At 44.2% G+C, this 226,696-nt stretch overlaps 5 protein-coding genes and 1 long non-coding RNA gene across 10 annotated transcripts; 4 read left to right on the forward strand and 2 right to left on the reverse strand.

Annotated features, from left to right (window-relative positions):
* The first annotated feature begins 909 nt into the window (after window positions 1-909).
* CST6 (cystatin E/M) lies at window positions 910-2,318 on the forward strand. The gene is made up of 3 exons (XM_015541936.2): window positions 910-1,167; window positions 1,648-1,773; window positions 2,112-2,318. The coding sequence occupies exons 1-3, from the start codon at window positions 928-930 to the stop codon at window positions 2,196-2,198; spliced, it is 453 nt and encodes a 150-aa protein (XP_015397422.2). The 5' UTR covers window positions 910-927; the 3' UTR covers window positions 2,199-2,318.
* A 2,088-nt stretch (window positions 2,319-4,406) lies between these two features.
* CATSPER1 (cation channel sperm associated 1) lies at window positions 4,407-14,110 on the reverse strand. 2 transcript variants are annotated; one of them, XM_042958208.1, is made up of 12 exons: window positions 12,679-14,110; window positions 11,488-11,700; window positions 10,069-10,182; window positions 9,748-9,898; window positions 9,363-9,454; window positions 9,092-9,235; window positions 8,866-8,929; window positions 8,599-8,671; window positions 8,400-8,460; window positions 6,888-6,963; window positions 4,730-4,844; window positions 4,407-4,569 (listed from the first exon to the last, which is right to left on the reverse strand). In XM_042958208.1, the coding sequence occupies exons 1-12, from the start codon at window positions 14,015-14,017 to the stop codon at window positions 4,543-4,545; spliced, it is 2,469 nt and encodes an 822-aa protein (XP_042814142.1). In that variant the 5' UTR covers window positions 14,018-14,110; the 3' UTR covers window positions 4,407-4,542. The 2 variants fall into 2 exon arrangements, 1 of the variants encoding a protein (XP_042814142.1); XR_006208255.1 differs by lacking the exons at window positions 4,407-4,569; window positions 8,400-8,460 and having other exon boundaries at window positions 4,756-4,844.
* Window positions 14,111-39,885: 25,775 nt separating this feature from the next.
* On the reverse strand, window positions 39,886-43,932 carry GAL3ST3 (galactose-3-O-sulfotransferase 3). Its single transcript, XM_042958310.1, has 2 exons — window positions 43,787-43,932; window positions 39,886-41,549 (listed from the first exon to the last, which is right to left on the reverse strand). The coding sequence occupies exons 1-2, from the start codon at window positions 43,909-43,911 to the stop codon at window positions 40,379-40,381; spliced, it is 1,296 nt and encodes a 431-aa protein (XP_042814244.1). The 5' UTR covers window positions 43,912-43,932; the 3' UTR covers window positions 39,886-40,378.
* LOC122231129 lies at window positions 40,872-44,993 on the forward strand. The gene is made up of 3 exons (XR_006208285.1): window positions 40,872-41,005; window positions 42,010-42,153; window positions 44,345-44,993. It is a non-coding gene; the product is annotated as an uncharacterized LOC122231129 (long non-coding RNA).
* Window positions 44,994-50,573: 5,580 nt separating this feature from the next.
* On the forward strand, window positions 50,574-66,479 carry SF3B2 (splicing factor 3b subunit 2). Of its 2 annotated transcripts, none has more exons than XM_007091857.3 (22): window positions 50,574-50,752; window positions 50,932-50,978; window positions 51,279-51,356; window positions 52,118-52,366; window positions 52,583-52,633; window positions 54,542-54,659; window positions 55,167-55,267; window positions 55,592-55,688; window positions 55,870-55,961; window positions 56,350-56,565; window positions 56,715-56,852; window positions 57,004-57,084; window positions 57,300-57,527; window positions 58,302-58,451; window positions 59,117-59,206; window positions 59,319-59,426; window positions 60,675-60,782; window positions 61,063-61,205; window positions 61,289-61,390; window positions 65,537-65,636; window positions 65,727-65,912; window positions 66,233-66,479. In XM_007091857.3, the coding sequence occupies exons 1-22, from the start codon at window positions 50,620-50,622 to the stop codon at window positions 66,302-66,304; spliced, it is 2,688 nt and encodes an 895-aa protein (XP_007091919.2). In that variant the 5' UTR covers window positions 50,574-50,619; the 3' UTR covers window positions 66,305-66,479. The 2 variants fall into 2 exon arrangements, with proteins under 2 accessions (XP_007091919.2, XP_042814243.1); XM_042958309.1 differs by having other exon boundaries at window positions 52,586-52,633.
* Window positions 66,480-68,156: 1,677 nt separating this feature from the next.
* PACS1 (phosphofurin acidic cluster sorting protein 1) lies at window positions 68,157-220,141 on the forward strand. Of its 3 annotated transcripts, none has more exons than XM_042958569.1 (24): window positions 68,157-68,694; window positions 178,373-178,460; window positions 189,116-189,205; window positions 189,899-190,024; window positions 195,158-195,302; window positions 195,581-195,672; window positions 195,769-195,849; window positions 199,000-199,059; window positions 200,045-200,205; window positions 200,577-200,670; window positions 205,109-205,189; window positions 206,600-206,715; window positions 206,893-207,028; window positions 208,275-208,379; window positions 209,107-209,213; window positions 209,918-210,072; window positions 210,208-210,318; window positions 211,093-211,195; window positions 211,901-211,943; window positions 214,090-214,132; window positions 214,391-214,526; window positions 216,977-217,203; window positions 218,429-218,548; window positions 218,702-220,141. In XM_042958569.1, the coding sequence occupies exons 1-24, from the start codon at window positions 68,345-68,347 to the stop codon at window positions 218,815-218,817; spliced, it is 2,886 nt and encodes a 961-aa protein (XP_042814503.1). In that variant the 5' UTR covers window positions 68,157-68,344; the 3' UTR covers window positions 218,818-220,141. The 3 variants fall into 3 exon arrangements, with proteins under 3 accessions (XP_042814503.1, XP_042814504.1, XP_042814505.1); XM_042958570.1 differs by lacking the exon at window positions 68,157-68,694 and adding an exon at window positions 77,772-79,881; XM_042958571.1 differs by lacking the exon at window positions 68,157-68,694 and adding an exon at window positions 106,350-106,514.
* The last annotated feature ends 6,555 nt before the right edge of the window (window positions 220,142-226,696 follow it).

Here is a 226,696-nt window from a genome sequence, read left to right on the forward strand (position 1 = left end):
AAAAAACTCCTAGTGCCCTATTTGGCTGCTACCTCCAGCACGCACAGTTTACCTATGGGTGGCCCAGTCCCGGGTGTTAATGCCAGTATAACCTTAGCAGGTAAGAGTGGTCACCTATCCTCGATGATGACACAGAGGCCTTGGGAGGCCATGGGACTTGTCCAAGTCACCAGAGCTGAGCTGGTATGACACACACCCCTCTTTCTGGCCCGTCTTCATCTTTTGGGCTCAGCGTGGTCTGAAAGCACAGATTTGAGTTCGACTGCCTGGGCTCAAAAGCCAGCATCATCACTTACTGTTTACTAGCTGACATCCTGGGGCAAATCGTTCTCCCCTCTGCATCCTGTGGCTCGCTGCGTAAGGTGGAAACATTACCAATTCCCATTTCATGCTGGCCGGGAGGGTCAAACGGTGCCCAGCTCAGTGCACTGGTCTCCTTTCCTGTCATATTTATAGGACCAGGGCTTCTCCAAGCACTTTGCCTGTTAAGTTCTCACAGCAACCCATTTTACAGAGAGGGAAACTGAGGCACTGAGCGATTAAGGCATTCCTTCCAGGTTACACAGGTAGCAAACGGTAGCAATAGTAAGACCTCGCCAACGGTTGTAGGTATTTAATGCCGGCTGAGCTTTCCATGGAACTGTTTGAATGGTGGCACTTGTCGGGGACTGTCACGGTCCTTTCCCTCACGAACTGGGTGTGTCCCTGGAGGTCAGGGCAGCATCGCGGGGGACACAGGTGTGCTGGGGCCATGGACTGCCCCCTTTGGCGCGAGGACAGCGGCCTCTCAGATCGCCCAGGCTCCCACCCCTCCCCGGCTCTGCCTCTGCCGCGGGGTGGGCGGGGCGGGCGGGGCCGCTAGCCTATAAAAACGGCGCGCCCCCGAGGGCCTGACACTGACGACCGACCGACCGACCGACCGTGGCCATGGCGCCCCCGAGCCTCTCGCGGGCTCTGGGCCTGGGCCTGCTCGCCCTCTGCCTCCTGGCGCTGCCCGGTGACGCCCGTGCCCGCCGGGTGGAACGCAGAGTCGGAGAACGCCAGAACCTGTCACTCAGTGACCCGCAGGTGCAGAAGGCAGCGCAGGCGGCGGTGGCCAGCTACAACATGGGCAGCAACAGCCTCTACTACTTCCGCGACACCAGGATCCTCAAGGCCCAGAGTCAGGTGTGGACGGGCGGGCGGGTCAGGGGCGAGAGGCAGCCTCCCACCAGGCCAGCAGGGCTTTCAGCCGGTGGCCAGGTTGAGGGGGTGCCACGAGAGTAATCGGGACATTTTCATACGATGTATTTTTTAAATCGGATTAATGCCAAGAATTCATTATGAATGACCTATCCAGCTTTCAGTGGACGGGATCCAGCCCTGTCTCACTAGCCTCATGGTAGCCCCCGCCCTGAGGGGCGGACTGGGGAGAGGGGAGTGAGGGAGATGGGGCGGTGGGCTTCAGGACATGTGCACACCTGGGTCTCAGCTTCCTGTGTAGCCCGGGCCTCCGCCCCTCTCCCCAGGGGTCGCCACCAGAACTTCCCCATCCAGGGTCTGAATCCCGAGGCCCAGCCCAGCATGCCAAACGTGGAGAGGGGGGAGAGGTCTGGGTCCGGGGTAGTTTTCCGGTGCCCCTCACCCGCTCCTGCCCTCCCTCCCCAGCTGGTGGCCGGCATCAAGTACTACCTGACCCTGGAGATGGGGAGCACAGCCTGCCGGAAGAACGTGGCCACCGGAGATGGCGTAGATGTCACTACCTGCCCCCTGGCCACAGGCGTGCAGGAGGAGGTAACAGCCCCGCATCCCACTGCCCAGCACCCAAGGCCCTAGATTGTCCGGCCCGAACTGGTCTGGTTGGCCAGGCTGATGTCTGGCTGAACCTGTCCCTGCCACCTGGATGACTCACTCACCAGGCCAGGGTGGGGTACAGAGAGGAGGAGACGGGCTTCTCCCTCACAGGAGCAGGCTAGCAAGATCTGGGATCTAGTCCCGGCCATCTGACTCATTGTCCCTTTGGGCCAGTGACCGCCGCTCTCGAACCCCAGAGCACAGCGTCGCAGGCTGAGGATGGCAGTTACCGGGAGTCAGGCCTGGGGCCCCACTCACCTCTCCTTCTCTCCCTGCAGAAACTGCTCTGTGACTTCGAGATCCTGGTGGTCCCCTGGCAGAATTCCTCCCAACTTCTAAAGCATAACTGTGTGACCATAACCTAGACCCCTTCAGGCATGGGAACCGGAGGGAGCAGGTGCAGCGCGGAAGGCACACATCCATGGATGTATCTGTCACAATAAAGCGCTGCCGGCTTCTCACATTGGACTCTCCTGAGTGCTTCACTCCCCGCTGCCCAGCACTCAGAGTTCGCAGCCTGTGAGAATCCCATACCCTCATGTGGGCCAGAGATGGCAGAGTCCCCACAGGCCATGAGACCTTGAGGGCAGGGACAGCGGCTTTCAAGTATACACTGTGGGCTATACGCCAGAGGGACTCCCCAGTGCTTTGCCCCAGGCAAGACTCCTGGAAGGGGACGGACAGGAAGCCCCAAGGGGACCGAAGTCACATCTGCCCACAGGAGGGATGAGGGGACAGATGCAATTTGATGTCATTTAAAGAAAACGGAACTGCAACATTTTATGCACAACTGCATGTGTGTGTACCATTCGTCCTCACTATATACACACATACACACACACACACACACACGCACACACCTGGAACAGGACGAGCAGTAACTAGATCCCTTGGGAGCACTAGGCGTGGGCCCCAGCAGGCCCTGGCGGGCTGAACTTTGGTGGCTGTGGACCTGGGGAATGCCCCTGCCCCGGTCTTCTGTCCCTCACCGCCCCCATCGTGCCTGCCTCCAGCCCCCTGCCCAGTGCTAGGACCTAATGAGGAGCAGCCCCGGGTGCCAGGCCCTGCCCTCTGCTCCCAGAGGCTATGTAGGGGTAGGGATGGGGAGGCGGAAAATAGAGGTAACTTCCACACGGAACACTGAGGAGCGAAGGGGCTGAGTTTGACGGGAACTAGGGGTGCAACGGAAAACCTCAGCCCTGCTTGAGCCTGTCAGACGAGACAGCTCAGACAGCCCAGGGCCATGGAGTGTGGAGGTCGGCCTCCGCTTGGAAGGGCTCCCATGGGCCACCTAGCAGGAGCCTCCGACACTGGGCAGGGGAAGTGGCAGGAAATGCTTACTCAATGAATGCGTGAGGCGGTGGGTGAGGCGACGCCTGCAGATATCTGCCAGGTGGCCTCTCCACCCCCGGAATCAGTGCCCGGATCCCAGACGGCATCTCGTCTACACAGTCTATTCCCGGGCCTCGGGCCAGGCGGTACCCCGGGCCGGGCCAGGGAGTGAGGCTCTGCTTCTGCCCGAGGGCCTGGAGTCTTCACCTCTGTCTGGCCCAGCCTAGAGGTGGTGGAGGGGGAGGGAGACTGGCAAAACCATCCTGCTCCTGACCCCCTCCAGCCCGTACTGTGCCCTGGCCTCGCTCTACCAGGGACGAGGTGGCTGCCGTAGACGGTGCAACGCCCCACTCCGGTTGTGAAGTGCCAAGGCTGGGCTCAAGCCTGACTCAGCACTAGGTTTCCGGCACCGGGCCCAGGCCCTTGGGGACCTGGGTCAGAGCCTTACCTCCAACAAGGCCATGGGGCCGGGCTCTGGGCATTTTGCCCAGGTTCAGGCTGAAAGTAGGGGAACTCATCTAAGCCCTAGACCAGGCAGGGTTGGGGGTGGGGGCGACCATTAGTCTCATTCTCTGCTTTCCTCCAACAGAGGCTCATCTATCCCCTCAACACACACACACACACACACACACACACACATACACATACGTTGTGTTCCCACCCACCCCCACCTGCACTCCAACCAATAGCCTGAGGCCAGGAGGACTTGAACAGCCTCCACCCTGCTTCCCCTCACTTGGGTTCTTTAATGTGACCCCAGGCAGGGCAGGGTATGGCAATGACCTCTGACCTCTGAGTGCACGTTATCGCCATCAGGTCGGCACTCTTGTACTGGATTCTGAGGGTCTCGGTAGGCCCGGCTTCCTGGACTCTGAGCCCCTATTTCTGGAACCTACTGATCCCCCAGGCCCTGACAACCAGGGGCTGTTCCAGCTGGTTCTTTTTCCTCCCAACTCTGGGGCCAGATGGACCTTCCTCCCCGAAGCAAGGTGACTGCCCACTCACCCCTCCAGCACCGAGCCTGGCCCCCTTTCTGAGTCACCTCTCTGGCTGCTGCTAATGCACTGTGGGCCCGAGCCAGGATGCAGGCCCTGGGGGTGGGGGTGGGGGGCTGGAGGGGACCAAGAACAGCGCCTGTCACACACAACACTCACACACACACATGTACACCCGCCAGTGCACACAGTTCCCCTGCCCTGTGCCTTGGCTTACCCAGGGAGGACACAGAGCCACTTGGGGTTTTAAAACTCTGTTAGGGCCCAGCCCTGTGGGCCCGACAACCACTCCAGCCGATGTAGGAACTTGTCCTGGCCCACCCTGGTGGGCAGCTTGCCAGAGGCCGAAGGCTTTCATCCCATGTCTCTCTCCATCGAGGGGTCACTTCCTGAAGTCCTCTTCTCCAGTCTGCAGGGGTAGGATGGGAGGCCGACTGAGCCGGTACTGGCCTCTGTCCTCTCGCCTGCCCCTGTGACCCTTAGGGGCACGTCTGGGGGCGAGCCTCCCATGCCTGGCCTTCTGGGGTCCTCCCATGCCGGCCCCTCTCCTCTGGTCCTGCCCTGTTCACCTCAAATGCTGTGTCCACAATCTCGTCCAGGACGGATGCCTGGGAGCGGAATTTCTGTTGATGATGTTCCACCCCGGCCACCAGTTGCAGGAAGTGGAACAGGAGTTCTCGCTGCCTGGGGGCGGGAGGGGGCAGAGGAGAGGCCGAGTTGACCTGCCTGGCAGGGCCCTTTGGGCTGCCAGAGCCCTCCCCCCACTCCAGCTCCTCTTGCTTGACACCCACCAGCCCGCCCTCGCGGCTCTTCTGAGCGTGGCCTTTCGTGGTGCTTCTCTTCCACGAGTAAAAAGCCCCACGCGTGCCTGTGCCACGGAGGACGCTAACCCTCCCGATTATCCCTCCCTCCCTCCACCCACCCGTCTGCTTGCCCCTCCAACTACCCCATACCTGTCTAGGCACCCACTCACCCATCGACCCATTCACGCCCCCACCTACCCAGCCATCCACTCACTCATCCGACCATCCCAACCTTGTAGTTGCTCACCCGCGCCCCCATCTACCTGCTCGTCCCTGGACCCAGCCACCCACCCCTTCACCGTGTTGTGCAGTCATCCACCTCACAACCCCCCTCCCCAACCATTCATCCAGCCGACTACCCACCCATCAACCCCCTCATCACCCGCCTGTTTTATAAATCCATCCACCAAATGACACTGAAATAAATGAACACTGCCAGGTGCTCTGAGGACACAGAAATGAACAAGAAACCCTCCTCGCCCTTAAGAAGCTCAGCCTGTAGCAGAGCCAGGAAAGCAAACTGAGTGTTTACACTCGGGATAAGTGGAAACACAGAGTGCTGAGGGTGCCCGAGGAGGAAAACCCCATCCACTACCGGGGATCAGAAAAGGCTTCCAGAGGAAGTGCCATGGAGCTGAGTTTGAAAGACACGTGAGGGTTTGCCAGGCTTAGGCAAGGTTCCTGGTCCCCTACTCCAGAAGAACGGGGTTACGCTGGGGGCCAGGGCAGGCCTCAGGGAAGGAGGCTGTAGAGAGTGGATGCCTAAAGGAGGCAAGCGTCTTGTAGGGTCTTAAATGCTGACGATGAAGGAAAAGCCCAAGCTACTTTTAACAAAGACCACTAAGAAAGGAAAGAGTAAAACAAATGAACAACAACACAAACACGAACAGAGAGCACTCGTAGTGGAGGTGGACCAGTGGGGAAGAGTCTGGAGGCCAAGAAACCCCCAAGGAAAGGTGCCAAGGGTCCGCTGTGCCAGGGGCCAAGTTGCTGGAACGTGGGGGGAGGGGCCGGGAGGGCCGGGAGGTGAAGCGAGCCGGATTGGAGCTCAGCTCTCCCAAATCTCGGTCACTTGAGCCTGGCACTGGCAGCCAGAGGACACTCCAGTTAGAGAGGACAGTGTGGGCAAAGGCCCAGATGTGCCAGGGTGGGAGTGGCCGTAAGGCAACGAGGGAGGCTGGCAAAGGCTTGATCACAGAGGGCCTGTTGGGGCTTGAGCTCTGATGGTGGGTGAGGAGAGGCTGGAGGCTTCCAGGAGTCAGGCTGCCCTGTCGGCTGGCTTAGAGCCAGACTGGCTGAGGTAGAGGGGGGCCCAGCTTTCAGAGAGAAGGTTCTCTGGGGAGCCAGGAAGCGGGAGTCTGTGCCAAGGTCCCCCAGCCAGGAGCACAGCCACAAGTCCCCAGCCGTCCTGGACCAATTGGCCAATTGACTCGACGAGAATGGGGTGTTGACCATCTGCCTCCCAGGCCTTCTCCCAAGCCGCTCCTCGACCCATCCTTCTCATCCCTCCACCTAACCGACCACTGCTCTCCATGGCCCAGCACAGGTCCTTAGCAATAGGGTTGTCATGGGCGGGCCTAGTCCGTGTCATCTTTGGGTCCCTGGAACCCTCGCAGGGCCTGACCCAGAGCAAGGGTCAGGGATGCTCCTTGAGTAAACAGATGAGCAGGATCGCTGTTTCTCTGGGACCTCTCCGATGCCCTGCGCTTGTCCTCAGCCTCGAGGAGCTCTCATGGCCCTCTAGGCACCGCTCGTGGGATTCTCTTGGCGACACAAGATGGCTCTGGGTGAGAAGTCACTTGTGGTCTCCACCTCCACCCGTAGGCTCTACCTGAGCCTTGGCGCTCCACCCCCCTTCCAGAGAGGTGGACGATGTCCCTTTCCCTGCCAGACCATGGCCGCCCCTCCCTTTGCGCCTCCTTACTTCTCAGTCATGGTCCCAAATTTCTTCTCAATGAACTGCTTCTGTTTGGTATGTTCACTCACCACCTCTTCAGGCTCTGGATATAAAAAAGGGGAACGTCAAGGAGATGCCTGGATCGAGAGGAGGTAGAAGGAACCTTTTGTGTCACAGAGATATTCAAACAGGACTAAAGGATGGGGCATCTGGGTGGCTCAGTCGGTTAAGCGTCTAACTTGGTCATGATCTCACGGTTAGTGAGTTCAGGCCCTGTGTCAGGCTCTGTGCTGACAGCTCAGAGCCTGGAGCCTGCTTCGGATTCTGTGTCTCCCTCTCTCTCTGCCCCTCCCCTCACTCGTGCTCTCTCTCTCTCTCTCTCTCTCTCTCAAAAAATAAACATTAAAAAACAAAAATCAAATGGGGCTAAAGGAGTTTTTGTCCATGATGGCCCCAAAGAGATGGCTTCTCCATGCAGAGTGGGTATCAGTTTTGTTTGTTCGTTTGTCTCTCCTTCTGGTGAAAGTCCCCCAGTTTTCCTGAGGAATCACTCCTGTGCCTTTTGGGTCCACACCATCCAGCAGGGGTTGACCCTGTCCCCCTACCTCCAAGGACATGTGACCCAGACCTGGCCAATCAGAACAGCCTATTCTTTTGGCTATAGTGATTGGTTCCAAAATCGTCAGATGATCAAAGAAAAGAAGCCTCATTTCTGGGTCCTTGTTGGAACAGTTGGGAGAAGAGGACCTCTCTGCTGGGCATGCTAGGGATGGCTAATTTGCAAGGATTTGGGGCTAGAGTGGCAGGTGGCCATTTTCCTAACACAAGGGAAGAACCACCCTAAGCACAAAACCACACAGAGGACTGCAGAGCAGAGAGGTAGAAGGAGACCAACTCCTGACCAGCATTCGAGTCCTGGATCCAGCCATTCCTGAAAACCCCCACACCCTGAACTTGCTAAGTAATTTGAGCCAATTAATTCCTCTTTTTCCTTAAGCATTTTTGCCCTGAGCGTCTAACCCTGATGGAGGGGGCAGGTGAGGGACCAGGTGACCCCTGGGGATCCTTAGTCCTCTAGTGTTGATGAGCCTAAGAGTGGGATTCTTGGAGCCCAGATTCTAAAGTTCTGAAGATCTTTAAGCAGGAAGCACACCAACTGTCTCAACGTCAATCGTTCAGGAAATCGGCTTTGTAAAAATGAACATGTACAGAAAACTTCAATTTTTACTCTCAATCCACTTTGAGTGAGTCTGGACGAGTGTGTAGGCAGTCAAAACCATCCCATGTAAAACCAACCGCTATAACCTTTATAAGTTATTAGAAGAAATGACTATTTGGCAAATCATAATCTGGCTAATTAGTCATTTCATAAAGGGGGCTTTCAAGAATTGACTATCCGCTTAATTGGCTTTTAGCGGATCGCCTTAGAGCTCTTTGGACCAAAGGTCTAAGCTCTGTAAGTTCTCCCGAGTCTCGGATTCTCAAACTCTGCCACTGAGACCGGAATTCTGTGTCTGACCGTGGAAGGAGGGCCAGCACCTGATTTTCTGAGTTCGGTCAGTGAGTCATCCAGTAGATTCTCATGGATCCGGGCTGCCCTCTGGGAAGAAAAGGCTTTTGTCCTGCCAGAGTCCCCTGTTTGCCTTTTTCTGGAACACCCTCCACCCTTCCCTCCAGCCTCTGTGCCCACCCCTTCTGGCTTCCCTCACCGGCCCACCTGCCCCACCGCACTCAGTACCTCCTGCTTTACTCTCTCCAGGCCTTTGAGCAGAGCCATCTGGAAGTTATCCACCAGGACGGCGATCACCAGGCTGGGGATGGTGGGGGTGGGCAGTGGGGGTGGGTACTCTCAAGGAGGAGGCTGTAGGAGACGCCCTGCAACCCTCCTCTGGGTTCGTTGGGGCACAACCGAGGGGAGATGGCTGGAGAGGCTGGGCAGGGGTGCCCCAAGTTAGGTGGGGAGCGGGGGTGAAGCTGGGGAGCAAAGTAGGGGTGGAGTCCTTACTTGAGGAAGATGAAGTATTGGATGATGATGTAAATCATGAGAATAGGGATGATGTACCAGGCGCCTGGGAGAGAGGGCGTCGTTCGAGCTGTGAGTTCCTTGACGGCCCTCCCTACACCCCTGCCAGCATCAGAAGCCCCACTTCGCATACGGGGTAACGGAGCCCTCGGGGTCTGCCCTCCCAAGCCAAGCCCCTGCCCTGCACCCAGCCTGGGGCCTGTCCCACCCTGGGCCCGGCTGTCCAGGTAGATGAGGGACCAGTCGTCCAGGGTGAGCATGGTGAAGAGAGTGAAGACGGTGGTGAAGATGTTCTGGAAGCGCTTGGGGTCAGATTGACGGAACAGAGCCCGGAGCACCACAGAGAAGAGGACTGGCTGTTCAGGGCCAAACCAGGCTCACAGGGTCCCGCCCACCCCCCCTCCCCCCCCCCACACCGCTACAAACCCTTCCACCGCAGCACCTCGGGCTCCCACCCCAGCCCCCACGGCACAGGATACAGAGGCAGGTAAACATGAGGCCAAGGATGGCGGTGATGGACGGCAAGGACCGGACCAGAGTCCCGGTCACTTCCTGGAGGCTGGTCAAGAAGCTGTGGGCAGAAGTTGAGAGCGAGGCCGAATGCAGGAGCAGGGGTGGGGATCTGTGCCCCGCAGCCGGAAACTGCAAGTGCGGGCAGGAGGTCCCCGTTTTGCCCGGGGCTTGGGACAGTCCAGCCCTCTCTGGAAAATGATTGGTCTGAGCAGACGGCAGGAGGCGTATCAGAAGTGGGCTGGAGCCCCCATCCCTTAAACGGGTCGCAGGAGACACGCTGGTTGCCCGGGCCCGTGTCCCCATCTCCTGCGCAGTCCCCACACCGGGGTGGGCAACCATGGCCCAGCTGACCTGAGCCTCCGCAGGACCCGGATGGCCCTCAGGGCCCGCAGGCTCTTGAAGACCTTGAAGATCCGGAAGACGCTTTGGTGGTAGACGAAGGAGAAGGAGTTGAACTGCAAGAGCATGAAGTCCAGCATAGCCATGATCATGATGAAGAAGTCTGAGGGCACAGCGGGGGGCTGGGTGTCACTGACTCCTGCCCAGGCACCTGGCTCCCAGACCCCCTGTCCTCCCGACACCAACGCCCTCCGCTTTCGTCCTCAGCCTCCTCTAGCAGTCCCGTGGCTCCCTCCACACACACACACAGACACACACACCATCCTCACTCACCCAGAATGTTCCAGGAGTCAGAAAAATACTTGAGGCCTAGAGCAATGATCTTGAGCACAGCTTCCACTACGTAGATGCAGAGGAAAATGGAGTCCAAGGCCATGAAGTACCACTCTGCACGGGCACAAGCGGCTCACTCGGGGCCACCCCCAGCAACCTTAGCCCCTCTCCCCTCCTCCCCTCTGGAACCTCACACAGCCCTGCAGGGAGCACCCGGCTCTGCCCTGATGGCTGTGTGTCTTCACTGCTCTGTGCCTCAGTTTTCTTGTCTGTAAAGCAGTGATAACACCATCCCTGGCCTGACCCCCTGAACTCAGGACTGATCTCCTGAATTCAGGAAACTTCTAGAAGCTTCTACCTGTCAGTCAGTCTTACCTTTTAGAGACTAAGGAAGGAACTGCTGGAACCGAAAAAAGAAACATTTGAGAAAGACTGCCGGCACAGAATCCGAGAGTTGCCAGAAAGTTCCTCTCAGCCTCATTATAATGTTAAAATCCTCCTCTGAATATTCATCCCCAGCCCCAGTAAAAGCAGTCTGCTTTCCCTTGTTAGGGGAATCACAGCTTTAGAAAGTATTTCCCTTGGGGCCTCCTGGGTGGCTCAGGTCAGGATCTCACGGTGGTTGGTGGGTTCGAGCCCCGCATCGGGCTCTGTGCTGACGGCTCGGAGCCTGGAGCCTGCTTCAGATTCTGTGCCTCCCTCTATGTCCTTCCCCCGCTCACGCTGTCTCTCTCTCTCTCTCTCTCTCTGTCTCTCAAAAAAGGAATAAATGTTAAAAAAAGAAAAGAAAAGAAAGTATTCCCCTTGATGTCCTTATTTCTACAGACAAAGATGACCTTGTGAGTTAACTCAACCTGGTGTAGTCTGCCTGTAACTCACCAAGCAGCAGACCCACCTTGGTCCGGTGACGACACCGGTCTGTCTCGTAGCATTTTTGTGAATATTACATTCATTTCACACCGTAAGAATAAGAATGCAGCCACCTTTATTCTCTCTTTAGTTAATGTGTGCTGTGGCAGGCCTTTCTTTCACCTTGCTACCAGGAGTCCTAGGGCCCACCTTCCCCAGTTTTCCACCCTCACCCTTCCACAGCATTCCAGTGTCTCCGGGCCCTTCTGGGCGACCTGGGTTCCACCAGCTGCCCCGCAAAGCGGCGTGTTTAGGGTTGGCGCGCCACCTGGTGTCTGTATCACGAACAGCACGTCCTCCAGTTTTGCGGGCCTGTCTGTGGCTGACTGGTTGACCTCAGCAAAATCTCTGAGGCTCATCTTGAATACTGGGCAATGTTGTCGACTTCCCACGGGTCAGAATCAAATGAGCTAAGTTACATAAACCGCCTGACACTAGATTAGGCCCACAGGAGGCCTGGAACAAGATCTATGGCCGGCTTCATGTGAAAGGGGAGTCCCCAACTCTTACCACCCCGGACCTCGACTTCGGCAAAAGTCTGGGCCACAAGCATGATAGTGTTGAGGCTGACGACGAGGAAGATGAAGGCTTCAAAGGGTAAGGACTCAGTCAGGTTCCTAAGCATTCCCCGGAGGCGCTGAGTGAGGTGGCTTAATTTTTCCCACAGCCTGTGGAAGAGATCCACAGTGTGCAGCTTCTTGTGGGCCCGCTGAGTTCTGGCGGCTATAAGGGGGACAGAAAGTCAAGTCTGTGTTGGAGGAGGAGGCGTACTCCCAGACTGACTTGGGGTTCGTCTTCATGCCTGCCTGCTTGCCTACCATTCACTCGCTGAAGTGCCCATAGACTAGTCCTGTGCTGGTCCTGCGGCCACCGTCCTGACCCCTTCCGTGGCAGATGCCGGCCTGTTTGGGATTTGTGGTCTACTCAGGCTCATCTCGCAGGCTCATGCTTCTACACCTCCAGGCCTTTCTCTACCCACATGGCAACTTAAGCACGGAAAACCCCATTCTCGTCCCTAACCCATCGTCTGGGTAAACTCTCCCTCTCCCTCCGAGATCCTGCTGGAACGTCCCCTCCTTTTAGCTGCCTTCCCTGCTGCTATCCAGTTAGGTACCTGCCCCTCTCTGCTTGTTTGTGAGGCTGTTGCTCTGTTTACTGAACCATTAGAGGCCAAGCTTGGGGGACTGTGAATTAATAGCTAAGGTCCCTCCTGCCCTCAAGACCCTCATTCAGACACCGGTTCCCAATCTCTGTCAAGATGCTCATGGTTGAGTGGGGGCAAATGTGGACAAATAGAATCCACAGTGGTAACTGCCCTGATATGGTGGGCTAGTCTAGGATTGGTTGTCTAAGTGACCACCCCCAGTCTTGGAGCCCCTTGAGGACAGGATTTTTTTTCTTTGTGCTCCCAGGGCCCAGGCAGGCCAGGCACCCATACGAGACAAGAAGAAATGTTCAATCAGTGAGTGTACATATGCAAGGCAATGACTGGATGAACAAGTAGCAGATGGCCTAAAGAGGTGTGTCGTTCAAGGAACAAAAGATGGATGATGGACAGCCAGGTGAGCGGATAGCCAATGGAATATGCGTGCAGGTTAGAGTCATGCCTCATGATCTGCCGAAGGTCAGTGCAGGGCCCGAGTCAGGCCTGAAATCTGGGCCAGGCAGTGGGAGTTGGGGCTGCGGGGAGCAGCGACTCACTTTTACGCTTCTGAAATTGCTCATCTTCTTCGGACCTGGTTTCCAAGGAAGTTGTAGAGGAGGAATCCTGAGGATGGACTTTGTTGGATATCTGGGATGCACATGAGTACACTACACTGAGGGAACGTCTCAAGCTGAAGGTTGAGTGCTGTATTTGTGCCATGCTGGGGTGGAGGGCTATTACGCCAGAATGGAGAGACGGTCTGGCCACACTGTGAGACCTGTGTGGACCAAAGACTTGGGAGCTACCATGATGGTGTTCCCCATAGCGGTGATCACCAGGGAGATGATCATGACGACGTACAGCATGGTGGTGCTTGCCATGGTGATGCTCCTTGTGGTGGTGCTCACCATGGTGGCACTCTGCATGGTGGCCATGGTGGCATTTGCTATGGTGGCCATGGTGGTGCTCACTGTGGTGTCTGCCGGAGCGAGGTATGCGATCCTGGTGGGACCCCGCATAGGAATGGTGGGAATAGGTCTCTCCGTGATGAAGAGGCCCTCTGTGGTGGTGGACTTCAAGATGGTGCTTACCATGCTGATGGACCTCACTGTGATGGTGAGAGCCACCATAGGGGTTGGAATCCTTACGGTGGTAAGGCTCACCTTGGTGATGGAGCCCACTATGGTGGGAAACTTCGCCATAGTGGTGAGATCCACCATGGTGGTGGGACCCCCTATGGTGGTGAGACTGCCCATCATGGTGGTAGGAATCACCACGGTGGTGGGGCCTATCATGATATCTCCTGCTACCATGGTGGTAATCACCATGAACAGTGCCATGAGAAGGAGCCAGGGCAAGGGATGTGGAGTGGTGGGCTCCACCATGATGGTGGGCCTCACCATGGTGGTAGGAGTGGTGGGGGTGGTGGGAATTGCCAGAATCGTGAGAGGAGGCATTGTCATGAGAGTCTGGATATTCACCAAGGTGGTGAGATCCACTATGATGGTGGGATATGCCATAATGCTGGGATGTGCCATGATGGCGGGACTTGTCGTGATGGTGGGACCTACTGTGATGGGAGAACCCATCATGATGGTGGGACTCACCATGGTGGTGGGACTCACCATGGTGGTGGGACCCCATGTGATGGGAGGACCCATGATGATGGTGGACTATGCCTTGATGGTGGGACCCGCCATGGTGGTGGGACCCACTGTAGTGGTGGGACTCACCATAGTGGTGGGACCCACCGTGGTAATGAGACCCACGATGGTGGTGGACTCCACTATGGCCTGGTCTGTGCTGTGGCGTTGGTGAGTTGGGGTGAGATAACACATCCAAATTATTGGTGTCTGCCTCATTTTGAGCTGTTTTAGCCAATGAGTGTTGATCCATGACTATGCTGGGACCTCTGGAACGAGGAGAGCTCAAGATGTGGGCCAAAAGACTCCTTCCTGAATTGTTCCTCCCACCTAAGCTGTGGCACTGGGGTTTCTAGGAAAGCCCGAGTCTTCTCACGGAATTCTCCCTTTATGATGTCACCAGCAAGCCCCTTCCCAGGTCTAATTCCAAAATGCCTCCTCCTCAACATTATAGTTCAGAATCAAGGATCATTGTGTCTAGTCTTTTCATTGTAAAATGAGGAAACTGAGGTCAAGAAAAGGGAAGGGGTTATTTCCATAGGGTCAGCTGGGAAGATGGCAGAATAGGAGGTCCCTAGGCTCACCTCATGATAAAGGTACAACTAAATAACACTCACATCAGGGTAAATAACCCAGAAAACAAGCTGAAGCCTGGAAGAACAAACTCACAACTAAAGGTAGAGAAGAGGCCACATCAAAGAAGTTAGGAAGGATGAAGACACGATTTGAGAGTGAAACAGACCATAGCCATCAATGGTGGGGAAACAACCAGTGGTGCAGAGAAGGGTGAAAACAGACTTTCACACCAGGGAGCCCATGAACAGAGAGCATGAATCCCCATGATATTTGTCCTTGAAAGCAAGAGGTGCCAAATTTCATGAGTTCTTACAACAATTGGGACTAAAAGCCTGGAAGTTTTGGGTGTTTGTTTGTTTGTTTTGGTGTTTGTTTGTTTTTAGAGAGGGAGAGAGAGAACACCAGTGGGGGAGAGGGGCAGAGGGAGAGTGTGGAGTTATTTCTAGAATGTATTGTAAGTCCTAGAGGGTGAATGGGGCAATAACTGAAACATCAGCAATGTCTCAAGGCTGTCAAATATGATAACATTATGAGATACAGAGCCCCTTGATCCCCCCAGAGGACAGTTAAGATACAAAACCCGTTGTAACTCCCTGACACTCCTTGAAACTACACCCACTCCCCGAATGTCTTCATGTAGTCAGCAGGTGCATGTCTGGTTTATGTCTAAAGATCCTTTGTGTTCTCTTTCCATGCTTTGATATGCTTTGATACTTATATCTAATGAAAACATGAAATAAAGGCTATGCGTAGACCCCAGACCCCAGCTGCTGCTGCTCTCTCACAGAGGTAGTCCTGCACATCTGGTGTCTGAGAACTTCTTCTTCAGTGCATGGCCACAGAAGGGAGGAGAGAGAGAGAGAGAGAGAGAGAGAGAGAGAGAGAATCCTAAGTAGGTTCTACTCTCAGTACAGAGCCTGATGCTGATGCAGGGCTCAGTCCCATGACCCTGGGATCATGACCTGAGCCAAAATCAAGAATCAGAAGCTCAACCAACTGAGCCATCCAAACACCCCAAATCTAGAATTTTAAAAATCAGCAGGCTCTGCTCTGGGAGAACCTGGAGGGCATTAGGAAGTGGAGTCCCTGCCCTTAAAGAGACAGCACGACAAACAGTCCATGCAGGTACAGAAGCTTGAAAAAGTACCAGTGGTTGGGGGGGCAGATGGGAGGGAGAGTGATTTGCTCACTTCAGAGCATGACCCAGAGACACAGGGATCACAGGGAGACCCCTCCAGGAACAAGGGGGCTGGCAGGTATAATTTCCCTCTCCCAACTCCTCGGCATAAACAACAGACACCTGTGGGAACCAGCACAGCCAACACTCACTACCTACATTGCTTATACCAAGCCCCACCCCCTCACACTTTGGTGAATCTGCCCTTCCCAGATACACTGACCTTAATGCTCCTGATGTGTGCCCCATTCCCCAGGAGACCAGTGCAAACCCCACCAATACCTCATCTCCCTACCTGCACATTTTTTTTGGACCTTGGGTCCAGTCACAGCAGGGGAACTTTTCATTTTGCAAGCAGACCACTTCACACCTTGTTAAAACATGCCCCACTCCTGCTGGAGACCAAACACTACCAATAATAGGCAAAGAGAACCTGTGCAGACAACTGAACTGAGGGAAAAAGAGGCCAGGACTCAATAAGCAGAGCACACACAACACACATAAGAGATCCTACTCCCTGAAGCTCCAAGCCCTAGGGAATGGGACACTCCACTTGCAGGGCACTACAGACCTTTTCTTCAGAAGGCTATTACTGTTAAAGGCAAGAGAAGTAGCAGAGTTTCCTTACACACAGAAACAGACACAGAGAGTTATACAAAACAAGGAGACAGAGAAATGTGTTCCAAATGAAGGAACAGGACCAAATCACAGCTAGAGACCTAAACAAAAAGGATATAAGTAATATACCTGATAGAGAATTTAAAGTAATGATCATAAAGATACTTACTGCACTTGAGAAAAGAGTGGAGGACATCAGTAAGACCCTTAACACAGAGATAAAAAAGAAGCAATCAGAGATCAAGAACACAATAAATGAAATTAAAAATACACTTGATGGAATAAATAGCAGACTAGATGAAGCAGAGGAATGAATTGGTGACCTGGATGGCAGAGTCAAGGAAAGTAGCTAAGCTGAGCAAAGGAGAGGAAGGAAAATTATGCAAATTGAGAATAGTCTTAGGGAACTTAGTGACTCCATCAAGGGTATCAAGGGTAATAACATTTGCATTATAGGGATCTCATAAGAAGAAGAGAGAAAAGGGGGCAGAAATAGCTGAAAATTTCCCTAATCTGGGGAAGGAAACAGATAGCCAGATCCAGGAGGCACAGATATCACCCCAAAATTCAACCAAGGAGGTCCACACCAAGACACATAGTAATTAAAATGGTGAAAGTAGTGATAAAGAAAAAAAAATTTTAAGCAGTAAAAGACATGAAGACAGTTACACACTAGGGAAACCCCATCACTAGCAGTAGATTTTTCAGCAGAAACTTTGCAGGCCAGAAGGGAGTGGCATGATATATTCAAAGTACTGAAAGGGAAAAATCTTCAGCCAAGAATACTCTATCCAGAAAAGCTATCAATTAGAACAGAAGGAGAGATAAAGGGTTTCTCAGACAAACGTAAACTAAAGGAATTCATGACCACTAAACCAGCCCTACAAAAAAACACAAACAAACATATAAGCAGTGAAAATAAGTATTTCTGTAAAAATCAGTCAAGGGATCCATAAAAAAATGAGGGGGGATGTAAAATATGATACTATATACCTAAAATGTGGTGGGGAGAGGAGTAGAGGATGGGTTCAAACTTAAGTGACAATCAACTGAATATGGACTGGTATATGCAGAAGATAGTTATATACCAAAAGGTAACCACAAATCAAAAAACCAGTAGTTGTTATACAAAGAATGAAGAGAAAGGAATCCAAGTATATCACTAAAGAAAGTCAACAAACCATGAAAGAGAGCAGGAAGGATCAGAAAAAATCTATAGAAACAGCCATAAAACAAGTAAGAAAATGGCAATAAATACATATCTATCAATAATTACTTGGAATGTAAATGGACTAAATGCTCCAAACAAAAGACATAGGGTGATTTATAAAAAAAGACATAGGATGACAGTGGATAAAAAAACAAGACCTATCTATGTGCTGCTTATAAGAGACTCATTTCACACCAAAAGACGCTTGCAGATTGAAGGCAAGGGATGGAGGGGCAGCTCAGTTGGAAGAGCTTGATCTTGAAGATGCACCTCTTGATCTTGAAGTTGTGGATTTGAGCCCCACATGAGGTATAAAGATTACTTAAAAATAGAAGCTTTAAAAAAAAAAGAAAGAAAGAAAGTGAAGGGATGGAGAAACATTTATCATGCAAATGGATATCAAAAGAAAGTTGAAGTAACAATACTTACATTGGACCAAAGAGATTTTAAAACAAAGACCGTGACAAGAGACAAAGAAGGACACTATATAATAATAAAGAGGACAATCCAACAAAAGGATATAAAACTGTAAATATTTATGCACCCAGTAGAAGCACCTAAATACATAAAACAGTTAATAACAGGGACGTCTGGGTGGCTCAGCTGGTTAAGCCTCTGACTTTGGCTCAGGCCATGATCTCATGGCTGGTGGGTTTGAATCCTGTGTCAGGCTCAGTGCTTGACAGCTCAGGGCCTGGAACCTGTTTTGGTTTCTGTGTCTCCCTCTCTCTCTGCCCCTCCCCTGCTCACAGTCTGTCTCTCTTTCTCTCTAAGATAAATAAACATTAAAAAATAAATAAAAGAAACAGTTAATAACAAACACAAAGGAAATAATTGACAGTAATACAATAATAGTAGGACACTTTAACACCCCACTTATATTTAAATTCTTTTTTTCTTTTTCTTTTTAAAATTTTTTTTTCAACGTTTTTTATTTATTTTTTTTGGGACAGAGAGAGACAGAGCATGAACGGGAGAGGGGCAGAGAGAGAGGGAGACACAGAATCGGAAACAGGCTCCAGGCTCCGAGCCATCAGCCCAGAGCCTGACGCGGGGCTTGAAATCACGGACCGCGAGATAGTGACCTGGCTGAAGTCGGATGCTTAACCGACTGTGCCACCCAGGCGCCCCGAATTCTTTTTAATGTTTTATTTACTTTTGAGAGAGAGAGAGACAGAGAGATACAGAGTGTGAGTGGGGGAGAGGCAGAGAGATGGAGACACAGAATCCAAAGCAGACTCCAGGCCCTGAGGAGTCAGCACAGAGCCCGATGTGGGGTTCAAACCCACAAACCACGAGATCATGACCTGAGCTGAAGTTGGACACTTAACTGACTGAGCCACCCAGGTTCCCTAACATCCAAACAGAAAATCAACAAGGAAACAATGGCTTTGAATGACACACTAGATCAGATGAATTTTACAGACATATTTAGGACATTCCATCATAAAACAGCAGAATAGACATTATTTTCAAGTGCACATGGAACATCCTTGAGAATAGATCACATATTAGGCCACAAAACAAGTGTCAACAAACGCAAAAAAAAATTGAAGTCCTATCATGTATCTTTTCTGACCACAAACTATGAAACTAGAAATCAACTACAGGAAAAAAAAATCTAGAAAGACCACAAATAACCTAGAGATAAATAACATGCTAATAAACCATGAATGTATCAGCCGAGAAATCAAAAAATAAATAAAAGGGACACCTGGGTGGCTCGGTTGGTTGAGCATCTGACTCTGGATTTCAGCTCACATCATGATTTCACAGTTTGTGAGTTTGAGCCCCAGGTTGGTCTCTACACTGACAGTGCAGTCTGCGTGAGATTCTCTCTGTCTCTCTGCCCCTTCCCTGCTCATTCTCTCTTTCTTTCAAAATAAATAAACATAAAAAAAAGAAACAAAAATACATAGAGGGGCACCTAGCTGGCTCAATCAAAAGAGTGTATGACTCTTGATCTCAAAGTTGTGAGTTTGAGCCCCATGTTAGGTGTAGAGATTACTAAAACGAAAGAAAGAAACTAAAAAATAATACATGGAAACAAATGGAAATGAAAACACAATGGTCCAAAATCTTTGGGATGCAGCAAAAGTGTTTCTAAGAGGGAAAGTGTTTCTAAGAGGGTGTAGAGGGTAGCACTACAGGTCTACCTCAAGAAGCAAGAAAAATCTCAAGTAACCAAACCTTACACCTAAAGGAGCTAGGAGAGAAGGACAAACAAAATCCAAACCCAGCAAAAGGAAGGAAATAATAAATGATATAGAAACTAAAAACAAAACAAAACAATAGAACATCAATGAAACCAGGAACTGGTTCTTTGAAAAGATCAACACAATTGATAAACTTCTAGCTAGAGAGAGAAAGAGAGATAGAGAGAGAGAAAGGGAAAAAGAGGGGACCCAAATAAACAAAATCATTAATGAAAAAGGAGAAATAACAACCAACACCACAAAAATACAAACAATTGTAACAGAATATTATGGAAACCTACATGTCAACAAATTGGACAACTTAAAAGAAATGGATAAATTCCGAGAAACGTTAACCTACCTAAACTAAAGCAGGAAGAAGTAGAAAATTTGAACACATCAATTACCAGCAATGAAATTGAAGCAGAATAATAATAATAATAATAATAATAAAAACTCCCCTAAAACAAAAGTCCAGGAGCAGACAGCTTCACAGACAAATTTTACCAAACATTTAAAGAAGAGTTAATACCTATTCTTCTCAAATTATTCCAAAAAATAGAAGAGGAAGGAACACTTCTGAATTCATTCCATGAGGTATTCTGACACCAAAACCAGATAAAGACACCAGACACACACACACACACACACAAAAGAGAGCTACAAGATGCCAATATCTCTGATGAGTATAGATGCAAATATCTTCAACACAGTATTAGCAAACCAAATCCAACAATATATTTTTTAAATGTTTATTTATTTTTTTTGAGAGAGACAGGAAGACAGAATCCTAGTGGAGGAGAGGCAGAGAGAGAGGGAGACACAGAATCCGAAGGAGTTTCTAGACTCTTAGATGTCAACATAGAGTCCATCACAGGGCTCGAAGTCATGAATTGTGAGATCATGACCTGAACCGAAGTCAGATGCTCAACTGACTGAACCACCCAGGCACCCGACAAACAACATATTTTTAAAAAGTGTACACAACAATCAAGTGGGGTTTATTCCCAGGATGCAAGGGTGATTCAATATTTACAAAACAACGTGATATGTCACATCAATAAGAGAAAGGATTAAACACCATATGATCATTTCAATAGATGCAGAAAAACCATTTGGCAAAGTACAACATCCATTCATGATAAAAACCTGCAGGGGCGCCTGGGTGGCTCAGTCGGTTAAATGTCTGAATTCAGCTCAGGTCATGATCTCACAGTTTGTGAGTTCGAGCCCCATGTCGGGCTCTGTGCTGACAGCTCAGAGCCTGGAGCCTTCTTCGGATTCTGCATCTCTCTCTCTCTCTGCCTCTCCCCTGCTCATGTTCTGTCTCTCTCTCTCTCTCTGTCAAAAATAAGTAAACATTAAAAAAAATTTTTTTTAAACCCTGCAAAGTAGGTTTTGAGGAAACATACCAAACGTAATAAAGTCCTTCTATGAAAAACCCACAGCCAACGTCATATTCAATGGTGAAAAACTAAAAGCTTTCCTCCTAAGGTCAGGAACAAGACAAGGATGCACACTCTCATCACTTTTATTCCACATAGTAGTAGAAGTCCAAGCCACAGTGATCAGGCAACTAAAAGAAATACAAGGCATCCAAGTTGGTAAGGAAGAAGTAAAACTCTATATGCAAATGACATATCATATATAGAAAATCCTAAAAACTCCATCAAAAAATACTAGAACTGATAAATGAATGCATTAAGTCACAGGATTCAAAATCAATATACAGAAATCTGTTGCATTCCTATATACCAATTATGAAGCAGCAGAAAGTGAAATCAAGAAAACAATCCCATTTACAATTGCACTGAGAAAAATAAAATATCTAGGAATAAACTTAACCAAAGGGGTGAAAGACCTGTACTCTGAAAACTATAAAACACTGATGAAAGAACTTCAAGAAATTTCAAAGAAATGAAAAGACATTCCACACTCATGGGTTAGAAGAACAAATATTGTTAAAATGTCTACTACCCAAAGCAATCTAGATTTAATGCAATCCCTATCAAAATACCAACAGCATTTTTCACAGAACTGGATGAAATAATCCTAAAATTTGTATGGAACCACAAAGATCCTGAAAAGCCAAAGCAGTCTTCAGAAAGAAAAACAAAACTGGAGGTATCACAATTTCACATTTCAAGTTATATTACAAAGTAGTAGTAATTAAAACTATGGAACTGGCACGGAAATAGACACGTAATAAATGGAATAGAATAGAAAACTCAGAAAGAAACCCACAATTATAGGTCAATTAATCTTCAACCAATGAGGAATGAATATATGATGGGGAAAATACAGTCTTTTCAACCAATGGTGTTGGGGCTGGACCTCGGCACAGCAACATGTGAAAGAATGAAACTACATACACAAAAATAAAGTCAAAATGAATTAAACACCTAAATTTGAGGACTGAAACCATAAAAATCCTTGAAGAGAGCACAGGCAGTAATTTCTTTGACCTCAACCATAGCAACATTTTTCTAGATGTGTCTCCTGAGGCAAAGGCAATAAAAGTAAAAATAAACTATTGGGAATACATCAGAATAAAAAATTTCTGCATAGCGGAGGAAACAATCAACAAAACTAAAAGACAACCCACCGAATGGGAGATATTTGCAAATGACAGACCTAATAAAGGGTTAGTATCCAAAATATAGAAATAACTGAGACAGCTCAACACCCAAAAAACAAGCAATCAATTAAAAAATGGGCAGAAGACATGAACAGACATTGAGACACACAGATGGCCAACAGACACATGAAAAGATGCTCAACATCACTCATCATCAGAGAAATGCAAGTCAAAACCTCATACCTGTTAGAATAAGATATCACCTCACACCTGTCAGAATGGCTAAAATAAGAAACACGTGTTGTGCTGGAGTCCAGCACCAGCAGGTCCAGGGGTTCCCGAAGGAAGAACAGCGTCGGTGAAAATAAAACAAAACTAAAATAAAAAACTAAAACTAAGATAAAAATGGACACAGACAACAGCAGTGTGTTGAACTGGCCGATTTATTGCAGTAAACGTGGGATTAGATATGCTAGTGATTTCCTTGGAGCATATGTCATCTATGTTTTTCTAACATTACCTAATTTTGAAAATGTTCCTATGTGTAAACAACATTTAAGAAATAACATGGCGATTTTCCCCTAACTTTCCCGCATACCCTTTGATTATAGATTAATTTCTTACATTATTCCATTATGCATCTGCATTCATCTATAATCTACAAAGCATTTGCTTTGCTGTTCTCGTGAAAGGCCCTCCATTTCTCAACGTTTTTTTTTTTTTGTTTTTGTTTTATTTATTTTTGGGACAGAGAGAGACAGAGCATGAACGGGGGAGGGGCAGAGAGAGAGGGAGACACAGAATCGGAAACAGGCTCCAGGCTCCGAGCCATCAGCCCAGAGCCTGACGCGGGGCTCGAACTCACAGACCGCGAGATCGTGACCTGGTTGAAGTCGGACGCTTAACCGACTGCGCCACCCAGGCGCCCCAAGGCCCTCCATTTCTCAACACCTCAAGTGGAAGAGTTACAGGGACATGACCTCCTAACCACATGGGGCCAGAAGAACAATGTGTTTGCCTCCGTCCGAGGTGCCAGAAAGGGGCTGAAAAAGCCTTAGAAACCCATGCCTCATACATTCTCAGAGAGACAATGCACCTAGGAGGCAATGAACCGACTAGGTTCAGTCATCATCTGGAATGCCTCCGGGGGGCTAGGTGGGCCTAGGGGTTGAAGTCACCTGTGCCCAGAGATACACTCCTTAGTTGCCAGAGTGGGGCTTTCAAACCCATATGTCTCTTCTTTACAGGCCCTCTTTGCTGGCAAAGGTATGAGGCTATCCTTCCTGTAAGCAGAGGAGTCTCCATAGGGGATGGCAAGGGCTAAATGTAAGGCCGCACAATTTCTTGCAGAACCTTACTTTCTTCCCTAATGGTTCTTTTCCCAGGGGGCCTGCCGGGGACAATTCCCCAATAGACAGTACCACAGGTAGTCTTAAGGCCGAATTACCTAAAAGCAGGAGTACAAGAAGCTTCACTGTCGGAGGGCCACCCTGCAGTCACCAATCCGTCCACAGCCCAGGCCTTGCCACTCAGGCTGGGATAGCTCGGCTTCCAGCAGTGTTGGTTAGGATGTGGAGAAAAAGAAGCCCTCATGCACTCTTGGTGGGCATGCAAACTGGTACAGTCACTATGGAAAACAGTATGGGAAGAAGTTCCTCAAAAAATTAAAAATAGAACTACCCTATGACCCAGTAATTGCAGTACTGGGTATTCACCCCCAAAATACAAAAGCATTAATTAAAAAGGATTCCTACATCCCTATATTTATTGCAGCATTATGTACAATGGTCAAACTACGGAAGCAACCCAGTGTCCATTGACAGATGAATGGACTAGGATATGTGGTATAAATATAATGGGATACTATATAAAAAAGATATAAAAAAGAATGAGGTCTTGCTATTTCACAACAATATGGATAGAGATAGAGAAGAGAGTGCTAAACAAAATAAGTCATTCAGAGAAAGACAAATATATAATCTCACTCATATGTGGGATTTAAGAAACAAAGCAAACAAGTAAAGGAAAAAAAGAGAGAGAGAGACAAACCAAGAAATAGACTCTTAACTATAGAGGACAAAACTGATGATTACAAGAGGGGAGGTGGGTAGGGTGATGCATTAAATAGATGATAGGGATTAAAGAATATACTTATCATGATTGTAAAAATTAAATTAATAAAAAGAAAAGGGGGGCTTCGGGTGGTTCAGTGGGTTAAGCATCTGACTCTTGATTTCGGTTTGGATCATGACCTCACAGTTTGTGAGTTTGAGCGCTGCATTGGGCTCCACACTATCAGAACGGAACCTGCTTGGGATTTTTTTTCTCCCCCTCCCCCCCGCCCCTCCCTCACTTGCACGCATGCACACTGTCTCTCTCAAAATAAAGAAATAAACTTTAAAAAAAAAAAGAAAAAGAGAAAGAAAAGGAAAGGGAAGGGATTGGCCTAAGGGGACCCATTGGGTCAAAGGCAAAGCTGGATCAAGAAGTCCGGGGTGACACTATACGCCCCAACAGTTGCTTTAGCCTTGTTGGTGGAAAGAACTTTAAGAGGCCATGTGGCTCACAGTCCTACCTAGATACCAGTTGGCTCTGGGTTCAAACTGCTTAGCTCCAGTGTAAATAGGTATGTGACCTTGGGCTAATTGCTTAATATTCCTATGCCTCAGTTTCTTCTTCTGTAAAATGGAGATAATAACACCTATTTCATAGGATCAAAAAGTTAAGTTACTAAAGCACAATAAATGTTAATTGGTATTACTATTGTCTCCGTCCTTAACAGTGATGGAAACGTCCCTCTTACATTATTACTAAAATAAAACTATCAGCCATTATTTATTGAGCACCTACTTCATGTACTTTAATCTTCACAATAATCCCACATGATGGATATTTTTTTTCTCCATTTTACAGAGGAAGGTGCTGTGGCTCAGTATATATGAGTTCCCAGTGAATACGAATTTCAAGTCAGTGCTAACTCCAAAGTCTTTCCCCTTAACCACCATGCTGTCCTGTCTTCCTGATGAAATTCACTGCAAACCTATTCCTGTACACTGAGAAACAAGCCCATTGACCCAATTAAAGGAGGGACATGGAGACTTGGAGCACAATGAAGTGAGGCTTTAATCAACGTTCTTGCAAGAGGGGATGTCTGATGGACAGGCACATTGGGGGCAGCCACAGCAGACCATTTATCTCCTAGCATGTAAGTCCCTCCCCTGGTTCCTCATTGGCTGAGTACTACAGGGGTTCCAGCCTTACCCAGAGGGCGCCTATGTCCAGGTAAGGCAAAGAGTAATCTGATCGGAACAAATAAACATTCCCTGAGGTGGTGCAGAGACTTTCAGTCCTCCTCCCGCTGTTCTTTGGTGCATGCTCATTGCAAAGCCCCCCAAAACAAGCTCGCAAAACGGAGAGAGGAAGAACCAGGAAGTGAAGTGTCTAAGGGTTTGGGACTCACTCCACTGTGGTGGTGGTGGGGGGTCGTACATATTTCCAATAGGTTGCAAGCCTATTGTTAATTAGACAGTACAGCTTTTAGTTGGTACTTCCGAAAATGAATCATCTCCCTTACTTCTCACACACACTGAATTCATTCTGCCTGGTGCAGCTCTTCTGGAAGCTCATGGATCACTCTTGACTACAGCTGCTTCCTGAGTGCTTGGGCACAGCCAGGTGCACAGCGGCATTGGGTACCATGTTCCCGGAAAATGAAAGAGACATGGTCCCTGGCCTCAAGGAGCTCAGTATCTATTGCTAACAGCAGACAAGGAAAGAGTTTGTGGTAGGACTGCTAGTTGTAGCAAAAATCCATTCTCCTCTTCTTCCTGGGAACATGGCTTCCCAACTAGACAGTACATTTCCCAGTGAGCTTTGCATCTAGGTGTGGCTAAAGAGAGCAGAGACAATGTGAGAACTTCCCAGTCTTGGATTTAAAGTGTTGGGCAGGGGCACCTGAGTAGTTAGTCGGTTTCGGCTCAGGTCATGATCCCAGGTCATTGTGGGATCCAGCCCTGTGCTGGGTATGTAAACCTCCATTTTCCCCCTTCCCAAGGACTAGAGTGTGGATATAAGAAGCAGATAGGATCAACACTCTAGGGCAAAGTTTTCTCTTTTCTTTCTTTCTCTTTCTTTCTTTCTTTCTTTCTTTCTTTCTTTCTTTCTTTCTTTCTTTCTTTTCCTTCCTTCCTTCCTTCCTTCCTTCCTTCCTTCCTTCCTTTCTATTAGGGCAAAGTTTTCAACTAGGGTTTTTCAGAGCCACAGAACTGCCCCTGAGATGTTTCTAAGCTAGGGGTTGTGTATTTAAAAAAAAAAAAAAAAAGCAGCATTATTTTTATTTTTTTATTTTTTTTTGTTTCAATATATGAAGTTTATTGTCAAATTGGTTTCCATACAACACCCAGTGCTCATCCCAAAAGGTGCCCTCCTCAATACCCATCACCCACCCTCCCCTCTCTCCCACCCCCCATCAACCCTCGGTTTGTTCTCAGTTTTTTTTTTTTTTAAACATTTATTTATTTTTGAGACAGAGAGAGGCAGAGCATGAACGGGGGAGGGTCAGAGAGAGAGGGAGACACAGAATCGGGAGCAGGCTCCAGGCTCTGGGCCATCATCAGCCCAGAGCCCGACGCGGGGCTCAAACTCACAGACCGTGAGATCGTGACCTGAGCTGAAGTCAGACGCTTAACCGACTGAGCCACCCAGGCGCCCCTGTTCTCAGTTTTTAAGAGTCTCTTACGTGTTGGCTCTCTTCCAGTCTAACCTCTTTTTTTTTTTTTCCTTCCCCTCCCCCATGGGTTTCTGTTAAGTTTCTCAGGATCCACATAAGAGTGAAACCATATGGTATCTGTCTTTCCCTGTGTGGCTTATTTCACTTAGCATCACACTCTCCAGTTCCATCCATGTTGCTACAAAAGGCCATATTTCATTCTTTCTCATTGCCACATAGTACCCCATTGTGTATATAAACCACAATTTCTTTATCCATTCATCAGTTGATGGACATTTAGGCTCTTTCCATAATTTGGCTATTGTTGAGAGTGCAAAGCAGCATTATTTTTGAACTTCATGTGCCCTGTGATGGACAGTCTCTAAGCAGCCTGAGAAACCACTAGAGGTCGTTCAGCCCCATCTGGCAACGCACAGTGGAACTGTGTTCATCCAGGAATCTTGCCTGAGTTTTCAAGGTGAGCTCAGGAAATGTTGATCATTTGTGAACACTGGGTTGCCTGGACAGGAAGAGGTGAAGACTGATGCCATTAGCCCTGGCCCTCCTGAATTACTGCTCCCAACCTCCCCTTATGCACAGATGACTGACTTACAGGAGCAGATAAGCTTTTTGGTGTGATAGAAAATCAGAGGAGGGGAGCCTGGGTGGCTCAGTCGGTTAAGCGACCGACTTTGGCTCAGGTCATGATCTCACAGTCAGTGAGTTTGAGCCCCGCGTCGGGCTCTGTGCTGAAAGCTCAGAGCCTGGAGCCTGCTTCGGATTCCGTGTTTCCCTCTCTCTCTGACCATCCCCCGTTCATGCTCTGTGTCTCTCTGTCTCAAAAATAAATAAACATTAAAAGAAAATCAGAGGTTGGGGCGCCTGGGTGGCTCAGTCGGTTAAGCGTCCGACTTCAGCTCGGGTCACGATCTCGTGGTCCGTGAGTTTGAGCCCCGCGTTGGGCTCTGGGCTGATGGCTCAGAGCCTGGAGCCTGCTTCCGATTCTGTGTCTCCCTCTCTCTCTGCCCCTCCCCCGTTCATGCTCTGTCTCTCTCTGTCTCAAAAATAAATAAAACCTTAAAAAAAAATTTTTAAAAAATCAGAGGAAAACTTCCTTCTAAATAAATAATTTTTACACGCTCTGACTCAGTTGCTTCCCTGCCACTTTGCTGTTGACGTACGCACTATAAAACGTGAATGATGCAGGTTAGAAGTGAATTTTAGCTTGATTTCACATTTTTGCAAGTTTCTTGTTTAGTGACTTATTATGTATGCCCTACTATTGTGTATCTTATTAGCATTTGTGTTTTACAAATATGTCTGATGGTCCAGTGTGGTGATTTTTTTATCATGAGGTATGAAATGAAAGAGGAGAAGTTTAGGACTATGGACAAATCTGGTAGTGTTAGTAGTAAAGAATTACAATGTACAAAGGCAGCAATGGCTTCAGCAATATTGAGAAGAACTTAACCACAAATTACAGCCATTTGACAAGTAAATGAGCTCATTGTTATCAATTAGTATCTCAAAGCAAGCGGTAAAGGCTTTTATTTTAAAGGTCACATACAGTAAAAAGGCTCAAAGAGCAAGTTATTTGGTAGCAGAACTTACTGTCTAGAAAAGAGAACTTAATGCCAGCACATGAAATTAGTGAAATACTAGTACATGATGCCAAATGAAAGTTGATGTACCGATGATGTCACATGATGCTGAAAAGCTGTTTGTTTATTTGTTTGTTTGTTTGTTTGTTAATAAATTGAAAAATAAGGGTGCCTGGCTGGCCCAGTCAGAAGAGCATGCGACTCTTGATCTCCGGGTTGTGAGTTCGAGCCCCATGTTGGGTGCACCTGGGTGGCTCAGTCAGTTGAGCATCTGACTCTTGATTTCAGCTTAGGTCATGGTCCCAGGGTCATGGGATCAAGCCCTGTGTCAGGCTCTGTGCTGAGCGTGAAGCCTGCTTGGGATTTTCTCTCCCTCCCTCTCTCTCTGTCCCTCCCTGCTTTCTCTCTCAAAATAAATAAACATTTAACAAACAAACAAACTGAAAAAAAAAACCCAGGTATTTGTCTAGGCTGATGAGTCCATGATTTCACCTATAAATGCTATGCTATATAGTACATGTAAGATTTGTAAGGGATGTTGATAATCAAGAGAATTTTCTGTGCTGCGAACAGCTTTGACAAACAAAGAAATAAACAGCCAAGCTATATTTAGCATTTTCTTCATATATGGACTCAAATGGTCTGTCTTAGAGAGACTGTCTTAGTGTTTGAACTGATGGTATTCCCATCGAGGATTTGCTCCATAAGACTTTTCACTGCTCTTGTTAAAACAAACAAAACACAACCCAAACCCAACAAACAAAGGCTTGGTGTTGTCATACATATTGCTTTCTTCACAGAGACGTGCTGGTGCAAAAAACTCTTGGAAGGAAAATCAGTGGTGCTACAAAATGGTTCACTGTATGAAACAAAGACCGTTTTACTTGAGAGTGTTTAAAAAAACTGTGTGATATGATCCAGAATTCTACTTCTGTGTACGTACCAAAGAATCGAAAGCAGGGGCTTGAACCTGTACCTGAAAACCCATGTTCACAGCAGCATTACGCACAGTAGCCAAAGGCGGAAACAACAGAAATGTCCATGGACGGATGGGTGGATAAACAAAATGTGGTATGCACATGTAATGGAATGGTACTCAACCTTAAAGAGGAAGGAACTGTGGACACCTGCTATAACACTGATGAACCCAGAAGACGGTAAGCTAAGTGAAATAAACCAGACACAAAAGGACGAATATTGTACCCTTCCACTTGAACGAGGTACCCGGAATAGGCAAATTCAGAGGCAGAAAGTTGAAGAGTGGTTATCAGGGGCTAGAGGGAGGGGATAAAGGGGAATTATTATTAAAAAGGCTACTTTCCCTTTGGGAAGATGAAAAGTGGGGATGAAGAGTGATGATGGTTACACAGCATTGTGAGCGTACTCAACACCCCTAAATCGTGCACTTAAACACGTTTCACTGGTAAATTTTGTTACACATATTTTACCATGGTAACATTTTTTTAATTTTAAAAATTAAAAACGAAAAAAACCCTGTAAATTCTGGGAAAAAGAGCACAGAAAATCTCCCGTCACATGTAGAAATCTGGTGGCTTCACACTTTGTACACGGGTCCATCAGGAAAGCACTCATTTGGTCGGGGAAAGCTGCTGAATGAATCTACAAGATGGGTTATCTTATCTAATTGGTGAGGACTCCTCCAATTAGATTGCCTCCTAATAGGAATTTATATGGGACACAAATGTCTTCCCATTCTGTGAGCATTTTAAGAAGCCATCCATACACCTGTCTCCCAGACCATCAAGTTATCAAGTTCTCAGTTGTGTTTTTTCCAAGTCTCTGCAAATGGCCAGCCCATCATACACTGCTCATGAGTGCCTATAAGTCTGCACCTCGGGCCCTCTTTCCTTCCCACACAAAGTGGATAGCATCTGCATTGCCCAACGTTCTGCCCACTGGGAGGCAGACATTCTGGCCACCACTTTTCAGGGCCGCCCGTGAATGGGGTTGTGGTGAAACAGCTGGCCACTTCTGGCTGTCACTAGCCTACTGTGCAGAGCCTTCTGTAAAGCAGGCTTGTACTTTTCCTTCATCCCCTTGAAGCCTTTGAGTATAAACCAAGGGAAAGGAAGGGAAACAGTAGAAGGAGGTGCCATGGGAGTCTGAACCACCTGCTCGTGTGGTTCATTTGTGCCTTCTGGATCTGCTCGGGCCCAGGATCATATACACCGCTTCAACCTCTAGTGGGATGCAACTGTGAAAATCCAATTTCATGAGTCTGCGGGCCAGATGACACCCGCAGAACATTTGGGTTCCAGATCAGGCATTCCGTCTTTACCGAGTCCCAGTAGCAAGCCAGAAGCTGCCTTTTAGAATGTGGAATAGTCATTAGTGGAGGATAGCATGGCCAACATTCCAAAGGTCTTAGCTGCGATGCTCCCATTTGGGGCTTCGCGTGGGTCTCCGCGTGGCATCTATGGCCGACACCTAAGCTGGGCAGCTTGCATCACAGCCCGGACTTTGGAAGAGACTTTCCTCGATCCAAACCAAACATTGTCGGATGTGCAGGTTACCTACTAAATGAGTCAGAACAGCATGCCCAAACATGATACGTGCAGGCTCCAAAACCCAGAAGGCACATTGCTCCTTGCTCCTCTTTCTTCATGATGCATAGTGGAAAGGGCAGCAACTGGGGTCTCTCTTCAAGACATGGGCAACATGCACCAGACCTCTGGGCCCTTAGGAACTTTCCTGATGTGCCAGGTCCTCGAACTTCCACAGGGTTTATCTCTGGCACACATATGTCTAAAGCACACAAGGTGTACCTTACTCTTTCCTACGCTCAGCATCCAGTTAACATACAGCGTCAACTGAGTTTATCAGCATGGTGTTCTCAAGACCGTCAGAGTCCCTCTGGACCTTGCGGTTTGTGGGAGGATGGCCTAAGCCACCAGGGTCAAGACAGTAAGATACTGTTATAACAGACACTGATGCGGCAGATACTGTTATCCCTGCTATGGACACGCAAACTCATTTTCCATACTCACGGGAATCTAAAAGAAAGCATTTCCTTTCTTATATATTTGCTTTCATATACCAGTTGTTGGCGTTTATATTGATTTTCTGCAATAAAAATATCAAATATAGGGGCGCCTGGGTGGCTCAGTCGGTTGAGCGTCCGACTTCGGCTCAGGTCGTGATCTCGCGGTTCGTGGATTTGAGCCCCGCGTTGGGCTCCGTGCTGACAGCTCGGAGCCTAGAGTCCGCTTCAGACTCTGTGTCTCCCTTTCTCTCTGCCCCTTCCCCCCTTGTGCTCTGCCTCTCTCTCTCTCAAAAATAAATAAACATTAAAAAATGTTTTAAAGCTGTCAAATGTAGGATTGCAGCTGTGATTAACATTGCCACATCATTAAGTTTGCTTTTCTCCTGTCAAATAGGTAAGTGACTTGCCTGTCTCAAGTCACTAATGGTGGCCCTGATCTCTGCACTTTCTCCAGCTTTGGTACTGTTTTGGGTTTATAACTTCTCAGGGCTGGGAAAACAATTCCAGGGGTTTCCTTTTGCCCCGCCCCCACTTTTTTTTTTTTTTTTTTACTATAATAGCTCACACTAGAGCAGCAGGAAACCATTGAAAGATTCTGCCAGCTACTGAGCATTAATATCACAACAAATTCTGGGATGGGGGAAATAACTACAGCACAAATCTGAGGGCCTTAGGAATGTGGCCTTTAACCTCTAAAGGCCTCCAGTGCTAATTGGTCTCCATGGGTAATAATATTTGAATTAACATCTGAGACTACAGTGAATTTGTACAGTGCCGTTGTAGTGAATCTGGAACTATGTTTCCCAGACTTCTCTTCCCTGCATAGTCCTGACTTAGTGTGGCCCACAAGTGAGATTTGATGCAAGATTTGGAAAGTGGAAGTGAAACAGGAGCTATATCCTTTTTCCACTAGGAAGGTGGGTGTGGGGGCGCCAGACATAATTTGCAACTCATCCGCAATGACCCTTATCATTTAGGGGGTCACCTTGTTGGCGTGGGGCAGCGTGGTCTACAGCTCCTCTGGCTTATGCCAGATACTCCTTCAACTTCTGTCACTTAAAAAAAAAATTCATGTTTCTTTTTGAGAGAGAGAGAGACAGAGCATGAGTAGGGGAGGGACAGAGAGAGAGAGGGAGACACAGAATCTGAAGCAGGCTCCAGGCTCTGAGCTGTCAGCACAGAGCCCTACGCGGGGTTTGAACTCATGAACCACGAGATCATGACCGGAGCTAAAGTTGGATGCTTAACCGACCGAGCCACCCAGGCGCCCCATCTTCTGTCACTTCTGTTCTGGTGCAACTATGGCTTCCTGACAGAGTGCCATCTTCTCCTGTAGGTCACCTGAATCATCAAAGTTGGAAGCTTACGCGAAGAGAGGAACTGATGTGGGTTCTGGTCTATCCTGTGGGTCTAGCTCAGCCTCACAAGTGCCAGTTTGTTCTTACTGCCCCCACCTTACATTCATCTCAACTGCCTGCCTACCATCTTTTGGCCCCAGTACCAGATAAAAAGACACCAGTCTTATATAATCAGCTCTCACAATTATGTAGGGTCTCATCCTTCTAAGACATCTTCATTGTATATAATCACTCCCAGTAATTCTGTTTCTCTGATAAAATCCTGGCTGATAGAAAGTATCCCTTTTAAAAGTAATTTTGAAAAAGTCATTTTAAAAGAAACACAAACTGGGGCGCCTGGGTGGCTCAGTCGGCTAAGCGTCTAACTCTTGGTTTTGGCTCAGGTCATGATCTTGCCATTGGTGGGTTCGAGCCCTGCATCGGGCTCTGCACTGACAGCGTGGAACCTGCTTGGGATTCTCCCTCTCTCTCCCTCCCTCTCTCTGCACCTCCCCTGCTTGCTTGCTTTGTTTCTCAAAACAAATAAATAAATGAGCATTTTAAAAAAAAGATACACAAACTGCCATTTTCTTTGTTAGAAGAAACTTTAAGTTCAGTCCACGTCTCTTGTCCCTTTGTAAACAAAGGTAAATAAATCAATGTCTCTGTAGATTTCTTATCTTAACAAAGCACTTTGGACAGGTTTTGTTTTGGTTTGCTTCTTAGCAGTGCTGCTTGAACACAGAATCAGGAACAGCTCCTTTGCTTGAGGAAAGAGGGGAAGGTAGTGTGATAGATTGAATGTAAAAATCGCCCCCTCCTTCTATCCATAATGCCCCTTGAAATGGGACTCTACACCATGTATTTCCCCACCCCTTAAATCTGGACTGGTCTTGTGACTTACTTTGGCCAATCAAATATGGCAGAAGTGATAGAGTGTCTCTTACAAGCCTCAGGACAGTTTTGTTTTTCTCTTGCTTTCTTGAACCCACACTTGGACAATGAGAACACGTCCAGGCTCATCTGCTAAAGAGAAGAGAGACCATATAGAGCACAACTGAATCATCTTGGTTGAGGCCATTCTACAGATCTCAGCAACCATGCCAGCTGGCCATGGACTGTGAGTGAGCACAGTTGAGGTCAATCAAGCCCAGCCCAGATAAGCAGTACCACCCAGATGAACAATAATGTAATGAATAATAAGTCTTTTAAAACCTTTATGTTTTGGAGTGGTTTGTTACACAGCACATTGTTAACTGATACAGGAGCGTGGGAAAAGGGACATGTTAAAAGAATGGGTAGGAACTCTCCAGGTGGATCAAAAGAGAAAAAGCATTGTGGTCAAAGGGGAGATCATGTGCAAAGAATGGAGGTAGGAATAGGCCCAGCAGATTTTAGGCAGTGGTGTGGTGGTAAATGTTTAACACCATCTCTCCATGTTCAGTTCTGATGTGAATATGGGTTGATATTTTTGTTGTTGTTAATGAGAAACAAACTTTTTCCACGGAAGACAAAATAGTAAACATCTTAGACTTTGGGGGTCAGAGAGGCTCCATAGCCACTACACAGCTCTGCTATTGTTGTACAAAACAACCACAGAATAATAGGTACATGAATGAGTGTAATTGTGTTTCAATAAAACTTTATTTACAAAAATAGGTGATGGGCCAGATTCAGCTTGTAGTTTGCTGAACTCTGGTCCAGATGACCAACAAAACAATGAATCAACTTGACTTGTAGTGTTTGTTGACTTGTAGTGTAATTATTCCTACCATGGCTGATTTTACACTGCCAATATAACATTTGGAAGAAATGTGCAGTAAGTAACACATCATTCTACCACCAGGCAGATAAGCTAGACATAGATAACCTTAAAAACATAAGCAATAGTAAAATATAGCAAACTAACTAGAAAGTAGTGGGTTGTCAGTATTTATTATTTTTGCTCTTAAAAAACCCAATTTGATGATAAGTCTATAGAATTTAATAACTTAATTTAAATATTTTATTTTGGGGGGACACCTGGGTGGCTCAGTTGGTTAAGTGCCCTACTCTTGATTTAGGCTCAGGTCATGACCTCACCATCGTAAGATCGAGCCCTGTTGATCTCAGCAGATTACTTTTTTTTTTTTTTTTTTTTTAAACGTTTATTTATTTTTGAGACAGAGAGAGACAGAGCATGAACGGGGGAGGGTCACAGAGAGAGGGAGACACAGAATCCGAAACAGGCTCCAGGCTCCGAGCAGTCAGCACAGAGCCCGACGCGGGGCTCGAACCCACAAGCTGTGAGATCATGACCTGAGCCGAAGTCGGACGCCCAACCGACTGCGCCACCCAGGCGCCCCAGCAGATTACTTTTTTAAAGTAATCTCTATGCCCAATGTGGGGCTCGAGCTCACAACCCACAACCCACAACCCCAAGGTCAATAGTCATAGGCTATTGGCTATGTTAGTAGAGCCCCAAGGCTCTACTGACTGAGCCAACCAGGCACCCCTAATAATTTAATTTTAGTCTTTAATGTAATTTTATTGTGTTCAACAACTGGCTGACAAAATTCAGCTTTCAAGAGCCAGTAAGAGTCAGACTTGGCATACCATTGCATTCAGAGAATGGTGTATAATCCGATGTGGCTGGAACATGATGGGGGTAGAGGAGTAATGGGAGATATAGCTGAAAGGTTTTTGGGTAGGGGGATCAGACTAAGCTGGGCCCTGTGGGCTGGTAAGGAAGGCAGTGTTTCAGATGGGGGAGTGATAAGATCAGGTTGCTTTAAGAAGGATCACTCTGGATACAGAGAGGAGACTGTGTTTGCTGTGAGCAGCCTGAGGCAAGTAGGTCACTTAGGAGGCCATTGACATAACCATAGAGAAACTGATGGCTTGGACCAAGGCAGGTGTTGTGGTGAAGGAGATGTGGGTAGATGCTAGCTATACAGGAGTCAGAATCTGTAGGATGTGGTGACAGGTGGTATGGGGGAAAGTGGGAGGGAGACGCTAAGGAGACCCCAAGGACTGAGACTTGAGCATGTGCTTGAATGGACCGCCAGTCCCTGAAACTGAGAGCACTGGAGACGCTGATTTGAGCAGAAGGTGAGATGTCTGGTTTTGAACATAGTGCATTTGATGAATCTGGGGAACACTGAGGAGGGGAGTTCTAGGCTGGACTCAAAGTTGGGATAGAAGACCCAGGATCCTGCCTCTTGTGGCTCCAGCTCATGGGACGGTCCCCACTCTATCTCTGCCCTGGCTCTAGGCCACCTCTGGAAGCCACATGTCCACTCTGGGACTCAGTCTTCCCATTTTTTTTTTTTTAATTTGAGAAAGAGAGAGAGAGAGCAAGCAGCGGAGAGGGGCAGAGGGAAGGAGAGAGAAAATCTTAAGCAGGTCCACACTCAGTGTGGTGACTGAGGCAGGGCTCAGTGCCATGACCTAAAATCATGACCTGAGCCAAAATCAAGAGTTGGATGCTCGAATGACTGAGTCTTCCCATTTGTAATGGGGTATTAGGCTCTGACTCCTGCTCCCCTGTTGCTTGAGTGTTGGGAAAATCCTATGAGATTTGTATGGCAGTGGAGAGTGGGGATGGAGGAGGCTGGTCTCATCCTGTCCTTTGCCCACCTGAAGGTGCAGGGGGATCTTTTGGAGAGGAGAGGAATGGCCAGCCTGGGCCCTCAGATTCCTGCAGCCGTTCTGGGTCGGAGGAGCAAATGTCAGGTCTCTGAGATTGAGAATGGAAATGCCATGCTCACCTCCCTCCCCCGCAAGGCCTCTCCTTCTCCCATCCTTCCTCTCATCTGGGTGCCCCCCAGGGGCTGCCCCTCCCCTCAGGTGCACAGCCCTGCAGTCCCTCTCTGCTTCTCTGGCACAGCCTGAGAAGCTGCCCAATCATGTTGGCAGGTTGCCACCTTCACCTCAGGCACCCAAAGCGCTTGGGCCCTCTACGTCTGTCTCCCACTCAAGCCTGCTCTCAGGAGGCTTCTACAAGGAGGCTCTTGAATAGAGCCAGCTGGGACTCCTGAGTGTGTGTTTGATGGGGTGGGACAATGGATTCCAGTGACAGGGTGGTTCTTGGGAGTTCAAGCCCTCTGGGTTCTGTCCTGGTTCAGCCTCTCCCGGTCCAGTGAGCCTGGACACCACACCTTTTTGTACCTCAGTTTCCCCTTCTGTGAAAGGGGGATAAGAATAACACCTCTTTCCCAGGGTTGGTGGAAGGATCGAATGAGTGAAAACACATAGGCACAGAGAAGAGCACCCAGCCCATTGTAAGTGCTCAAGAAAGTTAGTTGGTGTCCCTGTTCTTAGCCATGTCCCTCTTCCCAGTAGCATTTGCAACTGGAGACCCTTCTCCTGCCTGTTTCAGTGACTCCTCTCCATCTACAACAGAGGTCCCCACCTGTGTGCTGCTGTGCCAGCCAGGAAGGGACTGCAGATGGCGAGAGATCATGACCCCTCTGCTCTGGGGACAGTCCGGCCTTCCCTGAAGCTCATCTCAGCCATTCCATTCACTCCAGAGTCCCACATGAGACAATCCAAACTTCTAAGCAGGATATTCAGGGCCTTTCGTAAGTTGGTGCTGGTGTGCCTTCCCCACCGGGGAGCCCAGCACTCCCCGGCTCACAAAGGCCCCAGCTTTCTTACACCCAGTGCACGTGTGTGGTTCTCTGCGGGTAGCTGCTTACACACCTGTCCCAGACCTTATTGTGAGCTCCTTGAGGCAGCGACCACATTTCACCCACTGCCCAGCCCTGGAAATGTGTAGAGTGGGCACAGAGTGGGTAGTACCACATGCGTGTTGATGGAAGAAGCCTCTTTGCAAGGCATTGGGACCCAGGGGCTGTTCCCTGTAGCTGAAGCTGGAAATGTTTGATCAAGGAGTCCCAGAGGGCCCCTCCCCACCCCACCCCACCCCACCCCTGCTTAGTCACTGAAGGCTAATATTTGATTTGGTGCCTACTTAGGGTCTGCCTTTGCTTCTACAGAGAAACCCTCTCCCAGGACCTGATGATTCCAGATGCTTCCAGTTAGTTCTTGAATCCTGAATTATACTCTCTGCTGAAGCGGGGCAACGTTGATTAGAAAAAAAAAAAAAAAAAGGCCCACCAGCCTGACGGTCTGGGAAGGCAGGAGAGGTCTATCAAGACAGATCTTACAGGCAAGTCTGAATTTTCCAGGAGGGCACAAGACAAGGTGAAGGATGTTCTTGGGAAAGGCATGATCAGAGGCTAGGGCCGGAGGTGGACAGTAGCAGACAGGCACCTTCTTGGACTGGGGGTCAGTCCATGCTTTTCTTTGGATAGACGACTTTGAGTCGAGTACAATTCTTTACTGCTGCTTAACGCCCGAAACCTAATTATGGCTTTGCGTGTCTGTATTCTTTTGCCTTTTCCAGAGCTCTACTGGTAAAAAGTGGGGTGCGATAAAAGCAGCCACTTTTCAAGCCCGGAGACTGTCATCCAAACTGTCAACTAACCATTGCAATCTCTATTATCCAGACAGGTCAACAATCGTCTCTGTGAAAAATAAAATAAAGAGGAATTGATAGCAATGTCTTGGTTCCTTCACCTTACGTTCTTTTGGGGGAAGGTCCTGGAAGTCAGCCTAGGCTAGGGTACAGGAACTTCTCTTTTCAAATGGCAGTGTGATAGCACTTAGGGAGCATAGATTCTGAAGCTACACCGTCCAAGGCTTAGCTGTATGACCCCGAGTGTTACTTAACCTCTCTAAGCCTCAGTTCCATCACCCATAGACGGTACCTATCTCATAAGTTAGTGTATGTTAAAGTCTGTAAACTTTAGTGGCGGGCACACAGCACACCGTGTTAGCTATTATTTTTATTACTTGTCCAGATAGGTCAACATAGCTCTAAAGAAAGTAACAGAAAAAGTTGATTCTCTGCTAGTCTTGAGTTCCATTTTATTTAAAAAATTTTTTTGAGTTTAGGGGTGCCTGGGTGGCTCAGCTAACTAAGCATCCAACTTCCGCTCAGGTCATGATCTCACAGTTTGTGACTTCGAGCCCCGTGCCGGACTCTGTGCTGACAGCACAGAACCTGGAGCCTGCTTCGGATTCTGTGTCTCCCTCTCTCTCCGTCCCTCACTGTTCATTCTCTCTCTCCGCGTCTCTCTCTCCTGAGAGAGAGACGCAGAGAGAGAGTCCCAAGTAGGCTCTGCGCTGTCAGAGCAAGCCCACGTAGGCCTCAATCTTACGAACTGTGAGATCACGACCTGATCCTAAATCAGGAGTTGGACCTTAACCAACTGAACCACCCAGGTGCTCCTGGAGTTTCATTTTAAAGTGCTGGATGGGGCATCTGGGTGGCTCAGTCAGTTGAGCATCCAGCTTCAGCTCAGGTCATGATCTCACCGTTTGTGAGTTCGAGCCCCGCATCAGTCTCACTGCTGTCAGCGCAGAGCCTGCTTCGGGTCCTCCATCCCCCCTCTCCCCTCAAAAATAAATAAACATTGAAGTGCTGGATGTCTTGCTGTGCTGAAGAACACCAGGGGCGGGGAATGGACTTTATCTGAGACAGGGTATCTTCTCCTTGTGGGGAGGACCCGTAGTGAAGTTGGTGACTCAAAAGGGGGAGTTGAGTACCTCCTTACTAGTATGATCCTCCATCTAGCCCCCCGCTCAGCCTGAAGTGTTCCCCTCTACCCAGCTCCAGTCCCTCCTTCAGTTTACATGTCCCACTCCAGTTCCAAGGTCTCCCCACGAGCCCCATGAACCCTATCTGCCTTGCCCACCTATGTCCCCAAATTAGAGACGACGTTCAGTACGTGGGGCTGAATTGAATGGAAAGGAGTGATTTGGATTTTCTCAAATGAAAAATAAGTAGAGCTGAGGTGGCCAGTCTGCACCAGTGAGCCCAGTCAAGAGGTTGTTGAGAATTGTAAGCCTCTGGGAAGGGCGGTGGAGGAGCTTGATTGAGCCTGGGCCCCTTCCTCAAGGGGACCGTCACAGCTGCTATTCTTGGGGATCTGCCTCATCCTCAAACGTGGGAAATCTGGCTTTCAATGACTGACAACCAACCTGTACCTTTTGAAAGTATTTTATTAAAAAAAGAAAGAAAGAAAGAAAGAAGGAAAGAAGGAAAGAAAAAAAGAAAAAACCCAACCAAACAAAAAACCCAACCCAAGAACTCTTGGTTCTGGGAGTCTGGGAGCAGCTTAGGTCTTTGGGGAGGGTGGAACCTGGAAGACAGATGGTGTGGGGGGTCTCTGACCCCTGAGAGGAAGAGCAGCCCGGGAAGCTGACAAAGCGGCCTTTCCCAGGGCTCAGCCTCCCTCTGAGGCCTGGGCTCACCCACTTGAAAAAAGACAGGTGGGGCTCAACCCACAGAAGGCGGCAGGGTGGGCAGTTTTGGTCAGGCCTCAGACCTCTTGTCAAAGTTACCAACCAGTTAGCAAGGAGAAGAGGGTGGCCCGGGGCTCGATCGGGCCTATCAGCACCCACCACGAAGATGGGGTTCAACCCACCCTAGGGAGGCAGGCTCAGGTTGGGAGACAAGGCCCCAAGTACGGAGCAGAAGAGGCCCCGATGAGGCGGATGGCCCGGGGGCAGTCCCAGGCAGGACTCCGGGCGGGCAGGGTAGGATCCAGACTCTTGAGAGCTCAGTGGCCCTGGAGGCCGCGGGGCAGCGCCCGGATGGGCCGCGGCGGCGGATTGTCCAGGACCGGTTCCGGCCGGGCCCGCACGCCGCCCCGGCGCTTTTGCTTGCGCAGCAGGTAGCTCGAGTACTGCACCTCGGGCATGGCCAGCTTGAGGCAGGTCTCGGTGGCTGGACCGGCGCCGCCGCTGGGCAGGTCGTAGCCCATGATGTCCACCTTGCGGCTGGGCTGCCACGGCTGCAGCTGCTTGGTGCGGATCTGCGCGGCGGGCCGCAGCACGGGCTCCGCGCCGAAGCAGCGCCGCAGCAGGCGTTCGCGGGCCTCGCGCAGCTCGCGCGCCTCGCGCTCCACGCACGCGCGGCCGGCGCTCGCCACGCGGCGCCAGAACGTGGCGTTGAAGTGGTCGTAGAGGCCCGCGTCGAGCGCGTTCCAGGTGCGCGCGGCCCGCGCGAGCGCCGCGGGGATTGCGGCGAGGCGCGAGCTGGCGGCGCGCGCGTTGAGCTTGGCGTAGAGCACGTCGTCCAGGTCCCAGGCCAGCAGGCGCCGCAGCAGTACCAGCGACTCGTCGAAGTACTCGGCGATCATGACGAGCGAGAAGACCTCCTCCACCTGGCGGATGAGGCCGGCCAGGTAGGCGGCGTCATCGCGCGGGCTGCGCTCGTTGTCGCCGCCCAGGTCGTAGGCCAGCGTGTTGTGCGCGAACATGGCGAAGTGCTCGCCCGCGCGGTAGTAGGCCTCGGGCGCGCGCAGGAAGGCCTCGAGCGACGCGTTGGGCACGCGCCGGAAGGCCGGGCAGTACTGGTTGTAGTAGCTGAAGAGCGACTCGAACATGGCGGCCGGCTCGCGCAGGATGGTGACGTAGACGGTGCCGGGCGGCATGAGGCGCTCGAGCTCGGCGCGGTCGAAGCGCAGGTGGCTGGCTAGCACGTGCGGTGGCCGCGTGGCTGGGTGCACGAAGTGTGCCGAGAAGTTGCGCGGGTAGCAGAACTGGTGCTCGCAGCTCGGGTGCGGCAGGGCCACCGTCAGGTTGTGGCGCTCGGCGAATCGGAACAGGATGTTCTGGACAGTCGTGCCCGCAGTCTTGTGCGTCTTCAGGAAGGCCACAGTCATGTGCTTGGGGCGGGGCGGTGAGTCCCGCAGAGGCGGGCAGCTCAGAGGAAACAGCTTGGGGTACCTGCAGAGTTCGGGAGGTGGGCGGGGGGCGGGGGGGGGGGGTGGAGGGTGTGAGAGGGATGCTTCTCGACCCCTGCCCCTCCCCAAGGATGGTGAGATGGGCCACAGAATGGTCCAACCCGGACTATACCCATGAACCAGGAGAGGGATGTGCCAGGCGGCCTTTAGTATGACGTCACCCCAGTGATCCCTGCTGGCCTCTGGGTATTCACGCCCTTGTGTATTTCCCTCCCCATGAGTATGAGCAGGACTTGATGCTGCTCGGGAATAGAATAGGGCAGAAATGATGGGATGCCACTCCTGAGATTACATTATAAAAAGACAATGGCTTCTATCTTGGTCTCTCTGCCTCTCTCTGGGATGACTCATGCAAGGAGAAGCAAACTGCCATACTGTAAACAGCTGTATGGGGAGGCACCGGGCGACAACAGTCCCTGAGGAACCGGGCCTCATTCTTTCAGCCTGCTTGAAGAACTGAATATTGCCAGCAGCCACGTGAATGAGCTGGGAAGGGGAGCATTTCCAATCAGACCTTCAGATGAGACTGCATCCCTAGCAGCCAGCTTGATTGCAATGCCATGTGACCTTGAGCCAGAGGAACCCAGGTAATCCACACCTGGATTCCTGGCCCACAGAAGCAAGATAATAAGTGGTTTTAAAATTATTTTTAAAGTTTTATTTATTTTGAGAGAGACTGAGAGAGAGAACATGAGTGGGGGAGAGGCAGAGAGAGGTAGAAAGAGAGAATCCCAAGCAGGCTCTGCACTTTGAGCACAGAGCCTGATGTAGGGCTTGAACCCATGAACCCGTGAGATCATGACCTGAGCTGAAATCAAGAGTCCAGCGCTTAACTGACTGAGCCACCCAGATGCCCCAAGATAATAAGTGTTTGATGTTTTCAGGTGCTAAGTTTTGAGGTAATTGGGTTACACAGAAACAACTAATACAAGGACAGAGGCCCTTGGAGATCTTTGAGAAAGTCTCCTCTACACATGTAGAAACTGAGGACCAGAAGGAGAAAAATCATTTACATTGTCTGGCAACTAAATAAAGCCACCATATTCTCTCGTTCTCTAGCTTTTTTCGCATTTTTACTCTTTGGCTTCTCATCTTGTAGGTGAGTGGCACGGGCTTTGAGGCAATCTATTTGATTCGTGATTCTGTTAGGTTCTCTGGAGCCTCATTCATTCAATAAGTCTTTTTTTTTTTTTTTTTTTTTGAGCATCTACTATATGCCAGGCACTGTTCTAGGTTCAAGAAATATGCTAATAGTATAAAAACCAGACAACAATCCTAGCCTTTATGAAGCTTTCATTTGTTTACTTATTCCTGAAACAAGGGTGTTTGGGATGACAGGTGACCTGTAAATTCCCTGCATATTTTGAGTTACTATTGTTTCTTTTCTATCCTAAGCATCATGTAATGAGAACTCTAAGCAGCTCTGAGAACACCACTGAGATTTCCTATCTGTGGCCCATTTGGGCTCAGGATAATATCTACACAGATGCCCTACCAAAAGACCGTTAAATCATCCAACAAGAACTGGGCCTATTCACACCATTCTTATGGGCAGACCATGTAGAAGATGGGAATGAGGCCCTGAAGGGTGCAGGGACTTGGTGGGTTCACACAGTGAGTCATGGAGCGGGGTAAGGGCTACTGCTAGTCATCACGTATCCTGTATCACGGGGAGTAACTGGGTCACCCATAGCATCATCCCCATTTTGTAGATGAGGGAACAGGCTCAGAAGAGTGAGGGGATTTGCCCAGCACAGCATAAGTAATGAGAAGTTGTTTGCAGTCCTCTGGGGAGGCACTCAGAGTGTGATGCCACGGGCAGCATTTGGACGGGATTAGAATCCCAGTTTAAGTCACTAACTCTAGGACTTCAAGCAACCTTTCAGTGAAGACCAGTGCCTGCCCAAGCAGGTTGTGTGGATCTAAAGAGAATATATAGAAAGCACAACTAGAATAGAGGGAAGGAGGGGCGCCTGGCTGGCTCAGGCAGTGGAGCATGCGACACTCGTCTTTGGGGTCATGAGTTCAAGCCTCATGTTGGGCATAGAGCCCATTAAAAAAAAATAAGTTTAGAAAAATGGAAGGAACAAAGCCCAGCAGAAGACAGACCCTTCCGGCAGATAGAAGGAGTAGGAAGGAGAGTTCCCAATTCCATTGCCCACCAGGCAAGAATGCAGCTCCCCTGGGTCCCGCCCATGCGGTGAGGCCCTGCCCCCTTACCAGCTGAGCTGTGCCCCCTGGTGGATGAGGAGGCTTAAGGTGCTGCACCCTAGCACCAGCAGCAGGATTTTTCTGCGGCTCATCATCTTGGAGGCCTGCTGCAGGTGCTGGAGGATGGGTGGCATGATGGGGTACCCACCCCTGGACCAGCCGGGACCTCGCTATCCAGGACTCCCTTCGCCAGCACTCATGGGGGCTCCTGGGGCTCTGGTAGCAGGGCCAGTATTCCTGAGAGGCCTGGCAGGAGAAGGAGGCAAACAGGTTTGCGGCGGGCAGAGGAGATGGACTCTGGGCCCCAGCAGGACTGGTGCAAAGGAGAGCTCCAAAGGGTGCGGTGCGCAGAGAAGCCAGAGAAGATCGGATTCCTACCTCCCGTTTCCAAGACCCTATCTCCGCACCCTCTAGATAACTTAGTCTTGGGTGGAATTACAGGCTCTGGGGTGTGGCCAGCCCTTCAAGCGGTAGCCACTCCTCCCTGGAGCCCTGTCTCAGCTTCTCGGCCTGGCCCTAATTTGTCTGTCTTGTGGTTATTTGTTTCTGTCTCCCCGCCCCCAGTAGACTTGCCTTAGCACCAGTGCTTGGCTTAAAGCACAGAAGTCTCAATTCAAGGTCTCCCTCCTCCAGGATTCCTTGCCTGACTGCTTCAGCCAAGAGTTGGTCTTGACTCCCCAGAGACCGAGCTCCTCAGAAACCACTGACTGGACCTGTATCTTCTCGAGTCTCTTGACATGCGTAAGGCATCGATACTGCCGGCTTACTACATGTACCATACTAGTACATACTTAATGCCGTTTAATCCCCACACACCCTAACACAGGCATTATTCCCCATCTTATAGACAAGGAAACTGAGGCTCTATGACATGGTGCTACTCGTCCCTGGTCACACAGTTGTTGGCAGAATCAGGATTCAGACCTGTTCTTTCTGGTTCCAAAGCCCATCCTTCTAGATGTAATGTGTGCTGCTTCCACAGAACACGGATTTCTCCATCCCTGCTCTGGACTCTGGTAGTTCTACATGTTTCTGAGCCCTGAGCCTTCCTAGCTGGGCTCCTGCTCTGAGGGCCCAAGACCAATAAATCCATGAGAGAAAGAAAGGAAGGACTTGAAATCCCAGAACCCTATCTGGATTCCATCCCTAGACACCTGAAACCTTGGCCACTTTGTCAGCTGACTCTGCAGTGAGAGGTGCCTGGCCAAGGCCGTGACATGGCAGCCGGGGAGAGGGGAGAGGGGTGGGGTATGGGGAACACAGAGGGGCTCCTGCTTGTTTCCCCGCCGAGATTCTCCAGAAGAAGATGGGCCTCCATCCCAGGTGAGTGGCAGGAGTGAGAGGCAGAAGCAGGGAGGGCCTGTTTTCCAGCCAGTCACCTGTCTCTGCACAAATGCCTTGGCTCAAGGGCAGCCTGGCCTTTGGCAGTCCTGGTGGAAAGACAGCTTCAGCAGCAATGTCTGTCTCCCCACTAGGGTGGTGTCTGTGTCTCAGGGGCCTTAGTCTCCAGGTCTGGGTTCAGCATCAGCCTCACATTCACACCTCTCGAAAGGGGAGAGGGAGCCTGGAACCCTATGGGCATTTGCACGTATGTGGAACTAGGACACCTGGGTCCCAGGAGGGATGAGGTAACGTAAAAACTTTTGACCATCACTTCCTGCTGGGGCCTAGAGCTTGGTTTCTAGTTCCTCTTCTTTACCACTACCTTCCCCTCTCCTCTCATTAATCCTGGATTACATTTAAACTTGCTCGGGTGGAATGATGTGATGGTTAGGCCTTTCCTTTCTCTCCAGGCCGCATCACCTGGCTTCCTCCACCAGCCTGCAGACAGACTTAATCTGCCTGGAGCCGAGGGGGGTGAAGGGTCCACCACAGAGGGCAGCCAAGGGCATAGCAGAGAAAGCCTAAGGCCCTGCTGTCTTTTCAAGGATTGTTAAGGGCAGAGAAGGGCTGGCTATGTGAGGGTGAGGAAGCCTACAAGGGAAGTCAGAGCCTGTGGCCTCTGCCACTCGTCTTGCCTAGAGGATTTGGTGACAAGATGGGAGTTTCCCAAGGGGGCAAAGTGGGAAGTCAACCTATTCACATCACTGCTAAACTCGCTAAAACTATTCTATTTTCAGAGGACTCTGGGTCAGCCAAGGAGGTCAAGCCCGGAGAGAGCGCTGCAGGGACTTTCCCTGGGAAGTGCTTCAAGCAGGTCACACAGAGAAGGACAACAGGGTGCTTGGTGGTCTCCTCCGTCCCACTCCCCTCCATGTCTTAGCCCTGGGGACCCAGTCAGCCAGACCCTCGTCTAAGGTCCCCTTGAAATAGGGCATCGTTAGCGCAAGAACTTCATGGACACCACCTCTAAGGTGGGCACCGGTTTCTGCTTGGCCACCACCAGTGTCGGGACGCTCACCACCTTCAGATACAGCCTGGTCCGTTTCTGAACAGCCTCAGCTGTTCAAAAGTTGTTTCTGGGACAGCTAGGATCAGCCTGCCACTATGAGTGCCCTGCTCAGCCTGCCCCCTTCCACCTTCCATGTACATGATTGCTAGTGTTGCTGTCCTAGACCACATGGATCATTTTTCTCCATGACAGACCTTCAGGTATTTGAAAGCAGTAACCTTGTCTCCTCTGGGTGGGCACTCGGCCAGGCTAAACATTCCAGGTCCTCAGAGAGGGTGCTGCTCGGACACTGGAAGCGGCCTCCCTTCCCTTGCCAAGTTCTCTCCATGATGCCTCCTCTGGAGATGGAGTCAGGGCACTGGCACCCGGGGAGGGGGCTGGCCAGGGCTGGATCTAACCTCTGTAATCTCCAGGCTGGTGTGGCGTGGGTGGTGGTCTCCTGGGGCCCTGGCTCCTGCTCCTTGTATTCTTCAAACTCCTCTGCCTCCCCTGTGTCTTCTCCATGGAGAGAGTTTCCCTCCGCCGTCCCAGACAGGTCAGGATGCCCAGCCTCATCAGAATATCAGTGCTAATTTTAGTCAGAACAATTTACCTCAGGCTGCTGCCTGGTTTTGCAAATTGCTTTCCTTTCTCCAGGGAACCAAAGGAAAAAATGGTATAGCTAGGCAGAGCTTTGAAAACGGGCTTGGACACCCACCCACTCCCAAATGAGCCCTTTTCTCTCTCCCCTCCAGCTCTAGGGCCAATATGGGTGCTCTCAGAGGGGGAGGGTGTCCCGGCTTGGACCACCAGCCCTGACCATTGGGTGACCTGGAGACTCCGTCCTTACTAGAGCACGGCACAGCCCGGTGAGCAGGGAAACTGCCCAGGGCACTAGAGAGGAAGGGGCTGAGGGCTGAGGGGGCTGCCGATTAGTGGCTCAGGAGATCAAATATCTTTCCACCTCTCTCTTTTCCTTCCTTTTTCCTCCCAGCCTGCTGCCAGGTCCTCCCCAGCCCCCTCTCCTTGCCATCCGCCCCCACGTCATCCCTGCCTCCAAATTCCCTTCATCCTTCTCTCTCCATCACTACCGCCCCTTCAGCCCCCATTCCCTCAATTTCATCCCCACCTACCCCAGGGATCCGGTCACTAGGATCTGGTCACCACAGGGGATAGGCCAGACTCGCCCTCTCACCCCGGCTTCTCTCGTTCCCCAGGGGGTAGAGCGCCCCCCGCCCCCATGCTCTCCAGGCACCAGGCCCCCGAGACACTCTCCTGCCTACCCCTCGTCCGTCCCCTGTCCCGGCCCGGTCCACCCCAGTCCCCCTGCCCCACGCCGGCCACTGCAGTACTTACGCCGCGGGCTCTGCCTCCGACTCGGGTCTGGGGTGGTCGCCGCTATCTCTAAACCCTTGTCCCGAAATCCAATGCGGATCGCAGGGCGCCGGGGACCCTGAGCGCCGATTCGCTCTCCTCTCCGAGCCTGGATGGGATCAGGTGGCGACTCCGCTCTCCTCTCCGCTCTGCCCGCCGTCCGCCCCCCCATCGCACACCGGAGGCGGGGCGGGGGCGGGGGCCGGCAGCGTGCAGGGGAGGGGGAGGGGAAGGGGAGTGGGAAGAGGAGGGGGCAGCTCTGACTTGAAGGCTGCCCAGGAACAGTCTCCGGTGGCGTTTTCGGATGCGGGCATCGCCCGGCAGCCTTGCAGAGAGATTCAGCAATGTGGCCAGCATCTTGCCCTCACTCTACAGAAGGGGAAACTGAGGCCTGGAAGGTATCTGGATACTCTGGCATTGCTGGACATTCCTGGGCTCTATTGGGCGACCTTGGCCTGGTGGGTCCTAGGGGAGTTAGAGACACGGGTACCTTTACCAGCACCCACATACTACCTCCCTCCTCTTCTCTGTCCACCTCCAGCAGAGAAGCACAGCTTCAGCCTGGGGCTGGTCCCATTTGCCCTCCCACCCCTGAAGACCCTTTCCTTCCAGCCCCTGAGGCAATCCCCTTGCTGCTGACCCACTCCTACCCTACAGCAGGACTCCAGACTCACTTGTTCCTGACCAGAGCCTTAGCACTTTGTACTGGGAATCTGAGAACCCAAGTTCAACCCTTGTTGAACTTAAGACCCAGAGTGAAGAGCCAACTCCGTGGGCCTGGATACTTTCAGCTCTAGGATAGAGAGCTGTTCTTGGAGCTGCTCGGAGACTGCAGAGGTGATATGTGTGAAGGCTCTGTGTAAACTCCTGTGTGTCTGTGTGTGGGTGTGCCCGGGTGGGGGGAGGGGGTGGTCCTGAATTTTCTACTCCCTTCTTAGACCCTAACTCCTACCACCTGGAGCTGGGCAGCAGCACCTCTCAAAGTCATGGCAGATACCAACAGCCCTACATTTAGTTCATTGGTTCTCATGGACTTCTGATTTCTCCTACCCTCTTGACCTATTAGGGCAAGAGCCTGGAGCTGGGACAGCCCGCCAAACTGGGACTGGAAGGAATTGGATTCCATTCTAGCCCCGCACAGGTAGCTATTGTGCAAGGATTCTTGTTAAGAGGGTGAAGGGAATGGGGACTCTTGGAATCAGGAGAACTGCTTGTGGTCCCAGTTTGGCCTGTTGGGAATGTCAACTTCTCTCTGCCCCTCAGTGACTGCCTCAGCACAATGGGAGGTTCTGTCCTGCCTGGGTCCCAGAGCTGTTATAATGAGGTCCCACTTGTCCCTTTCTGGCCATAGCTACATTACCTCCTCACCTATCAGACTTCAGTTTATCTTGTCTCAGAGACCCCTATCACCGTCCCCAGCACATACACATGTCTAGGGCCCTTTGGCCTCAGGTGACCTGCCAGCAGCTCTCCAGTTACGGGAAGCAGAAAGATGCTTCCTTTGGGTCAGAATGGCTCTACCTGAGTGGGCTGACGTGCTGGAGGGGAGAATACCACGTATTTCTTCTGTCCTTTCTGGGTTTGGCTTTTCCTTTGGGAGTGTCAGGAGACTGGGGTGGTGATGGTGATTTTAAGAGGAAGGATCAAGGCTTGGACAGGAGGAAAGAGAATTTCCTATCCAGGGCTAGGATGTGAGCAGCCTTCCTGGCTCAGTCCTTTTCTGTTTCTCTTGAACCCACCTTCCCTAGACTCGGCACCCCATTATTTTTTCCTCGCCCTCAGCTACTTCTCTTTGGGGGGGGGGGTCAGTCAATGACATGGAGCATGCTAGAAAGAAGATATGAAGGGTGTGGGTGTGGGGGGGGAAATGAGACCATTTTATTTGAGTTTTCCAGCTCACTCGCCCAACACCACACACTCACACAGGCAGTGAGCCTGTCAGTGAGAGGGCAGGGCTAAAAATGGGAAGGGGATCTTCAGAGCTAGTGGCGGAGGTGAGGACAGAAACTGAATTGACTGACAGATTAGGATAAGGAAAGGTGGGAGTTGGACAGGCAGGGGGCATCTGCACATTCCTCCCTCAGACGCACAGGCCACTGGTGGTGGCAGGGTAAGTGAGGCAGCGTCGACTCCTCTGGTAGGCCGGTGGGGATGAGGGGACAGAAAGTCCTCAGTTCATTTTCGGGACTAAAAATTACGCAAATCCTGTTGCCCGAAAGACCGCTTCGGTTCCCCCCCCCCCCCCCCCCCATCAATCATTACGATGCAGCTCTTGAACGCCAGATGTTGCGAGACAGCAAAAAGACTAAGTCCCTGATCACGTTCTTGCGGAGGAGGTGGAGAAAAGGGGGCGAGGCTTTAAAACAAATGGTAGATGTTTGCACATGTTGTGGGAGCTCCAAGGAAGGAAAGGAAAGCGGGAGAAAGCTTAACGGAGACATTTGAGCGGAACTGGAGAAAGCTTAACAGAGACATTTGAGCGGAACTGATAGGTGGAAAAAGGGGCTTTACTGTGGCCCTTCCCCCGGGTCGGCAGCTGGAGCTCAGCCCGCTTCTTTCCCGGCTCCGATCCTCTTTCAGCCCATTCATCCCTCCGTGGGCCGGGGGTGGGCGGGCAGACAATCAGATACTGTTTTATCACAGGCATCGGCTGCAACCTCCCGCTTGGCGCCCGCAACCCGCGGCCGCCGGGGAATGAGTCCTTTAGGACTCCCTAAGGAACGTAAGCGTCCGGGCCTCTCGCGCCAGAGCTCGGAGTCGGGCCGGAAGGCTGATCTGCGCTTGGGCGGGTCAGACGCAAATAGCACGCCTTTGGGCGGGGTCATCTTCGTCCATAGCCCCGCCCTCGCTCCAGCCCCAGTGTTCCCCGTGCTTCAGCTCGGATCCAGGCTCCCGGAGTCGGACCCTCGGAAAACGGGACCCGAGTACTACGACTCCCAGAAGGCTTCGCGGCCAGGCCGCCTGGGGACCTGGGGATCCGAAGGGGCCTGCCAACCCTCCAGCGGACGTGACGTAAGACGCTGCCGGAAGTTCCGGGAAGTGGGCACCAGGTCTGGCCCGAACTTCCGGGTTGGTCGCGCGCCTTCCTGCGGCTAAGATGGCGGCCGAGCATCCCGAGCCTCCCAAAGGAGAGTTGCAGCTGCCGCCGCCGCCACCTCCCGGGCATTATGGCGCTTGGGCTGCCCAGGAGCTTCAGGCCAAACTGGCAGAGATCGGAGCTCCGATCCAGGGTAAGGAGATCGGGAGGTCAAGAGACGGGGCAGCGTAGGCCTAGGGAGAAGCGGAGCTTGGTTACCCCGGAGACCCGGAGGCGGTGGGGAGGGGCGGAGGCGGACCGCTGGGGCCCGACTGGGTCATGCGGGCCTACTCGGCCTGACCTACCCCATTGATCCTGTGCTTTGCCCAGCAGGGAGTCGCGAGGAGCTGGTGGAGCGGCTGCAGACCTACACCCGCCAGGTAAGTGTTGGCGGCGGGACGTGGGGATAGGCCGTTTCTGGAGGCCTTCGCGATCCGTCATGACTCGGTCTTAGTTTCTCATGTACCAAAACACAGTAAGCAAGGGCTCGCCGTTTTTGCCTGTTCTTGTCATTATCTGACTAGTTGTAATTGTTTCTGTATATATATTAGCTCTCTTCAATGCCTAGCCCAAGTTCTGTCAGACAGGCGCTGGTTAAATTTTGTCAAATGAATGGGAGTGAATGTCGTTTTATGGAACAGCTCTTCTTGGACTGACCTGGAGTTCTTTCTCTTTTGCAGACTGGCATCGTGCTGAATCGGCCGGTTCTGAGAGGTGAAGATGGGGACAAAGCAGCTCCTCCTCCCATGTCGGCACAGGTAAGGAGGTTGTTCTGCTTTGTAAGATGCCTTCTGTTCAGGTAGCCCCTCTCACATTAAGTGTATTGTGGACGCAACTAACAGATTGGGCAGAGAGGTAACGCAAAGACAGTTGGGAGCTCTTTAGTTTTCCGTTGGTCATGATCCTCACCTCCTTCCTTAATCAATGTCTGTTTCTCCAAAGTCTGTCTGTCTTTTAAGATCCCAGCTTAAATAGTCTGGAAGCCAGACTTGATCCTTTTTCTGCTAGAAATAACTCTTTTTTGCCTTTCCAGGACACAGTTCTCGTTTTTTTTAACGAGACATTATGGCTCACTCCCTGATTTGGTTTCATATCCTTTACATTTAGTGAGTCATTGGGACACACTGGCTCCTGTGTTAAGTCTTCTCAACTTCCATGTCTTTTCTGAGCCAGGATGTGACTTTTTCTCTAGGACAGTGGCTCTGACGGGTTTTGTTGATTTTTGTGTGTGGGATGAGGAGTTCCCAGGTGGACTTTAGAAGTGTTCTTGAATCTCCTGAAATTGTATGCAAAATCTGTGTTCGTGTTTTTCTGGGGAGAGAGTCTATAGCTTTCATTGGTTGGTGCCCCAAAGTTAGCATCTTGTTTCACCGATACCGCTATAGAGTATTCTCTTTTTGAGCTCAAGAACTATTTGTTATTTGACTTTGAGTCCCAGCACCTGGCTCACAGTAGATCCCCGGCAAATATCTGCAGTAGAGAAATGTTTCCTAGTTGATGTTCACATTTTTCTCCACAGCTCTCTGGGATTCCCATGCCGCCGCCACCCATGGGACTCCCCCCTCTGCAACCTCCTCCGCCACCCCCACCACCTCCACCAGGCCTTGGCCTTGGCTTTCCTATGGCAGTTGGACCCCGCCCACCAAACTTGGGACCCCCGCCTCCTCTCCGGGTGGGTGAGCCTGTGGCTCTGTCAGAGGAGGAGCGGCTAAAGCTGGCGCAGCAGCAGGCGGCATTGCTGATGCAGCAAGAGGAGCGCGCCAAGCAGGTGGGACAGGGGTCAGCTTGGGCCTGGGTCTCCTCAGGGTCCTAAACGGGAAATGGAGCCTCAGAGAGAGTTGGATCCTGGGGCCGACTCCTCAGGGCAGGTCTGGACCAAAGACTAGAACACAGACCCTAGCCTGGAAGAACCCCAGGAAGCAGAGCTGTGGCGGTGTGGCCCGTGGGGTGGTGGTGCCGGTGTAACCTTGTTTTGTTTTTTAAGCAGGGAGATCATTCACTGAAGGAACATGAGCTGTTGGAGCAGCAGAAGCGGGTAATGCCCCCCAACCTTTGGCCCCATGGTCCAGTCCACTGGCTGTCACTTTAGTGCTTAGTGTCCAAAACATGATGCACCATTCAGATTTTCCGTGGAGGTCATCTCATCCTTGAGTTCTAGTATCTCCCAGATAATCCCATCTTTTCTGGAGCCCAGGAGTTGATCGACTACAGACTGTGATCTGTTTTTGTAGGGCTTGGGAGTTAAGAGTGGTTTTTCTCTTCTTTCTTTCTATTATTTATTTACTTATTAAAAAAAAATTTTTTTTTAAGTTTATTTATTTTGAGAGAGAGAGACCAATGGAGGGACAGAGAAAGAGAGAGAATCCCAAACAGTCTCTGCTCAGCACAGAGCCCAACACAGGGCTTGAACTCATGAAACTTGAGATCATGACTTGAGCCGAAATCAAGAGTCAGTGGCCAAACTGACTAAGCCATCCACTTGCCTCTCTCTCTTTTTTTTTTTTTAAAGTTTATTTATTTACTTTGAGGGAAAGAGAGCATGTGCATGTGGGTGGGGAGGTGCAGAGAGAGAGAGAGAGAGAGAAAGAATATCAAGCAGGCTCCATGCTGCCAGTGCGGAGCCCAACATGGTGCTCGATCCCACAAACTGTGAGACTATGACCTGAGCCGAAATCAAGAGTTGGGCTCTCAACCGACTGAGCCACCCACCAAGAATGGCTTATCTGTCTTTAATTTTTTTTTTTTTAATGTTTGTTTATTTTTGAGAGTGCCAATGGGGCAGGGGCAGAGAGGGGGATGGAGGATCCACAGGGGGCTCTGTGCTGACAGCAGTGAGCCCAATGTGGGGCTCGAACTCTTGAAATGTAAGATCGTGACCTGAGCTGAAGGCGGGTGCTCAACTGACTGAACCACCCAGGTGCCCCAGCTTATATATCTTTAAAGGATTATTTAAAAAAAAAGGAAACAAATCAAGAATATACTGTAGTCTTTTCAACAGTCCTTACAGTCTAAGATATTTACTATCTAGCCTATTACAGAAAAAAGTTTGCTAATCTGTATTAGTTTTATGTGATGTCGTTTTTGGTACCTTGGGGAGGACTTTGGGTTAATTTTGCCATTTATTCGTATTTAGACTGTGGTAGGTGTAAGTTAGGGAATGATACATAAGACATTCAGTCCCAGAGATGGGTTTTATCAGTTGTTCCCAGTGGGTTACTGCGAGTATTCGAAAATAAGCATTAATAGGAGTGAATGTAGAATTGTTTACAAAGTGCTCTTTTTCCCTAGATTGTGCTAGATCTTGAGGAGCAGGTATAAGAAAAGTATTTATTGTTCCTTAAAGATAACTTAATGCCTTAGGGCACATGGGTGGCTCAATTGGTTAACTGTCCACCTCTTGGTTTCAGCTCAGGTCATGATCTCACAGTTTGGGAGGTTGAACCCCGAGTTAAGCTGTGCACTGACAGCAAGGAGTCTGCTTGGGCTTCTCTGTCTTCCTCTCTCTGCTCCTCCCCCACTAGTACTCTTGCGCGCGCTCGTGTGTGCTCTTTCTCTTTCCTTCTCAAAAAAGAATAACTTCTTGGGGGAGAAAAACCATTGTTAGAAAATAGAAGATAGTGTGTAGCTATCTAAGTCTTAGGAGAAGTGTTAAGTGTTAAGCTAAGTGTTAAGTTCTCTTTTAGGAACCAGGAGTTTCCTGGGCTGTTTTTTTGTTTGTTTGTTTCTGTTTTTTTATTTCCAGGGGTTTCCTTTTCTGACGGGAGGGGAGGCCTCCTCCATTTGGATCGGTAGTCTAGAAAGGTACAGGTGGTGAGGATGTCCAAACTCAGCCATCCCTGATTGTCCTCCATGGGCCTGTTCCTCGACTTAAAGAATCCACTTGCCAGAGGCTGTCTGTTCAATGGATTTCCGAGCTGTGTCTTCACTCCCATGTCTCTGGCAGGCAGCTGTGCTCCTGGAGCAAGAACGGCAGCAGGAGATTGCAAAGATGGGCACCCCGGTCCCTCGGCCCCCGCAAGACATGGGTCAGATTGGTGTTCGCACTCCTCTGGGTCCTCGAGGTAAGACCTTGGAAACGGAAGGGAAGGGAAAGGAACACGATCGAAAACTCTTGCACGTAAGTATGGACCCCGTGAAGCGCGTATGTTGTAAGTGTACAGTCCAACGAATTGTTAAAAACTGACCGCTCGTGCGACCGGCACCCGGACCAAGAACCAAAATGTTACTAGTACCCCCAAAGCTCTCACTGGCACCCTGTCAGCCCCTCCCCCTAAGGGAGGCTATCACACTTTTAGCAAAGAAGCTAATTTTTTTAATGTTTGTTTTTGAGAGAGAGAGAGCTCACACTTGAATGAGTGGGAGAGGGGCAGAGAGAATCCTAAGCAGGCTCTGTGCTGTCAGCGCAGAGCGCGATGTGGGGCCCGAACTCACGAACCGTGAGATCATGACCTGAGCCGAATCAAAAGTTGGATGCTTAACCAACTGAACTGCTCGGGTGGCCCCAAAGAAGGTAATTTTTAAAATGAGTGTTTTGTCTCCTCTGACCTTGCATTTCTTTCTTCTCACAGTTGCTGCTCCGGTCGGCCCCACTCCCACTGTTTTGCCCATGGGGGCCCCAGTTCCCCGGCCTCGTGGTCCCCCGCCACCCCCTGGAGATGAGAATAGAGAGGTGAGATTGGTGATTTCTTTCTAGGGACAGGAGAGGGTGGTTTAGGAGAATTCTGGGAGATGGGAGGACTTCTGGGGGTGGGAGGGTGAAGGAGGAAGCCATGCTTCGTTAAAGCATATCAAGATATGGCAGGAAATAGGGCCTGGGAGACATTTGGGCCTGGGAGACATTTCTGGGGCAGAGGTTCACTCTGAGGGGAGCTGAGGGATGATTTGATGCAGTCAGTGTTGCTGTCTGCTGTTGACATCCCCTGGCTGGCAGCCTTTCTGGTACAAGAGGCGGAAATCCTGGGATCATCCCCTCTGCCTGGGTTGTCTGTTGCAGATGGATGACCCCTCTGTGGGACCCAAGATCCCCCAGGCTTTGGAAAAGATCCTGCAGCTGAAGGAGAGCCGCCAGGAAGAGATGAACTCTCAGCAGGGTGAGTGTGTTGTGTCCCACGGGCTGCAGGGACAGAGAGGCTGCGGCCGAGTCTGCATTCTTCCATCCCTTCCCCAAGGAGGGTTTGAGAGAGAAACTGGCTCTCGGTAAAGAGGAGTTACTGCGGGCGAGTGGTAGGGTACCAGTGTGGGGAGTCTGATAGCCACCTTCCTCCCTTACAGAGGAAGAGGAAATGGAAACGGACACTCGCTCGTCCCTGGGCCAGTCAGCGTCAGAGACTGAGGAGGACACAGTGTCTGTATCCAAGAAAGAGGTATGGGATGGAGCTGAGTCTGGAAGGAACGTCAGGAGACAGTATTTGGGCACTAAAGTAACACCAGTTCTGAGTGATCGATGTGTAGTAGCTGCTATTTTGTGCCAGTTTCTGTCCTACGCGTTTTACGGATTTTTTTTTTCATTTAATTGCCGTAAATCTTTGGAGTGCAGAGTACTGTGCATGCCTTTGTTTTATAGCTGCAAAAACTGAGGTTCTGAGAGGTGCAGCAATTTACTGAAAGGCACACAGCTTGAGAGGGGCAGAACTTTGGAGCCTGACTTCAAGGCCTCTTTTCTTAGCTCTTTGGGGAAATTGGATGAGGAAATTAGGCGGCAGGCATGGTACTTGGATTCTCTGACCCAGCTGGTTTTCCTTATTTTGGCAGAAAAATCGGAAACGTCGGAACCGAAAGAAGAAGAAAAAGCCCCAGCGGGTTCGGGGGGCGTCCTCTGAGAGCTCTGGGGACCGAGAGAAAGAGTCAACACGGTCCCGTGGCTCTGACTCCCCAGCAGCTGATGTTGAAATTGAGTACGTGACCGAAGAACCTGAAATTTATGAGCCCAACTTCATCTTCTTCAAGAGGATTTTTGAGGCTTTCAAGGTACAAGGAGCAGCATACTCTGAAGGGGCAGAGCTGAGCGGGGAAGGGGCAGGGATGGGGAAAGACAGTAAGGAGGGCATCTTTCCAGTGCCGGGTTCAAGAACTAGGGAGAGACACAGCTGGGGTTTCCGTGGTGTCTGTCTCCTCAGCTCACTGATGATGTGAAGAAGGAGAAAGAGAAGGAGCCAGAGAAACTTGACAAACTGGAGAACTCTGCAGCCCCTAAGAAGAAGGGCTTTGAGGAGGAGCACAAGGACAGTGACGACGATAGCAGTGATGATGAACAGGTGAGGCCCCCTCCGCTGTCGGGGAGATAGGGACTTGAGATGGCTGAGATGCAACCCGTGAGGGACCATGGTGAACTCTTGGAAAGGAGAATCCCTCTGGGGTGAGCTGGGCAGTGTGATTCGCTCCTAAGAAGTGATGGTTTTGTTCTAGGAGAAGAAGCCCGAGGCCCCCAAGTTGTCCAAGAAAAAGTTGCGCCGAATGAATCGCTTCACTGTGGCTGAACTCAAGCAGGTGAGACCCTAGATGATCCAGCAGAGCCCGGAGCCTGGCCGGGAGACCACATGAGGAGCTCCTAGAAATCCACAGGGGTTTTCTTTGGGGGATAGGGAGGAGGGTTTTGAAGGAGGCCTGGGTGACTTAGGTATGTGTCCTTTGAAGAAGAGAAAGAGAAAGTTTTAGATTTGAGAAGTTGGGGCTTTCTAGCGGCACGTTGCTATGGTTTCCAGCTCGTGGCTCGGCCTGACGTTGTGGAGATGCATGATGTCACCGCACAGGACCCCAAGCTCTTGGTTCACCTCAAGGCCACCAGGAATTCTGTGCCTGTGCCACGCCACTGGTGTTTTAAGCGCAAGTACCTACAAGGCAAACGAGGCATTGAGAAGCCTCCCTTCGAGCTGCCAGACTTCATCAAACGCACAGGCATCCAGGAGATGCGGGAGGCCTTGCAGGAGAAGGTAAGGGACGGGGCAGGGCTCACATTTGCCCTGCAGGATCCACATCCTTAATATCAGCCTGTTTGAAAATCAGGAATCTTGTTCCCCAAACCCGTCTACTTCTTAACTAATTATCCGTTCTCCAGAAGTCAGCACTGCATATGACACAGGATGAGAGGGAAAGGCATCAATTCGTGAAGGGTAGACAGAGCTTGCCTCAGTGTTCTGAGCTAGGTGTCCCTCTTGTCTCCTCGTTCGTCCCCTGCCTGCACTACCAGCTCTTTGAGCTATCTGCACACAGTGACTCCTTTTCCTGCAGGCTGCCTTTGCCTTTCCACCGTTTTCTGTTACCAGTGTGAGCCTGATACGTTTTGTGGCTAGAGATCCATGGCAGCTGTGTAACTTCTTAGATCCAAGTTTTTAAATTAAATTAAATTATCTACCTTGAGTAGCTAATACTTGTGCGTACTGCAAAAAATTCAGGAGGTACAGAAGTGCGCGATGAGACCTGCCTCCCAGTTAGACTGCGGTCACCCAGTTCTCTCCAGAGGCAGCTAATGAGGTCAGTCTCTTGATCAGATGGCTTAAAAGAATATTTATCGACATACGTAGCCAAGGATGATTTTATAGGATACATCGATTTTGCGCAATATGGATTATGTAAGTTTGAGAGGTTTGAACGGGAAGGATTTTGGTGACTTGTGGAATGACATAAATGAGGTTTTTCTTTATTTCTTTGGAAGTGTCAAACTTGGTGAATACCTTTTATGACCTGTCTTCTGCCACTCTCCACAGGAAGAACAGAAGACCATGAAGTCCAAAATGCGAGAGAAGGTTCGGCCCAAGATGGGGAAGATTGACATTGACTACCAGAAACTGCACGATGCTTTCTTCAAGTGGCAGACCAAGCCCAAACTGACCATCCACGGGGACCTATACTATGAGGTTCGGGTGTGGGGGCTGGGGAGCAAAGGCTGGGCCGTTGGTCATGGCTGTGTGACTCTTGGTTGGGAAGGCTTTCTAAGCTGGTGCAGTGGTTCCTACCCTCAGCCTTAGAATTGTTCATTAACTCCCCTTGGATGGAGTAGAATTTGAAATCTTAAAATGAGGTGGTTTTTTGGGAGGAGAGATCCAGACCATGTCTTTAAAAAGTGGTAATTGCTTAGGGACAGAGGGGCCAAGTGGTGGATGCTTGTATAAAACAATTAGGACTGAGGGTGGGAGAAAAGTTTTTATTTTTTTCCTGATCCTTGAAATAGTAGTCACCGTGATATTAGGGAATTTTCGAGGTGGAAGGATCTTGGAGATGATCTTGTCGAGTGCCCTCATTTTACAGAGGAGAAAGCAGGCCCTAAATCTGGCCATGTTTTTCTAGTGGGTTAATGTCAGCACTGGAAATCTTGATTCTCCCCTCCTTCCTGGCCTTTCTTTTTCCTACGTTAGCCAGGGAAAGGAGTGCTGAGAATCGACAGGCACTAAGCAGCCCTCAGTGGGATTTTGTATCTGGTGTGGATTGGGACTTCTCATCTTTGTTCTCTTGTCCTCTTGCCATTGAACTCCCGGTGTGTGTCTGGCATTGATAATACAACGTGCTCTGCTTTTTTTCTCAGGGGAAGGAGTTTGAAACACGACTGAAGGAGAAGAAGCCAGGAGATCTGTCTGATGAGCTGAGGATTTCCTTGGGGATGCCAGTAGGACCAGTGAGTGCCAGTTACCTTGACTGGGGAAGCCAAGAAGAGGGTGGGAATTAGGGCAGAAGGGAGACAAAGGACAGGGTTGGGCAGATGATATCCTGTTCTCTTTTTCCTGCAGAATGCCCACAAGGTCCCTCCCCCGTGGCTGATTGCCATGCAGCGATATGGACCACCCCCGTCGTACCCCAACCTGAAAATTCCTGGGCTGAACTCACCCATCCCCGAGGTGAATACTGTCCTTTCTTTCATTTTTAGCTGCCCCTGCTTGTTAACTAGAGGATGATGTAGTTTTCCTTCTCTCATCCCACCATGTCTCTCTTTCTCTTTTTTCTTCCCCCAAAAAAGGGTAATAGTTTTTGTTTTTCAAAAAATCTGACATGCTCGTCATAAAATAGTTAATTAGATTTAACAAGGTCAAAGATGAAAATAAATCGCCCATAATTTCATCACTCAGAAATAGTCAAGATTTAAAATTTGGCAAATGTGTTTCTGATACATACATTGATAGAAATAATTTTATCTCAAGAATGGCATTAAGTTTTCATTTTTAAACATGAAGCATTAAATTAAAACAATTTTAATGGGGTGCCTGGGTGGCTCAGTTGGTTAAGCACCGAGTTCGGCTCAGGTCATGATCTCACGGTTTGTGGGTTCGAGCCCTGCATTGGGCTGTGTGCTGACAGCTCAGAGCCTGGAGCCTGCTTTGCATTCTGTGTCTCCCTCTCTGTGTCTGCCCCTCCCCCGCTCATGCTTTGTTTCTCTCTGTCTCTCAAAAATAAATAAACGTAAAAATTTTAATAGATAGCAAACTCATTAAAGTGAAAAGAAAGAATTGTTAAACTTCAGATAAAAACTTCTGCCTCGGCTCAGTCGGTTAAGCATCCGACTTAGCTCAGGTTATGATCTCACGGTTCGTGAGCTCGAGCCCCGCAGCTCGAGCCTCGAGCTCTGTGCTGACAGCTGAGAGCCTGGAGCCTGCTTCAGATTCTGTGTCTCCATCTGTCTCTGTCCCCCCTGCTTGTGCTCTGTTTCTCTCTCAAAAATAAACAAACATTTAAAGAAATTTCTGTTTATCTATCTTTAGAGAGAAAGAGGGAGAGCACGTGAGAGCCCAGGAGAGGGGAAAAGGGAGAGAGAGAATTTTCAAAGTTAGGAAAAAATCAGGAAGAAGTTAGAGTTCTGTTGTTTAAAGTACTTTTTTTAGTTTGAGACAGCATGGGCTCTACCCTGAAGGCTGAGGTTATTAGTCTACTTTCTGCTTCCCATCTTCCCATCCTATTGCCTCTGGATTTTTGTTGCTTATTACTTTTGCTTTATAATGCTTCATGATGTTTAATTCTTGTCTGAAATCATAGTTTCCAGAGTTACCAAGTGCTAGTTTCTATTCTTTGTAGTGTGACTTTTCTCCAGGGCTTCAGAGCTCCAGGGTTTTGGAGCTTAGGAGCAGAACTGACTTGCATTTCCTGTCTCGTAGAGCTGTTCCTTTGGGTACCACGCTGGTGGCTGGGGCAAACCCCCAGTAGATGAGACTGGGAAGCCACTCTACGGTGATGTGTTCGGAACCAATGCTGCTGAATTTCAGGTATAGACCATGACTGTCTTAACTTGAGGTCATGAAGTTTAGAGACAGTTGGTTTATAGATTCATTATGAGGGAGGAGCTGGGTGTTCTGAAGTTTCAAAGTCTGAAAAAGGGTATGCATTTCCTGAGCTGTGTTGCAGGCTCTCCACTAGACTATGAGCTCTCCTTAGGCGGAGGCTGTTGTCTGTCTGTTTACTTTTATATTCTTTCAGTTTGCAACAGCTTGACACGTGATAGGCTTATAGTAAACATTTGCTGAATGAATGAATGATCTCTTTCAGACCAAGACCGAGGAGGAAGAGATTGATAGGACCCCTTGGGGGGAGCTGGAGCCATCCGATGAGGAGTCTTCGGAAGAAGAGGAAGAGGAAGAAAGTGATGAAGATAAACCAGATGAGACAGGCTTTATTACCCCTGCAGACAGGTGGGGAGAGCAGGGTCTGTCTCTAAAGTAGTCCGGCATTGCGGGCCTTCTCCTTACTTCAGAGCTTGTTTCTGTCTTCACAGTGGCCTCATCACTCCTGGAGGGTTCTCGTCAGTGCCGGCTGGCATGGAGACCCCTGAGCTCATCGAGCTGAGGAAGAAGAAGATTGAGGAAGCGATGGACGGGTGAGGGAGCCAGGCAGGGCTGAGAGGGAAGGACTTTTCCCTTCAGCCTCTGGGTTGGCCAGCTGACTCTCCCCCCCTTTCCTTCCCTTGTGAATCCGTTATTGAACACCAGGCACTGCTCTAGGCAGTGAAAAACGCTTGGTAAGCAGTTCATTAGAGAACAAGGTAATTTCAGGTGGAGATAGGATGGTGTAGCAAAGTGAGCTAGGTAATGGGATGTAGAGAGATTTGGGGGGTGGGGAGGTCTTTGGGAAAGCCTTGATGAGGTATTTGAGCTGAGAGCTGAATGTTAGGAAAGAGCCAGCCACAGGGTGATCTGGGGCAGGAGGAACCAGAAGTGCCTAAGACAGGCATGGGTTTCACATGGTCCTGCCATGGAACTTTTCTTATTAGGGACATAAATGTGTAGGATCGTCCAGTCTTCTTGGTGAATTGACCCCTTTTCCATGAGATAATCTTCTTTTCTGCCCGTACAGTTCTTTGTTCCATCTTCCCATTTTCCTATGTTTTAGATTGATAGAATATTAAAAACATTTTTTTTAATGTTTACTTATTTTTGAGAGCAAGAGAGAGGGAATGGAGAGGGAGAGAGGGAGACACAGAATTTAAGCAGACTCCAGGCTCTGAGCGGTCAGCACAGAGCCTGACATGGGGCTTGAACTCGTGAACTGCGAGATCATGACGTGAGCTGAAATCGGATGCTTAACCGACTGAGCCACCCTGGCGCCTTAATAGAACATTTTTTATGACTCCATTTTATCTCTTTTGTTGACTTACTAACTGTTAAGCTCTGTTTTGTTATTTTTAGCGGTTGCTGTAGGGTTTATAATATCCATCCTTATCACAGTCTGCCTTCAAGTGATATGCCACTTCTGGAGAGTAGCAAGCACCTAACAACAGCACACTTCTATTTCTCTCTTCCCAACCTTTGTACTGTTGTCACGCTTTTTACTGTTACATGTTATAAATCCTACACTGTGGTTATTTTTGTTTAAAAGGTCAGTTATCTTTTTTTTAAGTTATCTTGTGGAGAGATTTACATAATTAGTCATATATTAAGCTATGTAATTGCCATTTTCAGTGATCTTTCATTTCTTTGTGTACAAAGGCTTCCTTCAGCATTTCTTGTGTGGCTGCTGGTCATGAATTCTTTCAAGTGTTGGCAGTCTCAAAACTTCTTCACTTGTCCTTTTGAAAGATTTTTTTTTTTTTAAGTGTTTATTTTTGAGAGAGAGACAGATAGAGCCTGAGTGGAGGAGGGGCAGAGAGTGAGGGAGACACAGAATCCAAAGCAGGCTCCAGGCTCTGTGCTGTCAACACAGAGCCCGATATGGGGCTTGAACTCACGAACTGTGAGATCATGACTTGAGCCGAAGTCGGATGCTGAACTGACTGAGCCACCCAGGCGCCCCAGAATTTTTTTTTTAATGTTTATTTTTGAGAGAGACAGAGAACAGAGGGCGAGCAGGGGGAGGGGCAGAGAAAGGGAGACGCAGATTCTGAAGCAGGCTCCAGGCTCTGAGCTGTCAGCACAGAGCCCTTTGTGGGGGCTCATATCCATGAACCGTGAAATCATGACCTGAGCCTAAGTCAGAGGCTTAACTGACTGAGCCACCCAGGTACTCCTCAAAGATTTTTGGAAGATTTTGGCCAGGTATAGGATTCTAGGTTGACAGTGTTTTATTAAATTTTTTTATTTCTTTCAGTATTTTAAAGATGCTGTGGTGACTTTCTTGCATTGTTTCTGATGAGAAGTCTGTTTTCCTTCCTTTTTTTTTAAGAATTTTTTTTAATTTTAATTTTTTAAAATTTACATCCAAATTACTTGGCGTATAGTGAAACAATGAAGTCCTCATATGAGTGAAGTCATATGATTTTTGTCTTTCTCTGACTAATTTCACTTAGCATAATACCCTCCAGGTCCATCCACGTGGTTGCAAATGGCAAGATGTCATTCTTTTTGATTGCCGAGCAATACTCCATTGTATATATATACCACATCTTCTTTATCCATTTATCCATCGATGGGCATTTGGGCTCTTTCCATACTTTGGCTATTGTTGGTAGTGCTGCTATAAACATGGGGGTGCATGTGTCCCTTCGAAACGGCACACCTGTAGCCCGTGGATAAATGCCTAGTAGTGCAATTGCTGGGTCGTAGGGTAGTTCTATTTTTAGTTTTTTGAGGAACCTCCGTACTGTTTTCCAGAGTGGCTGCACCAGCTTGCATTCCCATTCCTTCCTTTATTCTGTATATAATGTGTCCTTTTATCTCTGGCAGCTTTTAAGATTTTCTCTTTCCCCATGTTGAACAATTTAATTCTGTGTGGTATGGTGTAGTTTCTTCATGTTTCTTTGTGTGGGGTTAGGTAAGTATCTTGAATTTGTGAGTTAATCATTTTTATGAATTTTGGAAAAACTCTGATTATTTCTACAAATATATTTTCTGTTCCCTTTGCTTTCTCCTCCCCTTTGGCAAGTCCAATTATACATGTATTAGGTCTGTTTGAAGTTGCCCTCCTGCTCATGAATGCTCTGCTCATTTCAAAATACCCCTTTTCTCTTTGTATTTCATTTTAGAAAATTTCTATTCCTGTTTCTTCAAGTTTTTTCCGTGGGTTCTAATCTGACAGTAATCCCATCCAGTGTCGTTTTCATCTCTAGCCGTATGATTTGGATCTTTTCATATGTTCTGGGTGTCTATTTTTGAACCAGATGGCAGGCAGTTATAATAACATGCTGGTTCTGGGTTGATTTAAATTGATTAATTATTTTCCTCATTAAGGATTGTGTTTTCTGCTGCTGCTCGTGCTTGTTTACTTTTGTTTGAAGGCCAGACTTGGTGAAATTTACCTTGTTGGGCCCAGGGTTCTTTTGTATCTTTTTTTCTTTTTTTTTTTTTTTACTTAAAAAAATTTTTTTTAATGTTTTAAGAGGGGGGGGGGCAGAGAAAGGGGGAGACACAGAATCCTAAGCAGGTTCCAGGCTCTGAGCTGTCAGCATAGAGCCTGAGGTGGGGCTCGAACTCATGAATGGTGAGATCATGACCTGAGCTGAAATCGGACGCTTAACTGACTTAGCCACCCAGGCGCCCCTCTTTTGTATTTCTACAAATCTTCAGCTTTGTTCAGGAACACCATCAAGGTACTTGGAAACAGTTTGATTATCTCAAGTCTTGCTTTTCAGGTGGGTGGTTCTTTCCCTGGCTCTGGTACTTTCCTCACACGGAGTACTCCCTTGAGTACTTGAGGAGGGCCCTCTTTAGGTCTCTTGAGTTCTCAAGTCTCTGTGCTGCTGTCTCTTCCCTAAGACTCTGTCCTGTGATCTGTAGCTGCCTAGGCCTTTGTGGACTTTGGGGTTCATCCCTTCAACTCATGAAGTCCTCTGGGCTCTACATGGGTTCCCCCTCCTTGTTTCATGGCCTGCAGACTCTCTCACTGCAGTAGACAGGGCAACTGAAGGACACACCTCATTTGTTTCCTGTCTCTCATGAGTCGCTCCCCTTTGTTACCCCATGTCCTTTGTTTCTTGTGTTCTGCCCATTTTTTGGTCGTTTCAGGTGGGAGGGTAAATCTGGTCCCTGTTACTCCTTCTCCAGAAGCAGAAGTCTCAGGCTTTGCATATTCAAGGAAGAAAAGAAAGAAGGGTACTATGGTTGGAGTATAGGGAACAAGGATTAGGTAAGACTGGCTTGGATGGTTCTTGCACCCTAGGAAGTATTGGAAGTTTAAGTTCTCTGTGTTAGAACCCCAGGTGCAACTTTGGGCAGGAGCTATTGTAGTGTCTTCTCTCCTGCCATCTTCTGTGTACCAGAGTTCTTTCAGAAACTTTAAGCCTGACCCTTAGCCCTTCTTCACGTGTGGGAATCTTGGACTCTGATCCTCTAAACTTGGTTCAGGGGATCCCTTAACTCAGTCTCTGTTTTCCTTCCAGGCTATATTTCCTAGAATCAATGCCATCCCACCCCTCTCCCCACTGACACAATCCTTTCTTCTTGTGGTCTCCATGACCTGCAGAGGCGGCCTAGGCATTGCTTTTCCTCTGGGTGTCTTGGAATCTCTTCCGGGAGCTGGGTTCTTTTTGCTTCCTCTTCTGGAAACCCTTTTATCCCTTCGTTTTTGGGCCTGATCCCATTGTCCTCTGCAGAAGTGAGACACCTCAGCTGTTCACCGTGTTACCAGAGAAGAGAACGGCCACTGTTGGGGGAGCCATGATGGGATCAACCCATATCTATGACATGTCCACAGTGAGTATTCTTTTGGGGGCTGGAAAAGGGGGTGGAAACTAAGTCTTCTAAGCCTCTCTGTAGATGACAAGACTCTGATCCCTTTTCTAGGTTATGAGCCGGAAGGGCCCAGCTCCTGAGCTGCAAGGTGTGGAAGTGGCCCTGGCACCTGAAGAGTTGGAGCTGGATCCCATGGCCATGACCCAGAAGTATGAGGAGCATGTGCGGGAGCAGCAGGCACAGGTGGAGAAGGAAGACTTCAGTGACATGGTGGCTGAGCATGCTGCCAAACAGAAGGTAGGAGGTCACAGGGGAACCCGGCTGGGTGTGAGCCAGGAACTAGGTACCAGGGACTCCTTTTTCAGTGGAGTGGTGTCCTCTCTGTCTGCTGCCCTGAGCTTCCCTGGTGCTGGAAACCTTAGAAATCCTCTGGTGGGCTGCCCTCTTTAAGGATGATGAAACTAAGGCACAGGGAGGGGAGCTCATCCAAGTCTGAGAATCCAGTTTTAGCACTTTTTTCCACAGATCTGTGTGGCTGAGTCAGGCTGCCCACCCTTGTCTTGGGGATCAGTGGGTTGTTTCACTTGTTGTAACCTGTTTCTCTTTCTCTCCTCCAGCAAAAGAAACGGAAAGCTCAGCCCCAGGACAGCCGCGGGGGCAGCAAGAAATATAAGGAGTTCAAATTTTAGGTCCCCCTCGCATACCTGGCCCTCCTTTCAGCTCTTTGTCTGGATGCTTGGGCTTCACACATGGTCCCCGAGAGCCAGCTCTCCCACAGTTCCCAAGGGCTTGTCATTTCATGTTCTTATTTTAGATCTGTTTTGTAAATAAAGCTGTTTCCCAAGGAAAGAGATGCATATGTAACACTTCTGATCCTCCTTCATTTTTTTATGTGTTTTTTTTTTTTTTTTAAGTTTATTTATTTATTTTGAGAACAAGAGAGAGGGAGGGGCAGAGAGAGAAACTCTCAGGCAGGCTCTGCACTGTCAGCTCAGAGCCTGACGTGGGGCTTGAATGGTGAGGTCACGACCTGAGCTGAAATCTAGAGTCAGATGCTTAACTGACTGAGCCACCCAGGTGTCTTTTAATCCCCTCGGGCAAAGGGACTAAAAAATGGGCTTTTTCTGCAACCTCGGGGCTGCCCCAGTGCCAGGGGCATGCACCTGGGTCAGATGTTGCAGTCGAGACTGGTGATAACTCCAAAGCCATGCTGAAATTGTTTCACCACTACCTGCCTTTGTAGGAAGGCTCTGGGGCCAGTATCTCTAGGTCTGGTTTGACCTTACTACTTTGTCCTTGGGGACTAAAAATAGCCAGCTTAGCACCCTGGCTGGGCTGAGGAAGTGCAGTGGGCTTGGGAAGTAGGCCAGGTCAGGCCTTCCTAATAGACCTGTGGCCAAGAGTCTTAAGTCCTTACCTGGGAGAGAACACAGCCCCAAATCTAGATTGTCTGGAGTCCCCGTGAATCCCTGGGTGGTTTCAGCCACCCAGCCTCTAAGTTTGGTAGGGGGAGGGAGGGGGAGCTTGCTTTCTCCAGGTTCTAGTCTTCTGGTCTTCAGAAGTCTTCCCAACAGGCTAGACTAGGTTGGACTTAAGGGGCCCAACGGGCATTTGCCGGGTGCTGGGAGAGAAGTTCTGCTGTGGTGCTACTGGTGTTGCTTTGCTGGAAGTGCAGCAACTGAGACGTCGATGTCAGGAGGCTTCAAGATGGTTTCTGGAGGTGATGGATGTGGGTGGTAGTGTGGGAGATCCCATGTTGGACGTGGCAATCGGGGTAGGCCTTGGGGGAGTAGGATTTTAGAAATTAAACGGTGAAGCAGAGAAAACGTTACAGGTGGAAGCAATTGAGGGCAGGGATGGGGGGGCTTGGGACTCTATAATGCTTCATGGGGGGGAAGGGTGGCTCCAGGTGGGCCAGGGCTTAGGTTCGTAATTCACCCTTGCCAGGGCCTTTTGGACTCCAGGTCCTTGAGCCCCCTGCCTTCCATGGAGAGCAGCAGGAACGGAAACTTCACGGCCCACAGACGCACCGGGCCGACGGTGGAGTCGCCACCCGCTCCCTTTGTAGGTTGTGAAGAAGCCCCGGGGCGGCAGAGCAGGCGCCAAGCAGGATGCCGCGATGCGGGCTTCGGCCTCTCTGTAGGCTCCGGGGACCCAAGGGGCCCGAGGCGCGCTCCCGCGTCAGGCCCCCCCCCCCCCCCACGCCCAACCCCAGCCGGGGCCGCGCCCCGGAAAAGCGGAGTTTCCGCTCGCCTGGCTGTTGCTGCAGAGAGCACGACGGGGGAGGGGAGGACCGGGCCGGCTGGCTGCCGCTCGCACTGCGGATTTGAGGGGAGGGTCTGGCCGAGCCAGCCGGGGTCGAGGCCTCCTCTCCAGGGAAGCTAGAAGAGCGCGCCCACAGGCTCCCCTGGGGCGCGAGCGCGAGCGCGAACCCCGCCCCTTAGCGCTGGGTGGGGCCGGCGCGAGCCAGAGCTCCCCGCCCCCCCGGACACGCCCACCCAGTGTCTCGGCGGCGCGAGCCGCAACAGGCAGCGGCGGGCGAGCGCGAGGACCGCGCGCCGAGAGGCCCCGCGCGTGCGTGCAGCCTCTCGCTCGCTCGCTCGCGCGCTCGGGCGGGCGGGCTGAGGAGACGAGTCGAGCCCTCGCCGCCACCGTGGGAGAAGCCTGGGCGTCCTCTCTGCGTCGCCCCGATCCCCGTTATCCCCGCGCCCCCCACCCCCGGCCGGGCCATGGCGGAACGCGGAGGGGCGGGCGGTGGTCCTGGAGGCGCCGGGGGCGGCAGCGGCCAGCGGGGCTCCGGGGTCGCCCAGTCCCCGCAACAGCAGCAGCCGCCGCAGCAGCCGCCGCCTCAGCAGCCGACGCCCCCCAAGCTGGCCCAGGCCACCTCGTCGTCCTCGTCCACCTCGGCGGCGGCCGCCTCCTCCTCGTCCTCGTCCACCTCCACCTCCATGGCCGTCGCGGTGGCCTCCGGGTCCGCGCCTCCCGGCGGCCCGGGGCCAGGCCGCACCCCCGCCCCCGTGCAGATGAACCTGTACGCCACCTGGGAGGTGGACCGGAGCTCGTCCAGCTGCGTGCCCAGGTGAGCGGCGGGCGGGGGGACCGGGCGCTCGGGGCCGCAGGGCCAGGTCTGTGACAGGCCCCCGCCTTCTCATTCTTCTCCGTCCCAGCGCCCAAGGGAGCGCCCCCCTCCCTGGATTCCCCCTGGCTGCCCGGCCTGTTTCTAGGAGGGCCTCCCGGGACTCCTCCTGCGGGGACCCCGCCCTCTCCTGGCAGCCCCACCTTCTGCCTCGGGCCGGGACCACCCTCTTCCTCTCCCCCGATTGGGGCCTCCTGGACTCTCAGCCCTGGGCCTTCTCTCGTTGATCTGACCGAATCCGGCCTTCCTGACGGTCAGTTTCCCCGCGAATGTCACTGACTCTGTTCCCTGCCTCGTTGGCGCCCGTGGGCTGTACATATGTTACATAGATGTCCTTTGATATTATTATTTCCCAATATACTCAGCGTGTGCCAAAGTCGGTTGTCACCTTCTGCCAGATAAAGCCCATATAGTAACCCTGGAGGCTTCTAGTTGGTCTTCAACACACACACACACACACACACACACGTTCATTTGTGCTTCAGATTACACACATTCTGCCCCGGCCTCTGTGCTCTTGTAAAAGCCCTATTTAGTGTGTCTTTAATTGTATTTTTCATCCCCTTCCTCCTCCCCAGTAGCTAGTCACAAATTCTCTTAGCCTTGCAGGGCTACATAAAATTACTGCCTTGTTCCTAAATTCAATCCATTCCTCTGCCTGTTGGAACCATCTGGGGACTTTCCTTTCATTGGTAAAATATGCCTGAGTTTGTGATGTTTTCTGTTTCCGTATTGGCAAAGCAGTCTTTCTCCAACTCTTTGGGGACAGTGTGCAGTGTCTTACAGTTTAGCCCTTGAGCAGACACTGTGGAGCTGGTTTCGCCTGGGAAGCCCAGAAAAGTGCCTGGAGGTGATCTTTTTGTCACCTCTAAACTGAGTTGATTCTGTTGTCTCGGAGTTTTGGACCCACTCCTTATTCTTTTAGCCCAGCCTTGGGTAGATGGACGTGTCAGTAGGGGTTAAGAAGCATTGTCTGGTTCCAGCCTCAACTCTATTTATTTCCCTCTCTCTTTATTTTGAATCGTTTCATGTATACAAAATTAGACACACACACAAAAATATATCTCCTGGTTAGGGTATTTTACAAAATGATGAAAAGTACATTTCTATACTTGACTCAGTTTAAGAAACAGAACATTATAAATTATGTTGAATGAGGCCCTCAGGATGCCCCTTCCTGACCACATGCCCTACTTCCCCCCCCACAAAGGTAAACACTATTGTGTGTTTATTATTTCCCTTGTCTTTTAAAAACAGTTTTGCTGCACACATGCATCTGTAAACAATATGGTTTAGGGTGTTTTTGAAGTTTATATAAGTGCTATCATACTGTATGTGCTCTGTGACTTAGTGCGTGTGTGTGTTTTAATTCAACATTAAGTTTGTGGGACTTGTCAGTGGGGTATGGTAGCTGTAGTTTAAATATTTTCACTAACGGATATAATTTCATTTTATGACTATATCATACTTCTCTTTTCGGTGAATATTTTGGGTTGTTTCTTGTTAGTTAATGGGAGCATAATGCTGTAAATAGTTTTGCCCAGGACTCCTAGTGATCCTTGCAAAAGTTTCTTTCTGTTTTTATATGTAGGGGTGGAATTGCTATTTGCAGGGTATACATCTGAAACTTTTTTAGATAATGCTAAATTGTGCCCTGTTCGTGCTCCTCCTCCCTCACTCTTCATGTCCTTTGTGTTTCAGCATTTACCTCACTGACTTACACTTTCTTTTTTTTCTTTGCCCTTCTTTTAGGGTAATCAGAAGCCATGTTAGTTTAGTTTGTTTTGGCCAGTGCCCTAGCACAACACCAAACTCAAGTGGGAGTTTAGTGTGTAATGGTCCTTAGCAGGCCTCTTTCTAGGTAGGTCCGTCTGTAGCTGAAGTATTCTAATCTACTTTCAAACGTAAAAGCACTGTGCCCCTTCCCACGTTGGTCCAGTGTTAGTAATACATGCTTGCCCATTCTTCGTTTACATCTATCGCTATGTTTGACAGGTGACATCTGGACAATTGCCTTCTCTAGCTTGTTAGATTGAAAAGGCATTGAGCCAACTGGGAAGAAGCTGCTGTGCAACAGAGGGAGATAAATAAAATCACTGATAAATAAAATCTTTGATTTTTTTTTTTCTGCACCTGTTGGTCACTGAGAAGTCTTATGTACTAAATTATTAGCCAAAGAAACTGCCCATCTTCCTGAGTAAATCGGTAATTACTACGCTAACTTGGTGTGAGAGGCTTGGTTGGCTTGTTGTTTGCCCCTGCCGAGAGCATGCAGTTGTCATGTCTACTGACGAGTCTTTGAGATTGTCAGCTGTCCTGCTCTGACTTTGTTTTTCAGCTATCACCCTGTGCTTCCCAGCTCCTTGTGGAACACTTGTGCTCTTTGGAGCATGCTGTTTTATCTGCAGGATGGAAAATAACACCCTGTGGGGAGAAAATGTCCGCTATTGGCCCTTCCAATTACTAGAGTCATCTGGTTAATTTGAGGTCTCCTTGTTTACTTGTTCATGTTGTTTAAAATATATTGGCAATGTGCAACCTGTGTACAGCACTCTGTAGATAGTCTAAGATTAACGTTCTTGTCTCATGTAACTCAAGTGAGAAGCGTGTGAAACGTGCACTTAAGAAATGTGAACATGATTGTGGATCTAAGGCTATATATGTGTGTATATATATGCTGTGGGACTCAGTTTTAGCAAATGTGTTCCTCTACCTAGTACAGAGAAGAGAGAGTTGAAAGTTGTGTGTTAGGAAGGTCACTTTCCTTTTCTTGATCCCAGTAGAAATATAATTTGCTTTTCGGGGAAAAAAAACCTTTTCCCTTTATTAGATATTTAAATAAAGATGAACATTGTACTAGTTGTTTCTCAAGTATGTACTCTGCTCTTATTTAACATCTACTAAATTCCTTCAGAATCTGTAGTATTTTTTAAAAACATTTTATGGTTGGAGAGAATACTGATAGTTGGCTTTAAAGTAACTAAATTGGGGGCACCTGGGTGGCTCAGTCAGTTGAGTGTCGAACTCTTGATTTTGGGTCAGGTTGCGCTCCCAGGATCGTGGAATCAGGCTCCGAGCTGCTTGGGATTCTCTTTCTCTCTCCCTCTGCCGTGTGTGTGTGTGTGTGTGTGTGTGTGTGTGTGTGTGTGTGTGTGTGTGTGTCTCCTCTGTCTCCCTCTCTCAAAACAAAAAAACAACAGAAAAAACAACCCACTAAATTGTTTTATTCATTGACTTAAAATTTTTTTAATGTTTATTTTTGAGAGAGAGAAAGAGTATGAGCAGGGGAGGGGCAGAGAGAGAGAGACATAGAATCCGGAGCAGGCTCCAGGCTCCAAGCTGTCAGCACAGAGCCCGATGCAGGGCTGGGACTCACAAATGATGAGATCATGACCTGAGCTGAAGTCGGACTCTTAACTGACTGAGCCACCCAGGCGCCCCACTTTTTTTTTTTATAAGTAGGCTCTATGCTGGGCATGGAGCCCAACTTGGGGCTTGAATTCATGGCCCCGAGATCAAGACCTGAGCTCAGATCAACAGTCAGAAGCTTAACTGACTGAGCCACTCAGATGCCCTTATTCATTGACATTTTTATCAACATTTTTAAAATTAAAATATTGATACATGTCCATGATTAGACATTCAAGCAGTACAGAAAGATGGGAATTATGAAGGAAAAAGCCCTAGTCTTGTCTTTGTTTTTGCTTTCCACAGGTGATCAGTAGGAAATACAGTTGGCTTTTAAGATTCTGTTACAAGCGGGTGGATCTATTATAGCTCCTTTTTAAAATTCACAGCTTTAGATGGTGGCATTGTTTTCCCTCTGTACTAAGTAGTGCTTCCTCTCCTATGGCCCATGTTTTGGCTAGTGGTATGGTGACATTTGGCCAGGTGGCATGTTGTTTGATGTTATCTTTTTTTTAATGTTTGTTTATTTTTGAGAGAGAGTGAGCTCGCTTGTGAGAGTGGTGGAGGGACAGAGAGAAAGCGGGAGAGAGAGAATCCCAATCTGTGCTTTGTCAGCACAGAGCCTGATGTTGGGCTCAAACTCACAAACTGTGAGATAATGACCTGAGCTGAAATCAAGAATCTGATGCTTAACCAACTGAGCCACCCAGGTGCCCCAAGGGAAGAGTTTTAGAGTGTCATTGTTGATCTCTTCTCTTTGGGTCTTGTGTGGTATATGGTGAAGTTTTCCCTGGTGTTCTTTTCTCTATTTGAGATACTTAAGTAGGAGAGGCAGAAAAATCATTAAATTTCACAGGTATACAAAATTTCCTCAGTGGATTTTGTAAAACCAATTATTAGGAGATAAAATGTGCTCTGCTGTATCACTCACAAACTGTATCACATTTGTCTTTGAGTACAAAGCACATTTGCATATCCTTATCTGTATGTACACTTAGGGAAAGAGTTCAGGAGTTATGAGTCACATTTCTCCTTAGACCACATTTTTTTTTTAAAGGGGGTACTGAAGTTAAGCCTGCTTGGACAAAACTGTTAGAACCAAAGGAGGTGGTCATGGCTAAGTTGGCATGACTAGTATACAGTAGAAGTGTTATTTTCATCAGGACACTTAGGGGCAGTTGCCCCTCTAACCACAAAAGCACTAGGCAAGCCAGGGTATATTACTCTTGTATTCTTACTGGATGCCAAGGCAAACTCTTCCACACTTTAGTTTTTTAATCCATTAATTGGGAACACTTTTACTTGCCATTCATTCTAAAATGTGGGTGAAATAAATATATAATAGGACCTATAGATTGTAAGAGAAGGTACTTCTTAAATGATAGATATGAAGTAAATGAAATTGGTCAAATAAGAGAGACCTGGTGAAATTTCTATTATTGCCTTACCATTAAAAGTCTTAAAAGCATCTTTGTATCTTAGATTTGAGTTTCACATTGTGAGTGTTGTAATAGAATATCTTCTCTATCGTGGTAATATTATCCATTGTCCCTGTGGAAGCTCAGATTCCTTGTCAGAAAGAGAATGACTTTCACAAGTCCGCTTTACAAGTATTGATTTACAGATCTTTTGGGCACATTAGTGGTTATGTGATTTCTTTTTAAACTAGTTTTCCAATTTCTTAGCTGAGCCAATAAGCTGTTACTGGGAGTGTTTGCCTCAGTGTGCATGAGGGAGGTGCAAGTAAGAATATGGGCTGTGTCTTTTCACTGCTTCAACCTAGGAGGCTTGTCTTGTTTTGGCCTGGACTTGAAGGTTCAGTGGGTCCTCTGAAATTTGGAGTTGGCTTCGCTTGCATCTGTGGTGTCACATGCTGCGGGTACTTTAGACATCTAGAGTAGCTGTGGGAATGCTCACAAGAGCTGGTCTTTTTCCATTATGGATTCGGAGTGGTATTAGGGCTCTTGAGAAAAGAGAGTTTGAAGTTGGTCTTAGAATGTCTTTCAGAAGCCCCTTGGGCTGGATTGAGTGAGGTGGTTTGTTTCTAGATTGGCAAGCACTGATAGAATCCTCCATTCCCTAGGCCTTCCCTAGGCCTAGTTGGAAGAACAACCAGCATAGCTTCTGAGGGTTTTAGGGAATCACGATGTTTATGCCTAGGCACCAACTCTATAGAGTATTTTCCTTTTCCTGCCATTCATAGGGCAGTTGTCTGGTTAGAAAGCCTGCTGGACCTGTACTCCCTTTTTCCTTTTTACAAACCAGAGAATAGCTGTAGTCACAGCTCAGGTTGCCGCTTAGGCTGACCTAAACCTGGCCTCTACCTTGGGTAGAGAAGTAGAGTAGAAGAGCAGTAGAGAAGGCCAGTAAATGATGATAAATGGTTTCTTAGCTTGTGTATCTTCTAGAAAACAGTTTGTGAAAGCATTCCATTTGACATCCAATTACATCTTAACATCGTAAGCTGTTTTCTCTTTAAAGCTGTGCTGTTCAGTATAGTAACCACTAGTTGCATGTGGCTATTTAAGTTAAAATTGAATAAAATTTTAAATTCCCTTTCTTAGTTTTATTAGCCACATTTCTTGTCACACTAGTCACATGTGATTAGCGGCTTTCGTATTAGACAAGGCAGATATAGAACATTTTCAGCACCATAGAAAGTTCTATTAGCTAACACTAAAATTTTTTTTATTTTTTTAATGTTTTTATTTATTTTTGAAGGAGAGAGAGACAGAGCATGAGCAGGAGAGGAGCAGAGAGAGAGGGACACACAGAATTTGAAGCAGGCTCCAGTCTCTAAGCTGTCAGCACAGAGCCCAGTGTGGGGCTCAAACTCACAAACTGTGAGATCATGACCTGAGCCGAAGTCAGACGCTTAACCGACGGAGCCACCCAGGTGCCCCAGCTAACACTATTTTAAAGAGAAAATTGCCTGTGATATTTCTAGTATTAATATCTGTGTGGTTTCTCCTTATTCATTTAATTAAACTGAATTCTTTTGTCCTCTTCCAAATTATTTTAATATGCCCCTTTTCTTCACTATTTCAAGGGCCTGTTAGTTTTCTTCTGTTAGTTGTTCTCCTTTAAAGATTTTTACCTTTTAATCTGCTCACTTCTTCCTGTAGGGAATTGCTTCCTGATGCCTTCCTGCCGTTTGTTTCCCACAATTTTAGGTCTTAGTCAATACCTATTGAGAAAACTAACTGGAGACATTAATTTTACAGACTTCATTATTATTTTTTTAATTTTAATTTTTAAAAAAATATTTATTTATTTTGAGAGAGGGAGAGAGAATGAGTGCATGCATGGGGGAGGGGGAGAGAGAGAATCCCAAGTGGGCCCTGTGCTTTTTCCCATGAACTGTGAGATCATGAGCTGAGCCAAAATCAAGAGTCAGATGTTTAACTGACTGAGCCACCCAGGTGCCCCTGGAGTCATTAATTCTAAAATGACTTTAGATGATTGGATTATGTATGATAATAATTTTTGGCCTTATTTTTTTTGTGTGATTTCTAAACTTTATGTAATAAACGTGTTACAGAAAAGACCAGTGAATATTGTTTTAAAAAATATATATTTAAAAATACATATCAACTCTACTCAATTGTATACCTTAAAGGAGTGAACCTTACAAATTTTATATTGTAATAAAGCTGTAAAAAAAGAACAGCTTTGTTTTTGAATGGATGAAGACATGGGGGACTAAAGTTTTGCTCTACCCCTTACCTTTCTTGGTTCTAGAGTTGCATATTTCTTTTTACTGATAGCAAATGTGGTGAATGGGGAATGTTCTAGACACTCATGGTGAGTGGATGATGAAGCATAGTTGACAAAGTAGTATTGAAAATGACACATTTATTTATTTGTTTAAAAAAAATTTTTTTAATGTTTTATTTATTTTTGAGACAGAGAGAGACAGAACATGAACAGGGGAGGGGCACAGAGAGAGGGAGACACAGAATCCGAAGCAGGCTCCAGGCTCTGAGCTGTCAGCACAGAGCCCGACGCGGGGCTCGAACTCACAAACTGTGAGATCATGACCTGAGCTGAAGTCAGACACTTAACTGACTGAGCCACCCAAGTGCCCCAATTTATTTATTTGTTAAATATTTATGTAGATCCTTTTAGATAGTAAAGTGTTTTAAGATATACTCAAGGTGAGAATCTCTGAGTTTAGGTGCAGCTTCACACATTTTCTGGTCCTGAATACTGTTTTTCCCTTTTTCTTTTTCGGAGCAATGGTCCAGATAAACCCACTCTTCATTCACCCTTTCAGCCCTCGTAGTGCTTCTAAGTTCTGTGAACATGACACTAGGTAATACCCATAGAATGTTTTGGCCAAAAAATTTTTAGAACTGTGATGTGGATCTTAGTAGTTACACTGTAATTTGCCTTGTATGTATTTTTTAGTGGCCTGATACAGATAAAGGTAGATACGAAGGGAGTGATGTTTTCAAACTTGATTCCTACCAGAGGAATACCTGTTCCTCTTTTTGTGGACTAACTCTTCCAAATGACAGCTTGCCTCTCAAAACCTTACTGTGAGCAAGATTTCCCCCAGGTCACATTGTGGGTATAATTAGCTTATGACTTGTCCCTGAGGAAATTTAGACTGCTTATTGTGCTTAGACATAAAAAGGTGTTTTTTCTTTACAGTTGTTCTTCAAAATATTTTGTGTGTGTCTTGAGTTTCCTTTCGTTCCTCCTTTCATAGGTGAGATAGAGATTCTTTGTTGCAGTTTCTTTCTTTCTCTTTCTTTCTTTCTTTCTTTCTTTCTTTCTTTCTTTCTTTCACTACAGCAAACACAAAAGGCTTAGGACATCCATCAGTTGTCCTTTACTTCTTCTCTCCTCACTGACCTTTTCCTGTCTCCTGTTTAAAAACAACAAATGGCTTCAAGGTTTACAGAGCTGCTTTATTCTTTCCGTTTCTTCTTTGTATTACCATACCTGTCAAACCACACTGCACTCTGCTGTTTGTAATTCCACCCATCTTTTGCCACCTTAGTTTCCTCCAGAATGTAACCACTAGTAGTAGTTCAGGGTGATGTTTCAAAGGAAAATCAGCGTATGCCACTCCCTTCTTCATAATCTTCCCAGTTCATTCATTTAGCAAATGCTTATAGACCAGCTGGTGTGTGTCACAAACAGAATCCTTGATTTCATAAAGTATACATTCTAGTGGGTGAAGATTAGTGACACTATCAAATAACTGTTCATCATACTTAGAGTAAAACCCCTTTTCATGCCTTAGGAAAGACTTTAGGATGTGACCTCTTCCTGTGTCTTTGACCTTCTCTTCTGTCATTCTCCACCATGCTCACTTGGCTCTGGGGAAGCTGGGCCTTAGACAAGGTCATCTCCGCCTTTGGGCTTTTGCACTTATGCCTTGTCCCACATCATCAAATGGCTGGCTCCTGGGTATCATTCAGATCTCAGTTAACCCACCACCTTGGAAAGCTCTCATAACCTGCCTAGTCATTCTGGGAGTTTATAAATCTTCACAACTAGCTACTATCATCTGAAATAATCTTGTTCATTTATTAGTTACTTTATAGGTGCTCAATAAGTACATTTGTCACATAAACAGTACCTTTTTATTTATAATGTTTATTGAATGAAAATCTGTTATACACAGTTCTTTCATTCAGCAAATACTTACTGAATATTTCTATGTGCCAAGCACTGCTATAGGTGCTGAGGAAGAAGTAGCAAACAAGTTGACAAAATTAACTCTCTCCTAGAGTATACATTGTGGTGGAGGGAGAAAGATAATAAACCAATATATTTATAATAAATAGGTAATGAGTGAGTACCACGATGAAAAATAAAGCATAGTGAGGGAATTGAGAATGTTGGCAGAAGGGCACTTTTGGATAGGGCGGTCAGAGAAGGCCTCTGGGGAAGCCATGTTTTAGCTGATGCTTGAATGAAATAAACCTAACTAATTGAGCATTTACTGCGTGTCACAATAACCATCAGAGGCAGGTACTGAGATCCCTTTCCCAGAAAAGAAAATCAAGGCCCAGTGAGGTGAAGGCATTTTGTAAGGCTACACAGTTTAGAGGTAGGTGGAGCTGGGATTTGTCTCATGATTTATGATTATCTGACACCAGAACGATTTCTCTGTTTAAACTTGGTGTTCCCCGAGCCCTGGCTGGTTCTCATAGTTGACAAATAATATTTAATGTTTATATTTTGTCATATTAGAATTACAGAATGCTGCTCTATTACCAAATCATAGATAGTAAGAAATTTAATACCACAATGGCTACAAGTGCCAGTTCTGGAGCCAGTTAGCCAGGATTTTAATCCCGATTCTATCCTTTACCATTTAGTGATTTGGGCAAATTATTTAACCTCTCTAATGCTTTAATTTTCTCATTTGCAAAATAGGCCTAATGTCCCTACCCCTCATTAATTATGAGGATTAAATGATATTAATACAAGTAAATGCTTACGTAGCACATAGAAAACACTTAAAAATAATAGCTGTTACTACTATTACTATTGCTATGTTTATTGCCAGTCCAACTTCTCTGGTCTCTCCCCAGTACCCCTCCAAAGTCTGCTTTCTTTCTGCAGTCAGGGCAACTTTGTTGATATTACGATTTCCTCAGTGGGACTATCATAAGGTGTTGGATTCACTTTAGACACAGATCCTGCCAAACCCCAAGCTTAATAGTCTAGAAAGTCAAAACAAAATATTTTGGTTCTCTGAAGCAGTGGCTGGATCAGGATCCTGTTTCTACATCCTGCCAGCTTATATGAACGGAAGAGTTGGTGCAGGCCCCGCCTGCAAACCACAACTTTGTTTTGAGCCAATTTGACTTGACAGCTTCCCTATTCTACCTGCTGACTTCTTTAGCTCTGGTTTGGCCGCCAGAAGAGCAACTAAACCGGTTTACAGCTAGTCATTTATTACCAATAAAAGCTAAGTGACTCCTAAGAAAATGAGGATTTAAATGGGGTTGATATTTTTTCTCTTGTCTCTTTAAGCTTTCTTTTTTATGTCTCAAACTATAGAAAAATTCTATTCTACTCTTACAGGAGAAACCTGATAATACATTTAAGGCCTGTCATGAAACATTTGGATTTGTGTGTGTGTGTGTGTGTGTATGTTAATTCTCTCCTTTAATAAGTACCAAGACTCTACTGTCTCATTTTAGTTGGAAATCTACAAATATATTAACATGTTTCTGTTCTTCCTTAAGAGTATGTAAAACACAGATTAACTTCTTTTCAAATGTGGATCATCATGATGAATGAGATCCTCATGGTTAACAACAGGGCTTGAGCTGAAGAGTGTAGACTGGTATGTGTTGCATATTTTTAAACTAATGTGTTTGCTTTTTTAGTTTTGTTTTTGTTTTATTTCCCCCATTGCTTCAATATGCCTTCTTTCTGCTTTACTGCTTTGATTAGACCATGGGCTAAAAACCAGACAATCAAATATGTTAGGAGTGAATGGCTCTGTATTATGAAGGCTAAGAGGAATGGACAGTATCATTTGAATACGGGAGATTCACAGCCGGAGTGTTTTAGGGCTAGAAAGAAACATTTTACCTACTTCTTCGTCTGGGTTGTACTCCAAGGATGGGATTGCTGGTGAGTTAGGGTAGAGGGTTAATCTTCTAAAGTCTTAAGGAGTCAAAAACCCTTTTGAAGATGCAGTTCGAGATACAAGTCAAATTTTGCGTTTGGTTGGAGAATTATGAATTGGTAAGTAAAGCCCTATATCTATTGCTTGGTTAAATTTGTTTTGATTACATCTAGGCAAGTCACTTTTTTTCTCGTTTTTTTAAAGTGAATACACCTTTTTTTTTTTTTTTTTTTTTTGCCTTGCTGATTTGTTATGAAGAGAAACAAAATGTTTGTAAAATGTTTGAGCATTTATATTCATAGAAATCATACCATCTTTGGGTAATGTCAGTGAAACTATGAATTTGATGATATAATATTTGTTGACCTGTGATAGACTGTGATAGATACATTAGTCATCTTTTACATTGTCTTCACAAGTAGGTTTTTTAATTTTTTTATTTTTTTTATTTTTATTAAAAAAAATTTTTTTTTTAACATTTATTTATTTGAGAGACAGAGCATAAACGGAGGGGGGGGGGGGTGCGGTCAGAGAGAGAGGGAGACACAGAATCTGAAACAGGCTCCAGGCTCTGAGATGTCAGCACTGAGCCCGACGTGGGGCTCAAACTCACTGACCGCGAGATCATGACCTGAGCCGAAGTCGGACGCTTAACCGACTGAGCCACCCAGGCACCCCTACAAGTAGGTTTTTTTAAAGTGTGTTTATTTATTTATTTAATTAGTTATTGAGAGAAAGAGAGAGAGAGAAGGCCCCCGTGCTGTCAGCACAGCCTGACACAGGGCTTGAACTCCTGAACCATGAAATCATGACCTAAGCTGAAGTCAAGAGTTGGATGCTTAACTGAGTGAGCCATCCAGATGCCCCACAAGTAGGTTTTTGTTTGTTTGTTTTGTTTTATTGTTTAATAAAATTGTCTCCTCAAAACTTAAGTATGTGGAAAGTAGTCTACAGAATTTGTCGTCTCTGCCATACACCATTTTTGCTGTGGATGAAAATGAATAAGCAACTCTGGAAACCAAGGTCCTTTGGGAACATAAAAACTCTTGTAGCTATTAATGGATTTAATTGTATTTCCTCTCTGTCACCAAAATGTGCAATAAATTGTTTATGCCCTTGTCTTTAATGGGGAGAAGTGTTCATTAACTGTATGTAATTATCATTATCGCTTTGTTTTTATTACTTGTAGATAATCCCCTCTATCTTTCCTTTAAAAAAACTTATAAAAAAAGGATAGCTATAATACTATTAAATATTACCCATTAATCTTTTTTGGTGAGCTTTTTCTCTCCATGGAGAAAAAGGAAATTATCATTTCATTGTGGGGGTGAATTTGGGCTTGAAATGGGACATGATCTCCTAAACTAAGATTTGTCATAAAATTAGTTTGGCATGCTTTGGACTTAGGCCAAGTGATATGTTTACTTAAGTTCAGCAAGGGCCTCGTTCTCAGGCAGCCTCACTGATGAATGAATGCATGTCTCAGTTGGTGAGGCTTCATCTTATTTGAGTCCATTTAAGATAACATTTTTAGAAAAATGTTTGGAATGATGGCTCTCTTTGGGTTTTGTTTTGTTTTGCTTTGCTTTGTTTTGTTTGATGCTCATTCAGGTATTTCCTCCTATTCTTATCACTGTAGGAAAGTTAGCAAATTGCTATAATCTGTTTAAAACCATATGCCAAAAATGTTTTGACTTTAGAATTTGGTTTCTTATTTGGCTTTACTTCATCATGTGGATTTGGATAAGTCTCTTTAACTCTTTCTCTACCTAATAGTCATTTAGTCAGCAAATAACTGTCGAGTATACATCATATGCTGGTCAGTATTTCAGACACTGAGGAGAGAACAGTTAATAAAAGAGACACAATCTCAGCTCTTGTGGGGTTTACCTTCTAGGTGGGCAACAGACCATAAGCAGATGAATGAGCAAATGATAGGGTATGTCTGGTGGGGAAAAGTAAGGTAGGAAAGGGGGTTAAATGGGGCAGAGAGAGAGTTAGTTTTAAATAAGGTGTTCTAAAAGATCTCAGAGAGGAGGAACAGTCCTTGTGGAGCACACATTTAAGCAAGCCAGTAGAGGGGACAGCAAGAACTGGTAGGTTCCAGAAATATCCAAGAGGCCAGTGCACTTGAGCCAAATGAAAGAGGAGTGAGTAAGCAAAGGGGACCCAGATCTTATAGACCATTGTAAGACTTAGCTTTGACTTTGAGTGAGATGGGAAGCCATTAGAGGTTTTGAGCCACAGAAGAGGCATGATAATGACTTTCATATTAAAATACCCACTGACCACTGTGTATAGAATAGCCTATAAAGAAGGGTAGGGTGAAAGCAGGGAGTCTAGGTAGAGGTGTTGTGATGATGTCGTGGGAGCTAATATTGGCTTGGAACAGGTTGGTAGAGGTGGAGGAAAAGAGAATTCATCAGATTCTAGGTATATTTTCAAGCCTAAAGGATTTGCTTATGGGTTGGATTTGGGGTATGATGGAGCAAAAGGATTCAAAGATGACTTGAACATTTCATTAACTTCCTTGTGTTGGTTTTCTGATTTTTATAAAAAAATTTACTATTATTGTCACCACTTTATCTTGCTTAAGTGACATTATATAAGAATGAGATCTGTATAACTGAACTCGTCAAGGTTCTTGAGGGAGTTTGTTTCTACTTTTTTAAAAATTATTTTTTTAATGTTTTATTTATTCTTGAGAGAGAGAGAGAGAGACAGAGCATGAGTGAGGGAGGGACAGGGAGAGAACAGGACACAGAATCCGAAGCAGGCTCCAGTCTCTGAGCTATCAGCAGAGCCCAGTGCGGGGCTCAAACCCCCAAGCGGTGAGATCGTGACCTGAGACAAAGTCGGATGCTCAACCGGCCGAGTCACCCAGGCGCCCCTGTTTCTACTTTTGCCATCTGCAATTAATTGGAAATAAATTTCCTTGGGAATTTACTGGGTGATGGAATAATCGATAGACTGGCAACTGACTGTGTTAATAAGTTAGATTAATTTCTTTTAGTGCTTAGGCCATGATGAAGCTATGATGGAGCAGCTGAGTGTCAACATCCCTGATTTTTCTGCTGTCATGCTTGCTTGGTGTGGTATCTCCTCTGTGATCCTTATTTATTTGATGGGTTTTAATCAATGAGGGATTAATTATGAGGGAGATCTGTTGCAGAAGCTATTGATACCTATAGCACATGTTCTTTGTCACTAACCCAGTGAAGCTGAAAAGTCAAAAATATTTGGTTTTTGTTTTTTGGTTTTTTTAATGAGTAATGCTCAACAGCAGACAGCCTGTCTGTGCTTCCTGGGAGCTGCTCTGTAAGGAGGAATCCTGCTGCAGAATGATCTAATTTGTATAATCTTGAAGGTGGAGCTATTTTTAAAAGAGAACAGGAAAATAATGGAGTCCTTTGCTTGTGAATGCCAAACTGGATCTTACTGATTTAAAAGGAAAGAAGCTTAGTTAGATCTTGTAGTTTGAACTCTTATTTCCCTTTTATTCTGTTTACCATGTCTAGATCAAATTTATGATAGATATATTTAGGTAACTGCTTTTGGAGTGGCACCTGGGCACCCCTTTTTTTTTTTTTTTTTTTGACATTTTAGGTAAGTATATTACTTAACTTGTGATTTGGATAATGTGAGTCATGTACAAGAGCAGATACTAAACTCAGGAATTAGAACTTATGGCCCTTTTTCTATCCTGAAATGAAATTCCCGGATAATAAAGCTTACCAACATGTCTACGATATCTTAACTGCAGTATGAAGGAAAGATAAAAGGAAGGCTCTTTGTAATACAATCTGTATTTCTATATGTGAATTCTCAGAAGACATTTGTAAATGGCATGGCACGTCAGAAACCATAGCTGTCAGGTGCTTGCAGGTACACATAGTTTTTCCTCTGTAAATGTGACACCTATAAATAGAGACTGATACAGGTGTATTGCGTGGGTGACTCAGATAATATGTGGCAATGCCATTGATGATAGGATTTTCTAGAATTCTGAATAAATCTTCATAAAGTTCTGAACAAAACAATATACAGCCCTTCCTGTATCCACATAGTAGTTACATTCCTGGAAAGTTCCTTATATATTAAATGATGAAAAAACTGAAATTTCTGTGCAAAATCTATTTAGATACAGACTTAGGTCATTATAAGATAATTATTTACATATATATACATATATGCCTGGTGGGACCAAAGGCGAATTTGTTATGAATCTAATGAAGCTTAAGCTTTAAGGCTTTTCATGTGCACAGGTTACCTCATGGCCCTATACCAAATTTAAAAAAATACAACCTTTTATTGAAGTATAATCTATACTTAGAAAAGTATACATAATAAGTACAGTTAATGAATTTTTACACACTGGACATACCCACATAATTAGCATCCACATTGGGAAACAGAACATTGCCAACAACCCAAAACATTGCCTTGCCCGCTTCTAATCACTACCTCTCCCCCTACCAAAAATGACAAGTATCCTAGCTTATAGCAGTGTAAGGCAAGTTTTGCCTGCCTTTGTACTTCATATGTGTACACTCTTGTATCTGACTCTGTTCAACATGATGTTTGTGTGATTCATCCACATTGTTGCATGTAGTTGCAGTTCATGTATTCTTGTTGTGTAGTGTTCCCTGTGTGAATATATCACAGGTTATTTAACCATTCTGTGGTAATGGTCATGGAAAATTTCCAGTTTGAGGTGATGATGTATGGATAGTGCTGCTGTGAACATGCTTATACATGTTTATTAGTTGATATAAGCACTCTCATATATTTCATTTCCTTTCCTTTGAGTATATAAGCAGGAGTGGAATTGCCAGATCGTGGGGTATGTGTATGGTCGGCTTAGCAATATGAGAGTTCCGGTTGTACCACATCTCCACCAAAACGTGGTATTCTTTGTCTTTTTTGTTTTAATCCTTCTGGTTAGGGGTAAAATGGTTTCTCCAGTGTTTTTAATTTGCATTTCCCTCAAGATGTTGAATACTTTTTCATAAGCTTATTAGCTATCTGGATATTCTCTTTTATGAATTGTCTATTCAGGTTGTTTGCCCATTTTGCTATTGGGTTGTCTCTGTATCTTATTGACTTACAGTTCTTTTTCTTACAAATATCTGCTTATACCCCCATAGATTGCCTATTTATTTATTTAGCCTTTTTACTCTTTTAATGGTGTCTTTCACTTAATTTTTTTCCACTTCATTTTTTTTTAATGTTTATTTATTTTGAGAGAGAGAGAGAGAGAGAGAGGGAGAGAGGGAGGGAGGAAGGGAGAGAGAGAGAGAAGGAGAGCATGAACAGGGGAGGGGCAGAGAGAGATGGAGAGAGAATCCCAAGCAGGCTCCATGCTGTCAGTGCAGAGCCTGATGTGGGGTTTGATCTCACAAACTGTTAGACCATGTTCTGAGCCAAAATCAGGTTAGACACTTAACCAACTGGGCCACCCAGACACACTTTCACTTCATTTTTTTTAAGTAGGTGCCACACCCGGTGTGGAACCCAATGCATGGCTTGAACTCACGACCCTGAGATCAAGACCTGAACTGAAATCAAGAGTCAGATGCTTAACTGACTGAGCCACCCAGGCACCCCAGTGGTGTCTTTTGATGAACAGAAATTATTAATCTTAATTTAGTCCAATTTATCAATTTTCCCAGTTACATTTAGTGCCTTTTATGTCCTCTTTAAGGAATCTTAGCCTACTTCAGTATCATGAAGGTGTTCACTGATGCTTTCTTTTAAAAGCTGTATTGTTTTACTTTTTACAGTTAAATTTACAGTCCATATGGAAATGATATTTGTGTGTGGTGTGAGTAAGGGTTAAGATATATTTTCCTCCATATGGATATTCAGTTAACCCTGCAACATTTATTTAAAACAATTTTTTTAAAATGTTTATTTGAGAGAGACCAGAGACAGAGCGTGAATGTAGGAGGGGCAGAGAGAGGGGACACAGAATCTGAAGCAGGCTCCAGGCCCTGAGTTGTCAGCACAGAGCCCAGAGCGGGACTCGAACTCATGAACTGTGAGACCATGACCTGAGCCGACGTCAAACGTTCAACTGACTGAGCCACCCAGGCGCCCCTGAATCATTTATTTTTTTATGACTTTTTAAAAATGTTTATTTATTTTGAGAAAGAGAGAAGTAAAGACCGAGCAGGGGAGGGGCAGAGAGAGAGGGAGACAGGGAATCCCAGGCAGGCTCCGCAGTGTCAGTATGGAGCCCAATGCAGGGCTCAAGCTCATGAACCGTGAGATCATCACCTACATTGAAATCAAGAGTTGCATGCTTAACTGAATGAGCCACCCAGGCACCCCCACCCTCCCTGCATCATTTATTTAAAAAGATTATCTTTTTTCCACTGCTCTGCATCGTAAATCACATGATGTTTTACATGTGGGTCTATTTTAGACTTTCTGTTTTGTATATTGGTGAATCTGTCCATGCTTACACTAATGTTCCATGTCTCTATTACTATATCTATTATATTACTATAATAGGCCTGTTACCTGGTGGTATAAGTTTTCCAGCTGTGTGTTCATGATTGCCTTGACTGGTCTTTGCTCTGTTGCATTTCCTTAGAAATTTTAGACCCAGCTTTTCAATTTCCTTTGTTTTTGAGAATTGTATTAGGATTGCTCTGAATCTGTGGATTAATTTGGAGAGAGTTGAAATCCTTAAAATATTGAGTCTTTCAATTAATGGATATATGTCCCTCCATTTACTTAGATCTTCTTTAATTGATTCTGCACTTATTTGTATAGAAATATTGTACATCTTTCTTTAGATGTAGTCCTACATATTTGGTATTTTAAAATTCTAGACCTAATTTTGTAATTGTGAACTTGTATGCTTTTTCTTATACAGGACCCTTCAAATGAAATAAGCTTTAGGCACTCTGAAACCTGGTTCTCCCTTTAGGTGGAATGCTTTCACTTACATGAATGTTGGAAACATGTAGAAGGTAGTCATATCTTAGTTGTGCAAGACTCACAGGGATTATGGGTTGTAGGATGTCTGGCATTCTTGGTTTTTCCACCATTAAATGTCAGTAAAGTTCCCAATCATTGTGACAATCCGGAAAGCACCTTAGAGGCATTACTACCATCATTACTATATTAAGGCTCACTTAAAAAAAATTTTTTTTGATGTTTATTCGCTTTTGAGAGAGACAGAGTGCAAGTGGACGAGGGCAGGGAGAAAGGGAGATACAGAATCCGAAGTAGGCTCCAGGCTCTAAGCTGTCTGCACAGAGCCTGATGTGGGGCTCACACTCCTAAACCATGAGATCATGATCTGAGCCTAAGTCAGATGCTTAACCTACTGACCCACCCAGGCATCTCAAGGCTCACTTATTAAAACATTTTGTGTTTGTTACAGTTATCATAGCCCATAAATGTAAGTGTGCTTGAATGTCCTCAAATATGTTGACCTTTTGTTTGTTTAGGAAGAGACCTAAGCGAACAGTTTCTTTTCTTTTCTTTTTTTAAATATTTATTTATTTTGGAGACAGTACAAGTAGGGGAGGGGCAAAGAGAGGGGGAAAGAGGATCCAAAGTGGGCTCTATGCTGACAGGCTGTCAGCACAGAGACCAACGCGGGGCTTGAACTCAGGAACTGTGAGATCATGACTTGAGCCAAAGTCAGATATTTAACTGGCTGAGCCATCCAGGTGCCCCAAGCCAGTAGTTTCAAATGTTGCCATCTATAATCTAGACTTTAAAAATTAGCAAATGATTCATCTTCACAAACTTCTGTTTGCATAAATATACTGGTAGAGTGGATTGAACACTGGATTTGGAGCCAGAAGAATTAAGTCTTCCTTTAATGAAAACTCTGTGATTTGGGATTAAGTTACCTTTTAATCTTCAATCTTCTCATTAGAATGGAAAGAAATAAAATAGCTGCCTAGCTGACTATTCAAGATTGTTGGGAAGAAAAGATGAGACAGTTTGTCTTAGAGTACAAGAGAAATGCCATTGATGTTGATTTGTGAGTTTGGGACAGTTAGCACAGTCACCAAGGTGAAGCCTCTTAAATAGGCTGGATCTGCTCCACTGGGGTTCTTCTCGCATGGTCACTATAGCAATAAGTTGGTGGAAAGTGGTGTCTGTTTTCTAAAAGCTTGTGTGTTTATAGGAAGGTAAAAAGATCACTACTCTGTTGTGATTCCTATATCTTAATTTTGGTTTTCAGAATGAAAGTAGGCAAACCACTCACTTTCCATTTCCTTCATGATCTTACTGCTTAGAAATGCTTTGAAGATTATGGTAAAATCAACGCAAGTTTTATGTTCCTCAGTGAAAGTTTCCATGTGAATATAGGTGATACATTATTATAATTAAATCCTTATTCATATTAATTCTCTATATGGTTTTCTAGCCAGTGGATTGAGAAATGCCTGGCCTACTACTGAATAAAAAGGTGATAAGACCTTGAAATGTAGTTGTGAGAGAGGAAGAATACTATCTCTGTGATTTTAATATGGAATATACATAATACTCAAATGATACTGAATTTCAGTATGTTTCTCCCATGGTTAATATTCTCTCTAGACTGCAGCTGCTGCTGCTGCTGCTGCTGCTGCTGCTGCTGCTGCTGCTGCTTCTGCTGCTTCTTCTTCTTCTTCTTCTTCTTCTTCTTCTTCTTCTTCTTTTAAATGTTTATTTATTTTTGAGAGAGAGAAAGAGTGCCGGAGGGGGGGCAGGGAGGGGCAGAGAGAGGGAGACAATCTGAAGCAGGCTCCAGGCTCTGTGCTGTCAGCATGTGGGGCTCAAACCCACAAATTGTTGAGATCATGACCTGTGCCAAAGTCGGACACTTAACAGACTGAGCCATCCAGGTGCCCCTAGACTTCTTATACAGTTAGATGCTTCTTTTAGTTGTGTTTTGGTTTCATTTGAGTGTCAGTACTTGATTATTTTCCTGTTTTGTTATATTTTATTTTAGTTTAGTTTAGTTTAGTTTATATATTTTGAGAGAGATAGACACAGATCAAGTGGTGGAGAGACAGAGAGAGAGGGAGAGTGAGGATCCCAAGCAGGCTTCATGCTGCCGATGCAGAGCCTGATGTGGTGGGGTTTGAACTCGCGAAACCACAACATCATGACCTCAGCTGAAGCCAAGAGTTGGATGCCTAACTGATAGAGCCACCCAGATACCCCTTCCTACCTGGTTTTATTAATTTTTTTAAGTTTATTTATTTTAAGAGAGAGAGAGAATGTGTGCGCACACATGCGTGTATGTGAGACGGGCAGGAAGAGAGGGAGAGACAGAATTCCAAGCAGGCTCCATGATGTCAGCTGTGAGATCAAGACCTAAGCCGAAATCAAGAGTCAGATGCTTAACTGAGTGAGCCATCCAGGCACCCCAGCCTGGTTTTATATTTTAATAGTCCACTTCCCCCAATAGTCTTTTTTCCTTGTTGTATTTATTTTTAATCAGTGTTATACATATATTTTGGAGAGTCAAGTAGTTCTACAAGGCTTGTTTCTGAGACAGTCTTTTTTTATGGTGAATTCCATATGTGGAAGATTGCCACCATCACCACATTCTCCCAATAAAAGTGTAATTTTTGTTTTTATTATTATGACAATAGAAAGGCAAGTCACTGTTCAGTCATGTAGTAAACTGTGATTTTCCTTTCCCGGCCAACTTTTAATTTTTCCTAACATTAATAATTGTGTTTTTTTTTGTTTTGTTTAATAATAGCTAACATTGAGTGCCTGATACATACTAGGTGCTGTTCTAATTGCTGTGTGTGTTAACTCATTTAATTATCAAATAGGTAGAGAGGTTAGGTAACTTGCCCAAGAAAGTAACATAGCCAGAGTCTAAACCTTGGCAGTGCAGCCTCAGAATCTGTTCTTTTAATTACCATGCTAAACTCTCTTTTCTATTAATATGTACATGAGTATTTCTTTTTTAGAAGTAAATTTAAGTGCAGTAAAATGCACAGATCTTAAGTTTATAGCTTGGTGAGTTTTGAAAAATATATACATTTATATAATCAATACTTGAATCAATATATAGAACATACTGATTACTTGCAGTCAGTCCCCACCTCTCATAGGCAGTAGCTGTTCTGGTTTATATCACCAGAGATTAATTGGTATGTTCTTGAACCTCATATAAATGGAATCATATACAGTAGGATGTGTTCTTGTGTTGACCTTCTTTTGTCAGATTCATCCATGTCGTGTGTGTTAGTAGTTCATTCTTTTTTGTTGCCAAGTAGTATTTCATTGAAAAAAAGACTACAATTTGTTTATATATTTTTCTGTTGATGGACACAGAGGTTGTTTACAGTTTTTGGCTTTTATGAATAAAACTGCTATGAGTTTTCTTGTACAAGTCTTTATATGGGCATATATTTTCATTTCTTTGTGGGTAGATATGTAGGAGTAAAATGGTAGGTCTTAGTGTAGCTATTTGTTTAACTTTATAAGAAACTGCCATTTTACCAAAAGTGATTGTGTTAGTTTACATTCCTACTTGGTGTGGCAGACAGATTCTAAGGTGGCCCCCATGCCCCTGTCTCTTGGCATTTATGCCTAATGTAATTCCCTCCCCTTGAATATGGGTGGGACTTGTTCCTTTCTAATAGGCTATGACAAGAGTGACAAGATATACATCGTTATGTGTATGTGATAATGTTACATCAGATTGTAATGGCTATATTGTGAGGACACTCTCTCCTTGCCAGCTTTGAAGAAGCAAGTTGCCATGTTGTGAGCTACCTATGGAGAGGGCCGTATGGCAGGGAGCTGAGGGTAGCTTCAAGTTCACAGTCAGCAAAAACGCATGGTCCTCAGTCCAGTAGCCCACAAAGAACTGAATGCTGCCAATATCCATGTGAACTTGGAAACTCAAGCCTCTCTTGAGACCATAGCCCCAGCCGACAGCTTGGTTGAAATCTTATTGAGGACCCACTTAAACTATGCTTGGACTTCTAACCCATTGAAACTGTGAGATAATAAATGCCTGTTGTTTTAAGCTGCTAAGTTCGTGGCACTGTTATTACACAGCAGTAGATAACTAAGACTAGTAATGTATGAAAGCTCCCATTGCTCCACATCCCTACTAGCATTTAGTTTGTCAGTCTTTAAAAAAATTTTTTTTAAATGTTTATTTATTTTTGAGAGACAGAACACGAGCACGGGAAGGGCAGAGAGAGACAGAGACACAGAATCGGAAGCAGCCTCCAGACTCTGAGCTATCAGCACAGAACCTGACGTGGGGCTCGAACTCACGAACCGTGAGATCATGACCTGAGCCCAAGTCGGTGCTCAACTGACTGAGCCACCCGGGCCCCCCAAGTTTTGTCAGTCTTTTTAATTAGCCATGGTCATGGGTGCGAAATGGTAACTCCCTCTCATTTAATTTGCATTTCTTTTTTTTATTTTTAAGTTTTTTGTTTTTAGAGAGAGAACACATGCATGAGCAGGGAAGGGGCAGAGAGAGAGGGAGAGAGAGAGAGAGAGAGAGAGAGAGAGAGAGAGAGAGAGAGAATCCCAAGCAGGCTCTGCACTGTCATCATGGAACCTAATACAGGGCTTGAACTCCCAAACTGCGAGATCATGAGCTGAACCAAAACCAGGAGTTGGATTCTTAACCGACTGAGCCACCCAGGCACCCCTAATTTGCCTTTCTTTAATATGACATTGAGTACCTACTGACTGGCCATTTGGATAGATACCTTTTCTGTGAAAAATCTGTTTAAATCTTCCCTGTTTTATAAATTGGTATGTTTGTCTTTTAATAATTTATTTGTAGCAGTTATTTATATCTTACAGATCAGGTCCTTTCAGATACGTGTGTGTATATGTGAGTGTGTGTGCATGCATGTGTGTGCATCTGATATACACAGGCATATCTCAGAGATATTGTGGATTTAGTTCCAGACCACCCCACTGATACAAATATTGCAAGAAAGGGAGTCAAATGAATTTTTTGGTTTCCCAATAGATGTTAAAGTTGTGTTCATAGTCTATTAAGTGTGCAATAGCATTATGTCTAAAAAACAACGTAAATACCTCGATTTAGAAATACTTTATTGCTGGGCGCCTTGAGTGGCTCAGTCAGGTTAAGTGTCTGACTTTAGATTTTGACTCAGGTCATGATCTCACAGTTTGTGAGACTGTGTTGGGCTCTGTGCTGACAGTGAAGAGCCTGCTTGGGATTCTCTTTACCTCTCTCTCTGCCCCTCCCCTGCTCAAGAGCGCGCGTGCACGTGCACTCCTTCTCTGTCTCAAAATAAATAAACATTAAAAAAAAATACTTTATTGCTAAAAAATGCTAACCACTACCTGAGCTTTTAGCAAGTCATAATCACTGATTACAGATCACCATAACAAATATAATAATAACAAAAGAGCTTGAAATATTGAGAGACTTACCAAAATGTGACAGAGACAGAAAGTGAGCAAGTACATTTGGAAAATGGTATGGACAGACTTGGTTGACACTGGGTTGTTACAAACCTTACATTCGTAAAAAATATTTTATCTGTAAAGCGCAGTAAAATGAAATATACTTGTACTATTTTCTTCCAGTCTGTGATTGGGAGGAACTTCCACATTCCTCTCACTTCAGCCAGATTCCCAAACTGTTAATATTTTACCATATTTACTCTATTAGACTATCTTTCTCTAAATTGGTTTTTCTGAGCCATTTGAGAACAAGTTTCATATGTGTTGTCCTGTGATTCCATACTATTTCTGTGTGTATTTTCCCCAGTCAAGGGCACTCCTAATTAACTACTACATATCTAAGTCAGGTAATTAAAATCGATAAAAACCTACTCCTTTAGCAACAGGCCCTGTTCACATTTTGCCAGCTGCCCCAACAATGTTTCCTTTTCCATTTTGGTCCAGGATCCCAGTGCAGAACATGCAGTGGACTTCATTGTCATGTCCTCCATGTCCTTCAGCCTGCAGTAACCCCTTAGTCTTTTACTGTCATTTTTGTCCTCAACAGTCCTATATTCAGGAGGATGATCTGCAAGCTGAATCCATTAATATTTCCTCATGACCAGACTCAGGTCATGATTTCTTGGCAAAAATATCATAGAAATGATGTGTAATATTCTCAGTACTTCATATCAAGGGACACACGATATTAAGCAATCCCATTACCAGTGATGTTAACCTTGATCATCTGGTCATGTTGGTGGCTGCCACTATCTCTGCTTTTCTTCACTGTAAAGTCATTGTTTTTCTTTTTATAACTGACAAGTATTTTATGTGTAGACAGTTTGAGATTATGCCAGTATATTATTCCTCATCAAATTCAAGCTACCAGCATTACTGTCCTCCCTAAATCAGCAGCCATGATATGTTTGCCAAGTGATGATTTTTGTTTGTTTCCATTATGCCTTCTGCATTTATAAATTGGCCTTCTGCTGTAAAGATGAGTTTTCTCATTCCTTCCCTCCCCCCTCCCCACCTTTCTTTCAGTATGGACTCAGATTTATGATTTATTCATTGAGTTGTAATTTGTTAGTATTATTATTTATTTTGATGCTCAGATTACTCCAGTTTTGGTCAGCCGGAGCCCTTTCAAGCTGTTTCCCTTTTATATGTCCTTATCATTCTTCGAACACTTCTAGATTTCTAGAACAACAGGATGTTCCAGGGTCATCTTGTATTTTCCCTGCCCTATTCCTGGAATCAGCCATTTCTCTAAGGAGTCCAGGTTCTTTTCATGGAGGATGGTATTTAGAAACCAACATTTGACGGTTTGTTGTGCTCAGTGCTTTAGGATGTCATTGCTTTTAGGTGCTCTTTTCAGACAGAGCCCAGAAATATAGGTATGTATGTACAGCTCTCTCTCTCTCTCTCTCTCTTTCTCTTTCTCTCTCTCATTTCTTTCTTTATCTATTTCTGTATATATCTTTAAAAGCCGTGCATTCAAACTAATACCTTATTTACTTCTTTGTTTAATTAGAGAGAGAGCATGTGCAGAGGGGAAAAGGGGGGAGAGGGAGAGAGAAAGAATCTTAAGCAGGCTCCCCACTCAACATGGAGCCCAATGTGGGGCTCAATCCCACGACCCTGGGATCACAACCTGAGCCGAAATCAAGAGTTGGATGCTCAGCTGACTGACCCACCAGGTGCCTGTCAAGCTCATATCTTTAATTTCAATATAATACCTTGGGTTTCTCTCTAGCCTTACTGCTTTTCATGTTTGTAAGTACCTTTTTTCAAGAATGAGAAATCTGGCTTTCATTAGTCTCAGAATATTTATTAATTTGCTCAATTCATTAACTTACTTGCTTATTGTAATTGACCTCCCAACCACCCTGGCCTTCTCCATTTGCCATGTATGTACCCCACTTGAGTACCTTATGTCCTTGAACACTAGCAGACGGAAGCAGGAAAACAGAGAAATGGTAAACTTCTTAACATGACTCCTAGGACAAAGAGGTGGAAAGTGAGAAGCAACTTAGTTTACTCTGTAAAATCTTAAATAGTATTTGTTCCTGTTATCTATTGTTATGTAAAAAAGCCACTCCAAAACTTAGTCACTTGAAATATGGACAATGTTATTTTGCACACAAATCTGCAGTTTAGGCAGAGCTTGGCAAGAATTCTCTGCTCCATTCAAGGAGCAGAATGGCTCAAAGGCTGGGTGGGAGCTGGAATCATATGTAGGCTCTTTCACTGCCATGTCTGGTGGCTAATGCTAGCTTGTTGGCTGGGACCTCAGCCAGGGCTGTGTCTAGAACATCTATAGGTGGCCTTCCATGTGGCTTTTTTCTTCTTACATCATAGTGGCTGTGTTCCAAGGGCACACATTACAAAAGAGAGCCAGGTGGAAGCCATGTTGCCTTTTCTTACTTAGCCTATGAAGTCACACAGTATCATTTTCACTGCATTCTGTTCCTTAGAAGTAAGTGCCTAAGCCCAGCCCCATATTTAAGGGGAGAGGAATTTGTTTCTACTTTTTCTTTCTTTCTTTTAATAAAAAAAATTTTTTTTGAGAGAGAGAGAGAGGGCTCAAGTGAGCGAGGAGCAGAGAAAGAATCCCAGGAGGGGCAGAGAGAGAGAGTGGAGAGAGAGAGAAGTGGGGCTTATCTGACTCAGGGCTTGAGTTCACCTGATGTGAGACCCGAACTCACAAACTGTGAGATCATGACCTGAGCCCAAGTCACATGTTTAACGACTGAGCCACCCAGGTGCCCCTGTTTCTACCTTTTCATGAGAGGACTGTCAAATAATTTGTAGACTTTTTTTTTTTTTTTAAGATTTTTATAATTTTAAGTAATCTCTACATTCATCATGGGGCTTGAACTCACAACTCTGAGATCAGGAGTTGCATGCTCTACCGACTAAGCCAGCCAGGTGCCCTGTAGACATGTTTTAAAATCAGCATAGTATTTAAAAATATTTTTCTGAATGAATAGAAGGTCTTTTCATTTGTACATTTGAATTTGTTTAATACTTTTCATTTTGTTTAAAACTTTAAAAAATAAATATATATATTTTTACACAGATACATAAAAGGGATCATATTTTCTATATATATTGTTTAGTGAAGTCTGTTGTTTTCTCTTTTGCTTGCCTCATTTCCCCCTTCTCTTTATTTTCTCATTTTGAATTTTCTCCCTACCATGTAACTCATATCTTCATCCTTCTATATATTTTTTCTTGTATAATATAAAAATGTATATACACATCATATAGTGGATTGGGGATATTGTTTTAAAAATAGCATCATATTGGGGAGCCTGGGTGGCTCAGTCAGTTAAGTGGCCGACTTTGGCTTAGGTCATGATCTCATGGTTCGTAAGTTTGAGCCCCATTGGGCTTGCTGTTGTCAGCACAGAGCCCGGTTTGGATCCTCTGTCCTCCTCTCTCTCTGCCCCTCCCCCCACTGGGGTGCGTGTGCATGCGCATGCGCTTGCTCTCAAAAATAAACATTAAAAAATAGAATCATAGGGGCACCTGGATGGCTCAGTCGGTTAAGCATCTGTCTTCAGCTCAGGTCATGATGTCATGGTTCGTGGGTTCAAGCCCTGCCTCGGCTCTCTGCTGTCAGTACAGAGTCTGCTTCGGATTCTCCATCTCCCTCTCTCTGCCTCTCCTCCGCCTCGCACATGCTCGCTCTTGCTCTCTCTGTCAAAAATAAATAAACATTAAAAAATAGAATTATATTAAAATTGATTTTTGCATCTTGCTTTTCTTACTGAACACCTTGTAAAAATGCCTGTAAGTCAAGAGATTTTGTTCTACTCTATTCTTTTTAATAGCTGTGCACATATTCTGTTTTCTGATTTGGTTATTTAATTATGAAGGGATAAAGATTAGACTCAGAGAATAAGAACAAGAATAGGAATGGAGAGGGACAAGGTTTAAAGAAAAAGTGGTCAGGAATGAGGAAGAGAGAGGAGTACTCAATATTCCTGGAGTCTTAATTTTTTTTTTCATGTTTTTATTTATTTTTGAGACAGCATGAGCAGGGGAGGGGCAGAGAGAGAAGGAGACACAGAATCGGAAGCAGGTTCCAGGCTCTGAGCTGTCATAACAGAGCCCGACACGGGGCTCGAACTCATGAACTGCGAGATCATGACCGGAGCTGAAGTCGGCCACTTCACCGACTGAGCCACCCGGGCACCCTAATATTCCTGGAGTCTTAAAGCAGATGTGCCATCAAAGGAGACAAGGAGGGGAAAAATGGTAATGGGAAGGTGCATTGATGGCTTTTTTTTTTTTTTTTTTTTTTTTGGGAAATAAGTGTTTTTGCATATAGTAAAATTGCCTATCAGGAAATTGGAGACACTTGGAGACATGGTAAGCATATGAGTCCATGGGCAGGATTGGAACTTATAGGCAAAGCTATGGGATAGATGATCACTTGAAAGAGTGTGGTGTCTTGCTCATTGTTTGCTGTTTGTGGTGGACCCAGCAAATGAGATTTCTTCATTCCAGGCCAGGATCCTGGGTATTCACATTTTATCCATTAAGTTTTGTTTTTTTTTAAAGCTGGCCATCTTTCAGAAGCAGAGTTTTTATTTTCATTTTATATAATGTGGGTTGAGAGAACCTTTTGCTAAATATAGCAGTGTGTATTTGCTAGTCTTTCAGAGGCACTTAGGACATTTAAAATCTGAAGCCAGAGCTACCTGATTGGAACTTCTTTAATCTCTTTCACATCAAACCAACCTAGGTTCTTTGTGATAATTAGCATCATTGAATGGCTGAAGGAAGATTTTTTTCTCTCTTATGTTAGAGAGAGGATTTGCAGTATAGCTAAGTAATGGATGCATAATAAATAGGACAGACACATGATTCCACTGAAACTCTTGACCTGATAACCACTCTGATTTCATTGGGATGATGATGATGATGATGATGATGATGATGATGATGATGATTGAAAATACTAGTGGTGTTGAGGCCCCTGGGTGGCTCAGTCGGTTAAACATCTGACTTTGGCTTGTGAGTTCAAGCCCCCGTCGGGGTCTGTGCTGATAGCTCAGAGCCTGGAGCCTCTTCAGATTCTGTGTCTTTCTCTCTCTCTCTCTCTGCCCCTCCCTCACTCATACTCTGTCTCTCAAAAATAAAGAAATATTAAAAAAATTTTTTTTAATAAAGAAAAAAAAGAAAATACTAGTGGTGTTGAAGTCAGTAGTAGAGAATAATGCCATCTCCTTTTTAGGAACAAAAATCTTTCCCTCCCTGCCCTCTCCCCAGGCTCCAGGAATGTTGAAGGGAGTGATTGCAATTTTCTACTTGTAGTTTGGATGACTAAAGTTCAAAGCTACGGATAGCCCAAGAGCTCTATGTAAATGATTCAGTAGATATGATAAAAGTTTTTCAGATTGAATTTTGATCCGGAGTGTAAGGTGCTCCTGCTATTGTTTTTCTTTCTGGTCTCTTTGATTTTGGTCTTTTTTCAGATAAACTTCAGCAGACAATAAAAGATCTCAATTATATGTAAAACATGTTGGGAAAGTTACAAAGATGAATGTGATATGAACCTGTCCTTAAAGAACTCACTGTCTTGGTATAAACAGCAAATAGGAGTACAAAGCAGATTGAAAGAAGTAATAAATGGAGGTACATGCTCATGTAGTACAGGAAAAAAGACATTACTTCCTCTGTAGAATCTGGCATTTGAACTGGAATTTTTTCAACTTTCTTTCATGGAAAATTTTAAAAATAGAGAAAATGTGCAGTGAATCCCTATGAACTCAATACTCAGCTTCATTAACAGCTCAAGGTTGTTTCATCTGTATCCCCACTCCCTTCCCCCAGATTCACCCCTAGATTATTTTGAATTTTTTTAATGTTTATTTTTGAGAGAGAGTGAGAGAGAGAAAGAGAGCATGCGTGTGCGCACAGTGCCCGTGAGCAAGTTGGGGAGGGGTGGAGAGACAGAGAAAGACACAGAATCCAAAGCAGGCTCCAGGCTCTGAGCTGTCAGCACAGAGCCCAATGCAGGGCTTGAACTCACAAAGGGCAAGATCATGACCTGAGCAGAAGTTGGAGGCTTAACTGACTGAGCCACCCTGGCACCCCACCCCCCATTATTTTGGAGCAAATCTCAGATATCACAGCATTTCTTCTATAACAATTTCTATATATATCTCTAAAAGGCAACAACACTTTTTTTTTCCTAAAAATGTTTATTTAGTTTTGAGAGAGAGCGGGGACAGAGGGTCCAAAACAGGTTCTGTGCTGACAACAGAGAGCCTGACGTGGGGCTTGAACTCCCTAACCGAGAGATTGTGTCCTGAGCCTAAGTGGATGCTTAACTGACAGAGCCACCCAGGTGTCCCAAGACAGGGACACATTTATTTATTTGTTTATTTATTTAAAATGTTTGTGTTTATTTTTGAGACAGAGGTGGGGGAGGGGTAGAGAGAGAGGAGACAGAATCTGAAGTAGACTCAGGGCTCTGAGTTGTCAGTATAGAGCCCAATGTGGGGCTTGGACTCATGAACCAGGAGATCATGACCTGAGCCAAAGTCAGACGCTCAACTGACTGAGCCACCCAAGCACCACTTATTTTTATTTTTTTTAAAGTTTTAATCTTTAAGTAATTTCTACACCCAGCATGGGCCTCAAACACACAATCCTGAGATCAAGAGTTGCACACTCCAGTGACTCAGCTAGCCAGGTGCCTCAGATAGGAACACTTATGAAAAATACACAACCTCAATGTTATTATCTTTCCTGAAATAATTAACAGTAAGTCCTCGATATTATCGAATTTATAGTTAGTTGAACTGGACTTTACAGAGAAGATTTTAATAGGTGGTGAATGGAAGAAAGGGAATGTGGGTTAAAGGAATAGCATATGCAAAAGCAGGGGGATGTACATAAGTGAAAGTGAAAGGTAATAAAGTGAAAGGTAATAAAAATCTGATTTGGGGATGTGGCAATGGAAGTGGAAAGGAAATGACAAAATGAGTCATTGCAGAGGAAAACTCAATGGAATTTTCCAGCTGAGGATTGCATATGTATCTTCTCTCTATTTCTGGTTAACAATGTTTGAGTGGATCTTATGAGCCATATAGAGCTTGCGGGCCAAGTGTTATTCTCAGCTGGTGTTTGTTAAGTAAAATTTTATTGGCCAACAGCTACATCCGTTCATTTTCACATTATCTATGAGAGCTTTCACCCTATAATGACACAGTTGGGTAGTTGAAACAGAGACCCTATGGCCTTCAAAGCCCCAAAATATTTACTGTCTGGCTTTTATAGGAAAAGTTTGCTCAGCCCTGATCTAGAAGAAACTGGTTTCTGGGTTTAGTACTGTCAGAAGACTGTGTTGAATGTATAGATTAGGAACAGCCATAGTTGTGAATCAGAAGCTTTGGAATTTGTTTTGCTCTGTCTTTATCATTCACTCCATAGCTTGAGAAAGTAAGTTTCTCTAAGAATTCCTTTTTCCGTTTGTTACCTTGTTAATTGTCTTTTTCCTCCCACCCCCGCCCCCAACTAGAACTTAAACTCCGTGAAATTAGAGATTTTGTGGTTTTTGTGTTCACTACTCTATTCCCAGGGCCTGGATCAATGCTGGATACTTAGTAGGCTAGGCACTCAGTAAATAATTGCTGAATAAATAATTATTGCCTTAGTCTTTTTGCTTCTCTTCTGCACTAGACACATTTGGAGCCTTTTGAGAGAATAAGAATGATATGTCTAGATGGCAATGATGCTGTTAACGTAAATGTGTTATACTTTTTTCCCAACAAAGTTTAGAAAACCGCTTCATTGATACAATGGAGTAGTAAGCAGCAATTAAAACTAGTAACTACGAAGACGCTAGAAATGTGGAACCATGTTTAGATGGGTCAAAATCTTACATGCACACTGCCTGTCTAAATTATATGTGGATATAGACAAAGACTGCAAGATAATACCAACATGAAATCATTGTTTTCAGACAATGGGTTTTGGGGTGTTTTTTTTTCTCTCCAAAATTTTCTTTAATACTATTGTTTCCTCATGTTTTCAATAATGATTTTAAAATAAATAATTTTTCCAACCTTTAGTGTAGATCACAAATAATGCAGTAATCAGAAATAGGGGCTCATATTGAATCTCAGCATTGGAAAGGTTGATGGGTATTATGGATAGGTGTTTGTTTCACTTTATCCCATCATAAATTGTTACAGTATTCTTCCCAGCAGGATGTATGCCTGTAAGCATCCTTGGTTAGAGCCTGATTTGAGGCTTACATTTAGACAAAACCCCTCTTATTTAAAATAGAACATGAATAGGCAAGGTGGAAAGGAGTGGTTGGGTAAGAGTGTGTTTCTGAGAGCATGTCCCTTCTTTCCTCTTGGTCTGAGATGCACATTCTGGCTAGCTTTTCCTCTGTGCCTTAGAAAGGCAGTATTTCCTTTTGGCTGCACTCATTTGGAGTTCATTTGGTTTTCTTCCCATTTCACTTTCAGACTGCCTTTGAAAACATGGATAGGTCTTTTCTTTGTGTCTCAGTTTTTCCATGTGCAAAATTGTTCTCTCTGTATCTCCTAAGAATATGATGAGTTTCCAATAGGTGTTTGTGTTTGTTCTACCAAACTACATTTCTAGGTTATATATAGCATTCCAGCCATTGCCTCGAGGCTTCATCTGAGTGTCTTGTTAGGAGCTGGAATTCTGCAGTACAAAACAAAATACAGAGGGATTCCACAATCTTACCTCCCAAGTTTAACCAATGGGAAGATGATGAAGTACCTTTTCGCGTTTAATTCAAAGTAAAAGTCAACATCCTTCTAAGTACTCTACGAGAGCCTACCTAAAATGACTCCCTGCCTTTCTTACTAATTTGATCACCTACTGCTTCCTCATAGGTCCCTCCATTCTGTCAACAGAAATCTTGCCCTTCCTGGAAAATGTCAGACATGACCTGCTTCTTTGTCCTGCCTCTGCTGGGTAGATACACAGTTCATTCTTGCTCTTCCTGTAAGTGTTTGCCTAAGGGTCATCTTCCCAGTTAGGTCTGCCCTGAGCCCCCTGCCCCCGTATCATTCCTACCTCTTTTTGTACACAGCACTTGTCAACTTCTAACACACTTTTTATATATATTTTATATATTTTTTATATATTTTATATTTCCTTATAAAATATACTTATTGTTTACTGTCTCCTCCACTCTCCCAACTAGAATGAAAGCTCCTCTGTGAGGGCAAGGGGTTTTGCTGTTGGATCCCTAGTGGTTAGATATGGGTCAGTTATATGGTAAGCGCTTAGTAAATATTGTTGAATGAGTGAAGTGGCTAGGACACTGAGTTTCACCTTCTACTTGGAATCTTCTTATATGACTGTTACACCATACTACCTTGACCCCAGGGATACTGTTGTTCCCTTTTTAAAAAATTTTTTTTAATGTTTATATAATTTTCGGGAGAGAGAGAGAGAGACAATGTGAGAGGAAGACACAGAATCCGAAGCAGGCTTCAGGCTCTGAGCTGTCAGCTCAGATGCAGGGCTCAAACTCATGAACCATGAGATCATGACCTGTGCTAAAGTTGAATGCTCAACTCACTGAGCCACCCAGGTGCCCTTGTTTTTCCCTTTAATAAGCAAAAAGGAAAACACCTTCTCTTGGTCCTGCTTTGGCATAACTGAGATTGGCTAGAGATCTCCAGGAAATGTTTTAGTACCAAGACCAATAGGGAAATGAGTACAGAAAATGTCAGAAGTACAACAGTCTGGCTTATGGCATATGGCTCTTGAGTCTGCATAACTAGCTTTCAGGACCTAGCCTAGTCTACCCACTTATAAAAAATCTAATTCTAGTGTTAAAAAAATATATATATATGTATATATATGTATATATATATGTATATTTATTTATTTAGAAAGAGAGAACAACTGGGGGAAAGGAGCAGAGGGAGAGAGACAAAGAGAGACAATCCCAAGTAGGCTCCATGCTCAGCACAGAGCCTGACACGAGGCTTGATCTCATGACCCTGGGATCGTGACCAGAGCCAAAATCAAGAGTTGGACACTCAACCGACTGAGCCACCCAGCTACCCCTCTCATCCTAGCTTTGAAAGACAAGTATTGATGTCCTTGATGTCCTGCACATGATACCATCTCATAGTCTCCTGCTAAGGAGCTGCCTTCTTACAACTTACAATGAGACCAAGAGAACATCTGTATTCTAGTTTGAGTGTTGCATTAGTCATTGTGGGCTGCCATTACAAAACAACAAACATTCATTTTCTCATAGTTTTGGAGACTGGAAATCCAAGATCAAGGTGCCGTAAGGGCTGGTTTCTATTAAGACCTTTCTTCCTGACTTGGAGGCAGCCACTTCTCACTGTGTCATCACATGGCCTTTCCTCTGTGCACACAGAGAGAGAGGGAAGGAGATGGATCTTTGGTGTCTCTTCTTATAAGGACATTAATCCTACCGGATTAGGGTCTCATTCTTATGACTTCATTTAACTTTACCTCCCTAAAGGCCCTGTCTCCAAATATGGTCACATTGGAGGTTAGGACATCATCATATGAATTTGAGGAGGGAGATACACAATTCAGTCCATAGCAAGTGTCATTTCTTTTACTGGAACAAATAACATTATGCTTCAGATGAGATGCCAAACCCACGTTAGATTCAGGGGATAGCCTGTACCTTGTCCTCATGAAGCTCAGTTTATACAGGAGACAGAGAAGGGTGATAAGTACTGTAGGGGTGTATACATGTGTCAAGGAAAGCTTCTTTGGGATGGTCGTGTATATTCTTGCACGTCTTTAAATAAGTATATCCATGGTTTGTGCATAATAGCATAAAACATAGTAATATGAGGAAATCACGCATACAGTGACAAGAAGGCAGTTCCTTCGAACTCTAGGGCAAACCCTCTTTGTCTTCGCCTGCCTTTAGTCCTGTCAGCTATGGTTACTCCAGCCCCTCTTCTCAACCTCTACTTCTCAGACATTTAACTGTGTTAATTTAACAACCAATGATTTTCCTTTTCATACTCTATTGAAAATTACTGACTTTTTTTTTTCTTATTTTTCTTCAAGTTGAGTTGAACCTTTGGTTCTCTTTCCTTATCTCTTAGCTTTCTCCAAAGGCAATTCCTGGTGTTAAGTGAAAACTATTCCTGTCAGAGCCTACTGTTTGCCATTAATAAATGATAAAGGAGGTTGTCAGACAACAGTAATACTCTGTTTATGAAACTGCAATTACTGATGCAGCATTTTGTGAAGTTCTTACTATATAAATGGCATAAGTGGTTTGATACGTTATGACTCCAGAGAATTCCTTACATAATCAGCCAACATTTTCTCCTCTCAGGGGGATACATATAACATTAAATTAAGTTGGTCTTGGTTGCCATACACTTTAAACTGAGCTGGTTTTCCTGCCTGTGCTCAGACACGTTTATGAGAGTATAATTGATTTCTCTAACAGCATGGAGTTAGAGGGAGTAGCCTTTTCCTACACTGGTCTCACTGATGATTCATGGTCTTGAAATAATCAAAAAGCACTTATTACATGCCTTATTGCTTCATGATCTTTTGATAAAGTACTAAAGCTCTTACCAAATGCCTTCTGATTTTAATGGCATGTCTTTACTTCTTTTTTTCTTTTAATATCATTTTAGAGAGAGAGCATGCACTCATGCACATGAGTGGGAGAGAGGGGCAGAAGGAGAGAAAGAGAGAGGAAAAAAAACCCAACACTCAAGCAGGCTCCACACTCAGCTCAGAGCCTGAGATGGGGCTTGATCTCACAATCCCAGGATCATGACCTGAGCCAAAATCAAGAGTTGGGTGCTCAACCAACTGAGGCACCATGTCTTTACTTCTTAGCACACTCCACAAAATACTCAAAATCTGCTAGATACTCTCTGTGATCCTTCTCTTTTTGGATGCTTCTGTGCCCAGCTCTTTGTCTCTGATGTTTCTGGTCCTTGGGTTGTAAACTTCCCCCAGACAGGTGATCTGCTGACATGTAAACTGAGCTAATTTTCAATTACTTCTATAATTTTGTAGTAGAGGCTTTTAAAAAGTTATTAAGTATCTTTTTTGTTTTCTATTATCCTTCCTTTTATCTTTCTATTCCAAATGTGCTTGTTCATTCACCCATCTCTTCTGTCCTTCCATCTAACATGTATTGAACATTTACTAGGTGTTCGTTGTTGTGGGACTTTCTTGGTCTTCTTGATTGTAGTGCTGGCCTTATATATTTTTGGTTTCTTTATTCCATTTTTTTCTATCCTCATGTGGAATATTCCCTAATACTCTGCTTACTGTCCATTGTAATTATTAAAGTTAATTTCTTCTGTAGATGGTTCTCTTTTTTATTAGCTGTATAATTTTATATTGCTTTTTAAATAGGTCCATCACAGGGGCGCCTGGGTGGCTCAGTCGGTTGGTTAGGCGTCCAACTTCAGCTCAGGTCATAATCTCACTGCGCGTGAGTTTGAGCCCCACATCGGGCTCTGTGCTGACAGCTCAGAGCCTGGAGCCTGCTTCCAATTCTGTGTCTCCTTCTCTCTCTCTCTGCGCCTCTCCCACTCACACTCTTTTTCTCTCAAAAATAAATAAACGCTAAAAAATTTAAATAGGCCCATCACAAAGGCTATGATATGAACAGGAAATAAATGTGATTTTTCACCTTTTTTCTTCTTTTCTCATTATTACTAACTTACTCATGGTAACTTCAGAAATGGAGAAACTCACTGTGAAATAGAAATACAATACCAGCCACACATGTACTTAAAAAAAAACAAACCCAAAACAACTTTATTGAGATCTGACTCATATACCATGGAATTCACTCATTTAAAGTATATAATCCATTGACTTTTTAAAAATATTTGTTTATTTTTGAGAGAGACAGACAGAAGAGGAGTGGGAGAGGGGTGGAGAGAGAGCGAAACACAGAATCTGACGCAGGCTCCAGGCTCCAGGCTCCAGGCTCTGAGCTGTCAGCACAGAGTCCGACTCCGGGCTCAAACCCACGAACCGTGAGATCATGACCTGAGCTGAAGTCAGATGCTTAACCAGCTGAGCCACCCAGGTGCCCCAATCTGTTGGCTTTTAGAATATTTACAGATATATGTACTTTAAATTTTCTAATAGCCACACAACAAAGGGAAAAATAAACTGGTGAAATTAATTGATCAGTATAAAAGAAATTTCCACTGTTTCCTTGACCTTGGACCATAAAAGAGAACATAAAATGCAGTCGACAGTCTTTTGAGAGGATAGAAGAGTTGGCAAAACATTTCACTTGGTCGTGTAGCTTTCCCATTCGTACACCTATCCTATATACATGGGTGCACTTAATTGATACTAAGCACCTCTTTTTCTCATTTCTCACAAATGACTATAATGTTGGCTTTTGTATCCAGTTTGTCCCAGGAAGTGTTGAGTTTTTTCAAGGAGGATGTAAAGGTATAGTGTTCTCTTTTACTGGCCTGTTGATCTCTTTATTTTCTGCATGCTTACCTTTCCCTACAGACTTTTTATGACAAACTTAAAAACCATATAAACAATTTGAAAGTATGAAAAGTGATAGTAACTTCAGTTGCCCAGAAATGTTAGGTAATTAGTTACTGTCATTTTAATATTTGGAGCTGACCGTGTTTCCTTTAACAGTGTGGACAATTCTTCAAAAGACAAAGCAGTTTAACTGTAAAACTCAGCAATTCCACTCCTAGATACAGCAGTCTCCTGTTATCCAAGGGGATACTTTCCAGGACCCCAGTGGATACCTGAAACCATGGAGTGTACTGAACCTTATGTATACTGTTTTTCCTATACGTATATACCTGTGATAAAGTTTAATTTATACATGAGGCACAGTAACAACAATAACTAATAATAAAATAGACAACTATAATAATATACTGTAATAAAAGTTATGTGAATGTGGCCTCTCTCAAAATATCTTTTTTTGGGCAGAGGGGAGCAGAGAGAGAGGGGGGCAGAATCCCAAGCAGGCTCCATGCTGTCAATGTGCAGCCCGACTTGGGGCTCCCTGATCTCCGTAAGATCATGATTTGAGCTGAAAACAAGAGTTGGAGCAGCACGCCTCTCTCAAAATATCTTATTGTACTGTACTCACCCTTCTTGTGATGATGTGAGATGATAAAATGTCTACATGATGAGATGAAGCGAGATGAATGACATGGTTATTATGATCTGGTGTTAGGTAACTATTGACTTTCTGACAGTACACCAGAGGAAGATCATCCACTTTTGGACCATGGTTCACTGCAGTTAACTGAAATCGTAGAAAGCATAACCATGGGTAAGTGGGGGGGAGGGGGGGGAAGGGGGGGAGCCCTGTGTATACTTAAGAAAAATGAAAACGTGTCCATATAAAACTTATATGTGAGTGTTCATAGCAGCATTACTCATAATAGTTAAAAAGTGGAAATAACCCACATGTCCATCAACTGATGGATAGATAAAGAAAATGTCTATACAGTAGAATTTATTTGCCAAAAAAATGAAGTAAAGATTAATGTACAACATAGATGAGCTTTGGAAACATTATGCTCAGTGAAAGGAGCCAGTCACATATTATATGATTCTATTTATATGAAGTTACCAGAATAGGAAAATCTGTAGAGTTAGAAAACAGATTAATGTTTGCCAAGGGCTTGTAGAGTTGAGGGGAAATGGGGAGTGACTGCTAGCTGATGGGTATGGGATTTCTTTTTGGGTTGAATAAAGTCTTCTAAAATGGATTGTGGTGATGGTTCCACAACTCTGTAAATACACTAACAAAAATTGAATTATAAAATTTAAGTGAATGAATTGTATAGCATGTGAATTATATCTTAAAGAAGTTTTTTTTTTTTTAAAGAACTGATAAGCAAGAATTCTCAGTAAGTTCTCAGTAAATGGTAGTTCTCATCTTCTCCACATTTTTTCACTTTCTTTCTTTTTTTAAATTATTCCCCCTCAAATAAAAATAAAAGTAAATAAAAGCTAAAAGCCTTCCTTTTTCTCTGTAATAATCTTCTTTAGCCCAAATTTCAATGCTTCCTGACCACCCTACCAACCATGTTTAGCACTTTTCGTATGTAGTTTATATTATTGTTCTTTTAGAAATTTGTACTTTGTAGATTTCATTAGACAGTGAGACCCTGGAGAGAGACAGTATTAGGGGTTAATGTTTAATCAGAGGCTATGGTTAAGTGCATTGTAAGTATTCCATCATTTAACCCTACGGTAACGGTAACGTTATGAGAGTTATTGTTTCCACAGATAATAGGTAGCAAGGGTACGAGTTGAACCTAGATCTCTTTGGCTCTAAAGACTGCATGCAAGTCCATGTCCTTAACAATTGTACTACTCTATCTTTTTGTAATCCCCACAGCTACAGACACAGTGGTGCAGTCTGTATAGATAGTTGTTAATTGTTGCGTATTCTGATGCTTCTCCAGCTTTTTCCCTGAAATACTCAGAGAGAGATGAAAATGTATGTCTAGGGGTCTTTTACAGTCCAAAGACTGCCTGCTACAGCCACAACATTTCTTTGAAATCTTATGCTTAATCTTTTTTTTTAATATTTACTTATTTTGAGAGAGAAGGAGGGAGAGAATCCCAAGCAGGCTCTGCGCCATCAGTGTGGAGGCAATGTGGGGCCTGATCCGACAAACCATGAGATCGTGACCTGAGCCTAAATCAAGAGCCAGATGCTTAACTGAGCCACCCAGGTATCCCTTATGTTTAGTCTCGAAAAATTGTTTAAATTCAGCATTTTGTGTGTGTGTTCAGATATAAAATTCATCCCTTCCTATCCCCCTTACCTCTGATTCCAAGTGAAATTGTTTTTGGAGTCCTATTTATCTGGTGTGATGGTGGTGCACCAAGGTATATGTATATTACTTTCAGAAGCAAAATTGTATAATCTGCTTCTTGGTTTCAGATACTATTCCCTAATACTATGTATCCAGCATTGACTTTTCCTCTTAACCACAAATTCATATATCCAAGTGCCTATTTGACATCTGCCTGTGGATGTTCAATTGGCATCATAAATTTAGCCTAACTAGCAAAGAACTCTTGATTCTCCCTACAACTCCAAACTTATTTTTCCTCTAGTTTTCCCCGTTTCAGCAAATGGCACTGTCAACCACCCAGTTGCCCAAGTCTAACACAGGAATTGTCATAGATTCTTCTTTTTTATACTAACTGTATCTAACATATTAGCAAGACCTGTTGATTCTACTTCTAGGATGTCTAAAACCATCCTGATCTCTCATGTTTCCTTTGCTTTCCCCGTAGTCCAAGTCAACACCACCTGCGTTATGCAGTAGCCACCTACCTGATCTGCTTCCACTCTTTCCCTTTACAATTGTGTACACAGCCAGTGCGGTCTTTTTTGAAATGCAAATCTGATTATTTTACTTTCCTGCTTAATACCCTCCAATAAAACCCAAACTTATTATTATGGCCTATAGGCTTTTGCCTACCTCTTCAGTTTCATCTCTTAGCCCTTCACCTAATCTGGTTCATTACATTTCTGTCACCCTGGCGTTTTCTCTACTTTTTGGAGAGAAGTTCATTGTGTCCTTAGGACCTTTGCACTTGGAGTTCTCTTTGCCTAGAGTGCTTTAATCTCAGATGTTACATGGCTATCTCATTTGTGTCTTCAGATCTCAGCTCAGATAGGCCTTCCCTGGCTGCTGGACTTGAATTTGGCACACTGTTAATATATTATTTTAACATTTGTTACATATCCTATCTGAAATTTTCCTGTTTATTTTTGTTTGTCTCCCCCAAAAGATAGTAAGTTGTACAGAAGAGGGATTGTACGGTCTTAATTATTACTGTATCCCAAGTGCCTGAATAGTTCCTGGCATACAGTAGGTCCTTAATATCTATTTGTTGAATGACTGATTCCTTTTCTCATGGTTATAGAGCCAGTGTAAGGGTTGGAGCTGTGGTGAACTGAGAGTGTATGGACCGTACTGAGTTAGAAACTGAAAGCCATCAGAGCTGCTGGTGTTCGTATATTCATAGCAGACTGAATCATTATAATCCCAAACTGGAAACAACCCAAATGTCCATTGATAGATGAAGAGATAAACAAATTGTGCTCCATACAATAGACTATTATTTGGCCATTAAAAGGAATGAAGCGCTGGAGTGCCTGACTGGCTCAGTTGGATGAACATGCAACTTTTTTTTTTTTTTAACGTTTATTGTTAGAGAGAGAGAGAGAGAGAGCAGGGGAGGGGCAGAAAGAGAGGGAGACACAGAATCTGAAGAGCATACGACTGTTGATCTTGGCGTTATGAGTTTGAGGTCCACTTTGGATATAGATATTACTTAAATAAATAAAAACTTTTTATAAGAAAAAGGAATGATATAACAGGAATGAACCTTGAAAACATTATGCTGAGTAAAAGGAAGCCTTACACAGAAGAGCCATTTATATGAAATTTTAGAAAAGACAAATCTAGTCTGTAGTGACAAAAATGTGGGGCGTCTGGGTGGCTCAGTTGGTTAGGCGTCCGACTTCGGCTCAGGTCATGATCTCACAGCTCGTGAGTTCGAGCCCCACGTCGGGCTCTGTGCTGACAGCTCAGAGCCTGGAGCCTGCTTCCCGTTCTGTGTCTCCCTCTCTCTCTGCCCCTCCCTCGCTTGTGCTCTGTCTCTCTCTGTCTCTCAAAAACGAATAAATGTAAAAAAAAAAAAAAAATTTATAGTGACAAAAATGTTTAACTGGGGCCAGACATGGGAATAGTTTGACTCGGATGAGACACAAAAAACCTTCTGGGGTTTGGGAAATGTTCTGTGTCTTGAATATGGTGGTGATTGCACAAGTGTGTACATTTGTCAAAGCATCAAAATGTACAGTTAAAACGGGTCCATTTTATTGCATATAAACTATACTTCAGTAAAGTTAAGAAACTTCTGGTCTCTGCATCTAAGTGCATTTTGGATTTCTTTTGTCTTACTTTTCTACTTTTTGAGCCAATAACTTTAAATTTCAAGATCTCCTAGCTGTCTGCTGACTCATCCTAGACATGCAAGCATTCTTGTTTCTGAATCAGTACCAACATTCTTTGGGTCTCCTGTCCTCTAACTTTAGTTGGCAGAGCATCTTTTTAATTTCAGTGCTATTGGTAATTTTCAGATGGAACTTGCCATCAAGGCTAGTTGGATTTCAATTCCAAAGAACAAGTTCTTTCAATGGAAATATGGCTATTTTACAATAAACAAGAAAATATTTGTAGTTCCTTTGGCTTGATAGGAAGACATAAGAAGTGTACATTTTAAACTCTCAGTTCTGGGGTGCCTGGGTGGCTCAGTTGGTTAAGCATCCCACTTTGGCTCAGGTCATGATCTTGTAGTTTGTGGGTTCAAGCCCCACATCGGGTTCTGTGCTGACAGCTCAGATCCTGGAGCGTTTCAGATTCTGTGTCTCCCTCTTTCTCTGCCCCTCCCCTGCTCGCTTGCGCTCTTTCTGTCTCTCTCTCAAAAATAAATAAACATAAAAAAATTTTTTTAAATAAACTCTCAGTTCTTTTAGATATGACTTGTATATATTTTTAATGAGGTATAATTGACATACTAGTTTCAGGTATACAACATGAACATTTGATATTTGTATATGTTGCAAAAATGGTTACCACAGTAAATCTAGTTTAACATTTATCATCATTTTGATCATAGTAGACTTACCACTTCAGAAATCTTATTCTTTATGATTCATCCTTTACTGTCAACATAATGGGTGAACTAAAAGCTATTTACATTGAGATATGGTAGCTAGAAGACTAATAGTCAAACTCTTGCTCTGACATTATACTTTATTTGTTATCAAACATATTTTCATCTTGTTTTTCTTTCCTTTAGTTCATAGAATCATCTAGTCCTTTCTTCCTTTATTAAGACTTTTTGAGGGGCACCTGGGTGGCTCAGTTGTTAAGCATCTGACTTTGGGTCAGGTCATGATCTAACAGTTCATGAGTTTGAGTCCCACATTGGGTGAATTCGAGCCCTACTTCGGGTGAGCTCAAGCCCCGCATTGGGTAAAAAACACGAGCCCTGCTTCTCTTTCTCTCTCCGCCCCTTGTGAGATTCTCAGTCTCTCTCTGTCCCTCACTCAGTTGCACCCCCTTCTCAAAAAAAAAAAAAGACTTTTTATACACAAGTGAAATATGACTACAGCCTTATAAAATATTTAGGCCATACACAGAATATAATGTGAAAATCCTGGCAAAGCTCTCTCACTTCTCCCTGCTCCTCAGACAAAATCACTATTAAGAATTTGGCATGTATTCTTCTAGATCTTTTCCCAAGCATTCACATACAATATATATACACAGATTCACATAAATATTTTACAGAAGTAGAATCAGTATGAATTGATCAGCTTACTCTTCCTGAACAAGGTATCATGGAGATTTTTCCATTTTTTAGTACTTAAAGGTCTCTCTCATTCTTTTTCTCTCTCTTTTTTTTAAGATTTTATTTTTAAGTAATCTCCACACACAGCATGGGGCTGGAACTCAGAATCCCGAGATCAAGAGTTGCACTCTCCAATGATTGAACCAGCCAGGTGCCCTTCTTTCATTCTTTTTAATGGCTATGTAGTATTCCACAGAATGGACCAAACACAGTTTATTTAACTAATACCCTAAATACTTAGTTTATTTTAGATTAATGTAAATAAATTTGTGGTTGTAGGGTTTTTCATTTTTTGTTCATTTGTATAAGTATACTACTTTAAGTTTATTCATTTTGAGAGAGAGAGGGAATGAGGACAAGCAGGCTCTGCACTGTCAGTGTGGAGCCTGATGTGGGTCTGGAACTCATGAACTGTGAGATCATGACCTGAGCCGAAACCAAGAGTCAGGCACTCAACCAACTGAGCCACCCAGGTGCTCTATTTCTTTTTTTTTCATTTTTTTCATTTATTATTTTTTTTCTAATTTACATCCACGTTAGTTAGCATATAGTGCAACAGTGATTTCAGGAGTAAATTCCTTAATGCCCCTTGTCCATTTAGCTCATCCCCCCTCCCACAGCCCCTCCGGCAACTCTCAGTTTGTTTGCTATATTTAAGAGTCTCTTATGGTTTGTCCCCCTCCCTATTTTTATATTATTTTTGCTTTCCTTCCCTTATGTTCCTCTGTTTTATCTTTTAAATTCTACATATGAGTGAAGTCATGGTATTTGTCTTTCTGTGACTAATTTCACTTAGCATAATACACTCTAGTTTCATCTACATTATTGGAAATGGCAAGATTATGTTATTGGAAATGGCAAGATTTCATTCTTTTTGATTGCTGAGTAATATTCCATTATACATATATATGTGTATATATATACACACACCCACCCATACACACACACACACACACACACACACACACACATGCACACACACCACATCTTCATCCGTTGATGGACATTTGGACTCTTTCCATACTTTGGCTATTGTCGATAGCTCTGCTGCTATAAACATTGGGGTGCATGTACCCCTTCAAAACAGCACTCCTGTATCCTTTGGATGGGTTGTAGGGTAGTTCTGTTTTTAATTTTTTGAGGAACCTCTATACTCTTTTCCAGAGTGGCTACACCAGTTTGCATTCCCACCAACTATACTACCTTTTTTTTGTTGTTGTTTTTTTAAGTTTATTGAGGTATGGAGTACTTCACTGATGTTTTAATGTTGGGACACCATTTGAAATCTTTGCTTTGGAAGAATAGGTTAAATGTAAGTTCTGTGTGACCGTAGGTCTTAATTAGCCTTATGTCTTCAGGGCTTTCTTTTTAGGTGTGATTATAAAGCAACAGCACTATAAGTAGTTGCAAAATTATCTTACAGTTTTTAATTACCTAGTTAGTTCAAAAGAAGCATACATGGCTAAGGATTAGAACTAGATTGATATAAGAAATCAGCTGTTGGTGGTAATGGTTGCTCTAGGTTAATATTTTCTCGTTGAGCTGGAGTCAAGCATATGTGAAAAATGTTTTCTCTCTCCATTGGTGTGTGTGTGTGTGTGTTTTTTAATTTGATATCCTGTCAATGCACATCATCGCTGTGGAAGTTTCAGTCAGCCTCTGTTGATGACCAGCTGTTGCTAGTTTATTAGCAAACACACACCAAAAGGCTGCTTCTTCACATTTTCTTTTCCAGGATGTAGGCAGATGTACAAATATGAAAAATTCTGATATTGAAGCAGAATTAGAAAGTTGCATTTTAAGCAGATGTGTTTGAATATCTCAAAATCCCCATGATATAAGCGTGTTTTCTCAGCTCTACTTTTGGGCAAATAGAGGGGTGGAGAGCAGGCTGACGTTTGTTTTAACCACCCAAGGAGGTTAGCCCAAACTGCCTTCATGTTAGGTTTTGACGGCTTACTTAGTTATGAAACAGTCGGAGGACGCTGTTTTCTTTCATATTAACTGACCTCGTTGTTAACCTCATCTTTCCTCCCCCTCTTTCTTTTTTCGGTTTCTGGTTTGTCATTCTAATTTGTTATCACGCTATAGAGTGAAGGTACTGCAGTTGGTAGAAATCATTACATTTCTCTGTGGGTTTAGTTGTCTTAGCTTTGAGCTTGCTTTCTCTTAGGATTATATGAAACAAACAGTATAGGTAGCCCATCATGTCTGAGAGTTTTCATTCCTTTTACTTTATTGTGATTAAGATGAATTTTAAAAGAGAGGCGCCTGGGTGGCTCTTTCGGTTGGGCGTCTGAATTTGGCTCAGGTCATGATCTCATGGTTCATGAATTCGAGCCCCGCTCGGGCTCTGTGCTGACAGCTTGGAGCCTGGAGCCTGCTTCAGTTTCTGCGTCACCCTCTCTCTCTCTGCCCCTTCCCCACTTGTGCTTTGACTCTGTCTCTCAAAAGTAAATAAACATTAAAAAAATGAACATTAAAACAAAGATTAATTTTAAAAGAAAACGATTTCCTCTATTTAAGAATTGCCTTTGGAAGAAGTTGGAAATTCTAGAACTTGGTTGCAAAGGAGCGTTTAGCTATTTGTTACGAATGAGTCTTCTTGGATCCTATGAAAGCCAGATCCCATGGAAGTGTCTCTTATTGGTAGTGTATAACTAGATAGATACCTTTAGCGGGAACAATTCTATACTTTAGGGTAATGCAGCAAAAGCTTCAGAAGGCAACGGGTAAAGTGAAGGAACAGAGTGAAAAAGCAGACCTGGCCCATGGATTTTGTTCCCTGACGAAGCATTTGCCTTATCTACCTTATGTCATTTCTTTGCCTTTCATCATTAGATATTAAGTTTACTGTGAATGAATGAGATTGTGCTTATAAGAGGGTTCCAGTGTCTACCAAGAAGGTGTTTGTAAATATGAAGAATTATATATTATCTTTCTTAAGGATGACAGATTTCTAGTAGAACTGGCTTTGATTTGTCCTTAGAGTATAGCTCTTAGGAGACAGGAATTTAATTTTTGTTTTTAATGTTTATTTTCAAGAGAGAGAGAGAGAGACAGACAGAATGTGAGCAGGGGAGGGGCAGAGAGAGAGGGAGACACAGAGTCCGAAGGAGGCTCCAGGCTCTGAGCTGTCAGCACAGAGCCTGACGCGGGGCTCGAACTCACAAACGGTGAGATCATGACCTGAGCCAAAGTCAGACATTTAGCCGACTGAGCCACCCAGGTGCCCCCAGGAGACAGGGATTATAATAATTCAACAAATATACATTAGGTATTACTATATGTCAGGCATTTTGTAGGTTTTGGGAATAGAGGGATGAACAAAATAGATAAACTTCTCTGCCCTCATGAAAATTGGGTTCTAGCTGTGGAGACAGCTACTAAATAACAAAACACAAAATAGTATAGTTTGTTAGTGACAAATGCTAAGCATAAAAATAAAGCGGCGAAAAAAGTCAGGATGTTACAGGGGAGGTAGTGTGGGTTAGTTATTATTGTAACTGGTTTCTTTTTTAAAACTGCATATTATTTTATATATTCACAAGCATTGTTCTGAGAAGGGGTCTGTTGGCTTCTGCATTCTACCAAAGGGACTCATGACAAAGGAAAGGTTAAGAATCCTGCAGTAGAGGGTCAGCCATCTGACTTTGTGTGATTAAAAGATGTTTATCCCTGTGATAGTGATGAGGTAGACTTTTCCATGTTGATTTTCTTTTTTTTTTTTAATTTTTAAAAAATGTTTATTTTGAGCCAGAGCCCACACGTATGTATGTGCACAAGTAAGGGGCAGAGAGAGAGAGAGAATCCCAAGCACCATGTCAGCGTGGAGCCAGATACAGGGCTCGATCTCACTCTCACAAACTGTGAAATCATGACCTGAGCCAAAACCAAGAATTGGATGCTTAACCAACTGAGCCACCCACACACCCTGATTTTCATATTGTATTGGGTAATGTGGCTTTTCATGTTTTCTTTAAATGATTTGAAGACGTCATTTCTTTTTTGAGGCTACTTTGTAGGACAGGGATTTTTCCATTTGTGCTCTGTAGAACCCCAGAATACCCTGAAGTTTTTCTGGAGACCCTGGGGTCATTTTTTTTTTTTTTTAATGTTTATTCATTCTTGGGGAGAGAGAGTGTGAGCAGAGGAGGAGCACGCACACACACACACACACACACACACACACACACACACACAGAATCTGAAACAGGCTCCAGGCTCTGAGCTGTCAGCTCAGACAGAGCCCGATGCAGGGATCAAACTCATGAACCACAAGATCATGACCTGAGCCCAAGTTGGCGCTCAACCAACTGAGCCACCCAGGTGCCCTGACCCTGGGGTCATTTTAAATTTATGCCTAGATCCTTCTTATCTAGATTAGTCTAAACAAGTTAATCAGAGGCCTGGCCTTGAGCAGGTATAACAGTACAGAACAGATTGAAGTGTTTGTGCATATTTATGGGACATAAACAACATATGCAAAAAGTATGTGCACCACTGATTTACACCCCAGGTGTGTGTGCCATCGAATCTGTGTGACACAGAGGCTTGTATAAAGGTATACTGTATAAAGGTAAGAATTTCTGAACTTGGGGGCGCCTGGGTGGCTTAGTCAGTTGAATGTCTGACTTTAGCTCAGGTCATGATCTCACGATTCATGGGTTTGAGCACCGCATCCGCATCCGGCGGTCTGCTGTCAGCATGGAGCGGGCTTTGGATCCTCTGTCCCCCTCTTTGCCCCTCCCCCGATCGCACATGCTCGCATGCTCTCTCTCTCTCAAAAATAAGTAGACATAAAATTTTTAAAAAATTTCTGAGCTTGTTCCTCTTTTATCTTTCCCACTTTTTTTGAGTATCCATGTCAGAATACAAATTAAAAAACAAATGAAAACATTGCTTGCCCTCATGCTTGGGGAAGTACAGACAATTGAATAATCAATCATAGTATGTTGTGATAAGTGCTAGAATAGAGATAGGCCCAAGTTTGAGTGAGAACACAAAAGTGGGACACCTCCCCCAAGCGGGACTGAGGGATGGTCCCGAAGGCTTCCTGCATCGTTGGCATCAGAACTGAGAGGAGAAAAAAGACCATAGCCTTGCTATGTTGCTGGATGCTTTTCCTTTGCTCTCTTCTGAGGGAAGGTACTTCTTTAGTTTAATGTTTATTTATTTTTGAGACAGAGACAGAACATGAACAGGGGAGGGTCAAAGAGAGAGGGAGACATAGAATCCAAAGCAGGCTCCAGGCTCTGAGCTGTCAGCACAGAGCCCAACGCGGAGCTCGAACTCACAGACCGTGAGATCGTGACCTGAGCCGAAGTCAGATGCTTAACTGACTGAGCCACCCAGGCACCCCTAAAGTACTTCTTTTTTTAATTTTTTTAATTTTTTTAATGTTTATTTATTTTGGAGACAGAGAGAGACAGAGCATGAATGGGGGAGGGTCAGAGAGAGAGGGAGACACAGAAGCAGAAGCAGGCTCCAGGCTCCGAGCTGTCAGCACAGAGCCCGACGCAGGGCTCGAACTCACGGACCGTGAGCTCATGACCTGAGCCGAAGTCGAAGGCTCAACCGACTGAGCCACCCAGGCGCCCCAGTACTTCTTTATTTTAATGCAGAATGGGGAGATGCCCTCTGGTACACTGCCTTTTTCTGTAGCCCACAAGCCATATCTTTTTAAGGAGTTCAAAGAAATCACAAGAATGATAATATTTTGTGACGTGAAAATTAAATGAAATTCAAATTTACATATCCATAAATTAAACTTTGTTGGAACACAACAACTGCGCTCATCTGTATTGTCTGTGGCTACTTTTCTTCTCTTTAAAACTATAGAGTATTTGCAACAGAAATGGCATAATCCACAAGGCCTCAAATATTTAGGCCCTTTATAGAAAAGGTTTTGCCATCTCCTGCTTCAATGCTGTCAATGCCCTACTGAAAAGCAGGAGGCTGAACACTTGATAGTGGTCAAAGGAATGCATAAAATCCTGTTAACTTCTGTTAGCTGCTAGTTGCAACTAGCATGTATAGAAACTGAGATTTTCCTATCTGCCACTAAAACATAATGCATACACACCTCAGTGCACAGTAACAGGCGTTTACATCATTCTTGTTTTGTCTATTTTGAATTTGTTTATGGGGGAATTTTTAATGTTTTTCAAAAAGATTTGGTATGAGTCAAAATGAATACAGAACGTGCTTGTTTGAGGAGTAGGAAATATGGGGTTCGCTTTCGGTTGTGTTGTAAACTAACCAGGGGACATTAGGAAAGTCCTTTAACCTGCCTACAAGTCTCTAAATGATAGGGTTGATTGGTGAGTAAATTAGTCACTAGGCACCTTTCAGCTCATTAAAGACATTGCTGCATTGTGGAAGGAGCATGCACTTTGGTGTCAGACAGATTTATGTGAATCCTGGCTCTGTCACTTGCTACTAATATGCCCTTGAGCAACTTACCTAAACTGTGTGTGCCTTAGTTCACTCATCTAAAAATGTAGTTATAAGAATGACCCTGGAGGCGGGCTCTGTGCGGACAGCTCGGAGCCTGGAGCCTGCTTCAGATTCTGTGTGTCTCTCCCTCTGCCCCTCCCCCTCCCCCTCTGATGCCCTGTCTCTCTCTCTGTCAAAAATACATAAACATTAAAAAAAAAAAATTTTTTTTTAAAGGAGGGGGGCACCTGGGTGGCTCAGTCGGTTGAGCGTCTGACTTCAGTTCAGGTCATGACCTCGCGGTCTGTGAGTTCGAGCCCCGAGTTGGGCTCTGTGCTGACAGCTCAGAGCCTGAAGCCTGCTTTGGATTCTGTGTATGTGTGTGTGTGTGTGTGTGTGTCTCTCTCTCTCTCTCTCTCTCTCTCTCTTTCTCTGCCCCTCCCCCACTCATTCTCTGTCTCTCTCTCTCTGTCAAAAATAAACAAACATTAACAAAAAAAATTTTTTTTTTTTTTTTAAAGAATGACCCTGTAGGGCACCTGGGTTGTTCAGAGGTTAAGTGTCCAACTTCGGCTCAGGTCATGATCTCGTGGTTCCTGAGTTCGTGCCTGCTTCAGGTTCTGTGTCTCCTTCTCTCTCTCTGCCCCTCCCCTGCTCTCGCTGTCTCTGTCTCTGGAAAATAAACATTTAAAAAATTAAAAAAAAAAAAAAAGAATGACCTTGTAAGAATTAAATGAGATTGTGTTCTTAAAACTCCTGGCACCAATAAGTGTTTAATGATTATTATCAGTCTGTGGACTCCTATTATATATTAGGAGACATTTTAAAAAGCAAAGAAGATTTCCCAGTAGTTGTTTTAATGATTTATTAAAAGCCCATCAACTGTGACTTAATACATTTGCCGTTTTGCTGGTAACTGGTTTCCTAAAATACTAAGTTTTTTGAACTAAGACTTTCCCTGAGTGATACATTTTCTAGCTCTGTTTTAACTCGAACTGGCATATAGAGTGTCTATCTTCGTACATTCAATCACATTGTCATTTTCCATGCTTGAGACAGATGATAGTAGGGAAAAGAGATTTTGTGTGTCATGCCATCTTTCCTCTGTACTAACTACTTTTTCCCTTTCCACTTGTTCTCAATAATTGATTGAGTTGTTTAATGAATAATTTTAATTCCCCTTAGGAAGGTTAGTTTTGATGAGAGAGAAGACAGACCGAGAAGTTCTAATGTTTGCTAAATGTAATTTTTGGTGGTGTAAAGGTAACATAGTTCTAGAGACCTTATTGAATTATCAGTCAGGGGGCACCTAGCTGGCCCAGTCGGGAGAACATGCAACTCTTGATCTTGGGGTCGTGAGTTTGAGCCCCATGTTAGGCATAGAGATTACTTAAACAACAACAATGGTAGCCCTGGATTGTCAGTCAGGACACTGCATTTTATATCTTTGAATAACTTTCTTTTGATCTTCATCTATAAAAGTCTATTGAATACTAATTATATACTTTAAATAAAACCAATGTATAAAATATTTGTGTTTATGATTTGTATATGCTTAATGAGAAAAAGATATGGGGTTCCACTAAATAGCCAACTCTCCTGGTAGAATCAAGATAATTATTTGAATTACATGTTACTGTGTAAGATCATATCAATGTATAGTAAGCTAGGCAACTGTTAGACTGTAGTTAAGAGCACAGGCTTTGGAGTCCTGTATTATGGCTGTGGCTCAAGGCCTGGCTTGCCATTTACTTATTAGCTGTGTGTGGTCTGACTTCCTTATGGGAATAGTAATACTCAGGGTGGTTGTGAAGATGAAACAAAATTATACACGTGAAGTGCTTAGCATGGTGCCTGATGTACAGTGAGTGCCTCCATCATATCTATTGTCATTAGATTATTTTAGAGGTCTCTGCAATGTTTTGCTATCTTTAAATATGGAACTGAAACTTCCCTATCTCTCAGGTTTCATTTTTTTGCTACCTAGCATCAAGCTGTAGCCATAGTGAGTTAGTGGGAGTTTCCCTAAAGTTTCATAGCCTCTTTCTTTTCTCTACATCTCCTTAAGCTCTGTCTGCTTAGAACACCTTTCTCCTTTTTCTGCTTTTTCTTGCATTGCTATCCTTCAGAACTCAGTTCAAGGGACATCTTCTCCATGAAGCCTTCTTCACTCCCAGTCTTGTGTTTCCATGGAGTCTTATGCATGGCTTTCTGCCTCCCACATTACATTGTAAGGAACTATTTACTTGCTACCGCTCTATCAGACTGTGAGCCCCTTACGGGCGAGGCTTTCTACACAGCTTTGGAAATACCCTATGGTGGCGGACAAGACAGAACTGTTCTCAGGGTATGTGCACCCTAGTGGGGAAGACAGATATTTAAATAGTCATGAGTGTACACTGTGCTGCAGTAGAGCACAGAATGCAGTGGAGTGTGTAACAGGAGCTTTGGACCTTGTCTGGACACATCAGAGAAGCCTTTTTGTCCTAAGGAAGTGATATTTATTTAAATTGAAACTGACAGATGTGTAGGAGTTAGCTAAGTGAAAAGAGAGAAGAGTTCCTGGAGGAGAAGCTGCATGGATGAGGTGACTTTGGACAAGTGCTTCAGTTTCATTTGTAAAATGAGGATAATATCACTACCTCATAGGGTTGTTGTAAACATAAAGACTATTTTCAGTCCTTATCTTCCAATTAGTATTTCTGAAATGAAGCACAATCACCCATTCAGGCTAGTTTTGAGCCCATGTTTTCTTTCTTTCTTTTTGTTTTAAATTTTATTATTTTTTAAAATTTACATCCAAATTAGTTAGCATATAGTGCAACAATGATTTCAGGAGTAGATTCCTTAATGCCCCTGACCCATTTAGCCCCTTCCCCCCCACACCTCCTCTAGTAACCCTCTGTTTGTTCTCCATATTTATGAGTGTCTTCTGTTTTGTCCCCCTCCCTGTTTTTATATTATTTTTGTTTCCCTTCCCTTATGTTCGTCTGTTTTGTCTCTTAAAGTCCTCATATGAGTGAAGTCATATGATATTTGTCTTTCTCTGACTAATTTCACTTAGCATAATACCCTCCAGTTCCATCCACATAGTTGCAAATGGCAAGATTTCATTCTTTTTGATTGCCGAGTAATACTCCAGTGTGTGTGTGTGTGTGTGTGTGTGTGTGTGTGTGTGTGTGTATCTTATTATCCATTCATCCACTGATGGACATTTAGGCTCTTTCCATACTTTGGCTGTCGTTGATAGTGCTGCTATAAACATTGGGGTGCATGTGTCCCTTTGAAACAGCACACTTGTATCCCTTGGATAAATACCTAGTAATGCAATTGCTGGGTCTTAGGGTAGTTCTATTTTTAGTTGTTTGAGGAACCTCCATACTGTTTTCCAGAGTGGCTGCACCAACTTGCATTCCCATCTGAGCCTGTGTTTTATCATCAGATTGTTAAATGTGTAGACCCACTTTGCTTTTCCTAATAACCTTGTTCTTTACTTGTTCTAAGCCTTTCTTATTAAAAAAAAATTATTCATTTTAGAGAGAGAGAGAGAGAGAATCCCCAAACAGGCTCCACATTGACAGCACTTGAGCCTGCCATAGGGCTCAATCTCACTGGGTTTGTGAGATCATGACCTGAACCGAAATCAAGAGTTGGATGCTCAACTGACTGAACTACCCAGGTGCTCCTTGTCTTTCTCATGTTTTAATGACAAGAACAAGGTCTTTTTTTTTTTTTTTTTTTAATTTTAGAGATCATACTACCTTTCATTGTTGTATAAGTCTCACAGAGCGCAAAGTTTTTTAGGTCAATAAATGCTATCAGTCCTTCTTCAAGGAACAGAAACACCAACTCAATGACTTAAACACACAGACACTATTTCCGATAACAAGGAGTCTGGAGACAGGGTGACTCCAGTACTGGTTAATTTAGCAACTCAGCAAAGACATTGCTGTTCATGCCATCTTCCTGCCCTGCCATCTTCAGTGCATTCACTTGTCGTGGGTGGCTCCCCATGGTCTCAGGTAGTCTGTTGTGATTTCAGGTGACACAGATAGACATAAGACTATCCAGGGGACGAAGAGGGACTGTTCCTTTCCACGTCTCTCTTTCTCGATGGACATTTGGGTTGTTTCCACCTTTTGGCCATTGTGAGTACTGCTGCTATGAACTTCAATGTACAGTAAATTCTGTTTAAAATGCAGCATCATTTCATCAATACATAGAACAAATCTTGTTGCAATTAAATTTCTATTTTTGGCATCATTTGATATAATGAAATTTCAGTATTTGAAATATTTTGAGACAGTACCTTGATGCTCAATGGAATTTGATCCCATATTAAAAAAAATATGAACCAAATAACTGAAAGTGATCTTAGAAATAATTGTATTCCATCATCTATTTTGAGAGTAGATTCAGAGTGATTTTTAGGGTCAAAGGGCTAAGTCACATTAAGTAATTGAAAGTGAATGAGAGTATGCATTAGTCACTCTTATGAGTAGAGTTACCAGTGTATAATTTGACTGTGGTCTTATTCTAACTAAAATCTAATTATGCCTATGTAAGGAAAACAAAATGGAGCACTGGGATAGTTTAAGTATCAAAGTAATTTAAGAAGAAAACTATTCATTTTTGCTTGAAATATCTTGTCAGCTTTAGTGCTTACATTTCAGATATTTGCCACTTAAGTGTTAGTGTTCAGTCAGATTGACCAGTGGGGTTCTGTTTCTCATGAGCTATTTCCTGATTTCTTTTTTTTTTTTTAATTTTTTAATGTTTGTTTATTTTGTTTTTTGGTGTTTTTTTTTTGTTTTTTTAATGTTTTAATGTTTATTTATTTTTTTGAGAGAGAGAGAGAGACAGAGTGTGAGCAGGGGAGGGGCAGAGAGAGAGAAGGAGACACAGAATCCAAAGCAGGCTCCAGGCTCTGAGCTGTCAGCACAGAGCCTGATGCGGGGCTTGAACTCACAAGCTGTGAGATCATGACCTGAGCCGAAGTCAGCCACTTAACTGACTGAGCCACCCAGGCACCCCAATGTTTGTTTATTTTGATAGAGAGAAAGAGCTCGAGTGGGGGAAGGGCAGAGAGAGAGGGAGAGAGAGAGAATCCCAAGCAGGCTCCATGTTGCCAACGTAGAGCGCAACGCGGGACTAGATTTCACAAACTGCGGGACCATGACCCGAACTAAAATCAAGAGTCAGACACTTAATGGACTAAGCCACCCAGGCACCCCTCTATTTTCTGATTTCTATCAACAGTGGTTTCATAGTTGAATACAGCTACCTCTGCCATATATAAGGAGATAATAAAGGACAGTTAACTTTCCATCTGAATAGAGGGGAGAGAGTATGATATAGGATTATTGATGTTATTGCCCTGGCAAATTGCTAGCTTTGAATTTCTTCTTTTGCTTTTTTCCTTTTCTTTTTTTTCCCCTATAGGCTCCATGCTCAACATGGGGCTTGAACTCACAACCCTGAGATCAAGAATCACATGCTCTACCAACTGAGCCAGCCAGGTGCCCCTGCTTTTTTCCTTAAAAAAATTTGTTTTTCTGATTGCAAAAGTAAAACATACTAGGAAAAAAGATTAAAAGATTAAATAAGATTAATTAAGATTCAATTTCTAAAGTAGAAATTGGAAAAAAAATTAAGTAGAAATTGGAGATTTCTTGGAGTCCTTCCCTGGGATAATCATTGTTGATAGTTGGCTATACTAATTTCTCTCCATACTTCATGAAGGATACATATATAACCATACATATGCACATATATTTTCCCTCACAGAAATAATTTTGTATTGTACTTTCTCTTCTGTGACTTTCTTTGTTCACTGAACACTATATCTTGTGTTAATTTAAGCCCTTGTTATGTACTACTATTCTGTCATGGACTTTCTTTCTTTTTTTAATATTTATTTATTTAGAGAGAGAGAGCGCGCGTGTCAAGTGGAGGAGGGGCAGAGAGAAAGAGGGAGAGAGAGAGAATGCCAAGCAGCCTCTGTGCTGTCAGTGTGGAGCCTGACACGGGGCTTGATCTCATGAATCGTGAGATCATGACCTGAACTGAAAGCAAGAGTTGGACACTCAGGCTCAACTGACTGAGCCACCCAGGCGCCCCTGTCATGGACTTTCTCTTCTTTGCATTTTATTTTTTGTACGTGTCTCCTGTTGGCGGCTCTTCCAAGTTTACTTCTGATTTTTTGTGCACACTTCTATGCTTGGCATATGATTTGCACATATTTGTCAAAAGAATTGTAGAATCTTGGAATAGAGATAGCTTTTAAAGATCAGCTGGTCTCACTTTTCTGAAGAGGAAATCAAGAACCTAGGTAGGTTGATTTTCAGACTTTACACAGTTGGTTCAAGACAATGGCAGTGGCCTGCTGGGGAAAGCACCAGACCAGGAGTGAGAGTTCCTTGTTGTGGGCTTTACTTTGCCCTTGACTCCTAGTAACCAGGGTGTTTCCTTGTTCTGAAACACATTGGTTAGTCACGACAGTTTTCAGTAGAGTATTGACTGGAAACAGATTCACAACTGGCAGATAGGTAATCCCTGAATGAGTAAATCCCAGTGGAACCAGAAAACTGGGTCTTGCTTTCCTTAATTGGAGTCTGACTTAGAATCAGATATTGAACTGAAAAGAAGGTATCAGCCATTAGAAAAAGAGTTTAAATTACTGATCTGTCCATATTTAGAATTTCTTACAATCATTTCCACTGTATGTAGCACTGAAATCCTTTGTGGTTGTCTGCTGAAAAAATGAATCTTTGACCTGGCAACTTTAAATGCTTTTGACACCATTGGGAATTTTGAGAATTCTTAATTTAATCTGTGCTTGTCCAGGCGTGGGGGCAGGGATGAGTGAGAGCTCTATCCTTTTGTTGGAGGTTATGCTGTTAGTAAGTATAGGCCTGTGCTTCTGGATTTTATGTTACCAGGTAGTGATTGCTGGCATAGCAAGTCTAATGTTCTAACTTTTATTTCTGGAGGCAGTAAAGAACCAGCCAAGCACAGAGATGAGTGGGAGGTGACTGGCAACGGAGGGCCCAGTAGCTATGAGTGCAGCACTTTGCTGCAGGTGGCAGAGGGTTTTATCAAAATGGGAAGGAGAGGCCCCAGTGTTCTGCTAATGACTCTTAACTTCCTCTGCATAGTGCCATAATAACATGCTTCAACACTGGACTTTGGATGAGGTGAGAATCTAAACTCTTCTTCCCCATCCCAAATTTCATGACTTATCTCCCCCCACCCCCACCTTTTTTTTAAAGATTTTATTTTTAAGTAATCTCTACACCTAACATGGGCCTCAAACTCACAATTTTGAGATCAAGAATCACATGTTCCACCGACTGAGCCAGCCAGGCACTCCTTATGGCCTGTCTCTTTAATTAAACTGATTCTTACTCCCATTTGTGATAACTTGGTTCTTGTCAAGCAGGGACTTGTCCTGCCAAAGAGAGCAGGAAGGTCCCATTACCGGCCCTCTGGTTCTTTGTCTACGCAATATCCACAGCTTTTTCTCTCAAAGACTCATATTGTGTAGACTCACATATTTCCCTGAAGGGAAGGAGGAGTCATTAAAGTAGAAACACTACTTAACTCAGCAGGTTTTCCTGAACGACCAGTGATTTTGAGTTATTGTAAGCTTCCATTGATTCAATGTTCATATTCCTATGTGCCTCTGCTTTCTGGTTAATAAAATGTGGATGGTGCAGACTCTGGAGGAAAGTTGTGAGGAATGAATAAAAGAAGCTGGACTGCACCAAGGAGAGAGAAGGGCCTTTCCTCAGCTGAGAACTGCATGGTTATCATTCTCGTCTGTGTGCAGGGCTGTCTGTGTTAGGAACTGAGTAGAGGTGTAAGACTGTCTCTCTTCTCTCAGGAGCTAAAAATGTAACAGGAGGAGCTATGACACACACAAGATTTGAACATGGAAGTTTATGTTATGTATAACTTCAAATAAGTGACATGTGGATACAGTGGTTAGAACCATCTAAAATTTCAAACAATGACTCAGTGAGTACTCTTCTTTGTAGGAATGACTCTAGTCCAGAAGCAGTCTGTTTAATGGGGATTGGTGTCTTGCATTTCTCTCGATTAAAGGAGTCTTATACCCTGTAATAATTGCTTTTATTTTCAATTAGTTGAGGAAAAGACTATGTTTTTCCAAAAGTGAGACAAAAAGAGAATATTAGACTGTGTGTGTGTATGTATGTGTGTGTGTGTATGTGTATGTGTATGTGTGTGTGTGTGTGTGTGTGTGTGTGTGTGTGTGTGTGTGTGTGTATATGTCTCCTGATAGTAAAGCAGCCTTGCCAACCTGAGCTTGTTAAAACCTCTACATCTTACTACAAATTTGTATGGAATGCAAGGGAACAGAGAACATGGTAAATGTTTTTTACGGCTGCAGTCAGTATATTCCAAACTATAAGGATTTTATAGGACAAATAAACTAGTTTCTTTAACAAATAAATTATAAGGGGGGAAAGGATAGAAGGGGTACTTCTAGATGAAAATAGACTTAAGAGATAAATGAGCCAATGGTAATATAGGGCTCTGATTTAGAAAACAAAATGAAGGAAAAAATGTGAGGCAACCTGAGAAATGTGTGAATATTGACCGATTATTTGATAGTCTTGAGAAACTTATGGTCAGTTATTTTAAATGACGATGGTATTATGGATATGTTTTGAAAGAATATCTTTTAGAGCTACGTATTAAAATATTTACATATGAGGTGCCTGGGTGGCTCAGTTGGTTAAGCATCCGACTCTTGATTTCAGCTCAGGTCATGCTCTTATAGTTGTGGGATGTGGGATTGAACCGGCATGGGGCTCTGTACTGAGCATGGAGCCTGCTTGGGATTCTCCCTCTCCCTCTGCTGCTCCCCTGCTTGTGTCCGTATGCCCTCTCTCTTTCTCTCTCTCTCTCAATATAAAAAAAAATACATATGTGTGTGTATATACACACACATATATATATATACATATATATATATACGTATATATATATTTACGTGAGAACAGAAATGGTGTCTAGGATTTGCTTAAGAACAATACAAGTAGGGGTGTGGGCAAGAGTATGGGTGATAACAGGATTGGTCATGCATTAAAAATTGTTGAAGCTGAGTGTTAGTTATATCAGGTTCATTATACCCTTCTACTGTGTGTTTGAAATTTTCCCAATATAAAATTAAACCTGTTTTATGTTAAGTATATAAAAATGGCTATCTTGACCTAAGGTAATCAGCGTTCACCTGGAGCCAGGGACAGAGGAGTGGACTATCTACAGAGGGACATGAAGGAACTTTTGGGGTGATAGAAGTGGTCTATATTTTGACCATGGTGGTGGTTACACGGTGCATACATTTAAACTTACTAAACTGTTCATTTAAAATGGGTACCTTTTATTGTATATAAGTTATGCTGTAATTAAGTTGATTTAAAATTTGATGAATTTTGGGGGCTCACATTGGGCTGTGAGCTGACGGTGCAGAGTCTGCTTGGGATTCATTCTCTCTCTCTCTGTCTCTCCCTCTCCCTCTCTCCCTCTCCCTCTCTCCCTCTCCCTCTCTCTCTCTCCCTCTCTCTCTCTGTCCCTCCCCTATTCACACTGTCTCTGTCTCTCTCAAAATAAATAAATAAAAACTTTAAAAGATGGATTAATTTTTAATTAATTAAAATTGATTAAATTTTTATTTTTTTTAAATTTAAAAAAAATTTTTTTTAACCTTTATTTATTTTTGAGACAGAGAGAGACAGAGCATGAACGGGGGAGGGTCAGAGAGAGGGAGACACAGAATCTGAAACAGGCTCCAGGCTCTGAGAGGTCAGCACAGAGCCCAACGCGGGGCTCGAACTCACGGAGTATGAGATCGTGACCTGAGCCGAAGTCGGCCGCTCAACCGACTGAGCCACCCAGGCGCCCCTAAAATTGATTAAATTTTTATACTGGATGGCTCAGTTGGTTGAGCGTCTGACTCTTGGTTTTGGCTCAGGTCATGATCTCAGGGTTGTGGGATCAAGCCCTGGTTAGGCTCTGCACTGGGCATGGAAACTGCTTGGGATTCTGTCTCCCTCTGCCCCTCTTCCCTGCTTGCACATATGCTCTCTTTCTCTCAAATAAAAAAGAAAATTTTAATTAAAAAAAATTGATTAAAAGTTAGCACAGAGGGCTTTCACATGTTGTGCATACAGTGTCAAATAGTAATTTCAGTGGTTTAATGCTACCTAGCACTGCCAGGTAGTAGGAATCATCTGACTTGTACTACATTTCTATTTTTCCCCCTACTTAAAATTTTTTATCATTCACACTTCTGATTTTGCTGTAGCATCTCTGATGTTTCCTTGAAGCCGTAGAGTTTACTTTTGTGATATGTTTGTTCATGTATCTGTCATCCAAATGGGCATGTGTTTTAATGCTAGAAGAAATAATGCTAGCAACCTAGGGACATCTAGCATCTAGATGACCTAGCCATCTCCAGTGATAACTTATTGAACATGCATTTGGCTACATTTTAAGAGTCAAGAATTATAATAGCTGTACTAAATGTACACCTGAGTTGAAAACAGTTAAGTTGGGTTCTAATTTTGATTTTTCATCCAGTCTACCAAGCAACAAAACCGGTCACCCAGTCAGCATTTATACTATGTTTTTTGTCGCATCCACTGTGCTGAGTTCTGGGTTTATGAAGATGAGTTCTACCCTTAAGGATCTAACTCTCAGGGTGTGAAGATAATTGTGTGTGTACACACACACACACACACACACACACACACTCTCTCAGCACTCTGATAAATGCATAAATGCCGTGGTAAAGGTGGGTGCATGTTACAGTGTGGCCACATCTATACTATGGCATGGTGCCCTCCTTTCTCCCTTCTGGCTCCCTTCCTTATCTAATGAATCAACTGCCGGAATGACAGGCACTTTGAGAAAGATAGTTGGAACAGAAGGAACATTCCGTTGCCCTGCAAGTTTGTTATTTTTTTTAGTTCTCAAATGCAGAGTTTATTATACAACTCAGTTCATAGAACTTTATATTGATACTACAAGACTGCTTCCTTGTTTTATTATTTCTCATTATTGTCATTTTCTGTCTTTTCTCCCACTTCCGTCCCCATTGGCATCTTTTCTCATGTGTTTAGTATTTTTCCTTGGATACGTTTGTATCCCTATATGGTATTTTTTATAAATTTATATAGATAGTATTATGTCATAATTCTCATTCTGATCCTTTTTTACTTAACTCTGTTTTTTAAGTTCTGTCCATGTGGTTGTGTTTACATGTTGCATTTAGCTGTTTCATTGTGTTTTATCACTAGCATCCACCACCTTTTATTTATTTGTTCCTTTAGCGATGGACACCTAGTTTGTTCTCCTACTCTCTGCACCGCAAACAATGCTCTGATGAAAGCCCTCATATATGTATCTATTTAAAGACTTGTACGAGAGTTTCTCTAGCTAAATACCAACAAGTGTAATTGTTAGGTCACAGAGAATACTCAGTTTCACTGATTATTACATGATTGCTCCCTTTAAATTCCCACTACAAAGTGCAGCACTTGCTATCTGTCTTTTGAACTTTTGTCAATTTGGTGGATGTAATGTATTATCTTGTTTTAATTTATATTTCTATGATTACTAGTGAGGACGAGGTCTCTGTATATATTCATCTTTGGATATCTCTTTTAATGAATGACCTGGTCATGTCATTTTCTCATTTTTCCAGTGAAGTTTCTTATATGTTCTAGATATTAATCCTAGGTCAGTTACAAACGTTGTCGACGTCTTCTCCTGGCCTTCCCTCATCTGTTAACTTTGTGCATAATGCCTTTTATTCAACAGAAGTCCTTCATTTTGATATAGTCATTTCCTTCAGTGTTTCTAAGTATAAAGATTTGTGCTTTTTTTTTTAATGTTTATTTTTGAGAGAGAGAAAGTGTGAGCAGGGGAGGGGCAGAGAGGGGACAGAGGATCTGAAGTGGGATCTGTGCTGATAGCAGAGAGCCTGATGCGGGGCTCTAACTCCCAAACTGTGAGATCATGACCTGAGCCGAAACTGGATGCCGACTGAGCCACCCAGGCGCCCCAAGATTTGTGCTTTTTGATAACTTTTTAAAGAAATCTTTTCCTATCTTCAGGTCATTAAGAAATTACCCTAAAGTTTCTTCTAATTAGAAGAAACACATTAGGTTTTTAGGTGTCTCTTAAATTTATATCTCCAGTTTGATTTTTTCATCGATCTCTGAATCAGTTTACCCACTGCCTGCCTGATAGCTCTGAGTCTCTGATATCTCAAATTTAGCATTGCTAGAACAGACCTCTTTATTTTATCCTTTCCCTATTAAAAACAAAAAATATCTTCCAGCCTTTATTCATCAAAGGAAATGGGCACCACCCTCCACCCCATTGCTTAAGCCAACAGCCTAAAAGTCATTGCTTCTTTCCTTTTTCATGTTCTTCACATCTAGCCTGTCAGCAAGTGCTATACATTCTAGCTCCAAAATATATCTTAAATACGTCCCTGTCTTTTCCTTTTTTTAATGAAATGTTTTTTAGAGAGAGAGAGAGAGAGAGCGTGAGTGAGTGGGGGAGAGAGGCAGAGGGAGGGAGAGAGAGAGGAGAATCTTAAGAAGACTCCATGTTTAGCATGGAGCCCGACGCAGGGCTCAATCCCACAACCCTGGGATCATGACCTGAGCTGAAATCAAGAGTCAGATGCTCAACTGACTGAGCCACCCAGGTACCCCTGTCCCTGTCTTTTCAATGCCACCTGCTACTACTATAAACCTATCATCTGTCCTATGGACTCCAGCATTGGCCTTTCCACTGGCCTCCTTCCAGTTCATTAGGAGACAGAGTAACCTCTTATAAACACTGGTCTGAACATGTCACTTCCATGCTTAAAAAAAAAAAAATCTCTGTTCATTTCCAATCATGGAATAAAATGCAAGCACTTTAGCTTTGCCTCTATCTCTGTGTATTCGTCTAACTTCACCTCTTATTCTCTCCCCTATTCTGCTCCAGCCAAATAGGTCTATTTTTTGTTTCATACCAACCCTCTTTCTTCCTCAGAGAATTTACTTGAAGTTCCCTTACCTCAAATATTCTACCCCTAGTTATCTGCACAGCTGGTTCTTGCCTGCCATTCTCGGCTTTATGTTGCTCCCTCAAAGTAGCCTTCCCTGACTACTCAGTCTGAATCAGGACCCTTGCCCCATTCCCCTCTGTTTCTCACTCTTTGGTAGTCATTGTTACTCTCTGATATTATTTATGTTGCTTATTATATTTATTCACTGCATCACTCCCTCCCTCCCCCCACAGCTTCACAGCTAGGTTTATGAGAGTAGGGCATTGAATCTGGCTCATTCATGGTTGTATCTGTGTTTGCAACATTGCTCTAGCACATGGTGGCAGTTAGTAAATCTATTTTGAATGAATGAATGGACTTTGGAGGCAGTATCTCTTGCAGTGCAGACAGTCCTAAGTGGCCCATATACTGCTGGTGGGAGGAATTGCTTTTTTGTTTCTCAGGGAGAGGAAGGCAGCTGTCATTTCAGCCTCCAGTTTGAATCTGGCTCTGCCAGTCACTGGTTTTAAAACTTCAGGTGAGTCATTTATCTTTTCTGTATGTGTTTTGTTGTTTATAGAGTGGAGATAATGACCCATTCCTTATTGATATTTTTGAAGATTAAATGAAATAACTTATGAAAATGCCTAGCAGACACCCTGGCAGTGTGTGCCCATCCTGTCTCAGAACAAAGCTGCCCCCACAATTCTGAAAGCTCATTACCTCCTCTGGGAGAACTCCTAAACACCAAGTGTTGATGTAAAAACAGCATTTCTAACATTTTTGGTTATGTTACATAAATTTTAAGCCAATATTATTAAAATTGCACGGATGAATAACCATTCTTATTCCACTGCAGGGACAGATGAAAGCAACTAGCAAGAGAGATCTCACTGAATGACAATTTGAGTGGCACTCTGTAAAGTAAACTACTATACCAGTTTCTTCTCTGTTTTTATACTTATACTTCTCTTTGTGTTTCCTTTGGCTGTCACTCCTCTGGGTCTCCTCTTTGGCTTCTCTAGTGACTGCTGGAAGCCTCGCTGTTGATTGACACTTAAGACTAAGGATGTTGCTAACCCTGGTCCAGGTTGTCAGAACAGCTAGTAAGGCTAATGGTTCATGAGGTAATATAGGTGAAGAGATGTCTTAGATTTTGCCTGCCAGGAGGTCTGAGGTAGGAGGACCACACAGAGTAGCTTCTGAAGAAACAGATTTGCTTGTATGTATTGTCCAGGCCAGGATATTTAGCAGACTTTTTTTTGTTAAATGTACCTTAAAACAATGCTTTTTGTTTAAAAAAAGCTTTTTTTTAAAATAATGAATCTATCTATGTCTAGTGGAAAGAACCAGACAAGTGAAACCATTATACCAGTAATACTTGTCCTGATTAAGTGTGATACTGAGCAAGACATTTGACCTCCTTCTTTTTCAGATGCCGGTGACATCTACCCCATGTTTATTCTCATTTCTCAGAGATATGAAAAGCTAGCTTTAACATATCTATAAAACATATTTATTCCTATGGTGAATATAAATTGTCATTGCTCTCGTCTCTTACCTCTGCCCTCATCTGAAATCCCCATTGGCTTAATCCCCCTGCACCACAACCTGGGTCTGAGGGGCCCCAGCCATACTCTATGCTGCCTTGACCATCCTGACTCCTTCCTAAGTTCAGAGCAGCAGAGCTCCATGAAGAAATTTCTTCAGCTTTCCCTGACCTTCCTTCCTTCTGGACACCAAATGGTACTGCTTATCACTGTCCTTTCTGATTTGGATAAGCTAATATAGGAACAAATGGCAGATAACTAGTTTTGTTTGTTTGTTTTTTTAATGTTTTTTTCCCTCCATTAACCTGTCTATGAAAGCATTTCTCATGGTTTACAATTTAGTATCGTATTCCCATTTTGGAATGTCTTATAAATATGAAAGTCCAGTTAGATTCTTCTCCCTACACCCTGGTAATAGCTGAGTTGTCCTGGAATCATGGTGCCCCCTGATGGCCTGGACAGAAATTTGGTCAGTGTCATCTTCTTTCCCTTTCCTGGAGAATTCTCTCCCTACCCCATCCTTTATGGACTTTTATTCTGTCTTGCATTTTGGGTAATTTTACTTGAGATAATCCTTCTTATCTCCTCTTTGGGATCTTCTTATTTGTTCTCTTACCTCAAAAGTATCTTCTTTCTTCTTCCCACTCATTTTCTTCATTACAGTTTTGAACTAAAAACTTTGCCCAATCACAGCTAAAAAGTATTTAGCAGAATGTCCTTATTAAGGTAAAAGGAAGCATTTAATTTTGGAGTGAAATTAGATACCTCAAGAAAGACTCACTGTTGCTGACTTGTAGAGCTTTTGAGATAACATAAGACGTTCTTTTCAGAATCTTTACAGATTTTTGTTAACCTTCTCAGCTTTTGTCTTAAGCATTAGGATTCCAGGTAAATAAAACAGTTCTTCAACTTTACTTCACTTTATAAACTACTAATATTCCAGTGGTATTTCTATTTGGGAAAAATGCTGGTGCTCAGTATCTCAGATACATTGTGGATTGAGTGTGCACTGATATAGGCTAGCTGAGGGACCCACCCTCCTCTTAGCTTTCCTTCTCTCCTGCTCTCCACATTCTTAGTGCTGTTGCAAATTCTATCCAACTGACTTGCAAACCAGCTTCTGGAATACAACCCGTTTGTAAGTTGAATTCTCGTATCATTTATTTGTTTGTGCTCTTTAGCTCATAATAAGACTGTAGTGAAAGTGACATTGATACCTAGGTAGCTCCCATGGGTTATGGGTTATGGGTTTTATGCAACAAAGAACCATACTACGGAGACTTCATACTTAACCCTCCAACACTAATTCACTGTCTTTCAAAACTCTGCTTTTAATGAAAACATGCCATTTGCAGTCACGTGGATGGAACTGGAAGGTATTATGCTGAGTGAAATAAATCAGTCAGAGAAGGACAGATATCATATGTTTTCACTCATGTGGATCTTGAGAAACTTAACAGAAGACCATAGGGGAAGGGAAGGGGGAAAAATTACAAATAGAGAGGGAGGGAGGCAGGCAAACCACAAGAGACTGTTAAATACAGAGAACAAACTGAGGGTGGATGGGGGTGGGGGAGAGGGGAAAATGGGTGATGGGCGTTGAGGAAGACTCTTGTTGGGATGAGCACTGAGTGTTGTATGTAAGCCAACTTGACAATAAATTATATTCATTAAAAAAAACTGCTTTCATTTTCAATAATGGAGGAGCCTAGGAGAGGAGAGTGAGTGAAACAGGATTGCTCAACCCCACTACCACAAAAAAGCTCATCATACTCCTGAGTACAGGAAATCATGATTCAGCAAATCATTCATATCCTCTCCCCCTCCCCCAGAGACTGCTGTACTTATGATAAAGAGTTATGAGTGATGAGCATATCGGAATATATCCACAAGTGTTCTTGTGTTCAGTGTTTGTGGAGTTGTGAGAGCCTGTCATTATTTGATTTCATGCTCTTACTTTTCCAGAGCCCGTGTGATCTTTGGGATGGACTTACATAATTTTAGAGTTTGACAGAACCTCAATGATCACACAGCTTAGTTTCCCTTCTAATGTGGTCCTTCCTTCCAAAAATTTCCTGGAAGTTGGCTGTTTAGTCTTGGCCTGAATCCATTTATGGACTCTGCTAATTCTTAGAAAGTTCTTTTATATGCTCAGCTGACATTTAACTCATGGGAATTTCCACCCCCAATCCTGATTCAACCATTTATAGCAAGAAATGACTCAATTTTTTAATTCACAAGAATGCACTTCAGCTATTGGAGGTCAGCTCTCAGCCTCAGTCTCTCCAGGTTAAGCTTTCTCTTGGCCTGTTGGTCTTTCTTTCTTTCTTTCTTTCTTTCTTTCTTTCTTTCTTTCTTTCTTTCTTTCTTTCTTTCTTTTGAGAGGGAGCGCATGCGCACATGAGCAGGGAATAGGCAAAGAGAGAAAGAAAGAGAGAAAATCCCGATGTGGAGCTCGAACCCATGAACTGTGAGATCATGACCTCGGTCAAAATCAAGAGTTAGATGCTTAACTGACTGAGCCACCAGGCGACCCTCCAGTACTATTTATTATTCATTTTCTCCTGCTGATTTGAAATCCCATTATGTTAAATTCATGACATACTTGTGGATATATTCCGAGGATTTTCCTATGTTTTGCTGCCAAGAATACCATCACACATCTTACACATTCATTATTGAAATTTTTAGCCTAAATGTAAAACTCTTTATATACTTACCATAGTTAAATGTTCAGCCTGTCAAGGTGGTTTGACTCTGTTACTTCTTGCATTAGCAGCCTCTTGCTTTGTGCCACCTGCAAATTAAGCATCTCTTTCATGTCGTTATCCAAGCCTTTGATGAGAAAGAGTGACAAAAATGTTGGCCAGTATCGGGCTGTCCTGTGGACATTAGTAGATAGAGGGCCACCACTCACTCTTTCTTATATCAAGAGATGCAACATCATATATTAGAAAGAGATTAGGATTTTAGTGTCAGTTGTAAGACTTATTTGGGCATTGTTTATATTCATTGTTTCCCCAACTTTAATGTACATAGGAATAACCAGGATCTATTGACATGCAGGTTCTGATTCAGTAGGTCTGGGGTAGGGCCTGGGATTCTGCATTTTTCACAAGTTTCTGAAGTGATACTGAAGCTTCTCATCTAGAACACAAAAAGATTTTTAAAAAATTATTTATTTTAGTTTTTAAAGTTTATTTTTAAGGAGGAGACAGAGGGAGCACAAGCATGAGCAGGGGAGGGGCAGAGAGAAAGGGAGAGAGAGGTCCCAGGCAGGCTCCGCATCATCAGCGCGGAGCCCGATGCGGGGCTTGAACTCACGTACTGTGAGATCATGACTTGAGCCAAAACCAAGAGTTGGGCGCTTAACTGACTGAGCCACCCAGAGGCCCTGCAAAAACAAGATTTTTGACTGACCTTTAGTTAAGAACTTTTTCCTCCAGTATGAGGGGAATGTTTAGAGACTTCATGGATTTTATTTAGGAAAAAAGGAAAGATGCTTAAATTGTTTCAAATTTCTTACTATTGCAAACAATGCTGCAGAGAATAAATTCATCGCATTCATATATTTTGTGTACATTATACATTTTGTTGTCTGTTGTGCTGCAGTATTATTCTATTTTATAAAGTCTTAAAGTTTATTTACCTTGAACTTTTAATATATTTAATGCAATGTTATTATTTTTATATCTTTAAATTCTCTCTTGGTGGATTTGGAAGGTGTTTTCTCATCCCGAATATTATTAACATTGAAAAGATTTTGAGATTATATATAGAGAGACAAATATATTCTTTTTCTATAGTCCAGGTAGAATGTTTTATCTCTTCTGAACCAGCAGCTTATAAAAAAAGAGGAAGTAAATAATTTTTGTCAGATATAAACCTGATGCATTCTATAATTCAGAGCTGTTCGTTAAAGCCAAATGGGAATGGAAGTCTTGAAAAGAGCGGAGAAGGGTTCAAGCAAGCTGCCATCTAACACTACTTACACCATTAGCACAGCCCTGAGACATTGCATTGATCTGAATGATGTCCAGGGTTTTTACATTCTATCCACTTCATGTGGACACCTTCACTGGGAAAGCTCCAAATCCATGAATGATATTTGTATCTGGTATGCCATCACTGAGAAAATAAAATGACTCAACAAACCAAAGTTTAGCCTACTTTGACTCCGGCTGTGTGGTTTGACGAGAAATTGTTTGTTTGTTTGTTTTTTAACATTTATTTATTTTTGAGAGACAGAGACAGAGCATGAGTGGGGAGAGAGAGAGAGATATAGAATCCGAAGCAGACTCCAGGCTCTGAACTGTCAGCACAGAGCCTCACGCCAGTCCTGAGCCCATGAACTGTGAGATCATGACCTGAATTGAAGTCGGCTGCCCAGGCACCCCAACCAGAAATTGTTTTAAATTTCTTTTAATGTTTATTTATTTTTGAGAGAGAGAGAGAAAGAAAGTGTAACTGGGGGAGGGGCAGAGAGAGAGGGAGACACAGAATCCGAAGCAGGCTCCAGGCTTCCAGCTATCAGCACAGAGCCTAACGTGGGACTCGAACTCACGAACCGGGAGATCATGATACAAGCCAAAATCAGTCGCTTAACCCACTGAGCCACCCAGGCGCCCCGGCCAGAAATTGTTTTTATTTATAGATAGGTCAGGTCAATCTAATGACTAAAGACTATAAGAGGTTTTTTTATTCCTGATGGAATTAAAAAAATTTTTTTAATGTTTGTTTATTTCTGAGACAGAGGAGACAGAGCATGAGTAGGGGAGGGGCAGAGAGAGAGGGAGACACAGAATCCCAAGCAGGCTCCAGGCTCTGAGCTGTCAGCACAGAGCCCGACGCGGGGCTCGAACTCACAAACTGTGAGATCGTGACCTGAGTCGAAGTTGGTCTCTCAACCGACTGAGCCACCCAGGTGCCCCTCCTGATGGAATTTTTAAAACTGCAGTCAGGTGGTTCTGTTAATGAATATGCCAAACAAAAAGAGTGATTTCCCTCCCAAGCAGTATTAGATTATGGTGTTGTCAAGAGTCTTGCAATTGAATTACCTTCTTGTAACCAATCCTACCTTATCAGTTAACTCTACTTGTAATGGACTACTGGCTTCGAGAGTCTTTGTGTGGATTATTTAAAGCATCTTGCTCTCTGGAAGAGATGCTATCTGAGGCATTTCCACCTTCTTCATTCCTCAGGTGGCTTATTTCTTACTCACTTGTGACGCTAATATGCTGGGAAAGCGTTTTGGAGCAGCCTCTGAGCATAAAGAATAGTGGATGTCTGGTTTTGGGATGTTTTGCGGCTGATGCCCTCACTGTGTGTACTCATCTACATTGGCTGTGGTTGCCTCAGAGTCCTTTATGGTGGTTATTGCTCTTTTGTGTGCGTCTGTCATGTTGTACCACCAACCTAAGGGAAGAAATGGATGAGAAATTAGATTGCCATAGTGTTTGCCCTGATTTAGTTTATAATATTCAGTTTGGGAAGCCACTTGCTATTGGAGAATTTTCTGAGGAAAAAGCATTTTAAGAAATTCCAAAGTGATTTGGAATAATCAATGTTTTTTCACAAACTCAGCCAGTATCAGCATAGCAACAATGTTGAAATTTTGGGGGGGAGGGATTGCATAATCGTAGAACTGAGTTAGAGATTCTTGAACTTTGATCCCCTTTGCCTCTTACTGATAACTAACTATATTTAGTTTTTTCTTGAGTTGGGTTCTTATCAAAGAATAGGAAGACTAACAAAAGTTAATAATAATACCTGTTTGCTGAATGACCAGAGCAAACCATGTGATATTTTGCAGTTTTAATAGGGTAAGGTACAGCAGTATGAGCCATTTATATTACAAAAAGAAACGGGATCATGTTGAGGAAGAGAACAAAGTTTATTAGACAAGGGAAAAGAAGTTCTGGGTTTGTTATTTGTACAAATAAACATAAAAGGCTATCAGGGTAGTCTGTCTTCACTAGATATTGGGCAACCAGCTTTCGGTAGCTGATGGGTGATTTCAGATGCCAGCCAATAGAGAGAACACGTAGCTGACAGGAAAGGAGAACAAGAAATAGCCAAGCAGCTTTCTTTCATGAAAGGGTCAAGGTGAAACCTGTTTATGGTACCAAGGTAAGACTTGAAACACAAGGGCTTGGTTTATTTTTAGACCCGGTAGAGTTATATAGCCATCTTTTAAAAAGTTATATTTTGGGGGTGCCTGGGTGGCTCAGTTGGTTAAGCATCCGACTATTGATTTTGGCTCAGGTCATGATCTCACAGTTCATGGGATCGAGCCCCACGTAGGGCTCTGTGCTGTCAGCACAGAGCCTGCTTGGGATTATCTCTCTCCCTTTCTCTGTCCCTCCCCCACTCACTCTTTTTCTTTTCTCTCAAAGTAAATAAATAGATGTTTTTTAAAAACTAAAAAAAAGTTATATTTTGTTCTTTCAACACCTAGAGGTATGTGGTAGAATAGCATAGGAAGACAATGGGATGTGAGGAATGTTCATTTTTCTTTATGTTGTCATATTTGACTTATAATGTAGTTTTATGTCATGAGACTGAGTGGTACACTTGAAGATGAAAGAAGATTCAAAAATAACCGATGGGTACCTGGGTGGCTCAGTCAGTTGAGCAGCCTGCTTCGGATCCTCTGTCCCCCTCTGTCTCTGCCCCTCCCCACTCTCCTCCCTCTCTGTCTCTTAGAAATAAACAAACATTAAAAAAAAAGAAAAGTAGGTGAGGACGGAGGCAGGACTTTGATAGGTGGAATGAGGAAGCTGGCAAATCCCTTCTCAAAACCAACAATAAACTGGGTGAAATTGTCAAAAAAAACCCAAAACATTTCAGGGCTCTGGAAATAGAACAAATGCAAACAACAGACTGAGAAGTATTTGTCCGTGGGAAACTACTGATTTGAGGGTAATAACAGTGGGAGTTTTTGATGTCCTGCCTGGGACTACCTGTCTCCCTAGTGTAGTAGTTCTCTAAGGGTGGAGCAGACCATGAAAACTAGCAACTTGGCTGCCAGAGGAGGCCCACTTGATTTGGAACAGAAGATAAAACGCCCATGCCCATCGGTATTGTCCGTGAAAGTTGTGATCTCAGTGGCAGGCGAACAAGGCAGTTCTGGTAGCCTAAATAATCGTCCCAGTTGGGTCAAGCAATAGACTGGTGGACTAGCCAAAAACTTAATGGAGAATCTGGAAATGACACAGCTGTAGAAAGGCTTGAAAAGCTCTCTACGCAGTCCTGCCTGGAGCCTATGCACACTTGTAGGTAAGACTAAAGAGGTCCCAAGCTATCCACATGTCCCTGCTGGGCTGAGAAGCTGAATGTATATAGATGGAGATGCAAGAGGGTCCAGCAGAAAGTAAAAGTTGGGGCACACCTACACTTTGTGTTCTGTAATCCCTCCATAGATCCTTGGGCAGAGGCTGGAAGCCTAGATACGAAAGCACAACCTTTAGCCAATCATTGGCTGATTGTTAAACTGTATAGACACAGCAAGCCCTAGGAAGTCAGGTTTAAAAATAAAAACAAAAACTGGGGCGCCTGGGTGACTCAGTCGGTTTAGTGTCCAACTTCAGCTCAGGTCATGATATCACGGTTCGTGGGTTCAAACCCCGCATCGGGCACTGTGCTGACAGCTCAGAGCCTGGAGCCTGCTTCAGATTCTGTGTCTCCCTCTCTTTCTGCCCCTCCTCCACTCGCACTGTGTGTGTCTCTCTCTCAAAAATAAATAAACATTTAAAAAAATTTTTTTAAAATAATTTATAAAAAAAATGAAAACAAGAGTTAAAAAAAAAAAAAGGCAGTTAAGTGGAGACATCCTGGCTGCGCACCATAGACCCCAAGAACCAGCAGTGCTGATGGCCAAGGGCAGGAGAAGATGGATGCTTCAGCTCAAGCAGAGAGCAAATTTACCTTTTGTCCACCTTCTTGTTCTTTTTGGTTTTTTAAGATTTTTAAAAAGATTTTATTTTTTATTTAATTTTTAAAATATGTTTTTATTTTTGTGAGAGAGAGTACGAGAGTGTGAACAGGGTAGAGGGCAGAGAGAGAGGGGGACAAAGCAGGCTCTGTGCTGACAGCAGCAACCCCATTGTGGGGCTCAAACTCATGAACTGTGAGATCATGACTTGATCAGCGACCTAAGTCAGACGCTTAACCCACTGAGCCACCTTTATCTTAGGGGAGAGAAATTCTGCAGGTTTAGTCCAGGAAGATTACTAACATGGAAAGACACCCACTTAATTAATATAAGTTGCAAGATATGAATAATATCCATTTTGTTAGAGGGAGAGAGAAGTACAAAAAGCATATGCTGAAAGGTTGATGGGCACACATTCACACATTTTTTTTCCTTAGACTTTTAACAGTAATCGTCTTTAGAGGCATATGGGATATTTCTTTCACTCTCTTATATATTTCCAAAATAAATTAGATATTTTTTCTACAATGTACCAGTAATACTTTATAAACACACACACACACACACACACACACACACACACACACAGACTTTTTTAAAAAGCAACTCGCAGCATAATACTGACTGAGATTTGGAATTGGGAGGTTTACCAAAAAAACCTTTGGGGGCACACTGATCTTACTCATATTTGTTTGCTTCTCCCTCATCCCATTTCTCTGTTCCTGTTTTATGTAGCGCATTGCACATAGCAGATCACCTGCAAATATTTATACTTTATTAGAGACATATAATACAGCAATTCTTCCATACAGTAATTGGAATCCAGTACTGTAATCAGTAATATAGCTATTCAATCCATGTTTTTTTTCTCCTCACTGCAAAAATACCCATTGAGACTATCAAAACAAAGCGAAACAAAACTAAAACAAAGAAGAGTTCTATTTTCCCCATGTCCTCCAGTTACTAAATGTAGAACAGACTGAGTTGTGGCGAGTCCTAGGCAGGAAGAAGACTCATTTTCTAGGTTCAGAATTCCAGTTTCTAGCTAGCTTCTTTAATTTGGGGCATGGGCTATTTTTCTTTCATTTTATGTTGTTTCCTTTTCATTAAAATAGAAAAAAACAGTCCCAAGCCTTTTCTACCTTTGCTACATGGACTGTTTGACTCAATGAATTTCTGAAGACAATCAGGACTTTACCATTGAGATGTTATTGTTCCTTGTTTTAAAAATTTTATTACTTATAAGTTTTTTGTATATAACACTATGCCTTTAAAGGTAGGGTATTATAAAGAAAATAAAGTTATATTTGATTGTAAATGCTTCTCCGTTGGATTAGGGGAGATTTCCAGTAAAGGAGATGGAATGAAGTGGTTGCTCAAACCTTCTATTCTATTAGAATAATAATAGAAAATCTGAAGAAAATATAAGAAAACACTAAAAACTTCCAAGAGCAGATAGAAACTGGAGGAGAGTTGATGCCTAAAAATTTGTAAGGTAAGGAGCAAGACTTTGCAAATTGGTGCCTTTTTTTCTTTTTTTTTTTTTTGCTCAGAGGCATATTCTAGTCCCCGTGGCGGCGGCTACCGCAGAATGCAAGGACAGTGGAAAACTAGCCTACAGGTGAGAGGTGACAGAGAAGAGAGACTGGGGATGGAAGAGCAGCTGGAAATTCAAGGGGAAATTCTGAAAGCAAGAGAGAATCACAGAAAGGATGAGGTTCAATATCTGAGTAAAACTGCTGCCAAATCCCTGGTTGACTGTTATATTAGGGTTCTCCAGAGAGACAAAATCAATAGGATGTGTTTAGATACATGTGAGGAGATTTACTGTAGGAATTGGCTCACTTAATTATGGAGGCCAGGAAGTCCCATGGTCTGGAGTCTGGAAGTTGGAGGACCAGGAAAGCTGGTGGTGTAATTCAGTCCAGGTCCAAAGGCCTGAGAATTAGAGGGCTGATGGTGAAAGTCCCAGTCTAAGCCCAAGACCCCAAGAACCAGCAGTGCTGATGGCCAAGGGCAGGAGAAGATGGATGCTTCAGCTCAAGCAGAGAGAGAGCAAATTTACCTTTCCTCTACCTTCCTGTTCTTTTTTGTTTTCTTAAGATTTTTTAAAAGATTTTATTTTTCATTTAATTTTTAAAATATGTTTTTATTTTTGTGGGAGAGTGTGAGAGTGTGAGCAGGGTAGAGGCAGAAAGAGAGGGGAACAAAGCAGGCTCTGTGCTGACAGCAGGAAGCCCATGGTGGGGCTCAAACTCACAAACTGTGAGATCATGACTTCATCAGCGACCTAAGTCAGACACTTAACCCACTGAGCCACCCAGGCACCCCTAAGATGTTATTATTTTATTTTATTTTTTTTTTTTGACATTTATTTATTTTTGAAAGAGAAGGAGACAGAATGAAAGCAGGGGAGGAGCAGAGAGCGAGATGCAGAATCTGAAGTAGGCTCTAGGCCTCTGAGCTGTTAGCACAGAGCCTGATGTGGGGCTCAAACCCATGGAACTGTGAGATTATGACCTGAGCTGAAGTCGGACACTTAACTGACTGAGCCACCCAAGCGCCCCAATTTTTAAGTAACCTCTACACCCAACATGAGGCTCGAACTTACAACCCTGAGATTAAGAGGCACTTGCTCTACTGACTGAGCCAGCCAAGGATACCCCCCCACCACTACCCTTTTTGTTCTATTTAGGCCCTCAGTGGATTAGATGACACACACCCACCCTCAGTGAGGACTCTCTGCCTTACTTGGTCACCAATTTAAATGCTAACATCTTTTGGGGCACCTAGGTGGGCTCAAATCATGATCTCACGGCCCCCCGCAGGCCCTACATCCGGCTCTGTGCTGACAGCTCAGAGCCTGGAGCCTGCTTCAGATTCTGTGTCTCCGTCTCTCTCTGCCCCTCCCCCATTCACACCCTGTCTCTCAAAAATGAAAAATGCTTAAAAAAAATTTAAATGCTAACGTCTTTTAGAAACACCCTTACAGACACGCTCAGAAATAATGTTTTACCAGCTCTCTGGTAAAACAGCTAACCTAGTCAAGTTGATATGTAAAATTAGCCATCACAGTTGTTAAACTCCAGATGTGTAGGGGAGACCCCAAGGGACCCAGCAAAACAAAACAAAAATAAAAACCAACCAAACCAAACAGAGGCAAGAGAAGAATCAGTCCTTGAAAGACAGACTTACACTAGCTGAACTCTCTAAGTTTGTTTTTTGTTTTTGTTTTTGTTTTTTAATTTAACTGAATACATTCCTAAACTGCGCGTAACTCAGGCAGTAGAAAGCTGAAGTACTGGCTTGTGGTGTCAGAAAACAGACCCTGAGACTGGCAGAGCATTTAGAAAATGAGGGGGAAATCACAGAAAACAAAATCACAGAGAGCATGAGCCCTCAAATCTGAGTATAAGTGGCCCAGATCTTTGGCTACTTGCCAAATTATGCAGAGGAGGCCCTAGGGAGCCAGGCTAAGAAAGCAGGAGCTAGAAGCTGTAAGAACTGAACAGATTTATCAGCTGTGGTATACCACAGGAGAGACATATTTGTAGTTTGAATCTAGTCAAGTTAACTGCCTAGTAGAATGAAAAAGCAACAGTCCTCAAAAGGACAGCAGAATCTAGAATTGCTGCACCATCTTATCTATAGTGTCTAGTTTTCAGCCTGCAATTACTAGACATATAAAGAAACAGAAAAGTGTAACTCACAGGAAGAAAGGCAATCAGTAGAAATGAACTTGAGTGTCTAAGTAGGTACAGATGTTGGATTTTGCAGGCAAAGACTTGAACTATTACAGATACCAAGTATAGGAAACTATCAGAGAATTAAAGAAGAAAATGATTGAAGAGATAAATTACAACAAAGAAATGGAAAATGAAAAACTGGAAATTTTAGGAATTAAATAAAATAGTAACTGAAATAAGAACTCACTAGATGTTCTCAACAGCAGAGTGGTTTTGAAATAATAGACAAGGGACATCTGGGTGGCTCAGTTGGTAGAGCATGTGACTCTTGATCTCAAGGTCGTGCCCACATTGGGCATAGAGATTATGTAAAAAGAAAATAAGTAAATAAATAGGTTAATTGATTACTTTCAAAAATAATAGACAAAATAATCTGCCTTTGAAAACAGAACAATAGAAATTACTCTGTTAGGAGCACCTGGGTGGCTCAGTCAGTTGAGCGTCCAACTTCAGCTCAGGTCATAATCTCACAGTTCATGAGTTTGGGCCCCATATCAGGCTCACTGCTATCAGCGCAGAGCCAGCTTCAGATCCTCTGTCCCCCATTCTCTCTCGGCCTTCCCCCGCTTGTGCTCGCTCTCTCTCTCTCTCTCTCTCTCTCAAAAATAAAATATTTTGAAAAATAAAAAAAATTACCCAGTTTAAAGAAGAGAGAAACGAAAAATATTGAAGAAAAGTGAACAGAACCTCAGAGACTTGTAGGACAATATGAAGTAGTTTGATGTAGCTGAAATTGAAGTTCCAAAAGGAGAGGGAAAAAATGGGCCAAAAACACTATTTGAAGAAACCAGTGGCCCCAAACTCCCCAAATATTAATTTGCAGATCCAAGAAATTCAGTATACTCTGAGGCGAACAAACACAAGAAAGGCAGTTGTAAGCACATCATTGTCAAACTGCTAAAACCACAGGTAAAAGAAAATCTTGAAAGCAGATAGAGAAAACTGACACATTACATATAGAACATCAGTGTTACAAATATGGCTAACTTATCGGAGACAGTGGAGACCAGATATTCAAATACTGAAAGAAAAAAACCTACTAACCAAGAATCCAACATCCAGAGAAACTGTCTTTCAGAAATGAAGGATAAAGACATTTCCTGATAAACAAAAACAGAAAATTCATTATCAGCAGACTTACACTACTTACACTAAAGGAAGTTTTTGGAATGAAGGGAAATGACACCACATGGTAGCTCAGATCTACAGAAAGAGAGGAAGAGCACTAGAAGTGGTAAATCTGTGAAATGGTAAAAGTAAAAAACTATTTTTTTCTTGAATTGCTCCAAAATACGATGTTAAACGAAACATTATAATACCGTGTTGTTGGGTTTGTAATGTGTAGAGCTGTAGCATGATAACAGTAGCGCCAAGATAGTATGGGGCAAATGGAAATTTACTCTTGTAAGGTTCTTATATTTTGCCTTTTTGTGACAAGATAAATTTTAAATACAGAGACACAGGTTGAAAGTAAAAGGATGGGGCAATAGGGTGGCTTAGTTGGTGAAGTGTCTGACTCTTGATTTTGGCTCCGGTCATGATCTCACAGTCGTGAGATTGAGTCCCGCGCCGGGGTCTGTGCTGAGTGTGGAGCCTGCTTGGGGCTCTCTCTCTCCCTCTCTCTGCTAGAGCACCAACAGGGGAGGGACAGAGAGAAAGGGGGACAGAAGATCCCGATGTGGGGCTCAAACTCACTAGCCGTGAGATTATGACCTGAGCCAGAGTCAGATGCTTAACCAACTGAGCTATCCAGGTGCCCCAAAATAAATAAACATTTTTTAAAAACCTTATAAAAAATAGAAAGTAATGGGGCACCTGGGTGGCTCAGTCGGTTAAGCTTCTGACTTGGGTTCAGGTCATGAACTCATGGTTTGTGAGTTCGAGCCCCATGTGGGGCTCTGTGCTGACAGCTCAGAGCCTGGAGCCTCCTTTGGATTCTGTGTCTCCCTCTCTCTGCCCCTCCCCCACTCATGGTCTGTCTCTCTCTGTCTCAGAAATGAACATTAAAAAAAATTAAAAAAAAATAGAAAGTAAAAGGATGAAAGAAGATATACTATGTAAATAGCATAAGAAAGTTGAAGTAGCTATGTTAACATCAAACAAAATAGACTTCAAGACAAGGAATATTACTAGAGATAAAGAAAGACACTATAGGATAAAGGAATCCGTACGGGGGTGCCTGGGTGGCTCAGTCAGTTAAGCAACCAACTCTTGATTTTGCCTCACATGATCTTGTGGTTCATGAGATGGAGCCCCACATCAGGCTCTGTGCTGACATCCCTGCTTGGGATTCTTTCTCTCTCTCTCTCTCTCTCTCTGCCCCTCTCCCCCTCAAAATAAAGAAATAAACATTAAAAAAAAAAGAGTACATTAAGGAGATATAAAAGGAGATGTGTATGTCCATAATAGAGCCTTAAAATATTTAAGCAAAAACTGATGCAATTAAAGGGAGATATAGACAAATCCATAATCATTATTAGAGATGTTAACATTCTTTTCTTAGTAACTGATTGAAAAATGAAACAAAAATCAGTAAAGGCAAAGAAGATCTGAGTGAGGGCAACCAGAGTAACATAATTGTTACAGAGTAATATACAGAATACATTCCATTTTTACATGCATATGAAACAGTAACCAAGATTTAACCATGTGCTGGTCCATAAACAAATCTCCGTAGAATTAAAAGATTGATATCTGGGATACCTGGCTGGCTCAGACAGGACAGCATGCAACTCTTGATCTTGGAGATGTAAGTTCAAGCACCACGTTGTGTGTAGAGATTACTTAAAATAAAATCTTGAAAAAGTGATATAGGGTATATTCTCTGACTCCAAAAGAATTAAATGAGAAATCATGAATTATAGAGACATGTAGAAAAGCTCCAAATATATGGAAATTGATTTTTCAGCAACCTGGGGATCAAAGAAGAAATCACAAGGAAAGTTAGAAAATATTTTGAACTGAATGATAATGAAAATATAACATCAAAATTTGTGGGATGCAGCAAAAGCACTGCTCAGAGAAATTTACAGGTTTAAGTACTTATTAGAAAAGAAAGACTACTGTTGCTTCCATAGCATATATACTAAAATTAGAAAAGAAGAAAGATCTAAAGTTAATTATATAAGCTGTAACTTGGAATGCTTGAAAAAGTAGACTTTTTACTTAAACCTTGAGTAGAAAAGGGTTAAAAGATTTGAACAGAAATCATTGAGACAGAGAATATAAATATAGAAAAAAAAATCAGTTGAACCAAGAGTTGATTATTAGAAAAGATAAATAAAATCAATAAACCTCTAATTATGGCGACCAAGAAAAAGGGAAGACACAGGTTATAAGCATTAGGGATGAAATAGGGGCACCACTACAGATCCACTAGACATTAGAAGGATAATAAGGAACTGTTATGAACAATTTTATGCCAATAAATTAGCAATTAAAATGAACAAGTTAATTTTTAATTTTTTAAAAAGTATTCTATACCTGGAGCACCTGGGTTGCTCAGTTGGTCAAGTGTCTGATTCTTGGTTTCAGCTCAGGTCATGATCTCGTGGTTCGTGAGTCCAAGCCCCGTGTCGGGCTCTGTGCTGACAGTACGGAGCCTGCTGAGTTTTTCTCTCTCCCTTTCTTTCTCTCTGCCCCTCCTCTGCTTGCTCTCTCTCAAAATAAATTTGAAAACTTTAAAAAATTGAATAAATAGGGGCGCCTGGGTGGCTCAGTCGGTTGAGCGTCCGACTTCGGCTCAGGTCACTATCTTGCGGTCCGTGAGTTCGAGCCCCGCGTCGGGCTCTGGGCTGATGGCCCGGAGCCTGGAGCCTGCTTCCGATTCTGTGTCTCCCTCTCTCTCTGCCCCTCCCCCGTTCATGCTTTGTCTCTCTCTGTCTCAAAAATAAACGTTAAAAAAAAATTGAATAAATAATAGTAATCTACACCCAACACGGGGCTTGAACTCATGACCCCAAGATCCAGAGTTGGATGCTTCACTTACTCAGCCAGCCAGGTGCCCCGGAACAAATTTCTTGAAAATCGCAAATGACCGAAGCTGACACAAGAAGAAACAAGAAACTTGAATAATGAATAGCCCTATATTTACCAAATAAAAACTATGTCACAAAGCAAGCTTCAGGTCCAGATGGATTCACTGTTTTATTCTGTTGAATGTAATACCTATTGCACATACTTCATAACTAATTTTGTGAGGCTGGTATTACTTTGGTACCAAAACCAAGCAAAAACAGTACAAAAAAGAAAACCACAGACCAATACCTTTCATGAATGTGGCTGTAAAAATACATAACAAAATATTAGCAAATAAAATCTAAAAATATATACAAAAGTATAATACATTGTGACCAAGTAGGGTTCATCTCATTAATGCAAGGTTGATTAGATACCTGAAAATCAATCATGTAAATTATCATATTAACAGAATGAAGAGAAAAAAGCTATATAACTCAATAACTTATTTGGAGGATTGGTAGCAAAGCACAGATGTCTACTTTATTATTTTTAAATGTTTATTTTTGAGAGAGACAGAGAGCACGCTTGAGTCAGGGCAGAAAGAGAGGACAGAGGATCTGAAGCGGGCTTTCACTGATAGCTGTGAACCCAATGCAGGGCTTGAACGCACAAACTGAAATCATGACCTGAGCTGAAGTCGGATGCTTAACCGACTGAGCTACCCAGGCATCCCCAGATGTAACTCTAAATGCATCTATTCAGCCTTGTACTGGAAGTTGTAGTCGGTGCAATAAGGCAAGAAAAAGATGAAAAAGGCTAAGATTTGTAAAAGATAAATAAAATGGTTGCTATTTGCAGATGAAATGATCATGTATGTAAAAATTCATTAAGAGATTACAAAAAAAAGCATCTATGACTAATAAGTTAGTTTAACAAAGTTGTAGGATGCAAGGTGAGTTTACTCAAAACCAAATCATTGTTTATACACTAGCAACAAATAATTGGGGGTGGGGGAGTATAGTTCCATTTGCCTTATTATCCAGATACATGAGATACTTAGAGATAAATTTAACAAAATGTGTGTGGAGCCTGTATACTGAAAACTACTGAACATTTCTGAGAGAAATAAAAAAAGACCTAAATGGGCCCATGGATTGAAAATCTCAATATCATAAAGATACTAATTTTCTACAAATCTGTAGATATAATACAGTCTCAGAATTTTGTTTTATTTTTGTTGTAGAAATTGACACACCAGCTCTAAAATGCATATAGAAATGCAGGAGACCTGGAATAGGCAAATCCAGTTTTTACAAGCGCAAAGTGGAAGGACTTACGTGTAGTACCATGAAGTTATGGTTCTAGCAAAAGAACAGACATATAGATAAAACAAGACAGAATAGAGTTCAGAAGTTGACCTACATAGGGGCATGTGGGCGGCTCAATTGGTTAAGCATCTGACTTTTTTTTAAGAAATTTTTTAACATTTATTTATCTTTGAGAAACAGAGACAGAGTGCAAGTGGGGGAGGGACAGAGAGAGGGAGACAGAATCTGAAGCAGGCTCCAGGCTCTGAGCTGTCAGCACAGAGCTCGATGCGGGGCTCGAACTCACAGACCGTGAGATCATGACCTGAGCCGAAGTCGGACACCCAACCCACTGAGAGACCCAGGCGCCCCAAGCATCCGACTCTTGACCTTGGCTCACATCGTGATCTCCGTTTGTGGGAGCGAGCCCCACATCAGGGTCTGTGCTGACAGCATGGAGCCTGCTTGGGATTCTCTTTCTCTGCTCCTCCCTGCTTGCTCTCTCTCTCAAAATAAACAAATAAACTTAAAAAAAAAAAAAAGAGTAGTCCTACATACATAGATCCACACATACGTAGACAAGAAGTTTTCTGCAGCAGTGTCAAAACGATTCAGTAGGGAAAGGAAAAGTCTTTTCCACAAATGATGCAGGGCCAACTGAATTTTTATATGAAAGTAAACCAACATTAGCCCTTACTGTATATCCTACACAGAAAATAAGTCAAAATGGATCAGAGGCCTAAAAGTAAGGTTTAAAACCATAAAGCTTCTGGAAGAAAACATAAGAGAAAATATTTACGACCTTTGGGTAAGAAAAGATTTCCTAAATAGGACACAACAAGCACAAACCATAAAATAAATGAATGCTAAATTGGACTTTATAAAAATTTTAAATGTTGGTCTTTGGGACGCCTGGGTGGCTCAGTCGGTTGAGCAGCCAGCTGTTTAATTTCAGCTCAGGTCATGATCTCAAGCCCCATGTTGGGTTCCACACTGATGGTGTGGAGACCTCTTGGGATTCTCTCTCCTCGCTCTCTGCCCCTCTCCTCACTCGCACATTCTCTCTTTTAAATAAATCAACATTTAAAATTAAGTAAAATGCTGGTCTTTGAAAACACTATTAAGAAAAGGAAAAAGCACACCATAGCGTGGGATAAAATAGATGCAATGCGTGTGCAATGTATGTGTCCGACAAGGACTGTAAAGAAGTTGTAATCCAACAATAAGCTGGTAACCCCACTTTTCAAAATGGGCCAAAGATGTGAATACTTCACAAGTAAGCTATACTAATGGCCAGAAGTTACATGAAAAGATACTTCCAGTATTAGTCGTCAGGGAAAAACAGTTTAAAACCATAGTGAACTACCACTGTACAATTTCTAGCATAGCTAAAATTGACAAATGTGGAACAAGCTGAACTTTCTTAGTGTTCAGCCGAGAATGTAAAGTAAAGTGGTATGGCTTGTTTGGAAACAGTTGGCAGTTTCTTTTAATATTAAACATATACTTACCATAGGACCCAGTAATCCATTCCTAGATACTTACCTGAGAGAAAGGAAAACAAAAGCAGGCACAGGGACTATATGAGATACAGATGGAAGCTTATAATGGAACTAATGAGAAGCAAACTTCCAACTTACGGTGGAAGCTAATGAGAAGCAAACCCATTTTCAGCTGTAAGTAGGCGATGTTCTGGGATAAGTTTTAGGTATCTGTGAACATGGGATATACATTGAGCCTGAAAATAGGAATATTAGTTGAAAGTCTGAAGCATGGAAGAGTTAGTACCCAGTTAGCACCTCACCCTTTCAGGTTACGACTTCTTTCCTATTCCTGCCAACTAAGAAGTAAGAAGGGATGAAGGAAACTTTTGCTGATTAAGCCTTGTAGTATGATTTGCTCTTGTAAATAGTGTATACTTGTTATTTTGATACAAATAAAAATTAAGTTTAAAAAAGTTTAAGCTGGGGCACCCGGGTACCGTCCAGTTCTTGGTTTTGGCTCAGGTCATGATCTCATGGTTTGTGAGTTCAAGCCCCACGTCAGGCTCTGTACTGTCAGTGCAGAGCCTGCTTTGGGATTCTCTCTGTCTCTCTCCCCCTCTCTCTTCCCCTCCCCTGCACTCATGTGCTGTCTCTCAAAATAAATAAATAAACTTTAAAAAGAAAATGAGACCTAAGAAAGTGAGTTCTTATTTTCTGCCTCTGGATGTTGATGCATGACAGATGTTGAGGACATAGTGATGGGAGTTCCAGCTGTCATTGTTTAAGCGTGAGTAGAGTGAGGTAACATGCTATGTAAATGAGGGTTTGACTCTTTTTATTTATTTCCCTATTTTCAGAATGATGAGTTCATTCCCTGGCTACCTTCAAAGTCGGGGTGTGTGTGCGTGTGTGTGTGTGTGTGTGTTATGAACTCGTGGATTTTTATATATTTGGTGATTTTCAATCTATTGCCATCATTATTTTGGATGTTCAAATTGTCCCATCTTTGGCCATTGAGATTTCTGTCAAGGTGGCTTCCATGGCATTTTGATACAATCCTAGTAGTCTTTGATGTCTTCCTTGCTTTCTGGTATGATAAGATTTTTCTAGGCTTATACACTTCCTGCCCCAGGCTTACAATCCATTACTTTCTTTTTAATGGGAAATAGTATTTAGAGACCACAATTGGGGTAATAGGGATACTTAATGCAACTGAGATGATCATTGCTTCTAAGCCTTTTCAAGTGGTCAGAACTAAAGAATTCTCTTCTTTAAAAAAAAAAAAAAAAAAAAAACAACCTTGATTTGGGGTGCCTGGGTGGCTCAGTTGCTCAGTTGGTTAAGCCTATGACCTCGGCTCAGGTCATGATCTCACGGCTCATGGGTTTGAGCCCCGCGTCAGGCTCTGTGCTGACAGCTTAGAGCCTGAAGCCTTCTTCGGATTCTGCATCTCCCTCTCTCTCTCTCTCTCTCTCTCTCTCTCTCTCTCTCTCTCTCTCTCTCTGCCCCTCCCCCACTCATGCTCTCACTCTCTCTCAAAAATAAAAACATTTAAAAAAATTTTTTAAATCTTGATTTCAGGGTTTTAAACTTTTTTCTTTTAACTTGCATTTCTTTTATGCTAAAAATCTTAACATTATCATAATTACTTATGTCTTTTATCCTACACTATATATAATAGTTTTTAAATAATACCATGTTGTTACTAGTATGGTTACTTGATACAAGTTAAGATGTCTTTGCAGTTCTTTTTGTTCTTAGAATAAGACTAGCATCTTTGGGGCCACCTGGGTGGCTCAGTCGGTTAAGCATCTAACTTCGGATCAGGTCATGATATCACAGTTCATGCTCTCGAGCCCCACAGTGAGTGAGCTCAGACCCCGCTTCAGGTGAGCTCGAGCCCCACTTTGGGCTCCACTCTGTCTCCTCTCTCTCTGCCCCTCACTTACACTTTCTTTCTTTCTCTCTTATAAATATATACATACTAGCATCTTTGGATTAGACCAACCAAGAATCACCCCTTTAACTAGGGAGAGCCCCTCCCATGGGACATAACTGCACTTTTTTTTTTGCCTCTCTTTGTTGAATTATAAAAGATTTATTGACTTTCTATTGTGAAAAATGAGAATTTAATGTGTAGCCCTTTATTTTCTTTCTTCTTCCTCCTACCTGTGTTTGGAAACTATCTTCAAATTTATTGTTGTTGTAGTTGTTGTTGTTAACTTTGTGACCTACATGTTTTAGTTATACTTCTGTTTCTGCTTCCATTAATGCCATTACCTTTAGTTAGATATTATTCTCCTACTTTAAAATTGAAAGACATAATAAATAACATAATAAATAATTATCACTGTATAATTATTGTGACTGTAGTCCTACAAATCTAAGTATTTGCAGTACCAAGATTACATTTTCTATATTCAAAGGAGAGTTCCCAGGATAAGATCACATGACTTCTTTTTTCATAAATTTCACTTAAAATTGAATTTTGGGGCACCTGGGTTGCTCAGTAGGTTGAATATCCAGCTCTTGATTTTGGCTCAGGTCACGATCTCATGGGTTGGTGAGTTCGAGCCCTGTGTCAGGCTCTGCACTCACAGTGCAGAGCTTGCTTAGGATTCTCTTCCTGTCCCTCCCTCCCTCTATCTCTCTCTCAAAATAAATAAACTTAAAAAAAATTATGTCATATTTTACCTTGCCTCATTTTGGATCATTTCTTTTATGACTTTCTGGGTTTTATTCCTAGGATTTACCTTTGCTTTTCTTTTTTCTTGTTGGCAGATTTAACATGCTTTTATTATATCCTCAAGTTTTTATGATACCTCTTTTTTTTTTATTTCTTTATTTTGAAAGAGAGAGAGAGAGTACATGAAAGAGCAGGGGAGGGGCAGAGAGAGGGAGAGAGAGAATCCCAAGCAGGCTCCACACTATCAGCACAGAGCTTGTCACAAGGCTCAATCCCACGAACTGTAAGATCATGATCTGAGCTGAAATCAAGAGTCGGACACTTAACCTACAGAGTCATTCAGGCACCCCTGATACCTCATTTATACTATCGTTGCATGGAGTTCCCCTTTTACCCAAAAATTTATTTCTTAGAGGCCTTTTTCTCCTCATCTGGATTATTAGTGTATGAGCCTGCTATACAGCTATCATCATGAGATTTACAATGTATATCTATAGAATCAATTCTTGCAGTAGAAAGCCTGAGTCAAAGATTATATGCATTTGCAAGTTGGGTAGAAATTGTCCTCTGTAAAGGTGTGCCAAAGTAGGTTCCTACAAGCAGTGTATGAATGCCCATTTTCCCACAACCTTGCCCACAGTGCTGTAGGGCTTTTGTTTGTTTGTTTTAGATGGTGGTGGTGGTATTTGCTCACCTGATAGGTAAAGGATGGCAGCTATTTAGTGATGAGTCTATTCCTGTGAGGCTGCCATAGGAAGATTACCTCACTTTCACAAAAACAATGGAAAAAGTCCAACTGTCTTTACTTTTAACAAGATGCAAGGAGATGCTGACAGATTAAGAAATTAACCACAGGACCTAGTTAGAAAAAGATTTGGCAAAATGCCCAATTTATCCAATGACAAAGGGAAAAAGTATTCTGCATTTGTGACACTGTTTAGAAAGGGGTAATTTAAATGCCCTCTAGGCACCTGTTGGAATGAGCACTGGGTTTTGTATGGAAACCAAGTTGGCAATAAATTTCATATTAAAAAAAAATAAATGCCCTCTAATCTGGGCTAAAATTGTCCAATTAAGAAGTCTATTAGAATGAAAACACTTAGGTTTTTTATACTTAGTGTGGTGAAGCACATTTTTTTCCCTTAAAAATCTTCCTTTTAAATATATTTACATTGAATGGTAGAGATTACAGTTTAACTAAACAAACTGGACATGTGTTTTCTTCTAAACCACTGTGCTAGGAGTTAGAGGGATTCACGTCAGAGTAAGAACAGAGTCCTTGTCCTTCAGACACATTTAGGATGGGATGACTGTGATTCCAGGAAGCACACGGTGAGTGTGGTAAGAGGTAGAAGCAGTGTGACCTATGGGAAGGGCAAAAGCCCCTCAGTGGTGGGAAATCAGGAGACGGGTGGTACTTAGGATGGCTGTACTAATGAGCAGCAATAGGTACAGAGGTTTAGTGGCAAAGGAAAGTTTTCAAATAGTCTTTTATCCGGTTTGGGTGACAGGATGTGAAACACATCTTTTCTTGGCATTAGTACACTCTAGCAGAGTCAGACTGGAGTTTAGCACCACACTTTTGTATCTCATTTTAGGCAACGTAACCTAGTTAAGATCACAGACTCAAGCTAGACAATCCTGGCTGCCACATGCTAGCGGTATGACCTTGGGCAAGCTATTGAACTTCTCTGTGCCTCTATTTTCTCATCTATGATTGAAGATCATAATTGTTTTGAGGATTAAATTAATGTATATAAATCACATATTGCAAACAGTGCCTGGCTCATGGTGTTCTATGCTTACTATTATGTTGTACCCTCACAAATGGATACTTTTTTTCCTTCTACTTAAATGAATATTTTTGGGTCACAGAATTAATCTATGTAATTATTGTAGGAAATGTGGGATATATAGAGAAGCAGTTTTAAAAACTCACCTGTAACCTCACCACTATGGAACATTTTGGCACATTACATCAGAGGCAGTCTTGCATTTAAGAACATGGACTCTGGAGCCCACCTGCTTGGGTTCGTATTCTGGTCTCACCATTTACCGATCTCTCAGTTTGTTCATTTGTATAACACAGATGATGATACTGTTCATAGAATGAGGATTAAGTTAATATACATAAAGCATTTAGAATAGTGGAAGGCTATTTTTCTAAGGGCTGTACTGCTGCTGTTCTTTCTGTGTGTGTATGGCCAAGACTTAAAGAACTCCCATTAGCCTCTGAAATAGAAAATATAAATAGGGGCCCCTGTCTGGCTCAGTCGGAAGAGTGTGCAACTCTTGATCTTAGGGTTGTGAGGTTAAGCCCCACATTGGGTATAGAGATTGTTTAAATAAACAAACTTGAAGAAAAGAAAATATAAATAAGTAGGACTGATGAGTGGAAAGGCTGTCAAGGAGTCCTATGGGGAATAAACGTGTGCACGTGCCCACACGCGTGCACGTGCGCATGATTTGCATGACTTAGCGTAAAGGATGACACTGTGGGAGAGAAAGGGAACTAAAAGTAGTTACAGATTACCAAGAGGGGGTTACTGGATTAAATGGAACCTTAGTTCTCCCTAATAGAAAATAATTTCTTCCTGGATTTGGGGGAAAAAGGAATAAATCCATGGTTTTAAACTCAAGTAGAAAATTAGAATGTATATATTATGGGCAATAGTAATAATAAAATTCCATTGGGACAATGAGTAAATTCTCACTTGAGATCTCAGCCAGATAAAGTAGAGATTCAATTGGCTATGTTTTTTTCCTATAGAAAAAAACTCTTATTTGAATTCAAAGTTAGCTAAATTAGGAAGTGAGCATTCCTAAGGGATTCATTATTGACTTCCTATAAATAATACCTTTTCTCAAGTCAAGCTGGATTCTAGGAAGAACATGACAAGTGCCATGAGAGGCAGACATATTTTATTTTAGGATCCCAGCCAGGTAGATACTAATCTATGTAGTGGGTTGAACCCTGGACCCTAAAAGATATGCCTATTTCCTAACCCCTGGTACCTTTGAATGTGACCTTATTTGGAAATAGGGTCTTTGCAGATGTAATTAAGGATCTTAAGACAAGATCCTCCAGAATTTAGGGTGGACCCTAAATCCAATGATTGGTGTTCTTATACGGGAACAGAGAGAGAGAGAGAGATTTGAGACATACAGAAACAGGATAAACACAGGGAGAAGTTTATGGTAAAGACAGTGATAGACATTGGAGTGATATGTCTGCAAGCCAAGGAATGCCAGGGACTGCCAGCAGCCACCAGAAACTAAGAGGCAAGGAAGGACTCTCCCTCAGAGACTTTAGAGGGAATGAATACAGCCCTGCCGACACCTTAATTTTGGACTTCTGGCCAGTAGAGCTATGAGAGTATAGATTTCCGGTGTTTTTTGGTTTTGGATTTATGTTTTTTAAGGACTGCTGGCCTGAAGAGTGTATGTATTTTATTTTATTTTTTTAATTTTTTCAATTTTTTTTTTTTTTTTTTTTTGAGTGAGAGAGAGAGTGGGGGAGGGACAGACAGAGGCAGACACAGAATCCGAAGTAGGCTTCAGGCTCCAAGCTGTCAGCACAGAGCCCAGCACGTGGCTCAGACCCATAAACCGCGAGATCATGACCTGAGCTGAAGTCGGACGCTTACACGACTGAGGCACCCAGGCACCCGTAGGTGCTTTTGTTTTAAGTCAACAAGTTTGTGGTAACGTGTTATGACAGCCCTAGGAAACGAATACAGTGAAAGGTGAAAATAAGGCATATTTGAAGTTGTCAATGGGACAACTATTTTATGCAGACACACAAAAATATTTTCTTAAAATCTTGCATTTGTAGACTAAAGCCAAGTAAGAAATCTCAAAATATTATAGACAATAAATTTGGGGTGGAAAAAGTAAAAAATAACATTTTAGATGTAAATAATCCTGAAGAGCATAATAAAACAACCCTTTTTATTTGGAGCCCTTAGGAAAGGTGAAGAAAGAGAGAGGGAGAGTGTATGTCTGTGTGTCTGTGCATCAGGCAGACTTATAAATGTGTCCATTAAATTTGCCATTAGAGAATAACTAAAACAATACTAAAAACCATACAAGTAAGTTTTATTTTATTTTAATATAGGGGCGCCTGGGTGGCTCAGTTGGTTGAGCATCCGACTTTGGCTCAGGTCATGATCTCACGGTTCGTGAGTTCGAGCCCCACGTTGGGCTCTGTGCTGACAGCTCAGAGCCTGGAGCCTATTTCAGATTCTGTGTCTCCTTGTCTCTCTCTGCCCCTCCCCCGCTCATGCTCTGTCTCTGTCTCTCAAAAATGAATAAATGTTAAAAAAATTTTATTTTGATATGAAAAAAAAGATTGAAAATAGGTTTGGTAGAGCCTGACCTGATACTCTTCTTATCCCAGTATCTTAATCTCACCTAACATTTATAATTACTTTGGGACCAGGCTTTATTTCATTTCATTTCATTTCATTTCATTTCATTTCATTTCATTTCATTTTGTTTCGTTTCATTTTTTAGTTTGTTGCTTCTAACATTTCTGATCTAAAAAAAAGTAAATGATTATTTAGATCTTAATCTGAATTTGTACTCCAGGTATTACAGCCCCAATAGTGGACTTTAAAGATGCTCATTCACATCTCCGCATTCTTTTCAAGGTGGAAGATCTCTGAATAGATAGCTGTGATGTGTCACGTATTCTTATTTGAAGCCCTATGATTTCAAACAGTAAGATAATGGTAGTTCCTCTCTGTGAAGTCCTTTAACAAGAATGCCTAAGGATTATCCTGTTACCTCCCGCTGCCAGCAGCTGTTTGTTTCTGGAACAAAATGTGGCTCCTGCCTTGAGGTAGGATGGATGGGGAGATCAGAGAAAGATGGAACTATCTCTGGAAAAAAAAAAAAAAAAAAAAAAGAAAGAAAGGAAGAAAGAAAGAAACAGCTGGTTATACAGTACTTAAAAATGTATCATTTAAAGGTAAAATGGCAAGCTGTTTTCAGACCCAGCGTGCCCTACTTTTAAAAATGTTAATTGTCTTTGTAGAGATAGACATCTTGAACCCAAATTACAGTTTTCCTGTTTTGTTATTTTAAACATTGTAAGAATCTGCCAGCGGCTGAATATTGGGAGAGAGAATAAAGGAAAGAGAAGGCAAACAAGAAAGGGAAACAGAATGGAGGTAACAGTTTGGGGTTTCCTTTCTGGCTCTTTAGTGTGTGTGGAGCGGCAGGATTTGGATGGCTGAGTTACCTCTATAATTGGGACAAGAGGAGACAGAGAGAGATCTTTGTTTTTAGCATTTTGCTTTCGTTATGCTTCTGAACTTCACAGAGTTAAAGATTTCTTCCTCATGTGTTGTTCAGTTTGTCTGTCAAGTCTCATTACAAAGGAAAGAAAGATCAACTCCTCACCTTTGTGATTTCAAAAATAGTACAGTGGTCCTGGGATAATGATATGGTAGTACATAATTGAAACATTCTGGGTACTTTTATGCTATATCATTTTTCTGTGTATAATTCTAGAGTCATACCAGAACTGCTTTTAAAAAATCTTTTCTATCTTGTTGACTTATTCTGTTCAGGTCCCCAGTCACTTCTCTTCCCTGTATTCTCAGATAAACCTCCCTCTTTCCAGGGGAATTCTGAGAACCACAAGGACTTTAGACAAGACCATTTGGTCCCAACATCTTAAGAAGAAGCTGAATGTTAGACAGTGGTAATTGTTACATTCACTTGCTAGTCAGTATGGAGACCAAGTTCTTTCTTCTGTACCACATTGCTCTTTTTCCAGCTTGAAATCTTGTTCCCTGTTCTCCTCTTCATCTGCAACTGCTTTTCACCTTCCTTCCTTCCTTCCTTCCTTCCTTCCTTCCTTCCTTCCTTCCACTCTCCCTCTCTCCCTTTCTATCTTTCTTTCAGAGAGAAAGAGAGCGCAAGCAGGGGAGAGGGGCGGGGGGTAGGGGGAGAGAGAGAGAGAGAGAGAGAGAGAGAGAGAGAGGTGAATCTTAAGCAAGCTCCATGCTCAGCACAGAGCCTGACACAGAGCTCGATCCCACAACCCTGGGATCATGACCTGAGCTGAAATCGAGAGTCCTCTGCTCAATTGACTGAGCCACCCAGGCGCCCTGCAACTGCTTGTATTTTTATGGAGAAAAAGTCCCTCAACCAAGCTTTTGTTTTTACTACATTGAAATGCCTAGTATTGTGGTCACTAGTATTCTCCATTTTCTGGCCTCAGTTTATTCTATTTCCCAGCAGTGTTTGATGCATCATCTTAAGCACTTTCTTCTCTAGGTTCATGAGGGCACATCCTTTTCCTACCTCACTGGAAGCTTTCTCTTCTGCTGCCGTACTTGTATGTATACATTGGAATGCCCAGGGTTCCATCCTTGGCCTTTTTTGTTGTTGTTAAATGTTTATTTATTTTGAGAGTGAGAGAGAGAGAGTGCGTGTGTGTGTAACCAAGGAGGAGAGGGGCAGAGAGAGAGAGAGGAAGAGAGAGAATCCCAAGCAGGCGCTAAGCTGTCAGCACAGCTGACAATCTTACAGACCATGATGAGATCATGGCCTGAGCCAAGATCAAGAGTGAGTCACTTAACCAATGAGCCACCCAGGCATGCCAGCCTTTTCTCTTTTTATTTGACTTTCCTCTGGAGGAGCTCAGCCATTCCCATTCTTCTAAATACCATCTTTATGCCATGACCCCCAAATCTCTAGCTCTAGCCTGATCTTTCCCTTGAGCTCAAGACTCGTATAGCCAGTTGTCTACTTTAATTTTTCCACTCGGATATTCAGGATGTCTCAAACTTAATAATCTCCTGACTTTTCCAAAACTTCCCCATCTCCCTCATCTCAGTAAACTGTAATGCCATCGCATACACTCAGTTACTCAAAACAAACAAACAAACAAACAAACAAAACCCTGTAAACATCTTTGAGCTTTCTTTGCTCCATCTCCTGCATTTAATCCATTAGCAAGATCTATCAGTTCTACCAGAGTGTTCCTGAATTCTACCCTTCTAGCCATCCCTACTACTACTACTCCAGATCAAATCTTCTTCCTGTGTTACCTGGACCACTGCAACAGCCTCCTAACTGGTCTTCCTGTTTGCACCCTCCCTTTTCTGTGGACAGTTATTCACATGACAGTAGGGTGGTTTTGCACAAATGATTTTATATCATCCACTGGTTTATAATACTTCAGTGGCTTCCCACGATCAAGTAAAGGTCTCTGCTGTATAGCCCAGCCTCCATTTGCCTTTCCAACCCCACATCTTCCTGCTCTCCTCACTCCCTGTGCCTTCTTTGTTTCCTTCACATACCCCAACTTCCTTTTATATTTCAGCCACATGCTCTTTATAGTTTTACTTTCATGTATGTCCCTAAACAATTAATAGTTTATTTTTGCTTGGTTTTGGATTTGATATTGTAACATACTATATGTAGTCTTCTGCAACTCAAAGTTATGTTTTGAGATCAATGTATGGTGAAGTGTAAGCTTATTAGTTCATATGTTTTCACTGCTGGATAGCACTTGATTGTATAAATATACCCCAGTTTATCTTTCTGCTCTTCAACAGTGTACGTATGGGTTCTAACGAGCATAATACAAATAATACCTAATTTGTAGAGGATACAACATGAGCCAGGCACTGTTCTCAGTGCTTTTGTACGTATGAATCGTCGCAATAATGAGGTTGGCATGGCAGTCCTCATTTTACACACGAGGAAATAGAGGTGTAGGAAGATGAAGTAGTTTACCCAAGGTGATAGGGGTCATGAGTGCTGTGAATACTTTTGCACGTGTCTCCTGGTACACAAGGGTAAGAGTTTCCCTAAGAGAGAAAGTTCTGGATCATGGGTTCTACACATGTTCAGCTTGATAAGATGATACCTAATAGTTTTCTCAGTGATTGTACTAGTCGATACTCCCACTAGCAGCATATGAGTTCCCATTGCACTGCGTCTTCACCCACATTTAGCTTTGCCAATTTTGTGGGTGTGAATGATATTTTGATTTTAATTTGCATTTCCCTGATTCATAATGAGGTTTAGCATATTTTTGTGTATTTATTAGCTATTAGTGTTTCCTCTTCTGGAAATATGAAACATCTGTTCATATCTTCTGCCCACAATTCTATTGATTTGTGAGTCTTTTCTTATGGAATTGTAGTTCTTTATATTCTAGACCCTTTCTCAGTATTATGAATTTCACATGTCTCCTCCAAGTTCATGAGAACTTTTTAATATGGGGTTGAATTTCTCAGTGTTTTCAGTATCTTGCTGAAGAAATCCATCGTTACCTCAGAGTAATGAAAGATAATATCCCATATTTCTCCTATAATTTTGCATTTCGCATTTATTCCCCCTGGAGATTATTTTTTATATATAGTGTAAGATATGGATTCAGTTTTTCGCCTATTTCATAGTTATTCTTTTCTCAGTTGTTGAAATACTACTTTATTCTTACAAAGTTTTGGTATAATTGTAGGATTGGGGGCGCCTGGGTGGCTCAGTTGGTTAAGCATCCGACTCTTGATTTTGGCTCGGGTCATGATCTCACAGTTTGTGAGCTCAAGCCCTGTGTCGGACTCTGCGCTGTCTGTGCAGAGTCTGCTTCAGATCCTCTCTTTCTACCTCTGTCTCTCTGCCCCTCCCCTGCTCACGCTTTCTCTCTCCCTGTCTCAAAATAAATAAAGTAAACATTAAAAAAATTAATTGTAGGATTGTTTCTAGGCACTCCGGTCTGTTATGTTGAGCTCTCTGTTACTGTACTAATCCATACTGTCTCAACTAATATTCCCTTGTAATAAATCTGGTTATCTGATAGGCTGACTTACCCACCTGTCTCTCTTCTTGAAGAGTATCTTGGTTTTTCTTTGCCTTTTTCCTTATAAATTTTAGAATTAGCATCTATGGAAAATCCTGTTGGAATTTTGATCAGTGTTCTATTAATTTTGTGTATCAATTTGAGGGAGTATTAAGATCTTGATGCTAGAATTTCCCTTATGCATGAGCATGGCATTTCTTTCACCTCTTTAATGTCTCAGAACAATATTTATACATGTACAAAATATCCTGCAACTCCATGGAGGCCTTGCACATCTTGCAAAGGAAGGCAGTTTAGAGTAGTGATTAAGAGCAAAGGCTCTAGAACCAGACTGCCTGGGTTTAAATCCTCACTTAGCTGCTTACTAACTGCGATCTTCAGTAAATCAGCCTCTCTGTGCCTCAGTTTCCTCATCTGCAAAACAGTTAACAAGAGTCTCTTTTTCATAGGGATTCGTAATAAATGCTTAGTAATTGTTACCTCTTGCTATTATTGTTTTATTCCAGGTGTCTTAACTTTGGTTGCTTTGTGAATAGTATCTTTTTTTTAATTACATTTTATTTCTTTGTTGCTGATGTTTAGAAATGAAGTTGATTTTTGGAAATCTAGCAACCTGGTTAAACTCTCATCAGTCTGATAATGAGAATTCTTCCAGATTTCTCAAATAAGCTGATGACTTTTGTTTCTTCCATTTTAATCCTTATATTTTTATGTGTTTTTGTTTTTGTGCTTTATTCTCTTACTGGGCTGACTAGCATATGACAGTATACCCTTGAATAGAAGTGGAAATGGATACCTTGTCATAGTCTTGCTTTTAAAGGGAATGTTCTAATACTTTATCGTTAAGGTCTTTGGTGTGTATCCTTTATGTCAAGGAATGTTTTTCTATTCTAAGTTTGCTAAGAGCATTTACATGAAAGGATGTTTACTTTTACCAAGTGTTTAATATGATTTGATCATATTGATATGATATGATTGTATATTTTAGTCTTTAATCTGTTGATGAAGAAAATTACATTAGGTTTTCTAACCACCTTACATTTGTGCAGTTAACCCAAATGGGTCATGGTGTATTTTTTAGAATACATTACTAGGTTTTATTTGCTAATATTTTGTTTTGAAATTTTATGTTTATGCTTATAAATGAGATTGGCTTTTAATTTTTCTCTTTTGTGGATTAGGATCCATGGTAATTTTATGAAATGAATTGGAAAGTATTCCCTTTTTTTATCCTCTGGAAAATGTGTATAAGGTTAAAATTATCTCTTCCTTGAATGTTTGATAGAATTTGCCTTTAAAAATTATCTGGACCTGATGTTTTCTTTCTTAGAAGAGTTCAAAATTATTGCCCAGTGTCTTCAGTGGTTATAGGACCACTTAGGTTTTCTCCATCTTCCCTGGTCATTTCTCTTATGTTATATTTTTTAGGAATCTGCCTTTTTCATCTAAATTTCCAACTTAATTTGCATAAGTGGTTTGTGGCATGGTCTTGTAAGTCTCTGCTTTATCTGGAATATGTCCTTTCAAAAACAATTCCAGGGACGCCTGGGTGGCTCAGTCGGTTAGGTGGCTGACTTCGGCTCAGGTCATGATATTGCAGTTCATGAATTCAAGCCCCACATCAGGCTCTCTGCTGTCAGCACAGAACCTGCTTCAGATCTTCTGTCTTCCTCTCTCTCCCTCCCTCCCTCCCCCCATTCTCTTTCTCTCTCAAATAAACATTTTTAAAAATGAAAAAAATAACAATTTCAGGTTTCTAAATTTTATTACTAAGACATGTATCTTATTGTCTATTTTATAAAATTAGTTTTGTCCTTACCATTTTCTTACTTTTAGGTGTTTGGGTTTATTTATTTTCTTTAAATGTCTTAATGGCTGCTTAGCTCATTAGTTTCAGCATTCCTTCTTATCTAACATAACCACTTAAGACGGTTGTTTCCTGAAAAAATAATAATGAAATAAAATCTCCTCCAAGAACCTCTTTAGTTTTGATACATAATGTTTCATTAATGTTGGGTTCAGAGTATTTTCTCATTTCTTCTTTTTCCTGTGTTTCTGGGTGATTATTTTTTTAACGCTTTTTCTTTGTTTCCTTTTGAATTGGTGGAGGGTTTTTCTCACATACCGTTTAAACTATGAGTTTGAAAGATAGGTATTCAACTTTTAGTTTCTTCATGATTACTCTCAAACTTTGAGTGTTGACTACGTAAGAGTTTAATGTTAGTTTCCCGTTTTTTCCCTCTGAAACAATTCAGGGACCTTTAAAACATTCTGTGATTGGGTCATTTCCTGTCTCGTGCATGCTGTAATATTTACAATGTGTAAATCAAACATTATTTCATGTTAGCCATGTTTGTTTAAATTTACCTACATTTTTGCGATTTTATTTGTCCACCATTTCTTTTCCTATCCTGATATTTTAGGACCATTTTCTTATTTTTACAATAATCCTTAAGAAGTAGCATTAATGTTCAAGCCACTGTCCAAGGCACCTACAGTGATTCACCTTCTAGAATTCATACTCTTAAGTAGTTCCCTCCCACTCTATAGGGCCGACCATTCTAACCTGAAAGGGCATTGGTTACACTGTCCTAGTGGTTACACAGTGTAAGGAACATTCAGGAAATGTAAGGAACATTCAGAAAATGATGGAGTGTGACTTCTGAGGCTGGGTCATAAGATACATTTCTCCTTTTACCTTGCTCTTTCTTGGAACCTTCACTCTATGGGGAAGCCAGCTGCCATGTTATGAGGTTGTCAGTCAGCCCTGGAAGAGGAACTGTGGCCACCTGTCAATTGCCAGTACTTGTAAGTGAGCCACCTGGGAAGGGGATGCTGCAGCCCTGGGCAAGATGATTGCAGCCCTAACATCTTTTTTTTTTTTTTAATGTTTATTTATTTTTTAGAGAGAGAGAGACAAAGTGTGAGCAGGGGAGAGGCAGGGAAAGAAGAGACAGAATCTGAAGCAGGCTCCAGACTCTAAGCTGTCAGCACAGAGCCCAACATGGGGCTTGAACCCACTTGAACCCACTTGCTTGAACCACGAGATCATAACCCGAGCTGAAGTCGGATGCTTAATCAATGAAGCCACCCAGACACCTGAACCCTGACTAACATCTTGACAGCAACTTTTTGTTTACCTGAAAATGTTTTAACTAACCCTCATTTCTAAATATACTGTATCTGTGTATGCAGTACTGTAAGGGGTGAGATAGCCATCACTGTTTTTATTCAAATAACTAGCCAGTTTTACGATACTATTTATTAATTGAGTAACTCAACTATTTCTTTCATAGAGTAAATTTTTGTTTATACTTAGGTCTAATTTTGGACTCTGTTCCCTTCCATTAATCTCTTTGTTTATTCTTTTCCCAATACCAAGACGTTTTAATTACTTTGGCTTTAGAATCCATGTTAATATCCTGTTGGATAAAGCCTTCTTCTTTACTCTTTTTTCCCCAAAAGTTTCTTGGCTGGATTCCTTTCCTTTCCTCCCCTCCCCTCCTCTCCCTTCCTTCCCTTCCCTTTCCAAGATTTTACTTAAATTCAAGTTAATTAACATATAGTATAGTATGGGTTTCAGGAATAGTGGCCTTTCTTTCTTTCTTTCTTTTCTTTTCTTTTCTTTTCTTTTCTTTTCTTTTCTTTTCTTTTCTTTTCTTTCTTGTTACTATGACATTTTTTAAACCTACAGAAAAGTAAAGGGTTTAATGAACCTCCATGAATATTCACTCCTAGATTGAACAAGTATTAAAATTCTTTTCTAAAGTATTGTGAAGTTAATTACAAAATAATTTCCCCCTTGAATACTGCTGTGTGCATCCTACTATGTGCATCTCTACTTTCTAATTATAGGTAATTATTATCGTTTGCATTAAGGACATTTTGTGTTTTTATATATTTATTTTGATATTTTCATTATGATTCTCCTAGCTTTTTGGTTGATTCTCTTCAGTTCTAGTACACAGTCATATATGTGCAACTGGAAATTGTTTTCAGCTTTGGTATCATTTACAGTAAAACCTTGGATTGTAACTTGTTCTGCAAGTGTTCCACAAGACAAGCAAACCATTGCTAATAAATTTTAAGTTGATAAACAAGTGATGTCTTGCAACAAGCAGTATAGGATGCCGAACATCACATGATCACAACTGAGCCAATGGTTCTTTTCTCTCTCTCTCTCTCTCTCTCTCTCTCTCTCTCTCTCTCTCTCTCTGCGGGATTGTAGGTGATTGTCTTCTATGCTCAGTCTCAGGCCACGGTGTTTGGCAGAAATCAGTGATTTTTCAGAATGTTGGAAGGTGCCCACAACTGGCACTAGTGTATTTTTTGTCACTTCAAAGAAATTATGGACAGTCCTTTGCTTAAACTCACAAACTACAAGATCATGACCTGAGCTGAAGTCAGATGCTTAACTGACTGTGCCACTCAGTCGCGCCCCTATTTATTTTTTATTTTTTCTAAGTTCTCTCTATACTCAGTATGAGGCTCCAACTCAACCCAAGATCAAGAGTTGCAGGCTGTACAGACTGAGCTAGCCAGGTACCTCTTAAGGGTCTTTTTTAAAATTAGTAATGTATGTTGAATTTTATCAAATGCCTTTTTAGCATCTAATAAAATAATTGCATTTTTTTCTTTCAAACCTATTAATGTGATAAGATGTATTAATAAGTCCCTAATATTCAACCATGCTTGCCATGAGAGTCTCTCTCAGGTATGTTTATCTTTTTGTTTTAATGCACTTTATTGTTTCTTGCCTCTGACTCAGATGGATGTGGTTTGAAGTGTTGGGGTTCAGAGCTGATGGCCAAGAAAGAATTCTTGAGACCTCTTCAATACAAAAAAGTGATTTTATTAAAGCATGGGGTCAGGACCCATGGGCAAAAAGAGCTGCACTTGGAGTGACTGATTAAGATTTTCTATCCTATGGAGGGAACAGTGATGTTAGGGCTCCAGGAAATTGAGTCTGTAGGTTTCTGGAGATTGCCTTTTTTCTTATAAATCATTAAGACAGTTGCAAACTGATGGAGACTCATGTCCTGACTGGGATCTCTGTCAGTTAAGGAGGGGGTTAGCTTGTGCTTTGCACTCGGCTTGCCTTTGTTTCTCACATCAAGATCACTTACTTTTGGCTGGACCAAAATTCAGAGGGTTTTTTGTTTGTTTTGTTCTTCCCATACACGTCTTCTGCCTCTATCACAGAAACACTTGGATTAAGGGATTGTCATAATGAAGGAGTGTGATTTAAGTGACTAGGACTTGGCAGATGCTGATGGTATGTAGACTTCCTTTGAGCAAAGAAAGGTTAAGGAAGGAGGGCACTTAACCTGTTTGAGCACTTCTGATATGCCAGGCTCTATGCTTTGATACTTCTCATACTTCTTAGTTCACACAGCAGTTCTAGTTTATAGGTGATAAAACTGTTCTGTATCACTGAAGGAACTACAGACTTGAGGATTTTCATGTGTAGTTTTAATAGCAAGACCCCTCCTCTCCCCTCCCCCCCCCCCCATATTTGAGGCCCTTTCCATTTAGATTATCATCAAGGAGATTGTAGAAAGGGGGGGGGGTAATGTTATAAATCCTGTTGGCATGTGCAAGAAATTGGCATTTATGCCCCCAAAATAAACATATGCTAAGTGGCTGAAAATTAGGGGTTTACTTAACCTTATGTTCCTTTGCTTCACAGAAAGTCACATCCTATGGCTACAGAATAAAACATGCCAGAGCCTATTCTTGGGTAATGTTTTCTGTTTGGGTCTGAGTTTTTTCTCATTCTGTGCTGTTTCACCATGTGAACATTGCCTAGTTCCATCTGATTTCTTTGTGATACAATAACAAGCAAGAAGCCTTTTTCCTCTTAACCCATTCATTGTAAAGTCCATTTCTCTCTATCTCATTCAAGCCATCTCTCCCAAGTTGTGCCTTTCGGGATGACAACTGAGTTGGTTTGCTTTTTAAAAATCTGCTTTAGAGTTATTAATGTTAAAATATTACTGCTTTAATTCATTGTTTCTCAGTCTATGCTTATATAAAATTATAACTTCAATGTCCACATGTTCAAGTAACTTCTTAAGCAGTAAAAGTACACTACTGTGGGGGAAGGAGGGGGCACCTGGGTAGCTCAGTCGGTTAAGCGTCCAACTTTGGCTCAGGTCTTGATCTCACAGTTCATGGGTTGAAGTCCTGTGTCAGGCTCTGTGATGACAGCTCAAAGCCTGGAGCCAGCTTTGGATTTTGTCTCCCTCTCTCTGTGCCCCTCCCCCCTCTCGTGCTTTGTCTCTCTCTTAAAAATAAATAAATGTTAAAAAAAATTTTTTTAAGTACACTGCTCAGAAATTTACCTTTTGTGTTACTGTGATTGAAGCTCATCCAGACATGTACAGGTGCCCTGTTAAAATTGAAGCAATTGTAGAAATGAAAATTACTGGGGTGCCTGGGTGGCTCAGTCAGTTAAGCGTCCGACTTCTGCTCAGGTCATGATCTCGCGGTCTTTGAGTTCGAGCCCCACGTCGGGCTCTGTGCCGACAGCTCAGAGCCTGGAGCCTGCTTCGGATTCTGTGTCTCCCTCTCTCTGTGCCCCTCCCCTGTTCATGCTCTGTCTCTCTCTGTCTCAAAAATAAATAAACATTAAAAAAAAATTATAAAAAAGAAAAGAAAATTAGTCTCATAAAGGAACATTTTTCCCATAAATTTTTCTACTAATTTGCTCTTTGTCCTGATAAATGCTATTGCAGGGAGAAGGTAGAGCTTTGTTTTTTTTCTCCCCATCTTGCGATTAAAGAACTGAAAGGGAGAAAAAATTGACTTGCTCATATAACATAGTCATTTCTTGGTAGGGCCAAAAATCATCCAGGTCACCAGTCTTCTGGTCCCAAAAGGACCATCAGTGTGATTCAGAGACTCACTATGCAGTTTTTGATTCCCTCCAGATCTTTGTTTCTCCTTTCTTCCCCCTTTTCTGTGCAAAATGTGGCCATTTCACTGTTCATTGATACCCTAGTACAGAATAGATTTGGGGAATGGGGGTAGAATAGGACTGTCTTTTGGTGAGCCTCTCTAGTTCTGATTTACATGGAGTTAAGTTTGAAACAGCTGTGAAATACAGGTTGGGGACCATTTGTAGAAAACATTTAAGGCTCTTTCTCCTTTATCTTACAGTGAAGCACAAAATAGAATAATATAGAAGGTTCAAAAGATTCTTGTTATTATATTATTGTATCATTCTCTATCCACTTATCAAGGAGACAGCTTTATTCTTTCAGATTCAGTCTAATGGAATCAAAGAAAATAATTTCTTGAGAGAATTTATCTGGGCTCAAGTGATATGTCCTCCCTGAAGCTGTAGCACAATCACTCATAATCTTCTTGTATGTAACTTAGTACTTAATTTTGTATGCAGTTACAGTTGTTAGAGAATTGTTTGATATACTTAAATCCTGTCTTCTCAACTAGGTTATAAAGTGCCCCAAGACAGAGATTATGCCTTATTTTTCTATGTACCTTATAGCTTCTAGTATAGAGCTAAGTACAGTGAAGATCTATACAGTAAATGGTTGATGGAAATCTTGCTGGGCAAAAAGAAAATCTTTAACCCAGTTCTAGACTCCATCAGTGTTACTCTGACTGTCCTTCCTGTGGGTGGTGGCAGTGAGGGTGTTCTCTTCAAGGGCTCCACTGCCTGCAAAGTAGAAGGGAAATGACTTGGGCACAGGGGATGAGAGTAGAGGCCAGGAGCTCCCTCCCTGTTTAGAATGGCCATTGCCTCACTGCTCTTTTTGGAAGGAAGTCGATCCCCCACATCCCCAAAGGAGATCAAATACAGCCTTAAACAGTGAACAGATAAATAATGGTGATTGCTGATGACAATTCCAAGTGTAGCAGGTATAGCATCTTACCACGTGCCGGGCCTTGTTTTGCCTTCCATTCCCTCAATTAAACCATATTACAATGTTATTAAGTGGGGTGCTGTTGTTGTCTTCATTTTATGTGGAAAAATTGAGGCACAAAGGTCACCAAAGGTTACCCAACAAGGAAAGAAAGGAGTGGGATCAGGAAGAGACCAAAATGCAGAAGGAAGAAGCACTTTGAGTAATCAGGGGACTTTGATTTGACATTTCATTGTTTTATTAATGCTGGACTTCACTAGCATTTACAAATGGAGTCTTAAAAAATGACAATAAACAAGTCCTATTATCAGTATAAGTTCAAAATGCCTTTGTAGAAGGGAAGATTATTTTTGAGCTGAATAACCTGGAATCCTCCTTTATAAGTCCTTTGGATTTCAGCCGTCTTTGTGATATTCTGTTTTACTTTAAAGGCAGATGGTTGACTTCTTTGCGTTCTGGCACATAGAGGTGCATGTTTCTCTTATCTGGCCTTTGACCGACATTCCAGAGGTGGACTAGCTGGGGAATCCCAGCCATACATTCCATTTGAAACCTTTGGTTAAAAACTTTTAGCTAGAACTTCACTCTTGTCTCATCACCAGATGAGACAAGTTGGAAGGGAGGTACAGAGGAGTCTTTAGCCAGCTCCCGCGTTCCCAAGTTGTACCATGAGACTGGCTTCCAACCCATGGTACCGCAGAGGTTCCTGGTGAGCTCTCTGGAATGCAGAAGTCTAGGAATTTGGTTCTTCTAAGGATCGTGGAAAGAACCTTTTTTCCTTTAACTTGTGAGATATCTTCCCTTCCTTTCATAAGGGTGAGAGTCAGGGTTTCTTGATAGGGCATCACTCTTTAAAATGGACTTTGGGAATAATTCATCTGGTTCTCTTAAAAGTATTTGGGAGCTGGTAACTGAGTCCTAACACTTTGGGAATCTGTTCCTGGTATATCACTTAAAGATAGGTTTACCTACATATAACACACACACACACACACACACACACACACACACACACACACACACACACACACAAATCCCCGAACAAGATATTTATGTAAGATAGCAGTTTATTTCTTCCTCACATAAAAAAATAAAAAGGGGTGCCTGGCTGGCTCAGTTGGTAGAGATCAGCTCTTATCTCGGAATTGTGAGCTCAAGCCCCACGTCGGATGTAGAGATTATTTAAAAATAAAAAATTACTGGGGCGCCTGGGTGGCGCAGTCGGTTAAGCGTCCGACTTCAGCCAGGTCACGATCTCGCGGTCCGTGAGTTCGAGCCCCGCGTCAGGCTCTGGGCTGATGGCTCGGAGCCTGGAGCCTGTTTCCGATTCTGTGTCTCCCTCTCTCTCTCTGCCCCTCCCCCGTTCATGCTCTGTCTCTCTCTGTCCCAAAAATAAATAAAAAAATGTTAAAAAAAAAAAATAAAAAATAAAAAAAAAAATAAAAAATTACTTATTTCACTTAGCATAACACTCTCCAGTTCCATCCATGTTGCTGCAAAAGGCCATATTTCATTCTTTCTCATTGCCAAGTAGTATTCCACTGTGTATATAAACTACAATTTCTTTATCCCTTCATCAGTTGATGGACATTTAGGCTCTTTCCATAATTTGGCTATTGTTGAAAGTGCAGCTCTAAACAGAATAAACTGAGGGTTGATGGGGAGTGGGAGGGAGGGGAGGGTGGGTGATGGGCATTGAGGAGGGCACCTATTGGAAGGAGCACTGGGTGTTGAATGGAAACCAATTTGACAATAAATTTCATATTAAAAAATAAGTAAACAAATAAAAATTTAAAAATTAAATGAAAAATAAAATTTAAAAATCCAGAGATAAACGATCCAGGGTTGATAATAGTAGCTCCTACAGTGTCATCAAAGATCCTGGCTTCTCTCTTTCTAATTCACATTCCTAGGGCACCTCGGTGGCTGAGTCCGCTAAGCGACTGACTTCGGCTCAGGTCATGATCTCACAGTTCATGAGTTCAAGCCCCGGGTCAGGGTCTGTGCTGACACCTCAGAGCCTGGAGCCTACTTCAGATTCTGTGTCTCCCTCTCTATCTGCCTCTTCCCCATATTCGCGCTCTCTCTCTCTCTCTCTCAAAAATGAATAAACATTAAAAAAGAAATCTAATTCACATTCCTCACACATGGCTCGAATTATCAAGGTTCCCTCATGGCCCAAGTTAGCTGCAGGAGCTAGAGCCATCAGCCTACATTGCAGACCAGAAGGAGGAGAAAGAACCTGTTAGGTGAGTGGACTCCCTTTAAAAAATCTTCCCACTCGTCATACCTAATATGTCCACTTATACACAGGCCAGATTTTATGCATGTGTTTTCACCTAACTGCACAAGAAGCTGAGAAGTGTGGTCTTTTATTTTAGGAAGCAACATGCTTAGCTAAAAATTGGTGCTCTGTTATTAAGTAGAAAGGGGAAAATAGATGTGGGGCAGCCAATTAGCAGACTATAGCACAGTGGGTGGAACCTTCCTTTAAAAAAAAAACAGCTTTATTGAAGTGTAATTGACATACAATAAACTGCACATATTTAAAGTGTTCAATTTGACAAGTTTTTACGTAAATACATACTTGTGAAATCATCACCACAATTAAGGTAATGAACATATCCATCACCCCAAAAATACCCTTTTACAATTGTCCCTTTCTGCCCACTCTGGGCTGGGGCCCCCCAGATCACCACCAGGTTCAAGGATTCCTAAGAGGACTCACAGGATTCAGAACATAGCCGTAGTCACAGCTATGACTTATTTCGGCAAAAGGAATACGAAAGCAAAGTCAGCAAAGAGGAAAGGTACATGGGCAAAGTCTGGAGGAAACCAGGTGCAAGCTTTCAAGAGTTTTCACCCAGTGCAGTCACACAAGATGCACTGAATTGTGACAACACCTAGAGAATACTGTTACCAGGAAAGCTCCTTAGAGAGTTAGGGCCCAGGTCTTTACTGGGGGCTCGTTGGTTGGGTACCCTCTTCCTAGCACATAGCAAAATTGCAGACTCCCAGAAAGAAAAGTTATACCTGTGGCCTGCACTGTATTTCTGTTGGACAAGAAGTTTACTACTCAGGATGCTGGGGGTAGAGCTAGGACTGAGACAGATTTGTGTCTTTATATTTTCTGTCTCCAGTTCTTTCCTCCCCTTCTCTTTCAAATTCATTCCAGTTATGCCTTCCTTTTCACTATTCTGTGAAATTGGTCTTGTTAAGGTCCGTGTGGCTAAATTGAGTCACCCGTTCTCAGTCTTTCTCTTGACCCATCAGCAACATTTGATACAGCTGACCAGTCTCTCTTGACTTCTAGAATATCCCACTTATTTGGTGTTTCTCCTGCCTCCCTGGTGATCCTTCTTGATCGCTTTGTTAGTTCATCATCTTCACCTCTTGGTCCTTAATGTGGAAGTATTCTTGGGCTTGACCCTGGTGCTCTTGTCTTTGTATATGTGCTCAGTCTATGGATCATCTCATCCAGTTTCATTTCTTTATATTCCACCTTTATGCCACAGTTACATATTAATGTTTTCAGCCCAGAGGCAGACTTCTATATCTAACTCGCTGCTCATCATCTCTACTTAGAAATCTAAGAGACCTCTCAAATTTAAAGTGTCCAGTTGATCTTAAATTCCTCAAACCTGCTTTACCCAAAGTTTTACCCATCTCAGTTAATGATAACCGCACCGGGTGGTTTCCAGATGTTCAGGCCCAAAACCCAGGAGTTGACCTGCATCTTCAATAGTGTATTCAGAATTCAAACCATTTTTTACCACCTCCGGTGCTGCCACCCTGCTACCCTACCCTCTAAACTACAAGTGGTCTACTGCTTGCACTCTGGTAGTTGCCTTCTGATTCAACTTTTCCCCCTTCCCCTCTGTTCTCCTTCATTCTATCCTATAAACAGCTAGAACAATCCTATTAAAATGTAAAACAAGCCATGTCTCTCACTTAAAGCCAGTAGCTCCCCAGACTCCCCATTCCTTGCAGAATAAGAGCCAGTCCTTATTATGGTTTGCACAGCCCTACATGGCTGCTAAGGCCCCCCACCCACCAGACGTGTATTTGACTTTATCCCACACCACTCTTACCCTTGCTCACTCTACTTCAGTTCCACTGGCCTCCTCTGTCTCAAACAGACCAGTGTGCTATACCTTAAGACCTTTGCACTTTTTTCCCTTAATGTAGAACTCCTCAGTGAGGTCTACCCTGACCAACTTACTTAAAATTACAACCCTCCTTGCCCTCTGCTTCACACTCACAATCCCCCTTACCTACTTCTGTTTTAACACATACTATGTATGTGTTAGTGTCTAACATACTATGAAATTTTTAAAATATCTGTGTTTATTGTTTGTGACTCTTTTCACTAGAATATAAAAATTAAAGTTGTGACACAAATTTTTGTCTGTTTTGTTTACTGATAACGTCACAAATAACTAGAACAGTGCCTGGCTCATTGTAGGCTGATTGGATAAGTGAGAGTAATGTGACAGAACTGTAATTCAGACCCGGCTATGTCTGGCTCTAAAGCCTTCGTTCTGGTCTTAAAAAAAAAAAAAAGTAATGTGTAGTTTGTATACAGTGGGCTGCATGGGTCTTGGATCTAAAGCTCTGTGGGGTTTGGCATGTGTGTATACCCACGTGGCCACCATGATGTATCAGTTACTCTAAAGGGTTCCCTTGTCTCGTGTCCTTTCCCAATGAATGCCTCCACTTGCCTCAGTTACTGTGCCGTCACCTATCACCATGCATTGGTCTTATTGATTCTTGAACTTCATATGGATGGAATCATATTGTTTGTAGTCTTTTGTGTCTGCCTTCTTTAGACCAACATAGTATAGTGTTTTTGAAATTCATTCATGTTGTCCCATGTGTCAGTAGCTTGTTCTTTTTTGCATAGCACATTTGTTTGTCCATTCTTCTGTTGGTAGACATTTTAGTTATTTCTGATTTAGGGCTTTTATGAGTGGAGCTGCTTTGAACATTCCTGTACCTGTCTTTTTATGGGGTCTGCCTTCATTTTCTTGGGTTCTCTTGGGAGCTCGGCGTAGGAATAGTCATATAATTAATGTCAACTGATAAACTACCAAGTGCTTTTCTTGAATGCAGTTGTACAGTTTTGCGCTCAGCACCCACACAGGGGACTTCGGTTATGCCACATCTTCACCAGCACTTGGAATTATTAGTTTTTATAATTTTAGTGTGAAGTTATTTTCTTCTGTAGAAAAACTGATTAAAACAGGAATATGATCAGGGAAGGACCCTTTCCTTTTAGGCCTTGGATTCTGTATTTTTACTGCATGAGAAGTACCCAACCAGTAAAACATACGGTAGCAAGAACATCTAGGATCATAATCTAATTCAGCCTCTTATGCATTGTGGCACCTCCAGTCGGAACATCTTGCCAGGCTCAGTCAGGCTTAGTCATCCTTGGAGCTGTCTAGGGCTGTTGCAGCCAACTGTGTGTGAGCGTGGTTTAAGCAGAAATGTATCTTATTTCTTCAGAGTTTTTCTGTTATATTAAATGTATGTTGAAAATATTTACTTGTAATTAAAATACTTTCTTCTAACTTTCTAATAAAGTGCCTTGTAGTAACTTAAATTGGGTTCTGGGCTAAGATAGGCCTAAGTTTGCATCTTGGCTCGACCACTTTGTGTGATCTTGGTCAAGTCTCTTAATCCTTCAGGCATCCTTATCTGTAAAATGGGTGGATATATTACCCACCTGTTAGAATTATTATAAGACTTACATGAGATAATGCAGTATATAACAAGTACGTGTTACATGGTGGGTGCCTAATGAGTCATACACATTTTCTTATACTTTGAAGAACTAGAATGCATTTAAGTCCCCACATCCCTTTGAGTCATACCATTAAACACAAACAAAAAATATCTATTGAACTATTGCCAGTAGTATGGAAATCAGTGTGGTATATCTAGTTTCTAAGCAAACACTGAGAAAATCCAGTCTTGCTATTGCCTTGTTACCTCAGGTACTAAATCATTCTTGGCTTTCTTGTTGACATAGGTGCTGTGGCATAAAGGTTTATTGAGTCAGTAAACACTTGTTGGTCTATGATATGTTTTTCCTTCCTAACAAAATTCTGCTGTATTACCCGACAATTTTTACATGTTATGTAAAAGGAAAGATGGTCCAGAGCCTTATGGGACATGAAAAAGCTGAGGGCAAGGAGTGTAAGTCATTATTCGTCTTCCCCTCTGGTGTGTATAATCTCCATGAGGCTGAGAACCACATCCCTCTACAATTCCAACAACTAACCTGGTACCCAGAGTACAAGAGACGCTCACTAAATGTATGGAATGTGTAAAAGAGTGAAGAAGGATAACAAGCAGAGGGGAAGAAGTATGTGTCCCAGATTCAGTTCTGTGACTCTTTATATCTTGGATATAGATACATCAGTCAGAAGCTAGAAAATGTTTGCTTTGGAAAGAAACAAAAACTTAACCCATTGAAAGCGTTCATAAATAGCAGCCTTCAATGAGGAACAAGACAGCATATCCAGTCTCTTCCATTTGTTCATCCAGTCATGTTCCCTTTCCTTTCTAGCAGGGCTTGAAGATACATAGTTGAACAACACAGTTCATACGTTTCTTAATAGCCAACTCTGTGGAATATAATAATCCCTTTGATGTTGGCAGAACCAGAATTCCTTTTGGGCCAGCATGTCTCTGCTCTGAAGGGGAAAGAGAAACCTATAATGCTGTGGGTAGGCATTGAGGGGGAGATTTTGGAGGAAAGAGCATGAACCCAGGTGATCGCAGTTTAATAAACCTGAGCATGTTTTAGGAGCGCAGGTGAGGTAGCTCTTGCTCCCAGCGCTAGTCAGTGAATGAGGAGGCATTAGGAAGTTATAACATTTTATCTAACAGATGTTTGCTGAGCAGCTATACTATGCCGAGCCCTTTGGTAGAAGGCCAGAGGTGTGTGTCACCCAAGGACCTAAAGGAGACTCAGTATGACTGGAGTTTAGAGTATGAGGAAGGAGCGCAGAGAGGTGAGACAGATAGAAAGCAGGGGCAAGATAGCTGCAGCACGGGAGAGAGAGGAAGCATAAAATGGAGTCTGAGAACTTGTTATGACTCTGGTAAGCGGCATCCTTTGTGTGAGTCCCCATTTGTCAGAGCCTCTCCAAGGAAGAGAATGTGCTGAATTTGAACCACTTAAACCAGAAGTAGAAAGGCAGTATCCAAAGTTTCCCTCCCAACTCTTCCTAGAAGACCAGGGTAGGCCTGTTTTGGTAAGGCAAGGTCAAGTCAAATGACAGTTGCTGACTCCAGAGCAAGGGACAGTCCTGTCTCTTTCAGTTAGGGGGAACTTCCTCATTGGGTGGCACTGAAGATTTTCTGCACACCTCAAGCACAATTCAACTGAAACCCAAATTGTGGCCATTTAAATCATTTTCTGCAAATGGTGTCTATTTTGTCTGTGTGGATTATCTCCTTGTTGCTACAGATGTACATCTGTAAATGTTTCAGGTGTGATCAGATGTAAAGTAGAAGAGGGACTAGATAAGCAAAACAAACATCTGTACCTGTCCTTGGTCTCCCCTCAGAAATTTCTCCCACATATTAGGGAAAAAGTGTGTCAGTTTTAGCTTGAGATCAATGGACATCCGCGGAGATTCATGGAATAATATACCTTTTGACACTTGTTTATAAAAGTTAAACAGGAGAGTGCTTTTTTACTAAAGGAGGACGCTGTTTGGCATTCTAACATTCTTTCTTTAGGTAGAGCGGTTTCCCCATCAGATCATCTATCACTTTTCTCCTAAATTCCTTACGTTTGACTGGATTGTCTTTCTCAAATTTTTTGTAGGCTATTCAGCTTGACCCTGAAGAAACTCGTCATGCTAAAAGAAATGGACAAAGATCTTAACTCGGTGGTCATTGCTGTGAAGCTACAGGTAAGTTGAGCAGGATTGTTTGTTCGGGGTCCAAGGAAGCTGGATAACTTTATGCCTGCTGTTGGGACTTGAGAAATACTGATGAGGGTCTGCCTCTCCCTTCCTTCCCTCCCCTCCCCTCCCCTCCCCTCCCCTCCCCTCCCCTCCCCTCCCCTCCCCTCCCCTCCCCTCCCCTCCCCTCCCCTCCCCTCCCCTCCCCTCCCCTCCCCTCCCCTTCCCTTCCCTTCCCTTCCCTTCCCTTCCTCCTTTCCTTTCCTTTCCCCTTTCCCCTTTCCCCTTTCTTTTCCTTTTCTCCTTCCTTCCTTCCTTCCTTCCTTCCTTCCTTCCTTCCTTCCTTCCTTCCCTCCCTCCCTCCCTCCCTCCCTCAGCCAAGCAAGGAGCAGGAGTATAAGATGACTGAGCTCATGAGACTTAAGGAGTCCCAGTTCTGTCTCTTAGTTAAACCACTCAGTTTCTTTAAACTTTAGTGTCTTTGTCTGAAGATTTAAAATGGTTCTTCCTGCCTTGCATATCTAACAGGATTAGTATGAAGATCAAGTGATACAGATGCTAAAGTGTTGGATAAATGATTCAGAAATTGCTGTGGTGGCCAGTGTTTGTTTCGAGGTTTTCTATAGGGTAGAGGAAATTTATAGATTATTGTTTCAAATTTGGCAATTAAAAACTTACTGAACATTTTAGCTTCTGGGCAATCCACCCACTTATTCCTTATACTTATTCAGTATCTTAAAGGGACCCAAAATATTTCACAAACATTCGTACTCTAAGCATTCCCAAAGTTCAGGAAAGAAGGGAGAACCTGAACTACAGGAAGGTTAAGGAATTTACATGTTGCCAGCTAACTACCAGGTAGCAGAAGTGGTACCAGAAACTAAAGAGCAGGTAATTTATATAGTCATTAAACTCCACTACCAGGCCTTCCTTAACTGGTAAGTCCTTCCTAAGGATGACTCCCTAGAGTTTACTGAGATTCTAGAGTCATTAAATAATGATTGGATCCTTTAGCTTAAGAATGGTGTATTTAGTGAATTCTTACTGGTTGGAAAGTAGTGAACTGTATGGTAACTCCTACTAACCAGCACAGTTTATTAGCTAGATCACCTATTATGAGCAGTCTGTTGTTCTAATAGTGGCCTCATTAAAATCCACATCTGTGGCACTCCCAGTATGTGTCCCCTACACTGAGATCCTCAGCTCTCTTTCTGAGATAAATACATTATCTTAATTTAGTCCTCAAAACTTAAAGTATTTTAATTACTCTTTATGAATGCCTGCATGTCCCACTTTATATTTTGATTTCCTGTTCATCTTTGCGCATGTAATTCCTCCCAATTCTGTGAAACATTCCCAGGCATCCTGAGTTGAAAAAACAAGTACACGGCAACTATGTGCAAGTGGAGACTTACAGTGTCTTTTCTTTCTGTCCTGATTTTATACCCATTTCTAGGTCATGGGCAGGGTTCCAGTTTTCAGGAACCATTGCCTTTGCTATAAAAGCTGTTGCTTTCCAGTACAAACACTGTTGGTATGGTTTTAAAAGTTCCCTGCTGCTTTTGCCATCCCCACAGTCAAATGCCTTTGCCAAAAGAAATAATGTCCTTTATTTCCTGATTAAATATTTAACATTCTGTAAAATTTAAAATTATACCCAAAAACTATAAATATCCTGAATTTTTTATTGCTTTACTTCCAAGCAGCTGAAAGTAATTACAGATGTTATCACACTCATTTATCCAGTGGCTTGTTTATTCATTTATTCGTTCATTTAATACATATTTACTGAGCACCTATTGTATGCAAAGCATTGCTCTAGGCACAGGGGATACAGCAGTGAGGGGATAAAACAGAAATGGGAAACATGCATAAAGCACGTCTGCTCATGGTGAAGTATGCAGTTGTCTTGAACAAACACTTGTGCAGTTGAGTTGTGAATTAGAATAGTTGCTTTTGTAACGGAATAGCATTTTTATGTGAAAGAAGGGCTTACAGACAAACTGGTTATTCAGACTCGGCTACTTGGAAGACATTTTCTTGAAAATGAACAACCTATCACTTAAAGGGAAACAACTGAGAATCTTTTGGGCCAATGATAAATAAAATTTGATCTTTCATGTGAAAATTAGAATTTTGGAAAATGTGTCAGTATAAGCCTGACAGCTTCCCAGTTCTTAAGGACTTGACTGAAGAGATCAATGGTGATAGTAATGGCAGTGGTTTTCTCAGTTGTATAGTAAAATGTGTAGAAAGGTTTGCCTGATTCAGTGAACCCGTGTTTTCCAAATGACCAGTGCATGAGGTTACAAAATCATGCTGGGATAAGATCTGTTCAAAGAACAAAATAGACCAATGGATTTGGTTTTGTTTTTAACATTTTATTTTGAAATAATTTTAAATTTGCAGGAGAGATGCAGGGATAATATATAGAGTTTCTGTATTCCCCTCACCCACCTTCTCCCAATGTTAACATCTTTCTTAACCATGGTACCTTTATCAAAACTAAGAAATTATCATTGGTACAATACTATTAACTAAATTAAAGACTTTATTCAGATTTCTCAGTTTTGCCACTGATGTCCTTTTTCTGTTAATTGGATTTTAATATGTAACAGTGCTATAAAAGTCTCCTCCTTTTTTTTTTTTAACTTTGTATCTCTTTGAGTGTGGATTTTTTTCATATACCCAACCAAAACAATATTTTGCAACAAATTGAATGCAGAAGCAGGTAGGAGAATCCAACTATTAGCCAGACATTAAAGAGATTTGCAGAAATGTAAAAGAATGCTGTCTCCTTCATACTGCTGTTGGAAATGTAAAATCATGCAGCCACCTTAAAAATAGTCTGGCAGTTCCTGAAAAGGTGTGACATAGAGTCATGAGGTGGCCCAGCAATTCTATTCCTAGATATTACCCAAGGGAAATGAAAACATGTCTACATAAAACTGCACATAAATGTTCATTGGCAGCATTTATTCATAAGAGCTAAAAACTGGAAACAAACCAAGTCCATTGACTGACGAACGGATAAGTGAAAGGTGGTATATCCATGCTACAACATGGATGAAGCTTGGAAACATTGTGCTAATAAATGAAAGAAGCCAGTCACAAAAGACCACATGTCGTATGATTCCATTTATATGAAATGTCCATGATAGGTACATTGATAGAGTCAGAAAGTAAATTAGTGGTTGCCTGGGGTTGGGGGTAGAGGGTGAGAAGATTAGTAGGGTGACAGCTAAAGAGTATCGGGTTTCTTTTGGGGGTGATGAAAATGCTGTAGAACTTATTGCGGTAATGTTTGCACAACTCTGAATATACTAAAAGCTATTGAAATGTACACTTTAAATGGGTGAATTGTATAGTATTTGAATTCTATCCCAATAAAATTGTTTAAAAAAAAACATGCCATCTTCTTACTAAATTGTTTTTGTTTTGGAAAAGACATTTTTCATTAAAAAATGTTCTTATGTAAACATGTGAAAGGTTTATTATTTTTAAGTGAATTAATACATATTTTTATTATATTTTTAAAATATATTATTTATTTGAGAGAAAGAGAGCACGAGCAGGAGGGGCAGAGGGAGAGAGAGAGAGAGAATCCAAGCATGCCCCTGCGCTGTTAGTGTGAGCCTGATGCAGGGCTTGAACTCATGAACCAAGAGACCATACCCGAGCTGAAACCAAGAGTCGGACACAACCAGCTGAACCACCCAAGGACCCCTATACATATTTTTAAATGTCTCAGTTTAAATTCCTCATATGGTAAATACTGATAGTTGTACCTACATAAACAAAAGCTACTTGGATGTATAATTTTTGTGTGTGGGGCTTGATCTCATGGTTCGTGAGTTCGTGACCTAAGCCGAAACCAAGGGTCCCAACTCTTTATAAATTTTTTTTAATGTTGATTTATTATTGAGAGAGAGACACAGAGCATGAGCAGGGGAAGAGCAGAGATGGGGGGAGACACAGAATCTGAAGCAGGCTTCAGGCTCTGAGCTGTCACCAGAGAGCCCAATCGATGCAGGGCTCAAACCCATAAACCACGACATCATGACCTGAGCCGAAGTCGGACACTTAACCAACTGAGCCACCCAGGTGCCCCTCTACCTATTTTCTCAAAATATTACTACAGGACTCTTAAAATTTTAGGTGACCATTCATGAATAATTTTGCATTTAAAAAGGAAACATTTAAAACACTAGGAACCCAGGTTCCTGGGTGGCTCAGTTAGTTGAGTGTCCAACTTGATTTCAGCTCCCGTCATGATCCCAGGGTTGTGGTATCGAGCCCCACATCAGGTTCTGCACTGAGCGTGGAGCCTGCTTAAGATTCTTTCTCTCTCTCCCTCTGCCCCTCTCCCCCACTCACACACACTCTCTCTCAAATAAAAAATAAAAAAACAGCAGGAACCTAATTATTAATGCAGTAATAATGCTCAATAATGGGTATTTTATGCACTATAAGTAATGATATTGTAGTATCAGATATAAAGTGTCTTGCTTCTATACTGCAAATGAAGATCTACTGTTATATAGCTTAAAGATGATATGTAAAGGTACTAAAGATAATTCTGAAATTGGACCCAAGTAGGTAGTGCCCTAGGCCCTGGAAGAAGCAAGTACTGTGGCCCATGAAGAGCAAATCTTTGGAGAAGGACAAGAAAGATGAGAATAGTAGTACACCATGCTTTGAAAGCACCAGTGCTCACTGTGATCCCGGGACTGCCCTGTACTCTATGTCCTGTTACCTGCACACACAGATTGGTTTTAACAGGTTTGCAATTCAGATAATGCAATTGGGAAAGAAAGTTTTACAAGTATTTATAGCACATATTTGGATAGTGAGAGTTCAAATAATAAGGGCTGTTGCTATTGGAAGGAGATATGTCCTGTGGGGAAATAAATAAGATAAAGGGATCTAGCATGCCAGAGGTGAGAGAAGTTAGGGTGGTCAGGGTAGGCCTCATTGAGACATGACATTTATGCAAAGACTTTGAAGGTGAAAGGAGGGAGCCATGCAATATCTGGAGAAAGAGCATTCTAGGCAGAAGGAAAAGGCAAAGCAAAGCCCTAAGGCAGGAATGTTTCTGGCAGAACCAAGAGGAAGGAAGTGGTGGCCAGTGAGGCTGGAGAGGAACGAAAGCAGAAGGAGGTGAGGTCAAAGACGGAAGGTGTAGTGGGGGTGCTTGGGTGGCTCAGTCAGTTAAGCGTCCAACTTCAGCTCAGGTCATGATCTCAAGGTTCGTGAGTTCGAGCCCTGCATCGGGCTCTCTGCAATCAGCATGGAGCCCACGTCGGATCCTCTCTTTCTCTTCCCCTCCACCACTTGTGCGCTCTCTCTCTCTCTCTCTGTCTCTCTCTCTCTCAAAAATAAACATTTTTTTAAAAAAAGAAGGGAGGAACAGGATATGTGCAGATAATTACAAAGTCTCTGGCTTTCGATCTGTGTGAATTGGAGGGTTTTGAACAAAGAAGTGATGGGATCACTGTGGCTGTTGTATAGAGAAGAGACTGTAGGTAGGGAAGAGGAATGAGGAAGACCAGTTCGTTAATAAGCCATAACAGTGGTTGAGGCAAGAGATGAGGGTAGCACCGGATTGTTTTCTTTTCTTTTTAAAGTTTATTTAAGCAATCTCTGCACCCAACATGGTGCTTGAAGTCACAACCCCAAGATCAAGAACGACGTGCTCTACAGAATGAGCCAGGCAGGCACCCTGCCAGAGGTTTTCCCTAAACAACTAGCGGGTGGAAATGCCATTAAGTGAGATGGAGAAGACTGGCTGAAGCAGGTTTGAGGGAAAGATCCAAAACTCAGCTTATCGTGTTATGTCTGAGATGCCTATTAAACATGCAGGAGGATGTGCTCGCTTCGGCAGCACATATACTAAACATGCAGGAGGAGATGTTGAATAGATAATTGAATATATGGGTTTAGAGTCCAGGAGAGAGGTCTGGGATAGAGAGATAATTTGGAGAGTATATTTAATTAAGACCTTAAAATTGGATGAGATAATTAGGAGTGGAGTGAGTGACTGCAGAGAAGAGAACAAGTCTAAGGATTAAGGCCCCAGGCACTCCAGCATTAGGAAGTCAGAGAGGGGAGGAAGGACCGGAAATGGAAGCCTAGAGAGAACAGCCAGAGGATAAGAGGAAATCAAAGAGAGTATGGGATCCTGGAAGCCAGATGAAGGAAGTGTTGCTGGAAGTCAAGAGTGACTATCAAAAGGCGCAGATAAGCCCAAGGAGATGAGAATGGGTCATCAGGTTCTTTAAAGTGAAGGTTATTTGAGACCTTGTCAGTAGCATTTTTGGTGGGATGGTGGAGATAGGAAGGTTGACTGGAATGCATTTACAAGAAAAATGAAAGCAGAGGACTTCAGGAGAGCAAAAATAGACAGCTCTTGAGTTTGCTAAGGGAAGGCGAGATAGGGGTTGGTAGCCAGCAGGGCACATGGTGACAAGAGAGGGTTTTTTGGGGTTGTTGTTTTGTTTTAAGATCAGAGAGATAACAACATGTTTGCTAATAGAAATGATCCAGAATAAAGAGGAAGGTTGATTTTGTAGGACCTGAAAGACTGGGTAGAAGAGTATCTGAGCAGGTGAGGAGGGATGAGTTCTGGTGCCCAAGTGCAGTGGTTGACTTCAGATGGGAGTAGGGCCTCCATCTGTATAACAGGAGGGTCGGAGGGGACATGAGCACAAATGTGCTAAGTAGGTAAGTGTGCTGGGAGTTGTGGGAGCCCTTTTCCTAGTGCTTCTGTCTTCTCAGCTAAGTAGGAATAAAGGTTATCAACTAAAGTGAGGAGAGGTTAGGAGGTGTTAGGGGTTTGAGGAAAAATGCATCATCAAGCAGAGCAGAAAAGGGGAAAGACTTGGGAAAATACAGAGTAATTGCCAGACTGTCTTGTCAGCCCACTACAGATTCGGGGACATGTATTAAATAAAGACAGACCAGGCCGCCTGATTATATGATTCCTTCTGGGCATGTTCAGCTAGTGCAGTTGGACTTCAACAGAGTTGTAATTTACCAAATGACTATGGCAGACTAGCAGCAGGGTGTGTGCAAGAACATGTTTATTTATAAAGATTGACTGTGGCATTTAAGCTGGGTAAGGAGGAAAGAGGGAGAGCAGGGCCATGAGGAAAATTGAAACAATGGAAGGATCTTTGGATCATAGGCCCTGGCAGAAGAATTATTGTTGACAAACCAGAGAGAATGAGCTGAAAAGATAGGTGTAATCAGAGAGTGGGGTACATGAAACTGAGATTAGATATTGCTTGTAATTATTGGTAATGATAAGATTCAGCATGTGATCATGTGGGTGAGTAGCTAAGACAAGTGTGAGGACAAGATCATTGAAAGAGAGGGATTATGAGATTGAGGCAGCCAAGATGTTGGAAAGAGCATATATTGAAACCATAGAGAGTTATGGCTGAGATAGTACCGGGGAAAGGAACAGTGAGTGAGGAGCTGAAATCAAGAAATAAGCAGAAATGACTACAGTTAAAGATCCCAGCCACAGCAGGGAATAGAGGGTCATATGAACTGAGGGTATCAATTCAGAATAGGGTTTTTGGCGAGGTGGAAGGGAGAATGTTCTAGAGCTGGTGATGAAAATAAGGACATCTTCCTCATCTCCAAGCCAAGTGTGCGCATTACAGGAGAAAAGCAACCACCGTTTGAGAGAACTACCCAAGAAGCATGTCCTCAGTGGAGGTGAGGTTTCAGCTAGAACAGTGTTTCTCAGCAGCAGCACTCTAGACATTTGGGCCAGATCATTGTGTTGTGGGGTCTGCTCTGTACATCATAGGATGGTCAGCAACAACCTTGACCTCTACGCTCTAGAAATACCTCACATACACACAGATACCACCCCAGTTATAACAACCAAAAATATCTCTAAATATTGCCAAATGTTTCCTACCTTTTGTTGAAACCACCACTATATATATAAGCCACATTCTGAATTCTCTCAGCGTTTCTGAGATTCATTTTACAGAGATTTTAAAAATCATTGAACTCAGGTGAAAACTTTGTCAAGATTCTTGTTTGTAATAGCGGTTACTACAAAAAGTGTTTTCTAACAGACAAGGCAGAATTTCCTTTGTTATTTTAATTGGTATTCTATTCTAGTTACAAAACTATTCTAATTACAATTCTATTCTAGTTACAAAAACATTCTGAAATACTGTATTTAGATTTTCCTTCCTGCATTAAGCAAAATTTGCATTTTGTAAAAGCAAAAGTTAGGAGTGCTTGGGGTGGCTCAGTTGGTCAAGTGTCCCACCTGAGCTCAGCTCATGATCTCACAGCTCACGAGTTCTAGCTCCACATTGGGCTCTCTGCTGTCAGCACAGCTCATATGCGTGCGCTCTCTCTCTCTCTCTCTCTCTCTCTCAAAAATAAATAAAAATATTTTTTAAAAATTAGAAATGGAGGGACGCCTAGGTGACTCAGTCTAATTAAAAATAATTAGAAATGGATAAGAAACCTAAATATAAAAACTAAAATTATAAAAATTCTTTTTAAAAAAATTTTTAATGTTAATTTTTGAGAGAGAGTGACAGAGTGTGAGTGTAGGAGGGTTAGAGAGAGAGGGAGATGCAGAATCTGAAGCAGGTTACGGGCTCTGAGCTGTCAGCATAGAGCCCAACACAGGGCTCGAACCCACGGACCGCGAGATCATGACCTGAGCCGAAGTCAGAGGCTTAACCAACTGAGCCACCCAGTGCCCCAAAATTATAAAATTTCTACAAGGAAGCAGCAGAATATCTGCTCCAACATGGCAGAGTAACTTCACAGTCTTGGAGTAGGCAGAGATCTTTTAGATAGGAGCCAGAATGCATTAACCATTAAAAAATAATAAAGTAGACTTGGTCAAAATTAAATACTTCATCCAAAGATACCATTAATAAACTGAATAGACAAGAAAATAATTTACAATACATATGTCTGACAAGTGACTTGTATAAATAAAAAAACTCTTACAACTCAAAAACAAGTTAAAAAAACCTGGATGAAAATGTTTGACCAGGCACCTCGTAGAGATTTACATGGAGATTTACAAATGATCAATAAACTAATGAAAATGTGCTTAATAGTATTAGTCATCAGGGAAATGCAAATTGTAACCACAGTGATATTCCACTGTGCGTACCCATTAGAATCCATGAATCAAGACCTGATCACACCAACTGCTAGTGAAGATAAGGAGCAACTGGGGCTTTTAGACACTGCTGCCGGGGTGGGAATGGTACCAACACTTTGAAACTGGTCTGGCAGTTTCTCATAAAGTTAAGCATACATCTACCCTAAGACCCAGCAGTTCCTTTCTTAGGTGTTTGCCCTAGAAAAAGTAACACATATGTCTATAAAGACTTCTAACAAGAATGGCAGCTTTGGCCATAGTAGCCAAAAACTAGAAACAGCACAAATGTGAATGTTCAGCAACAGTAGAATAGAATTCTACTCGGCAATAAAAAGGAATGAACTGCTAATATATGCAACACCCTGTATGAACCTCAAAGATGATGTTTGAAGAAGCCCGACCAGAATAGCGCATACCGTATGACCCCATTTATACGGAATGTTAGAATCGGTAAAACTAACCTATGGTGAAAGAAGTCAGAACAGTGCTTGCCTCTGAGAGAGCAGTGTAGGATTGTCTGGGCAGGATCACAGAGTTTTTCTGGAGCGATAGAAATGTACATCTTTTTTCTTTTTAATTTTTCATTTTATTTTAGAGTATGAGCCAGGGAGGGGGGGAGAGAGAGAGAGGGAGAGGGAGCGAGAGAGAATCTCAAGCAGGATCCATGCTCAGCATAGAGCCCAACATGGGGCTCAGTCTCACAACCCTGGGATCATGACCTGAGCCAAAATCAGGAGTCAGACACTCAACCGACTGAGCCGCCCAGGCACCCCGGAAATGTTGCATATCTTGAGGCAGATGCGGGTTACATAGGTATATGCATTTATCAACTCATTGATCCTGTGTGTTCAAGATGTAGACATTTCACGGTTTTTAAATCTCAATTTTTTTTGAAAAAGTAATTTATACAAATTTATTGGCATTCCTCAGGCCCTCCTGCTGATCTCTTTTTACACTTTAGGAATAGTTTGGCCCAACTTTAGAGCTAAAAATGCTGGGGTATCTAACCCATTCTTAGGCTGGAAGAGGTGGAGCTGAAAGGAGAGGTTCCTGGGAAAACATTAAGCGGGGACCTGAAAGGGGAGTGCCTTAGCTGTGTGCAGAAGCACAAATGAGCATCCAAGAAGAGAAAGAAAAAGCATGTGAAAAGGCAAGACAGTGCAAGTGAAGTGTCAATTTGCGAGGAAGAAGGGAGGCAGAGGTGAGCATGGTGCTGCTACCTGCCTGACTCTTCTGGGGAATGTTGGAAAAGTCACGTCCAAAAATAAACCACTTTTATGTGAAAATCTTTTATGAACATACAACATAATACATGTAAAATCATACTTACGGTATGGCTTGATTTTAATGAGTATAATAAAAACCGATAAAATATTTGGTAAGAATGTTTGTAGAGTTTAAAAGTTGTTTGCAAACTTAGTATTTCTTTTGGTCTGATTTTTGATGACACGGATTTGACCTTTTTTTTTTTTTTTTTTTTTTTTTTTTTTTTTTTTTTTGGTTTCAGGGTTCAAAAAGGATTCTTCGCTCCAACGAGATCATCCTTCCAGCTAGTGGACTTGTGGAAACAGAACTCCAATTAACCTTCTCCCTTCAGGTGAGAAGCTACTGAATCTTAGGTCACTAATGTCTAGTCTAGTCCCCAGGTAGTCCTGCAGTCTGGAGATTTTTCTATCCCAGAGCAGCCACAGCCCAATGAATGAAAGTTACCCAACGAATTGAGCTTCTGTGGCTAGCCTGGAGGGCTGAAGCAGTCACTCAGCCAGCCACAGTGAGGATGCTGAGACCCGAGTTCTTTTTTTTTCCCTTTCCTTGGATAAGGCTGTTGGTCCCCCACCCAATCTCGCTCAGCCCCGTTACCTCTCCTTAGTAATCTGCGGCGCACACTCCAGCTGAGTGTGTCCCCTTCAGTCTCATTCTGCCCCCATGTTGTAATCTCAATTCCTTCCCTTCTCCTTATGCCTCTTTAGTATGTCTCTCTCTCTCATCACAATCCCAGGATCCCAAATTGAAGCATATGGAGAAAACATTTGATCACTTGGCAAAGAAAGAGGCAAAGTTCTGAACACGTGTGTACCACAGAGCTACAGAATGGAAATCAGGCACCAAGGAGAATCGAAGCCTCAGCGGCAACTTAATGGTGTCTCCTTCACCCCTGGTTCCCCCCACGCAGCCCCCTTGTACAGACAGGAGATAGTGAAGCACGGAAGGATTGCATATCCTCCAACAGGACCAGAACCCAAGGGCCCAGGAGCTCATTAATGATGCTTGACTCTTTTGTACTTGGCAGTACCCTCATTTCCTGAAGCGAGATGCCAACAAGCTACAGATCATGTTGCAAAGGAGAAAGCGTTACAAGAACCGGACCATCTTGGGCTATAAGACCCTGGCTGTGGGACTTATCAACATGGCAGAGGTGAGGGGGCACAGTCTCCAGTCTTTAAGTCCGAGAGTTTGTGAGGCACGCCAGGCCCAGCCAGTTGAGCCTGCTAGCAAATGATTTTGCCAGCCTAATGGCTGGGTGTTTCATTTTATTTTACAACTTAATTCTGTTTTTGGAAATTCAGGATATCCCAAGTAATTGTTCTTTTTTTTTTTTTAATTTTTTTTTTAACGTTTTTATTTATTTTTGAGACAGAGAGAGACAGAGCATGAATGGGGGAGGGGCAGAGAGAGAAGGAGACACAGAATCTGAAGCAGGCTCCAGGCTCTGAGCTGTCAGCACAGAGCCCGATGCGGGGGCTCAAACCCACGGACCGTGAGATCGTGACCTGAGCTGAAGTCGGATGCTTAACCGACTGAGCCACCCAGGCGCCCCAGTAATTGTTCTTTTTATCCCAAGTAATTTCTCCCTCACAAAATGTTTTTCTTTAAGTTTCAAAGAAAATTCAAACTTACAGAAAAATTGTAAGAGTAGTGTAAAGAATGCCCATATACCCTGCACTCAGATTCTTCAGTGCTAACATATTACCACATTTGCCTTATTTTTCTCTCTATATATAAACATTTATGCATATTATTTTCTTTTTTGAACCACTGAGAGTAAGTTGCAGACGTGATGCCCTACTACACGTTAATGCCATACTATGTTAATTTCTTAAAAATAAGAATACTCTCCTGTGTAGTCAGCATCATGCCCACCATAAAGTTCAGGACATCAACACGGATATAGGATCATCATCCAGCCCACGGCCCCCGCTCAGATTGTGCCAAGTGTCTCGATAATATCCATTACAGGCCCAGGATTTAATCTGGGATAGTGTTCATTTAATTGTCTTGCCTTTTTAGTCTCCTTCAATTTTCAACAGTCCCTCAGATTTTCCTTGTCTTTTATTCCTTTGACTTTTTTTAAGAGTACAGGCTAGAGGCACCTGTGTGGCTCAGTCAGTTGGGTGTCCGACTTCAGCTCAGGTCATGATCTCACGGCTCGTGACTTTGAGCCTCACGTCAGGCTCTCTGCCATCAGCACAGAGCCCGCTTCAGATCCTCTCTCCCTCTCAATAAATAAACTTAAGGAAGGGAAGGAAGGAAGGAAGGAAAAAAAAAAGAGTACAGGCTAGTTACCTCGTTGGATGTTCCTCAGTTTGGGTTTGTCTGATGTTTTCTGAAGATTAGATTCAGCTTATGCATTTTTGGCAGAACTACCACAGAAGTAATGCCGTGTTCTTCTAAGTGCTACACAGGCAATGCTCCATGTCGATTGGTTCCATTTCTGGAGAGGTTAGCTTTTATTGCTTGGTTAAGATGATGTCTGCCAGGATTTCCAACCTAAATTAACACTTTTTTTTGTATTTCCCAATTTAAAACAATATTTTATAGGGAGATGTTTTGAGACAGTGTAACAAACCTTTTTTCTCATCATATCTTCAACTAGTTTTAGCATCTATTAGTGATTCTTGCCTGGATCAATTATTACTTTGGTGCTTGCCAGTGAATTTCTAATCCCATCATTCCTGCTGCATATATTAATTCACTTTCTATTGTAAGGCAGAGCTTTCTCTTCTTCCCCATTTATTGATCATTTCACTTATATGTGTTAGTTATGGACCTGTGGATTCCTGTTTGCTTCAGTGGGGTTCAATCTGTTTCTATCTTTTTTTTTTTTCATGCTTAAATTATCTCAGATTTGGCCAGCGGGAACCCCTCCAAGCTAGTCCCTATATCTTTTTTGATATGTGCCATCATTCTTTATACACTTCTTTACTTTCTGGTACAAAATAGCATCTTGTACTTTCCCTGACCCAGCCTTGGAGTGAACTGATTCTCCAAAGAGTCCTGGTTCCTTTTGGCGGAGAATAGTATTTAGAAACCATTGGTTTCTAAATGGGTCCCATGACTATTAAGAGTTATTTTGCCAGCTGGAGTGTCATTGCTTCTACTCCCCCTGAATAGACAGAGCTAGGAAATGTATCTGCATATGTGCTTATGCTCTCATACACACATACATACACACCACACGCATGTCATACCTGTTTCCCTGTCTGTCTGTCTGTCTGATCATGAGCTCACACATTCCAATCAATTCCAACCCAACACCATTGGTCTTATGCTTGCCTTTCCCCTGTCCATTGTTCTGATTCCCTCCTCCAGCAGGATGAAAGCAGGCTCCCATTATCTTCAATATGTTTGCTCATTTGTGTAGTTCCCTTATGTGCCAGATAAATCCTCTTAACCCTGACAAAGGGGGAAAAAAGGGGGCCACAAATAAGTTTTATTTTTTTATTATTTATTTTAAACCGAAGCAATGCTTTATTGCAACGACAAAGCACCAATTCAGTAAGGCATTGACACATGGAGATTCAAACAAATGTCTCTGAACAGAGATGTAGCAAGACTGCTTTTTCAAGTTCTTAAAAACAGGTTCTCAAATCAAAAATCAAAGCATCGGAGCAATCAAAAAAATAATACACCATCATGAAGAATATATATTCATAAATATTTATACTAGTAACAAGGTTTTTGGATCTATAACTTTTGGCAAATTCCTTCACAAAAAAATTAGTGTAGATACCAACCATAAAGTGAAAAAGTGTTTTCTTCCGTGGAAACAAAGAGCCAATTTGAAAGTAAATCTATACAGAAAATACCATTATCCCCGGTGAAAAAAGCTGAATATGGATGGATATCTCCAAGACACAACAGATTTTCTCTTTTCAGAGGTTCCACCTGTAGGGGCCATGAAGCATGTTCATTTCAAACATCACAGTATAGCCCAGCAAAACCTTGGGGCGCCTGGGTGGCTCCGTCGGTTGAGCGTCCGACTTCAGCTCAGGTCATGATCTCGCGGTTCGTGAGTTCGAGCCCCGCATCGGGCTCTGTGCTGACAGCTCAGAGCCTGGAGCCTGTTTCAGATTCTGTGTCTCCCTCTCTCTCTCCGACCCTCCCCCACTCCTGCTCTGTCTCTCTCTGTCTCTCAAAAATAAATAAATGTTAAAAAGAACTTTAAAAAAAAAAAAACCTAGGTCAAGTGGAGGAGCCTCTATAAAAAGTAGTGTCAACAATTCCATCCAAATAATACAAGCTCTAAGGAGAAGAGGAATTCAAGGGAGACAGCAGTCTCTCTTTTTCCCCTTTTCCAAGTTTTCTTGTTTTTAATCTCCCTACATCTGAAACCAAAAGATCATTCAATTCAATCCTTTTTCAAAGATTTTGGAAAAGCAGTCTGTGAAGAAAATCCCTTTAGTGGGGAGGGAGGTCCAGTCATGTCAAAGATGACTCGCTTTGACAAGCTCTACAAGGAAAAGCATCCTGTCCACAAGTTATCCTTGTTCCTCCTGGTTGAATTCAGGTCAGCTGATGGATTGCCTAGTTTGCCCAAGACATTTCATTTGACTGAAATTCTTCACATCTACACATGTATGTATTCTGTTTACAAAGTTTCATCACATGAGGGGTGCCTGGGTGGCTCAGTCAGTTGAGCGTCCAACTCTTGATTTCAGCTCAGGTCAGATCCCGGGGTCGTGGGATCAAGGCCCGCATCAGTCTCCTCACTGAGCATGGAGCCTGTTTGAGATTCTTGCTCTCTCTCTCTCTGTCCCTCTACCCCACTCACGCTCTATCTAAAAAATAAACAAATATATTTTTTTTAAGTTTTATCACATGAAACTAAATTATGTCAGTATGTTTTTTGAGGTCTAAGACCCCAGTTTGTACTATGAAGAGTTGTTCTTTAAATGCTTTGTCAGCAGAGGTTTTACATGATACTGGTAGATTTTCTGGTTTATTTGTTTTTTAATTTTTTTTTAACGTTTATTTATTTTTGAGAGAGAGAGAGAGACAGAGCATTAATGGGGGAGGGTCAGAGAGAGAAGACACAGAATCTGAAACAGGCTCCAGGCTCTGAGCTGTCGGCACAGAGCCTGACGCAGGGCTCGAACTCACGGACCGGCAAGATCATGACCTGAGCCGAAGTTGGACGCTCAACCAACTGAGCCACCCAGGCACCCCGATACTGGTAGATTTTGAGAGCAGGCCCCCCTTTTAAAAACTGAAGTCCTATCAGTACATCATTTCTTGTCATCAGTAGCAGGGATTTTCCATCAATTTCCTGTTCCCAGAAAGCACTAGTTTGCTCCTCAAATCCTGCTGTTTGGAAATAGTTGACGACATGCATGACGTCAGGATCTAGTGGCCTCCCATTCTTCCATTCTCATGAAACACCCTGCATGGCTGGCATGGAGAGGTCTTCCCCCTGTGCAGAGCTCTGCGGCTGCCATGCTCCCAGCTCCTGTGGAGCTGGCCCACAGTCAGTTTTAAAACTTAGGTCTGGGGGCGTCTGGGTGACTCCGTCAGTTAAACACCCAGCCCTTGGTTTCAGCTCATGTCATGATCTCACAGTTGATGAGTTCGAGCCCCACATCAGGCTCTGTACTGATGGTATGAAGCCTGCTTGGGATTCTTTCTCTCTCTCTCTCTCCCTCTCTCTCTGCCCCTCCCCTGCTCACTCACTCTTTCTCTCTCTCAAAATAAATAAATAAACTTAAAAAAAAAAAACAAAAACTTATGTCTGTGCTTTAGTACATTAAATAGGAAAGTTTCTGTGACCTTAATAAATAGAATGTATGAGATTGTGGCAGCCCATCTATCTTTCCTCTTCAGGTTTTGAATAAGTATGAGGGACTATGGGGAGTGAAGTATTATGGATGCCATATTTCCCCACCTGTGTTTTCTTAGGTACTATAGATCGTTTTTCCCATTGCCAGACACAGGTGATCACCATCTGCAGGCTGTCCCCAGCCTGGAGAACTAGTTCTCTGTCGAGGACTAAAACTAAAATGTAGTCCCAGAGATTAGCCATCATTTTCAGGCTCGAGCCTCGATTTTCTTTTAAGCACAAGGCCTGACCAGTGACTGGCACTTCTGGAGATAATTTTCAAGTAGGAGTTTGAAGGCAATGGCAGAAAAGTAGGCCTGGATTTGAAAGATGGTGAGAAAGAAAATGTATTAGCAGAATGTCATTCCCATCGGCTTGCACATCCATTTGGATTTATCAAAATGGACAACTCACCTCCCCTAGTAAGGCATTTGCATTACTGCCCTGTGGTCTCAGGTGATGCAGCACCCTAATGAAGGCGCTCTGGTGCTTGGCCTGCACAGTAACGTGAAGGATGTCTCTGTGCCTGTGGCAGAAATAAAGATCTACTCTCTGTCCAGCCAGCCCATTGACCATGAAGGAATCAAATCCAAGCTGTCTGGTAAGATGTATGTGGTATCTGGAGGCCCTGTGGGTCAAGAACAAGCCCATCACCTGTTCCCCATCCTGGGAAAGCTGAACTTGATGGGGCCTAAAATGTTCTTGTGAAAGAGAAGTTTAGAGATCCCTCAAAATAAAACATGGCTTACCATGGCTGGGGCCCTCGCCTCTCCCCCAGACCTCTTTCCGCCCGACGAGAGCCCTGATTCCAGCCAACCAAATTCTCTTAGGCCAGATCTTCACACTTCAAGCTTGTCTTACTAAGGTGTCTCTTTCCAGATCGTTCTCCTGATATTGACAATTATTCTGAGGAAGAGGAGGAAAGTTTCTCATCAGAACAGGAAGGCAGTGATGATCCGTTGCACGGGCAGGTAACTTTCCACAGCCCCTCACATGTAGTGTCTTGAGAAATAATTCCAGACCCTCCTGGGGTTCCCTAACTTCATCCCATGCCTTTACCCACTTAGGACCTGTTTTATGAAGATGAGGATCTACGGAAAGTAAAGAAGACCCGGAGGAAACTAACCTCAACCTCTGCCATCACAAGGGTGAGCCTCGAACGTCTGGGGAATGTTTACCTGAGATTTTCAATTTGGAGGTAGGATGAGAGTGCTATATTGAAACCTCCTGGAGTCTTTTTAAAAATCTGCACATGGCCGTTCCCTGAAGGTTCTGGTATACCCCTCTATCTCCTCCTCCTCCTCCCCCACCCCCACCCCACCCCCACCACTACCTAATTAAAAGTCACTGTTGTAGAGAAGCAGTGTTACTTATGGGAGTGTGTTATATTTTTCAGGTTATGTCAGGATAGAAAATAGGTTGAGAAACCCTGTTTTAGACTTTAGAGCAGAAAATGCTTTATCGAGAAGCAGAACACCTCAGACACCCCATGTTCCCTCTCAAGGAGGTTACTTCAAAGTATGTCCTGCCTACCACATAGACAGACCCAGTCTTCTCTAGGGGTATCAAATTTTTAATCATTTTAACCCAGAAATAATAAGCTAGTGCTTAGAACTGTAAGCAATTGGTAAGGTCTAATTCCATTGGATATAGTTGGAGAGATACAGACATATAGATATAGATACAGATATTCTCTCTCTCTCTCTCTCTCTCTCACACACACACACACACACACACACACACACACACACTGGATATATATACATTGGATATATTTGGATCCTTAATGGATCCATAACCTTAGAGGCCAAATGCCTTTGAATTGTGTCTCCTACATAAGATTCCTCAAGAGTCACTATTTTGGTGAAATTAAGAGTCCTGGACTGAGACACTTAATACCTGGATTTCTAGGTTAACCTTGGTGGGTTTTTTTTTTTTTAATTTAATTTAATTTCCAGTATAGTTAACATACTGTTATATTAGTTTCAGGTGTACAGCATGGTGATTCAGCAATTCTCTAAATTACTCAGAGTTCATCATGATAAGTGTACTCTTAATCCCCTTCCCCTATTTCAGCCATCCCCCACCCACCTTCCCACTGGTAACCAGCAGTTTGTTCTATAGCTATAGTTAAGAGTCTGTTTCTTGGTCTAAGTTAACTTTGACTGATTCTGGAGTTCCTGTGCTAAAGTGTGGGAGAGTCAAAGTGCTAGAAACTCAGTTTCATTTTTCCTGACACATCCTGATTCTCTAGTACAGAGCTAGCCTAGGGACCCCAAGAACAGAGATTCCTGTCACCTTCAGGAATGAACTAAATGTAGGCCAGACCTTCCAGATGTGTTGTATCTAAACCTGGCATTCACCATGAAACAACACTGTCATCTCCATGCCTCCTGAGGTATCATTGGGCTTAAATGTAAATTCCCAAGACTATGGTCTTGATTTCCCCCGTTGAATAATGACTAGAGAGTGTGAGAACTGCTTCACTGTCCTCAGGTGTCTAATCCTTGATTGGCATTCCAAAATGACCTGGATAAGGCATGTCCCCAGAGCCTTAGACATCTTGTATCGTTGTACTCACAATGGGAAGAGACTGGAGGATCACTCTGTGTTGTAGGTCCTTCTGTTAAGTTTTTCTTTTTCCTGCTCTGTAACCAAAGAGAGGTCCTACTTTCTTCCCATAGGATGCCTCCTGGAGCTTTATAAATCCCCTCTCCCTGTGGTCTCCTATGAACCAGCTTTACCCTGTTATATGACCAGAGTTCAGTGCTCCTATTAATATCCTCTACCTCAAAGGTTGTTCTTTGTTTTTATTTGTTTTTATTTTATTTTTTTTAGCTCCAGGCACTTTCTAGTCAGATTACCAGAGACTTAGTAACAGTTCTTTAGTTTCTGTCTCCTTTTGTACACATGCATTCTTCTCTCCCTACCAAGAATACTTTGTTCTAGACACACTAATTGACTTGCTGTTTGTTTGTTTGGTTGTTTGTTTTTTCTCCGCTGTGGATGCCCTTTCTACCTTTGGAGCCCCTGCTTTTTCTTGAAGGCCTGGCTCAGCCTTACTTGCAAGTTAGTCTCTTCCGTCTCCAGATGGCAAGTCTATCATTCAGTCAGGAAGTACTTAAGACCCCAAGCTCATCACTGTGCCTGGAGTTTGAGACGTTGAGATAAGAAAGGGCTCGTCCATACCATCAAGGAGGTCACAGTGTCTAGACACAAACGACGTCTAAACAAGTGGCTGCGACACAGTAGAGTAGGGGCTAGAAGATAGAGTTTGGTGTAAGGGACAGTGATGGCACTAAGGGGAAAGTGACCGACTCTGAGCAGAAGTGCCAAGAGAGCTTCACAGACCGGATGCAGAGAGATGGGTTTCTAAGGATAAACAGAGATTCGCCAAGTGGATTGGGGGAGAATGTTTAGTCAGGGCAGAAGGCACCGTGTGTAAAGGCCCAGAGGGGTACAGCAGCATGCCATTCCTTACAGAACTATAAGCAGTTTCCACTTGAATGCTGGTGTGGGGTGTTGGTTGGTGATGTGAGGCTAGAGACCGGCAGAGCAGCCTTCAGACACACATGGGCCCGATGCTGCAGCTCGTTGCCTGGACACTGGGGACCAATGAAGACCTCTAATTTGGGGAGAGTAACATTAGATTTGCATTTGTGATAATCACTATGGACTCTGGAGAGAACAAGACTGGAAACTGGCCGGGAGCGTGAGGGTTGGGGGAGTGTCGGTCAAAGGCCATTGCGGTGATCCCACAGAGTTGTGGGGAGAAAAAGGCCTGGAGGAAAGCAGTGGTATTACAGATGAAAAAGAGCATAGGAGTTAGTGAACACTCGGCTGTGAGGAGAAAGGGGAGGGGAGGGACTCGAGGTTCAGACTCCTACAATCAGTGGGGGGTAATGGTACCCTGGATAGGAACACAGGGAGAAGGTGATGAATTCTTGGAAATGCTGGGTTTGAGGTGCCTGTATGTGCAGGTGGAAATCACCAAGCAGCACCATGGATCTGAAGGACTGGAGAAATGGATGAGCTGGAGATGTGTGGGTGGTGGAGGGCCCTAGGGAGAGATGAGCCCTCCTTCCATCTATGCCCACAGCCCTGGGAACTGCCCCAGCATTAAATGCTCATGCCTGCTTCCCTGGTGGGTTTTATGTGCCAGAGGGGAGAAACTCTTCCCGTCTTCGTGTCCTCCCACAGCTCTTTACAAAGTGGGCTCTGGATCACTCTGTTGACTTCACTTGATCAGTCCACAAATGGGTATTGTTTGAGAATTATTGTGCAATTTGTCCCTACAGCAACCTAACATCAAACAGAAGTTTGTGGCCCTCCTGAAGCGGTTTAAAGTTTCAGATGAGGTACGACCCCTTACTCCCGAGGTTGATGGTGAGTAGAAGAATCTCCTGAGTTTCACCGTCGTTCCTGGGGTGTGCTCTTTCCTGCCACTAGGAGTCAGGATTGCAGGACCCCCAAGTGAGAACATAGCTAAAGAAGGGCTTTAAGCTACTTGAAAAGAGAAGGGAAAGCTTTCCATGTAGCACCCAAAGTTTCACGGTACCTGGAAGCAAGGGTAGCATGGTTATACTCAACTGTTGTTTAATACCACGCCTCTGCTACGGGGTGCCAGTAACAAATCTAGTTGTTGTTGTTGAATTTTCCCTCCTGTTGGACGGGGAACATTGTGAGCAACAGCCTGTGAGGTAGGGGCGTCCTCAGTGGTCAGCCCTAGTTTGTGGGACTGAGCCCCACGTTGGGCTCTGCACTGTCAGTGTAGGAGCCTGCTCGGGATTCTCTATCTGCCCCTCCCCCACTTAGGTTTGCACTCTCTCTCTCAAAATAAATAAATAAACTTAAAATAAAAACTAGAGATGCCGTGTCCTCCCTGGGCTCTGACCGGCCTGGTGCCAGTTTTCACAGGCTTCTCTTCTGAATGGACTGGAAAGAGATGGAGAAGAAAATTGTCAAGAGGTGTCTTTGTCCTTCTGTGGGCTCCTGGAAAATGGAACCGGCCTGCACAGAGTCACAGTCCTCTGGGTTTTCTTGTGCCCATGCTTTGGCAGAAGTACATTAGCACTTGTACTTTTCTTCTCATGCCAGGCCCATAGTGTGGAGTGGTAGGGAGGCACTGAAAGGGAAAGGTGGCCTCACCACATCCCTGCTCTCAGGATTAGATCACAGAAAGGACACTAAGATTACCCCGATGCATGTGAAGCTATGGCATTGCCCCTTAAGGACGACTAGTTAAGGAGGCCAGTTGGTACCTGTCCAGGAGGAAAGAGTTATACATCTACCATAGTTGTTAATAGAGGTAACCCCAAACTCAAAGCTTTTTGTCCCCCACAGGTAGGCTTCGGGCTGGAACACGTATCCCGAGAGCAGATACGAGAGGTGGAAGAGGACTTGGATGAACTGTATGATAGTCTGGAGATGTACAATCCCAGCGACAGTGGCCCTGAAATGGAAGAGACGGAGAGCATCCTTAGCACTCCAAAGCCCAAGCTCAAGTGAGGCCCAGACCTCTTCTATCGAATTGTCTCCCTGCATGTCTCCTTCCTAAGCCAGCACGGTCTCCTAGGCCCCCTCCCTCACTTCCCCTCCATTACCAGGGAGTTTGGCTCCTCACCCTGTTGAACCTCCAGCTGTCTGGATAAGGATCACTGTTTTTGCCTCTAGCCGGCAAAAGTCCTGATAGGACTTTCCTGAAGTCCTTTGGTCCAGGCCCTCCTTGTCCACTCTGCTGTGTCCTTCCTCAGCGGGCATCCTTCGAGCCCGGGTTGTTGATCTTTCTTGAACACTGCATCGCTACCCAACCTTCCACGGGCTGCTGCTCCGGGCCCCGGTGGCCACTGACCCTGGCTGTGCTTCTTTGCCGCAGGCCCTTCTTTGAGGGGATGTCGCAGTCCAGCTCACAGACGGAGATTGGCAGCCTCAACAGCAAGGGTAGCCTCGGCAAAGACACCACCAGCCCTGTGAGCAAGACCGACGGATATGGGGGTTGGGGAGAGGGACCAGGGGAGTGTTGGGGCTTAACACTCTGAGCACTCTGCTCTTGGCTCGTTTTGTGACCTTAGAAGAGCAGTCTTATCTTGTGTCGACCTTGGGTGTCCTCATCAGAGTCCTGGCTGGGAGCTTGGTTCTTTGTGGGCATTGCTGTGGCTGTTTGGGTGTTCTTTTTTGGTCAGTTCCTACCACGACTTGGAGCCTTCCTTCCCAGAACACACAGCGCCTCAGATTTCTCCCTCGACATCTGTAACATGGTAGCTGGGAGTGTGGCATCCTGCCAATGTTAAGCAGCTCTGCTTTCCAGCCTAGGTAAAGAACGTAAAGAGGCAGGAAGCCCACCTACATAGGCTTTATTCCTAGGGGGGGGCAGTGCCCTCAAAGAATTAGGAATTTAGCGGGTAGATTTCCATTTTGCCTGATGACCGAAAGGAAAAAGTTTCTGTCTGCTGTAGCACCACGGGAGACCAGCATCACCCTGGACCATGCTCTGTTCCTACTTGGGAAGGCTCCCCTAGCAGTGGATCAGGGGTTGGAGCCTGGGTTGATGCTGTATCTACCTCAGGCCCTACGAAGCTGTTCTCATTTACAGCTAAAGGGAAGATGTTGTGCATGATTTTAGTGTCGTTTACGGTGTGCTGTTGCAAGCCCAGTGTCTTTTCTTTAGATCTAAGAAACTGAGTCCTTTAAGTTCTGTTCGCTCCACTTCAACAGAGGGCATACAAAACTCACCTTGTGAATAGGTATTAATTGTGAAGAAATGACATGTGAGGTACTCCATCCCCTGAAAAGTACTGTGTCTGTGGAAGGGCTGCCATCCGTCCCAGGGGTCTGCAGACCCTGTGGCAGCTCATGGGTCAGCTCTTGGGCTGCCTTACTGCTTGCTGCCACCAGGTGGGGCTGTCTCCCACCTCATCCCTCTTCCCAGCGAAGGCACAGCCGGCCGGCACTGTCTGGCCCTAGAACAGTGGCAGCAGGTGGCATTACTGAAGAAATGTGGGGTGGAAAACTGCAGCCCACAAGGAGAATCCCTCCACAGAGAAGCCTCTGGCATGCCATTTGAAGACCTTGCACTCTGATCTGGAGCTGAGGAGGCCTCACCTTACTATTTATGTGGCTTGTAGCTGCTCTCCCTCATGGGCTTTCTAAACGGCCCTCCTGAATGGTCAGTGTCCACATAGACAGATCATTGGCCACTACAGCCAGATTCCATCTCAAATATAAATACAAGGGATGACCCTTCTAGAGAGAAAACCGGCACCTGGCCAAAGGAGAACTGTTTCATAGTGTCCTAGGAATGCGGAACAAGGAATACTGTAACAAAATGCAATTATTAACTGAGATAATGCCCCCCAAACACTAAGCATAACACCTAACATATAATGAATTCTCAATAAATGGTAGGGATTGTTGTTATCACATCAATACATTATTTTATACTAATGAAGGTGTTTCTTGGTGGATAGAACTTGTCTGTAAGTTCTACTTCAGTCCCAGTTGTTTGGCTAACACAGTTTAGAGAGAAGAACCACTGATCCTCTGAGCCTCAGGTGCCTTAGAGTTAGCATAGCAGCCCAGTTAGCTCAAAAGTCAACTGAGTATCAGTCTTTACAATATGATGGCCCAAGGGCCCTTATCTAAGCAGAACTTTTCTCTGGGCAGGGGGGGACTGAAGTTGAGAGCATGTGTTCTGGAGTCAGACCTCTGAGTTTGAATCTTGACTCCATCATTCCACTGACTGTGTGATCTGGGGCAGTTGCCAGGCCTTGGTTTCCTCGTCTACAGAGTACCTGCAAAAGGCACATGCCTTGTGGGGCAGTGTGAAGATACCATGAGAGAATGCGGGTAAATCCTCTGGCATGTGCTCGCTGGATAGATGTATTGGCTTACCACATGGGAAATACGCAGTAAAAGCAGTAAACGGAGGCTGCTGTTGCTGTTCTTATTATAGTCTCAGAACCATTTCGGTTCTGGTCTCCTGAAATTGTTAGAATGTCGATGTCTTTTTAGTGAGTCCTTCAAACTCTGGCTCTGTTGGCCAGATTTCAAACTTGCTTTGCTGATTCTCTGTGATATTTCTGTTTTGAAGAGCCCCATATGTCTTGATGTGGATGTAGAACTCTGGGATCCTTTAGTATGAAAGGCACTTGGGGAAGTACATAGCAAGGCCATGCTTTTACAGGGAAGCTCCAAATATAGAAGGAAAAAAAATACTGAGATCACGCATATATAGGCAGGTATGCACATGCTGCCCAACTTTTATCCTCTCTTTCTGATTTCCTAGCATTGTTATTTGTTTTTCTTAATCTTCTTTTTTGTTCCCCAGTTTCAGAGGATTCAGTGTATCACTGAAACCAGAAGGAATTTCTGCTGATACAAATTATTACAGTTGTTAGCTTTCCAGGACTTGAGTACACAGTAGCAGCAGAATTTGGTTTTCCAGGCTAATAACAAGAGACCCTGACAGTGCTTCAGTCAGGGAGGTCGAGAGATACAGCCTTTCAGCCGAGACTTCCTGCTGCTAAAAGTTGCTATTTCCATTGCAGTGTAAATAACGGTGTTAGAGACTAGTACTTCATACAAATGAGAGCCTAGATACTACCCCACTCTGCCCCCCTCACAGGAGCATGTACCCTCCCTGTAGCACCAGCATTGCCCCATGGGCACAGCACTGTGGACTGGTGGCATCTGCCTCCAGTGCTACCCAATTAGACACAGCTGCTGCACGGCTGTGTTCCAGGGTTCTGGGGTGAGAAAAGCCCTTCATATTTATAGGAGCAAAAACAGAAATTTGGAGAATTGGGAGTTTGCTCCTAGTGGGACTGCTTGGAACATCTAGAAGAGTCCGTGAATAGCCAGCAGGTTCCCTTTAACCCCAGGCCAAGTGAAGGTTGTTGCAGCTTCACCATGGAAACGATTCTGTACTTGTCCCAGGGCTTGACATGCTACTTTAAAACCCTTCAGCAGAATGGTGTTATTGCCCCAGTTCATTCTCTTTAAATGTGTTTAATTCATTTGTGATACTGAAATCCAAAACTGAGTGAAATCATCTTTAGTCTTAAATCTAACCAGGACTTTCCCATGATTCTGGACTCTGTTAACATTGGTTCTTCATATAGACAATGTAATGAACTAGCTTGCAATCTGAGGCAAACTATTATGTTTGGCTCTGAGCCAAACCATCTCAAGATTTGGGGTCACAAGGTCTAGTTAAAGTATGTTGGTTAGTCTTGCAGATGGTTTAGGGCAGTGCCTCCCAACCAGGGGTGGTTTTTGCCTCCTTCTCAAGGAACATTTGGCGCTGGCAACGACCAGAGACAGTTTTGATTGTCACAACTTGAGGGGTTGGGGGTGTTGCTGCTGACACTTAGTGGGTAGAGGCCAGGGATGCTGTTTAACATCCTGCTATGCACAGGACACATCCCCCACAACAAAGAAGGGTCTGGCCAAGATGTCAGCAGGGCTGAGGCAGAGAAACCATATGGTGTAGATAGAATATGACACAGGGCCTACATCTGCTATAGTTGTTCATTAGTTTTCCAAGTGCCCCCTTGAATTTATAAGCCCAGTGTTTCTCAGTACTGTTTAATTTACTCAGAGGAAGGAATTTGAGTGATTGGGAGGAGGTAGGATATCTTTGATCTTTCCTGACTCTCTGGTTTCCAGAAAGATTCACTACGGCCAGTACCTTCCCTACATCTAAGACCCACAACAACGCTCAAACTCTTGTGACTTTTACGTAGACATCTGCACAGCCAGAAACAATGTTAGCAAATACGAAAAATATAGTTCTATGTGTCAGTTATTTACAAAGTAAATTATAACGTTTATGAAAAACGCTAATAAGAGTTGGGGACAGAGGGAGAATTAATTCACACCTAAATGGCGTAGCATTGGGCGTGTTTTGCTTAGTATATTCATTTATCTTGAGGGGTCTGTAGATGTTTCTACCAAGCAAAATAAATTTGGCTACCATGGATGTCTTTAGTCTCAAAGTCAAAGACCTGAACTGTAAGATTTTCCTTCCCAGCAACTTCTGAGAAGCAGAAGAGGCCCCGGATGTCCTCCGAGGGCATTTACTGTCCCCAGAGTTAGAGGCCTTGCGGGGCCCATACAAAGTCATCTAAACGCTGATCTTCTCTTCCCTGTGACATCTGGTGAGAGTCCGAGAGATGAGAGTTGCTGGGCTCTGAGTTGCACTGTGCTACTGATTTAATGACGACAGAATAGCTGATCCTTCTGACACTTAGTTTTCACCAAACACACTTCTTAGAAGATGGAAATTCCAAAGATTTTGATGAGATCTTCAAATTAAGTGGAAGCATTTTAAGCTTCCGAGGGACCAAGAGAACCAGTTAGAATGGTAGTTATTTGGATGGTGATGACTAATTATTCTAATTTTTGCAGATGGAATTGGCTGCTCTAGAAAAAGTCAAATCTGCTTGGATTAAAAATCAAGATGACAGCTTGACTGAAACAGACACTCTGGTATGTGCAGCTCAGTCTCCTGTGTAACTTAGTTTTTGTGCCTTTAGAAATAAAGCCAAAAGACCTTCAAGACCTCCCTGGGAATTTTGCCTACGTCTGTGGACTTGTGAATGTTCTGTGTTCTCTTTCTCCTGGAATCCTTACCCATGGAATATAACCTACCCTGGAGACCAGGTCATTCCCCAAATTAGCAAACCAGAAATGTCCCCATTCTGCTCTTTTATTAGATCTGATTAAATGCTAATTTGGATAATTTCTCACTATCTGTCATCCTTATTTACTTCTGCGAGATGACAACCAGTATCTTCCCCTGAAAAACCATCCCTTCCTCCAGAGTTGCTTTTAGTGTGAGCAGGCAGCCTACACGTTAAATCTCCAAGTGATTATTGGTCAAGTCCTTCCCCTAAGAGACTGGAGCTGCCCAGGAGGGCGAGCCAAGCCCTAGAGAAATGGAACGTATCGCTTGGAGTGCCCAATTTATACACTGGCTCCACACATACTTACTGGGTAACTACACGTGCTAAGCACTAAAGATGCGAAGGTGAGAACACCAAGGCCTCTGCCATCAAGACACCACCCTCCAGGAGGAGAGCCAAGCTCTGCACACCTGAGGTTCTGTGGAGGCTCAGGGAAGGGCAAGTGATTCTGACTGGAGGGGGACATCTGAGCTGGGCCTCTCAGAATAGACTGAAGTTCTTCCAGTGGGACCGGAGGCTGGACACAGTGGGTGGGAGGGAGCAGAGAACTTTACCAGGTACTACTGGGGGGTGTGCTATGCATTAGCCTCACAGTGAGACCTGGTAGTTGACGGAGTCCAGGGAAGAATTATCTTAGGCTTCTGTTTCCTATAGTAAATAATGCTACATCAAAGATCCGGTGAATAACCAAACATTAGACTTGATGCAAGGTTAATTTAAAGCTTACTAGACACTTGCACTTCATAGTTCACCAATAATCTGAAAACCCAGCTTCCACTCTGGCCCGACTGTGGTCTATACTGCAGTGGTCATTTCAAAATGAAATTCCAAGAAACAGAGAGGGGAGGGGGAGAGGGAGGGAGGAAAGGAGGAAGGGAAGGAAGGGAAGAAAAAGAAATTCTAATCATGTCATGTCACGATCAAAATTCTCCTCCCCACCTAAAGAAGCCAGATCATCAGCCCAGGTTTGTGTGTTGACAAATAATAGTTCGTAAATGCAGAGGACAGATCGAGTAGCAAGAGACAGTACCCAGCAGAGTGGGTACACTCCATTAAATTAAACAGTAAACTTCCTCATTGGAGAGATAGGTGCAGAACCACGTGCTTCTAGGAAAAGAGAGCGAGAGACGGACCCTCGTTGTGAGACTCTCCAGGCTCCTGGGTGGTCACTGAGGGGGAAGTAACCCTCGCTGTTTCCTTTCCTCCCTGGCAGGAAATTACTGACCAGGACATGTTTGGAGATATGAGCACAAGTCTGGTTGTGCCAGAGAAGGTCAAAACTCCCATGAAGTCCAGCAAAACAGATCTCCAAGGTTCTGCTTCTCCCAGGTACTCGAGATTGGAAGAAAATCCTAAAACAGGGAGGGTGGAATTAAGGAAACCAAGCAGATGGTGTGAGGCTTGTGACCATAGTTAGCATAGGCTCATGGGCGGGGGAAGAGTGGCTGATAATGGCTTTGGGGTCACGGGGGCTATTTAACTACCTCCTTTCCACATCTCTGGCAGCAAAGTGGATGGGGTACACACGCCCCGGCAGAAGCGGAGCACACCCCTGAAGGAGCGGCAGCTCTCCAAGCCCCTGAGTGAGAGAACCAACAGCTCCGACAGTGAGAGGTCCCCCGACTTGGGCCACAGCACGCAGGTACCCCCTCCCTCTCAAGGCCAGGGCCCTCTGAGCATCCCTAGACCTTGGCTTCTGTTCTGTCATCTTCCTTGGGCAGTTAGGTAGAGAGAAAAGAGGGAATACTGTGGAATGTTCTGAATAAAAGTCTTGAAGACAGATCTAAATCAGAGAAGTCTAACATATGTGTTACTTACTACCAGTGCGGAATTGGCTTCGGTGCTGATCTGCAGGGAGCGGAGGAGGGAGCAGGAAATGCCAGCATTGTCACAGCCTGCCATCACCCCCAAGTGGCAGTTCCACACCTGATTTGTTCTGCCTCCATCAGACCTCAGTCTAGAGATTGTGTGGTGAATCAGTTATTCTAGAGGACAGCAACCGTCAATATCTCATTGGACATCACCCACCTGGACTCAGATACCCTTCGTACTACTATGGGCCAGTTAATGTGATTTCAAGCTGGCAAATCAACAATATTAAAATATTTTGATTAAAAGACCCAAGAGTAGGCTGGAATAGAAGCAGAAGAAACCAGACCTCAGGAATTATTTTCTCTTTCTGAAGGCCAGTGGTATCGGGGCTTGGGGGAGGAACCTTTCTAAACTGGCACCTCACACAACTACACTTCCTCCAGAGCTAACAGCAAGCCTGTTCGCTTACCTGATAAATAGCACCAAGAGAAAAGTCTGTGTCAACGTGGCTTCCTGAGTTTGCCGCTATTGCATAGCTGAAAATGAACTGGAGACCAGAATAGCCTGTGCCTGGGGCGAGGTGTCAGGTGTCGTCCTCCTTGCTAATCACTGTTCCTGAAGTACCTTTTGTTCCCTGTGACAGTGGGGCTCCCCACACAGTACCCACTGCCGCTCTCCTTGGTTCTCTCCCCATTGCCCTCAATTTCGTTTCTGTGAGCACCTGGTAACTGTTACCGCCCTCCTCCTCTCCTGGTACTTCGGCTGCATCATTACCCTTCAGGGCATGCTGATCGTGTTTCTAGCTTAGTCTGCCCTCCCCCTCCTCCTTCAGGACTACTGCTGGGGCTTTGTTCCTGGTGTCTGAGTGTGTTCTCTGAGGACTCTCTGCTTACTCTTTATCCTTGTCCTTTCCATTTTGCCCTGGCCAGTGGGATACTGGGTCTCCTCCAGAAATTCCCAGTGTCTCCCTGTATTCTCCCTGAATACCCCTGCCCCAGAGATTCTCTACCCTAGTGCACCCTGCTCTCCCCTCACGCTCCCTGGGGACTACCTGACAGACACATCTGTCCCTGCAGATTCCAAGAAAGGTTGTGTATGACCAGCTGAATCAGATCCTGGTATCAGATGCAGCTCTCCCAGAAAATGTCATCCTTGTCAACACTGCGGACTGGCAGGGCCAGGTAAAGCGCTAAAGATGGCAGGGCTGGGGAGGAGGGGTTCTGGGGAGCAAGAGGCAGGACGTGGAGAAATGGGAAAATGATCCCCATGTCTCAGGCCCCTCTTCCCTGAACTCAGCCTGTAGTTCTAGGCTCCCGTCCCAGTTCTGTCATTTTCCGGCCTGTGGGACCTCACGTCACTAACTTTTTGTACCTCAGCTTCCTCATCTGTAGAAAAGTGATAGTGTTACTGGTCCTGCCTTCCTTCCAGGGTGGTCGTGTGTGGTTTTTCTGTCAGCATAACAGAATACAGGTATCTCGAAAGGTACAGAGTGCTACAAAATGCCAGAGGTTGCCCTAGTTCCCAGGAAGGCAATTCAGAAGAGGCAGAGCAATACCCTCTGGCCCCCAGTCACCGCTGCCCCCTGCCCCCGGGTAGATCCTGGCGGCAGAATCCCTCTTTCCTAGTGGCCCCGACACCTGGAACATACGCTACAGAGGCAACATGAGAATCTAAAGATTCCTTAACCTTCCCACATTTCCTGCTTAGCATGTCTATATGGGGTCTAGCCCCACCTTCTCTTCACTGGCAGCCAGAGACCTGACCTTTGCCCGGCTTTGATCTGAAGGACAGAGGACGGGCCCTGCCACTCAAGCTGGGCCTCGCCTGCTCCTTGGTGCCTGTGGGGGAGCTGCGTTCTTGCTGCGTGGACTCACCTGTGTCCCTGCCCTTTCCCTCCCTGCCCCCCAGTACGTGGCAGAGCTGCTCCAGGACCAACGGAAGCCTGTCGTGTGTACCTGCTCCACCGTGGAGGTCCAGGCCGTGCTGTCTGCCTTGCTCACCCGTATTCAGCGCTAGTAAGGGCTCTGCTTGTCTCCTGCCCTTTGGGGCTCCCTCTGACTTCATCCTCCCACCCTGACTTCTAAGCAGTGACAGGAGTGCCCTGCCTCACCAGCCCAAAACTCCTCAGTCGCCGTGTGGTTTACAGTGGCGGGCCACGGTGCTCTGTTGTCCCTGCTGGCCCCAGAGGTCAGGGTGTGAAAATGTCATTCTCCTGCTCTCCCTGCCTCCCAACTTGTACTCTTGACCTGCCACATCTTCTCCTTAAACCCAGGACGAAGAAGACCAGGGAGAAAACCAGGGTTTTACAAAGGCCTTTTACTCTCATCCCTCTAACTGTGCCACGATACTTGGCATCCAGAGTCAGGACCTCCCCAGAGGGTCCAGAGTCCCCGCCAATGGGAATGAGAACCGCAGGTCCTCCAGGCGTCCGGGCTCACGCCCAACCGCTGACCCCTGGCAGCACTGCCAGATTGTCTCCCATTAGCCTAAGCTAATTCTTTCTTCCTTCTAGACAGTCACCTGCCTCTCTGATCCTAGGTTTCTCTCCTTATTGCAAAAGCACTGTAGTTCATTGCCTCTCTGTGTATTATTTTGTTCATTGGCTTATTTTCCCTCTGTGGGTTGTGGAATCAAGTGAAGTCAAAGCTTGGGGCCTTTGTCCGAGTAGGATGCCGGCGAACCCCCTAAATGTGGTTGTGACTCTTCCCTTGCTCCCCAGCTGCAACTGCAACTCCTCCATGCCGAGGCCGGTGAAGGTGGCAGCAGTGGGAGGCCAGAGTTACCTGAGCTCCATCCTCCGGTTCTTTGTCAAGTCGCTGGCCAGCAAGACCTCCGACTGGCTTGGCTACATGCGCTTTCTCATCATTCCCCTCGGTAAAAATGGAGTAGATTTCACTCCTGAAGCAGCGTGTTGGGGCTGGGCCCTAAGAAGGGACAGTTAGGGAGCTCAAAGGCCAGGCCGTATTTTGTCCCTTAACCACTTTACCTTCTCTGGTTTCCATCTCCCAGGTTCTCACCCTGTGGCCAAATACTTGGGCTCAGTCGACAGTAGATACAGCAGTAACTTCCTTGATTCTGGCTGGAGAGACCTCTTCAGTCGCTCGGAGCCCCCAGTGTCAGGTAATGGCCGTTTGTGAGGGATTGAGGCAAAATGCCACCTGGCTCATGGAGGGCCAGTCTTGGCCAAAGGAGGGGCCAGGAGAGCTTACTTTTTCTCCTCCCTATGGTTCTACCACTCCCAATCCCTTTGCATGTTTATTTTCGCAGTAAGTATTTGGTAGGAGGAGGCCCATTATGTGCAGTCCCGCTTCACTCTGGACATTTTTAAGCTCTGCTGTTTGCTGTGCTCCTATGCATCTAGAAATAAGGAGGGCCACGAGGAGGTGATGAGGAGGACATTTCTAGTTGTAGAAATCAAGCATAAGAAACAGAGAAGAGTTACTAAGCAATCTGTTTATAAGCTAATAACACTGTGCTGACCACGTCTTTTCTCTGAAATACAGAGTAAAAGTGGCAGCGCTTAGAGTGAGCTTGAGTTCTGCAAGGCTGAGGAGTAGCAAATGTGTCACCAGACCTTGAAGGAAGTGATAGGCACAGATTGGTAGAGTGGAGGAGTCCCTCTAGGTTACGAGATTGGTATGAACAAAATAGAAGCGTGAGCACGATTAGCCTGGAGGAGAGCGGAGCTTTGAGGAACTGCAAACGGAGATCAGAAGGGAGAGAACAGCGCTTTGGTTCTTCGTTCCTTATATTCAAAACCAGAGGATCTTTAGAACCCTTTCTCTCCCTCAACTCCGAGGGTCTTCTGATGGGTCTCAACAAGGGGATCTCTGAGAAGGTTTTCAGGTTTGCCTGCTGAAATAAACCGGCAGTCATCTCTTGTCTTTTCTGCAGAGCAACTGGACGTGGTCGGGCGGGTCATGCAGTATGTCAGTGGGGCAGGTGTCACACACCAGCTCCCCGTAGCTGAAGCCATGCTGACCTGCAGGCATAAGTTGTAAGTTTCACTTCAGGGGATTTCTTGAAACTGCTAGGGTGGGTGGGCTAGCTAAATCTTGAGTTTTCTTTGCTTTTCTGTATTTTCCTTCTCCCCACCTGTTTCTCTTTGTAGCAACTCAAGAGAATAGGAGAGGCAGTGTTTTTACCGCCTTCCATCCAGGCCCCGCCATCCTTGTCCTGGGCCTCCCCACCCAAAAAAAAGCCCCCTTAGCATAAGAGAAGCCCATCCTAGGGGCTGAAATCCGCACGTGGGAGCAGGTGGTGAAGTATGCAGAATCGGATCTTTTGCCTCTGTCTGTGGCTCCTCTGCCATCCTGAGACATGATGGAAAGTGTCATGTAGTGTCTGGACTCCCTTGAAGCCACAATAAAATATCAAAAGCTGGGGCACCTGGGTGGCTCAGTCAGTTAAGCATCTGACTTCGGTTCAGGTCAGGATTTCACGGTTCGTGGGTTCGAGCCCCACATCAGGCTCTGTGCTGATAGCTCAGAGCCTGGAGCCTGCTTCAGATTCTTTCTCCCTCCCTCCCTCTCTCTCTCTCTCTCTCTCTGCCCCTCCCCAGCTTGTATTCTGTTTCTCTCTGTCTCTCAAAAATGAATAAACGTTGAAAAAAAAATTTTTTTTAAATATCAAAAGCTTGTATCCCCAGCTCTCCATGCAGTATCACCCACTAACTATAAAGCTTTTCTTTCTCTCCCAACAGCCCTGATGAAGACTCCTATCAGAAGTTTATCCCCTTCATTGGCGTGAGTACTGACTCCCCACTCCTCTGTACCCCATCCATTCTCCTGGCCTCCCCACATACACATACACAAATAAAAGATTCATCTAGACAGTAGTTCTCATCCAGAGGTGATTCTGCGCCGAGGGGACATCTGGCCATGCCCGGAGACATTTTTGGCTGTCACAGCTGGAAGTTGGGGTGCTAGTGGCATCCAGTGGGTAGAGACCAGGGATGCCGCTAAACTTCCTACAGGGCACCAGACAGCTCCCCAGCCCCGCCAAACAGATTAATCTGGCCCCAATGTCAATAATGCCAAAGTGGAGAAACCCTGGGCTGGAACATGTACTGAGCTGTTCCTTTCAGTATCCTCTTTTCCTGAATCATGGGCTACCCCAGATCATCACTAGTATCCTCATATTTATTACACCAAGCCCAGAACCTGGTGCCTTGGCCTAGGGAGGGACATCCAGAGCATAGGTTCCGCAGTCTCCAGGGAAAAGAAGGCTGCCTCAGAAATGAAATAATGATAGATGATATTCTGAAGAGAAGTCCAAGAAGTAGGTATTTCTGTCTTCAGGGTCAAATGTACCACTGAAAAGAAGGATCCCTCCTTTCCCTTCCTATTTAGTCAAAGGAGAATCTCTAGATGAGTTCATTGATTTTGAAAATAAAAGGGAAATGTCTCGAATATCCCTGATGTCAGGTGGCACTGGCCTTTGTTTCATTTGGCAGTAGCTCGGCCCAACCAAGAAAGGGACCCCAGAGGTGACAGAGCTGACACCCTGTGGGGCCAAAACACTCCACAAAAGCGTGGTTGAAAATTCAGATTTCCAAGTATGAGACAATTGAATTTCACTTCCAAGTCAGCTTATATCTTTTCCTATACTCTCCTAGCTTTGGGTAGGGGGACATATGCAGATGAAGGGCTTATTCTTTGCTCGTCCCAGACTCTGGATGCCTTGAGTGATCATGGGAGATCCCTGAGCCTGGAGAAATTCGGTTGCCCTTTCTTGTGCCTTGCTAAAGCCTACTGTCTGAATGATCCACTCAGTTCCTGTTAGCCACTGGGGCTACTTCCATTGCCATGTTGGAGGCTCCAGACCACAGCCTGTAGCCTAAGCTGATGGTTTGATACACATCTTTGTGGAGCTATGGGTTGCTGCACACTCTGGCCTCACAGACAAGAGAGAAATATTAAAAATTTAAAATTTAAACCAACAAAGGAACCGGCAGCCTCGTATAATGCCAGGGGAGCAAGGGAGTTGTGTCCAGGAAGTTCAGAGTGTCGGTATGTTACTTTCTGAGAACTAAAATAAGGACGCATAGAGAATTTGGGACAAACTTCCGTGAATAGCAGCACTGTGTTCTAAGTAGCCATGACGGGACCATTTGCACGTTATCTCCACTCCCTGCCAGTCCCCAGGGTGCAGCTTCTGTGACCTCTCAGCTCTGCTGCACCTCTGCCGGGTGCTAGGCCCTTGGCCTGCTACTTCACAGGAATTCACCTGTCACTTCAAGTCATAGCTGTAACATTTAGTCTGTTTCTAGCTGTGCCCTTTGCTGGCCGCTGGAGGGCCCCCTCTGTCCTTCCCAGAATTCTCTATGAGAAATCTAAAATCCTTTGGGAAGCTGAAATTAATACCACTTCCTTGAGGCAGGAAAGGGGCAGGAAGGTGCCTGGGATCACCTCCTTATCCATATTGTCCCAGATCTGGAAAGGAGGAAGCTGGTATCAGCACATCAGCATGTTCCCCTGCTTGGTGCAACAGGCAGGCTTTCAGAGAGCTCCTCCCCTGCAACACCCTGTCTTACTAAGCTTTCTCAGAGCGATTCTTTACTTCTCTGACATGGGAAAATGGCCTCCTACCCACGTGACCTTAGAAGAAATGAGATCAGAATACTGAAATGGTTCCTGCCTTCAAGGTGGCTTTTTGCCCTCCCTAGAGATGAGCCACAAGGCCTCATGTGCCCCCACATCATTGTTTGGAACTGGGCTTTTATACGTATCTTACAGATCTGGGCTGCTCTGGATTTGCAAAGATTTTAAAAGCCTCTGATCAAATAATATATGGTAATGGCTGTTGTGTCCAAACACTTGCTTCCAACTGGATCAAAATGTGTCCAGCTTTAGTGAGAGGACTTAGTGCGGTATCTCTTCTTTCTCTCAGGTGGTGAAGGTGGGTCTGGTTGAAGATTCTCCCTCTACTGCAGGTGAGGCTGGGATTCTTTTGCTTCTGTGAAGTGAGGTGATGCCTTCTAGGCTCATCTCTAGTCCAGCAGGCCAGAAGGTGAAAATTTGGGGGCTCCTAAGGTTAAGTCAGAATTTGAGCAGGAAAACTGTGGCCACCTTCACTTCCTGGGTGAAGCGGTGGCAGGGGGTGGTGGGGAGGTGTTAAAAGCTCAGCTACAGCTGAGACAGAGGGGTACCTTGACCCCTTGGCTGTCCCCCTGTGCTTGTCCCCCTGACAGGTGATGGGGATGACTCGCCTGTGGTCAGCCTTACTGTGCCCTCCACATCACCGCCTTCCAGCTCAGGCCTGAGCCGAGATACCACAGCCACCCCTCCTTCGTCCCCATCCATGAGCAGTGCCCTCGCCGTTGTGGGGTAAGGCTCTTGCCCATACCTCTCCTTCCCACCGACCCTCTCCCTCAGGGCCCAGGAACCGTACTAACTGCCCCCTCACCCCCGCCTGCAGCATTGTATAACAGTGATGTTATACTGAGTGTAGAAGGCAGGTTAGTGGCAAGGACGTTGGAGTTCGAATTCAGAGACTTCGGTCACTAGCCGGGCAAGTGGAACAGCCCTGAACAATGGAGGATACTCTCTTCCCTGTCTCCCAGGTAAAAGAATTGAATGAGACAAATGACAGAGAGACCTTCTATAACCTGTAGAGTGCTGTACAGGAGTCTTGCTGGGGGACTGCCCAGCGAGGGGGAAAGAGTGTGGGCACGGGAGTCCTGCACACCTGGGTTCGAGTCGTGGGTCTGTGTTAGGTCCGCTACATTAGCTTTTGGTAAAGAACTAATTACTCAACGACACTTTCTAAGGCTCAGTGAGAGAGACCACATCAAGGTGTGACCATTGAGATAGGTGTAGGGAGCACTGCCATGGATTTTGCGGGGGCGGTGGCTCAACTCCAACACAACCGAAACAAGTGGGGATTTCTACCCAGGGAGCAGGTGTGGATGGAAAATGACTAAGAAGAAACATTAGGGGTCGGGAGATTCTTGCTGAAGACAGGTCAGGGTGTCAGACATCTTCTGGGGGTGGTGGCGGATGAGGAACCTGAGCAGGTATCCCAGGTGATCAGACAGGGAGGGTGGGGGCTCTTGCCAACTGTCTTAGCAGGGTTCTTGCTAACTGGATTTTACAAAGATGTACACAAATGGGCCTAGGAAAAAGTTTGGGAGCCAGACTAAAGTTTCTAAAGTTTGGTCAAGCAAAGAATCTGTCATTTGGACAAGTTACTAAGCTTCATTTTCATCTTTGTAAGTAGAGTGAAATAGCCATGTCACAGTTTGTGAAGCTTAAATAAGAACCTGTATGGTTTGGTACCTGGCACATGGGAGGTATTATTGCCTTCTCTCATGCATTCAGTCTGTCTGTCAGCAGAGTGCCCGTTTGAGGCACTGGAGCTGTAGCAGCAAATAAGAAAGGCTCATCCGAGTCCCGGAGCTCAGGCTTCTGGGTCCTGGCAATGCCAGAGCAGCAAAAACTTTCAAATTGTGTAGGTTGCAGTAAGTGCTATGAAAAAATAGTAGGGGGATGGTTCTGAAAGGAGAAGGAATTTCTTTAGGATCTCAAGTACCCATAGTTTAGATCAGGCAGTCAGGGTGGCCTCTCAGAAGGCACCTCTCATGCCAGGCCTGAGAACAGGAGGAGATGACAGACGGCGTGTGGAGCAGAATGCTCCTGCAGGGGGCTTGAGGGAGCAGGCTGGGAGGTGAGGAAAGGGCAGGTGTGAGTCAGGAACAGAAATGGGCTCCTGCACCTTCTTCCTCCCTGTTTCCCTTTTGCTGCCTTACCTCTTTGTGTTTCTCCTGGGAATGGTCCTCAGCAGCAGGGAGGGGAGGCACTAGCCTGTGGTTGTCCCAGAAACACCAATGACAGGGTCACGGTCCCTGAAGAACATGAATGTTCTTAGATGGCGAGAAGCCTGCATTGCACCTCGGATCCCAACCCTCATCGTCCCTCACCCTCTCCTCCCCTTTTCACTTTCCATCATGTGGTCTCTACTGGCTTATGGAAGGGACAGTGCAGGAAAGGACGAAGTCCCACACAGCCGGTAATGCCTCATGGTTCCAGGCTTCCTGAGGGTCTGGGGACCAGCCCTTAACTTCGACCTCCTTTTCTATCCCATTTAAGCTGGTTTTTAATGGAATCACTGAAAGTAGGCAGAAAGAAATGTCAGATGACTTTTGTAGCCTGTGTACCTATTGTGTCTGACGCCTCCTTTCAAGAAAACATCAGCCCTTTTTCCCCTCGGAGCTAAAATTATCCCTGAGCTAGAAGTGCCATAAATAAGAGAAAGCCGCAGGTCAGCAACCATCAGCTCTCCCTCCTGGGGCTGCTGTGGAGCTGGCCAAGGTGTTTCTGTCTCTGCCCCACTTAATCTCTCCAGCCCTTGGCTGGGTTTTGCCTGGGCTCTGCTTGTTGGGTGTGTACGTATGTGTGCATGTGTATGTATATGTGTGCATACGTGCCTGCTGGGGGTGTGTGTGTGTGTGCATATGAGTGTGTGTATGTATGCGTGCAGGCTTTCTTCCTAAAGCTCCTTTCCTCTCTGCTTCCCTTATCGCCCTGTGACTTTGTATTTGGCTCCCTCACAGTGTCTCAGGTCTTTATCCGCTCCTGGCTTTGTCCTCTGATCAGCCTGTCTCTCCCTTCCCACACGAACCAATTCCATGAGACTGGAGGGAACCCAGAACCGTTTAATCTGCCGCCTCCTCTCACCCCTCCCAGAGCCTGGCAGTCTCCCCCGGGCCCTCCAATCTGGCCATGTAGTTGGAAACTGAAGGCAGAGCCTACTCTCCATTACTGTTCCCCTTTCTCAGGAGCCCCAACAGCCCATATGGGGACGTGATTGGCCTCCAGGTGGACTACTGGCTGGGCCACCCTGGTGAGAGGAGAAGGGAAGGCGACAAGAGGGACGCCAGTTCCAAGAACACCCTCAAGAGCGTCTTCCGCTCAGTGCAGGTTTCCCGCCTGCCCCATGGTGGGGAGGCCCAGCTTTCCGGTACCATGGCAATGACTGTGGTCACCAAAGAGAAGAACAAGAAAGGTAAGTGACATCTGAGGCCAGGGACAGTCGGGGCCACCGGGGTTCCCCATCTCCTCTCAGGGCTTGGGACAGAATCTGCTTCTGGGAGATCTTTGGATGAAGGTGAAGAGCACATATATCATGGGGTCCAGCCCGGGGACCTACGTCACCTGCGAGACAAGGCCGTTCCTTCTTTAGCAAAGGAAATGGATGTTCCCAGTGAGCAGTTCGTCCCTACCTGCTGAACATCAGCACCTTAGGGGCCAAGGCAGTTAGTGCTGCCATAATGAAGGGAGCCTTTCCAGCCACTACCCTCAGGGATGGACCATGTGACAGAGGAGGACATCACTGTGTCCCCATGAAGCAGAATGTTTGTTGCTTAAGAATTAAGAGGAGTACAGCCCATTTTGGATAAGATGGGGCACTTAAGTCACTAGAGGTAGAGTTGGGGGTGGCCTGGGTCCTATGCTCTGAGAGTATGAAGCAAGAATCCCCACAGCCAGGCCAGGGCTAGGGCAGAGCTTGCTGCCGTCTGTTCTGCTGATTGGGCTGTGCACCTGCCATAGCACACAAGTCTGCCAGGTGACCCGTGGGCCCTCCCAGCCCCACCCATCGCCCAGCTGTCAGGGGCTTTCTCTACTCGCTGGACCCTTCCTCCTCAGAGCATTCCCAAAGCAGCTGAGCCCCTTTCTGTTCGTGCCTCTGTTCCACAGAGTTCCTCTTGAGGGCAGGCGGGGGACTGTGCCAGGCCAAAAGCCAGAGCAACAAGGGCAGGCCTGACAGCTCTATGTGTTCTCCTTGCTGCCCCGACATCCCTAGAACAGAGATGGTGCAGACGCTCCGGTGTGGCCTCCCTCCTCCTAGCCGCACCAGACTCGGCCCTACGTGGGTGCGAGTGAGTAGGCAGGAGCCCAAGGGCACAGGCTCCTTGCCCTACAGGCTACCTAGAACACCCAAGCTGGAAGGGACCTCAGAGACCCAACTGGCCCCAGGTACTCGTTACACAGTTGATGATACTGAAGCCCAAGGAGAGGCCTGTGCTGGGAGGGGGCAGGACTCAAAGATCCTGGTACGTGCTGCCTGCCTACCCAGAGCTGGGGGGAGAGGATGTCCGTCAGCAGATCATCTCCCCCCCCCCCCCCCGCCACACACACACACAGGAAGAGGGGCCGGTGGGGCTGAGAGAGGGGAGGGGGTGAATACTTTTCCAAGGGTTGTGACACTGGTGGTTCTGCTTGCTTTCCAGTTCCCACGATCTTCCTGAGCAAGAAACCTCGAGAAAAGGAGGTAGATTCCAAGAGCCAGGTCATCGAGGGCATCAGCCGCCTCATCTGCTCTGCCAAGCAGCAGCAGACCATGCTCAGAGGTACGGGGAGACACGGGAGGAGGGGTGCTGGGCAGGGCGGGAAGAAGAGGGGCAGGGGACTCTGCGGGGAGGGAGGCGATGGCCCTCCCCGAGGGACCCTGGGGAGGTGGCCTTAGCAGCCTTGGTCACCCCCTCCTTCCCCTGTCACCCCAGTGTCCATCGACGGAGTCGAGTGGAGTGACATCAAGTTCTTCCAGCTGGCGGCCCAGTGGCCCACCCATGTCAAGCACTTTCCAGTGGGACTATTCAGTGGCAGCAAGGCCACCTGAGGGCACTATCTCCTGGCCACTCTCCCTCCTGGCACTGCCACCAGCCTCACCGCCTGCGGGCAGGGGGAGGCCAGCAGGCCTGGGTCCAGCGTCCCCTTTCCTGGCCCTGAGGCCTGTATCTCTCTTGCCCAGTCCTGAAGGACACTGCCAGTGGGGACGCTGCTCCCCTCCCTCCTGCTCAGTCCTCTCCCTCCCATTCCAGGCCGGGGCGTGTCGATTTTGCCTTTTGGCACCCATCCCTGGGCCTCCCTTCACCCACTTCCAGTCTCCCCACATGGCACCAGTTCCTTCCTGGAAATAGGAAACCTGGAACCCTGGCCCACAGCAGGGAATCCAGCCCTCCCCATCCCTCTGCCAGCTGCCCAACCTGCCCCCCCTCAAGTGGGGCCCAGGGCCACTTCCCACTCCGGTGGCTTCTCCCAGTGTGGGGTAGGAGGGGCACCCTGAGCCCAAGGGACCCCCTCCCCTCCACAATCACAGGAGCAGCCCCACCCCTCCCTCATCCCCAGAACCGCATTTCTGTGGTGATGCCATGTATTTCTGGGGTGGAGGGGCCTTCCTGGTCTCCCCCATGCACGACTTCCTCACTGACCCCCAGGTCCCCCCTAGATGTCACGAGCATCCTTGAGTGTTTCTTTGGTTCTCTGCACAGCCAGTCTCTTGGTGGTTCCATGTGACTCGCTTGGGCACCAGTCGCTGTCCTTGTGGCTCCCCCTTGTTGATGACTCTCCTCCCTCTGCCTCCCACCCCCTGCCCTCCAGCACAGCCTGCCTCTTCCTGAACTCCAGACTGGGACAGATGGGAGGCAGACCCCCACCGGCATATTGTCTGTGACCCTACATCTCCCCGTGCCCACCATGTCCATTTGTGTCCCGTTCCCTAGTGTGTTCTTCCCCTCCTCCCACCTGGACAGAGAGCCCACCTTCCCAGCCAGGTCTCTCTCCAGCAGGCTCCAAACCCTCCCTCTTGCCATGGGGGTCTGAGCCAACTCCTCAGCCTCGACCATCAGCCTTCTCAGGAGAAGCTGAGCACGCAGGGCTGCCATCCCAGCCGCAGCCCTCTGTCCACCACCCCAGCACCTCCAGAGCTTTACCGTTGCCCTCACCCCTTCTAGAAGTTTTTGCACAGAACTTCATTTTGAAAAGTGTTTTTCTCATTCTCCATACCTCCCCAAACTCCTCCAGCCCTTATACCCCTGCTCAGCCCTGCTGTCCAGAGCATCTCCTGGGCTGAGCTGCTCTCTTGGGGCCGGAGAGGGGTGGGGTTTGGGGGACTGAGTGGATGTTGGGTTTTTCATTCAATAAACTGGTGATTTCTTACCAACTAGCAAGGCTTGGGCTTCTATGCCTCTCACTGTGATGCAGGATCTATCCGACCCTCTCCCCTCTGCACAACACAGCCGACTCCTCTCCAAATCAACTCCTCTCAAATGGCTGGAAGAAGCGCATTCTCATTTCCTTAATTATAGAAACAGGCATGAAGCTGTCTTTCCCGGTATGAGGCAAGCAGAGGTCAGAAACAGAAATAACACTCTTCTCACACCAAAATAACCTTTTTTCTCTGGGACTCACCATCCCCAAATCCCACTTCCCAAGACCGTGACATGTCAAGGGCAGTTTCTGTCTTCTGATTGATAATTAGAACTTGGGTTCTTTCCCTCTACTGGGCTGATGTCCTGCCATAGTTTTTGGATGCTGGTGAAGTCTGAGGCCTAGGGGGAGAGGGTGGAGCTGGGGTCTGTCATTAGGTTGGCTTTCCTGCCTGCCTTTAACTTGGAGATGGAACACAGTCACAGCCCCTGCTCTCCGGGTGCCTGGTTCTTTGCACACTCCCAGGAGAGAGGCCTGCACACCAACCTTCCTCTCGTGGTGAAGTGCCCAGAGATTGGGACTTGGCATCCTTGCCCTGCAGGACGCAGCCACAGGGGAGTGTGTGACCGGGTAGGATGGGCTGTCACTGGTCCCCCAAGCCCTGTGGTCTAATGACCTATTGGAGGGAGACTCTGGGACCCAGCAGTGTGGCCCTGCACCAAACTCTCTGAGCCGGAAACATGGAAATAATGCCTGCCTCCCAAGGGGAAGAGTCCAGTGAGGTCTATGAAAGCGTCCCAGAAATGCAGTCTGCATGTTAGTTACCGAACAAGTTTGGTTCGTGAGAGGAAATGCCAGAAGTCCAATTGTGTCTAAGGTGAGCTAGAGAAGATGGGAGTGTGGCCTCAGGGCAGAGTGGAAGCTCCAGGAGAGGCCTCCAGGGTGGGAGGCAGTGGGAGAGGGCTCAGGCAGTGCCGGGGCTGCGGGGACCTGGGGGCTCATGGGAGGCCCAGGCGGGAGGGGTGTGGGTCCAGCTTAGAACTGAGGAGGCCGAGCAGATGATGGGAAAGATGAGGGTGAGGAAGAGGCATAAACCCCCAGCCTGCTGCGTCTGACTCCACATCCTGGGCCTCCCCTCCTCCCACCTCCAGGGCTTTGCTCTTGCAGTTGCCCCCTTTCTCCTGCCGTCATCTCTACCGGATCTTTCGCATCCGCACCAACACGCAGGAACGGCTCCCTGGTTAAAAACAACTTCTCTGCTTCTAGATCCCCTCTGGCTGCCACGCCATGGCTCTGCTCCCTTTAAAGTGAGATTCTCCAAGTGGTGTTCATGCTCCCCGCCTCCACTTGCCCTCCTGCCAGCTTTTCTCCTCAACAGCCCCGTCAGAAGCTCCCTTACCAAGGTCACCAGTGACCTGAGTGGCCACATCCAAGGGTCTGTTTTCTTGCTTGACCTGTCCTGTACGTGCCCACTGCCTGTTAGAATGACTTTCTCCACTTGACCTGTGGACAGCGCTCTGCTCTCCTTCCACTTCTCTGACCCGCCCTTTCTTGACCTCCCTTAAGTTACCCTCTTCAGCTCCCCAGCCTCAGAACGCTGGGGAACACAGGGCTCCGGCCTCTGGTCTTCTCTCTCCCACACTCAGCCCCGTGGTATGAAATGCTCCCCTGTGCACAGACTTCTCCCTTTATTCTTCCATTCTGAGGCCAAACCCTTTGGAAGCACCACTGACTCTTGTCTCTCATACCCAACATCCAGTCCACCAGCAAATCCTATAGGCTTTCCTGAGACAGATCCAGAACCCAACAGCTCCCTACCCCTCTCACTGCTGCTATCTCTTGTCTGGATGTTCTAATAGCCTCTTAACTGTCTGTGCTTCCACCTACTCTTCCTGTAGTCTGTTCTCCACACAACAGCCAGAGAGAGCTTTTTAAAATGTTAATCAGTCTGTGTTAAACTGTCCAATGGCTTTCCATCCCACTAAGAATATAATCCAAAGCCCTCATCATAACCCACAAAGCCTATATGATCTGACCTCCTCACTTGATCTCTCTTCTCACTCTGCCCTTCTCCCGCTGGCCTCTTTTACATGCCTCGGACACACCGGGCACGTTCTGCCTCAGGGTCTTTGCACAAGCTGTTGCACCTGCCTCTAGGTCCATGCAGCTTGCTCCCTCATTGAAGTCTTGGCTTAAATGTCACCTCAGAGAAGCCTTGCCTGCTCAACCTATCTAAAATAGCACCTCCCTTTTCTCTCACCCTTCTTTATTTTTCCTTATTAGCACTTCTCACTCCTTGGCACTTAATTATTCATTTGTTTGTCTCTCCGCACTGGAGAGTAAGCTCCAAGAAAACAGGAATTTTTTTTTTTTTTTACCTGCTATATCCTTGGTACCCAGGATACTTCTTGGCTCATCATAGGTACACAATGAGTATCTGTTGACAGAGTGAATGAAGAGGCCTGTGCTGCTAGAATGGAGTCCCCAGTCCAGATGCACCACTCAGACACTTTAATGCCTCAGCCCCAAGCATACCTGAGTTTTCTCATAGGCCCTGGAGTAAGAAGATAGACTCCAAAGAGAAGGAAAAAGGTTGTGTAGGAATGGTTTCCAGAATTCCAAAAACAAGGCAACTCCTATCTACACATTGAGATGGCTTGCTCAGTCCTCAAGGGTGAAAGCTGGACTGGGGCTGCCAGAAACATTCTCTAAAGACGAAGGATGGCATTTGGGTGCAGAAGGTGGAAGGACCTCTGTCTAACCTGTATACCAACTCTAGGCTGGTTTTATTATTAATTTAAAAACAAACATATTTTAGAATAGTTTTAGACTTACAGAAGAGTTACAAGGATGGAACAAAGAGTTTCTGTATCCCCTCACCTAGTTTTTCCTGTTGTTAACATGGTATGTTTATCCTAACTAATGACCCAACACCGACACATTATTATAAACTAAAGTCCATATTTAACTCCAGTTCCTTAGTTTTTTCCCGAAGCCTTTTATGCATTCCAGAATCCAAGATATCCAGTATCCAAGATACCACGCTACATGTAATCTTTTGGGCTGTGACATTTTCTTAGACTTTCCCTCATTTTGATAACCTTGACAGTTTTGAGGATACTGGTCAGGTATTTTGTAGAATGCCCCTCGACTGGAATTTGCCAGCACATCACGCCAAGGGTCCCTGCCATCAACATGATTTGTCAGCCAAGGTAGTGTTGACTAGTAAAGTCACACCCCCTTCCATACTGTGCTCTTAGGAAGGAAGCCACTAAGCATAGCCTACACTTAAGGAATGAAAGGTTTTCCTCGATATCCAGTATTTGGAATTCTTCTAGATAGCAGATTTCAGATCTGCTGTTTTTAAACTACTTCTCATCACCCACTGCCATGTCCAGGGATGGATGGCACGGACAGCCCTCTCAACATCACCCGAGGGCATTTTTCTTTAGTCAGGCTGCTGCCAGAGTGCTTCATGTGGTTTATTTCATGGACTACTTGAAGCAGCCCTAGGAAATCAATCCAGCTGATACTTCCTTGTTACCAAAGAGGAAGCTCAAGGTCAGAGAGCTCCCCCTACCCTCTCTGTCCCAGCTCTCTCATTTTTAAGCATTTACATGACTTGAATACTCACAGACATCTCAAACCTAGCACGGCCCAAACAGAACTCTTGATTTCCCTTTATCCTCCCCAGTTTTGGTAATAACACAGGATCCATCCTGTTACTTAAGCCAGAAGCTGCCTAGTTGTCCTGTGTCACCACAGTGACCCCTGTCCATTCTGCCTCTCACAGAGTTCCCAAACATAAGCCAGAGTGCCTTACTCCCTTGCTAGAGCCCTTCAGTGGCTATCTATAGCCACCCAACCCGTGGTCTATTGGGCCTGCACATCCAGCCCCACTACCCCTCACTTCACTTCCAGCTGCTCTCTCCCCCACGCTCATCACCCTTGAACCACACCTGATCTTGCAGTAATCACATCCCTCTTCCCTGCACCAGGCCCGACCATGTGGCTCTTCCCACCTTAAATGCTCTCCCCACCCCACAGAGCTACCTCCTTTGCCTTTAGGATACCTCCTCAGAGAGGCTTTCCCAACCTCCCTTCCCAAAGCCCAGTTGTTAGCCTTTACTTGAGCCCTTTCTGCAGTCCTGGCATTCACCGTCACCTGCAACAAATGTCTTTGTACCCCATTAGAATGGGAGCTCCAGGTGGGCAGAGACTCAGGCTACATCTCCAGCATCCATCACTCTGGTGTATGGCAGACACTAAAAGGCCAGCTAAAGGGTTGAGTGAGACATTAAATCACTTGTCCAATGCACACAGATCGGCTGAGAAGGAGCCGGATTTCTAACTCAGGTCATCTGACTCCAGACCATCTCTCAAGGCCCCACTCAGATCCCAAATTTCCCATCATCCATACATCCTACATGTATTCCTACCATGGGCCAGTTCCTGTCCTAGGTATGATGGTACAAGGATGAATACGGGGTTGGGTTCTTACCTATATGGGAACTCTGAGGTGAGCAGGGAAGACAGACAAATAGACAATTGCCACCGAGCATGACACATTGCATGGGAACATGCCAGAAGGGCATCTAATCTAGCCTGGGGAAAGGGGTATCCAAGAATATGTCACAAAGGAAACGACACCTGAGTGGCATCTTAAAGATGCCTGACATGATGGATGTTCTGGATGCAAGAAATAGCAAAAACTAGAGATAAGAGAGAATCTGGCTTCTTCTCAGACCCCCATGTGGTTTAGCGTGGCCGAAAAGCAATGGGCATGGTGAGTAATAGGGCTGAAGAGAAAGGAAGTGGCTGGGGCACTGAGGAGCCTTGTAGCTGTGATTATCATTACTCTGTGCCTGAGCGAGGACTGTGCGCTTTATCCTGGGATCAGTGGAAAGCCAGTAAAGGGCTTTAGGCAGAAAAGTGAGGTGAGGGAATTTAGCAAGATCACCTTGTGACAGCAGATTGGAGGAAACGAGACTGAAGACCAGAAGAGTTTGAAGGGTGTTGCAGCAACTGAGAAAGGATGGGACAGAGACGTAGACTATGGTGAAGGTAGGAGCAGTGCAGGAAAATGGAGACTGTAGGCCAGTTTAAGAGGCAGGATCAACAGGTTTAGGGTCAAAAGAGAAGAGCCAAGGATAGGGACTGGCTGGCTGCTCTAGGTGAACAGGCAGCTGGTGGTACATCCCTGGAGGAGATTTGGGCAGGAGATGGTGCTTTTAGGGCAAGGGTGGTGTGTGCTGTTCAGAGGTTAGTGTCCAATTGGAGTTGAATATATAGGTCTGGATGGAGCTCAGGGAAATGATCTGGGTTGGATGAAGATTGGAGCTTCCTTAACATGCGGGAGAGCTGCCAGGAGGGAGAAGGTGAGAACACCCCTGGCTGGGCCGGGCTCCCTCCATCCTGACCACGTAGGGCACCTATTACGAGCACCAAACATCTCGGCCCTCGTATTCAGATGTGCCTTTCCATTTGCTGCCTTGTTTATTGCTCGCTTTCATCCCAAATGTGTTTTCCCTCCAACAGCACCGTAAGAGACTGCCCAACATTTCATATACTTTCTCCCCACCCTCCATTCACTAGCACGGGTCTACCAAATAGTAAGCTTGGTGGTGATAATATTAATAAATAACTACTAGTAACTGTGTCTGTTACGTACCAGGCATAATGTTAAGGTCTTAACTCTGCTGTTTTATTCCGTTCTCTCAAGGACCCAAAGAGGTAAGTATTAGGAACTTTATTTTACAAATGAGGAAACAGATGAAGTTACAGAGCATGCCTAAAGGCCCACAGCCGGCAGACGGAGAAACGTGGCACTGAACTTAGCTAAGTATGACCCCAAAGCCTGTGTGCCCTCTCACTGAGCGGCTTGATGACACTTCTAGTCTAGCCGGGAGCTCACAAGGTAGAGAGGATGCAGGTTTGCCAAGTGGCTACGAGGATAGGAACCAGGAGCCTCTCAGAGGAGCCCTAAGCAGCTTTGATTCTTGACCTGGTGGCAGAAAGAACTGACAACCAGGGATGTTCACGGTGGAACAGGCCCCTCAGGAAGCGGTGAGCCGCTCGTCATGTGAAGGAGGCATGACCTTTAAGAAGCCTCCAGTCTTGAGCACTTAAGGGTGAACCTGCTGACATTTCAGGGTAGATGTATGCTTGGAAAAAGTGCCCCCCAGAAGGGAAGGGGAGAAAAACAGTTTCAAACAGAGAGGGGGACAGACCCTAAGAGACTCTTAAATACAGAGAACAAACCGAGGGTTGATGAGAACAAACTGAGGGGGCAGGGGAGGGGGGCAAATGAGTGGTATGGATTGAGGAGGGTTCTTGTTGGGATGAGCACTGGCTGTTATATGTAAGCGATGAATCATGGGAATCTACTCCCGAAGCCAAGAGCACACTGTATACACCGTATGTTAGCTAACTTGACAATAAATTATACTTAAAAAAAAAAAGTGCCCCCAAACACTTCAAAGAAAAGTAGTGAAACTAGCCAAAGAAAAAAGAATATAAGAACACAGATTTCAATGGGATGCGTGCTTCTGAGGATCCAAGGGGAAGGG

The sequence above is a fragment of the Panthera tigris genome, chromosome D1, assembly GCF_018350195.1.
Source record: "Panthera tigris isolate Pti1 chromosome D1, P.tigris_Pti1_mat1.1, whole genome shotgun sequence".
Taxonomy (NCBI): Eukaryota; Metazoa; Chordata; class Mammalia; order Carnivora; family Felidae; genus Panthera; species Panthera tigris.

Excerpts from the sequence above, each read along its gene's own strand:
- SF3B2 (XM_007091857.3), top strand. The coding sequence starts at position 50,620 with ATGGCGGCCGAGCATCCCGAGCCTCCCAAAGGAGAGTTGCAGCTGCCG. Across the intron at positions 54,660-55,166 it reads CACTCCTCTGGGTCCTCGAG|TTGCTGCTCCGGTCGGCCCC; the intron begins GTAAGACCTTGG and ends TTCTTCTCACAG. Across the intron at positions 57,085-57,299 it reads CTGTGGCTGAACTCAAGCAG|CTCGTGGCTCGGCCTGACGT; the intron begins GTGAGACCCTAG and ends TATGGTTTCCAG.
- CATSPER1 (XM_042958208.1), bottom strand. The coding sequence starts at position 14,017 with ATGGATCAACACTCATTGGCTAAAACAGCTCAAAATGAGGCAGACACC. Across the intron at positions 8,930-9,091 it reads CCTGGACAGCCGGGCCCAGG|GCGCCTGGTACATCATCCCT; the intron begins GTGGGACAGGCC and ends CCTCTCTCCCAG. Across the intron at positions 8,461-8,598 it reads TGGAGAGAGTAAAGCAGGAG|AGGGCAGCCCGGATCCATGA; the intron begins GTACTGAGTGCG and ends TTTTCTTCCCAG.
- CST6 (XM_015541936.2), top strand. The coding sequence starts at position 928 with ATGGCGCCCCCGAGCCTCTCGCGGGCTCTGGGCCTGGGCCTGCTCGCC. Across the intron at positions 1,168-1,647 it reads TCCTCAAGGCCCAGAGTCAG|CTGGTGGCCGGCATCAAGTA; the intron begins GTGTGGACGGGC and ends CTCCCTCCCCAG. Across the intron at positions 1,774-2,111 it reads CCACAGGCGTGCAGGAGGAG|AAACTGCTCTGTGACTTCGA; the intron begins GTAACAGCCCCG and ends CTCTCCCTGCAG.
- PACS1 (XM_042958569.1), top strand. The coding sequence starts at position 68,345 with ATGGCGGAACGCGGAGGGGCGGGCGGTGGTCCTGGAGGCGCCGGGGGC. Across the intron at positions 207,029-208,274 it reads ACTTGGGCCACAGCACGCAG|ATTCCAAGAAAGGTTGTGTA; the intron begins GTACCCCCTCCC and ends CTGTCCCTGCAG. Across the intron at positions 211,944-214,089 it reads AGTTTATCCCCTTCATTGGC|GTGGTGAAGGTGGGTCTGGT; the intron begins GTGAGTACTGAC and ends TCTTTCTCTCAG.
- GAL3ST3 (XM_042958310.1), bottom strand. The coding sequence starts at position 43,911 with ATGCCACCCATCCTCCAGCACCTGCAGCAGGCCTCCAAGATGATGAGC. Across the intron at positions 41,550-43,786 it reads CAGGGGGCACAGCTCAGCTG|GTACCCCAAGCTGTTTCCTC; the intron begins GTAAGGGGGCAG and ends CGAACTCTGCAG.